At 41.7% G+C, this 218,700-nt stretch overlaps 6 protein-coding genes across 11 annotated transcripts in view; 3 read left to right on the forward strand and 3 right to left on the reverse strand.

Annotated features, from left to right (window-relative positions):
- Nucleotides 1-4,502, forward strand: part of colgalt2b (collagen beta(1-O)galactosyltransferase 2b) — a 25,044-nt gene extending 20,542 nt beyond the window's left edge. For all 4 annotated transcript variants that reach the window (XM_069694987.1, XM_069694989.1, XM_069694988.1 and 1 more), the window contains exons 11-13: nucleotides 212-339; nucleotides 465-671; nucleotides 3,141-4,502. In XM_069694987.1, the coding sequence (XP_069551088.1) occupies nucleotides 212-339; nucleotides 465-671; nucleotides 3,141-3,414 (609 nt within the window). In that variant the 3' untranslated portion in view covers nucleotides 3,415-4,502. The remainder of the gene's footprint in view (nucleotides 1-211; nucleotides 340-464; nucleotides 672-3,140) is intronic.
- A 6,150-nt stretch (nucleotides 4,503-10,652) lies between these two features.
- rgl1 (ral guanine nucleotide dissociation stimulator-like 1) lies at nucleotides 10,653-32,431 on the forward strand. Of its 2 annotated transcripts, none has more exons than XM_069694997.1 (18): nucleotides 10,653-11,187; nucleotides 23,787-23,897; nucleotides 25,614-25,822; nucleotides 25,950-26,018; nucleotides 26,161-26,351; nucleotides 26,496-26,620; nucleotides 26,725-26,940; nucleotides 27,041-27,144; nucleotides 27,313-27,397; nucleotides 27,595-27,684; nucleotides 27,970-28,056; nucleotides 28,328-28,360; nucleotides 28,484-28,605; nucleotides 28,945-29,034; nucleotides 29,231-29,417; nucleotides 29,809-30,060; nucleotides 30,160-30,274; nucleotides 30,628-32,431. In XM_069694997.1, exons 1-18 carry the CDS (start codon nucleotides 11,020-11,022, stop codon nucleotides 30,813-30,815), a joined length of 2,442 nt encoding a protein of 813 aa, XP_069551098.1. In that variant the 5' UTR covers nucleotides 10,653-11,019; the 3' UTR covers nucleotides 30,816-32,431. The 2 variants fall into 2 exon arrangements, with proteins under 2 accessions (XP_069551098.1, XP_069551097.1); XM_069694996.1 differs by lacking the exon at nucleotides 10,653-11,187 and adding an exon at nucleotides 20,944-21,304.
- A 5,766-nt stretch (nucleotides 32,432-38,197) lies between these two features.
- Nucleotides 38,198-46,599, reverse strand: abhd17ab (abhydrolase domain containing 17A, depalmitoylase b). The gene is made up of 5 exons (XM_069694992.1): nucleotides 45,845-46,599; nucleotides 44,645-45,015; nucleotides 42,723-42,917; nucleotides 41,490-41,669; nucleotides 38,198-38,653 (listed from the first exon to the last, which is right to left on the reverse strand). The coding sequence occupies exons 2-5, from the start codon at nucleotides 45,007-45,009 to the stop codon at nucleotides 38,428-38,430; spliced, it is 966 nt and encodes a 321-aa protein (XP_069551093.1). The 5' UTR covers nucleotides 45,010-45,015; nucleotides 45,845-46,599; the 3' UTR covers nucleotides 38,198-38,427.
- A 2,033-nt stretch (nucleotides 46,600-48,632) lies between these two features.
- On the reverse strand, nucleotides 48,633-57,956 carry LOC138618905 (AN1-type zinc finger protein 5). Of its 2 annotated transcripts, none has more exons than XM_069694993.1 (6): nucleotides 57,830-57,956; nucleotides 56,367-56,566; nucleotides 55,887-55,998; nucleotides 54,285-54,418; nucleotides 53,461-53,568; nucleotides 48,633-52,373 (listed from the first exon to the last, which is right to left on the reverse strand). In XM_069694993.1, the coding sequence occupies exons 2-6, from the start codon at nucleotides 56,524-56,526 to the stop codon at nucleotides 52,225-52,227; spliced, it is 663 nt and encodes a 220-aa protein (XP_069551094.1). In that variant the 5' UTR covers nucleotides 56,527-56,566; nucleotides 57,830-57,956; the 3' UTR covers nucleotides 48,633-52,224. The 2 variants fall into 2 exon arrangements, with proteins under 2 accessions (XP_069551094.1, XP_069551095.1); XM_069694994.1 differs by lacking the exon at nucleotides 48,633-52,373 and adding an exon at nucleotides 52,380-52,966.
- Nucleotides 57,957-58,507: 551 nt separating this feature from the next.
- Nucleotides 58,508-67,053, reverse strand: plin3 (perilipin 3). Its single transcript, XM_069694998.1, has 8 exons — nucleotides 66,964-67,053; nucleotides 62,946-63,033; nucleotides 62,583-62,778; nucleotides 62,189-62,271; nucleotides 61,346-61,556; nucleotides 60,032-60,372; nucleotides 59,288-59,506; nucleotides 58,508-58,811 (listed from the first exon to the last, which is right to left on the reverse strand). The coding sequence occupies exons 2-8, from the start codon at nucleotides 63,012-63,014 to the stop codon at nucleotides 58,680-58,682; spliced, it is 1,251 nt and encodes a 416-aa protein (XP_069551099.1). The 5' UTR covers nucleotides 63,015-63,033; nucleotides 66,964-67,053; the 3' UTR covers nucleotides 58,508-58,679.
- Nucleotides 67,054-78,745: 11,692 nt separating this feature from the next.
- sema6bb (sema domain, transmembrane domain (TM), and cytoplasmic domain, (semaphorin) 6Bb) lies at nucleotides 78,746-199,660 on the forward strand. The gene is made up of 17 exons (XM_069695008.1): nucleotides 78,746-79,586; nucleotides 132,606-132,733; nucleotides 134,252-134,366; nucleotides 140,931-140,991; nucleotides 141,121-141,183; nucleotides 152,315-152,413; nucleotides 154,000-154,090; nucleotides 154,649-154,768; nucleotides 155,460-155,548; nucleotides 156,430-156,647; nucleotides 162,950-163,081; nucleotides 163,672-163,821; nucleotides 164,824-165,003; nucleotides 167,643-167,783; nucleotides 170,147-170,224; nucleotides 173,975-174,033; nucleotides 195,549-199,660. The coding sequence occupies exons 2-17, from the start codon at nucleotides 132,625-132,627 to the stop codon at nucleotides 196,454-196,456; spliced, it is 2,613 nt and encodes an 870-aa protein (XP_069551109.1). The 5' UTR covers nucleotides 78,746-79,586; nucleotides 132,606-132,624; the 3' UTR covers nucleotides 196,457-199,660.
- The last annotated feature ends 19,040 nt before the right edge of the window (nucleotides 199,661-218,700 follow it).

Below are 218,700 nucleotides of genomic sequence, written 5' to 3' on the forward strand. Positions count from 1 at the left end.
TGCCAAATGATGGTATGTTTAAAAAAAAAATTAAAAAAAACTTTTAAAAACTGACATTACAACTTACGCTTCTTCTTGTCAATGTAAGGCAACGGACAGTAAGCACAGCACAATGGTCTCCAAAGAAGGTTGAAGGAGTGAGACAATGTAGCAAAACCACAGCTGGTATGCTTTCATTTTAACTCCAGTGTCTCTGTTTTCTCACCCTCAGGTGATAGATCGTGGCCTCCAGAGGGTTCTTGTTTTAGAGGATGACGTCAGGTTTGAGCCCAGGTTTAAACGAAGGCTTCAGGCCATAATGGACGACACAGACAAAGCCCAGCTGGACTGGGACCTCATGTAAGCACGTACATTCGACATTCTCAGTAATGTTCTGTTTCAAGATGAATTTTTATGAATCTTTAAATTAATGTGAAGCCTCATTATGTGCAGTAACACACTTGCCTGTCTTATTCTATCTTTAGCTACGTGGGGCGTAAGCGTATGCAGGTGCAGCAGCCGGAGCAGTCAGTGGAGGGAGTAAACAACCTGGTTAAGGCCGACTATTCCTACTGGACGCTCGGCTACGCGCTGTCGCAGCAAGGAGCCAGAAAGCTACTGGCTGCAAAGCCGTTCACCAAGATGCTGCCTGTCGACGAGTTCCTGCCCGTCATGTTCAACAAACACCCCAAGTCAGTCTTTGATCCAGTTTTCGCGCCATTCACTTACTGTAATAAGAATAACACACACGGTCTATACAAAGGAAAGGAGTGTTATTTAAGGCGTGTAATGCAGAGAGCTAGAACGCCACAGTAAGCAGTTTTTCTGTGTAATGTTTACAAACACAGACAAAGACCCTTTCAGACAGTCTGGTTTATGAACAGACAGGAAAATATTTACTAAGGACCACAAATAGATGATTGCAGGTGCACTGCACTCTTACATAAGGATGTACCAGGTGATCCACATGCAAAATAAACATGAAGATGCAAAAACTAAATTTAAAGTACATGGAACGCTGCCATGCGTGGATCCCGTGCATGCACAGAAACTCAGTGGCAATAAACCAGCGCAGAAATACTGAAGGGCCTACTGTCCAGTAATTACGTATACGTAGACACACGCATGCTTATGTCTATTTTGTGATGTTTTAGGTTGTGGGACAGTGTGTTGTTTTCTAGTTTGTGCTCTGGTGGTACACCACAAACTCAACTCCAAGTAATGTTCTTTATACATCTCTATTTCTACCCTTTATTTTTTACTTTCTCCTGTCCTTCTTTCTTTCCCTTTCTTTGCAGCACCACCTCCCTCCTCCTCTTCTTCTTGCTCTGTGCTCCCTCACACACAGGGCATGGATTGTTCTGGGGGTTCAGTGGGTACGGTGCCTAACACAGGACACACAATGCCTGCTTTTCTTTTTCTTTTTCCTTGGGGATTCCTGCCGTGCCCTGCTCTCCCCTCCACCCTCACCTACTCTCTCCTTCCCATTTTCTGCCTCGTCTCCTTCAACCCTGCAATCTGCCGTACTCCTTTTACCAGCCCTCCTGTCTTAGACCTCTGAACTCTTTTTTTTATGTTGTCTGTGCCCTCACTCTTCTCAACAAAATTTACTTTTTACACACCTCCTCCGTCCCCGTGTCACCCGCTTTTCCTCCCCCTTCCTCCGCTCTCTTTGAGGAATGTAGACCAGCATGGCTCTTCCTGCTGGTTGGTGAAGGGGGACAGGATTCCCATTGATAGAGGTCTGAGAGTGGGGGTGGGTTTGAGATGAACACTGTGCAAGTGTGTGCGTATTACTATATAAATACATGGCGATGTGTGTCCAGTGTGCAGTGTATAGATTACTAGGTAAATACGCTGTGTGTATTCAACAGTGAGAGAAGGTGAGTTTGTTCAGAATTGAGAGAAATGGGAAATATGGATGGAAATGCGGAGAGGTGAGAGAGAAAATATGTCAAATGTGTCGTATGTTACTAATGAAAACAGAAGGGATTATGGTCTGTTTATATTGTGGATATTATGTCACATAACTTGTTTTTGTTTTCTTAATTCTCCTCTTTTCTTTACAACTCAGTTAAAAACACACATAAACAGTTGAAAGGGAAATTCATGGCTGTGAACTCTGCAAAGTAAAAGGGCCTCAGTGTGTGTTTTAGTAGGTCAGCTCCTTTGAACACTAATAAAAGTGTAGGGTTTCACTGTCCCAGCGGAGTGCTGAAAGGCCTTAAACAGGCGATTGGACCGCAGAGAGTTAACCTCCGAGGTGACTTCTGCCTGTGACACCTGGAGGCTGAAGTGTCACCCAAACAGTCCTCCTCATTCCTCACTCTGGCCCTGCTGCAGGCTGACCATGACCCACTGGGAGCAGAGGTTACTGCAACAATATGATCTGATGGAACGCCTGGAGGGAACTTCTTCAAAATTGGCCAAATTTTTTCACTTGGACTTAAGGATTAAGTGGTCAGATTTTAGTGGTTAAAGGTCAAAGGTCAAGGTCACTGTGACCTCAAAAAACATAACTCAAGAATTCATGCTCTAATCATAAAAACATTTCACACAAATGTCAAACAGGAGGTCAACTTCCTTCGCAAAAGTTGCTGCACATGAGAAGAGCATCCTGTTCCCCTTTTTGACATCCCGAAGATTTGCTGTCTGTGGAGAAGTTAAAATCCGGTACACTGAATATGGACACCAGAACTTCCCTATCAGATAGGATGAGTCAGTAATTATAGCAAAATGCAAAAGAGTCACATGCAACAGTAACGAGTGATCTAAGGTTACCTTTTGTACATATACAGCAGTCAAAGACGTGGTGAGTCGGTGATCATGACCATGCAGCTGGCAGAGGGCTGACAATGCATCTTTAAACTGTCGTTCTTGTAGGCACCAAGTACGAAATTGCTTACCTCATGCCACTATTTGGGGTTACCATGATTTCCCCCACCTGTGACCCTGATATTTGTAATTTATAAGGCAAAAGTACCATATATTCACTGGCTCCATGTTCCTCTTCGGGTTTGGGACTGCACTGACTGAAAATATAATCAAGACATCAATAGAAAATAAAATAATTTGTGCTCGCTGTTGCAATTCTGATCTAATTGCACCTAATGTCGACAGTGTCATTAATTATTTGTATTTTTCTCCCCCGCCCTCCTCAGTGTTCAGTACATGTCTCACTTTGAGCCGCGGGACCTGAAGGCCTTCTCCGTGGAGCCGCTGCTCATCTACCCCACCCACTACACCGGAGAGCCGGGCTACGTCAGTGACACAGAGACCTCCACCATTTGGGACGATGAAGCTGTGGCCACAGACTGGGACCGGCAGCACGCCCGCAAGACGGCCCAGCAGGGAAGCATCCGGCCCGTGGCACAGAACAGCGTCACTGGAGATTCGCCGCCCCCTGCGGCTCGAGCGTCACGTGACGAACTCTGAAACAGAGACATGAGACTCCGAGAGAAAGACTCGTGTTTACAAATATACCGTCTACACACAGTGAATGTCATGTGTACACACACACACACACACACACACACACACACACACACACACACACACACACACACACACACACACACACACACACACACACACACACTTGAAAAGACACATCAACAACAGGCTGACATTCTTTACATACGTTCACATTCACACACATACAGGTGTACAACTGGATAAAAGCAGAATAAAATCTGGTCTGCTGCCTGAGGAGGGGACACTGAAGAGAGGAAGAAGAGGAAGAAGAGCAGAATCTGGGACGGGGGCCAGCAGGCCTTTGACAAAAGCCTTATTTATTCCCCATGTGCCTCCTCTGGTCATGTGGAGACAGTTACAGCCTGAGAAAACTTAAGCAACACATGGAAGACAGCTAGCATCATTTGTAGGATGTTCAAGAAAAAAAACAAAAAACTTTCTTACAAAATCATTTTTATTGTTATTTAAACGTAACATGTTTTTACGGGACAGCTGAAGAATAAAGGAATCTGAAAGCTGTCTGACAACAACTCTTTGTGTGCGTGTGAAACTGTGCATCAACATCACTGCAGTATTTGAGTGGTTTTGTGCGTGTACGTGGACAAATTCATGTGTTTACAGAACTGAACATGTGGGAGGAGGGAGGCTGATGTACCGTACCCAAGAGTGTCACTACTGCGGCAGATGATGTCACACACACACACACACACACACACACACATATATACACACAGAAAGGGCAGCCCTTTCCTGCCGAGCGTAACAGTAACAGATGTGATTAGTGTCCAAATTTCGTTATTGCAGAGAGAAAAAAGTTGTACAGCGGGCTGGTCCTGCTAGTTAGCCTTTCAGAGCAACAGTCACACGTTACATATAGCCTGTAGGGTGTATGATATGCAGTTTCAACCCTTTCTGACCCATTCTTTCAGATTTTAGATGTGTTTAATATTTTGGTAAAACTGTTTTATTGACTTCTTCATGTCCTTAACACAGGCGCTTCTTCTTTCACTTGGGCTGCTGGGCTAAACCAATAAAACAACTTGTCTATGTCTGTGTGGTCGCTCACTCTGCAGCATAAACTGACACAGATATGATCTATCTTCTTACAGTGAATTGGGTTATTTTTGTATTATTGGCATTGTTGGAGTGTTTGGTGACTGAGGCGAGTTAAAAAGAAGAGATGTCTTGGCCAGATTCAAGCCCATGACAACAAAACTACAGAAAATGCATCACATGGTATTTCTTATCTGGCGGGGGGGAAATAGAGCTTTAAATAATGTATATTATTGTTTCATCAGCTGAATAGCAAACATGAACTTGTCGCAACTATTCCCATGACCTCCTGTTGTCTTCAAGGATGGAGTTCAGACTTTTCCTCCTGAAACTAAGCCTCATGGCGTTACACAAATTGTGGTAAAACATGAAAGGAGCTGTAACCTCCCAATAAATTTGGGGTTTTAAGCGGTGATCACGTTGAGGATACTCTGCTCTCAGAGTGTGCTGGCTCCCTACGGTTCGCTGGCAGAGTGAAATTTCGCTCTCGATTTGATAGTTCCTGTCTGCTGTGGGATCTGACAGTTAAAGATGGAGGGGGGAGGGAAACAGGACAACAGGGACCAGGAGCTGTGGTGCAGGGGGTGGCGGAGGTTACTCAAGATGTTGTGAGGTGCAGAGAAATGGAGGCAGGGTGAAGAGGATATTTCACTATATCCTGCATTTGGGTTGAGATGTAAGACCAAAGTTCAGTCTTATTCAGTTGCTATCAGGTGGCAGGTCTTCTTATTCGATGGAAAATTATTTTTATTTTTTTTTCTAATATTTGGTGCAGCAGCAACAGTAACCAGGCTTCACTTTATATTACCGCCATGTCATAGAGTTAGTTTCTATTGTCAGTCCTACTTTTGCAGGTTTACCTCAGAGGTGCTAGATGCAATTAGAGGAAAAGTGCTACGATGCCATCTGCTGGCCATGTGTGGAACAGGATAGAAGTTTGGCTTTATGAGGCCTATTGGAATTGACACGTATATTATCGATAAGCTTCTGGCCAAACTTAAAGAAGAAATTTAAAAATAAATTAAAATGTTACATTGTATTTGCATTAAATGGAAATTCGCTCAAAGCATAACCTTTCTCAAAAACCCCAAACCTCTCTCCTACACCCTGTAAAATGTCATGCGAGCTGTCTGGATTCAGATTGGAATTAAAAGAAAACTTCCTGTTTCCACAGACCAAATTCATTTCACATTGATAGTAGACCACCTCAATTTGAATACCACTCATATGACATTTAGACCTTTTAAAAAAAAAAAAAAATACATACCTGTTCACGTCCCATGAATAAATCGCGTTACCTATGGGGCGCTGCGTGACGCTCACCTGCGCTTGTTCGCTTCCTACTTTTTTTTTCCCTTGCGAGGCTAGTTTAAGTAACGTCAATTCACTTTACAGAAATTTTGGCCCGTCTCCAAACGGGCACAAATACAACGGTAACAGCCAGACGATGACACAGAAAGCTTAGAGAGTCAAATCGTACCGCACCAGTAGTAAATGCAGGCCGGTAGATGCCCGTCTAAGCTCGGCGCCACTCGTGACAAGAAATAGCCTTTTGATTACCAGCAGCCAAAACACCTGCAGCAACTATTCATTTCAAACCGGAAGCACCTGGTGTCATATCTCTGCGAGAACGTCTTATACATTACGAATAGCAGTGTTCTTAGCTATCCCTACATTGTCAAGTGCTTGCAAAATTGATGGTACCGGATGGATGGATGGATGGATGATGGATGATGGATGGATGGATGGATGGATGGATCCATCGATCGATCGATAGATAGAGATACTTTATTAATCCCGCGAGGGGAAATGTTGTAGTTACAGCAGCATGTACAGGACAAATAAAAATGTTTTTAAAGCAATAAATTACAGAATATAAAATAGAGGGAGTAGAAATATTAATAGAACAAAACAAAAAAAGCATGCGTCTACTTTAACTCATTGGAATCTAGAGCAACTGGTGTGAAGTAGATGGGGTCTTATTCTTTGTGACAGTTGTGGACTCGTGAAAAGAAATGTGAGGCTTTATCCGTTGATTTTGCATATCTTGTCTGATAATCCCATTAGTGCATGCAATATGCAAATAATGCAAATTCAGGATTGTTAGTCATCAAAGGGAACAGCTGGTTGATCTTAGTGTTATTGGCAAGGATTGCAATACTTGGTGAATCTTTATATAACAGACTGCTATTGTTGCGTAAATGAGGGAAATGAGTCAGTGATGCTATGCTGTGTGAAGGTGCCAGTGACTAACAGTGCTGTTGTAAGGCCGTGGCCCTTTGCCTGCGAATGGCCTCGCACATACGCACATTTACGCATGTATATCCAACACATGCACAAACATCCGTTTCAAAAGTCTTTGGAAGAAAAAGAAAACGTTGTTCTTGAAATACTCACAGTGCCTCCTCGTTCTTCTCTTTTGTTTTTCCCTTTCTCTCTAGCAGTGAGCTCGATAAAGTGTCCCTTGAGTCCTTCTGTTCTTTTCCTCCTACTGATAATAAGTAACTGTTCAGTGTCAACAATGACCCTTAAACGTCCACTCAGGGAGTGGATGAGTGTGTGCACACGAGGCAAGGCAGTAAAGGGCCTGGCAACACTTTAGCAACAATACCAATGGTTATGGAAAGACAAAGTGAATCTTAACATAAATGATCTATTAATCTGATATGATTGCTCCATGAAGATCCTCTATTATAATCGCTGACAATGACACAGGAGACAAATTGAAGACATTAATTCATTGAGTTTATTGTGTGTTTTGTGTTCCATTGTTAACCAGCAGGGCGCAATGTGGAGACGTGAAACTGCTGCATGTCTAATGTGTCATCGTCTAAGAGGAAACAGCTCTGTTTATGACAAACTTTTTATTTTTGTATTCTTAGACATTATGCCTTCATGTATTGTCTGGCCTTCTCAAGCTGGGGTTATGTGTTTACGGTGGTGGAAAAGTGCTTAAGTACAGACTTGACTACTGTACTTAATCAGGTTTTTAACATACTGCTCTTGTACTTTAAGATTGTATGCTACCTTATACCTCTATGTCACGGCATTTCAAACGCAAATATTGCACTTTTAACTTCACTACATTTATGTGACAGCTTTAGTTATTAGTTCCTTGTCAAATTAAGATGATACGGTAACATCCTGTCATTCGATCAGTTATGTCAGATTTTAAGTTAGTTTTTACATTGTTTGAGATGTCTTAGGGTTAGGATTACTTAGTAGGTTGTCATAACAAATTCATCTTGAAAAATGTCAGCGTTGCATTAAAAGTGACATTACTGACCAAATGACACTTAATGACAACGGCCATTAATGTTCGTAAAGACTTGTCGATGTGCATGACAGCTGTCACGTCAGTGTCAGGCCAACTCCTTCAAGTAAAGTACCAATGTTATTTACAAAACATATCGGAGCTTGTAAACTGTGATGCCTCTTATAAATTGAAAGACCCAACAGTGTACAATGTGGTTAGGATTAGATCCACCTGAAATCATTTTGTACACAATGATACAACACTGACAGAGATAGCTTTTTATTATTCTGACTTTTAATTTGAAACAATCTATATGCTTCTTCCGCCACGGTTTTTGTCTGTAAACCTCCAGCATGTATTTACTTCAGATTTCTACTCAGTGACACTGCATTTACTACTGTATTTAACTGAGATATCTCCTCTTGTGAGCCACTGTTTGAGGTTTTGTTAGGATGAAAATGAGAGCAATAGAGAGAGAGAGAGAGAGAGATTTTGTTTATGTTGACCCAAGCTGAGGAGAGCCTGAGTGTGTAGTGTGTATAAAAGAGTGTTTGTAGAGAGCTTTGGCGTCCCAGCTGTGTAAACCGACGCTGGCCGCACTGCGACTGTGTCAGCACACTCAGATGGTGGCAGAGAAGGAAAGTAAGAAAAGCTCAGGAACAACAAGAGCAAGTTTCACAGAGGGGTAAAATATATTTGTGTACATGAAGGTGGAGTTAATGGAGGAATTAACTGAAAAGAAAAGTAAAGAATTTCAATAGCTTAATAGCATTCCCTCATATCTAACACAGTTAAAGCTGCTTTGTTATCACTTCAGTAAAGGTCGTCAAACTGTGCTGAAGTGAAGTGACTTGAGGGTTTGTTGGGAAAAGAGCACAGCACTCAACAAAAGAGAGGAAACTGAGGAAGGAGGGGGAGAGGTAGGAAGAGAGCTGAGGCCGGTTCACTGGAAGTCTATCCAGACATCAGCATGAAGACAAGGCACCATGTTTACTCACTCTTCCCGCCTGTCACGCTCTCATTCATTCCCAGTGGTCACCCGGACACATGGAGTCAGAGAGTCAAATAACTCCCTCTCTTCTTCCTCCAGACACGTCAGTGGAACTTGATTTATTTGACTTGATTAGAGAGGCATTTTAATGCTTTTGTTCTTTCATCCTTGAGCTCCAACCATGAACCATTGCTAAATATAAACATAGTTTAGGTGGAGTCTCATTGCATTTTTGTGTGTTAAGAATCCAAAGGAATTTTGTCATGCTGAGTCAGAGTGAAAATCTGAGTCATGGCTGCAGTGTTTAAGCTTGTTTAAGTAAAAGAACCAGTACACAATGTAAGAATACTTACGTGACTAAAACAGGGAATGGACCCTGTGACCGATGTAATAATCAAATGAATTAGTTAATGCCAATGGCTCAGTATGTAAGAGCCTTTTACATCACTTTCTACACTGATGGTAGTTTGTTAAATCTGGTTTCCACAGGTTGAGAACCACCAAAATGAGAAGTGAAGAGATGTTCTGCCCTATTTATTTAGGCTGAACTGTAATTAAATTGACATAATTGGAGAAGTTTAGAGGGAAAAGTGTATGTGGCGGAACTGCTGACAACTCGTAGACATCTGAAACATGACAATGAGCTTTGACCAGACTCAGTGTTTTTGTAAGGAGTCCCAGGATTACTGGCTTAACCTTCAATAAACACCTGTATTTTATTGGCTTATCATGTGATTTTTGTGTAGAAGAAGTGGTGGCTAACTGAACCGATTATGAAAATAGCATGAAATGGAGAGTACATCAAAACTCTCTCTCTCTCTGTGTGTGTGTGTGTGTGTGTGTGTGTGTGTGTGTGTGTGTGTGTGTGTGTGTGTGTGTGTGTGTGTGTGTGTGTGTGTGTGTGTGTGTGTGTGTGTGTGTGTGTGTGTGTGTGTGTGTGTGTGTGTGTGAGAGAGAGACTATACTCCTTGTGTGCACCGGATGCTTGTCTGGCACCAGTGTTTTTCTGCCGGCTGTTTATTTACCTGGAAAAACAGGATGCAAAGTTTTACTTTGTACTGCAGCTCCTACATGTAGTGTGCAACTTTCATCACACCTCGTTCGATATTAACTGCTGAATCTACAGTGTGTGTGTGTGTGTGTGTGTGTGTGTGTGTGTGTGTGTGTGTGTGTGTGTGTGTGTGTGTGTGTGTGTGTGTGTGTGTGTGTGTGTGTGTGTGTGTGTGTGTGTGTGTGCGTGCATGTGTTGAAGCACAGCCTGGTCCCAGATAATCCTCTTCTCAGTCTTTTACACATGACTGGTTCTTATTCCTACTCTGAACTTGAGCACATACACAACCTCTCTGTTTCTCCATGATTGTTTCACATTTATTGTGGTTTGACCTTTACCCTGCTGTCAAAAGTGTCGCCAAGCAGTGATGCTTATCAGAGAGCGGACTCAGTAACTTTATGAAACCATCCACACAGCTAAGCACTTTGCACTTAAATTGAATGTGAATTTCTGTGTGTCGTGTTTTACAAACACCCGCCCGCCTCAATAAACTTTAACACGTTTGAAAAGAACTTTAAGGAAGAAGAGATTTGAAGTTACCTTCAGCAAAACCCAGAAAACAATGAGAATCAAATTTGAAATTTTAGTGCAGTTAAGACATAGGGTTGCCTGTCATGGAAAACATTTGCCATTGTTAGTATTTCTTAGAACCTTTTCCACAACATCCCTCCCTCTATCTCAGCTTTCCTGTCTTTCCTTCTTCTTCAGATCGAAACTGTCTGTGGTCAGCGAGCAGTTTTGTTTTTTGAATAGGCGCCGTCCCACCAAGTTATAACTCCTCCCCCTCTGACTGATGAATGTAAGGGGTGAGGAGGGAAAGAGAGAGAGAGACAATAGACTTTAATCACTCATGTGGTCGAGAGCTGTTGTTAAGCCAGGCTCCACGCGCACTGAAAGGAGAGGGAAAAAAACAAAACCCAAAGAGGGCAAGACAGAAAACTGAGTGTGGAAGAAGAGGAACAGGAAGGGAGAAACTGAGGTGGACAACTTAAGAGGAGAGTTATCTTCTGTCACACCTCTGAGCTGAAGATCTAGTCTACAACCGCACTGAGAAGAGTGGAGGACGAGGATCTCAGTTAATCCTGAAGAAAAACCTCAATCCTCATTGATCATCAGTACGCGAAGATCTCCTGCTGCTGAAGACGTCTCCATCCACTCTGCCGTCCAGACTTGAGTATGCCGTGCCATCCTTGTCACCCCTGTCGCTGATGCAGCATGATCTCCCACTACCCTCTGGCCACGCTCCTGCCCTGGCCTGTGGGTCCGCACCACCACCACCACTACTGCCCCAACCTGGACTGCACTTTACTGCTGGAGGGGGAGGGAGGTGTCTCCCTGCAGAGGTACCAGCCTCGCTCCCCGGAGAGCAGCCCACGGCACTGGGTCAGTACAGTTCACTCAGCGCATGGCAGAATAATTATGTCTCTCAACTCTTGTGTTTATTGAAATCTGTTTTTAATGTCTGGGAAGCACAGGTAGTTCCAGTCTCCCTAAACAATCTGGTAGATGTTGGCCTTCGCACGAGTGGCCTTCCTGTGCCTTCTGTTGTTTGGAGCGTGCAAGTTGTTGCAGGGTTGTTTGGTGTAAGTCGATGTTTGGAAAGTGAAGTAAAAAAAAAAACGTTTTTGGTAGATTGAAGCAATAATAATAATAATAATTTAAAAAAAAATCACTGAAGACATGCTTGGAATTCTAAACATGTAAAGCTATGCAGTGAGGAGCAGCAGTGAGGAGCAGCGATCCAGTGGTGTTTGTTACTCCTCCAAGGTCTGTAGCTTGGATGTGTTTGGTAATTGTGAGAAAGTAGAGGAGTGTGAACTGCAGCTAAAGAATAAATGACAGCAAATCTGTGGCTCTTCTGGACTCAGCAGTTGTGGCCTGGCTGGTCACATGGACAGTTAACAATTACACATGCAGCATCCCAGCAGTTTACTCAACATAAACCAGCAGTGTAATGTAAAGTAAGTGAAGGGCATTTTGAAATCAGTCAGCAATTGACTTGTCATTTATCAAACCATTTTCAGTTTTTTCAGTTCCTCTGTTTGACCTCTACTCAATCAAATTTTATTGCAATAAGTCGACAGTAACCTTTGGTGGCACAGACAGAAGGACAACTCTTGTGAAAGACGGCATTTCTCATTCACTGGAACTACCGCTTATTGCTAAGTGTGTTTGTGTGTGTGTGTGTGTGTGTGTGTGTGTGTGTGTGTGTGTGTGTGTGTGTGTGTGTGTGTGTGTGTGTGTGTGTGTGTGTGTGTGTGTTGCTGACTTGTCAGAGTTCACAGAAAAGGCATTACTCACTGAAACTTCAGAACAGATAATGACTTTGATGAGTGTCAGACAAACACAGAGAATGACCAAAATGTTATTCACTTTACACTTCATGTCACACATTGTTGTTTATTTGTCTCTATTTTATTCATCTGTGAGGTCACTGAGTGTGATTACCAGAAAACAACCTGCAGCGACAGCCTTGTCAAAGTAAAAAATACTTTTGGTGTTTTTAAATGGCACATAGACATTTACTGAGGAGGGAGACTGAGGTCTGAAAACAAGGCTGCTGAAGCATCCTTCAGCAAGGTGATAAAGCCCTACAGGCTCCAGTGCTGAGTGTGCAAAAAGAAAAGTTCCCAAGAAGCATCCATTTAGTACCCCAATACCTCCATGTCATTATTACAAAAATTAACTAATCAAAGTCTATCCATCTGTCCTGGAGAACACCATAGCACGTGTGAAAAAACATTGTAAAAGCCTTTTGTGGCTTCGCTGTAGTAAAAGTTACAAAGTTTGAAAAAAAAAATCTGGGTATGTGGATTTGGAAAGAAATGATTTTAGTAGAGTCAATCCGAGCCGTCAGGAACAGTGCTGCCCTGTAGCGATTTAGTGGTCAAACTATGTTACTTCCAACTTCCACATTCGTCAACTTGTGCACAGATACGGCAAAACTTTGCTGGCGTTGGTGCCCCAGGGTCACCTTCATTCGAATGAATAATGCGTCATCTTGTAATCCAGTATCCAGTTCTTCATGACACATCCGTGCCTTGAGCCCGCTCGCTGCTCATCTCTATTATTGTAGCTGCTGGTAGAGAAACACACCTAAGTCTCTGAATACCCTGTTCGCAGTCGAGTTGCACTGTGGGTAATGTAGGTGTCTGGCTTCGACAAGGAAAAAAAATATGTAGTTCTGCTGAATCCATTTTCATCCTTCTTTCAACTGTCCATCGAGCAGTTTTTTTTTTTTTTAGCAGTGCATTGATGGCTCATTTACAACATGTACATTTCCATGAGGTGATTGTGCACGCTGTGATGCTTGTTTATATGTTTTAAATCTAAGCGTTGAAAGATAATCTTCATTGCCGCCTTTCTGACATCCTGGCTGACGTGTCGCCTCATCGCACTGCACTGTTTCCACCAATTGTTTGAAGGGGTAAGGCGACTGGAAGTTAGCTTACAGATGCTCCCACGGTAAATGCATCGACTCCGCACGCCAGCAGATCATCCTCGTGACTGTTTTTACAGTGTTGACTTCTGATTGCCCTCACAGATGGAATACTGGCAGTAAAGGTGATTATATAGTGAGGTGAATACTTTCCACAAAGTTAAGTAAGAATAAGCAAAACCATTAGCGACGTGACGACCATACATAAACAACTGATCCCTGGGTGATGTTTTTAGCAGCTTCCCAAACTTGTCACGAATCTAGAAAGCACATCCGTTCTTGTGATGTGTTTTCTCCAAGTCTACCAGCTGGCTCAGAGGTTAAGGACTTTGCCTTTACTGCTCTTGGGTATTTCTCAGTCTCCTGTCAGTTTACTTTTTGCTTACTTATATGAGGTTATGAAACCATGCCAGTCATAAATGCAACACCTGGACTGGTTATTTCTCTTTAATCACCCTGCTGTGCAGTCATTAACAGCTGTCAGGTCCACAGTTCAGGTCAGAGACGAGGGACAAGTGCTGAAGTGTCACTCATTATCAGTAGTCCACTGAGGACAATGAGACTCCCATACGGACACAGATGGTAGTTCACACGGGTGGAGGGACAGATTGATTGACAGAAAGATGGATAAGTGATGATAACAGTTCACAAAAAAGCTGCATCTTTTAAATGTAATAATTCAGACATTGGAGAATTTGTGACAAGAAATAAAGGACGTTACGGGCTTTTGATCCTACTTGCACAGAATTGTGTGTCCACAACTGCACAGATCTCAGTGGTTTATCACAGTACATCTTACTGCTTCTTTAAATTTGAAGTCTGTAATGTTCTTTTGTACTTTCCTCTCCCTGTCAGTAATAGGACAATGTAATTCAACTGCAGGCTCATCAATACAACCTCCAGCAGAGGAACTATTAGCCGCTCCCTCACACCCGCTGTCTCACAAGCAGTTCAATAACCTCAGCAGGACACCTACTGGAAATGCAGAAGTGACTTTTTACATGAAAATCCGGGACAAAGGAGACGGAGAATTTCGATGATGGTGTGTTTTCCATTGAAAGAAAGCGAGAAAGCTGAGTTAGCACTCCTCCTTCCTCTTTCTCGTCTTATTGAACAGAGAAGTGCACGTTTCATGCTGATGCTCTGTGACGTCTCGGTATTTCCATTCAGAGATTTTGGACTCTTGCTTGTCATGTGTTTTGATGACTTGACAACGATTTCAACAGTTCAGTGATTCACTCATCTGGATGGAACTAGTTTTTAGAGCTTTTGACCTATTTTTTTCTGAGTTTATACGAAACAAAGCTGTATAGGTTCCGGTAATACAACCCCAACTTTGTGACACATTTTACAGTTACTAGTTTACATGAGTTTACTGGCTGACCACCAAACAAAGGAAATCGAGAGAAATTGCTTTCTTGATTAACCCCGGTAAGGACTGACAATACAAAGCACATGTGTGAGGGCAGTACTGAACTTAAGTCCATTCATGTCTGTCCTTTCTTTTGTCTCATATTGCACTATTCACAAACTCCCAGACTTCTGTTTTCTTCATAATCCAGGTCTCTATCCCCTTTTTATTCATTCAACCACTTAAGATGGTGTTTATGCTCTTGGTTGACCCTCTGCGTTTCAAGTTGTCTAGTCGCCTGTGGCACTGCAGAGGTTCGTATTGTGATCTTGGGCCTAATTAGGTCACATAATGGGACTGGTGTGAAAAGTCAATATGGCAGGCTTTGTCCCTGTCACCCAAATGTCTATCCCACAGCAAAACACCACAGGAGCAGCTCGCTCAACTGGAGCAGAAACTCATCACACCATATGGCAATGGGAGTCTGCTAGTGGTAGTGGTGTGTGTGTGTGGGGGTGTGTGTGTATGCGCGTGCGTGCGTGCAAGGTGGCCCACACACACGTACTAAACTCTCTATTCCTTTTCCCACTCAGGCCAGGCATGCAGCATTAGCCAGGACGCATGACTAGGATCAAGCTCGCATTGTGTGTGTGTGTGTGTGTGTGTGTGTGTGTGTGTGTGTGTGTGTGTGTGTGTGTGTGTGTGTGTGTGTGTGTGTGTGTGTGTGTGTGTGTGTGTGGCATTAGTGTGTAAAGCTGGGGTTTGCTGGTGTCCAGTTATTATTATGAGTGGTCAACACTCACACAGTCTTGATATCAGCAGATTATTAACAATAATAACTCTGCAGAGGTCACAAACTATGATAAACAACGAAATATACAAACTTTTGCGCAGGAAATATGTCCTGTATTTGTTTGTTTGTATTTTTATGTGTATTTTAACTTTGCACAGTGTCTGTAGTGCTCCTACTGTGTGGGTTCTGGCTGTGTAAATATCGTACACTTTGCTTGGCGTTATGGCAACGGCAGTGCTGTTAATGCATGTTTTTGTGTTACACTCCATCTATTGCCTGTTTTTTTGGTAGCAGCTCCATGAGTGTGTTTTTTTGCGCACCTCACTTACGCAGTTTCATTTCCTACAAACGCACATGCTTCACACTTTGATTTAACAGTAACAGTAACAACACGGCAGACGGCAGCATAGTATCGCTCAGATTTAAGATAAGCACCAGAAATGCATGAAATAAAAAGCTGAAATAGCGTGATGGTGGAAAAAAAGTATGACTTTGCACATTCTGATTTGATGAACTTGCAAGGCTTCTGTGTAGTTTTTGTAGTTTTCCGATTGGTTTCAGTTTCTGGCGAGGCATCAGTTGTCACCAGTGTGTTTCGAGCTTGATGGATGGTGTGTGTTGTTTTTGTTGCATATGTGACGACTTGAGGGTAGCATGAATTTGCTGGGCAACAGATGGTCCTGCTCTCATTAGCCAGGGGGGTCAGACAGACAACCTAGCCAGTCCAGACCGATTCATTCAAGGCTTAGTGGGGTTTAGATCTCAGGGGGTTAGGTTTGGGGCCACACAGGGGGGGAGGGCATGCTGGGACTTCTCTAGTTTATCATAACTCTTCTAAATGTAGAGACACCTGAAATCACCTTAACAACCAGCATAGCATCTCAGTCATCATTGCTCTAGAGTGGATTAGCTCTGCTTTATTGCAATGGTCCAACTGACCCCAGTAAAAAAGATATAGAGGCTGTTAGAGCTGAAAAATCATGTCTGTTCCCAAGTTTCAAATAGCCAAAACATGACTGGGTAGCACTGGCGATAACAAAACACCTGGACTCAGCAACACTTTTCCTTGAAGACTCTATTACTTTGGTTTGAATGTGTAGTGTTGAGGAGGAGGAGGAGAAGCAGAAGGACGAAGAGGAGGAGGAGGAGGGGTCTCTTGTCTGCAGCTTTACTGGAAAACGGATGATGTCACCCATCCAGAGAGAGAGAGAGAGAGAGAGCTCCAGGCAGGACAATAGATCTGAGGGGAGCAGAGACATGACATAAGAGAAGAGGGAGAGAGGCAGGCGGAGCTTTAATGGGACTCTTTGAACAAAAGGTTCAGTTGACCAAAGAAGAGACAGAAAGAGCATAAGAAAATGCAGCTGTGTGTCTTTATGAGAGATGACCATCTGTATTTACCAGATCCACAAACTCTGTCACCTCATATAAACATGACCACTCACTGAGTGCACTGTAGCTGCTCCACTGCTCTCAAAGGATCCATTTAGGCTACTTTAATTCTCTCATTTGTAGGTTATATCAAGTGATAGCGGACCCTTCCACCATAAATCCAACCCTTGCTGTTTTTCTGCTCTGCCCTGCTCTGACTGAAACCTCTGCTGACTCTGGATAAACACAGCGGCTTATGAACTCTGCCCTCTACTGGGAAGCATGCTTTGGAAACACAAACCAACCACACACAAACATACAGCGAAAGGCAAGTGCGATACGAACATGTATCTCCAAGCACTCAGTCACATGTGACATAAATAATAAGATAATAAGAGATGATGAACAGATTGAGACATTTGGTCCAGATATGGCACCAGGAAGGATTTTTTTAAATTTTACACCATAACCTTTGCACCACTCACAGATGATACTCCTCTCCCTGGACGAAATGTTGAATCTCCTCTTCCCTGTTGAATTGTTTCCAGCAGAGAGGAAAAGCAGCATGTCTCTTTCCGGTCTGACATGACAAAATGACTTTTTCTCTGGGCACCAGTGCAAGATGGTCCAGTTGCATCACGCTTGTCTTTCCGCCAGTATGGATCTTCTCAGTTTCTGACTGTGCTGTGAACTCTCCCCCATCTGTCTCAGTCTCTCCCTCTCACAGCAGAGATAATGTGCTTTCAAGTTAATCTCAACAGTGTTCTACACTTTCTCTGATACATGACCTCCTTATCTCGAATGTAAACACAGAGACATTACTCATGCAACCCAAGATCCTCCCAATTATTATTCTCATGAGTGTCTGAGGTTCAGTTCTCCTAGTTATTTGGTCTCTCCTCTCCTCTCCTCTCCTCTCCTCTCCTCTCCTCTCCTCTCCTCTCCTCTCCTCTCCTCTCCTCTCCTCTCCTCTCCTCTCCTCTCCTCTCCTCTCCTCTCCTCTCCTCTCCTCTCCTCTCCTCTCCTCTCCTCTCCTCTCCTCCTCATTGGTCTACTTTTATGACTGTGCTTCAGGCCGGAGAGGCTCCTCAGCCAGTCAGGTATGAGGACAGCAGCCTCGCTGGAGTCAGGAGGCTGGAGGCAGGAAGTGGGAGATTTCCTGGAATGTGCGTTTTTTTCCCCCACTGTGGTGCAATAACAGTGCGAGCAGCGCTCCTCCTGTTTTTGTCCCCTTTCTGTCTGTACTGTAGCTCACTGTTCGGACTGTGGAACAGAGAGAATAGAGTACTTAGGAAGCTCCATAATGGAAGGAAGCCATTATAAGAAAAATGGTCTGGTCAAGGGCTTGCCTAAGTGTAATTACGTCATTAGTCTTGCAGTAGGAAGGAATACTTGAAATTAAGATTGGCCTGTATTACAGTGCAGGAGTACCATGTGCAATATTTGACAGGTTTTCAAACAAAAGCAACATGTTGAACCTTGACATTTAGGCTACAGGACAGGAAATTTAGATTTTCTGATTTCTGGAGAGATGTGCCAGGTAAAGTTACATTTATAAGAGCTGTGTACTTTGAATCACAAATGTGAAGATGTGACAGATGGAACGTTTTCAGATTCTGGTACTTTCCGTTTGACACTACTTACTTTATACTTTTACTCATTGCATTTCAAATGGAAATATTAAAGTTTTGCTCAGGTGCATTTATTTGACAGCTACAAGTTACTTTAAAGATGACTGTATTGAAACATATTAAATTTGATGCATTTTACACAAAGCAGTATATAAACGATTTAAAAGTACCATCATTTTGACCAGCTATATTTTTAAATTGCTGCTCATGTGTTAATGAATCAAAGATGAGGTGTTGCCCATGGAATAACAACATTTATGCTGGATTAAACTAATTGTTTAATTAAACAATTGTTAATTGTTTTAATAAGGAACTTTGAAGGAGCTGGTAGATGGATTTTGTTAATTTTTGGAAGTTGTTTATTGCCATTCCAGTCCTTGTACTAAGCTGGTCCAACTCTTGACAACAAAGCAAATAAGTGTGTTTCCCAAAATGTCAAACTGCTGGTTTAACTTGGATTGACATGGACTCCAATATAGCTCTGGTATTTACTAAATTTTGGCTTGTAAATCTTCTGTAGGACTTTAAACTAGAGCAAGCCCTTTGTTATTGGAGCATACAGTACTTTAATGGGTCCAGTGCACCTGAGAGTAAGAGAATAAATCTCCTTTTGATCCTGAGCTGAAAGATGTGCATATTCCTCTGCTCATCCATCAGACAGAGCAGCAGCTATCCCATTTGTCCGACGTCTTGTTTGCACTAAGTTATGACATCACTCTTACTGTGAGACCAACACTCTGATCCCCCGGGGCTGAGTTGGAGGTCGTATGGGGTCGCAACCTTCCCACTGCCCCTCTGGGCTTCCCAGAGTTCCGAAGACCCAAGTGGACACCGGGGCAGCTAGGCCTGGGAACTGGACCCCCGCCAGACGTGCAACATGATGAGGAGTCAGCAGAAAGAAAACCTGTCCTGTATGATTACCACACATGGAGAAATTTGGAGATGAAGGCTTCCCTGGCCTCTTTGTGCCCTTTAAGCAAAATTGGTAGGGGGTAATGATGCCAAAAAAGTGGACACCCTGTGTGTGTGTGCGTATATCTGTGATGCTGACTGTGCTGTGTGACAGCCAGTGACGCTGAGTGTGACGTTTGGGTTACGTGTTGGTGCTATGGGAGCCAGAGAAGTGGGCAGGAGATCATGTATTACACACAGGATTGAAAAGGGGGCCACAGCAGGTCTAATACCTCTCCCACTCAATCAGATGACAATAAGCATCATACGATTCCCACTGTCTCCTTCTGGCAGCCCTTCTAAGTATGGATCAGTAGTTTGGCCTTTTGTCAGTGAACTAAATGGACATGTAAATGTATGAGCCACTGCTTGCTCACATTTGATATGTTTACGGTACAAAAAGACCCCTCACAAAGTCTACGGCTGATTCACATCTTCCCGTTTATTCACACAAGTGGGCTGTTTGAGTACGTGTGCCGGCACATTCACAGTGGAACAGTGTTGCCCATTCTCACACACTCAGCCCATTCTCCTCTGCAGTTACTGACAATGCACAGTGCTGGTGACGGCATCTACAACCTTCCTTGTATTGTCCCACACAGGGACCGTGAGGCCGCAGCTGCTTCACACACAAGACCGCCACAGTCTGTCATTTATATAACATTTGTATGTTAATGTCCTTTATAATAATCAACATATATGACATTACCACTGATGTATATAAATAGAATGGTAAACTGAAGCCATCAAACTTAATGACCGTTAAAAGAAGATTATAGTCAACACTAATCTACACAACCTGCTCAGCATGCAGCTGGTGAACATAGTAGCTGCATGGGGAGTTGATGGAGACCAAAACGGAGCTAAAAGAAGAGTAAATGTTGGACCTCAGCATTCATCAGGTGTCCACAAACACTCCAAGTGATTGACAATGTTGCTCAGAAATGGCTGCATGTTTAAATTAACTGTTTGTTCACAAGTTTGACACATAAGGGGATAATGTTTTCTTCACAATTTTTTCCCCACTGCTTCCAAGTGAGCAAAAAAAAAAAAGGTTATTTCAGGTTTACATGCTAATAAAATAGAATGCTATATGCTATTAAGCTATTTTGCTTAAGACAAAGCGGGTATAGATAATGGATGGATATAAAAGCCTGTGATTACTAAAGGAAAAGTGTCAGGGAAAACTATAGCTATTTGTATGGTCTGTCATGATAGCATAGGTTTGGAAAACCCTCAGAAAACTCCAAAACAGTCAAAACATTCCTCTCTTATATTTTTACATAAAATTGTTAAGAATAACATGCATATTATTAGAATTGAATCCATTTTATTTTGCTTTTGTTATACCAAAGTGTTGAACTAAACAGAAAAAAAATTAAAACAGCAGCAACAAGATTACAGTTAAATAAAGGAGTGAAAGGCTTAAAATGTCCAATTTATTTATTCAAATAAGCATTGTTTTAAGCACAAAACACAAATGAACCCCTATAAACTGCAAACCTCTATAAACAAATTCTAAACATCTTGAAATTTATTAAAAAGTACATTTTTTGTGACTGTCGGAGGGAAGAAATGTTTCCACTGAATTGGTGTATTGCGCAAATATAATTCACAACTGCGTCTGTGTGCGGATATTGTTGTCAGTCTGATAGACAAAAAAAAAAGAGGAGGAGGAGTTTAAATAGAACTGTTTGTGAGTGCAAGTAGGAGGAGTTGGGTCATTCAGTAGAAGAGGGGAGAGCCCGCTGACAGACAGAGGAGGTGGATTTGGAGTTTGGAGAGAGGCGAACTAAAGTGTGTTTGTGTATAGTGAAGGAGGAGAAATTTTTGTATCTGGGATTTTTTTGTTTCTTCAAGAACACATCTTCTTCTTTCCTTGTCGGATTATTCCCGAGCTCTGATGCTGTCCCCGGATCATGAAAGAAACGCTCACCATGAAGTTTGCCTGGAAAACTAAAATGGTAAAAAGAAAAAGAAAAACCTGGCGTGGCTTTCCATCCTGTGCTCTGTTGTTTGTGGTTTTAAAAAACGGGGGGGAGGGGGGGGTGGTTTGGTCATAGAGGGAACGAGGGAGAGGGGGGGGGTGTTTGGAGGCTTGGGAAAGTAGCGGATAACGGGGGAAAGAGGAGGAGGGGAATAGCGGGGGAGTAGTTAAACACTGAGTTCCAATTGTTTTTGTAGGCATTAAATCCAGTTTAACCTACATAGCTGGTGCGTAAAGATGTCGCGCAAAGTTTGGAAAACGTGTAGATTATTTAAAAAAAAATCTCCTGCCGATCTAGCCACAATATGACGTCGATCTGTTAGCTTTCCTCTCCCTGATGATGATGGATACGAAAACTTTTGTCTGGGGTCCGCAGTGGAACAGAGAGGGAACAATTGGCGAGTCCACGGGGCCATCACGGTCTCTCCGCGGGTCCCAGCTGTGTTCAGGCGAGGAAAGCACAACAGCGCCAAAAAAAAAGAACTGTTGTTGTTATCTTGAGGGTATTGTTTCCACACACAGCTGATCTCAGATTTAAGCAGAAATAGGGCACCACTTGTCTCTGTGCTCTCTGTCTCTGTGCTCTCCCTAGTGTCCTCCCTGTGCACTGTTTGAGCATCTTAAGCATCCAAAGGAGTAAACAACCTCCTCATCTCCTGTTTACACCTCACCCACTGTCACTTCATGTTATGTTCCCTCTGTAAACTCACCCCTATCTGCCCTGTGTTTTGTCTGATAGGCCTGTATACCCTCTATGGTGAATGGAAATATCACTTTTGCTTGCTTTGGTTTACATTTTCATGCAAACTTGTGGAAATGTATGGCATTATAAGGCCCGAAATCTGATGCATCAAAAGAACATAGTTTGTCTTTCTTTCTTTTTTTTTTTTTTTTTTTTTTCAAAAAAACCCTGCTCTGAAAAACATCTCTAGCTCTGTGGCTTACAAAAAGCAGGCTGGGTGTGCAGACTGTGAACTCAGCAGCCCAGGCCCGGTCAGCACAGACCTCCTGCTATTGTTTTGGGAGTGTGCGGACTGCATGACTCATGCACTGATGTATTTATCTGTCTCTGTGCCAGCCAGCAGGGCAGCAGGCAGCAGCCAAAGAAAGAGAGACATGTTGCGGGTGGTAAGACAACATGCAAGAAGGGCAGCATGGGATGGGCATGCAGACATGTTTCATACAAATGGCAGCCTTTGACATGCTTGCTGGTTTCATCTGTCCCAGACAGTTCAAATCCTTTTTACTCCTCCTCTCCCTTTCTTTTTCTTCCTACCTTTGTCTCTTTTTTGTTTTGGGACTTTCTTTTCATTTCTGCATCACATGTTTCTGTTCAAACCCAAACAAGGCCCAGTCATGGTTGAGTGCCACCAGCGTCCAAGACTGACCATTGAGCCTGTTAATGGTGACTTTGACCCCTGATCTCCTTTCTGGCGGGCCCCTCTGTTTTGGGGACTTTGCCATTGAACTGTGCAAAAGAAAGTGGGGACAAGTGAGAGTAATCTTGGCTGCTGTTGCCTCTCTCTCTGTGTGTGTGTGTGTGTGTGTGTGTGTGTGTGTGTGTGTGTGTGTGTGTGTGTGTGTGTGTGTGTGTGTGTGTGTGTGTGTGTGTGTGTGTGTGTGTGTATACACGTGTGAGGACTTGGCCATCATACTGCATGCGTGGTATTTATATTTGGCCAGCCCTTCTCTTGTTAACTGTCTCCCTGCCTCAGTTTTTGTCTCCATATGTTGATGTCTCAGCAGATCTCAGCCTCTGTTTGCTCTCTCTCTCTCTCTCTCTCTGAGCAGGAGTTTTGTATTTTGTTTTCACTCTGCTCTCTCTGTTTGTTTATTCACCCTGCTGTTTGGAAGTGATTTACAACCAGAGACAGACACAGCGCATATCAGTCCATGGCTGCAAGATGAACACAAATCCATTTGGTTTTACAAGTTGATTTAAATGTGGTTTTGCTCCTGTGGCACAGATTTGTAATCCCGCAATTAGACAAACACACAGACATATTAACAGAGACAAAAACAAAAAGTGATGCAAATATTACTGCGTAGGTGTTTATTCAAGAGACTTTCTGGCTCTTATCAACAGATCCCAGAAAACAGTCCTTCTCTGACTTCAGCTCAGGACAGGCAGGGACATGGTGAAAGAGATGGATAGGGAATAAAAGAGGGAGTAAAGAAGGGAGGGAGGGAAGGAGGCCTGGCAGGCTGCAGAGTTGGGGGTTGGGGAGTTGGTCATTCTTGATGTTTTACTGCATTTCAGTCCTTTTTTTTTTTGGTATTCTCTAGTTGTGTTTTTTTTTCCACATTCCTGCTTCTGCTTTCCTCAGATAGAGTTCTAAAAGTTATTTCCTATTTTGTTAAACTATTGAAACTTGTGGAAGTCAGCTCTTCAGCCTGCAGCTATTTACAGGAACTCCTGGAGGTTTCTAATACTTTCCCCTCTCACTCTCTTCCCTCAGAGCTCGGTGCAGGACTGGGGGGAGGAAGTCGAGGAAGGAGCCATCTACAATGTGACACTCAAGAGGGTTCAGATTCAGCAGGCGGCCAACAAGGGAGCGAGATGGCTCGGGGTGAGTGAGGTGATGAGGCTTCTTCCAGAGGAGACAGTGATGCTGGAAGCAGAGAATACTCTTGAAATCCTGACGCTTTTTCCACTTTCTCAGCCTGTTGAAAAGATCCCCAGATTCTGCATTGGATTTTTATCATGTGCAGATGATTTACAAAAAGCTGCGTGCTGTGTGCAGACTGCTGAGTTTTAAAAACACTAAAACCTCATCTCTATTGTCTGAAGCAGCTTGTCTTTCAGTTTGTCTCTGCATTGTGCTCCACTCTTATTGTTCTAACATTCGTGCTGTAAAGCTCCCAGTTTAGACAACACCTTTTTAGTTGCCTGCTGAAAACCCAACAGTTTCACCAGACCTGGACTGTTTAGCCAAAGCATGTGATTTCCTGACTTTCCTCAGCTGCCAACAAAACTGCTCGTTCCCCTGTACAGTGTTTTACAAAATGCTAGTATGACAGAAAAAAAAAAAAAAAAGAGAGAAAGGAGTATTAAAGGCTTTTCCTTGAGTTGTGCATTTTTTGCTCTTTCCTCCACTGGGCTGTTTATATCAACATAATAAGACGTTAGACAGGGTATTATTATACAGGCACAGAAGGGCCAATTAGGGGCATTAACCTTAGTTTCTCTTGTGCCTTTTCTCAGGAAAAATTAGGGGACTTTCCTTTGGTTATATGAAAAATCCGGATCTTGTGTTGTGTTGTAAGCTTGTCTTTGGAGTTGACACGGGGGATGGGAACTGGCACACAAAGAAGAAACAGATAACAGCTCTCGGGCTATAAGGCTGTACTGATGTATTGACAGAGGCATAAGCTGCCAACTGTATTAGAGCTAATTAAAACAATGTGGGTATTTTGTACAGTGCTGGCTATTGACTAGAGTAAAATAGAGAGAACTCCCTGTTGAGACGTGAGTATATTTACCATAAACAAGTCAATTGTGAGTGAACAAAAGCAGCTACAATCAGTGCAGTTGTGGGCCTACACTCGCGTATTGTTTACGGTACAATGTGTAGTTAGCGGATTTGGTTGCAAAGTCTGTGTTTTTTTTTAAAATATTTTTTTAATTTAGTGTTGTGACTTGTGGCGTTGAGGCCTGTGTGTGACTGTGCAGCGGGTCACCTCACGGAGATAAATAATCCGACTTCTTGACGCTGTTATCAGAGGGGAGTGGTGGGAGAAGTTGGCTCCGGTGCTGTCCTCCTCTGTCTGGAGAGGGACGGTGGAGGAGGGGCCTCGCTGTGATTAAAAGCAGATTGGAGCGTTTCCTGTTGCAGCGTGCTAACCTCACCAAGGTCTCTCTCTCTCTCTCTCTCTCTCTCTCTCTGCATGCCTCTGCCACCTCTTCTACTACCCCCCCCTCCCATCCCCTCCCCCCCACCCCCCCGCTGCTTTTTTTTTATTATTCCGTTTCCCCGTAGACACAATAGTCGGACACATCTGGAGATATTAGGATTAAATATAGGTCACGATTGTCGTTACCGTTTCCTCTTTCCCTTCATCTTTTGTTGCTTTCCTTTTATTCAGAGTTTAAAGCTTAACTATGCTCATCTTAATCCATCTCGTCCATCCATTCCCTTACAAATGACAAATAAAGCAGTCTGAAGTGTCACAATTTGGATATGAAACGCATAAAGGCCCCCAAAAAAGAAAAAGCAAAAGGCGGCGGATCCAGTTCACTCCGGTACAACAACGGTGTAAAGAACGTGTTTGTGTACGTGTTTTAGGCGGAGGGCGATCGCCTGCCTCCCGGCCACACGGTGAGCCAGCTGGAGACCTGCAAAATCCGGAGTATCCGCGCCGGAACACTGGAGCGCCTGGTGGAGACATTATTGACGGCATTCGGAGACAACGACCTCACCTACACCTCCATCTTCCTCTCCACCTACAGAGCCTTCGCCGGCACACAGACTGTACTGCAGCTACTGCTAGACAGGTATTCTGAACATAATCCATATATCAAAAAAAAAAAAAAAAAAGGAAACGATGCATTGACTACAAGTTGTAGTGATTTAAAATGCTTTTTTTTTTTTTTTTTTTTTTTTCCTTGTTTTCTGTGGCAGCTATGGAAGTGTGGAGGAAAATGAGCAAGACAGATGCCAAAGATCTGAAACCAATGGAGCCATCAGAAGGTGAGATACAGTTTTCTATGTACATTACTATCAGTTCCATATGGACAGAGGCGTTACTTTCAGCAGTATTGCTGACTTACCACATCTGTCCATCGATCCACGCCAGCGCTCTGCTCTCAAATGTTCCCCGCTGTCTTCACAGTGCCCTGGCTTCAATCCTGCGCGCCTGGCTCGACCAGTGTCCTGAGGACTTCCAGGAGCCTCCGGACTACCCCTGTCTGCACAGGCTGATGGAGTACCTGCGCAAAGCCCTGCCCGGTTCAGAGGCTATTAGACGGGCGGAGTGTCTGCTGGAGCAGCTGCAGGGTCAGGCCAGCATGGACGACACCGATGGTATCTTTTTTTATTTTACTTTTTTTTTAACAGGCATTTAAGATTTTCTCCTCAGTTTTTACTTCAATTTACACAAATGGTTTTTTTTTTTTTTTTTTTACCTCAAATGTCAACTTTAAATCAATTGTGTTTTCTTGGTTTCAGTTGGTTTTCACGGCAACAGTTCTTTCTGCCTCGGGGAAGAAGAGGAAGTGGAGATTGAGGTCCAGGAGGACTTCTTATCGTTCGATGCCGACCTCGTGGCCGAGCAGCTGACCTTCATGGATGCAGTAAGCGGAGGGAAAGGAGATGGACGCAGGCTACACGGGTTACGTCCTTGTGAAGTCTCCTCGGTGTGGTCATACTGATGTCATCCTGTTTTTGTGTGTTCCAGCTGCTGTTTAAAAAGGTTGTACCCCACCACTGCCTCGGCTCAATCTGGTCTCAGAGGGATAAGAAGCACAACAAGCACAGCGCTCCCACCATCCGTGCCACCATCACTCAGTTCAATGCTGTTGCGGCCTGCGTGGTCAACACGGTGCTGAAGCACAGACAGATCAGGCCGCATGTCCGAGCGCGGGTCATCCAGCGCTGGATAGAAATCGCTCAGGTCCGTAAAAAAATACAGGCTCACACATGAATTAAGACATTAAATCTTTCAGAATGTGAGCAAAGGTGTGACTGCCGCTGTGTTAATTTTCCTCCAACAGGAGTGTCGAATACGCAAAAACTTCTCGTCTCTGCGGGCCATTGTGTCAGCGCTCCAGTCCAATCCTCTGTACAGACTGAAAAGAGTGTGGGCCTGTGTGCACAAGTAAGCCTCCAATCTCTCAGCTATGCAGATAATCTCAGCTGGTTTTGATAGAAGAATCAGCCTTTTTGCGGAATTCAACGAGATCTCGTTACTGCTTATTTTGCACGTGTATTTTTTCTGCTGCTGTGTCCAAACCCATTAGCTGACATGAGTCTGTGTTTGCTGCAGGGACAGCATGCAGACGTTTGAGGAGCTCTCGGACATTTTCTCAGACCACAACAACTACCTGACCAGCAGAGAGCTACTCATGAGGGTGAGTTTGTTGTTGTTTACTTAATATCTGATGGAATTTATGAATGAGCATTTAGTATCCTGTGTAAAAATCTCAGTTTAAAAGTGTGTAGCTTTTAGTCTGACAGGCTTCAGACTCATCTGGAAATCCTGAAAACGTTCCTTCATTGGCCGAGTTAGAATCTCGAGGACCAAAGCTATTTTTTGTTTGCCCTACAGGAAGGCACTTCAAAGTTTGCCAGTCTGGAGAGTTGTGCCAAGGAGCACCAGAAACGCACTCACAAGCGACTGCAGCTGCAGAAGGAAATGGTGAGACAAACACTGGCAGATTGAGAGCTGCAGAAACAAATGCCAGACAAATGGATCTTTTCAAATGCAGCTAAAATGGAGCTTTATAATTTTAAACAACGCATTCCTCCCAAGCAGTGTGCTGTAAAGTGAATTCGAATCTCTCCAGGATGATGAAGCCACATGCTTAGCTTTGTTTACTCAACGTGCTGTAAAGCCGCCTTGCAATCTGTGACGACCACACTGTAAATACATATCTGATTTTACTGTAACATCTCGGTGAATCACATAACTGTTTCTCCACAGGGAGCAATGCAAGGAACGATACCGTACCTGGGGACTTTTCTAACTGACCTGACCATGTTGGATACAGCCCTGCCTGATCTAATCGAGGTAAAAGAAAATCTAGCACCTGTGAGTGTGTTTTGCACTCGAGTGTGTGTTTCGATATTTGAGAGCATGTGTCTGCGAGTTTGCACAGCTCTGCAAGATCTGAGCATCTGTCTGTGCAACCGGTGTCAGAAAGTGGGGCGTGAGTTTCCATGAGTGAGTGAGGAATTTTGTCGGTCCATTTTTGGAGTGGTCCACCTAATGCTGTTTGTCTAAGCGGCCACTGGTATGTGATGTCCCGGGCCTGACAGCGTACTCTTTGTGTCCTCCGCAGGGTGGTCTGATCAACTTTGAGAAGAGACGCAGGGTGAGTGAGCCTCCAGTCGGCCTCCTCTGACACAATTACACCGTGACATATTCACACGAGGAGCCTCAGATGACGTTTGAAGTGAAACATATCTAACATGGGTAACTTTCTGGGTTTCTGCAGGAGTTTGAGGTGATCGCTCAGATCAAGCTTCTCCAGTCGGCCTGTAACAGCTACTGTCTGACCGCAGACCCGGCTTTCCTCCGCTGGTTTAAGGGTCAGCCTCAGCTCAGTGAGGAGGAAAGGTACTATCGCTTTAATGCTTTAATACATTCTTTTTTTTTTTTGATTGCACCGTTATCCATTAGATAACAATCAAATTAGTGCACGAGTCATGGTCTGTTGGATCTATTGTTCACACACAAAAACACAAGAGAAGCTTTCTCTCCCTGCTGATCTCATGTCATGTCTTTACTCCCTACTGATCTATTGTGCTTATTGTTTTTGTTCAGCAAGCTCTCTCTTCTCCTTCACTGACTTCTCTGTCCTTCTCCCTTACTGAGAATACAGCCTCTAAAGCCAATGATCACAGGATTTGGTCATGTTTTATGATGAAAGTTTACTATTAATGCGTTCTCTTGCAGCTACGCCTTGTCTTGTGAGATTGAAGTTTTTGGCGACAGCAGCCCGACTTCACCCAAACCTCGAAAAAGCATGGTGAAGAGACTCAGCCTGTGAGTACACCCAGAAAAGAGACTTAACGGAATCAAAAGGAGGAGGGATGCCTGTTTAAAGTCCGAATTTATTCTAGAATGCATTTCTTGGGCTCACACATGCCACATTGAAGATGTTAGGCTGTCATATTCATGCTCTACGCTGCTGAGACCTCTTCATTTTATTATCTAACAACTCCCTTCCTCCTCTGTCCAGGCTGTTTCTTGGAACAGACAGTAACGCAGCCAGTTCTCCAGTCAGAGAGACGCCACGCTCGCCTCCTACTGGCAGCTCAGGGGAGAGCATGGACTCAGTCAGCGTGTCCTCCAGTGACTCCAGCAGCCCTTCAGAAAGCGAGGCACTCGCCACCCCCACTCACAACTCAGACTCCCAGCAAAACAAGGTGTGTTACTGCACAAATAAAAAAAAAATATTAGTATTATTAAAAAGATATATATATATTTTTGAGGGGAGGACAGCCTATCAAAATATCCAAACCCTATCGCAGCTTTTCCAAATACCAAATCTATTTCTGAACTCATCCCCCCCCAATTACTTTTTGTACAGCCCCTCAAAAATCTCCCGTCTCCTTTGATACAAAGTTTTATAGGAAATACAATTTAATTTATTGTTCCCTATCTCGTTTAAGCCTTTCAGGTGTCACTTTGTTTCAGTACTTTGCCAAATAACCGCAGTAGATTATAAAAGGTGCTGTGTATTGTTGCATGAAAATGATTCAATTATGGTTGTGTGCATATTTTCGTGACTTTTTTTTTTTTTTTTTGCTTCCACAGCTATCAGAATCATCCTCCTGTACTTCACTCCACTCTATGGACACCAGCTCATCGACAGCCAGTGTCTCCATAACTCCCGCATCTCCTTCCCTCCCTGGGCCCCAGTGCACCCACAGACGCTCCATCTCCCTCACACCCATGTCTCCCAGCTCCCCGAGTCAAACCCCAGCCTACAACACCCAGGCCCAGGACGCCTGCATCATCAGAGTCAGTCTGGAGCATGGCAACGGGAATCTGTACAAGAGCATACTGGTGAGTGAATATATCTGTATGAGGGAGGCTGCATGTTGACCTTTTTACAAAATTCATGATAAACCCTATATGACCTAAACCTGTCTGTTCTCGAAATAGTTGACCAATCAAGACAAAACCCCGGTTGTAATTTCTCGGGCCATGGCGAAGCACAACCTGGAGGTGGAGCCAGAGGACGGATACGAGCTGGTGCAGGTCATCTCCGAGGAGAGAGGTAAAACATGCTTCTGCTTTCAAATGGACTTCATTTTTTTCCCCCATGTTGGGTTCATATATCCTCTCAGGTGATCGTTTTCTATGGATGCATGCAGGCCCCTAGTTGAATATACGCTCCCTGATTCCAATGGTATATTTCAGCACAGTATCACACCAAATAATACAGTCAAATTTACAGTAACAACATTAAGCGGACGTTGTTGCAGCAATTATTAAATAAAAATCCATTTGTAGTTGCAATTAATGCATTTTAAGTTTTCGACTGATCAGCTGCTTTTAAACTTCATGACGCACAATGATCACATCACTAACAGCAGGCCTCTAACTTCTCTTTGTTTTTTTTTATTTTAGAACTGGTGATTCCAGACAATGCCAACGTTTTTTACGCCATGAACACCTCAGCTAACTTTGACTTCCTACTGCGGGTGCGAGGCTCAGCGGGTCGGCCGGTGCAGCTGCGCAGCCGGTGTAGTTCCACGCTCCCTCGTACCCAGCACCGCTCGAGCCTCTCGCTTAGACTCAGCAAAGTCACGCTGTGACCCTGGACCGTGGCGACCCAGCAGTCTGCCCTTCCACCACTAACCCGGGGTAACACGGGCCTTTGATGACGGATGGATGGATGGACGGATGGATGGATGGATGGATGGATGGATGGATGGATAGATAGATGCATGAGGAGCTTTTAGACGGAGCAGCTGGATCCCAATGACTCTTTGACTCTTATCGTACCAGTCGGGTTTCATCCCGAACTGTGCCATCACCTGCCCGGCCTTAACACGGAGCATGGATGTGTGGTGTGACTGCTGTGCCAGTGGGACTAAACTATTGACTAGTGATGCCTGTGACGGAGTGAACCAGCGACCCCAAGTGGCCTCCACTCTTTACAACAGATTTTTGCACATGATGTGGGAGCAGCCAAAGTCCTGACCTCCAACAGTATTCTGATATTGAATGAACTCCTCTTTGTCCTGTGACGTGTGTGTAGCTGAAGTTGTACTTTTTCTCCTCACAGAGGAGTGGTGAATGCAGAAAGAGAAGGTGGCTGGTGGAGTAGAAGGAGAAGCGGACTCGGTGTCCAGTCCTGTTGCCTTTTTATTAACGAATGAATGGACCTCTAACAGTATTCCGAATGATATTAACTGATTGACAGGAGCTGTGATGTCATTGTACCCCTGGTCAGCCGTGTCTGACTCGTGCACAGTGTGCACAGGGTGCACAGGGTATGCGCCCCTCTCATATTGTGAGCTGTGTGACGAATGCAGTGTTTATGTGCATTCTGATTGGTTCCCGTACTTGGTTTTATCAAGTCCTCGGCAAATATTGAAATGGCCTTACCTGCCCTGTCATTAGGTTGTAGAGACGCTGTTTGTGCTGCTTTCTAAACCAGAGAGATGTTAACTTTTCAGCTTCACATTCTCAGAGCTGGAAGAAAAGAACAGAGAAGACGAGTGAAGAGTCTCTGAAATAGAAATCATCACTGAAAGTGTCTCAGACTGATGCATATTTGTACCTCTTTGCCCTTCATTATATGAACTATAGAGTTGCACTTGTCAGTTGGTAGGAGATGCCAATGGGATGTGAATACGGAAGAGTGAATTACTCTTCGCTAAAAGAATTACTATTTTTTGTTTGTAATGTTGCTTTTTATATGTTTATATGTAACAATTCAGGCCAGAAACGTCGACCAGACTGAAGAGTGATAAAAGACTTTTAACAGAACTGTTAATGAATTCACAGAGTGTTATAAAAAGAAAAGCCAGGACCAGATTTGACTGTGATACGTTTGGATGGACACTTCATTTCATTCCACACACAAAAGCCAAACACCTCTTCACGCGGTAAACTCCCATCTCATCAACACACTCCTCATTTCCAAAAACCATCACACTCTCGCGGATACAACACCTTTCGCACGGCGGCAGATAAAACATTCACAGAGTCGTGGTTGTACCATTAGTCTAATCTGTTCATGTTCCTTCGTTAATATTACTTTCCCCCTGGGTTCACTTTTGGACTGTGTTAATGTCCCAGTCACGTTTCTCCATGCAGCACTCGACTTTAAAATGTTGTCAGTAAATCGCCCTCAGTTCCTGTTCTCCACTGCCAAAGACTCCTACTCTACCTGAATAAATAAATTATTATCATTATTAAGATGTATTGTCTTTTTGTGTTTTCATTCCCTCCAATCTTTGCCCAACACTCTGTAACTTTGAGATTTTAAAGTGCCTCTGTAAGCAGCTCTTCGTCCTGTTTTTTTTTTTTTTTTTACCCTTGTGCCGTGATGGACAACATGCTCGGCACCATCACGGCTGACATTGTCAATAAAAGGACCAGAGGTTGTTCTGGACGGAGCCCAAGTTATTTTGCTGAGTGGAAGACGTTTCTGCTGACTAGAATGCAGCACTCCTGACCTTCCTTTCCTGAAACTGGGTTTGCTGCACTGGTCAAACATATTTCCAGGAATTCAAAGACAAAAAAAAAAAAAGAAGGATCTTTTGACATTTACGGGATTTAATTCAAAAACCCTAAAACAGACGTGGCTAACAATTTCTTTGACAAAATCTTTTTTATGCAGCAGAAACAAGTGGAAGTGATGGTTAAGTGTTTTTTGTATTTGTGGACCTCTTAGTTGTGTGCGTGCTTCATGTTTTTTTTTAGGACTAGATCAGTCGGGAGTAAAGGTCTTGTAGTCTCATCCAATACTTAAAAATGAAACACTGAAAACTTCAAAGAGCAAGAACAAGCCTTCTTCATGCTGTTTCAAAGCAATTAAAAATAAAACGGGAAACAAAACACAAAACAAAAAGCAATTAAACAATATGTGTGGTTAGTTGTCTGTGTATCTTTGTGAGGACCAGTTTGAGTGAGACCTTTTTGGAAACGAAAGACATTTTAGCCAGTCCTCAATCTGTGACCATCATTGAAAGAGAGGAATTAGGTTTAGGTTGCGCTGTAGAGCGAGGGGAGTGCATTATGTCCATGAAGGTCATCACAAGCACAAATACAAACCCCTGTGTGTGAAATAGGGGGACTCACTATTAACTTGGGGACAAATATCTGGTCCCCACAATCAGATGAAGAATAAAAAGGTCAGTGTTGGGGGTTAGCAATAATCTACTGCTTCTGCTTTAGTAATCCTAATTGGACAAAGTGGTTCCAAACCTGTGGGTCAGGACCAGCCAGGTCTGATTGCAACATTATTTGTATGAAATACTTTCATTTAAAAAAAAAAAAAAAAAAATTAAAGTCATGGGAATCTGGAACTGCGCTGACAGACAAATCAAGGTGGTAGTAATCTATGAACTCCATCTACCGGAAGATAAAGTGACAGTGAATACGCTTTAGCAGGTGCTTACTCAGCATGAAGTCCTCATTACGTAAAGGGCAAACAAAGGGTTTTACTCCAGTGTGAGTTTAAATGTGACAAGCTTGTTCAACAGCAAGTACAAGCCTCTTTTTTCTCAGCCGTGCCCACACGACACAGAGATGGCCTCTCACTTCAAGGACAGACATACAACCACAAAAAAGAAGAAAGAACGAAAAAGAGTTACACGTACCACATGTTGCTAGAAGCAGCGATGCAATTACACTCGACAGAAGCAGCTTTGTCTCCGAGTGTTCCCGGAGTGAATCCAAGCAGAAATAACACAACAACATCAAGGTGGGGAACACATTGAAATCCACCACAGCCTTCACCAAACACTACAAACACAACAAGATACAGTATTCATAATTCACAGGTCATGAAGGACTGGTAACATCAGTAAGTGTGCATTGAGTCTAAAATAAACACGCAGCACAGAAAATATGCTTGTTTGCAACCTTCGCCAGAGCATGTTAATTATTATCTCAGCTGATAAAAGCATGCAGACAAATTAATTATTACTATTAAAGATTTTGAATGGCAGCCAGCATCACAGTCTTTTTCAAAGTGTGCAACCTTTTGTCACAGTCAGGTCATTAAAAGAAGGTGGAAAACCAGAGGCGCTTTGTCTCCTTTTTCCTCTCCTCATTTAGGTTTCCTACTCAGCATAAAAAAAAAAGGCCATACGTGCATCTGACTGAAATGTGCAGGTAGACGTTTCCTCGTGTCTCAAACGTATACAGTGTAGTCTAAACTAACAAGCTGAGCACATTCAAAGGCAGCTCTCTGGCTCACACGTCTGTCTTCTGTTGTCGAGGCCGTGCTCATCCACCGTCCTTTGATGCATGTCAGCATGAAAGGCCTTTTTGGTGTTTTTTTTATGTGCTCGGGGCTGTGTGAAAGTGTGGAGGGGTGGTGCTTGTGTTTGATGCAGTCAGGTCAGGCCGCACTAACTTACGCAGGGGGATGGACTGCCGCAGCTGCTTTTAATCCGTAAGAGCATTTGAGTGAGACACCAGATTGTTTATGTGGTCTATCGAAAAAGAGCTGGCACAAGTGTGTGTGTGTGTGTGTGTGTGTGTGCGCGCGTGCGTCAGGGGGATGAGGGTGAACGCAGCTTACGATCCATCTGTCTGTTTCCCCACAACGACAGCATTGTGACAGACAGCGAGGGGAGGCTGGGACAGACGCGAGCCCTTGTACTGGTTTAATTAAAACACATCACTTGAGCCTTAGTTGGCACCGACGCTAACGAGCCCATCCAACACGCAACTCTACAGACAAGAGACTGCAGGGAGAGGAGGGGGAAAAAAAAAAGAAAAAAGAAAAAGGAAAACACCAGGCAATTAAAAGATTCATTTACTCATCGGCCAATTATTCACCCGAGCCAGTCTTGGATGTTCCTCGTGCAGCCCTTGTGAGGCCTTTCACTACGGACAGGTTTTTATTCACCGAGCGCCAAGGACCGCCGTGACTGGAAAAATCAGGGGCTGAATGAGACACGCGTAGCTTCCCGCTGACAAATGCTCTCTTGCACATTTACGCACACAAAAAAAATGTCAAGACTGATGAAATAGTTTAACAAAGAGGAAAAGAGCCACATTTGTTATCAACTTCTGGTTAGCTTTTATTAACTTATTCTCTTTAATTTTTTTGAAAAAAAAAAAAAAAAAAAAAAAAATGAATGATTTTTTTTTTTTTACTAAAAATGTGTCAGTAGAATAAACAATGGATGAGAATGTGTGACGATGAAAGCGTGTTAAAACCAGTCCGAAACACATTTGAATGAAACAGAAGCTTTTCATATGTCTGCTTTTTGAAGCTCCTCTGTTATTATTGTTTCATCGCCTCACACACCTTTTCTGAACATACCCAAACACACGTGGCTCTGCTTGTATTGCTTCATTGAACCTCGGCACAAATGATAAATTATAAACACCTTGGGAAAAAAAATAAAACAAACAAACACAAACACAATTTGGTTAATTTATAGCTTTCATACTATGTGCCTGCGTATCTGAACGCTGACATGACATGATCAAATTTATCACGCTGTGACATTTACATAACAAATGTGTAATTGATAGAAACATCAAATTTGATGAATAAGAAGTTGATAAAGGAATTTCAGTTTGAACATTTTTGCCTTTGCTCATTAAATATACAAAACATTAAGAGCAGGTACATCAGGTAAAGCGCTAAAAAAAAAAAAAAGTTTGACTTTGGTTCATATACCGACAAGAAAACCTAAAAATCCTGATGTTCCAACAAAAATAATAACAGAACAGTCGTAATCTCAACTTTCAACTAAGAAGTCTAACAATGCGATGCTCAGTGACTTAAAATACGACGACTCAGTTCGGTAAAAACACTGATTCTTTTACGTTTTTAGCCATTAATGTACTCGTTTTGGTTTCCAACTTTGGTGGCGTTCCGATTGCATTGTTAACGTACATTTACGTTTTCCCCACGTTGCACCTGTGACAACGTGGGGAAAATATGTGGAAAAGTATAACATGGGAATCTACATGGGCTTCACACATTACTCCATGAAAATGTTTCAATACGGCATGTTTTCTGTGAGGATAGCCATTGGGATCTTGTCATGATGGACTAAAGTGGGTCTGAAAGAGGTTGTAATGACAAACCTAAAAATGACTCGGGACATGTAATCTTGTACTATTTCTCCGCAATCACATTATTGAAAGAGAAAATAAAGTGGTATGTGAGGCAGAATGGGACAATCTGCTGCATACTGTTCAGTGATAATTCTCCCAAAGAGATGAATTACCCATAAGGGCAAAATAACACGTTCCGTTTTCCAGCCGTTACAAACCCGGACTGTACCGTTAACGCCGGGAAGCAACGTTACTGGTGTTAATGAGGAGATCAGCTTAAATGCCGGACTTGTATGCGTAGAGAAATATTAAAGGCAGCTGTTATGATGACTGTAAACCAGAGAGGAGAGACTTTAAAGAGACGTTGTACAGTTACACAAAGCCTGTTTGATGTCTAGTTTTTCCTGACAGCGTAGCACAGGATGGCAGTGGATTGTAACGAGGATGTGAACCTCATCAACCATTAAAATGAGAAAATTGATGAGTTTTTTTTTTTTTTTTTTTTTTTTGGAAGGGCCAGAAATCAGAAAATACTTTAATTCCAAGTACACACACAAAAAAAAAAGTCCCTCAAGATGGAGGGTAAATGAGTAATATGGAAGGCAGAGAAGTTTTTAAGAACTAAAGACAGAAAACATTAGAAACAGACCGGAGCCGGGCGACCAGGGCTTGTTTAATTTTAGTGTTGCTTCTTTGCTCCAGAGAGAAACAGGAACTCGGTTGACAGCCGTGACCTACCGGCGTGAGACGTAAACAACACTGAAAGAAAACGGACAGACTCTCAGACGTTCCTCTAAATCAAGGGACTGGAGGTGTTTGCCTTTTTGAGGCCTCATCCTTCTTTTAAAACAGCCAATCCAAGTCCACTACCGGGACACGGATATGTTGCAGAGAAAAAGTTAGTCAAACGTCTCTCACCAAACTTAGTCTGTACCTCAGTTTTAGCATCAAAGTCAGCTTCATTTCACGGTTAAAAAAAAATCAAAGACAAAAACCAAAAGATGTCACGCTGGATGAAGTTGCTATCAGAAATCGTTGCTCAAAGGATCTGAGGATTTTTTTTTTTTTTTTTTTTTTAGCACACACTGACTCTAAAAGGAGGGTTACCTGAGCAAAAAGTTCAGTACGGTAAAAACTAAATTAAAAGTAAAAAAAAAAAACAACAACAAAACAACAACTCATATTCATGTATGTGGAATTCTCATTCTTCCCAGGAATACACACCAGTTTCTATAAACCCAAAATACACACGAGGGAGATATAATATCTGAAACACCTTCCAATATAACGCAGTCCAATTTGACACCAACCAATAACTACAAAATAACAACACGGTTAAACTGAGGATTTTTTTTTTTGTACTGTTTTTATATTGGATTGCACTTGATTTTGCAGGTGCAGCTAATATAAAGTGGGAACTCGACGTAAAGAACATAAATACAAACTTGCTTGCCAGAAAACTGAAATATTCCCCAACACGTCTCAAGAGTTCTCTAATAAAAACGTTTCGCCCTTAATCTGCAGAAATGAAAGTGACACACAAACTGGACGAGCAGGCTGGAAGCTTTCCGTGTGGACCGTGACGTGGCTGACCTGTATGGTTACGTATCAGTTTGTTGTTCTTTTTCACCAAACACCAACAACAACAACAAAAAAAAACAACAACAACAACAAAAAACGATTTCCCCCGTGGACGCCGTCCGTGTTACTGCAGACTACGGGAATACATTTGCTGCCACGTGACGCGGAGCAGCCGTGCTGTGAAAGTTTCTGCTTAAAAAAAAAAAAAAAATACACGACAAGAAAAAAAACACCAGAACGAAAACACCAGTCCGAAGTTCTTTCACACTCACACGCGTCCGTTTATGAACCCGCTCCCTCCGCTCCCTCCGCCTCATCGATCCGCGGGCTCCGTCAAAGACCCGGAAGACGAGGCGGCGCGGCGCGTGTAACATTAACACTCCCGGAAGGCCGCGGGAAGCTGAGGGACGGTTCACAGGATTCTTGGGACAGATTTCCATCTCGCGCGCACACACACACACACACACACACACACACGAGAGAGAGAGAGAGAGAGAGAGAGAGAGGGAGGGGGTGAGGTGAGGCCGTAAGGGGACCGTGAAATATGGTAGTCGATGATGATTGCAGTGGTGACGGCGGCGGCGGCGGTCAGGCGTGTTGCGCCGCCAACTCCTGTCCTATGAAGCGGCGCAGTCGCTCCAGGTACTGGCTGTACAATTCAATGTCGTTGTGTCCCGCTCCCTCCACCCAGAGGGGCTCCACGGCCTTCGGGCAGCGCTCGAACAGGGCGAGGCCGTGGGAGAAGTCGATCACCTCGTCCTCCGTCCCGTGAATGATGAGCACCGGCGACGTGATTTTGGACACTTTCTCGATGCTGAGGTGGGAAACAAGGGCAGCGGTTAGGGACAGAAAGAAGTTGAACAGCGCTCCTTCGTAAAAGCGCCGGCCTCGTGGGTCGGCGCTGTAAAAAGTACATCCTAATGGGTCGGTGTGTTCGGTCTGGAAAAAAAGAAAAGTCAGTAAGATATGTCGTTGAGGATTAAGTACAAACATCTTAATGGATTTGTGGAAGCTTAATTTTGGCCTGGACCTCAATAGCAATTTGTTGTTGTTGTTGTTGTTGTTGCTATAAAACATATTTATTGCTTTGAAAGTAACTTCATATATTAGTGCTGCTATTTCGGTTTAGCGAAACCAGCCCCAACGTCTGGGCAGTTCAGCGACTAATAAACAACGGTGGTGCAGAGTGGGTGCAGATAAATGATGATAATGTGCAGATTTGGGATACGTCGCAGCTTGACCCATTAAAATCCGCAGCACGGATTTGACCCCCGCGAGTCTCGGGATTTGTTTGTAGTTCACGTCGATAGAAATGAACACATTCATCTCCAAAGGAGATGTGAAAAATCAGACAGATGGTCTCCGAAAAGTAATCGCAGCCACAAAAATAAGAAATCTTAAAAGTCATAATAAAGTCATCTGAGGGGGGGGAAAAAAAAGACGTATTCCACGTAGAAAACGGGAGGGAAAGATGCAGAAGGGATCCGCATGGAGGGAGGCCAGCCGCCCGCTCTCGGTCCGAGCGACGGGTGAAAACTGGAGGCTTCCTCAGCTCACTGGACGCACCGAGGCGTTCCCTGGTTTCCGACGACCTCCGCTGCTCCTCACCCACTCGCACCGTCCGGGATGAGATCTCCCGCATTGAGGTTGGCGTCGGCTGCCCGTTGACCTCTGTCAGACTTTAAAAAGCCCGCTGCCGCAAAAACTAGACCGACGACAAGAACAGAAGGGATAGAGCCTTCCCTGACGTGTCCTCATTGTCTGGCCAAGGGGGAATGCATTTTGTGGCCAAAGGTGTAAAAAAAAAAAAAAAAAGAAAAAGAAAGAAAAACAACAACCCTGTAACAAACACTGAACACCCGCATTACAGGTGCAAACAAATGCGTGGCGGGAGGAGGAGGTCATAACACAGCGAGGAGCATTAGAGGACCCTCTGACAAGTCCGGGGCTAAAAAAAAAAAAAAAAAAAAAAAAAGGTACAAGTTCACAAGCAGCCTCTTGTTTTGTGGGTAATATCCCCGGGTGTTAAGAGGCTGGAAGGGAGCAGGAATGTGAGACTTAAAATACCATCCGGGTACATGTAGGCACTGCAGCTTTCTTAGTCTGCAGCAGCACCGAGGAACGTTGTGCTTCCGTTGACTACATTTACCAACACGGATTGGACCACATCCATTTAAAACGTGTCGACCCCCCCCCCGTAGAAGTAATAAGATATAATAGGTGATAAACTTCCACTTAAAACAGGTGATTAAAATAAGGCACGAGACCTTTGTATTTCGCCCTTTTTCCTTCCATGCTTCAGTGCGGCGAACATTTTTCTTTGACTGCAACCCGCTGGCAAGAGCGACTGACTGGGTGTTTTTCAGGCTGGACGGGGTTAAGTTAAACTATTTTGAATAGATTCTCATAGCACAGTAAGTACTTTGACACTTTGGATTCCATCATGTTGTCCCCCGTCCCCCGTCCCCCGTCCTCCACCACCCTCTCACACTGGCAACGTGAACGAAGCAATCACTGAAAAAAAAACAACAACTGCAAAGTAACAAAACTGCCGGCCCGGATTTATTTCCTGTGGCTCAGCTTGCTTTTCAATAAGTGACAGGAAATAGCTCCGGACCCAAACTTTATCCTGGTAATTTACTTCCAATCAAAAGGACTGCACGTCTACACACGTTTAAGTCCAAATGACTTTCCCCAGAAGCCCGCGGGACAGCGACCGGATGTAACGACAGTGGTTTTAATGCTTCTCATGCTCTACATAAATAATGCGAAATGACCCTCCGTGCTCATTTAACTCCGTTCTGAATGAATAGAAAGCCTGACGTAAGGAGGTCTCGTTAATACCGACGTCGCACGATGAAGGTCGCTGTAACTGACATTAGATGTGTGAACGACACATAAAATCTCCGCGCGGAGAGACGAGTGCGAGCCGCAGCAGAAAGAAAAAAAATCACTTCCGAAAAGGCGCCAGAGGAGAAGAATTAATACACGGCGAGATCACACAGGCCTCTGCAGCGACACTTCCTCTTGTAGAGCACAAAGGTATAAAAAAAAAAAGACGCTACGTCAGCGCAGTCCTTTTGCTTGTTTATCTTCAACAACAACAACAAAGATATCAACACGCTTACCAAAGAAAGAGACTGAAACTAAATCTTTTGAAACTGCAACCCGAACGAAGGGAATCTGTTCTTTCATCGCAGATATTTGTCTTGGACGGGGGAAAAAAAACAACAACAACACTTTAACAAGCGCAAGTGGCAATTATGCTTTTCTGTTGGCAGATTTGTAATTATGTGAAAACGGCAACAGGCGGCCAAACAGTCTGCGCGCACGGTTTGTAATCTCCGTGCGAGTATCGTATTCAGACGAACGCCCTGTTTATGGATTTTTTTTTTACAAGGCTTGAGAGAGATGAGGAGGACGAGGGAGAGCGAAATCTTCATCGGGGCAAAAAAAAAAAAATCTTGACGGCTGCGGCAAATGGACAAACGAAATGAAAAAAATATCAAAGGCGTAAATTGATACGATTTGAATTTCTATAAATTTGTATGTGCGGCTGATAATAAAAAAAATAAATAAATAAAAAAAATAAAAAAACAGACTTGTGAAAAAAAAAAAAAGGTACGACGAGACAGAGATAGGGTACTTACTTGGGGAAAGCGTCGAAGCAGTAGGTTTTCTTTGTGTCTGGAAAGGCCACTCTCATACCGGACGTTAGAGGCGAGTGAAGAATCACGGCAGCACACTCGTACCGCGACGCCAGGTCTACGGTGGGAACCGTACCGATGCTCTGGCCGTACAGGATGATGTTCTCCGGGCTGATGCCGTACCTGGTTACAACCACACGCGGACAGACAGCCTTACGATACGGGCTGACTGGAGTCGAGCGAGAGCATCGGGCACTATTTAACTTGTGATTATTGACCCCGCTTCCTTTCGTTACTGATGAACCCGTTTGACGATTTGTTTTCGGGGCGTGTTTTCCAAATGGTTGGTCATTTCATTAACTATCTAAAATCGATTAAGCGGGGTTTTAAAAAAAAAAAAATGCAAATCTATTTTCTGCCAGTCAACTCAAATAATCATTTCATGATCATTTACTTCTCCACAATTCACTGAAAATCCATTCAACTTTTTAGATTTAGAAGTTTGCTTCTTTTTTTTTAATATACTGCCCATATAAATTCTGGTGTGCTGTTCGGGCTTCTTGTTTTTGATTCATTTTGTTCCGTTGCTTATTTTGTCTATCTGATTGACAACTTTTGTTGTATTGTAATGTGACATGCAAATGAAAACTTACTAGACTGGTAGAAGTATCCTGAGGACGTATTGTGAGTGTGACCATCAAATTTGACAAACTTTATAGTGGAATATCCTGAAATTATGAAGGTGAGATTAACAGCTACACCCAAACATAGATTTACCTCAACCAAGCTTTAGCCAACGCTCTGTATTGTGATGTCTTCCCCAGGCTGCAGCTGCACTGCTTCCACTAATGAGACAATTTATCCCACCACAACGTCCTCGAGACACATCACCCCCCCCCCATCATCCACTCTCAGTTTCGTTGTTATTCCCACGGTATCTGTCCCCACTCTGCTCTACTCTCTTCATCCCATCCCCGTCTCGATCACAACTCCTGCCAGCTTCACTCACTTCGTCTTCACATCTCGGATCTTTCTTTTACCCTCTTGCGCTTCTCTTCATTCTTCACTCCTTGGTACATTTTCCTCGCACTACTCCTTTCAACATTTTCAACATGGGCTGGTATGAACCAAATCCAAACAAACTGAAAACATGTCACCGTCCCGCCTGCACAAGTCACACGGTATAATAAATCGTCTCTCGACGGGCGCATGTGGGCCAGCGATACAGCAACGTACCGCGTTCGCAGGGCGTGCCAGGCGGCGTCGACGTCTGCGTAGAGGTTCTTCTCGGAGGGCTTGCCGGTGCTGACGCCGTAGCCTGAGTAGTCGTAGGAGAAGATGTTGCAGTTGATGCGAGTGCCGAGGCCGATGTAGAAACTGCTCATCTGGCCGAGGTCAACAGCATTGCCATGGGAGAATAGCAGCGTAAATCTGAGAGGATCATTCAAAAGGCAGGTTAGGAGGATTGGACAAAGACGCGTATACAAATTCATTGGTCTTAAATGTCCCATGTTGTATAAATTCGGGTCTCTTTTTTGGATCGTGAAGCAGGTCTAAGTGCTTCACTGTGAAATTAATGTGAAAGTGTAAAAACCCTTTGGAGAAATGCACACAAAAACAAAAACAAAGACATAAAAACAAAACAACCTGTTTTTGATAGAGCTCCAGGGAGAAGTTTAAAAGAGATGTAAAACTATATTGGGATGGTTTTTGGTGCTTAAAACCACAAAATATCTTCTAATGGATGTCAAGACTGCAAATAAAACACTAGAAAAATGTAAAGTACGGGACCTTTGAACCCTGACAAGTACTTAATTCATAAAGCAGTGTACACACATCTACACTGTGATTCTAACTTTTGCATGACAAATGTCATTGTTAAATTTGTGTATAAACTATAAAACAGTTTTTACAGGACCCAGAAAGCCCAGCAAGCATCACATGTACAAGCAGCAAGTAAAGTGTGCACCTTCATCATGCGTGTAAACGTAAGAAGTTTTACTGTGAAGCACAGACATGTATCACATCAACAGCATTCAAATAGACACAAACTAAAACAGTTAAGTTCGACACATTTTACTACCCATGAATCTGAACTTGTAACTGGACTCTGAATCAAACTATATGCAACCTATTGTTAAGACAAACATTAGAAGGTCACTTGAAACTCTGTTGCTAATACTTCACTGTCTAAAACTGCTGCATGTTGGAGGATTGGTTTACCGCAACGGCGTCACATCAAATGACTCTTACTTCTGGACATTTTGTACAACCTGAGAAGCAGGGTATCCACTATAATCGCTGGGTATTCTTGCCCTGGACTGTTATTCATGAATGCACGTTGCGCTCTGCAGAGGAACCGGATACTTTTTTCGCCACACTCACTATTTTGAAATTCTCCCTCGGTGGTTTTGTTTATGAGCTCCTCCAACCCGGGGCTTCGCTCACCGGCCTTTCCACTGAGAATATGGCAAAACAATGACTCTGCCATATCACCTTGAGAATCGATTCATTCTCTGTAACACTAGATAGATGTTTATACAAGACACATGGACTGTAACACAAGCCTGTCCATTTCTTTTTAATTGATTTGGTAAATTAATCAGCAGCTTCACAGTGCAGCCAAGATTGGTGTCAAAGTGAAGGTGAATACTTTTTACGTCTCATAAAATGCGGTTTGCAATCTCATAAAGCCACCTTCCAATCACTGCAAATAAATTCAATGACGCAAACCCATAGAAGGGAAAACCACAAAGGAAAATGATCTGTATCTGGCTTTCTGGAAACTGACATTGGCAATTGAGTGTGAAACTTGTTTTCTTTTTATCTGATCACTATCATGAAATACCAAGCACAGGGTGAAGTCACCTTTTAACCACTCACAAACCCGCAGAAACAAAAGGAAAAAAAAACAAACATGACTTTTAAATAGTAAACGATGACAGTGATCCATGGAAAAAGCAGGAAGAGAACATCTTTGAGTCAGTTGAGTCAACAGGGAGATAAGCAAAGGAAGTACAACTGGATGTGTGTAGAAGAGGACTGACAAGAAAGAGCTGGGACCTGTAACGACTCTGGAGGAAGTGGGACACGCTGCCATGAAGTGAATGAGAAAGGTTGCGCTGGTTGAAGTCTATAAAACACAACAAACTACTCACCTGGCATTAGGAGCACAGCGAATATACATGCAGCCGACTCTGTTCCCTCTGCTGGACCGAGTGAGGAACACCTCCGTCATGTCGAGCTCTCTCTGAGAGTACTGGAACTCGGCGCGCTCCGTCAGGTGGAGCTTCCATCTCCCCTCCACACCGCCGGGCCCGCCACTTCCAGCGACCGACGCGCCGCTCCGGGCCCGCAGGCTCGACGTCCCCGTCGCGCCTGGTGCAGCTGGGCCTGCCTCCGGGTCCGGCAGAAAGGTGTACGTGGGCTCCGGGGGCAGGAAGGCGAGCTTGGCTGCAATGCGGCCCGGGCAAGGCGGGCAGCAGAACAGGCAGCAGAGCTCGCTGAGAGAGAGGCCATTCATCCTTCACTGTGCAGGAGGAGGACAAGAGAATCACTGTGCAAATGAATCCACATCACCCCGATGTTAACACAATGAGACACTTATTACAATGTAATGTACAAGGCCCTTAGTCCGAGGCTGCCAACAATGGTGTTGAACATTTAACACCAATTACATCGTGACCAGATACGCAGCATGTCACGGACACAAGTTGCAAACGGATAATCGCTGAATAGTTTTAAGGACGTGTCAGATAAATATATCGAATTAGAGGTGAATCAATTAGTTCAAACAACAATGACAACCAATGAAACGTTTTGAGTAATCGTTCTGGCGTAAATGTTTTGTTTTCAGCCTGTCTGCGTACCTAATTCTTCTACGACAGTAAGCTAAAGATCTGCAGGCTGTTGGTCAGACACATTAGACATCAAAAAATCTCCCCCCCCCCCCCGGGCTCCGAGAAGTTTGATAGACCAAAAAAAAAAAAAAAAAGGATTTATTTATTGTGAAAATAATCAATAGATTACCAAGAAATTAATATAACAAATAACCGCAGCTATTTACGACATATTTTGTGGTTACAACTTTATGATGTTTTGAAGTGAATACTTTTTTATGTCAGGGTTTTCCCTAGCATTATAACACTTATGACTTATGACACTTATGAGGGAAAACCCCTAGGTGTGTTTGTCAAAACGAAGATGATTACTTTTTCTTTCTTTTTTTTAAACAATACATTAAAGCGAATAACTTAATAGTGGCGATAACGTTTGAAAAAAAAAATAATAAGACACAGTCCTACAGGACATCACTCCAAAGCTACAGTATGAAGTGTGAATGACGACAGCAGACCTACCTGTTGAGCTGAAGACCTTAATAAAAGAAAAGAAAAAGAAAAATGCACTGTGCACAAACAAAACAAAACCCAAGAGGAAGACGTCTCTTCACTTCACAGGACACAGGACACAGGACACGGTTTGTTAAGTGCCCCGTCAGCGGAACAAGGAAAAAGTAGTGGCGCCAACCGGCTGACAGGGAAGTGTTATTTACAAAGTATCTGCTGTGTCTTCTTGGTGCTGACCGAAGTCCACTTTCCTCCCATTTTGTCCTCTTGTAGAGAAGCTGACGAGACGATGTCCCCCTTTTTTTTGTTGTTGTTTTTTTGCCCGAAGGTGTCCCGGATAATTCAAAACAACTGTTCCTGCTTTGTGTTGTCGGCAGCGGAGCGATGACCTCAAAGTGACCAAAACACACACAAAAAAAACTTTTCAATGACAATCAAACGCGCACGAACGAGGTGACGACATGAGAAAGGCAGCGACGAGAGACATGATCGTCTCGGTGAGAGAGGCTTGTGTGTCTGCGACGGCCAGCTAACGCTACGGTGGCTTAAGCTAGCAAGAAGACATAAACACTCAGTAAAAAAAAAAAAACAACAGCAACAAAAACAAAAACAGCGTACGTCCGACGTAAAACGCCGTCAACACACAGCTCCCAGCGGGGGGATTTGTCTCCGCGGATCCATTGCGCACCGATACCAGAGTCTCCTCTGACTTTACGGACAGCGTCTTGTCATTTTAATGAATCCATGTTCGTGTGGTGTTTTCCTACTTCTCTGCCGATTCACCGCATCCGGAAGCGACAGCTGACAGGATGTGACGTAAGAAGTTTCCATTGGACAATTAAGGGAAACTTGTTATCAGCCTGGGTGACGATGTCGTAAAAGATGACATGGTTGAACTTTATTGTTCATTTTTGCACCTTTGAAGAAAAAAAATAAAAAATAAAAAAATAAAAAAAATTCCCACAGTATTATTTATGAGCGAAGATCACCAGAGTTAACTTTATCCTGACGAGAATAATTTAATAAAATTGAAATGTATTACTCCCCTATTTGCCTACAACTTATTTGTCATTAACAAAGATGTATCATCATGTATCTGTGTGTACCTTAAATATACCCTATACGATACCTTAAAGCAAGTCTTCATCTTACTTCCCTCAGGAAGGCATGTCTCCACAATGCAATGTCTCCACAACAAGAGTAATACAAGTAAAAAAATTAATTACAAAAAAAACGCACACTGAAGTTATGTGTGTGTGTTTGTACTTAAATAACAGGAAGCTTTGCTAACTCGAGAACCATCTTTACTACCTTGTGATAGGTCTTATAACTTGTTTTGTGTTATGTAGACTACCCATGGCTGCAAGAATTAGACCACCTTGTTACCGACCCTGTACACCCACACCTTAGCTTTGGCTTAGGCTGCCTAAAACCAATAAAACTAAAACCTTTTCTTAATTACCTTTTGCCTACAGTTGCATATAATCTATAATCTTAGTTTTAATTGCACCGGGTTTTGACATATTCATCCTCTATTTTACTTCCAACCCAGTACAATGGAAGTGATTGTAATTTAATTTGTGGGACTCACAGCATTTTAAAGTTGTGTTAAAAAACACATCAACAATGCTCCTTTTCTGAAACATTATGTGAACACCGGATAATCTTTGAATTGTCAAGTTTTCAGAGGAACTATTACTTCAGTATAAAGCACCTCAAATTTAAAATGCTCACAGTGATGAAGTTAGACTTTTGTGAAGTTAGAAAAATCTGGATTATTAAAAGAAAAAAATGCTTTAGGAAATTTCAAAAGACCTTAGTCACAGCAGATATTTTAACATGTCACACTAGTAAAGCTGAGGCATATTTATTATCAGGGATGGCAGTATTCCACTTAGGGGAACTCTTGGCATTGTGCATGCAAGCCCACAGGAATTACTTACTGAGAAATTCAACATTGGAACGAAATCATTGTTAATGTTATTAATTTCAGCTGTTATGATAAGTATATTTGCTGTGCTAAAGGGCGACCAGGCACCATCTGAGGGCGCCTGTTAAGTAAAAACCTGTGGGGGAGACTTTAGGTGTCCAGGGTCTAAATTATTGGACCTTAGGTTAAGAAATGAATCACACGGTTACGGCTTATGCTCGGGAAGTAAATTGACATAAGTGGGTCAACAAAAGTGTAAAACAAACACTGTATCATAAGAAAAATGTAAATACCTTCTGCCAAACAACTGATAAAAATAACTTAAAAAAAAACAAAAAAAAACATAATTCTATTTATCACTTATGTTTTTCTGATTACCACCTCACTTCAACACCCTGTTCAATGGGCTTTAGTCTGGCTTAGTGGCAGAAGACGACACAGCTGCCGTTGTTGGGATAAGTCATTAAATTGGTAAAACCTATTTGTATGGTTATAAATCTTATAAAAGAAGACTAATGTATGATGGAATCTTTTGCTATAAATACATCATGATGACTTAATTCATATATACAAAAACACAATACTGTGCAGTGAAGTAGCCGTCGTGGCAACTCCTCTTACAGCACACACTGAAGCACATTATGCGCTATTGTGTAGTACCATTTGTGCCTACAGTGTTTTGCTGAGTCCGAGAACAATATACAAGCACAAAAGCAGTGGGGCCACAGTGTATAAATGTACTGGTCTACAGCAGCAAAGAAACTATCAGTGTATGACTTAAATATACAAATATTGTTCTGATTGAACATTCAAAAGAATCACCATTAATTTAAAACAACGTATTAAAAGAAATACAAAAGACAAGTGTAATTTAAAATAAACTTTGTGATTTTATTGTTTTATACTTACTCTTACACATCATACAATCCTAACTCTTAAAAGAAAAAAAAAAAAAAAAAGAAAAGAAAAAAAACAATCTGGTGGTGTTTCTGGGGGACTGGAGTGCCAAGGGACAAGAACTACATCTCTGTGGACATTGGAGATTTCATTTGAAGTCCCTAAAGCTCATGGAAGACAAAATGAACAAAGTCCTCTTCATTTGTCTTCCTTTCTGCAGTAAAACGAAACTTTAACCAGATTCATCATAACTAGCAGGTTTATCATCATCATCATCATCATCATCATCAATCAAAACCCTTGCATGATGAACACATAATTACGAGAGGCTGTGCTAAAGACAAGACTGGAGACATCAAAACATTATCAATGCAACAGAAGGAAGAAAAAAATTTATATGTACTGATAATATCTAGATTATTTAGGTACGATAGCCCTAATTGCTGGTGCAAAGTCACAGAAAGTCAAAACAGTTTTAGTGATCCAACTGTCCCAAATCAAAAGTAAGACAATTGGGCCTCCATCCTCTTCCCAAAGACAGCCAATATCGGGGCCAAATAATTTGATAGATGACAACTTGTGTGAATTATGTTGGTTTACATTCAAACTGCTCATGTTTATTAAGAAAAACAAGTTGAAAGGGTTGATTTGAGCAGTCAATAGAAAACAAGTGTAAACCATGAAACCCCCATCATTTACAAAGCTGAACAATCATTCCAAGTAAAAGACTTGTTCTAAAAAAGGACCATTTCTTGTAACAGAAAACTGAGCACTTTGTGTGCAAATATGTTTTTGTAATGGTCATCAACCCAGCCAGTCTTAGACTTCTGTATATATAAACATACACCAAACTGCAGAGCAACACTGACCACAAGTCCCCCTAAACATGACAATTATTCTCGTCACCACTCAAGATAAACTCCTTCTGAATTTCAATTTTACACTACAGCTTGAGATGGAGGAAGAAATTAAATCACAGTCACTATAGATGACCAACTTATCCCGGGTAAAGAGCGTTGGTGTTGGCATCAAGACAGCCATTCAGAGATTTAAATAGTTATTCTGATAAAGGCAAAGTTTCCAATCAGAGCCAGAACTAAATCCTCCCAGGTCCAACATGATATTCTGTGTATATATAAGGAAAAGCATCACTCACATCCAACACATTCTGCATTGGCTTATTTTGAAAATGCATACCCTGCAAATTCCTTGCAACATTTCTACAGCTCTGTCATAAATATTCAATGATCAAGATCAAGCAACATTTACAGGGAAACTTTTAATAATGAAAAGATGAAACCTCAACTGCCCCTCTGTGTCTCACACGGGGCCTTTTTTTTTTTAACTTTCAGTAATATCGCTATGCTATGAGACTTCAGTAACAGGATAAAAGCATGGACTGGGATAATGTGTAATTCAGCAACGTTAATAAAGCTTAGAGGGGCTCGTCAACAATCTGACTAGTATTGTAAAATAGAAGCCAAGCGGCCTGTAGGAGATACTCACGGTAGAGCCAGTTCTTCAAAATACTTTGAACATTACATGTAATAACTTGTAAATAAAAGGGGAAACAAGATGGGGGAAATATCGGTGCCAGTTGTGGCAAATTCTTTTTTGGGATAATTATGAAAAGCACTTTAATACACATAGTACTATTCTTCACCTTAATTCCTCACCTTTATTACCTGGCAAAAATCTACATTAAGATTATACTATATGAATAGGAGCCATATGGTATTTACATTTGGAAAAAAAAAACAAGAGTCCTGTTAACTTGAACTTCGAGGTTCCAGCCATGCATTGTGCTACTGCCATGTGGCTTCTTAAACATTCCAGCTTCGTTTCAAACTGTGCAGTCACTTACAAAACAGTAACTCATATGTTTAAATGCACACATGCGTGTAAGTTTGATCTTCCTAGAAGAAGCTAGCTAGAGGCGGTCTTCGCATTGAGGATTCGTCGGAATCTGAGCACAATGTAAAAGCACAGCACGCAACTCCGCAGCATTGCAACAATCTCTACTTTTTAGCTGAGCAGAACGTGTGTCGTTTTGTTTCGTCACTGCGACCCGGGTCAGTTTTCATTCAGCATGTGTCAGTGGTCTGCTGGTGGTTAGAGAAACGTGGGGCTTCCCTCTGACTCCAAGGAACATAAAAGGGCATTCAAGGAGAGCGCATCGCCTTTACTAAAAAACAACGTCTCGTCAGTCGAACAAGGCAATTTCCTCAGAGCCGGCAATACATCTCAAATATAAACTGCAAATGACCCAGATGCTGAACAAAACTGAGTAGGTGTGGCACGTTAGTTTGTGCTCGGCAGTCGACACACTTTGTTGTGCTTCGCTTCAAGATCCCAAATAATGGACGTTGTACGGCACAATCTTAATTGTAACGGCTTAACTGGACTCTACTCCATCGTGTCAGAGCTCGTGTATTTTTTTTTTCCTTCAATGGTTATATAATCAAGATGAATTACTTAAATATAATTGAAAAAAGGTTAAACGCAAATCTTAGTGATTTGCTGACATGCTGCCAATCCTCCAGCACAGACCAACCAAACGATAAAAAATAAATAGAATGCAATCACACAATTCAAGCTAACTACAATATATTAATATAGATCTTCTGATGTCATACGCTCATTAAAACGGAAAACAAAACAAAAAAACAAAAAAAAAACATCAACACAGAATTCAATCACTCAGTTAAGTCAAGGTTCTCCGTTTTCCCCTACGCTTTACCTGCCCCACCTTCCCCTTCTAATAACTGTTCATGCACCCAGTATCCATACAAGTCCATATATTAAAGATAGACATATCTGGAAAAAGCTGGGACTTTGGAGTTCAATGTGTGGTGATCCAAAGAGAACAGGAGGGGGGAAGAAAGAAAGAAAGAAAAAAAAAAGCCAATTTGACAAGAAGTTGACATCATTTTTCAGTCTGGGAGAAAATGTGATATTCCAAAGCCCTTAGTAGGTCTTGCTGATACAGGAAATCACCCAGTTAGGTTTGTGAAGCTTTTTTTTTTTTTTTTTTTTTTTTTTTAAACTCACGAGACCCTCTAAATATTCATGTGTCATTATGCAGGCTGTGACACATTCCTTAACAGTTTATCCCTGTTCAATTTCAACTACCTACAGGGATTGTATAAAAATAAACTCACACGATCCCCCTCCCCCCCAAAGTTTGGAAACAAAAAGGGGTAAAAAATAAAAATAAAAAATCAAATGCCTTCCCTCCCCACGGCAACACAACACAAGCCCCTGCTGCTCTCTCCCCGACTCTCAAGCAAATGCGCACTCGCACACACTTTCATACAAATACACACGCACATACAAAAACACTCGGGTTCGGCTGCAGTCACTAGCGGAGAGAGAGGGAGATGCTAGTAAGGGAAATGTCTGGACTGTGGCTGCCACCACACCAACCCCGCCCCGTCCCGCCCCGCCCGCCTCACACTACCATGAACAAATGAAGCCATGATATCAGGTGTTTTCATCCAAGTCGCCATTGTTCAGATTTCAAAAAGTCAGCGAGACTCTTTTTTTTTTTTTTTGCATTCAGGCCTCATAACTTCTGAATTTTCTCGGCCACCACGATGGGGTTCTCCTTGCGTATGCGGGCAGCGGCCGCACTCCGGTAATCGTAGGGACAGTCGTGTTTGTCAGAGTAACGATGAATGGCACAGAACAGGTTGCCGCAGCGACAGTCAAAACCTTCGGTAGAGAGAAGCAAACAGGTCAGTCAGACACAGGACGTTCATCATAAACATCATGAAGCCATTGCACTCTTATTATTATACAGACATATTGTTGCAGTGAACCTCCGCGGGCTTTTAACTGCTTTTAAATTGGCATCTAATACAATTCAAATACTGTCCAATAAAATCTCTCTTAAAAGTTAAAAAGCCTTGAGAGACCATGAGAGCACCCCTGTTATGCGGGCGGCTGTGTTTGGGCCCATTTTCACATGCATACTCAGGATTAGTCTGACTTAAAATGATCATTATTAACACTGAAAAGCCCTCCTGAACCTCCTTCTATTTGGCCACTAAGTGGAAGCCAAGCAGTAGACTGCGAAATGCACCACTAACCTGCAGTATGTTGCTCTCTGTATCAAAGTGTTTGGTAATGGAGGAAAAACATTACACAAACCATGGGCTGCTGGTGATACTTTGCATATGTAGGTTACAGGTATCTGATTTTGTTAAGTCCTTGAAAGTAACAGTAAGTCTAACAATAAATCAGAATACTTGAATTCAAATCTGTTGATGTTTTGGTAAAACAGTGATCGCAGACTTTGGCACCAGCTGCAGAGGGTGAGAGAGTTGTGAAGAGTGAGTGGAGGCCTTTAAAAAAATGAGTATTTCAAAGTTAGTAGCAGAAGTCTGGCAAGATCAGATTTTTTTTTAAAATTTTTAGATACAGAAAACATATCTAAGTGTGGAGTAAAAGCTTAGACCCAAAGATCAAAAAAGGTGAAATTGTTTGTGTCTAACAGTAATCGTTTCTCTTTGCAAATGGTGTCAGCTTGAGAAGAAATGGAGATGGAAAATAAATAAAATAAATATCTTTGATATCACACCACGTGCACACATGGCCACTTCACCAGAAGACAAAAGAGATCTCCAAAAAGTGTGTTTAAAAAAAAAAATTCCAAACTGTGTCAGGTTGTAACGGTCAGGTGAGAATGGGAGAACACCAGCAAACTAGATTCATGACTCCTAAACCTTTGGACCACACCAGCACCTAAGAGGAGCCCACAGTTTAGCATGTGTTTGTGTGAAATTCTTCCCTCGCTTACCAGTAAGGCCCACTTTCTTCCGGCAAGAAAAGCAGCGGTTCTTCTTCTTGTTTTTATCAGGAGTTTGGTCACCATCAGACGAAGCCTGTGCTGCTTCCCCCGCTGGCTCTGGAGGCGAAAAAAAAAGGTGAAGTAAATCAGTAATAATAAGTAATTAAACCGTGCGTGTTACTGCTCCAAGTCAGTTGAAAGCAAAATCTTATGAGTCACATAAGAAAGAGAGGATATAAAATGGCCAGAGTTGATGTGGTTTTGTTCTTTAATTTTTTTAAATCATTTTTTAGAGCTCATTTCAGGCACTACACCGCCACCCTATTCATTTATCATGGACTACATGAAAGTAAGTGGAATATATATAAAAAGGTAATACATACTATATGGAATATATAGGTGAATATAATATTTGTCTATATAAAAAAAATAATCCAAACCAGTGTCATGTGGAAGGGTGCAATCGAAGCCTTCAACAATTCAACAGCCACCTTTGCAGAATTGCAACACTCCTAAACTGAATCACTCATGCCAGAGAGCAGAGACATCTTATAAGTTGAAGAATTTTTTTTTTTTTTAACAAAACCCCCACTCTTCCCAAAAATGAAGTAAACTTCAAGATGGAGAATAGATGAAATAAAAAGGGAAAAACAATGGGAAACATGATCACAGATTATATTGTTTTAGGGGTGGCAAGTGTATCCCACTGTTAACTTGTTTATTCACAGTGTGGTCTTTGATAAAGAGTCCCCTCCACAGCTTTGAGTATGATTCGCGTTGTGTGGATAGTGGGACTGACTTGGGAAAGCACCACTGCTCTCTTTGATGTTTACCTGAGCTGTTGGAAGTACCCTCCTCTTCTCCCTCCTCAGCCTCCGCTCGATCAGAGTCTACAGCTTCTGAATCCTGGGAGATGCTCATTGCGGTCATCTGTTGAGTTACTGGGCTGGGAGAGCTGGGACTAACACTACAACAAAAGCCAATGAATACATTTTAGACCATTTAAACCCAAAAATTAAGAGGAGCAAAAATAACAAGATATTTGACCATTTCCGGTATTTTTTCTTGTTTTATTTTGCTGCATACATCGTACCATCATTTTGTTTTCGACCTGTCTCAACAGGCTCGCCAGAAACTACATTGAGAGATGCCTTATTTATGTTTTCACTAGGCACATATCAGGCACAAATAATAACACCATAATTTCATCATTTTGGAAACAAACAACTGTTAGGATCTCTCTGTTGACACTCTGAGAGAAATAAAGCCATTACTGGAACAACTTGGTGGCATTATAAATGTGGGGAATCTGTGTTTTCCAGGAAACGAAGGTCTTATATTCTACTACAGCAGTTACTGCTCAAATATTAAATCCTCAAGTGGTGTATCAGATTTTCTTTCTTTAAGATCCTGTCCTGGTTCACTGTCTTTCTTTATATGGTTTCTTTCAAGGAAATCACAGTCAAATCTATTAAAAAAAAAAAAAAAAAAAAAAAATCTATTGTAATGCAGACATTTTTCTTTTATAATTCAAACAGCCTCACAGAATTCCAACCCATCACCATGTTCAAATACTTTTCTCATCCATCACAACAAATAGAATAATTTACTGGCACAGCTGAAACAAACCATACAAGAGCCCTTACGTAACACGCAGGAACAAAAAAATGAACTAGGCCTGCAGCAATCATTCAACATTATACTGCAGCTTTTAAGAGCAGCCCCTCAAGCACATTTCTAACTACAGTACTCCTCGGCTCCTTCTTTCAGTGTCAAAGACAACAAAGCTACATAATGTGGCTTAACTCTGCCTTTGTCTCTCGGGGCTTATACCTGACCCCCCTTGAAACATATTGTAAGCCTCTATGTAAATGGCAGTATGAAGTCACTGGCATACACTATGTATGCGGTGAAGTTATAGCAAAACATCACACAAAATTTAGGGGTATGAACTTCTTAAAACTGGCAGAAAAATGGGTAATGACTGACAACGAGTTCTTACAAGACAGTTCACAGACATCAGGCTAGGTTAAAAATGTTTGAGCTGTAAAACGACCAGAAGGTTGAATTGTGGTGAAGTAAAAGGGAAAAATACACACATCTCTTGATTTATGCAGAGGACAGCTGTTGTACTAGTATGAGTTAATGTGACTAATGAAAGCACATTAGATCAATGTGTTTTAGAGCAAGAGATAAGCTGATCTACTCATTATTTCGTGAAGTAAACAGATATTTAAACAATATTATTTAATGTACAATATATTTACAAAGACCAAGAGGACATATTTTTCGTGGTGCTTCTTTAAAAAAAAAAAGTCACTGATTGCAGAATACTGTATTTAGAATTTTACTTGAGGTATATTAAAATTACCAATGCATGATGATTTGCTGTTTTGTACACTTTGGAACAACATGGGGCATGCAAGTCAACTAACCTGGTTGCTTGTTCCTCAGGTGGGGTTCCTGCCACCTCTGTACTGAGCTCTGAGGTTGTGCTCTCCACAGTCACACCAGCTGATCCTGGTGTTCCCGTCGGTGATGTAGCAGCTGTATGGGGAAGGGACAGTCTGACACCACAAACAACACAGAACCTGTTGTTCTACCCCTGAACATGGACGACTTTCCACTTATTTCTAAGTATGTCAACCATTCACCGCATGCGTTTTGTCTACTATGATCAGATTTTGAATGAATATGAAACAAGAGATGGTGATGTCCCTCTCTTGCTTTCTGATGCCACAGTGTAGGCAGCCACTTGCTACCTCGGTTCTCCAACCCCTTTTAGCAAATTCAAGTACCCCCCTATACCTGAAGAGTTTTTGAGTTACCCCGAAGTTCCTTTTTCACCTAGCAGACCCATATCCGGCACCCCCCCCCCCCGCTTTTTATAGATCGTGCCTCTTCCATCTTCCTACCTTTCTCTCCCGGGGGGCTGGATCGCCCCCCTCCCTGTTGTCTCTGCAGGTGTTCCTTGTAGCAGACCGAGCACATGCCGTTGGTGCGGGGGTTACCATAGAAACCGCATCCCATAGTGCAAAGCATTGGCACCTGCGTCTGATTGGTCTCCTGAGCCATGCTCTGACAGAGGGGGCAAGGGGGACGGGAGAGGATGTTCCTGAAAATGGGGTTGCAAAAGTTAGTCAAAATGATTATCAGTCCCTATTTGATGACATCGTTTTCTCCATGTTTTGGCGAAAAGAGCTCGGAGACTGGCACGCGAGCACGAGAGCAGAGCTGGAGCAAAAAATGTGAGTTTCTTTGTGAGCTAAGGGTCATGGCCCACTATTTAGCAGCTGTAATGAAGGTTTGTCAAAAAAAAAAAAAAAAAAAAAAAAAAGAAGCTCGTAACTTCAACCAACCAAAATAAAGTCCAGTTCTGCCACTACGGTAGAACTGGACTTTATCACGCAACAAAATACAATCAAAACGACATATCCAAATGAATGTAAACGACAAAAAATAAATAAATCTGACATTAATGGCCAAATATGGCAGCAAATAAATGCCAAAAATAAAACTGATCACAATAATTCACTGCACTTCCTGCAACCCTCAAGGCAACAACGTGCCAGGAGTTTTCAAAGTAGTAAGCTGTGGATTTGTTACCAAAAAAAAAAAAAAAACAAAAAACTGTGCAGAGAGAGAGCTGCGAGAGACAACGAAAACAAACAAACAAACAAACAAACAAAAAGACAACAAACTCGTCCTGATTTTCACGGTTATAGACAAAAGCAAAGGTCTCCGGAAACACGAGCTCAGCTCGGTGCTTCTTTCTTCACGAGATGTTTCTGTCAGGACAAAGTTAACAAAACAGGAACAAAAGCTGAAGACATGCATGTACAAAAAAAAGAAAAAACACCAAGAAAAAGGAAAAAAAAAAAAAAGCCTCATTTTACGCGCTGTCCTAAGTTGCTGGAAGAAGTTCCAGCTGATTGTCCTGTCCTGTCCTGTCCTGTCCCCCCCGAGAGGACTTTGTCCGCAGAAGAAAACAATGTGCTTATAGCTCAAAGCAAACACTGTAACGTTAGCAAACAAGCTTCGCTGGACGTTTTGTCTGTCCCGACACCGCATACCTATGCGGGGGGGGGGGAAAGAAAAAAAAAAAAAAGAAGGGCAAAACTCCCTCGGTCGGCCGTACCATCGGGATGCAAATCAAGAAAAATAAAAGCCACAGCGTCCTTGGCGACGTGTTATAAACACATCTGGTGTTTTCAATCGAATAAAACGCCAGTGTTAGCGGGCTAACGTTAGCGGAGTCGCTTAGCATAATTCAGCCGACTCCGAGCCAGCGCGCCTCCCGACAGCGTCCCCCGGCGGGTTTAAAACCGGCAACACACCGCGGGAGTCCCCCCGTCGCGGCCGACGGTAAAGACAATACCTGGATCTCGAGGTACCGGAGGCTGTCGACGACCTTGGGCTGAAGATTTGTTCAGGTTGTGTCCCGAGCAGAGCGCGCGGCCTCCTACCCAGCGCTAGCTCCCGACATTCGAAACAACGACCATGACGTCATCATCGCCAGCATCGATATAAAAAAAAAAAAAAAAAATAGAAAAAAATAATAAAAAAAAGTCCTCCGTGAGACGGGCCAGCAGCAAAGTCCACCACCCCGACACAAACTCACGCAACATGCTCTTATAGATGTACTCAAAACAGGACACCGAGAAGTGTCTTGTTTTTTTTTTAATTTTTTTTTTTTATTGAAACGTCAACACATTGACAGCTCCTTCCATCACGGTTCAGACACACACACACACACAAAATAAATACTGAAATTAAAACTGTAAAATCTTAAAACAAGTGAAATGTCCTCGTGTTTATTGTTGTGGTTTACAGACGAAATAAATTTAAAAAAAAAATCGGCTTGGTTTTGGGGATTCTTTACAAACAAAACTCAAAGATTTCACAGATATATGGCATCATGTTAAAAAAAAAAAGAAAAAAAAAAAGGAAATATACTTGGATTTTCCTGCATAAATAATAAAGTGCACAAATGTATAAATTCTGTCAAGGCACATGTTTTCAGTTATAACTGAATTTGATTCATTTTAACAAGTTAAAATTTAGTGTGAGTGTGATGACGAAAACACGAATGTTAAGGCATCTTTAATTATAGAAAAAAACCAGAGCATTTTTTTTTAATTTTTTTTAATAGTCTTGTCATTACAGTAAACAACAGTCTTATGTCACCACAGCATATAATCTCGTTGATACACCACAAGTCATCAGCTCTAGTTGTTCCGGGCAGCCGGAGTCATTTCCACATCTCCCTCAAGCTTCAGAGCAGCAAAAGGTCCCACCAGCCAGTTGAGTGGCGTGTTGTGTTGTAGATACTCCAGGATACCATCCAGAGACTGCTTAACCTGGGAGAGGTACATAGCAGTATTACGTTTAACTTTTACCATATCCATTTTCAAAACAAATTCCAAAAAGATGCTCAGCTTCATTATGGGTTAGAAATAGGTTAGGTTAGGTAGTTACTTTATTAATCCCCGAGGGGAATTTTTTTTTCGCTACAGCAGCATACAGGAAGCAATAAGATAATAATAGAAAGCAATAAAATAGCAGTAAAAAAAAATATTAAATAGTGAGGTTACATGTGTGCATGACTAAATACAACATAAGCTTGACTGTATAATGTCATAAAAGCACATGGGAAAAGCATATACCCTTGAGAATGCATGGAAGTGAGGAGGGGTTTCCATTTAATTAATCTGCAATAAGACTGCGTGTTGAGTGATTGCATTGAAAATGAAAATCCAAGCGCTGAACTATATTTAGCGAAGCTGACATAGCAAAATAAAACACAGCAGTAAAGACAGTGTAGTGCCATTAGTACTTGGTTCAGGTGGTGACGGCTCCGCTCCAGAAGGAGGGGTGTGATGGTGCTAGTGTTTCCCAAAGAGGAGTGCAGTTCTTCAGCGGATTGCCGTGCACTGGTAAGCTGGTCCTGGACCGCACCTGGGAGACCCTGAGCACTTGAAACCACACTGGAGCACGCTGACCGTAGCTGGACACTCAGATCACGCACCATAGAGAGGACCCGCCATTCCAGCTGCTGTAAACACCACCATGAGACATTTCAAACATTGTATGCCCACACCTTTACATTTTACTCCCGAGACATATCTAAAAAGAAATGTATGTGTATGGCACCTTTTTTTTTTTTTTTTTTTAAAGATTTGTGCAATTCAAAGTACAGACAGCTAACAGACAAGCTAATAATAAAGTCCATTCTAAACACTTAAAAACATTAAAATAAACAATAAATACAAAGAAATAATGTGATTAAAAGACTCTAATCAAATGTTAAAGTCAAGGTAGGGATCTGAGAACATATTTCTCTATCCAAGTCCTGAATACCCCATGTTATATCACTGCTATCCTGCATGTAATGTTCTGTTCTCTCCTCTGAAATGTTCATGTTCTGAATGAGTTTTTTTTCTTATTCAAGCAGTATCCCAAATTACTTTGGAGTAAAAATGCTGTACATATAAAGTATATAAAATGTAAACCATGCAAGATGTAAAAACAATCTGTCTCACAATCATTTATTAAAATCACCAAATGCTTCAGTCCTGACCTCTGATTCATCTTTGGCTCCATCTGGCTCATACTCAGCCTGTCCAGCTCCTTCCTGCTTCTGCTTCCACTCTGTCCAGCGCTGCTGTAGCTGCTCTGAGGCTCCTCCGATCTGGTTACTTGCTGTACCCAGACGGGTACGGGTGCTCTCTAGCAGGTCCAGGGTGCTGGTAATCTGAGCCACTGCAGTGTAGGTGGCATCCCTGGCATGCTGTGCACGGTCCAGGGATTGCTGTAGAGCACGCCCCTGTACCTTGGCGGAGAGTTTCCCCAAACGAACAAAGTAGCTGGGGCTGGCCGAAGGGGTGGTCACCTCAAAGTTGGCAGGTTCAGCCAAAGCAGCTGGAAAAGAAAAAGTGTCAATCTGATGAATACTCAAATCACACGTTCTATGAAGTTGGCTTTCAAATATCTAGCTGTGAGCACAAAGCCATCATTATAGTCGTGTATGATACACTATTTTGCAAACTCTTGGAAAAGAAAAAAAAATATATCGCCCGTTTTTGATCTTTAGTTTTTGCTTTTATCTGAAGAAATTCACAAAAACAAATTCAATAAATGTGACATGTTTACTACATGGGTTGATGGCCATGTTATGCCTGGCGGGTGGAAACAAATTATTCCCTCCCACTGTGCTAACTGGTGCATCTGTTCCAAGTTTGGCAACTTGACTCATCTACTCAGGAGAGACAAAGAGTTGAGGGCCACTTCATTCCTTTCAGTCATCAGTCTGTGGATGTTAAGGGATGGAATACCATTGATTTGTTCAGTAATAACCACCAAAGTGCCTTTTAACAAAGAAACAGTGACAGAGTATTACCATTACCAGTACTTTACCACAATTACAACTGCATAGTTTATATATCCACAATGAAAGAGGAAGACCTCTTGAGCATTACCGCTATACTGGAGGATGGCAGGTTGTCACGATAACATGACATCACAGGAGCAGGTGTCAAAGCTGTGAGTGTTGGAAATTGTAGGTGCTTCACAGGCCAAGTTAACAGAAGGGAAGTTCATTGGCATATCATGCCTCCCTCTCTATGAATAGCATCAGCCATTCATGTGTTCAACTTCAGTGTCTGTGGTAGAATTGCTGCTTTTATCATGACCAACCCCATCTTTGCCAGATTACCTTGTTTTACCTTCCTGATCATGTTTTTTGGCAGCTTTATTGAATCTTGTTTCATCTTCATTTGATCCAGCTGTCAGAACACCGCTGTCTGCACCTCAGCATCAGCAGACATATGGGTTTATTACATCCCCTCGCTTTCATGGACCGATTAGGTTTTCCACATTTAGTACAGCTACTGACCCAGCTCCCTCTCAGTGAGCGGCAGGTTCTGGTCAACCCAGTCTTCAGATTGGCTGAGAGCCAGGCCCATCCCACTGCTGACCATCTGGCCCATCCTGGTGCCCATGACGGTGCTGATCCCTCCGCTGACTGCTGCCCGGGTCAGCTCGACACTACCCATTACAGCCTCCCACATCGACTGGTACACCGTACCTACTGTGTCTGACACCACCTGAGGGAGTAAAGAAGAGATAATGTACCATGATCGGAGAGTAATGGTTGGGCTTTTATGTAATTTTCACAGGGCTGTTATTCTGTTGACAGAAATGACATGAGACAAAGTGGGGCGCACCAGTATGAGGGAAACAAGATCAAGGTGGAGGCTCGGGAGCAATGTTTTCTCCGTTATGTCCATTGTTATCTTTTTTTAAATGACCACACAGAGTGTATTAAACATAATACCAGGACTGCAAACAGTATATGAAGGAAGAAAAAGAGAAACTGAGGTCAAATTATTAACATTTCTTTGCAGTCAGTTTAACCCATTGCTTGGTTACTTAAAACAAACAAAAAAAGGGTAACAGTAACTGCTCACATGTTGATAAGTGGTAACATTGTTGCTATGGTTACCTGCAGTGTAGTACAACTGATTTAAGGCTGGTTAATGATTGGAATCGTTATAAAAGGTCGTTATACATGAAGGTGAAAGTTACACATCAACAGGGGCAAATAGCTAGTGGGATAAAGGTCAATGACATAATTAATCAATCCAAACACGGAGTTAAAAAGGTGAGCAGAAAGAGAGCAAAGAGGGTTTAAAATGTTTCTTTTATGTCGCATTAAATTAGGAGTGTTCTGTCTGACCTTGTCTGCTGGTTGGTGAAGAATAGGCAGCGTTTCTTCCATCTTGTCCAGTCCTTTTAAGGCATAGTCATTTATTGTGGCAACTGCAAAAAGCACACAACAGAAATTCAGTTCTCATTTAAGAGAAAGAAATAATAAATGTAAACATGAAAAAAAAAATCCTCTGGTAACTCAAGGCGAAGTAATACCACTTGTTTCTTTTTCACAGTAACAACTTAAAGATTCAAATTACACATCTTGTAAAGGATCTGGAAATCTTGTTCAATATTGTATTCTAGCCCTGAGGTAGCAAGTGGCCCGGACATCAATTTCACAGCTTTAATGTGCAACAACCTTGCAATATTCTTTTAAATGGAGTAAATTTGTGAGCCGTCTTTGAGAGGGAAGAACCTACGCTGTGGTTCTATAATGTCCAACAGTGGTTTGGACCCTGTGGTGGCAGCTGCTCCCAGGGTTCGGACCCCGCTCTCAGCTGCATCCATCACTCCCTTCAGCAGGGGCAAGTTCTCTTTGGTGCTGGTGTAGGCACTGGAAACCACCTCGCAGGCCGAACTGACCAGGGGCAAGTTGCTGACTCGTGAAACCACAGTCTAGGACAAAAATGCGACCGTTACCGTCAAAGAGCGTCATTCATTTAGGGATAATGATTAATTTCCCACAGCAGCTTATCAAAATGGTAAAATTCCAAGTGTCAAATGAGTTCATAATTCGTTTCAGTTTTGTATGAGGTATCATTTTGGGTCACAGTGCTCCTCACCTGCTGGTCTCCATTAGCTTGTTCTGCTGCTGCAGCTCCAGTCTCATTAGTCTTCCCGCTGTCTGCCATTATGACTGCTGGATTCAATCTATGACAGAATATAGTGTCAGAAACACAGATTGCTTTGTGTGCATGATGAAATACATCGTCCGCTCTTGTATTTTGTGTTTAAGTGGCTGATGTACTTTATCTTGCTCTCCCGTCAGATGCTTTAATGTGCATAGAAAGGAAACTCAACCATATTATATTCATTTGTCAACACCATGATGCAATTGAAGTGGTACAGCCAAACAAACAAGTCAAGTCTCTACACTATGTCAGAGTTAAAAGTCAAACATTTGATACCGATTTATTTGAAATATAGCTTTTTTTCTTGTAGACATCACACAACTAAATTTTTGCATTTTTAAAACTATGCTGTTCATGAAGGAGGAATCTGTGAGACCAGTAAAATAAATCAATAGAGTTAAATATTTAAAAACATAAGTATGACTTTGACTTAGAGATTTGACTTCAGTTTGTTTCACGAGTATCTATGCGTCAAGAAAAACTGAAAGCCATTTTATTCTAGACTGACAGATTCGTTTCATAATTCTATCAGTCTTGGCAGAAACTTCATAGAAAAACTCACAAAATGAATTTCTGCTTTCAAGTTCTTAAAAATAAAGAGCTTACAACCGTCTTGATAAAATATGAGCGCCACATTGTACAAGAAGGTAAAACAGAGAATCAGCCCAGGCCTTATTCATCAATTTAGTTCCACCCCTCAGCTTTAAATACGAGTGCAGCACCTTGAAACAGTACTGGATCATCAGGGTAATGCTTTTCTTGCTCTTATATTAAAAACTCACTAAATACGACTGGAAGACAAAATTAAAACAGAGAATATAAATCTTGTGGAAATATTCTGTGGCTACAAAAGTCGGTCCAATTTCTAATAAAAGAGTCCGTGGAAAACCGTGAATAATGAGCAGAACTATGGACCCGCCGGCCACTAATGCTGGAGACTGATTGTTCACAAGCTCTCTTGAAGGCATGCAGGCAAACTAGACCTCTGATACCATTCGTCTAAAGTGAAACATTGAGCCACACTGCGCTGCTACTCAATGTAAAATATTGCTTTAAATGAAAACGAGACCAAATGACTTACTCGGGTGAAAAGTGGCTCTACGTTTTCATTCATACAGCGAAATATTGGATAAATAAGATCAAACATGCTACAAAAGTCCCCTTTGTCCCCTTCACTCCAGTTTGAGTTATGCCGTATACACCTTAACCTCCAGGACACCTGGATGCCCCAATATATTGACATTGATGGAAAATGTACTCGTAGATAAAATAACTCGATGTCTTTGACAACTACAATGAATTTAGTTCCTCACAAATAAAGAGACTTCATTACATTGATGCAAAAATTTTACTCAATTACAATGTTGCTTTCACATCTTGTTTTTTTTGGAGCCAGAAGTGGCCATATTTGGACGAGCTTGGGATGAGCGAGTGGTGCGGCTGACTGATAACCTGAGAACACTATGCTTGCCCACCTATACTGGAAACCTAACTGCCCACCAGGCATGTCAACCAAACCAGACACGCCCCCAAACATAGCTTTCTGACAGTTTTCGGAGCCAGCACCTAGTGGCCCTCAGTGATATCGCACATTAAAACATGTCAATTTTTCTTCACTTTTCAGACTACATCCAATTTCATAAGCAGAATATGATTGCAACATTAGCTGTAGTTGTCAAATACAAGCAGATATGTTAAAGGGATAACAAACAGTATCGTAAAAACCTTGGAAATCAGGTAAATTTGTCATAGCTGATTGTGTATATTGCCAAAACACCCACAGCTCATCTCTTAAGTCATATTGGAGTAAGTGAGGATGTTCAGTTTGGTAGTTACGGTCCTTATTCGTCTCATCTCCGTCTTGCATCCTTCATTTAAGACATGACAAATGAAGACAGCAAGTGAGGGAAGGAACGAGGCACGTTAGGTGGTTGGAAAGAGCCCAATGCGGTGAGATCTTTTCCTTTTCACCATGGTGCTCACAACATGTGGATGGCATCTGTTTGTGCTCTACCAGATGGCATACAAACACGTTAATGGACTCCACCCGTCTTAACTGGAACACTGTTAGCAACCGTTGAACCCGTTTGACCTGATGTGTTCGACAGACGAGTCAAAGAGGGATGTGACCCCCGTGATCGTACTGCTGGAGAAAACACGCTACAGTAGCACGAGGAGTGCAGCCGACCAGCTGTAACCTGTTGCCAGCCTGAAGTGAACGCTCAGGTAGATTAGAATCCATCCATCCATCTGACAGGAGGAGCTGCTGACAGAGAGATACTGTATAAAGGAGTCAAGCAGCATCAGCCATGGATGGACATTTCTATAGAGCTGCCTGCCGTTTCAACATTTCGCACATTTTTAGATGTAAAACACTTTCTCTGATGTTTTCATGAGCTTTGGTGTTTCAGACAATCTGTCTGGGATCTGTGCAATTGCGACTTGCATAATGTTGCAACAGCTTGGTTGAGCAACTTTTTTTTTTCTTTCCGAGTGGCAGATGTTGAGATCGTCACTGACTTCATGACAAAGCAACGCCTAACACTATGCCCCCTGAATTCAAGCGTGATAAGAACCCACGATAACGTTCAGAGTTAAGACGAAGGCAGCGGCGCAAAACCAACCTTTGGTGTTAACACTGATGCATCATCAGGAAACTACCGAGACAGCTGAACTAGCTAAAACTAAAAAAAGATCTGATCTTTGATCTCAGATCCCTGATCTGATATACAGAGAAAAGATGCCAAATACGGAATAATTTTAAATAAATAAACACATTTGTCGAGTGCATGCAACATTGATGAACATGTTGGTCTGTCGGTCTGCTTGATTATCCATATCAATCACATATTCATATATTTCATTAGATAAAACACATTTTCCTTTAGGGACATAGCTGGCAGTTGAAATAAGGTAATAAATCACCATACATGTTATTGTTATACTCAACATTTAAAAAATATTATTGTATTGTGATAATATCGCATTGTGGGTGTGGAGATACCCCCCCCCCCCCACCCCAGATAAATCCTGAGTAAATTAAGGGTAAGACTATGTTCCTAAAAGCTGAAGTTAGTTTTATCTAAAAGAGTGATTATATTAAAAGGGCTCCAGCATTTTATTTTTTATTTTTATTTTTTTATTATTATCCGAGAGCACCTTCATCTACAGGGTCTGCTGGTTGGATACCCCTGGTATATTTTATCCACATCAGCAAGATCATTTTGCATGGGCTGAAAAGCATTTAGTCAGTGGTCCCACCATAAATCTGGATGATTAAAGGGCGAGGAAGAGAAAATTAAATCTGCTCTACAAGCTCATATCACTACATTTTCTCTTGCGAAATACTTTTATGATTCTCCACTAATATCTCTCAAATAAAACATCTCAGAGGGGAAATAAAATCCCTCATTTGCTGAACTACTCAAAAGTCCACACTGTTGGGCCACAACTTGAACTGAAAGGTCTCAAGAAGAGCGAGATGGCGTCAATTTTAAAAGGGTCACAAGTTTAGAAAGTCTGGAAATCACTGCCTGGCGCAATATTACTTTAAGCAAAGGCACTCAGAGCAGGAATGATGATTTCCAGCCTCCTTTCAGCTGCTTTTTTTTTTTTTTTTTTAGCATACAACTCTCAGTAGAGCTCAGGCACAGTCATTTCTTCCACTTTATGGCTGGTGAACTTTACCCCAAATCACAAACTAGTTACTGAAGAGAACAACAACAACCCTTTTACAATCGGTTCCCTCGTACTCATCATAACTTCTGGTCAGATTCAGCGCCCTTCGACAGAAACAAGTAAAACAAATTCATTTGATTCTGCAGTTTTCAAAGGGATGTAACGCTTAACTAACTTATGAGCTAAGTAGCTACCGTTAGCGAAGCAACACGTCTTCGAGAAGTGGCTTTAAAATCAAAAACAGAGTTGTCAAATCAACCATTGACCTTACCGACAGCCTGTTGGTCCTCTGTCCTGCGGGGATACTGCTGCGCAATGAACCCTGAACCGCCTCAAGACTCTCTTCCTGACCGATTACTGAGCTGGACTTTAATAGGAGAAGAAGAGGCGGAGTGTGGGATTGTTTTATGAACTTTCGACCAATTAAATCACAGCGTGGAAGCGAAAGTCACTGCAGGCTATTGCTGCTGCATGGCTCAATATAAATAGCCGATATCCACATTAAAATCTGAAGTCATACAAAATTAACCTGATCTTTGATGTTCTCATTACTGATGGTTGCATGAACCTGTTCGAGCAAGTTTATTTGATTTCAGATAGCAATACATTTACTTTTTAAAAATAAATTCTGCAAGTATGAAATACAAGTGGCCTATATTTTGCACATTTAAATCTCTAAAAGACCAGCCTCCTACAAAACGTATACTTACAAGCAAGTAGCTAGATTTCATTTGAAAGTATTGTTACTGAATGTAACAACTAAGCTTTTTTCTTTTGAGAAATGAGGACTTTATTTATCAATATATTTTGTGAATTAGTTTGATTGTGAAAAATCTATTTTGTTTTTACAATAAACATATTGTGATCTGTCAATCAAACTGGTACTGTAATGTGACTTTAAGTATTTGTTTAATTGGAAAATCTTTGTAAAAATAAAGATTTAAATAAATTAGAAAACATGTTTAGTTTTTGGTGCAGTGGTGGAAACAAGTTATTCCTCCTGGTTCTTCTTATAGAGATGAAAGAAGACGTTTATTTCAACAGCAAGGTAAGGTCCAATAGAGGAATATTTACAATACGACTTTGAAAATTCTTATCAAACCAAACAAATTTCCTATAGAGTGGATAGATTGATTTGTGGTAATTTATTTGAAACCTTTTTATGGGAAAAAGTAATAATCCAAAAATACTTTTTCAATAGGGTTAGGGTTAGTCGATGACCAGCAGATCTGCTGGTTAGTCCCTATTTGATACAGCCTATATTCATTTTGAATTGTCAGGCTCTGATAACAAACCTAGTCATAATGTGATTGAATCATACACTGCATGTGAAGATGGATGAATTTATTATGTAATCATTAGCTTTTGTTTCTTGATGGGGTTCATGGTGGATTTTGATTTCGGATCATCCCGTTGTGGGGACAGCATCTTTTCAGTTGAAATGATCTTTCCATAAATTTGAACTTCATCTGTTCACAGCATTTGTTTCCAAAACAAGGAAAAAAAAAGTGCTGCAAAAAATGCAGATGTTGCCTTTTCAGATTTAAGAGGTTGATCTCTGTGATGAAGTCTCTGGTGGGATAAGATTTTTTTTTCTGACAACTCTTTCATGTAGACCCTGTTTGTGAAACAACGCAGCACAGTAAAAAATAAAGCACCACTACCCCTAAACCTTCCAGACAGCTCTCCTTAGCTGCCATTTCTTTGAATCAAGACAGAGTCAGACAGTAAAAATTGCCACTAGAAATACTTTGATTTGATCTTTTTACAGCATTCCCCTTATGTATCAGCAACAGCTGTCCTAATTTTCGGAAATGTTGGAGTCAGGTCGTTGCTGGATTGACCAGAATTGAGTTGTTATTCACTGAGTGTACATTGGGGGTCGCTGTACTTATGTCTGGAGTTCAGGTGTGCAAGTAGGAAGATCACTATTGTTGTCAGGTGTTTGACCGCTGTGGCGCTAAAGTTTGATCGTAGTGGCGCTGATCAACGTGTGTTGATTTAGTACTGGAACCAGCGCACTGGACATGTCTACACTTTGGAAACAATAAAAGGGGATTGCCATCGCACAACCGAAGGAGCATCCTGCCAGCAGCTGGTGAATTCAAACAGAAACGCGCCTCGTCAGCCGGATCACTGCTGATTTAGAAATGCTTGAATTAATAAACTTGGTGCCTACGCTTGGAGCTAAACCATCTCTCTGATCCCTCCTTAAGGTCGCAAGATTTAGCTGAAAGCTCTCAAAAATGTCCAGTAAGTGTTGTTTTTGTTAGCACCCTACTCGTGAAGAATGTAGAAACCAACAATGGATGATTGACATGTTATATAACAGCTGCAATCATCTGAAATATGTCCCTGTGGCTTTTGTTATGTGGATATCAAACACAAAGTAGGCAGTTTATTTATTCTATTTTCACTCTCCATGACAGTGTGCAAACCCCATCCACTGATGGAGGAAACAAGGTTCAGCAAGATGGTGCAGGAACGCTCCAGAAAAAAAATCTAGTAAGTGGACTTTCATGTCAAACTTTTGCTGATCTGGTTAATAAAGTGGCCCCACGTGAAGGATTTATACATATGTATTTATGTTTAGTAAATTTAAATAGAATTGTTTGTGTACATTATCATGTTTAAAGCTATATTAAGAGTATTATTGATGATTTGGTAACTTTTTATAGACCAGTTCTGAATGTGGAGAAGTTGTAGTTATTGAAGAAGACATTCATAGACACTTAAGCATGTTGTTATGTTTGCTTACAGCTATCATAATAATTATTGATAATTAAATAACTGTTACTGGTAAATCATATGTGATGTCTAATGCCAGTGTGGGCCTCTCCCTGCTGTGTATGTTGTATACAGGCAGATGACAGAGCGGTGCTAAAAGTCAGGCAGCCATGTTCACTGCAGTTAATGCGGTAAACCCTGAGAGGGCAGTGTTTACCCATTAAGATAACTTTTTTTTTTTTTCGGCCTCACCCACGCAGACACGTTCACGTTTACATCTTAAAGATTTTCTTTCTGCAGAAGCACTAAAACTCTAAAGTAGAAATCCCATTTTGCATTAAATATTAAAGAATAGAATATTTTTTTTAAAATCTGCTGAGAAAATGGGGTCGGGGCTGGTAAATGAGGACAGACTGTAACAACACGTGCATTCATTTAATGAACAGTCTGGGATGTGATTTTCACATAACTATTTTACTTATGGTGGAATTCACCCAATACCGTCTACTTTACCGTTGTAAAGCTAGTACAGTCACTTCCTCTGCGCGATGCTGTCTATCACAATAACTCTATTAACGTGGCCTTTTCATTTAAGGAGGATTTTCATTATTCAAGCTATTACAGTTTTCATTATGTGTCCCTTTGTATTTTCCCAAACGCCTCCACTGGGCTCCAGAGAAACGAAACTGATTACCTTTAATGTTCCCATCAGACATTCATTGAATGAGAACTGTTGTAACTTTGTTTTGGTCAGGTTCATTATCCTTGTGGCATCGGTATCAGTTCAAGTTATAACGACAGGTCACCATCAAAGTGACTGAAAACAGCAAGAGGTGGAAAACCCGTGTGTTGTCTTGACTTCAGTTGTGTGATCCTTTCTCTTACTTTGTTTGAAATGTTCGTGAGTGACATCGTAACCTCTGCATCGCGTGCCTTTAAGTAAAACACATCCACATCCCTGCACTCCAGTGCCAGCACACTCCCCTGCATGAGAGTTGGCAACATGTGCCCCGAAGGCTCTCATCTGTTCCTGCTTAACTCTTAACTCTGCTTCACTGGATCAGTTGATTGAAGCCAAAATTGTTCTGGATATTGAGTAATGGAAGATTAGTAGATAACAGGAAAATCACTCATCCCTCAGAGTAAAATGATCACTACGCTGTCCCTCTTGCCACCCCTCTCTCTTTCTTTCTCCTAAAGTCCTACCGTTCAAAATTAAAGCAATAAATTGGCAATTTGACCAAAGCCTAAAATTCTTATTTATATTGATTTATCTATGTGATATTGTTTGCCCTTTTGTTGTGAGATTAAATAACAATGCCTACTTGGCTATAGCAGCAAACACAACTAATTAATAGTGCTAAGTTACAAATACTGTACAATGCAACGCTATATAAAAGCACAGATTTGCATATATTGAATACCCACTATAATTGTTCATGCCCTGTAACTAACTGAAAAAAACCATCAAAACCCACAGCACATTGAGCAAACAATGCTGTGTGGATAACCATAAAAGCTTTAAGATGTTCAAATCCCAGGTGCATTTTAGGTCTTAAGCATTATGGATGGACGATTAATTGTTTCAGTGAGACATCCATCACCATCAAAAAGCACTTTTGCAAGGATGTGGTATGCAATGAAAGGAGCAGTATCATTATAGTGTAATGCAATCCATTTGCTCTGTTTCATGTTTACTATTAAACCACAGGTCCCAGGTTTACTGGCAGGAGATCATAACACAAACACTTCTTTGACTCAACCTTTATTTTTCCCTTCAGTTTCACCTTCTGCTCTTCATCGTCAGCAACCTCAAAACCGTAGAAATTATCCTCCGTCCATTAATAGCTGACCAGCTCCGCTTGGTTTCATCTGTACTAAACAATAGATGGGAATCTTATTTCCAACATCCTGCAAATAATTTCCGGAGGCTTGCAACACAAGGTATCAGTGACATACAACACAGAAACAAATCATCTGCAGGTTGAAAGTTGATACGAACCTTTGCCCTTACTACATTCTGCCCAATAGCATATTAATAAGGCATAACCAAGGCCAGGATAATGCAAATGTTTAGTGTGAGACCTTTTCCATGTTAAAATAATAAAGAGACAGGAGGTTGACCTTGAGTCACATTCTGGTAAGCACAATATTTATTATTAACATTATTTCTGAAAGGATATATTGATCAGAGTATCATGACCTGAAACTGCACTCCAGCACTAACTTAAAACTTTTTTTGCTTTCTTTCTGAGAGTTCAATGAGAAAATTTATAAAACCCTCATGTCTGTATTGTAAATATGTTGCTGGATTTAATGCAATTAGCTTGGCATTCATATAATCTAATGCCATTAAAAGAAGAAAAAGCAATTAGTTCAGCTCAGCACAAAGATGGAGGGAAACAGCTGGCTTTGACAAAGAAAAGCCTCCCACCAGAACTTTTTAAGCTTGATAGTTAACGTGCCATCTTGTTTTGTTTATTCCATACAGCAATCAAACTAATAACAACAACTGGCGAACCCGAGGGGACTCCAGAAAATAGTCCTGGCCTAGAAATAGTTGTCATATAACCACCTAAAAAGAAAATTGTTAGTTTTACACTTTTTGTACAGATTAAGGAAACAAGCTTTAAATGACAGAGCCATACAGGCTTCCTGTTTCCAGTGTTGATGCTAAGCTAAGCTAGCAAGCTCCAGTTACATTACTGTACATACTTTACAATGGCCTAAATCTACTCATTTAACTCTCAGCAAGAAAATGAGGAAGTGTATTCCCCTAAAATGTCCAACTGTTGCTTTTAAACCAAAACTAATATGGACACATGCTATAATTACAGAACAATATACATAAGGCCATTATCAGTGCATTGCAGAGAATTAAGTATCTGATCGTATTAGACGTTTATAATTATTTTGCTCCACCCTTTAGGTCTTAGGTTTATCTGTTCATACTCTAATGCAAAATATACAAACTTAACTAATTATACGCATCAGAATGTATGACAAGTGAACATTAACATAAAGTATGTCCGTTATAAAGTGGAAGCTCAAAATGAATGCTCATAAAAGTCGTTAATTTTATACATTCAACTTTTTGCAAGAGTAACAGTCTTTAATCTTTTGAGTAAAATTGCCCTGCGAGGACAACTTAACTGGCTACAGACGTTTTATGACTGTTGTGCCGTCAGCTTAAAGGATATTGGAAAAGTGATTTGTGGGAAACCTCTGGCAGACCTTAAAACACATAATCTAAAAGATTTGTAGCCACAGTTGGTGAACATGGGAAATGCCAGGTCACTGCATGCAAAATACAAAATGAAAAGCAACAAAAAAAAGAGAGCGGTGTCTTGCCATGGCCAACAGGTCTCAACTTTGCTTCCACAGAGAATTAACAATTTCCTCACACTGAGACGGCTGCTTTTTGAATACCCATGGCTGTCTTTCTATTTTTCAATGTCTCCCCTGTTTATTTTGGAGAGCCTGTTTCACCCCAGAGCCCTGACAACGGGTCAGCTGCCACAGCGGAGGTGGAGATGAGACGTGGAAAGAGCCATCTGGCCCTGAAATATGTATGCTTCTTTAGTGTTGTGATTGTATGAATTTTGGCTGCAGTGCTACATTACTGTGACCCTTCCCCAAACAAAAAGCCTGATGTGTTGCTATCTGTGGTGGCTTGAGAGGTGAGGCAAAGTGCCTGATTCCACCACACACCGCTTCTCCAAGCTTGTCTTTTTCTCTCTCTGAGTCTAAAAAACATGTTTTAGTATTGATCCAATTCCCTTACTGTAAGTGTTTTCCATTTCTTTTATCCTTTTCCATCATTTTCTTCAATATTACGTTCTACAAATTTCTTCCCGGTGAAATGTGCTTGCCGGTTTTCCTCTCTCTGCCTTCATACCCCATCTTACTTTCTCTAGCTTGTCATCTCAGCACTTCATTCATAATGACAGATTGATGGCTGTCTCTGCAGTTCCTCACTGTAATAATAAAGTCCTCTAGATTAGTTGCATCTAATTTACAACAAGATGATCAAGTCTATTTACACACTGATTGTAAATTATTACATATTTGGTCTATTAAAAACGTATATGTAATCACATGAATTTTAATTACAACTATTATTGGACTCAATGCAGATCTCTGCAAAAATGAAGTAAGATGGATAAACATGAGTAAATTTAAAATTGAGTTTACTTGTTTTGCATGGATTCATAATTTGAGCAAACATCCTTCACTGATGAGAGAAAACGTATTGTTGCTCTAAACAAAGGTTTGTTATTCAAACCTTTTTGCTTCACGGTGACATGTCGTGCTGAGAAGAGGAACAATTTAGAACTGAGCTCACTGCTTTGATGTTTTGTATGAGTCTTGCACCGCTATCAAGGTCATTTTCTGTGTTTTTATTCAGTACAGTTACCCACTGTAAATGCTGTTATGAAACTGAGAAAAGGGAGAAAAAAAAAAGTACCTCAATCAGGCAATTCAACCAATGCTATTTTTCTTCTGCACAACACTAGTCAAATATATTTTGTTTCAAGTTTGCATTAGATTCTGTCAGATGACATGTTTCAATGTCAACCCTGGAGATCATGGAGACCCGAAGCAGCAAGTGGTGATGGAACTTACTGATTCAAGCTTGAGTTGTCAGCATGACACACATGTGACACCACGTTAAGGCTGTTTTTAGGGCAGTCATTCACAAATTATAGCCCTCACTTTCACTGCATCTTAAACTTCAGCTATTATTCAAACAAATTAAATATTCTCTTTGTATCAAAAGTTGTTTCATACTGATTTGCTTAGTGGTTTAAATGTTTGAGTTTTTGTAATGAATTCATCATGATTTTAAATTTACAAATGTGAAACCACTAAATTAAAAGGCTGGACTTCATTCACGTAGTTGAGTTGTCTGAGTGACTCCTGAGCCTGTGAAGTTACTGGGTCTGATCACATGAATCCTGCATGCAGTCTGTGTGTCTTTGTTCAGAGTTTAGTGAACCATGTGATTACTTTGGTGTGACAGAAAATGGTCTCACAGGAAACTGAGGCATCTTTATTTTGCATTCGTATGTCTGCTGGAATAGAAGTTTGCACCCTAAAGCTCTTGCGCTGAAGAGTTCTTCTGACTCTAGCATCACACATCCCCTCTTACCGCTACTAACACATGCACACTCACACACCCAAAGGTTTGGGGGTGGATGTTTGGGGACTGTGCTGCCCTTCCCCTTTTCCCCATGTTGTTAAAAGATTAAAAAGTGCATTTCCCATCAAAGGTCGTAGTTTTTTTCCCCTAAGCGTTCTCGCTGTCTCGTGGCAGAACTTCCCCCTTTTTTTTATCATGCTCAGGTCTACTGCCTGCCTGCTCTGACACACCGAGTGGGATGAAAGGAAAAGGAATGAACAAAACGGATATTTATTTATTTATTGTTGGCACACAAACTTTGACAGCAGATGAAACGGTAAAAGTTCTTTTGTTGAACACGGCTCAAAGTTTCTGTGTCCTGAATCATTTCTATGCAAAGTAGCAGGAAACAGAATAATAAACGAATCTAAGGATTAAAAAAAACAAAACGTTTGGAGAGCTTTTTAATTTTAGAATAATAGAACAGGACTGTCAGCAGTCGCTACAGTATGACTGAGAGTCATAGTGGAAGTCCTTCCCACCCCCTGCATTTATTAGTATACTCTGACAGGTTTCCCTGTGTAACTGCTATTTTAGGCAGTAGTTGGAAGGTGGGTTTTTTTTGTATTTGGAGGTTTGTTTCTGGCAAATGTGAGTCCAATATTCACGTCTGTTGTAGCTCTGTCTGCTGTGACGGAAAGCAACGCTACTGGAACAGAGCCAAAGAATATGGATGCGAGCAGGAAAACAAAAACAATGAGGCAAGAAGCTCTGTGGAGCTAAGTGACACTGTAATGTCAGATAATCACTTTTGATGATGACTGAACTTGTCATGTGAGTCTTGGCTAATACAAAACTATTAATTGTAGATCCTTTGAGTGAGTAAAGTTCCTCAATGTAACCCAAGTAAATGTAGTGAGTTAAAAATAGACCACTTCCTTTATTAATGTAGCTATCAGAGACTGTATATAAGTGGATGTAGCTTCCGGGTCTGAAAAATGAGACCACTGTGGAAGTGCCATAAAATGCAATACCACCATGGGCCGCTAGGGGTTGGCTCTAAAAAGGCTCTGGCTCTATAGACTCTCATTCAACTTCTCTCATGAAATAAGAAGTCCATACATTTTTTCCAGAAGTTCTTATGGTTTTATTAGCTAAAGTCACTCCTTCTTATTAGTTTTCTAGCAGTCCATCTGAAAATAATCCCATCGTTAATTAATAATATTAGGCCTCAAAAACCTGTGTTTGTGGGAATGTGTCTGTTTGATTGACAGGGCTGTGGTGCAGTCAGGTTTTCATTATAGTTGGGCGGGGCATAGTGTCCTCAGGTTTTCAATCAGATCCAGTCAGATTCCCCGCTTTCTGCCTCCCCAGCTCGTCCAAATATGGTCACTTGTCAAACAGCTCTGAGCTAGCCAGATGGCGCCAGCCAAAGTCCGAACTCGAGGCCTCATAACGACCGTTCACAAACCAATGGGTGACGTCACTGTTGGTTGCTGCTTGGTAGCTCTAAAGAAGCAGACAATGCCAATAATCATGGAAAGTACACATAGGCTACTATAAAAATGTACGAAAAGTGGCTTTTGTACTTTTGCAAGACAAAGTAGCCTAACATATTTTCCCACTAATAACTAAGTCTAATAAGCAATTACTGCATCCTTGCTCAGTTGAATATTATTTAGATTTTGCTGATACCTTACTTTGTTTGGTGTGACCAGTAGCATATGGTGGCTAACTATTCACCTCTTGTGCTACTGTTCACTAAATGCACCATCATTACATAACTGTAGCTTGTGACCACAGTAGCTGCTGTTCAGCAAAACTAAATACAATGTATCCCTTTAACGATATTGTTTGAGTATACTTTCCAACAATGATTTTGCAGTAACGGTACAGTGCAGGGACAAAGGAATAAAAAGTTATCGCGCTCTAAACACACATGCTCACAACATACACTCTCAGGAGTGCACACAGGAATACTCTTCAGGCATTTTCTCTAAATCCTTCTGAAAAGGGGATTATTTTTTCCCCACGCAATTCACAGTGTGAACTGATTTGCCCACTCATCCCAGGCATTTAAAGATATTGTGTCCTTATTGCTGCATTAACTGCACGTTATATAAAATAAAGACAGAATATCTAGGTTTAGGTTCTTGAGACATGCTGGTGTGAGAGCAATAGCGGAGCCGAATGCGAGTGAGAGAGGGGAACTCATCATTATTCCACTGTTGGTGAGACTATGTTTGCCTGAATAATGATACTGCTGTCAGAGAGATGTCCTCTGTTGTAACCACAGTCAGCCTGTACAAAGACTTTCAGCAGGTCTCTCCTGGAAAAGGGAAAGTTTCTTTTTAAGTTTTAATTGTGGAAGCTATAAAGTCACAGGCGGCATGGCATGATAAGGCAAGCAGGATGAATAATGTAATGAGTATTACAGTGTTGCATGGGGCACATTTTGCCTGTGTAGATGATGATAAGGAAAAACAAAAAAGTAAACAACAAGCAAAGCAGTGTCCTACAATAATATGACTATCAGACAAGAGTGTTGTAAGCTCCACAGGACATCAGTGGATTTTCGAAAAATTGAATTTGTATAACAAAAGTCATAATAGACCAAGAGAAATCCTTTTGGTGCCTTCTGGCATGTATTTCAAATACCATCTAACAACCAAAATAACTGCTAACATTAAATAAGTGATTATTTTACATTATAATAATTGTATATGATGAACCTTAGGTAAAAATATCCAGAGATGTTTATGGATTAAAAACTAAAAGCACCACAGGCTAGATTATACTCAGTGATTGCTTTTTGCATATTTCTCCCAAATCAAAGGTTGATCCATCTAATTTGCCACTGCTGATTAGCAGCTTGTATGAAGGCTGTCAGCCTGCTCACAGTAGATTTATTAGGATGGTAAAGAGAGTGAGCTGAACACATGAACCTTCAAGCCTGTAGAAGTCATTATTTCAGCAATTAATTATTCATGAATCTAAGCTTAAAAGTGGCTTTAGCTCCTGGCAATTTCATGGCAGGTCCAGGTTTTAACTCCTTTAACTCAGCACCACCATTATCCACTCACTGCTGCACATTTGCTTGTCCATGGAGTACTTGGAAATCACTGTCCTTCCTACTTATGTGGATGAACCATAGCAGTGTCAGTCAAAAAACAAAACAGAGTGCACGTCAGTTTCGAACACAAACCCCAAACTGTATTGTAGAACAATTAGGTTTGGCTTGAAGCTTATTGAGATTTAATGAGACTAAATTATTCCTCTGTTGTGGTAATTTAGGCTCAATAAGAAGATGCAAATTCAAGAAGGCCTTAAACTAAAAAATGGAAACTGTGTTTTCAAGTTCAAGTTTCGAACTATTTTATGGAGTAACAGTGAATAGGACTTTCAGGAATTGTAATTAAAACTAATCGTTTCCACTTAAGTGTGTCCCAAACAAACATTTAGGCTGAATCATTTGACATCAAATAATAAAACTAAAAACAAATTACAGGTTTCTTGCCGTGATTGAATGATTTGAATAATGGCATCAATGTTTTCTACTATGTTATTATCCACTATTAAGCTGAGATGCTTTGCCCACATATTATTAATAAACCCCATGATTAAACTATTTCATCTCATTTTGCCTAATTTTAATGCATTTTGTGACTTTCTGGTTAGCACAGCCTTTTTCAGGTACTTTCCACAATAACCATCTGATTATCCTGAAATGAGAACAATAAATGCTCACTATTATGGACAAATTGGTTTGATCCAGCCTCGTGGTTTTATTTTAACATCAGCAAAATGACTGCAACATCGCTGTCATCATCATCATCATCATCTAAATCTTCTGTTTGTATTGTAGTATAATGGTTCTTTGGATTAAAATTTACCCAGGAGCTGTGCTCTCTCTTGGGCGTGCGCCCCAGGTGTAACTTGACGTCAGCAGTATCTAAGATGAGGAATTTAGACCTCGTTTTTCCACCACTGAATTTAGACCACACTAAATCAACAATGAGCAAGTTTCTGCCACAACGACAGTATGTCTTTGATCGGGTTGTGGGTGATTGGATGACTCACAATTAAACCCAATTAGTCATTAATCAATTCCATTCCAGTCGCCGAATAACTCTGCTTCAGGTTTTGGCACTAACAGGCTTTAGGAGTCTCCTGTGGATGACAGCAGTGCTGGAGATGCTGTAGCTCATACTGCCGCTAGAAGACAAACGCGGTGGTCCTCCCATTTCACCAAAGCTCCTGAGTGCCGCTCAAGGAACAGCAACTATTTTTAATAAACCGATGAATGGGACTTTGGCGTGCGCTGGATCCCGAGCCTGACTCTGCGTGGAAGTGTGGCGCATATGCAGAGAGAAGAACAGTCTTTTCTTTCATTGAGACCCGAGGTGGAAAAGACGCAGCAATGACAGAGCAGCAGTCGTGCGCAGCGGCAAAATAGACCAACTATCGTGGGGACGGAAGATTGATAACACAACTGGGCGAACAACGAGGGCGGCAGATGTAATTTCCAAACGTTGCAGCTGGTTTGGTGCCAATGGTGTGCTGGATGGGTTATTATTGCACGCTCCTTTTCATCATTCACTGCTCCCAGCGTTTCCAGATTACTTGGGGATCTCGGACGGCTGTCTTTGAGGGAGTACTGCTGCAGAGACTAACGGGGAATGCCATGTGTCGTTGCGCGACATAGAAGCTCTTTGTGGGCTGTTTTGCACCGGGGACAGGTGGTGCCGCGTGTGTGTGTATGTGTGTGTGTGTGTGTGTGTGTGTGTGTTGACACGAGCAAGGGGCACGGACACAACCCCTGAGACAGTTGTCTTAGGGATGTCAGGCCGGCGTACGGGATCAGTTTTTGCCAGAGACAGGTGCGACAAGGAGGAGTAGTTTACAAAGCCCGACACAGGATCTGGTAACGCACTAACGAGCCTGCTCTCTCCTCTGATCACTCTCGGATTTTTTTGTATCCAGCGGGACACACAACTGACTCATACAGTTGCTATCTCGGCGGCACCTTCCCCAGATAATCAGAGGTAAGTGACCCGAGTTGTCCGATGTGGAGGTCGGTGCTGGGTGGCGGTGCGCTCTGTGGCTCTGTCGCGCCCTGACGCTTTGGACAAATTGATCACACGACGGAATTTAATTATAGGAATCGGTTAAAACCAAACCTCAATAGTGGGCTGATCTGTAATCTTTGGCATCCTGCCTCTACAATAGGTTTCACTGTACTCTCAATTTCATACTGCGTAGCTTGCAGCCACACACAAAACAAGCAGGCTTCTGTCCGGAGCCTGAAGACAGCTTCACCATCCATCTATTGATTTGGTATTGACATTGCTCTCATAAATCCTGTGTATCGTGTCTCACTTTTACAAAGAAATGGTTTAATTGCTAAATTCCTGACTTTCTTTGCTGTGCCAAATGAGGTTTTCCTCTTTGACATTGCAGTTGTTGTAAAGCATAACTAGAAAAAGAGTTGCAGAACTGTGGAAGCAGAGTCAGTGTGTCTTCACCAAGACATTAGCCAAAATGTACCTTCCTTACCTCGTCTTCCTCACTGCGTTTGCATGTGCGCTTGCTGTTTGTATGCTGTGAGTTGTGAGATTGCATGTTATCTTCTAGCGGTCGTGTCTGTTCTACAGTCCTACCCGCTGGGCCCCTAATGTCCCCTATTCCTGCCTGCAGGCTCTGTCATCTCGCCCTCTCTCTCCCTCTGCAGTAGCTGCTATCTTTACAGTACATTGAGCTACTTGGCTGGATAGTGTCAGAATCACATTTTTGCTTTTTCTGTGCAAGGACCGCTAACTCTCAGTAGCTGCCTCCAAGTCTCCTAAAGTTTCCCCATTTGGGAGCTGCATGTTTTTGTTGTGGGCCTTGTTTCAAATTCAAATTGCCTTTCAGCTACCTTTTGTCCAATGCTGAGGTTTGTGGACTGGAACGAGAGACAGAGAAGTAAGTAAAGTCCCGAAGGGTCAGGGCATTCCTATAATGAGCCCCAGTGTGAGAGGAGAGAAGAGTAGGAGGAGAGACATCTAAAGAAAGTGAGACAGTGCTCCTTGTCCACTGTGAGGCAAGACAAGCCAAGGGAATACCAGCACCTCCACTAACCTTTCTGTCGCTCGAAACCGTGTCAATCAGCCTCGGAGGACAAGAGCCTCTTTAATTCCTCTTCCTCTGGGCTGTCACCCACTCTGACAGCCAGGGCTCAGGGTTGCTGCCGCAGGTTACGCATAGATCCTTCCTCCCTGCTGCTCAGATGCTCCTTTAGGGGGTGATGTACTGCACCAGACTCTGTTTCAGACTTTATTCTTTTTTACAGACAGAAGTGAAAGGGAAGAAGTTAGGATGAAACATGAGGCAGATGAAAGGAGAGATGATCCTAAAGTAGATATCGTCTCATCATCTATGTCTAGCTGTTTCTTGGGCATTACAGAGGCACAGTGGTGCCCTTTTCTCTGACATGTTTTTGTAGGCTCATCACACCACCAGTAATTACAAGACAAGCACTATCAGAGGGAAGGAATTAATAGACAACAGAGGAAATACCTGTCTTATATGATCTCTGATCTTCTTATGGTACTGGATCCAGTTTTCATTTGTTTAGAAGCTGCACTTCATCAGAGTTTCAAATAGAAGCATGGCACCTTCTTGCTGATGCTTCCAGTCATCTTGAGAAAGGTGGAAGGAAAATGTACCCAGCAATAAAATGTATTTTTCTTTCATCAAATGCAGCACAAGATCATGAAACCTGAATTATCGAACGCAGACTTTGGAGCTGCTGACAGACAGTGACCACAATTGAAATATTAGCCCCATGTCAAAATTCACATCAACAATTTTACAAAAGTGATTTCTGTTTCGATGGTATTGAGGGAATTTACAAATACGTTTTCTCAAACGAATTTACTTTCTCTCTGCAGGCAGGGGAGAGGGGATAAATGTTTTCTCAGTCAGCATATAAATAACCAGACTGTAGGAAGCATTACTCCTTCCAAAATAAATGACTCAGTAGGGGGCAAGATTGCACTGAGAATTATGTAAGGTGAGCATAAAGAAAGCAATTGGAGAAACAGTGCACCTGATGTCCCGAACACTAAAAGTGATTAGTGGAGAAACCTCAACGGGGGGAAAAAAAACAACAATAGTTCCAAATTAAGGCCTAATACAGGGGCAGGATTTTGTGTCAATGGAGAATTTGGATAACAATGCTAAATGTGTACCCAGGAAAGCAGGCAGGAGGCATCTACCGTTCCAAGGTCCCAATGCTGATGTCAGTTTTTGGCAGTGTTTTCTCGGTCCCCAGTGCTTCTCCTCGCAGCTTAACAAACTGCTCGCTGGAGCTTGGCTAATCCTTGGCTAGCAGTGCCCAGTGATTTATTATAAAGTTAGCTAATTTAGGGAGCTCTGTAACATCCCACCATACACACATGCCCTTGACAGATCCCCGCTGTCTTTACTGTGGAGTCTGAGTCGCCAATTAGTTTGAGGAATTGTTTGTGTGTGTGTGTGTGTAGGTCAAAGAGAAAAGACACAGTGAGAATTTGTCCATGTTTATCAGAGAGAAACATAAGAGACAGTGTTTGTCACATTGTGTCTGTTTGCCTTCCTGTCTTGTATGGACTTTGTGTGTGTGCATGTGTGCGAGTCAGTCTGTCTGTGCCTGATACAAGTGTGATTCAGCACTGTCCAGCCTTGGTTGAATGGCTGCCCTGTTTGTGCCTCATTTCTGACGCCAACAGCCGCTCTGCGCCCCTTGCTTCGGAGCAAGTGTTGCACCCTATGCGTTAAAATAACAGGTGTCTTTACACCGTGACTTAATCCCCCCTTCCCCACTTCCCCGCTGCACCCTGCCGCGGGGTTACATCACCTGTGGGCCTGGGGCGGTTCCAGCATAGAAATAAAAAGCATAGAGTAGTCAGACAAAGCTTCACTTGACAGATGAAGTCTTACCTCATCGTGTTTCTTTTCCATCATTTCACAGAGTCTAAAAATATAATTGCAGAAGTCATTGCTGAAAACCTGAATGTAGAAACCTGAATTCTGGGCTTAGGAAGTGGGGTCCTTTTATTAGAAAAAAACTTCTTTAACCCAAAGATGGTTGAACTTTTGTTGTTTTTCTAAACTTAAAGGGGCACTCTCATTACGTCGTTCCCACCCCCCCCTATAAGTCTCCTCTGGACCTTGATGTCAAGGCCTCTCAGGCAGTGTGGTCTCTGTCTGCAGGCTGTCAGGGCAGGGACACTGCCCACTGGGACCCTGAATGGGACAAATTGACCGTAACAATGTTCCCACTTAGCATGTGGAGCTCGGAGAAAGAGAAGGTGAAAAGGAGGGCCTGATGATTGAGGGGGAGACCAGCCGCAATAGGAGAGAGAGGGAGGGAGTGAGGGAGAGAGGAGGACAGCTCTTTGAAATGTATGAATTGAAGACTTTTATTAAATCACATAGCATGTATTTTTTAAATCCTCTTCACGTATTCTCTCGCTCGTGCACACGCACACGCACGCACACACACACACACACACACACACACACACACACACACACACACACACACACACACACACACACACACACACACACACACACACACACACACACACACACACACACACACACACACACACACACACATATGGCTTTGCTTGTTGTTATTTGCCCAAGGCTACTGCTAGGGGTTACCATAGCAGCAGGATAAACACGTTGTCTATGACCCTGCAAGCCCTCACATCCACACATAACACACCTCATTCTCAACGCCCAGATTCCTTCTAGGGGGGAAGGTTTGTCCAGGCTGGCAGTTTGATCTGCACTGAGGTGCTGCCACTGCCTCACAAAGGGTCAAGGATCATGCAGTCCCCCCATTAAAATGCAATAAGTGCTATAGCCCAATGGGGCTACCTCCGCCATGTAATCACACACCGCTGCTTCCTCATCATCCACTCTCTCCTTTTTATCTTTTAATCACTTGTTTTTCCAGCCACATCTTCCTTTCACTGTCATCTCTCCATCTTCATGGCTCTTATACATCCAGTGCAAAGCCAAGGCAGTCAGAATAGATGAGAGTTCAAAGCAGAAAGCTTGATGTAGTCAATAATAAGCGCTCTTTCATTTTTCTTTGAAAAGTCACCCTCATATAGTTGCTCTCATCAGCAGCCACTGGCTTAGCTCAGAGTTTGTAAAGTCTGTGATTTCAATATTTTCGTCCATGCCCTTTAACTGTGGCAGAATGTCTCGGAGAAGTTGGAGCGGTATCATGTTGTGTAAGCCCGAGGTAGCGCAGTATGACAGGAACAAAGAATGCAGCTGCTATCACCAAAGGCCAAGTGGCTGTTGAATAAAGATGCATCCCGTTGGTAAAACTGGCTTTCCATGTAGACTTATTGTACCTCCACAGGGGCAGCGTGTTCTTCTGTGTGTGTGTGTGTGTATGTATACAAGTGTGTCTTTCCAATATCTGAATAAGGTGCGAAAAGAGGATTCTTGCATTCTCTGCAGCATTGAGGAAGAGACATTTCCATGAGTATAAACTGCTGGCAGCGGACCATGAATGATACAGGACAGAATAAAATAACAGACGTGATGGAGACGGACACCGACATTTACCTCCTGGACACGAATAAACAATTTGTGTGTGAGCTGAATGTTTTTCAGAGCCTGTTTGCTTGTCACTAAGTTACATTCACATAGGCCCCCCTCCTCCCCACCCATGTCACTTTCTCTCTCTCTTTGTCAAAGATAGACACACTTTGTCTATGGCTGTTACATTCTTATGAAGTCTCGGTGTCAACAGAGCCTTGGTTAACGAGGGGTTCTGGTCAGGAAGAGAGAGGACAGGCTGGTCCCATATACCACCCACAATACATGAATACACACTGGCATATTTAGGCGCGCGCGCGCGCGCGCACACACACACACACACACACACACACACACACACACACACACACACACACACACACACACACACACACACACACACACACACACACACACACACACACACACACACACACACACACACACACACACACACAAGTAACAAGCCACCGCAAACCCGAAGCCTGAAGCTGCATACTCAGTGCCAGCAGCCATACTGCAATTATATTATTTTTCTTCTCCGACAATAGAAATAGCTACACTTATTTCTATTATGGCATTCATACATACAACTACACCACCTCTGTTTTATTACCGTGGTTGCTCCGATCACCGAGCACATGCAGTAACTAATAAGGTGCCGGTTATTCTGTATGGTGGGAGACATAGCAGAGAGGATGCGGGTCACACACACATCCTGAATCATTTCCCGCATCAGCACAGCGTGAATCTGAAGAAACCATGCCCTGTGGCCCAGACTGGTGTTATCCTGCTGCTGTTTTATATAGCTGATTCATTTCTGAAGGGAACTTCCAGCCCAAATAGCTCTATCCTGTCGTTTTATGGGCACAGAGAAGCTGCAAAAATAAAATTAGAGCGTTCTCATTGTCTGTTTCTGCTTTTGGTAGAATTGTTTACGACTGGTTTTGGAGCCTCTGCTGTTGTCGTGGTCTTGACTCTTCTCACCAGTTCTCTGCTTTAAGTTTGTGACTGTACACTTTAAAAAAAAATAAAAAAGAGTAAATGTCTGGTTATTTGACTGCCAAGCTGCCACTTGTTTTGTGCTTTGAGGTAATTACCAGCTTAATGCGTCCAGTGACCTGAGGGAATCAGTCATGCTGAAAAAACAAAAAGAAAACTCCGGCTTGCTGGCACCCCGCGCGGGGTTGGCACAGTGGAGGGACAGAGCAGAGACTGTGACCTACTGTCTCTCTTCGCTCTGTGATGGTGAAGTGAAGAGAGAATAGAGAGCGGGTGAGGCAGGAAGGGGCAGCGACTTCGTTGATGGTTTATGGATGAAGCTGAACTGTAAAGTAATTGGGGAAAAGCAAAGAGGCACTGAGTAGAAAGAAGGCCACGAGCAGAGGGAAGGGAGGAGAGGTGGAAAATAGTAGAAGAGTCTTGAGAGGATGCTTGTTCAGCCTCTGTTGCTGTTGGAAAGTGGAGGGAAAGTGGGTCCTTGAATGTACTCGCCTAAATTAATGGCTCAGAAGCACCAATTAATGGACAGCCTCACTGTGGGTCTCTGCTGTGCTGAATCAAAGAGGTCTGGCTGTGCAGTGCGTCTGCTCATCTCCCAAGTATCGAGCATGTGTGCATGTGCTCACACACACACACACACACACACACACACACACACACACACACACACACACACACACACACACACACACACACACACACACACACACACACACACACACACACACACACACACACACCCATGCACACCACACACAGAGGGGATTTTAGCCAAGAAATTGGAGCGAATGAGTAAGATGAAAGCGTCACACCGAGTGAGGAGCTGAATGTCAAGGTTAAAGAACAAAAGGATGATGATGAGGGCTTTGTTAATAAATGGTGAAAAGATGAAGAGAAGGTCAAGTTTGATTTTCTTATCACTGGTTGAGAGGAGAAGAGATGAAATAAGGAGTGGGGGAGGAGGAGGACAGAGTGTGTTCTCTGAAGGCGGGAATCGCAGAATCAGACCGAGGACCCATCTGGAGGCAACAGGTCTGATGACAGCAGGCGGGTTCTTGATCCAAGTATCCCGGCCGTGTGTGACAGCCAGGAACAGAGCCAGGGTCTCCCACTGTCCAAGACTCCTGGAGACCCAACCAGTCCACCAGCAATCTGTCCCCTGGTACTAACCACTTCAGTACGACAGAGGCATGTTTGTTATGGGTTATGGATCATAATTGTTCAAATTGAAAGCGGATGGTTGATTGCATGGTATTAAGCACTGCTGTCAGAGATGAGTGGATTCTGGGAGGATGGTAGACGGTCTGTATACTGAGGAGTTATGTGGAAATTATAGAAAGGATTTAAGCTTCTTCACAGCAAATCTGTTAATACAGTCGATTATGTCCCCAGCCTGAATTCATTAACATTAGTTTCTCTTGATATAAGGAGCAGTAACAATAGCAGTCACAAACCAATAAGTCACAAAAGCAAAAAAAATAATTGATATCCTACACACATAACACCTACTTCAAAAGACTGTGTGCTACAATAGAGCTGTTGATTGGCAAGTGCTCTGTGCTGGGTTTTCGGTGGTTGCTGTGCATTCAGAATACCATAGCTAGCGTGCTCACAGTAACTAGTGGGTCATTTGTATTTGCATGTAAATGTTTTTCACCCCTTGGCTCGACTGGTGGGGCAATCAGAATGGGTCTCTGTCTGCATCACTTAGAGGGAGGCTGCAATGACTGACTGTGACATTCAGAGCTCAGGCCAGGCTTCGCCATTTACTTTTTCTCGCTTGTTCACTTAAACATTCATTTCTGTGGGAGGGAGAAGGTAAAGGACAGGAATGGGTGTTATTTTTGTGTGTGTTGACGTGATATCCAATCAGTAGATCCTTTAGTCCACATGCATGCTCCCATCATTCATAGTCTGAATCGGGCCACATCATCCCTCCTCCTACCTCATCATCGAGCTCTGGAGCCTGAGCTTGGCCTCTATTATTGTCCTATGGCGCCATTGAGATAGACACTTGCAAGGCTTTTCCTGCTCCGACCAGCTTGACACACAGACACACACCTCCCACACAGCGATGATGGATACATGTGCAAACGCATATCTGCACAACGGAGGAGTGTTTGTGCTTGACTCATGTAGCACGTCTCGGGGTTTGGCAGTCTGTCGGGCATTTATCAGCCTCTGTCATCAGATGATACATGGTCCTTTAGGTCTCCGAGCTCCACTTGCATGGTTTCTCTGGTTGCTGAGTGAGGCGGGCACAAGGGACATTGCATGACAAGAAAACTCAAGCGGGAATTAGTGTTTGAGTGAATGCCTTTGGCCAGGAATTGGGCAGGAAACGGGTGAATGAACGAGGATTTAAATAATCCAAAAAAATCACTTCCTCTACCGGTGTATTGTGTATTCATGCCAGAAAAAAAAAATCTTTTAAACTGACATTATTTTAATCATGTCTGTTATGACCACCACAGTGTTCTTCAAGTCAATCTATCTGCTGCACTTGGCGTTAATATTTTCTGCAGCCTCAATCTTGTGTCTTTGTTTGGGAATATGAGCCTATCTCTGCTTGTGAGGGGACATTTTTTGTGTATATATACAATCTAAATAAATACAAAAACTATTTAAAAAGTTTTCCAGTTTATGCGTCTGTGTGTTTGATGTGCTTCAAACATTTTTCTAATCCCTCTGCTTGATATTTGAGTGCACAGTTGTTTTATTACAATTATGGGATGTCACTGTATGGTTTGTCTGCTGCCTGGTGACAGGAAATGTTGGTTTGTTGCAGCTATTATATGTCCTTTGTTGTTTTTTCTTTTTTGCTGCTCTTCTAAATATAGTCTAAAGAGTTGAGGCACATCGTGGGTTTAAGATGTCTCTAATAGGGCCAAAATGTTAAAAGTGTTGTTTCTAATTTGGTTATGTGAGAGCTATCTGCTTGTTTTGAGCTCACATTGTATTGATTTTGACAGAACTCCTCATCAGTAACTCTCCAAACACAACTGCTCTTTTTGACCTTGTCTTTACCTGGCAACATCATCACCACGCTGCCGCCACATCGTCTTGTGTGCATCAACACGCAGCTCACTTGTTACCTGCTGTGCGGCTGCTCTAACCTTTTCAACAATTATCTGCTTGCTTCTTATAAATAGCCTTGCTTGTTCTGTCTGTTTCATTTCAAAACCAGCCACAGTCTCCCTTGGCTCAGTGCAGCGGCAGCGGCAGCGGCAGCAGCAGCAGCAGCAGCACAGAGAAACTTGATACCAGAGTCTAAACTGAAGTAATAAACAAGACAGCAAATGCCCAAACTCCAGCTCTTGCCGTCCCGAGATGTGTCATGTACCATGAAACATTAAGGTTGCTGTGACAAGGAAAAGCACTGAGTGAGTTTTTCCACTAGAAGAATAGCCATAAACCCATGTTGTTGTAACAGCTAGAAAACAACAGGCCAAATTAAGTAAAATCCTTGTGAAACACACATGCAGCCCATGAATAACCTCTCAGATCCGCCTCCTGCGTAATGGAACATTTTTTCCCTCAATTTTTGCGTTATTGATGACTCTCATGGAGCGTGTCTTTAATTGTGCTACCCTGAGGGGGCGAATGCTTAGTTACAGAAACACTGGAGAGCACTGTTCCTGCCAAATGTTAAAGATGGCAGTTATTCTTGTGAGGTTTTTTCAGTTTTTACTGCGTGCCTGCCGGACAGCACAGCAACTCCCTTGTAGGTAGTCTTTTTTCCATTGTAAAAAATCGTCACTGTGGTTTTTTTCTGTTCTTTGGGTCATGCTGCTTTACCTGGCACAGGGATCCTCTCTGCTGTCAACAGCACCATTAACGGCCACAACAAAGTAGCTTTGAAGCTCTGCAGGGCTTAGGCCGTAATAGGAGGACATCTTCAGGCACGCACTGTAATGGAGGGAAAGCTCAGGGGCTCCACTGTTTTCTCCTTCATTCAGATTTCTGTCTCGTTTCATAAGAAAAGGCTCTACAGACACCCGAACCAATTAATGTCTGTTATCTTCATTGACTTCTCTCACTGCCTCGCATCTCTGTTTGAAGAGGCGCCGGCATTAAAGATGAGGGTGACAAATGCTGCGATATGGATTGTAACTATGTAAGATAAAATGATGGCAAAGTGGCGAATGCGTGGCAGTTGGTTGAAATTCTCGCTCTCTGGAGCTATTTTCAAGACAGTAGTGCCATAACAACTGCTTGAAGCACGCTGTTTATTGCTGTCTCTTCTCTTAATTGCATGCATTATGTTCATTTCCTTCGCCGCTTTTCAAATCTTAATCAGATGGGTAATTTACTGTCTTGCAGGCTTTAACCAGCTGGCTCCGAACATAGACTCTTTCCCTTTTCCTTCATCTGCTCGTCTTCTATACGCATCTCCGCGGTTTCCTCTGCTTGTTTGGTAGTCAGGCAGGCATGGGGTTTCTGTGTCAAAGTGTGTGTGTGTGTGTGTGTGTGTGTGTGTGTGTGTGTGTGTGTGTGTGTGTGTGTGTGTGTGTGTGTGTGTGTGTGTGTGTGTGTGTGTGTGTGTGTGTGTGTGTGTGTGTGTGTGTGTGTGTGAGTGGCCCTGCTTGTGTACGAGGGTAGGTGGGTAGGTTAATGTGACAGTGTCTCCTGCCTCATCTGGCAGTAACACAATGAGACAAGCAAAGATGTGAAGGGAATTATTTATCTGGCAGGTCTGAGTCAGTCCACAGAAGAAAAGACAGAGCCAGCATGAGGAGCCTTCGTTAATGTGAAAACACTCCTCTGTTATAGCAGCCAGCATGCTTTGCATGCCTTTTGTGACATGTGCACATAATGCCCACCTCGCTAGACCCACCAAGGCCACCTTGCTTCTTATGAATATATTTGTCACTACACAAACTTCACAAAAAGAGAAGGGGGGAAGCTGATTATGCTCTCTGCAGACACTTCTTCCTGTCTTTTACGAGCCATCAGCTCAGCATTTTCTTGCTATTGTCAAATTGGTTCCTGTGCTGATAAGGAGTAATTGCAAGTGTGGCAGCTGACTTGCTTCTTCCTTGAGAGTTAACATCCAGGCTGAAGCAGGCGTTGAGACACTTTTTGTTCCCATAAAAAAAAAAAAGTCGACATCAGTGTCTTTGTCTGGAGGTGGGGAGATTTCGTTTGCATCTGATAATCCCCTTTCACTCCTGAAATTAGTTTCTCTCTCTTGAGGCTAGCATACAGAAGCAAAATTACAAATGAGCGAGGATTACAAATGTAGAAGTGTGAAACAGAACAGATAGGGGAATGAGTGGAGCATGTGCGTGTGGATGTGCAGTTGCAGAGTGTCTATGAGTGTATGTGTGTGTGTGTAAGAGGCCTCTCTGCCAACTGTCAAGGACTCTAGCTGGGATACTCACCTGATTGAAATGAATAGATCCCTGGATCAGGAGGAGGGGAGAATGTTGATTGGCAGCCAGAGGACTTGTCAGTCAATACACACACACACACACACACACACACACACACACACACACACACACACACACACACACACACACACACACACACACACACACACACACACACACACACACACACACACACACACACACACACACACACACACACACACACACACACACACACACACACACACACACACACACACACACACACACACAGGCAAGCTCAGTGGCTCATTAATGCACCTTAGCACCACCGGCTCCACCAGGCGGCATGCCAATCCAAAAACAGAAGCTCAGAGGTGATGCTCAGCATGGGCCAGCCTGACCTGGCCTGGGCCGGGTGGAGGGATGAACCTGGTCCTCTGGCAAGTTTTAGGTATCACTCATTAGTACTCATGCAGAAAACTAATGAAGTGCTTGGAGAGGACAGAATGAGAGAGAATGGGGCATAAATCAAATTGAATAAAGAAGCAAATACACTCAAACATGCAAACAATCTTCAGCACTTGCTCACACAGTCGGCCTTAAAACAAGCAGCTCAGCTAACAGCCACTGAGGCTTTCACAGAGGAGTTGATATTTAGTTAGACTTAAGGCTTCGGAGTGTCTGTGTAAGTGGATGTAGTGATAAATCTTAAAGCAGAACACTCCCGGAGCCGGTGCTGTATTTTGGTGAACTAGTTCTCTTTCATCTAAGAGCCAGGGGACACAGACACACAGGGGAGTTATAGAAATAGCCTGAATTTTTGTTCATAAACACAACAACTGCCTCGTGGAAACATAATATGTGTGTGTGTGCGTGTGAAGGTGTGTCCCAGAGCTCCTTTCACCCCCCACACTAGCTTGCATCAGCATGATTAACAGGAGAACAATATTGATGTTGTCAAAGCACTTTCAAGGGTAAAATATGTCTGTGTATACATCAGGACATTTTGTTATTGTTGTCAGGCGTCTCGGTAGCCTTGTTCAGGAAAGCTCAGAACGGTGGTTGCTTATTTTCAAGGCCCATGCGAGTCTATGGCCGAGGCAACTAGTTTCTCTTCCAAACCCCCCTTGAGACCGGACCCTGAGGACCTCGACTAATTCTTGTGCATCACATTACCATTCTCCTTAATGTGACTGATTATACACTGGGAAAGAGTGGGCCACAGTCGTGAGCCAACCAGCCAAAGTGTTTGCTGGCACACAAGTGTGAAAAATCAGAATGCCCACTCGTGTTGAGTCATTTGTGTCTTAGATCATTCTGACGGCTGCAAAGAGCCCTTTGACATCTCTTTCTATGTCAGAAATGGATTTCCAGCTTATTTAGATGGTGATTTAGAATGTGAGGCAGTGTTTGTGTGTGCACTTACCAGCCTGTTATGTTGGTATTGCTGTGCTTTGCAGTGTTGTTTCTGTGCTTATGAAAGTGACTTTTGCTGATGTAAACTTTATGCTGTTGAAGGCTTTGAGCACATTTTTAATTAACCTTTTCTTTTTCTTGAAAGATTATTTCATGAAAATAAATCATATGGCGTCAGCAAGCCCCGGGAATCAAAACAGGGACTGCTGATGGCATTTGTGCCCCTGTTGTAGGTGCCCTACCCACTCGGCGCTGTTGGGTTGTGTTTAATTAACCTTTCTTGACACACAAAAATGAAAGAGAGCAATTTGATGTAAGTGAAGGTATTGCAGAGGAAAGTAAAATGTGTTAATATGTTTGGTTAACAAACACCGAGATCTAATTTTGTAACCGTTTTTTTTTTTGCTGGAAAAACAGTTTCCTTTTAGGTTTATTGTTTGAGAGGGATCAAAACAATGCACAAAATAGCCCACTAAACAGTCAAACTATGGGAAAAAACTAAAATGTGAAAATATGTGTAAACTAGAAAATAACTGTCCTGGTCTTTTTCTGGATGAAAAAAAAAGTAGCTAATAACATTTAATACATATAATTAGATGTAGTGCTGAGGCTGTTTAAAATGCAGACAGACTTCAGAGGAAAGAAAAACACAAACCCCCAGAGCCGTCACACTGTCCCTATTGCAGCCATTATGTGTTTCATTACATCTGGAATACAACATAAATAGCCTGAAAAGTGTGCTTTGGTGAGCTAAGCTCAGAAGAGCGAATTGGAAATTGTTGTGGGTCTGACTACTGTGTTGTGGTGTATTCTTTTTTTTTTAACAGTGTCCACCTTGATATAAACCACCGCCACCTCCCACCATTAGATGTGTACTGTAGTCTTAATATAGAACAGAGGTCCAATCTTTATTTATAGTGCAGGGACACATTTAGGAAGAAGATCAAAATGTTACAGTGAGAAGAAAGACAAAGAAATTTAACAGCGTTAAAAGAGCATTAAAACATAAACACAGTAAAAATAGTTTAGTGATGTCCTTAAAGAATTCTCTGAGACCATCCCAAGTATGAGACTGCAAAAATCTGTTATTCCAGGACAATTGAGTTAATGTAACGTAACAGTGTGTATCAGCATGTGAAATTCAGCCTGGCACTTTAACTGGGCAATAATAGAGTTTCAGCTTTAAACTACCAATGCCTTTAGTGAGAGAGGCCAGATCACACTTAAATCCATTTAAATCTGGAAGTGGATAAGTGGATGCACTAGATCTTAATACACTTAAGTGGATAAAGTAAATAATTTTAAGTTGATGCATTTTGGTAATGCCATTTATCATATTGTTTCAACTCCTCTTTTATGTCACAAAACTTCACATGAAGTTGCACAAACCAGTGATTATGAGACCTTGAATAGATCCAAATTTTTGGTTTCAGTTTCAGCAAACTTGAATGGATATTTGAAAATTTTGTTTATGATAAAATGATGAACTTCTTCTTCGTCACTGTCACATTAAAACTCATACCCTACCTCCCCGTCCACACTCTTTCCTGTGAGTGTCGGAGTTGATGTGTCATGGATGTTGGTGTTTTTTGGGCTCAAAAATTCCAATAAACTTATCACTGATTGCAAAACGTGGCGGGAAATCAAGCCACAATGGCTCACTTCTCACAAAATCTCACAAGTCACATTTGGCATTTGGGTCATGTTGGTGGGGTAAGAATCAGAGTCCTTCTCTTATGTCGTTGTAATGCTGCCCTGTCTTCACACCACTGACCCGACTGCAGCTATCAGAAATGATTATCGAGATGGCTTCAGTCGAGCTGGTCAGTGGAGCAGGTGATGACATCATTATCCCAGTGCAAGTCTCAAGTCAGTGGCAGTGAATTAGGGGAAATGGCCTTCACTTACTACAGTGTACGAGTTCAACTGGAAGAAGACCAGTTCAGCCAGAGAAGCTAAGTGCCTCTCCACAGGGACCTTTGTACCAAGCTGTGCAGAGTGGTGCTTTCAGGAGAAACAAAGAACAGTGTTTGTCTCTCACCCAGTGTGTCTACTGTATATGAGTTGGAGTGCATGTGATTTTGTAGGATTTCCTACCCCACTGTCGAGCTGACCTGGTGTTTATCATAGTTCATACACTTTCATACGCTTCCTCTCCTCTCCTCTCCTCTCCTCTCCCCCTATCCTCCTTCTCCTTTCCTTTTCGTCCACGCTCTGTTCTTGCTCTCTGTGGGCGTCTGCTGGGGCACAAAAAGGAGAGCCTGGTTCAGTTCCAAAATGATTTCCATTGCTGCATAAGTGCCTTTGGAAGAATGCAACTTGGTACATGCCAGGAAAGGAAAGTAATAAATGACCCCAGAGTGAGAGCTTGAAGTGGGCCAATCGAAGTTTGGTCAGAGGAAGACTGCGGCTGCCTCTTGCCAAGGCCCAGCAGGGCAAATTGAAGAATTTGAGGCAGTGGACGGAGCAGCATGACGTAAAGAAGGAGAATAAGCTTGGGTAAATGAGAAAGATTGCAGGAGTTTGGAGGAAAGTTCTTGCTACTGTCAACGGCCAAGAAGAGGATATAAAAGAGCTTTGCAGGCCACAAGATTACAGCAGAGTAGAGGAGAAAGGAGATAAAGACAGACAAGGAGAAAAGCACAAAAAAACACCGTAAAATTAAACTATTCTGCTGAAGATTTGAGAAGAAGCAAAACGAGTAGGCATGAGGGATGGAGGAAACAAGAGCTAAGGGAAAGCAATGTTCCCCCTTTGTACGTTTGTAATTGTTTCAACGTGTGCATGTTCTCTCCCCCCCGTTGCGTTTTGCAATTATCATCTCGAGACCAGGGGCGATCTCCCTGAAGTTAGAGTGCTTGAGACACTTGATGGAGTTTGGCAACTTGCTGCACGCAGACAGGGCCTAGAGACACCACTTAGTTAATTAACCAAAAAGACTAAAAGTGATTCTCCAGGCTGATAAACAGGAATGAGGTGAACGTCTTCTCTCCGCAGAGAAAAATCTTGCGAGTAGTTGCGGGCTGTTTGCTTTTCTCCCAGCAACAAAGGCTGAGAATCTTATCGGCAAAGAGAAGAGGGAGCGGAGGTACCGATTTCAAGATCATTTGAAGTTTTTCTCTTGTTGTGAAAGGATGAGAAATCTGCCTTATCATAAGCAGATGTATTTATTTTATGTGCACTGACTGTTTGTTATACATTCAGTGTATTTTCAGTCATTTATTTGAATTGTTTTGCCATGGGCTGTGTTTACAGAGGACTCCCTGTGGCCTTGGTCTGTTGTATTTGCTCCTGATTCCAGAGGGAAAATAAAGTTGTGTGTAATGTACACGTGTTTCTCTCTGTGTGCGAGGCTGTTTTTATGCTGCCGAATAAGAATGTTGATGAGTGCGGGTAAATAAACGGTACAGGAGCACTGGCAGACAAAGCAAGCTGGGTTCTTGTAAACCAGTGGTGGAAATGATTAACATCCGCATCGTCCCCGAACGAACCCCGACTGCTTCCCCATCGCCTCATTTGTTCTCTCTGTCAGTCTGGGGGCCTCATTTTCACTCGGGAAGGAAGGTGCTGTATAATTGTTTTAAAGGAAACACTTTGTCTCAATCTTCTTAACATTTTTCTATCTTAATTACTATCTTAATTTTTCATAGTAATTTCCTCCAATTAATGTCTCCTCCTTTCCCTTGTGCCAGAGTGCCGGAGAAATTAGTAGTATGATATGCCAAAAGATGTCTACCTGCTGTGATTTATCCATCTCACTGTCTGGCTGTCTCCTCCTCTTTTCCCTAGCACAATTTTTGCTGAGTATTTTCCAAACTGTGTCCTGTGGTTTTGGGAGACAGATAATGCCTCAGCTTCTGTGTGTGTGTGTGTGTGTGTGTGTGTGTGTGTGTGTGTGTGTGTGTGTGTGTGTGTGTGTGTGTGTGTGTGTGTGTGTGTGTGTGTGTGTGTGTGTGTGTGTGTGTGGGGGGGGGGGGCTGCTCTGTCATTGCTGACTCCAGCACACAACTTGCAGACTGTGCAGACATCCCATGACCCCTCAACCCTTCATGGCTGTGCACAATTTGCCTTCCTGGCCCTGTATATCACCTATTGCCTGCGCCCTGACATTTTAGCTTTGCCCTCCTATTTTCCCTGTCCCTTCTCATTATGAAACCACATCCATTGCTGTCACAATGGCTCTTTCAGATGGTCTGGCTTATGCCCTTACTGCTGGGCTTCAGCTTTGCTTTATGTGCTTTCACCTTTTTGTAATCACTGCCTGTTCACTTCATATTCTTCTTCTCTTTTATTCACCTCTCACTACATGTTAAGATGTTCAGCTCTTGCCTGTGTGCCTGTGGTACATGTCTGCCGATCTACAAATTTCCCTTCATTAGACCCGGGCATTGTTGCGCTGACTTTGCAAATTGGCCTTATAGAGAGGGAAGTTGGGTTGTTCATTGAGCTGCCATGTCAGTAACAGCTGCCTGGCACCAGCTTTTGTTCCCCTCAGAGGTAATTGCTACCGAGGAAATTAAGTAATGATATGACAAGGATGAGGGCATGGGCGTGCCATCAGTCATCCATCTCTGAGTACATCAATGCAGTGAAAAGATCTTGTGTGAAACGCGAAGTGACATTTCTTAAGTTACAACTATGGGTCCTTGGTGTTAATGACTGGAAAAGTGAGACTGAATATAAATGATATTGAGATCAGGTACTCTCTGCTGTACAATATATATTTTTTTTTAACCTTTTGACTGTTACAGGTGTGACTGCTGCTTCTTGTCATCTTTTCTTTTCCTGGCCTGTGCACTATTTTTAATTATGCCATGTCTTTCTGGTTCAAAATGTCAGCCAGTTGGTCAGGAAAACTGTTTATCCCGAGCTTCAGCAGGCTTAGAAAAAAAACACACAACAACATTATTCTTACTTTCAAAAAAAAAAGAGAGATTGCACCGTAAATACAAATGTGCTCGGTAACGCAGCCACCTCCTACGAACAGCCAGACCCGGCTTTCTCCTCACACAAAGTTGTCTTCTTTGGCTTTTCTCTCCTTCAGCTGTACATTAAAGCAGCATAAAACAGAGGACAAAGCAGGTCCTGAGTGTCTCGGCACTTGAATAGCTTGATTTTCATTGTGGTAGAGACGTAGTGTCTTAGCCTGCCAAGTGGTTTGTATACAGATCACGGCCTGGCCCCACCTCCGTAAAGATATGTACTGTACACAGTGTCTACTGATAATGACATATACTCGGCATCCAACAGATCGAGTCTTTTCACTTCTCCTCTGTCACAGGGGGTTGACTCACTTTAGAGACCAGCTGTAAAAAACACGTTTAAAAGGTGCCATGCCTCTTTTTTCTCTGACGCAGATATAAACACACATCCAAAATGGCATACATCTACTTACCCCAGCGAGCCTTCAGTGAATTATTGCTACATGTTGAGACAAAAAAGAAAGGCACAGAAGGCTGCTCTCATTTAACTCCATCTCCCCTTACAAACACATGAGAGCATCTGCTGATGGCATCTTGCCCTCTCAGTGGGAGATGAGAGATGCTGGTAGAGGGTGCTTCACTATGGGGCTCCTTTCTATTCACCAGAAACAAATCCCACACAGACACACACACACACACACACACACACACACACACACACACACACACACACACACACACACACACACACACACACACACACACACACACACACACACACACACACACACACACACACACACACACACACACACACACACACACACACACACACACACACACACACACACACACACACACATCGTGCCACTTAAGTCCCAGTGCAATTTACAGTAGAAATGAAAACACTCCAATGGCAGAGTTTGACAGGGTGAGTGCCTTTAAATATGGACCTTTTTTCTTTACTAAACACTACTCAGGTGAGACAAGGACATAAACACTCCTTCATAGCACTGAGACAAGTTGAGCTTTGGGTGTTTATATTATCTGAATTTCCTCCTCTATTCTGGCCTATTTGTGGCTCAACAATTCATACTTATATAAACCTTGGTTCCATTAACCACCCTGATACTTACTAAAAGCAATCCATTATCAAGAAAAACAGCTAACAATAGGTGATCTGTTTGAAGGGTGCTTTAATTTATTTTCATGTGTGCAGTCATGTAGGCTCATTCTGATTGAGTTATAGTAATTAGACTGGAATAAGATGAGACATTTACTGCACATTTAACTGACAATTAGAAAATCTCATCATGGAAAATTGTTGCAGCAAAATTGCAACGTGATGTTTTAAAAATAGAAAGACCCCACACCTCTTGATATGATGCTAAACGGGTGCTTTTCCTACAGGATACAGGAAGTGTTAGTCCGTATTAAGGCCTAATGCAGTAACTTAAGCAGGACAAACGATAGCGGATCAAAACCAGACTTCGAGTTGATGTTGTGAATCAATCAATTCCCCTTAAATGCCAATATGACAACTTTGGCCATTCCATTTGTTTTTATTGGTTGTCTTGCAGGACATATTCTTTCGAGGTGATTTGATCTTCAAGCACTTCAAATTGTAAATGATCAAAAGAACTGTGAACATTTCATATCCTCACTTGGAGTAAAAATTGTCACCGTGTCGTTCCATTGCGCTCCAGCAGCATGGCATCTATGGTGACTGCCCTCTGCTCTGCCTCCTTGCAGTCCACTGCACTTACACTGCTCAAGTTCTTACTATAAGTCTGAGACTTGATGGTTCAGTAAAAGTTGTTTTTTGTGTCGACAGAATATGCCCCTTGAAAATTCAGCATAGACTTCAATACGACTTGAGTTTCCTCACATATTTGTTCATGAAGCAGACTGCTTGTGGTAAAACTGTCAGTATATTAAAGCAGGATCACCGATCTGCTCAGGTCAGATTCTACTATGTGGGTTTCAGGATGGGGATTGTGTTGTTTGGCTATTGTACAAGGATCAGAGGGCTGGGGACTGATGCCAAAGAAATACCAGAGAACCTTTAGAGAACTGCCAAAGGACAGGGAACTGTTGTTTAACAAAGTTCCCTAACATGTGTTTTGTTTGGCTACATAGCCCGCCAATACATATGACTCCCATTTGTCCTGTTAACTTGATCTCCCTCCATTTCTCTCTCTCTCTTGCTCAAAGTTAGTATGGCACCCTAAGGGCAGAGTAGTTTCTGATTAAGGAAACTGAATCAACCTCAAACTGCCAGGGGGAAGCAGATATTACAGCACTACAGGATGGCCCCACCTTTCCTGGCCTTCCTCTACAGCACCAGGTATTTTTTTAGTAAGGTCGTGATCTAATTTTTCAGTCTAAGGCAAACTTTTCCTACTTCCTGTCCCTGCTGAAAAAAAAATCCTTGCCTGAATATTTGCAAACTCATGGGCATCCAGTTGTCTCTGAGGAACTGGCCCCAGCAGATGGTTCTTCGTCTCCCATCAGGGGCATTTTATTTAGCTGTTTGTCACGCTGTACTGCATAGAAGACCTCAATCTCTCCCCTCTCCATCTACCATGATCCACCATGGCTCCAGCTTGAGAAGGCCTAATGGAAACTCCTGTTAGTGCTGCACGTTTGGGAGGGAGAGGCGGCCGAACTGTCATTCTTAGGGAATATTGAATAAACAGAGGTCAAAGGTCATGTTTACACAGCAAGTAAATCCTCCATTTCCTTCTTGTCATGTCAAACGGGAGATATATGGCAGGCGGAGTAGGAGAAAGGGAAGCTTGACGCGACGCGTCATCACATCAACTTTCACTATTTTTCACTTGCTGTCAGTTAGTCACCCGCACACTCGCCTCCCTCCCTCTGTCTGTCTATCTGCATCTCACTTACATTTCCTAAACATGCAGAGACAGGTCAAATTTGCAGTTTGTCATCTGCTAAATACTTAGTCTGTCATAGAGTTCCAAATACACCGGAGTCAACTCTAATATTAGTATTTAAATTGATTACTAGCGGAGAGGAAATCAATATTTGTCAGCAAACACTTTTATATTCCTAATGGCTTCTCTTGGCTATGGGAGAAGTACAATAACGAATAATGCCTTTTCTCTTGTATTTTTAACGGCTGTCATAATTGGTTTCGATGCTGCCACAACTGTGAAGCCTTAATTCATTTGTCTGTCTTCATCCTTCACTTCTTTTACTCCTTCCCTCCTCTCTCTCGTTCTTCTTGCTCCCTCTCAATGTGGTTCTGCTCCCTGCTCATTTAAAATACCTCAATGCTGTTTGCCATCGTCTGTGGTCTGCTGGTGGTGTTTTGGCACAAGTGGCTATTTGAGTTCTTGACTGCCTCTGAGACAAATGCTCAAAATGTGCAGGCGGTTTCAGGCAGATGCTCAGCAGTGGTTTTGAGGAATCAAATGTCGAGGGAGAAACTTTTTGTCTGGAACTTTCAGCGGTGTACTTTTTATTTTCTACACTGCAGCCTTCAACTCAGCTGAGCTCAGCACTGAAGATTACACAGAATATCTGATTTTTTTTTTTTTTTACCCTTTAATCCCGCTTTCAGGTTAAGAAGGGGAAAAGCTTTATCTTTGTGGATGTGCATGTGAGTAAGAGAGATAGCGAAAGAATAAAGGGAAGAGAATAGTGGAGGTGATGGTGGCGATGATTGGCCAAAGTGGTCTGTGTGAGCTGCACAGATCAAGGTCACAGCATTGGCTCCCCCGGGCTGCACGGGTGAGAGCGGGTGACCTCTGCTTCATTAACTCCGTAATTCGCTTGCAGCCCTCCCTCTCTGTGTGTATGTGTGTGTGTGTGTGTTTGTTTGTACTTAGTTTGCGTGCATGTCGAGAGCCTGATGGAAGGTTGTTGTTAATGAAGGAGACAGCATCAGGATGGATATAAGAGAAGAGCAAAGCGAGCAAGAAAAAGTAGTTTTTCCAGTCAGCTCCTTGATGCAGACCCATTCGTCCCTCTCACTATCCTATTCCCTTCTTCCAAACTGAAGAGGAAGGCTGCAGGCAGAACAAGCAGACAGGCCTTTGATCTCCAAGATGATGGTTACCAATCCATCCCCCCTCCCTTTCTTTATCTCTATCTCTGCCTGACTATCTCTCTCTCTCTTTACAGCTACACCACGTCCTCCACAGTTAGGTGCCTAATCATAGTCTAGTCAAGCAATGATACACCCAACACCTTTCTTTTCACCCTGCCTGTCTATCTGTCTGTCTGTCTGTCTGTCTGTCTGTCTGTCTGTCTTTCTTGTCGCCATTTATTTTTGCCTCACTCCATCTCCTCACATCACCTCCTCCCTCCGCTTCATCTCCTTCATGCAGTGAATGTGAGTGGAGTAAACATAAGTTGTCACACACTTCATCCCCAGCTCGTCTAAGTGCAGCCAAAGAAATGATGCATCCTGTCGACTTGCTCAGAAGCAAGCGTCGAGAGCGAGCGACGGCTGGCAGGCAGGTGGAATCTTGGGTAATAAACAAAGAGGATCGGGCTTCTACGAAAACAAAAGAATTTCAAACCTGCTTGAACTCAAATCGCTTTAGGGTGTGAATTGCTGCGTAATGTCCTTTTTTATTTGTTCAGTCACTCTGCATAATGTGAGTTTGTCTCCCAAAGCCATTCATTGTTTTGTCTCTAATTTGTAAAAATCATCCTGGACTGACATTTCTAATTGGATTAGAAAGAATATGTTTTAGGTTTTGAGGCGAATAATCACATTAAAGAGAGAAACTTTGCTAGCTGGCACTGAGTTACACAATATTACTCCTAATATGACTATTGATTTGAATTTAATTTAACTCTTTGCAAATTGTAGCCAGTCCCGGGAGTCCAGATAATATATTTACTGTATCAATTAACTGTAAGAAAGTAAGCATTTTTGCACACCTGTGCTCCCAATGAGCTCAGTTAATGTGTGTGTTTGTGTGTGAGATGGAGAAAAAAGCTTTAGACAACTGAATAGAAATTGTCACTTGTCATGATATCAGAGGGCTGGAGGCTATTTCAGAAAAAATTACTTCATAAACGTAATCAGTCGCACATTGACAAACTCTATTACAAAGACTATTTGTTTGCAGTCAATGAAGACATCTCCCATTACTTACATGAAATGACTTTAATATGAAGAAAAAAGAGCAAATTCATATTCAACACTGTGCTGTGACCTCAAATAGTTTGCATTGTGCCAGTTTGCATATGATTAGTTGAGTATTTAAAAATGATGTCTAAGATCTTATGTCCAGTTGTTGCTGTGGTTCGGTGCTCACTTTGACAAAAACGTCTAAAAACAGGCAACAACAAATACAATAATTATTGATTCTGACGCCGATTACCAAACAGAATAATTTAATGACATTTAGTGCACGACGAGCAGTCTACCAGAGCAGAGAGCGGCAGCAGGGCTGTTTAGTGCTCGACACGTAGGTGCATTTCCATTGGTATTCCCCCCATTCACAGCAATAAAAACAGGTTAGCGCTGTCGGGATTCAAGTGGGATAGCAGGGGATTACAGGGTCGGATGGTGTCTTCCTCTTAGGCCTCTCTCTTCTTCGCCGTGTCTACCTCTCTCCACCCTCACTTCTCTCTGCCTCCTCTCATTCCTGTTCTTCTGTATGCTGGGGGAGTGTTGCTTAGACATCGCAAAGCCCCTGATTAAAGGACTGTACTGTGGAGCAGCAGATAGCTCTGTTTTTCTTATTTCTTCTTGGATGGAGATGGACGGACAAACAAAACACTGAAAGGAAGATAGAAATAAGGAAATGACTGGAGCAGCAGGAAAAATAAGTGGATGAGATGTGCAGGAGGAGATGGAGTTTTTTTTTTTTTTTTTTTTTTACCCACACACACACACATGTAGCCCAAACAATAGAGATACAGTCACCTACCATTTCAATGTGACTTTACATATTGAATCAGATATTTGGTAAATAATGCTTAAATTGAAAGCTCCCATGTTAAAGGAATTCATATGTCTCCTGATATTTTCCGCACATTAGTGAATCAAATGTTGGCCGAGGAGTTCAGGTCCAGTCTCACTCTACCGGAGTGGTCAGACATTTCATTAATTATTTGCTACTTTTTTGTTTTCCGAATGTTTGTTTTTGAACGCAGGTTGATTATATTGTGTCCTCCACATCAACGCAGCTTTGCTCAGATCTCCCACCTGAGGTGGTAAATTAAATGAAATTTGTTTTATATGTGTTGAAATGAGAACTTAATCATATGTAGCATTTTGATTCAAAACACTGTAGAGATGTTAATAATAGGGATTATTACAGTCAATGCATCTCAGTCTTCTACATTGTATGCTGAGTTTATTGAAGTCGGCTCAACCAATGTTTTCACACAGGCTATATTTGACAAGTTAAATCTTTTTTTTTTTTTACAGCTTTATTAACTATAATAACACAAATATCTAATTATAAGTAAATGTTACCCACATTTACTCTTTATAAAACAAACTCATAATTAAATATTTGGACCTCTAAAACCTGCTCTCTCTCACTTAAACAAGTGTGAAATCCATAACGAAAATCACCAGAGCGCCTCAAAACACTCAAGCACCATTAAATGTTTGATTTTTCAATATCAATTTCCAGATGACTGCTGACCTGTTAAAGAGACATTTAACAACGTCTGACTTTTACCAATTACCTTTTTTCAGTATGTAGAAAATGTTGAAACAGGAGGAAAAGTTCACAGAGGTTTCGACTGTATAGAGTCTCTTTAATAGAAGGTGATTGATTTGCTGAGATTTCATTTGTTCTCCATCAATATTGAGTGCACAGCGGTCATCAGGGATTATGTTTGACAACTGGAAAAGACCAGCATATTTAAATGTTATTGTCTCAATCAGCCCTTATTGATTTGATGCATCTGCCAAAGAGTGACTTTACTCAAAATTTGCCACTTGGTGGAAATAGATTTTGGACGATGCAGGTGTCAAACATACAGACATAAGACATATTGCAAGAAAAGACAACCTGGTTCACGGGATAAAAGACAGGCAGCAGCAGGTGAGGTGACAGCCCTGCCAATCGGGATGGGTGGGGTAAGCCAGAGGTGTGGTATTGTGGAGCACAGACCAGCTACTGGAGGTGGAAGTAATGTCAGACCTGTTGATTGGGAGCTGATAAACAGATAGGTGTTCATTAGCGAAGGAGCACAGTTCCTTTAAACTTTCTCTCACCTCACGCACAGAACTCTCTCTCACACACACACACACACACACACACACACACACACACACACACACACACACACACACACACACACACACACACACACACACACACACACACACACACACACACACACACACACACACACACACACACACACACACACACACACACACAACACCCTCAATATAAAGCTAAAGTAATGAAAAAAGGACAGAGAACCAAATCTCCAGAGACGAGGCAGTGGAGTGATATAGTTTCACCTTCTCACAGATTAAGGCCTTTCTACCTCCTCTCGATTCTTCGCTCCTACTACGCTCCCCTTTATGCAAGCTTTTCACATCTACTCCCTCCTCTTTACTTTCTCTCTCTGTCCTTCAGTCCAACTTGTATTTTTTCTGTATTTCTCTGAAATTTCCATACTCTGTCAAATTTTGGCAGAGGGCTTTTCCATTCTCCCACAAACAGCAGATCAGGCCTCGTCAAGAGTCCACTTAACTGGCAGCACATGAACAAAGCCTGGAACAAACAGCTGCTATTGTATTTGAGAGCAGGGTTTGGTTATGGGACACCTCTACATCGGCATTACAGCTGTGTTCATTTCCTTAAAATAATGATTTGTGATTGCACAAAGAAGACAGGATTACTCCTAAAGTTACGTTTAAGGCAAATAGTAACACATGTTATAGACCTTTACTGAGCTGGCAGGTTCCCGAAAGACAATAATTACTAAACCCATTGTATGCCAAACGCATTAAAAGACATAATGGACCTATTTTTAAGTGGATTTATGTCATTCAAAGCAAAATTAGCTTACAGTTGAAATTACATTTTTCCATATAAAACAACAGGCCCTTTTTCTGTTTTACATACACCTCTGAGTTGCTAGACATTTTCTTGACTGACTAAATATTGCATTTTGTCCTGAGTGATGTCGTCACCTTACCTGCCACATTAAAAGCGGTGGTCATTCGGTCATCCTAGACTGTAGCAAGGCCTCTGATGCATCAGTATTACTTTGAACTAGACAGTCCATGTTTCTGACTGCTGCGCACTTGAAAAAACTTGTGCATGCTGGACAGTGGGGTGTGTTACTATGACAACCAGCAACGGTGAGCTCTAGTCTTAGTTGCAGAATACCTGTATATTTAACGGGGTTTTTAATACTTTTTTTTAATTTTGATGAATTTAAAAGGTGTAATATGCTGTAAATCATCCATTGTATTTTTCAATGTACATGTATAAATATGTTTTTAAAATGTACAGTTAAAACATAGAGACAAAAGTTGTGGCACCATTAATCTGTCCCTAAAATGCCATGGGGTGCTGCAGCACCTGCTTTGGGAACAACTGCTCTACACCCATGACAAAAATCTGAACGGATTTCAAATGCAAAAACAGATTCCTCTGCTAAAGTTTTTTTTAAAGGCATATACTGATATCACAGCTACAACTTATAAAACATTCAGGTCAAGTCAGTTTTATTTACAAAACCCAGTATCCCAAATCACAACCAATCTGTACAGCATACAACACCGCTGTCCTTAGACACTTGATCTAGATCAGGAAAACCTCATAATGGGAAAAACATGCAAGAAACCTCAGGAAGAGCAGCTGCAGTGGGATCCCTCCTCCAGGACTGAAGACATGCAATCGAAGTCATTTGTACAGAAAAGCGACATTGCAGATTTACAATGTGAGTAATGTAATGTGCAGGTACTTTAAAGAAATCAGAATACGTAGTAGTCATCATGTCTGAGTAGAGCATTGATTTCACAGTCTGTTCCTCTTCTAACGAGCACTGTTTGTGAAGCTGGCGCTCGAAAGCCAAGCTGGAATCAGATTTCTATGAAAAATGTCCTAAACAACCACATTCCAGACGGTGGGTGTGTTTAAAGCCTTCGGACTGACTCACTTATATTTCCATTGTGCAACTCGCAGTTGATCACACAAAAGCACTGAAATGGATTTGGTAGAGTAATTTGACCCCTTGTCAGATATTATAGCCCTGGGCTGCGGTGCTTTAGGAGCTCGCAAAGTTTATCTCAGAACAAAGTAAGCCGGGTCTAAGCCGGCTCGTAACATGATATGCCCTGCAATGATTCCCAGGCATCTAGGGGTCACACACACAAACAAGTCTCTCAGAGGCGATGTCACATCGGAGAAGGACCGTTCCCTCACCGTCGTCTAAAAAAGAGAAATGTGACACCTCTCACACACAAACACACAAACACACATCTCACACCCCCTCTGACAGGCACGAGAGTGTGAAAGGGACATGGCTGAGTTAAGTGTAAGGCCCCAACGAGAGAGCGTGCGTGTTCAGTATCGATTAGTATTTGATCCCTGCCATTCGAACCTCTCCAGTGTCTCCCTACAGGCTCCACGCTGACCTTCTCTGACTGTCTGTCTCCACACACATACACACACTGAACAGAAGTACTGCTTCTTGCCACGAGCGTGATAACTTACCCTCGATGGAGATGGTGTGAGACGGTGTGGGGGCGTAAGGGGCAGAAAAAAAACCAAAAGAAAAGATAAAAGAAAGAAGGAAAGAAAGGAAGGATAACGGATTTAGCTTTGGGCATGTGATGGGAGACAAATGGAGTGACTCAATAGATCCATTATGAATTGGGGAGAGGTGGTGGTTTAGAGATGGATGGCCAAGATGAGGCTTTGACAGGATGTGAATAGATGTAAGGAAGCATAGCTAGATCAGGCAATCTGCTTAAACCAGCTTACTGCTCCTGGCCCTGTTCCTTACTCCCCATCTTCTCACACTTTCTGTGTGTAATCAGACGTACTTCGATAGCAGTTATTATCACAACTGTGCCAAGTGTGCATTAGCGCTCTCCTCTGTATTGTTATTAAGCAAATTCTTCAGTCGCCTTACATTTCTATGTTCCTCTATCTCTGACTTGAGGTCAGAGGATTGGAAATAATCTTCAATATTCTCAGCTAGTCTCTATATTTCTACACATTCCCTCCACTTATGAACTCCCTTTTATCTCTGCCAACCCTGCTGTGCCCTTCTCCTTTTAATCTGTGTTCATCTCTTGCTCTTGCTTCCCCCTGCGTCCCCCTCCCCTCTCATTCTCTCCCATACATTTTCCAGGCCTCTTCATCTTCGCTTCCTCTCGGTCTCTATAACTGTTAAGTCATGTTTTATAGTTCTATCTGCTGGCTGGCCCAGTCGCTGTAATAGAATTGCTCCTTCCTACAGGGACAACAGTTTCCAGGGTAACAGAGACGGGGGAAGAGGAGGCCATGGAGTGCGCTGTGGTGTCGGCAATTTTATCACCAGAATGTTTTTGGCCCATTTCTGATACACATTGCCTGCAATGCTGGAGTTTTGGAAATGAAGGACAATAATGTTTCCCTCAGCCAAAACATTATTGGAGTTTGCTACTTATGTGATTGCATTTACTTTTTTGGAATGAGATAAGTGTTTCTATCGGCTGCTGTAGCTTTTTTGGGGGGGAGGTTCAGCAGGTGATGCATTCTCCATTGACAGAAGTTACCCTGACTGGTATTTGTAAGGAGGACGAGTGAGGTGGAATGTCTTGCAGCGATTCACTGGCATTTCCCTAATCACTCCATCTCATCTTTTATTAACTCAGAAAGTCGTTCTCCTCTGGGGTGCTGCAGATGTTTCTACTGCCTGCAGTATTGGGCATTTTATCAGTTGCGGCGTAGAAAAGAGGAGACAAACCCTAATATGACTGTCAGTAATATTCTCACTTTGCTCCCGGGAATTAATGTTTGTGTACAGAATTGGAACAAACCATTGCAGGTCTGCAACACTACATTAAGAAAATGTTCCTTCAGCAAATCTTTATGTCACTTCTGGGATTGAGGACAGAATCTCACAGCAAAGATGATCTGTTCCTTTGTAATGCTTAATGCGTAATGATTATTGGGAACTCCAAGAACAACTTCACAGATACTTAGGAATTCAAACATCAATCGTAGCAATAAACCAGGAGATTGTGTGCTTTTCACTGACTTAAAGACAGATAAAAGGTGTCCATAATCAGATTTTCAGCTGCCGTAGCACATTAACGGTTGGGTTTATATTTTTTGAAGTCTTTTTCAAAACAATGCTCACCTGCACATTGAAACAGATATCACAGAGTATAATCGTTCCTCCTTCACAAGCTGGTTAAAGATTGCTTCCCTCCAATGTACAATAAGGGAACTGTGATAAGATACAAAATCATCCAGTGCAAAAACTATATTCCAAAGTTTATTGGAATGTAATGTGATGCTTCAGCTGTTAATCAAATAAAGTGGGTATCCTTTAAGGTTGCAGTGTTTTTAGTACACAATTCAATCTGTTTTTTTTATTTTTTGGGGGGGCTGTGTATGCTACAGTGAAGAGAAGGTATCACAAAGGAGGAATTTTGAACTAAAAACAGTAACTTCTAAAGATATCGACTGCTAAAGCCTCATTAAACTTTGGAATATATAGCTTTTTGCACAGAGCAATGGCTGGTGATTTTGTCCCCAATCAGCAATGAAAGTGAATTGATGTGGACATATGAACAGGAGGAATGAATACATCAAGCAAAAACTGTTCCAAACATCATACGAGTGCCTGGCTGTATCTGTGTCTGTTACATTTCCTAGCTCAAAATATTAAAAGGAGCATATCTATTCATACTGAAACCAAAAGTTCACCGAAAGTTTTTATCCTATGCTGAGAGAAGCCACTATTCAACAGTTTTCAGTGAACAAAGTCTTCTTGCGGTGAGCACAATTTTGAAAAGGCTTTGGCAGTAAAATGCAGAAAAAAACACAAATAAAATGCAGGTTGTGCAGCAGAAATACTGAAGATATTTTTAAACAATTAAACTGCAGTTTTAGCGCACAACCTCCAACATGTAGTTGAAATCCTTCCCCCCAAATTTGTCAGCTTTCCAGTGACCCTCCACTCACCAATGAATATTTTCTAGCTGTCCAAAGATAGACTAACACAAACAGACATTACCAGTAAAATCCTAGTGGATAATGTTTGATGGCCACCTCTCTGGTGCCAATAGATCCCTGGTTGTTATTCCTGTAATGTCATTGTGTTTCTATAAAAGGGGATGAGATGAGAGAGTGTGTAACTCTGTAGGCAGGGCCTGCCACTGGACCTAGTTTGCTCCGATTGAGAGGTTTAAAAGAGGGGCGGTTGAGGGGCGCTGTGTGGAGTGGTGCAGCAGCATGTGGCAACAGAGAGAGATGGATAGGGAGAGCACGGCTATATTTAGTCTGACCTGAGTGCCCGTGTGTGGAGAAGGCCAGGCGGAGAGACAGGTGCAGCGGCTGGTCATTATGGAAGAACACAAGAGCCTCACAGTTAGAGGCTGATAATGGGGCCTCCTCAGACAACTACCTATAGCTCTACCTCACAGCCTATGTTTAGCTTTGATTTCAGACCAGTGGTTGGAGCTCAGAGCTGTGAATGTCTTTGTGCAAGTGTGCAAATGTCTGCTGGGACTCAGAGAGAATCAGTGGGTGTGTGGGTGGGGATTGGACGCTGGCAGAGCTGTCTCTAGGGAGACTGGCATCTGTTTGAAGACGACGATGCACTGTTAGCAGTGTTTGCTCAGGCGATGGAGCCAATCATAGATGTGTTTCTGACCTGGAGGGCAATGCCTCTCAGCATTACACAAAATGAGCCGCCCTGCAGTTTGTTATATCTCTAACATCTGCCGGTCCGCGTGAGTGTGAGCTACATGTGTCTTCTTTGTATTTGCAGCATGCTTGTGACTCGCTACTGATGTTACACTTCAGTGACACTGTCTTACAGTTGGTTATATAAGTATAACTTGGCTGATATCAAAACAATTTGGCAGATGTGCTTCAGTTTGTTTTCCTGAATTAAAAAAAGAACAGTTTAAATAGAAATCAGCGAATGACAGGGGACTGGAGACAACTCTGTGTATTTCTTTCTTGTCTTTTCCTGTATTTCCCTGTCTTTTCTGTCCCACACAGCTGTCTCTCAACCTAAGACAAATATTAGCTGCCATGTTTCAAGTGGAGTCCGTCACCTCTCTCTATTCTCTGCCTCTCTTTTGGAGAATACCTAACACCCTGAGGGAAAAACTGAAAACAGGAACTAGTCAGAGTTTCAGGACTGTTCAACCTTGGACTGCTGTCTGGGACAAAAATGCTGTGTCACCATACTAAACCTAATAAAAATGACATTGCTTTAACTTTACAAAGTAAAAGTAGTGCATCTGCAAACGTTGTTTTTGCTTGTGGCCAACTAGAATTGGGACGGTGATAAAACTCCTTTTCACATTTTTTTGCAGAGTCATATGAGGAAATTGATGCAACTCTAATGTCTTTACAGTTAAACTGAAGTTACTGGCAGCAGAAAGCTTAGCTTATAAAGACTGGAAACAAGGTGAAACAGCTAATCTGAACCTGTCTGATGGTAACAAAATCCACCTCCCAGCACCTCAACAGCTCACTAACTAATAAGAGGCTTCTTTTGTGTTAGGTGCCAGACTGAGCCAAGTCAAGAAACACAGTTAAACAGTGCCCACCATCCACCAGAGACAGGAAAGCAGTACCCCTCTATTCCTAGTCTTTATGCTAAACGTAGCTAATATGCTGCTGTTGGGACATATTTAACTTCTCATCTAATTCTCGACATAGACTGTAAATAGAAGTGGACATAGCTTCTGGGTCTGAAAAGTGAGGCCAATGTGGAGGTGCCATAAACTGCAATACCACCGAGGGCTGCTTGGGGTTTTCTCCAAAAATCCTCCAGCTCCACAGACTCTTCAACTTTTCTCATGAAATAGAAAGTCAATAGATTTTTTTCCACAAGTTCTTCTGGTGTTGTTAGATAAGATCGCTGCTTTTTATGAGTTTTGTGAAATTCCATCTGAAATTAATCCCATTATTGATTAAGCATTAGACCTTAAAAAGACGTGTCTTTGGAGGCGTGTCTGTTTGATAGACATGTCTGTGGTGCAGTCAGGGTTCCGCTGTTGAGCTCCTGAGTAATGTTGTCAGACTTGCAAGTCAGATCCACCGCTCGCTTCTCCCCATGTTGTCCAAATTTGGTCACTTCTGGTGTCAAAATAGCAAGATGACGACGGCCAAAATCCAAACTCAAGGCTTCATAATGGCTGTTCACAAACCAATGGGTGATGTCACTGTTGATTGCTGCTTGCTCTCAACGGAAAGGTAACTAAAAATATTTCACAAAATGTTGAACTAGTCATTCGATTTCACAGTATTTAGTGCCATCAACTATCTCAGCCAAATGCATTTACATGTTTGATATTACTCATCCACATGAAACTGAAGTCGACCGCTGTAGCTCGGCCACTCATTTGCACTTTAATGTACTTTAAGTGAAATGAATTATACAGTAAAATAAAGCTGAAAGGTAGATGTTCATCCAAAGATCACTACTTCACTTAGGCTTTTAGGAACATTATGAATGGGAGTCAGTCAGGTTACTGGTTGATGTCAGAGTGTGAAAACTGAATCAGAGCCCCGCTCATAATCTAAGGCTGGAAAGGAGATAGCTTCTGATAACTACAACTCATTGAAACACAACAATTACAGAGAGAGGGGAAACTTTCTCTTTCTGGATTTCACAGAGAAAGAGCCCTGTTTTTACAGTGGAGTTTAGAAAACGAGTTTTTCATGCACTCAGTGGGTTGATTTGTGCATTTTTTTATTTCTGTTTTGTTGCCAAACAGCGAGTGAGTCAGTTACAGCATGTCATAGGAGATACCATTTTATCTGGCCCTGCCTGTTGGCTGCAGATTGCAACAGACTATGAATAATTTTCCCTGTTTGATGTATGTGGCTGCGCTCCGAAAGCTCGTCTTCGTGCTTGTGAGAGGGGGAATTTTTGTTGGAGTGGATTTTATTCAGCTGCAGCACAAGTTGTGCTGTGTTTACTGTTGCTAAGTGAAGCTTCATAATTGTGGCGCAGGGTTTACCAGTGACCTTTAGTTGACTCATAAATTGTCAGCTGGACCCTTCACCCTGGCCTCGGTCCACCCTAGGTCTCATGGGGAATGCACCATTTAAACCATTAGAGTGTAATTTGATAGGAAGGGGTAGGCTGCATGGGTGGGTGGGTGCTGTTGGGAGGCGGTGATTTTTTTTTTTTATAATGTCTCCTATTACAGTTGAGACAGGCGAAGTCACCATCATTTGAAGGTTGAGGGGGTCAGTGATGACCTCTGGAGGTGGTGTGAGTGAGTGAGGTGTTGGTGGTGGTGGTGTGGGGGTGTAAAGCAAGGAAAGTATTGAGGAAGAGTGTGAGGTAGGAGGAGGCTGTGGGAGAGTTTGGGGATATAAAGGCGTGTAATGTGCTGGAGGCAAAGAAAGAGATGGAACAGAGCCAAGATGATGGAGGGGCGAAGAGGTGTGTTGTAAGGGTTTGTAATTCAATCTCTGGTCACTGAATTGGAAGTGGGAAGGTTTGGCAGTCAGGCTTGAGTGAGAAAAAAAAAATCCCGTGAAGTCAATTAAAACTGCTGTTCAAAAATGTATAAAAGTGAATCTAGTTAGGGCCAATTCACATTTGTGCTACTTCTCACCAGCTTTTTTTTTGTGTCTTTAACAGGGCTTGTGTGAGTTTGGAGCTGAGGATTTATGAATATGTATGAGTCAAGTATTTTTGAGTGCGCGCTTGCTTCTCATCACATTAGCTCATTCCTCTCCAAACATTTTTTTTTTTTGGAGTGGAGAAAGGGAGCGTGGTGCTAAAAGAAGAGATGCAGTAAAGACTGCAGGCAAGAGTGGGGATTACGTCGGGAGGATGCAAAAAAAGGCTGGAGTGAATAGTAAAAGGAAAAATAAAAAAACTGGGCGCTGAAAGCTGCGTGCAAATTCTCAAAGCATCTCACAATCTAATTTAAAAATAATGTACTTTAGCTTGTTAAAATAAATCTGAAGTGGAGTTTTGCATTATAAAAATAGTTTTATAGGCACAAGGAACAGCAGTAAATCCTATAATTTGTTTGTGGGTAACTGAAGTACATTGTTAGAAATCCTTTAAATTAGATAAATAGATACATCTGTTGGTTTAACAGACATAAGAGACCAATGAATAGAGTGGATCTCTCCAGTTTATTCACGCTGTGCGTTTGAGTGCACGTATTTCTTTCTGTTTACAGTATTGATTTAAAGGCCCTACAGTCCAGAGAATCAAGACTTTAAGCCTGCCATGGATTTCTTTATGTAAATCTTTCCATACAAACACACAAACACAAGCCAAACTTCCTCCTCTCCTTGCATTTCTATACAGATGCGCCCCGAGCAGTGGTGAGCAGCAGTGACTGTTCTGTGTCCAAAACGGGATGTGCCGTCCCACTTTCCTCGCTTGCAGACCCTCCTCAGCCCCAGCCAGCTCCTCACCACCCATTTATCAATCGGCATTAGGCTGTGGTAGGTAGGCAGACAGTTCAATCCACCTCCAGATGGACCCATATTAGAGACAGCCGCTCCATCCATCTGAGCCCAAACTATTCGCCCTCTGCAAGGGGTTCACTCACTTGAGTTTAAGAATTCTCTGCGGGGTTTGAAACATTTTAAGAACATTTCAGAAGTTAATAGTAAAAAGGAGAAGTTTGGCGTAGAGATACATGTAAGGATAAATAAATATACAAGCCTCTAATACATTATTCTTTCTCAAATCTATCACATTTTCTCTCACTATCATCGGCCGGTCTTTGCCAGTTTCCCCCCCTCTCTCCTCTCTCTCTCTCTCTCTGTCTCTTGTTTTCCCTCAGCCCATAAAAGTTGGAGCACTTTAATAAGTAGATGAAAAGAGGAGAGGAAGTGTGTGATGTGATGGAGATGAGAGAACTGATGAAATGGAGATAGATTGGATATGGATGGGAGCCACAGGTGACAGGTCTCATCCTCTCCTCCCGCCTCTGCCCAAAATCTTTTTTTTCCCTCCCCTCTTCTGTAAATCCCACACTGCCTCTCGCTTCAGCCATTTTTCCTCCTCACAGTCGCCTTTTCTCTCTCTGTCTCCCTTCCCTGTTGCCGTCTCTTCCTCCCTTCGTATATAGGACGTGCATGGTGTGGCGCAGCGCTTGGATAATTAGCAGTAGTTTATTAATTATGAATGAGAGCTGGTTCTGTGGGAGCCAGTGAGTGGGCCTCTCGCAGAGACTCATCAATTAAACAACAGAGTTTCCCGGCCTTTTGATTAAAGATAAAGAGGAAATAGGATGATCAATAGAGACCTGTTAGAGACTGGCAGAGCAGATGAACAAAATTCAAGGGAGGAAAGACAGAAAAATATAGACAGAAAAACAGATGACAGGAGGAAGGATAGGCAGTCCCACCAACGCACAACAACTCCTCCGACTTTGAGGTTCATGTGACAGCATTAAAAAGTGACTGAGACACTGGTGCGTGCGTCAGCGTGTCAACATTTCACGTGACATCGGCAGCATGGTGGGAAAGCCTTGCGATCAGTCTGCATCAATCGTTACCCTGCCCACACAGACCAATACTTGGACCGGCGCCAGGTTGCCAGTGCGCCTGAGTGCCAAGCCCACTGTCTGTTCTCGCCCTCCTTTCTCTTCTGCCTTCCTCTCCCCTCGCCGCCCTCACTTGACTCTCCTCTGCATCCTCGCTTTTGTTCTGTCTCCGTCTTTTTCTCCTCTTTCCCGTCTGTTACTCCTCATCTTTTCTCACCTCCCGCCTCCCACCCTTCTGACACTGCTTCTCGCAGCAGTCAGTTGTTCAACATGTCTCCCCCGTCAGCAGAGTCCTGTCTCTCGTTTTTTTTGGTCTCCCTGAAGAGATTTAGAGGTCTAACCTTCTTTCAAGTATTTTCTTTTTCATTAGATTATACAAGAGTGAAACTGGAAGTGAAAAAGGGTCAAATCTGACAGCACAGCAGGAATCGCTTTTCAGCTTGAATACTGTTGTTTCAGATGATGCCGCACATTCGCCAGCAGGCGCAGCCACCAGGACGACCCCATACAACCGAGGGATTACACACACACATACACACACATGCACACACACACACAAAACCGCGCACACACACACACACCTACTGTCTCTGTCTCTGAACATATGGGCCTCTCGCACGGCCTCCCACATGTTCCCAGCAGCCTTGAAGTTCGGGCCAAGTGTGCGGTGAAAGATGGACTGCTTGTGCTGGCACTGTTAATTGACGCCATGTCTGATTACACTTTTACACCGTGCACAGGAGGCGTCGTTGCTAGGCTTCTGTCCAATAAGTGGCTGTAAAAGTGGGTGGACGGCGCTGTCATGCTCATCACTGACACGTGCACGCATCCGCACACGCTCCGATTATAAACCCATAGCCTGTCTCTCCAGGTGAAGCATGAAAGGGAAATTAGCTTCCACGCATGTTTCCAGTTCAGTTACTTTTACTTTCTTTTGAAACTGACACGTCAAAGGAGGCTGGTTGTAAAGATGTGTTGGACAAATCTGTTGCCAGTAGTTTTGCTTTTAGACTGATGTAAGCTTTATAAAGCCACAGGATTTATAAATCATTTTAAGCCCAAAATGTTGTCTACCCTATACTTCCAGGCTATCTCTGCTCTTTAATAACTATGAAAAACACCTGCTGACAACAGAGAACATTGTTGTGAGAATGAAAAGAATGCAGTATGTAGTAGTTTTTGTATATATTTGAATCAATATTTTGACCGCGCCTTGGCTGTCTGCTATATTTTCACTTCTGTTCTCCCTGTTCAATATGTGGCGGATCACACAGTCAGTAGGGACAATGCCCATATAGAGCCATTAGGCCTAATTCAATTTTATTTGGTTGAATAGGAAACTATTTCACTTGTCTGCTCCCCAACCACCCATCAGTGTCACTTGCCTTTGTTTAAAGGCTTTTATTTTGATTAAGACCAAAGAAAGTTAAAGCAGGAATAAGAGAATCTGTGCCTCCCTATACGCCTAACCTGTCTCCTCATCTCGTACCTTTTTTCCTTCATCTTTGATCACTCTAAACAGCATCTGGTGCTTTGGGACAAACCAGATCGCCGCCTACTTACAGGAAGACCAGCTAATAGAAAATGCATCCCAACATCTGGTCCCTGACGCTTTCAGCAGAAACTGCATATTAACATCCCTGGAAGCTAAAATCAAACATATTTTGGAATGACATGAGCGCACATTTTGTGCATTTTGAGGTTCGGAGTGCATCCTCTGCCCTCGCTGTCTCCCCTCAAGGCAGTGGATCCTTTCTCTTGGCATCCTCTTGTGCAGCAACTTGCCAGGTTACACGGCATTACCCTCATTACTCAAACACCCTTCAAAGCAGTTCACTCATCATGGCTTTAGGGTAAAGGAAGCAGCCTCCCTGACCTCGTTGGGGAGCTGAAGCTCGGCTCGACAAGTCAACCAGCCACTGCAGCTCAGAGCAACTTCAGTCTGAGCCTAACTTCCTGGTTTACTTATGATTGGTTATGGATTTTGGCCCTTAGTGTTTTGCTGTCTTCACAGGCGCACAGTCTTTGTTCACTTTACTGAACTCGGCTCCTTTTTAGACAGCAAAAAAGAGAAATCTAAAAATCAAAGCACTCTGACTCTTGGCTTTTTTGTGCCTTAAGAGGAAGGCTATGTTTGTTTTCACACCCTCTAAGATAAGTTTCATGTGTAATGAGAGCTCTCAACCTCTTGTGTGTGTGTGTGTGTGTGGGGGGGGGGGTTGCTATCATTAGCAGCGACAATACTTTATGACTGGATGCATTCACAGAGGAACGTGGCCTACGGCTGACATCAGCCAGATGAGGCTTGGTTGCAGGGAAAAAAAAGAAAATTGGACAGAAGTTGAATACACAAGGGTTGGACTTATTCTACTTTGTCTACATTTTTGTTTTCTACTGCTTCATAGAATGATATTGAAAACATTTAATTTTCATTTTGATTTTTTATGAAGTCACTTGTGTGATTGAGAACTGAGGAATAACGAGGCAAACAAGCAGTAGAATGAGCAAAAATCAAGTCACCACTGTACTAAGTTTGACTTTAATGAACTTTGACATATCAAATTTTGCCATTGACCAAAATAACCTGTAAATTTACTGGGTAAACTGTCATGACAGTGCTGTCGCTTGAGAGACGGAAAGTGAAGGACTCCAAAACAGAGGCAGCTATCATAGTTAACAGTTTTGCTAAATTTATCCAGATCTATTTAACCACATATACTGGGTAGTTTTGAATGATTTTATTGTCTGTTAGGAACCAAGTGAAAAAGCTTGATAGTTGTAGGTCAGTTAGAAGCCATGTTGCACTGGGCAGGTTTTTTTTAACCTCTTCTAGAGTATGAATTGCTAAGGTTACAGTTATGAGACAGGACTATATCTATTATATATCTATAGCTTCAAGCTCAAATAGCTGTTTTACCTTCTCCTCAGTAACTCTGTATTGAACAAAGTAATGCACATTAGTACTAACATGTTCCCAGATTTTTAGCACGTTTGCGGTTAGTTAATCCCTCACCAAGCCTCGAGCAGAGCATCCCTGAATAGCAGGTGTAAAATCAAACACATGTACGTCGTCAAACCGAAACACATGTTGATTCCCATATTCACTGAGAGTCTGCAGGAGTCAATGTCTTGTTGCCATAGCACCCATTGACATTGAGGGACACAGCAAGGCTTGACTGTAAAAACACAGAGCGAGAGCAACACATAAAGATGAAGAAATCCACAGCGAGGGGTGGATGTTGAGGTTAATGAATGACTGTATAGCTGAATGTTTGGTTATTCAAACCTCCGTTGTTGCTTCCTTCATGCTTTTGTCCCTTCCTGCCACCACTTTTTTAATCTCTCTGACAGATTTCCCACTGCACGACTCATTCTGATTAGCACTGAACAGCCGTTTCAAAATCTCACAGAGGCTACGACATATATTCTAAAACACCCCCCTCCTCTCGTGTGGTTAGAGGTCTGCAATGTAAGAGGAGAGAGGAAAGAAAGAGAAATGGAGCCGCCATTACAGCCACAGACTCATAAAGCTAGTCGTGTAATTTAGCAGCACACAAATTGATGAACTGTGTCTGTCCTTTTGCAATGGTCTTTAAATTCAATTTAATGCTACTGTAACAGCTAATTGCTTATGTCTTCCCTTGTGCTTGTGTGAGTTTGTGCCGGTGTGTGATTTTAAACAACAGCAGCTCCTGATAAGAGAAGTGGGAAACAGAGTTTTGGGAGTGCCATTCAGCCACCACTTGGGATGAGTAAAAATGGAGGTTCAGGTTTTGATGGCTGTCCTTATCTTGTCATGAGCCAAACTGTTTCAGCAACAGAGCACAGCTTTACAACACTGCTGGCGAGGCAGCCTTTCCACTATCTTTCCATTTGTCTCCAGCCGTTCCAATCCAACCCTCTTATTTTCATTTTTATCTTCCTGTGTCATCTCGCTCTGACTCTAAAATTCATTTATGCGCTCTTTCTCTCTCGTTCTCCGAGCTCACTTCTCTGTCTTCGTTTGCTCTCTCGGCTTCCTTCTTTTTCCTTTTCTCCCCCATGTTCCCCTCTAGATGGATGTCAATTCTCTCTCTTTTAATTTTTTCCTCCTCTCAATAAGCATTTCCAGGCTTGACACCTGTCCTTCAGCTGTACGTGTTGTTTCCACGACCATGTCGGCTGCAGATGGAGAGTGTTTGGCTGAGTAGGACTTGAGTCCTGTGTAAACAGTGCTACCGTTCGCCCTGTCACAGATGATTAATAGTAATATTGTACTAACCAAGTTAATTGCTGAATGCGGCAGTATAATTACAAAAATGTCTGACTCATGATCGCACAAGTTCTAAACAAATTTATTTGGAGAACAACAAAGGCAAAGAGTGAAACTGTTCTTGATTCTCGTAGTTTTCTATATATAATGGTTTCCTGTGCAATGAAGGATTATTGCTGACATTTCAGTCACTAAGTCTGAAGCCATGTGAGCAGCTCAGTGAGGCTCTACTGAGGCAGTTTTGAGCTAAATACTAGCGTCAGCATGCTAATACTTGCAGTGATGATGCTGACGTAGTAGATTAGTTTACAAAGTTTTTGTTCCGAAACCAAACTATTGGACAAATTATTAATTTGACTTGTTGGCAATGGAGTAAAAGTCAAGGGATCACCACACTTAATAAAATGCATTATTTCTTATATGTCACCTGGGAATCATATGCCAAACCATCTGATGGATCTTTATATATTATAGAAAATTAAAAAAAGCAGGGCATCACCAAAGTCAGTAGGATGCATCCTCTGAGGACCACTGATATCTGCACAAAATTTTAAAGCGATCCATCTGATAGTTGTTGAAATATTTTAGTCTGGAACAAAGTGTTGAACCGTCCTGACCCACTGATGTTTCCATCAGGATATCCATGCAACTTGCATTATAGTGTTAGCAAGCAGGTCCAGCATGTACAGTGTACTTTGATAATGAATATGTTTTCAATTGTTATTATAATCATTAAAACAACACACAGGCTGCAGTGGAACCCAGTGATATTTTAAGTGTTGAACCAGGTCTGGCACACATTGCATATTTTATTACATTTGTGTCTGAAATGTTATTTTCACATCAAATTAATGCAAGAAATTTCATTCAGACGTCGCATTGAATTAATATCAAGCAGTGGGAGTCAAAGCCATAGTTTCAGAGTGAAGGAAGGTCTTTATCAAACTGTTATGGCAGTGGTAGAATTAAATAATAACAGCCTTTGCGCTCTGAGGCTGGATTTCTTTGTTGATAGAATACCAAGCCTGACAATGGTGAGGCAATATTGAATTGTACTGTTTCTCACACAAAGATCTGTGAGCATGGGAGAGAGAAAGAGAGAGAGGGAAAGTGAAAGCCAGGGCCCAATAAAGTGGCCTCTGGGCATCTGTGCAGCAGTGAAACCCCAGAGATCTGTCAATAACAGGCAGGTTGTTGTTGTTGGATCAATCCAGACCCCGAGCATTGCTTCACTTCTAATTGCCATGTGCACTGACAAAACAGCACATGCTCTCTACTTTCATGTGTGCCAAAATCTTTATGGTACTTCTCACTTGTGTTTAGTGATTTCTGCTGTACGGGACACGTTTTTATTTCCAGTAAGAGTTTTGAATCGCGTGAGGAGCAGTTAAATGGCATGTAATGTTTCTGTACCTTTTTCGTAAGGTGTCATGTAATGTGTTTTTATCTTTGTAGGACTGTAAGTATGCAGTTTGACAAGATAAATTACAAACTATTAAAAATATAAACGTTAAATGTCACCGTATGGAGCCTCTTCAGCATTATGCTCAAGCAGAAACATGAACATGTGCAGAACAGACTGCTGCTACCTGCTGTTCACTGACCAGTTCAAAATGCACACGTTATTTTAATTTATTCTTTCTGCATGTATAACTTACATATGTATTACATCAGGCATTTCGGCAGGGTGTTGTCATATGCACAGCTAACACTTCACAACAATTTGATGCCTTGGCTCCATTCACTCCGTTCCCACAGCGAGGTTTTGTTTTTGCCGGCTGAGATTGCTGTCTGAGCGAGCAGGGAAGCTTCTTACATTAAGTGTTTAAAAAAAAAAAAAAAATCTGATTGTGTGGTTTCTTTTACTTTCAATCAATTTGTGTCCATCAGAATCAAACAGAGTCTTTAGTTCCTATATCGGTCTAAGATATAGACAGACGTTGTGAAAAGAGGCGTTTTTCAACCGACAGCCATTATGGTCCAGAAAGCCGCACAGCCTGAGGCCATGATGTGTTTCCCGGAGTTACTGTACTGTGTTACTGCTTTCAGTATGTCCGCCTACACTCATCATATTTACATTTTCTCAGGACCAATCAGTCTTGGAAATGTTGGAAACTTCAGCAGCACTAAACCAAGCTGCTCTTAAGAACATTGGGCAAATTGCTTCATCACAAAACAGTTCCTGGAACCCCAGATTGAGGATATGTAACTCTGTAAGAGTATCCAAGCAAGGAATTTTACTTTCATGCAAAATTGGACAGCAATCCTTCAAGCATTCCCTTTTTATATTTTTGGGTTATCTTTGTCATGATATTCAAGCAGGAGAGAGTGGTGAAGTAAAAGGTCTGGTGAAACCAATCTGGGCAATTTGCTTCAACACCTTGTTGTTTGTCCTCTTCTCTGCGTTTTTAAATGGCAGCCTCTGTCAACGGCTGCAGCAGGGGGTTCGTCTCCTGTCTGTTTTGGCTGTGCGGCGTTATACCCTGTTGCTCAAAAGCCCGGAGAAAGACCAATCAATAAACAAGCCACTTACCCTGTTATTCAGAGTGCAAAATAATGTCTGTATCTGCCTGAGTGGAAGGAGCACAAAGAATCTGTGTACCAGACCGGAGCTTTAATGGGGAGATGAGCGAGAGGCCTGATGGAGCTGTGTGTTGGATTCTTGTTTTTGTTATGTGGGATTTAAAAAGCCCAGATGAGCTGCTTCATTCCTCTCCACTGATTTCATGACAGGTAACACAGAGTGAATAACCCCACCGTACAGCCTTTCAACCTCACATCCTTGAGCATGTGCTGTACTCCAACCTTCACAATCAAATCAACTAATGTCCTGCATACCTTACCTGAGCTGCTCTGGTCTACATGCTTTTCTTCCACTAGTCCCGTGTCATATAAGTGAGAGTTCACCAATGTGTTTCTCTGGCGCCTGTTTTTTTCATCCCTAGTTTTATTGAATTAACTTGACAACCAAAGCGGGGGCCATTGACTTTCAAAGGAAATGGCTTTTATTGATTTTATCCGCTCCGTAAGATGCCAGGTAGTAAATGAAATTGTTGAACATCCTTGCAATTGCGGTGCGACGAGAAGGCTCGAGCTTGAGCCTGTTTTATGCAAATAGAAGTGGATGTTACTGGGTGACTGAGCAGAGAAAACCCCATTGAGATGTTATCTGTAAAGTGTGTCATGTGAATGCATTTATTTCTAAGTGCGACACCACAAATGGAGGCCAAGGCTTGAGGGCCTTGTGGGGTAAAATAAAGAAAAGAGACTGTCAACCAGAACACATCTTCTTTGACCGTCTGCCTCGGTCATTCAGGTCGATGAAGCAACATCTCTTTTAATTTGTGTCTCTGGCACTCTCCACACCATTGTTTAATAAAGCTAAATAGCCCCCTTTGTGCTTACGCTCTTCACATGTGGAGCTGTTGAATACTCGCCTCCCTAAATTGACTGCACTTAGAACACTTTGTCATGTTCTCCTTCTCCTCTAATTTACCCTTTTCCGACCCCCCTCCGCTCAACTTCCCTGTCATCTGTCGACCCATTGTTATCGGTGTCTGCTCTGATATGACCAGCTCCCTTCTCTCCCCCACCTCATGGCTTATAACTGAGTGCTTGGGTTGAAATCTGCTTAGGAACCGTCTATGTAAAGACTTAATCACTATATCTCTCTTGCCATCTTCCCTTCCTCTTTCTTTCTACCCTTCAGCTTTCAAGACTCTTTAAAAGTCATCCAGCTTCCCACAGCCACCTGTTCCGATCCAGTCACCAAAACAAAATCCACTTTAACGCAGCCACAAACAGATCCCGAGCCCTCGGAGCAGAGGGCCGGGAGAGGAATGAAGGGTGACAGTCGCAAGGGAAGAAGAAGAGGGCAATAAAATGTCAGGCTGGTGGGTGAAAGTGAGCTATCTTCAACCAGCCTTTCTAAACTATCCAGTCTTTTGTGTCTTAAATCCCATAATTCTGAACCAGGGTAGAGATGCATTAATATGTAAGAGGGAAAAGACAGACAAGATTTGTTGTGATGGGACGAGAGCTCGAGCAAGAACAGGAGAAGGAGAGGAATGCGAGATAAATACAATGAGCTCCGGGTTTGACACGAGTGAAGACGGATGGGAGAGAATAGATGCAGATAGAGGCAGAGAGACTTAGACGCGGCGAGTGAGAGCACCAAAGATAGAGACATAAATGGCTGAGCTGGCAGCCGCCTTCGCTGATTAACATGCTTCTCAGACACGGTGAGAGGGATCAAACTTGCACACAGCCAGGCCTGGGAGTTATGCCTGCAATGCAATGAAAGTGTGTATGTATGTATGTGTGTGTGTGTGTGTGTGTGTGTGTGTGTGTGTGTGTGTGTGTGTGTGTGTGTGTGTGTGTGAGTGTGTACATATGTTTATATCGGTATATTGTTGGTTTTGAGTTTGGATCTGCTGCGCAGCACACATGCAGGAACGAGTCTTTGTTCACAGCTGCCTCGTGTGCTCAGTTCTCAACTGGAGACGTCTGCTGATTGACACCGCAGTGTGTGTGTGTGTGTGTGTGTGTGTGTGTGTGTGTGTGTGTGTGTGTGTGTGTGTGTGTGTGTGTGTGTGTGTGTGTGTGTGTGTGTGTGTGTGTGTGTGTGTGTGTGTGTGTACACCGCATGAGAACATTCAAAGCAACAGTGGGAGATAAATCAGAGCAGGGAACCCGGAGTTAGTGAAGTGCATGATTTCATATTGAAATTAATACAGGTGGAATGTACCTAAAGTGGATGAACAGGTGTCTGATTTGTGGTAACAAGATGGGAGGAGATAAAATCAATGTGAGAGGTGTTCTTGAAAAGAGGAGGGCAGGGCAGAGTGATGCATGCGTGAGTCAAGTCCAGGAGGCTGATAATATACTGAGTTTGAGCTTCCATGAACACACCTTCAGCAAGGGCGCACGTGTACGTGAACGTCCGTGTGAAGTCAAAGGCTGCAGACTTGCAGCTACACTTTTCTATCTTTACCAGCGCCAGCCCTGCTCTGTCAGCCTTCTGCTGGGAGAAGATACTCTGCTATGCCTCCCTGTCTCTGTCGGGAGAGAGAAAATTGCTTTTAGATACTGTTTATGGTGGCAGCGTTCTCACTGGAGCCCTTGACTCGATGATTTTCCTGCTAAATTTGTAGATATAAATACAAAATCTGGACACAGCGGAGGGATTATTATTCCTGAATGTTAGAGCTTCTGGCTTATACAGCAGTTCTGCACAGTGAATTATTTCATCGTTAACTTTGTACTGAATATCTTGACAGTGGGAACCAAGCAGGGGCTTCATCTGATAGAGCTTCATGCTCTGTGCAGGGAGGAAGCTAGCTGGTAAACACCATTAGCACACAGAGATGTTGTTGTGAAGCCAAAAATGTCTACAGCTCTCCGTGTTTCCTGACAGCGCCCTTACACTCTAAAACAGAAGTGCTTAGATAGACAATATCATGCTGACCTTTCTCTTACATTGCATTATCCAAAAGTATCTGTTGTACTGTCTTATCTGATTTGTTGACTTTTTATTTTACTCAATCACAGATGTGCAAACTGCATATAGTGAGGTTTAAAGGAACAGTTGATTGATACCGCTGTTTGTGAAATGCAGCCAGCAGCTGGTTTATTTTATAGGGTTTTTTGTGTATTTGTTGACTGGACACAGTGACTTTCGCCACTGGTTGCATCTGGCAACAATTTCAACATGACAACATGTTCCTGCTCCCAGCCATGAAATAGTCTTTTTTTTTTTCTTGGTGAAATCTGGATCCAAAGTATCAAAGTGAACCATATATTGGTTTGTATTTACTTCGTATTCAGGAGGAGATTTGCATCCTCCAACTGTCTATTAGCAAAAGCTCACATGAAACTGAGTACTGGTGCAGAAATGAGCAGCACAGTCTTCAGTCTTTTTTCACCTTTTATTGCCCTCCACTCTCCAAAAGTTTTATTTTTGCCCGCCACCCGACCCTTTGCCCCCTCTGAAAGTCACTTGTTGCCATTACAATAAATCCACCTCTCCTCCTGATTCTCGGGGCAAAAAGGGCAAACAGATCCTGGATGGGAACATACTGCCCTATTGAGTTACCTCTGAGTATTTATGCAGGATAATAAATGTCCGTAGGGGAATTTTAGCCGAATAATCACATCAAGAGGGCTTCTGTCATGCTGCAGAACCTCTTATTGCCATTAGCAAGGTTTTTATATTATTTATAACCATGTTGGAGATTATCACCTTGTGTGTTTTTCTTTACTGACTTCATGGAGCCTGCAGCCAAGTGATGGATGGAGTTGCTTTTAGCCTCCAGTCAGTCTCAGAGTGTGTTTTCTTTTCATTTTTTTTTTACTGCAGTGTTGCAGGGTTCCTCCTACATGGATGGTTTGAGTATGATTTATGGCCTTGTCCCCTGATCCCTGCCCCGCTAATGATGGTTGTAAACTGGTGGGGAGCCAAAGTTCAGGCCTATATCTGCTGTTGTGATGTGACATGATGTTTCTCCGCGTTTCACGCATCCCTTGTTTGATCACGAACACAGTCAGAACTGATCAGAGAGAAATGTGGAAACTTAAAAGATGAAAGAAGCCAGGTGAAGGAACATGGAGGGTAGAAAAATAATTTAAAAAAGGAGAATAAAAGATTTATCTCAGTGCTTCTTGTTGGAGAGTCTTCTTGAATCACAAAATAAGAATTAACCTGCAGACTCATGGAGATGTTCCCAGACAGCGCTGTAAAATCTTTGTTCTGCTCCTCCTTGATTGTGACTACAGCTTTTCTGTCTTGGCAGCTGTAATTTTGAGGACTGTGAAGGTTAATGACGGTGACACAACTCCAGGGAGAGCTCCAGTAATGCTCAAAGATATCCATTCATCAACAATAAGCTATTACAAGTATTACATTACTGTTCCCTCATCCAGCACTCTTTCATCGGGCTGCTTCTCACCCATTAATGGAAGCACATCCACATCTTAGCAAGAGAGTCAAAGATTATCTTATTCCAGCACCAACCTTTAAATCCCCTGAAATTATATATCCATTAGACACATGGTACTGTGTAAAGAAGATACTGTAACAACCGAAGTAGTAGTCAGGTAGCAGAGACAGAGCCGACATTCTCATGATTTGATTCTGACAAAAGAGGAGCGAAATGTTTTGTACTGCTGCACATACTCCACATATTTCTCACCACATAAATCTGTGCTGTTTCTCAGCGCATGGGAAAATCAGTGTTCTGTGCAGAAAGGTCACTCTTCATTTTTCATTTACTGTGCACTCCCCCTCTTGTCTCTCTGTTCTTTTCCCTCTCTCTCTCTCTCTTTAAATGTGTGTGATGTTATTGAGGCTCCAGGATTTCATGGTGATGCAAATTTCCAGTAAACAGACCCCGGGTCGCTCAAGTTCCAAGTAAAGGGATGAAATTGTGTGCATTTCGCCGTTTTGGAGGGAATTCCTGCATCGTTTTTACATTTGGCCTGAGAGATAGATAGAGGGGAAAGACTGTGGTCTGGCTTTAGTGAAGGCACTAACAGGCCCAGAAGACAGGAGTTTTTTTTGTTTGTTTGTTTTGTTTTGTTTTGGTGTGTGTGTGTGTGTGTGTGTGTGTGTGTGTGTGTGTGTGTGTGTGTGTGTGTGTGTGTGTGTGTGTGTGTGTGTGTGTGTGTGTGTGTGCGTGCGTGCGTGCGTGTGTGCGTGCGTGCGTGTGTGTATATACTGCTTGTGTCAAAGGTTCGATCACCATTGTGTTACCTCCTTCTGACTCATCTCGACTTTTATTTAAATTAAAATCTTTCAGATTATTACTTTAAATATGTAATGCAAGCTAACGTATTACTTACAATGTTGACTTTTGTTTTAACACAGGACATGTGTGCGATTCACAGATGTTGAAGAAAGCAAGACTTTAAAAAAAAAGTTCTCCAAGAAATAAAAAATAATTCTGGTGATACGAATGATCCAAGTCAAGAAAAGTGGATACACGCACGAACACAAACTCACTTAGATGTATTTTTAAGGTTAAATATGTTGTTTTAATAGTGATGTGGCTCTGGAGCATAAGGTTGTAATTAACAATGGCACCTTTGTGGTACTGTACTTCCAGAGACAAAGACATTAATGAGAAGATGTTTTCTACCACAGCAGTTTAGCACTAATTTGGTTTGGTCTTTGTTGAGTTTCTGGAAGTGGTGGCTCATCCAGCTAATTATGTCTTTAATACACTAAACCACTGACATTATATGGTTGAGGTCTCCAGGGTTCAAAGATGGTTACATCAGTGTGTCATCAGCATATTTATGGTAAGGTGGCTGATGTTTCTGCATTGTGAGGGAACATCTGAACAATCTGAACTGCAGTGGTCAAACTATTGACCCCTCTACCCACTTTCCCACACATACAGAGATACAGAAAAATATCATCACTTTAGATATTGCAAACCAGTGCAGAGCCAGAAGGTTCTTCCCACTAGTCTACTCTTGGCTCAGGGTGAAGATAAATCTGGCAATGCAAGAGAACTATTGGCTCTGCGCGTTTCCTGTCTTCTGTGCCTTTGTCTTTCTGTCTCTCTTATTCCCGACATTCTTTGGCTTCACTGTGTATATTTCCGGTGTGACTCTCCTTCACTGTTTGAATGCCTCACTTGTCTCTCTTTCACCTCTGTTTCTCTTCGTCACTCCCTGCGGTGCATTATTTTAGTCACTTCCTTTGTCCTGCCTCGTCCTCTTGTTGTTCTTCCACCCCAGTTTTTTTTTGTGTTTTTGTTGCCTGTGTTCATTTCCATCTTTGCCTTAAACCCTTGCTCCCAACCTTCAGTCTCGCGTCTTATTAGTGCCCGAGCACCAAATGGTGCGAAAGCCCTATTGTAATTCAAGGAATTATTCTATATTCTCTTCCCTCCTCACATCCCTGCTACATACACCGTCTTATTGCTGCCTGAAGAAGATCCAAGCTGCATCAGGCCATCATTGATTCTACACACTCCATAAAGCAACCTCTCCTCGCTCACTAATATGACAATTAGGCCAGTCTCTGGGAGATCTATGAGGTGTCTTTAAGTCCACATAAAGAAAACAGAACAATCATAAAATTCTCCACTGCTTACTTAATACCCTTCCTCATGTACCAGCACTGTCTCATATACCGAACCCTGAAGGTCAGCGCACTGGAGTTCACCCTTGTGCCTGAGGCAGAGTAGTATTTCTTTGAGCATTTACTCCTCTTTAAAAGTTATGGAGTGTTTTAAGGATCAGGCTCAAAGTCTTTTGGTGGTTGAGTGTCTCCCTTACAATAACAAAGGTTATTTAAACGGTAAAATGTTTTAGGTTATTGTTGTCTCCCGTCCAGTATCATCTGCAGGCTTTAATTGGACCGCATTAAACCAGGCTTCTGCGAGAACATCATCCTCTACTGCCAGCATAGCTTCTACTTCTACTATTACTACTACTACTTCCAATATACAACTATCAGGTCACAGAGGACAATACATATTTCAAACAAAGCTCAGATCTCTTGGATAATGTCCATACTCGGATCTTTGTGTATTAATATACTGATCACAGAAAACCAAGAATGACTGCACTTCAGCAAACTTTTAACCTCCATTAATTGATGAAATCATCGACCTGGGACTGCAGGCAGCTGTAAACCCAACACTGGCATACTGACTTAACATCCGGTCAAGCTACACATTTGTTTTTTATTTATTCATCAGGCAGATGCTAATGTCAGCGTTCATCTAGAGTTGTGGTCCTGGCTATCTGATGAATATAAGTCCAGTGTTCACTCCCTGTTTATGTTCTTAGTCGAAGTAGCTCTCAGAGGAAAAAGGTTGGAGATCCCTGGCGTACAATATGTTCATAAGAGCGTTTTCACTGAAAACACGGTATGAGAGCACTGAGACAGAACCAAAACAGTAACGTTGTGGATTGTAAAACCAAAACAATGAGCTAAAAGGGGCTAAATCCCTCAGTGAACTGCAGTGTCAAGACATACTCTGTGGGTTCATCCTTGAGACTGTTCCCTCTCGCAATGCATCTCCTGAGAAAGCCGTTGTGTGAGCCACGGTTACTATGCAAAGTGCATATGATACAGCACGCAATACATTTTTAGGTGAACAGAAAAATATAATTTGCCTTGTAAAATGATGACAAAAGGATTGGAATAGAAATAGATCATGTTTATATTCATTCTTCCTCTGCTCAGGCTTTTTTGAAGCTGGGCGACCAGTGTGAAAGGGGATTATATTATACACTATTACTTGAGTACTGCGTGCTGATACCTCTGCATAATACTTGTCAACCTCCCTGTTAAATATTTTAATCATAAATACCACAACCACTGTGTCCCCATTAAGACTGCTTGATTTCATTACCATTTGTCCTATAACTAGGACATGCATAATCTTGGTTTTCTTTCAAACCTTAGTCCAATTTCCATTGCAAGTACCTCACGGCTGTGTAAGGGAAACACATTGAGAACGTTTACATCATGGAGACTGGGGCGAAGGCAGAGAAATAGAAAGGCCGCTGCACAATGAGAAAAAAGGGGAAAATGCTGAGGAGAGGAGAAAATGAGAACCATGGCAACCGTAATGTGACAAAAGCATTTCAGAGTATATTACCTTCATTTGATGATGAGGTTTTCTATTTGAATGCAAAGTACCCAGACCCCTGCAATCGAGGGTCACCATCTTTCTATCAACCAGCGTCCAATTCAAAGGCACACACATTCCTCATGTCTTTTTTTTTGCCATGAAACCGGTTCCTCTTCTGCTTTAGGTCCCTGTTCTTTAGTCTGACTCAAATCTATATCAGATCAGCATTAGCCATCGTTAACACTTTGTTTTAAGACACAAGACCGCATTGATTTAATGGTGATTTGTTATCTATGTTGGCCACATGCGGGTCATTCTGGGGTGGCGTTGATGAGGTCCATGGAGATATTGCAACCTCAACCCCCCTCCCCCCCACAACCTCACCTGTGTGGCAGCTAAATGATCTCCTAATGACTTTGTTTAGGAAATTGCCTGCCTAGACACCATAATCAAATTGATCTGGGGTGGTGGACTCAGACAAATTAACAAGTCTGTGTAAACTCCGTTGAAGTGAGTGTAGTGAGTCCCATTTCAGTAGGGAAACAAAAGATTGTTGGAGCTGTTGGGCTGTTAAGGCTCAGACTTAAGTTACTCTCAATCGGGTATCGTTTGCATTTATCCTCCACAATCGTCATTTGCCATCTTAATTGTTAATACTAACAAGGCTGTTCCTGAAACCGAGCTAAATCTCCAAATGTTTGGCACGACACTGGAAGCTAAAGAACTCCCTCTCCCAGGACCCCGTTGAAAGAACTGACAATTCGCTGTATAGTACAGTTTTTAACATTTAGTTTAAAACCCATGGAGCCCACACATTGTGCCAACTTCAATGTGACTTTAGTGACATCTATTGCCATTTCCATTTCGAACACGGATCGCTGTTGCACCCTGGGGTTGAATATTTTGAATTAGTGTCTCCTCCAAATGGCAAAATGTATATGGGACTTGCAGTGTGCTCCGCTAAATGATAATGGCAAACTACTGTACAGCTTGTACCATGCAGCGATGCCTCTGAATGGACTCGGCTGTAGCCATTTGTCATAATTACAGAGATGCTTTGGCTCAGAACCATTACACAACACACAGACACAGACACACACACACACACACACACACACACACACACACACACACACACACACACACACACACACACACACACACACACACACACACACACACACACACACACACACACACACACTGGGTTTAATGCTTGTGTATCTACTTATTCGGCTGTCCCATGAAATTGTATAGCCCAGGGTGTCTAATTATACTAATCGAATGCGTACCGCCTGACATTTATTCATACATTATTAATAGCAGAAACAATAGAATCTCTGATTGGATATACTGGCTTCCTGACTTCTCATCTTCTCTCTCTGTTTCTTACTCTTTCTCACTTATCTCTCACTCAATCTCCCTCTGTACCGCATGACCTCCTTTCTTCCTTTCTTCCCTCCGTGACTCTTTCCCCTTCACCTCCTGTAATTTTGCTTGTGGGTGTTGAGTAATTAGCATGCCGCCCACTTTTATTCTGATGTCAGGGCAGGGAAATTTGAGAAATTTCCCATAAAGATTATGGGTCCTGATAAGGTTTTGTCTGGGACACCATTAAAGCGATAGACTGCACAAAGGCTGTTTGTGTTGTGTTGTGTTGTGTGTGTGTGTGTGTGTGTGTGTGTGTGGGGGGGGGTATAGCGGGAAAGGATGAAAATGACTGCAGGAAAGAAGCTCGTTCAGTGTAACGACTATGCAGTGCTGTATGTCACCGTTCTCTTTTATTACCTAAAACATTAACATGAAACAAATGTAAATTAATTTACTGAATTACTAAATTATTAGAAAATCCTGTGACAAACCTTCCCAGAAGAGTGAGGCTGTTAGAGTAGTATATTCATTTCCATGGTTATGAACAAGAGATTTAAGCATAAATAGTCATTTTCAGGTTTCCACATACTTTTGGACCTGCAGTGTGGGTGATTTAATATTTTTTCCATCTTATTTTATTGTAGTATAAAGTATATTGTACTTTTATGATTTTGTTTATTAAAACTACTTAATAATTTATAGTTTATTTTAACTTTTTTTTAACTTAGTTATTTAACCTTAAGGATCAATACAGTACAAAATGCAATTGTCCCTAGTAAAGCTCTGAAAAGGGAGAGTGAGTCAGAGAGCGATAACGACTGACACCGAAAGGGCAAATCATACCGAACACTTGTTGCGTCATTTTACGCTTTGTGTATCTGTAACCACGGTAAAATACTGAGGCATTTTGCATAAAGAAATCCAGCCTTGACTATTCAAATTTGAGATGTTGCAATTGTGCACGACTGTGAGAAATGTTTTGTCTTTGTACTGATGGGGATGGAAGGCTTCTACACCAGATTTTCAAAGCAAATTACTGAGATAAGATAAGTGGGGAGTTATGGGGTTTTGTAAATTACAGTGTGCCACATGCATGCAATTTCTATGAAATGACAATTTTATGCCGGTTAAGTATAGAGAGGGAAAACTTGATAGCTAAATACAGATGAGTCAGGGTTTATAGAAATAACAAGGACCTGTTCGCACAAACGCAGAGGTTGTGACTGGCCTGTCATGCTGTCTGAGGTTTGTGGCTTAAATCAGTCGCAATTCTGAGAGCTTTTCCCTTAAGAGGCGGAGTGCTGGAGTCATTTTGTAGATGGGTTGTGTAGGGGAACTTCATTTGGGTGTCACTTGTATTTCCTCATGAATTACATCCTTGCATGTGCCTCAGTAACGCCCGATGGAAAATACCGTCAGAGGTGATTTGCATTGCTGGAATTTAATTTAAGTAAACCACCACTTCGCTCCCTCTCAGTCTCTGTTTCATTCATGTACAGGACACATTCTGCCCTCTGGTCTTACCCAAGATGTCCCCCGTGTCCTTTTCTCTATTGTCTCTTTCTGATTGGTTTTAGATGTGTCATAGTGGTGTGATGTTTGATGTGGTGATGCCATAGTGATCTGGCTGCATTCAGAGTTGACTGGGCACTTCTCCCGCAGTGGATGATTTAATCCCTCACTTCGAGCAGCTATTTATCTCCCTCTACATCAGGGCAAAGAGAAAGAGAAGCTGTGGGAATTGAAAGAGCTTCAGTGGAGAAAACCAACCTGCCAGTTAGTTAGTTAGCCAGTCAGTGATTGACTGAGTGAATGTGTCTCTGTCTGTTTGTGTACGGAGTCTCACAGCTCACTCCTTTTCTATCTTTATCTTTTATGTTTCCACAGACTCCACAGTTGTATTGCTATGGCAGCCGTGGCCACTCCCTCCTTCTTCCTGCTGTGTTGGCTGCTCCGCACGGCGAGCCCGGCATTCCCAGAGGAGCCAGGGCCCCTCAACTTCATCCCCACTGAAGGTAATGACCATCTGACTTTTTCGCCCTATAGCCTCCTACTTTCTTACGTTCCTCTCACCCGGGCCATGATGTGTGAAGTGTTGGGTCGTTGCCAAACACGCATGGTGATGAATCATGGGTACAGAGGAGACGCCGGATCATCGTGTGGCCTGCAGAGGTCAGACAGTTTCTCACACAAAGGGTGTTGACTGGTGTCCAGGCCAGGAAGTGTGGGGTCGCACTCAGGAATGAGACCAAAACGCAGGAAGGGGCTCTTGCATTCATGACCCCCCCCCCCCCCCGCACACACACACACACACACACACACACACACACACACACACACACACACACACACACACACACACACACACACACACACACACACACACACACGCTCAGAGACGCAGCTCCTCGAACACTCAGACTTGCCGTCTCCATATCAGCTTGGCAGTCTCCGGCTCAGCACAGACCTTGATTGATTGGAATTCAATAATATTGACTGATGGTTTCCCAGCTAAGCCCAAACCCTTCTTTCAGTATCAATACCACACAGTAGAGTGCAGAGTTTGTCAAACTAGTGAGAGCTACGCTGGCTCGGTTGCCTCAAGTCTTAGACTCAAGAGCTGTAGTTTATAGAAGGTAGAAGTTATTCAGAAGGCTGAAGGGACAGACAAGATAAATAGAGGGATGTGTGCAGAGAAAAGTGAATGATAAAGACAGAAAAGAGTAGGTCTCAGCACAGAAGGATGCAGACACTACTTACGGCATGTGGAAATAAAGAGGGAGAAGACAAAATATTGAGCCAAAAAGAAAGAAAAAAAAAAAAAGTTGAATATTGGATGGAATATAAAGAAATAATGATGGCGGAGTGGAGAGCAGATGAGAGGATATCAGATACAAATGCTCTCCTTCACCTCAAGTCAAGGTCAAAGACAGATAGCCATACTGCTTCTCCACAGTAATCATCTTATTTGTATGTAACTTTTATTTCTGCTTCTCTTTTCACTTTCATTTTTCTCTGTATTTTTGCACATCTGTGGCACAACATGATCAAAAGTGTTCTTTCTTTTCATCACTTTTATCTTTGATTTCTCCCTGATGTACAGCACACATTGTCCACATTTTTCTTATTTATTTTTTACCTTTTTTGATGTTTGCGTCTCTACCTTTTGAATTATCTGCATCAGTTGGCGGAACATGTGTTGTCAAACTTGTCAGCAAGAAGGCAGCATGTAAATGAACAATTCATCAAAAGTGAATCTCAGACTTGTGAATGTAACGACATGTGAGGTGTGGTTCAGACATCTTTCATTTTCAGATTATTTGTTTGTGCTCCCCGCCGTGTCTCGGTGTGCTGCTCTTTCAAATGCAGATCTCAAACATGTCTACACTTCACCTTGAAAACCTGTTACCACTGCTCAACTGTCAAAACAAACTAACACAAAAGCCACTTTTATGCTGACTATTTTTTTTGTCAAAGATGGATGTCAGTTTAAGCTCATCTGTTGTGTGTTTCTGTCTCTCATTCACCCGCAGTGGTGAGAAGGTACCCTGTGTTTCTGGGCCGACCGCACAGAACATGGCTGAGACAAGAGCCTCTGCACGTCCAGAGGATCCTCCAAGTCAATCGGACGCTCTACATTGGAGCCAGGTACAACATATGCCAGCTGCACTGCACTGACATGTTAATGTACAAATCCACAATTCATTTAAAGCTATAAGCTTTGAGAAATCTGGGACCTGTGACATACTGTATGTCTTCATTTGCTTGCACACACCCACACCCACACACACACACACACACACACACACACACACACACACACACACACACACACACACACACACACACACACACACACACACACACACACACACACACACACACACACACACACACACACACACACACGCACAATGAAGCTCTCTTGGAGCAATTTTCAGCTCTAACACCTGTCAGATTGTCTGTTACCGCTACAGTTGTGTGAGTAACATTAATCACTTTCATTGGACATTATTTTAGGAGTGTCTAAGTTATTGCTAATGCTAGCATTCATCTCAAAGGAAATGTGCGTGAGCACAGCTGAGGCTAAAGTACACCCAGATGTGTCATCAACACAAAAACAAGGCAATAATTTTCCAGCCGTGAAAAACTACACCACACAGTCTAGGTTGAGCTGCTTATGGGTCCTGTTTGGACCATTAGCGTCTCCTTAGTGTACTGTGCCTCTTAAGTTTTGGGAGGTGAGTGTCTGACTGACACAGACGAAGGTGTCAGAAGGTTAGTTTTTGATAGCCTCGCACTGTCTACTTTTACGTCAGAGGAATGTAAACAGTGAAGAACGACACGACACAATTCCAAAACTAACAAATCGTTCTTCAGCAAAAAGAAAAATTCATCAACCTGATGATTTATTCTTTCACGTCTGTCGGTGTGAGAATTTGTGATTAGAAAAATGTAAAACTTTATAATATAAGTATCATCAACGTTTGACCAAAATAAGACATTTCATCTGAACATTCATGCAAAATGCATAAGAATCTCTTCAAAATAAGTTACTACACAAAATTATTCTATATTACAGTTCTGCAACTGTTACCTGCCTCCATCAAGACCTACACCAACTCTTTTCATCATCCAGAGAAATACGAGTACAGCTCAATGCCAGTGTAATTATTAGACAACAGGTGTCATTTTTAGTCATTATGAGATGTGTCAATTTGTAAAAACTCATAAACCAAAGTTTTCTAACCCACAGTCATTGTCTTTTCGATACCATTGCAATTACAGTTTGCATGGTAAAAACAAATTAGCAGGGAGCAAAAATGCTAGCAGTTGTCATCCTTCAATGACTCTTGCCCCGTAAAGCGGGTGCGTGTGGATAACGTAGGGGCACCAAACTTAATTTACTAATAAGAGTGTAAAAGTTGTCTTGCCCAAACAGAAACATCAAAAAGTAACCAATGACCTGTGACGGTGAACTATCCTTTAAATGTTAAAACAAAGAAATTAAGAGGCATTTCAATTGTGTTACTCGACAAATGTTACATAATCTGGATAATCATGTTTTTATAAATTGCAAATACTGCATAGTGCAGAGGCTTGGCCAGTTTTTTTTGTAAAAGATCTGGTGCAGTAGTTACATTTGAAGGCTGATTTTTGGTTTGGCAAATGTTACATCAAGTGAAGAATGTTCTGGTTTGGTCTCCATGTGATGATGGTCCCCATATGTCTGTCAGTCTGATGAATGTGTTGATAATGGACAGACAGTAGCTCCGGTGGTCTGCAGGGCCGGACAAGGATGGTCTACTCAGCTGCACCGTGATCTACACTGTACAGCTACATCTGCTGCTCCCCAGAGCCTTTCAGGAGCCGACCCGAAACAGGCCGAGCTAACAAAAAACACGCACCTCAAAATTTACTGCCCATGTTCTCCAAAATGAATTTAGCTTGAAACATGCTAAAAAAAAAGAAAGACAGAGGCACAGTTCATTTCCACATATGGGGCTGGTTATTTGCTGCAGTGGAAGTCCCAAAGAAGATTGAAGCGGTTTCCAATAAGAGACGCCACCGTGGTTCAGGAAATGACCCAGTCTCTGGCCTCCAGCTGGTCTAACTTCACCACTGAAACTCGGTAGTAAATATATCAAACTGTGTAACATGGTTCCAGCCATTCTGTCTGCACGGAGAGGGTCTATACGGACACAAATGCACGCAGCCTAATAATAAAAAACTGCTCACAGACAACAGCAGCTACTGTAGTCTGAAGGTCTCCTCTAAAACATAACCAGAGTCATGAAACACTTTAAAATCGTTCATTTCAATTTACAGCTGCAGAAGGTTTTACTGAATAGGAGAAGTAATCCAATACGAATGTCTCAGCCAACCGGACAACAATGAAACACAAGACTAACAGGAAGAAACAGCAACAGCGGCAAGGGGTTTAAGGCCAGAGAAAGACAGTTTCAGTAGGATATTTATATATTTTGTGTAAGGAGCTAATAGTGATTGTGGCTTGAAAGAAAAAGATCCATCCCCATGCAGGGGTGGGCCGGAGAGACAGCCCAGCTGGGAGGCAGAGTTTTAAAATGTACGATGTATAAATAAGTACCTGTGGTGGCAGGTATGACTGCCAAAAGCTCCCACAGAGTGCATGGCCTGATAAGACGCCTCACTCATCCACAAATCCTGTCACCATTAGCATAGCTGCTCCTCAGACTGCAAGCATTGCTAAATCCCTGCCCCAAGCACGTGCTGAGAGCAGCCACCTCTCCCTGTCCTCTTTCCATTCCTGCTAAATGAAAGTAAACTATGTATTTTTGGCTGGTGTCAGGTGGAGTAAGCGCATTGCTATGTTAAGCCCCATTTCATTGCTATTAAGATGAGCAGCTGCGGATCCTGTGGTCTTCAGCCCTCGGCCAGATCCAAAATTCTAATCCACACAAATATAAACCAATTGGAGAGTGTTTACCAATTGACAATATGAGTGAAGGAACGAAGCCATCGCTTGGATAACTTTTCCAGTTGGTGGATGTTTTTGCCCTCACAGTCGGTGAGTGTTTGTGTATGTTTTCACATTTTCCATTAGCTGGAGAGTGAAGGTGTGCTGACTTGCTGCCAGACGCTGACCTCCAAGGTCCACAGGGATCAAGGGGAGGTCACAGTAAGGTCAAATGCCTCATGGCAGACAGGCAGGGAGAAGTTCAGTTGTGTCAAAAACTGTGAGGCTCGAGAGTCACAGCTGTCAGTCTACTGAGTGAAGTTTAGCATGCAGACGAGGGAAAGTGTGTCAGGAGAGACAAACACACAAGTCAGGACACCCACATTGACACATATAGTAGACGCTGATTCCACACTAGACTAGTGCTATAAAGTATAACCTGCACTCTGTACTAATCATCACTGTCCTGACAGCGTGCAATAAATTTCTGTTCCAAAGATGAATGTATCAGTGAAAAGCTATCACTTTTAGTTTTTAGTTTTCACCAGGGCTGAAATCAATTATTATTTTCAGCGGCATTTTAAAATACCTGACCTAAAAATATTCAGCTTACTGTCATTGAAAACCGACAAAACTCCATCTACTTATGAGAACTTTTGAATTGTGGCTATTTTTGTCTTCAAAATTAAGTTTTGAATTACAATAATCAAAGTAGTTCCTCATTATTTTTTCTATCAATCAACTTGTCAATTATCAACTCATTGCTTCATCTCTATACTTAGCAAAACAAATCTTAAGAAAAATAAACTGATATTTTACCATGGGCAGTTTTATTTATTTGTGTTTCTGTCACGTTGTGGCACATATCCTTCATTTTCCATCACCCTTACAGAAAAAAGATCACATGAATTTTACATGTGCAAAGACTCGTGGTTTTGGAAGATTTTCATCTGTGTTATGTGAAGATCATGTAGTTTCCCATGTCAAAACTTTTCCAAATATTTTTCCTATGTTATCATATGTTGCAACATGTGGCACAAGTGTCATACATGTAATCACGTGTCCCATGTGGAAACATGGGAAACTTGTGTAAATCAATTTTAGGATTAAAAAAATTCTGAATATGCTTAGTTTTGTCGTTATTTAGTTTTACATCTGATGCAGGGAAACCCAGCATGGGCAATGCTTGGAAATGTAGGATTTTATAGTCCTACGTTACATTTATTGTCTCACATTACAGTGTGAATTTTTTTCCATTATTTAGTTGTCTATCTTTTTCTTGTTTGTGGTTTAACTCCTTTTTTCATTGACTGTTGAAGTATACAGATATTATTTTTTACTTTAAGTTGAAGGTCTGTAAAGGTTTCAAGATGTTACTCTCTTAATGTACTTATAGTGCCAATAGTGAGCAGTAGCTGTACCTGCTTTGCAGTTTTGAAAGCACTAAAGATTCACTTTTTAGATTCAATGTGTAATATTCACATGCACCCAGGAACATGCAAACTCTCTCCCACAGGGCATTCTCACTGGGTAACTGGGTGGTCAGTCTCATTCAGTGGCATGGCTGCACTGGATTTGCAAGCTCAGAGAGGCTCAGCGCTGCTCACACTAAACCACAGTGCTGCAGCGAGCAAGGAAAAGACAAGGGCAACTGAGAAATATAGAAAAACTTGGAGGCTTAAGAGGTCTTTACCTTGAGTTTGCTGTTCTTTTGTAAGGCAAAAGGAGAAAGTTAACAAGCTAGTCAGGTAAGAAATGCAGGGAATTTTGACAGTTTCTCTTGAGCCTCTGTTGACTTTGTATTAACCAGGTCAAAAGGGTCAGAGGCATTTATGAAATGAGAACTCAGGCACGCACACATTATACACACACAGACGAGGTCGAAAAAGGGAGTGAAATCTGAGACTTGATTTGTAGTTCTAGGACAAAATATTTGCCAATCAGTTGAGGCGATCCTGCGACATAAAGAATCTTTGCACAGTTCACGTTTGTCCTGTTTTTGAATTTTTAGCACGCTCGTAATCCGAACCCTCTGCCACATGCAGTACACATTGAATTCAGTAACACACATCTAAACAAAGAAAAACATACAGGCCACAGGCTTTGCATCATTCAAACAACCTGGAGCAGACGGGAGAAGAGATGGAGAAAGAACGCGAAGCAGCAGCATAAATAATTCCCCCTCCTCTGCACTATCAGAGGCAACAGTGCTGGCTGGCAGCCCCTCTGACTAGGAGGCCTGTTGCTATATGCATTATGTTAATGCTGAGACAATGCTGAAGCAGCCTGGATGAGATTATGCCTCACACTCTGGCCCACTCCGCTGTTTTGAGAATACTTAAACTTTGACCTGCTAAGTAGCAGTGCATCAAGCCAGTGTTTGGTGATTTTGCACTTCTTTGCCACTTAGCCATTCTGCTGCTCCTCAAAGCCGAGCGAGAGTGGGATTCTTCTAACATACCAGGATAAGTCATTTAGGAGAGGAGTAACCTGATGAGCTCTTGGCCTGCCTGTACTCTCATCAAGCACACATTGTCACAGCTCTCTATTTCAGAAAATTTAGATGCAAACGCACGCTCAGGTGGTATGAATACATGAGCAAGCACATATATAGGGATGCACACAGGATCCACATAGGCCCGCCATCAGTCAAAGATAAATGCAAACCCAGAGGGAACATGTAGCACAGATGAGAGGCAGAGGTGGATCAGAGATGGGATCGATACTGCAGCACTAACATGGCTATGGCAGATTTACAGATTAGTCCATTCAGAGCATGGCCCTTTGCTCAGATGAAGCCCACGCTTCAGATCCATCCCAGCAGATACCAAGCCTTTGATCAATATACAGACGTCAGCTGCTAGCTGCCTAGCCCAACTCCAGTTTAGTAGGCAGTTTTCACAGGCGCATCCAAGGTTACTGCAGAATTATCAGGAGATTACGAGTGCGAGAAAGCAGCGGTTGGAATATCATGAATACCAGAATAAAACAGAATACCATACATGTATTCTGTTTTGGACCACGTGTAGGCAGCATGTGGGGGCATGAAAACATATGTGTAACAACTTGATTAAATCATCCATTAATTCAATTTCAGGCTTTTGAGTAAAAATGATAAGCCAAATTCGGAGCTTAGCGAAACATTCCATGCAGCAAGTCAAGTTTAATGAGGGGAGGTAAAAGGTGAGGGCGATATGAAGCGCCGTTATGCAGTCGAGTACCATTTGTCAAATACAGTGGGTACGGAAAGTATTCAGACCCCTTTACATTTTTCACTCTTTGTTTCATTGCAGCCATTTGCTAAAATCAAAAAAGTTTATTTTATTTCTCATTAATGTACACTCAGCACCCCATCTTGACAGAAAAAAACAGAAATGTAGAAATTTGTGCAAATTTAAGAAGTGGAAGACATTGTAAAGCACACATGTGAATATTTGCTAGTCTGATCAACTAAAGGTGTATGCATTACATAGCTGGATGTGCTGTGCAGATTATACACAAGGTAAAGAATTATTTAGTAGCAGCAGCACATAGATTCAGTTCACCGCGGAAATGTTCATGCTCAGAGTTTGTATTAGGTCTGAGGCCTGGATATTGTCCAAAAAGCTTTGCATTGACATGCACTGTCCTGAGCTAGCAATAATATAGAGTTGTACTCCTGCATAGGAACTGATATTCATGGTTTGCTCAATGCGGTGTCTGGTATAAAGCTTTGGATAGTGCTGTGTTGGCTAACTGCAGCTCTCTCTCTTTCACTCTCTTTCTCTGTCCAGGGATGACCTTTTCCGTGTGGAATTGGATATTGTTGCAGGAGATGAGATGTTTTACAGCAAGGTAAGGCCCTTCTGGACAGACACCCATAACATTTACAGCTTTTAGGCAGACGTAACACTTGGAAAATGTAATTTTCTATGACAGAGAAATGCTAACCAACAGGAATTGTCTGTATTATTTCACGTATAGAAAAGAACATGGGAGTCAAACAAGAATGACATCAGGATCTGCAGGATGAAGGGCAAACATGAGGTGAGACAGTGTGTCAGTTTCTTCGTCTTTCTCAACACATATTCTCCAAGTCTCTCTCTCAAATAAACATGTTCTTTTGTGCCACATCCAGCAGATACAGAGCAACATTAACGTTCATTTAAAGTCATGCTAGTGCTTGTGGGTTAACATAATGGAGTCTGATTATTCTATGTCCAGTATTCATTCTTCTTTAGCTCACATTTTGACCAAGTCCTGAGGAAAATATCTCTCTTGAGGTGCTAAATGCTCCTCTATGTTCACCAGCTTGTCACTAACTCAGTCTGTCTGTTGTTTGTTGCTGAGTACAGAAGGTTTCTTACATGTTTTTGTGCTGAAAACAGATGCCTGCTGTGTCAGAAAACAATGCTGAAGAGAGCAGTGTCACTGAACCACAGCAGTGAAGAAAACCAAAACTGTCCACTGAAAGACAATTTAAAGCTCAGTGGAGCCAAGCGATCAGTGTTTGATGGTTTGTCAGTAGAGGAGCTCTTTTACATAAAAGCAGCCATTTGACACATTGTTAATGTAAAATAGTTTGATTACAGCAGCTTTATAGACATCAAAACATCCCTTTTACTAACTTAGGACAAGTTTTAGCACATAAAATCGGTTATTGGCCCGTATGAATATTGATGAAAAGTTCAAACTATAAATAATAACACGTTCTGGCTGAAAAGTAGTTTTGAAAAACCATTTACAGAAAAAAAAAACATGCAAGTTTTAACAATTTAATGATTTAGAAGAAACTGAGAACCATTTCACTTTGCATTTTCTTAACTGTTTTTCTTCACTTTCATTTCTCTCGGCTATATATCATCTAATTTCATCATTTGCATTTGCTTTGAATTGGAGTGAACAGTGTCTTTTGCAACACGTTTTGATGCACACGGCAAAAAAATCGGGACAAAAACTGGTTTCGTTTAATCAGCTTCTTCAAAATCTGGTTGGTAAAACTTAAAACATATATATGGTATGTGGATGATGAAAACCTGTTAAAAAATTATGATTAAAGACTTTTCCATACACTATTTCTTTCTCTTTCTTTCTCTTTCTCTTTCTATCTATCTATCTATCTATCTATCTATCTATCTATCTATCTATCTATCTATCTATCTATCTATCTATCTATCTATCTATCTATCTATCTATCTATCTATCTATCTGTCTGTCTGTCTGTCTGTCTGTCTGTCTGTCTGTCTGTCTGTCTGTCTGTCTGTCTGTCTGTCTGTCTGTCTGTCTGCCTGCCTGCCTGCCTGCCTGCCTGCCTGCCTGCCTGCCTGCCTGCCTGCCTGCCTGCCTGCCTGCCTGCCTGCCTGCCTATCTATCTATCTATCTATCTATCTATCTATCTATCTATCTATCTATCTATCTATCTATCTATCTATCTATCTATCTATCTATCTATCTATCTATCTATCTATCTATCTATCTATCTATCTATCTATCTATCTATCTATCTATCTATCTATCTATCTATCTATCTATCTATCTCTAATCTCTCTCTCTCTCTCTCACACACACACACACACACACAACTTGCGACACATTATTGTCCCTACTCATCCAACCCATCACTCACACACACATACACACATTGAACAGAAGAGCAGAGCCACTCCTACCAATATAAAACTTGTTCCGCAATCACGAGTCTGGACTGCGGTGTGTGCCCTTAGAAAATGCAGGTGGGTGTCAGGAAACTGAGGCGGCGAGGAAGAGATGGGGTGAAATGTCCCAGTAGCTGCCATCAGCCCACGCTTGAACACCTCTTATATCTCCAACACACACACATTCCTAGCTGCAGTCTGCCACACATAAACAAGCACGTATTCAGTGTTTCTGTGTGTGTGGGTGTGTGCAGCGGTGGTGGTTGTGGTTGATGGGGGAAACATGGACTCTGTCCCCTCCAGGCATTGAAAAAAATGACTTATTTAACAGTGAGAGAACACCTGACATTAAATCTGTGTGAGACAGTGCCAGACAGAAACACAATGCTGAATAGAGGGACAGAGACAAAAAGTGTAGCAAAGAGGAGGGGGGGGGGGGGTCCCTGTTGGCCAGCCCAGAGGAGAGCCATGGGGCTGACTGAGATATGAAAGGTCTTCTTGCCCCTAATGGCTGTGCTGCGTGGTAATGCTGTGAGTCACACGGCAATGTGAGGAAGATAAGAACACTGCCAGGTGCTCTCAGTCAGCTCTCTGGGCTCAGGCGCATTTGAATGGATGTGATTGTGTGTGTCTATGCACGTACACTCTCCACCACACGCACTCACTCACCAGAGTATTACTGATAATCCATGTTTTTTTTGGTGTAAATATTCGCTGTAAAAATATAACTGAAAATGCAGCTCTTTTCGCTCTAAGATACACCCAGGAAAAGAGTTGGAACTACACACATCTAACAGTACAATGTAAACAAAAAACAAAAGTTTAATTAACCTCTCTCTTATACAAGGTCAACAAAAAGAAAGTTTATTTCCAGACAAAGTTTATAATCAGTTTCTCACCCCAAAAAATTATTTAATGAATTTCTTTTATCAAATAATTTATTTACAATAGTTATGAGTAGTATATACTTTTAATTTATTGTGAAATTTGAAACCGCCTTCATTTTCACCCATGTTGACGCTCACAGTATTTTTCAGCACTACCATCTGTGGATAACAAGAGTAGTGTGAAACCCTTTGGAGGAGTGTGTGTGGCATCACTCGTGTGCTCATGTGCATCCTTGTGTTCAGACCAAAAATAAGGGACCCACAAATTGATGCTTTGCTCCATAGCAGCAATAAAAGACAAAGAGAGCTTCATAACGATAGAATCACAACAGCTATACAGTGCATTTGATCAACACTCAATTCAGAGACCATTTACAGATAAAATAACTCCATTAATATTAGTGCTGAGTAATACTCAAATATCATTATATATTCAAACTAATAATTTGATATAACTTTCTTTACCTGGGTTGATGGCTATCGATGCTTATGGAAAGACATCTTAAAAAAAAATGACATGAATTTCACGTGTTTAAAAACTCATGTGACCCCATAAAAATGTGATTGGTCACGTGAAACATGTATTTTGTCCATATGATTTTGGAACATTTTCATGTTGTAATGTGTGAAGCCCATGTAGATTCCCAAGTGAAAACTTTGATTTTCCTCATGTTATCATATGTTGCAACGTGTGGAAAACATGGGAAACTCATGTGGGTTTTTTTTTTTTTGTAAGGGCCTTTTAAAAATCATCTGTCACGTGAACACACACGTGGATTCACTATTCATTTTACTGCACTGAACCCCCCCCCCCACCCATGATTAAGAACTACAAATCCCACATGAACTTGCATGTCAAAACACAGGTGGGCTCTATTTGATGTCATCATACATTTTGTTAATCCCTCTGGTCAAATATTCATCCTGATGAAGCTTGGCTTAGACCTACAATAAGTGTATATGTGTGTGTGTGTGTGTGTGTGTGTGTGTGTGTGTGTGTGTGTGTGTGTGTGTGTGTGTGTGTGTGTGTGTGTGTGTGTGTGTGTGTGTGTGTGTGTGTGTGTGTGTGTATTTCGCTTCTTCATATTTGATTATTTGGTCTTCTAACACTGCAGAATGGTGCTGTAAATTTTTAGACTCAAACTAAGCTGTAATTTCACCATTGAGCTCTGCAGATGCCATAATGGAAACTATATTTTAATGTCATGATTAGTGACCGACACAAATTTTATATCACAACATCAATATTATCTAGATATACAGTATTATCCTACTGCAGTGTTAGCTGAAGGGCTTTTGCACCTGATTTCATCAGACCACTGCAGCTGCTGTTTTTATTACCACCTCTTGCTGTCTTGATCCTCGTGTCGGAGGTCGACTTACGTTCCGGGAATATAAAAAAATATATATAATTTTCTCCAATAATGCTTCACACATGAACACGATGCAACATGGAGGTTCTTATACACATGTAGGGAAGAACATGAAGGGTTTTCCAACCCTTACATACATTATACAGTCCACTATATATCCATACTTATTCATGATTTTAAGTGTCTGTTTTTTAATCTTTTCTCTCTTTGTTTCTCTCCTACACATACATGAAAGCAATTAAAAAGAAAATCTCCACAAACACATGTCAGGCAGTTGTTTCCTGTGTGCCTCCCTCATCCTCTCTCCCCTGATCCCTTTCTTCCCTCTCCTCCACTTCACCTCCTGAAAATGTCCTGTTCTGCTTGGGGGATGGTTGTGTCAGATGTGATACATTCGCCACCTCATAATTGGTTTTGTAATTAAATGTTTCTGCTTGGTTGACCACAAAGGACATAGTATTCTCCCTAATTAGGCTGAAAATTCAATATCCTAATTCTTTCGCCTTTTCTCTTCCCCTGTGTTGACCAAACGATCATCGATGAATGCAACAGTCAGCCTTGTTGTCACTCCCTCTGCATATTCCTGTCGTATTTTCCTTTGTCCTTTGCTTTCCGCTGTCTCCTTATCTCCCCTATATTTGCCCTTTTGATTGTCTCTTGCTGTCATTTCCTCCCCTTATTCCACTCTTACCTTTCTCTTCTTATGAAAGCATGAGATAGCAAGAGATAGCGGGCCAGATGTTTCCCATAGGTGGCTCAGTGCCAACACATCTGGCCATGGCAGCGTGGCAGGCACACGCAAACAAAGGCAGGTCCGTATAGAATGCTTTTGAAGAGCGCTTGGGCATCGTTACAAGCGGCACTTAGCGAGATTGTTTGATCAATATTGCGTTGAGCGTGCTCTCAGAGGAGCTCTGGGTTTTCAATCGTCCAATCCAAATGCCTCTTCTGGATTGGACAATCAAAGAGGATTTGGCTTCTTTGCCCATTTTTTGGGCTGCTAAATTAGTGCATTTCAAATACCACACGTGGAGTCACTTTCATACCTTGTAGTTATGGTTCTTTAGTTTTTTTTTAATCTCAACAATGCTACGTGTGTAGAGGAACATTTTTCCGCTCTTTGATTCTATACGTCATTCTACACGTATCTTTCATACTAGACCCGTCTATTTTTCTTGTCTTCAGACAGTACTATTTTTTAGACGATCATGAAACTCCCATCTTGGTGTTGAGGTGCGATTACCAAAAGCATCAAATGTGGAGAAAAGAACACAAACAAAACAACGTTTCATATTTCTGTTCTGTGAATTACCTGCAGCTCTTTTTTTTTTTTTTTTCATTTTTTTTTTTTTCATTATTTTGGTTTATGTACAACTTGTATCCTAGGGATGGACATTTTAAGCAAAAATACTATTTGAAATTTTCTCTGAACTCTTTGATTATTAATTGACTATTCACCTTTAACTCAGGCTCAATTAATGCCATCCAACATGTAAAACAGTCGCCTTGGTCAAATCTTATGAGCAGCATGTCTTTACCTTCATCTTTAAGATGAGGGCCTGCACATCCAGCATCAACCTCACTTTGCCTGGCCATTGATTATTGATCAGTGTATGCATTGCATGATGCAAGTAATGCAAGATAACTGGGTGGTGGTAAAAACAGGGGAAATTAGAAAGAACGATAGTCACACAATGTTCGAAAATCTTGTCCCATCCCTAATTTATCCTCAGTCTTATAGTGTGCTGTAATTAAATGGGATAATATGTAGAGTTCCCCTTCACCCTTAGGAATATACACTGCAGTTACCATATATACTGTTGCACAACAAAGCACATATTTGATATCCTCATAAACTTAGTCAAAAAATATGTCCTGGGGTGGACTAAAGCCGGCCTTATTATGGCCCTCTTGTTTAAAAATATTTCCTATTTTCTCACAAGCCAGCACGGTGTCGCATTTACTTGTTACAATTTGGTTTATATGACAATTTGCTGTGGTTTTCTCAGCAGGTTGTGAGGTGAGGAGCTGTTCAGAGGTGATGCAGGTTAAGTGTTGTTGTCAATGATTGAATGGTGAGTGTGTGTGTGTGTGTGTGTGTGTGTGTGTGTGTGTGTGTGTGTGTGTGTGTGTGTGTGTGTGTGTGTGTGTGTGTGTGTGTGTGTGTGTGTGTGTGTGTGTGTGTGTGTGTGTGTGTGTCCACCAGGGAGTGGGGCTCAGCTGACCCCATGATCGGTAGGTCTTGTTGCAGGTCAGCTCCACCGCTGAGGCTGCCACATGGCTGACTGGCTGGGACAACTCTGTTTTAAAAAAAAATATTTCTCTCTCGCCTTCCCTCCTTCTCTCTTCATTTGTCCTGATATCTCTATCATCTCAGTCTTTCTCCCACTCACCCTTCCTCTTGTGTCTGTTGTTTTTTTGTGGCTTGTGGTGTGTTCAGTCAGAATTACCATCAAACAGCGAAGAAGGGTTGCAGAGGGATGCGGATTAGCTTTAACATGCTGAGTAAGACCGCAGCCCTCGGAACGGCACGTTGCTGCTAATTTGGTACCTCTGTTAATTTATCCTCCACCCACGTGCACACAGGCACACACACTTTCCTGCTGCCATGGAGAGTCACTCTGTTTTCAGTCAGAATTGTGCATCAGGGATTTTTCTGGAAATGACAGACCTGTTGTTAATGAGTTGAGAATAGGGTTCGCCAAGGCTTTGTGTCTGTGTGTATTGTGTATACAACGTGTATGTGTGTGTGTGTGTGTGTGTGTGTGTGTGTGTGTGTGTGGGAGAGTTCTGGCTCAATGGCAGCTCTTGGCAGAGCAGCGCTGTCTTCTCCTAGGTTGCTAACATCAGGGGACCAGCCAGGCATGTAATGGAAACTTTGGAGATTTAGAGGAGCAGCTTGCTAAATACGACCCCCTGATGTACTTCCTTAGATGGCTCCTATTGTGCAAACATTACTAAAGCAGGTCATCACGATAACTTATTTTATTTTATTAGACTATGAAAGATGCTGTGCTTGCTCTTAAAGCAGGAAAACGAGCAAAAGATTTTACGATTATAACCTGTTTTGTAAGACCAAACACAAGAATGCTGATGGTCGCTGGAGGTTCATTAGGTTTTGGATGAAGCATCATCATATAAAACAAGCATTGAGCTCAAGCAGAGGCCAAATAAAAAAGTTGTTTATCATCTAAGAGTAAAGATTGAATTTGGGACAATAGATAGAAAGCAGATGCAGAAGGTGGAGCCTCCTCGGCTTTAATGGTGTCTGACTGCTGCAGGTTGTTTGGAGCACGTCTGTTGTAGCAACAGAGAACTTGTTGTCGATCCTCTGACTGTGTGTGATTGCTTGCATTTATATGTCTATGAATACTTTTGGATGTGCACGTTTTCTAAGGATGATGATATCTGTGCCTGTGCTGAGAATGACTCAGCCGAGGAATGCACTTGCTCAGTCAACATCTGCTGAGTCAAAGTCGTCTGGCTAACATCTGCCTCAAGAGTGAAGGACTGATTAAGACATGCTGCCTGCTCAGTGTCTAGTTTATATAAATAAAGATTTGCATATTCAAACATGCTTACACTTGTGCACCATCCCTCCCTATCTTTCCACACTCTTTTTCTCCCCTCATTCTTCTGTAAATCTCCTTTTTCATTCACAACTACGTCCATATACGAAGGCGTGTTCTCCTCTGTAACTCATCTGTGCTGCAGATTAATTTTTCAGAGCCCCAGCAGCTCTGCCACTGTTAGTAAGAGGAGCAGGAGGAGGGGGAGGAAGAAGAGGAGGAGGAGGAGGAGGAGGGTTGCAGTCGTCTGGGTCTCGGGAAGGCTTGCCAGCCAGCACAGGTGGCGTTTTGTCTGGATTCTGCCCAGAGAGTGAGGGTGCAGAGAGAGGGGAGGAAGCAGAGGGTTAAAGAAGGGGGTATCAGGACATACAGCTTTTGGATTTATATCTAATTGTTTAATTCAGTGATTCATTGCTTGATCCTTTATAATTGGTTTGTATTTTTAACATGGAAGCCACATTAAAATCTTATTCCTGCTGACTGAATTAGGCTTTGAATAGAATAACATTTCTACCTGAGAGTGCCATATTTCCTCCTGCAGTAGTCAAATAAGGGTTAATGAAATGTATGTTTACAGCAAGGGATGGATGAATTTTGACGATGTCTTTAAAGTGCAAATGGAAATCAGTACTCAATAGCAGAAACGTTACAAAGGCTCTTAACCTTATTTTTATTCTACAGTCCTGAAATGTTTAATTTTATGTGTACAAGCACTGCCAAATTTTTTGATTTTGATTTTTTTGATTTTATACACTTTATTAATCCCCGAGGGGAAATTTTAATGAACACATGTGTGCAGTGTTTGGCTCTTCTACTTATTTACTCCCATCTTTGAGATGCTGGCAGTGGAACTGGGTTGTTATTAAGAGTGTTTCATCTGGCTTTGTGATTACAGCTCTGACCAAGCTGACAGACTGCAACCCTGCCGACAAACAGCATGCAAATGATTCTCACACATGAGCATGCATCTGTGCTGTGAAACCCAGATACACACACCAGTATATGTGCATGCACACAGTTAAACATATATTCAGTTATATGTACCATGCACACATGTGGGGGGGGGGGGGGTGACATACACACACGTATACTGTCACAGTCACGCCTCAATTTGTCACATAGTGCTGCACTGTTAGAAATGTACACCTCGCACTTGACACACCCCACGCACCCCGGCACACACACACGCACACACACACACACACACACACACACACACACACACACACACACACACACACACACACACACACACACACACACACACACACACACACACACACACACACACACACACACACACATACTGCGCACCTGCACATGAAAACACTTCCTTCTTTCCTGTTTCTTTTTTTTGCCGTTGAAAAACGAGAACCCTGCAGGGAGAAAAGTGGGAAAGCGGGGGAGAGGGGTGCAGGGTGGAGCATCTGGAATAACACTCACCCGTCTCTCATATCACTGCTTTCCATCTGATCTCTTGCACACAAACACACACACACACATGCATACTGTCATTTGGAATACCAGCTATCACCACCACTACTGCTTTCTGATGGCACTCCGTGTGTGTGTGTGTGTGTGTGTGTGTGTGTGTGTGTGTGTGTGTGTGTGTGTGTGTGTGTGTGTGTGTGTGTGTGTGTGTGTGTGTGTGTGTGTGTGTGTGTGTGTGAGAGTCAGAGCTGGTGCCATCCTGGCTGGGACTGTAGTTTTGGGAGGGGGTTTCTGGCTGCTATCGCAGTGATCTACTGTACATCACCACTCACTCTCGACACACAGGTGGCTGACTCGCTTCTGCAAACTGCTGTCAGTACCTTTTGGCTTTTAAAGAGTCAAAGGTCCTGTGCACAGCACCAATGAAGAAATACAAATTCCTGCACACAGAGTTTCACTGCTGTCTTGTTAGGTCCTATGTTTGTTTATTATCATGTCACTTTTTGGTTGCAAAGCCTTTAAGACCATGGATGTCAGGATTTCAGACAAATCTGAGAAGTGTTCAAGTATGTTATATTTCTTTATGACTTTTATTTTTGATTTCCTAAATGGTCTAAATTGAAATCATGTCTCTGCCTTTTACCACTACTAGTGCATTTTTAATACTAAAAACCTTCTATTCCTTCAGGCTTAAAAAAATCAGTAAAATTGTTCAAAGTTTAAATTAATTCAGGAAGGAAAAAAAAAAATCTTTGAACTGGTCACAGCTCATATCTACAATAAGGCCAGAATCTCAGTGGTGGTAAGAAGTTGTGCAGATACAGAATGTAGTTAAAACAAAAATCTAAAAGAAATGGAAGCTTAAAGTAATGGAGAAACTTTGAAATAGAAATCATATTTTAACGGTTATTGATAAAGGTTGCTAAAAGGATTGTACACATTTTCAATTGGATAACTAGCCATAGTAATGAGTTAAAAGTACAGTAATGGTAAAATAGTTACATAAAAATGGTGGCCACATTTTCAATTGGAACTAGATGAAAGTGCTGTTTAGATAGTGAAATAATGAGTGGAGTAAGAGCTAAACTGTAAAGTTGCCATAAAATTGCTGGGTAAAATTATAAGTCAAGGAAAATTGTTTAAATTTTTTTATTTGTATAACTGCTGCTTAGTATATAGAGAATCATATGTAATTACCTCCTTTGGTAATAAGTGCACTGCACATCACAGAAATAGCTGGAAATATGTCTTTTTATTTTTTTGAGCTTAAAAGCAATCTTCAAAGTTACAAAAAAAAATGTCTAGGTCATAAAAGTGATGTAGTTTTACAAAACATTGTCTCTGACTGCAACATAGAAAAACTTTCAAACTGTCAACTGAAAGAAGGATAATGAATAAATAGTTTGCTGGTGGCTAAATGATTAAAAATGAGCTGCAAGTAATGGATAAATGGTTGAAATAGTAAAGTAAAAGGAAGCTTTTGAAACAGGTAAGTAAAAGTTACTGGATATAATAAATATATTGAAGTAGGCAAACGTAATGAAACGACTTGTGCTAATGCTGAATTTTATGATGAACACCTGCACATCAGAGGTTGCATGTGTGAACACTCTGGCACTGTACTTCTGTCGAGGCTGGAGATTAACTTCAAAGTCATTTTTCTCAGTTTCTCTGCACCAACATTTATTACATTTTGGGACTGTGGGGCAAAAGCAGTGATTATGCGGCGCTTACACGAGTCACGACTTGTCTTTTCAAAGAATGAACGTGGAAGAATGAAACTGTGACCCGGTTTTGTTTGGCCATTAAGCCGGCTTCTTGTGGTTTGACGCCTCACGGTGGAGAAATTAGCCTTAAATCTGTTGCTTGTTTTAAAAACCTGGAGCTGGTTTGGATTACTGCCTGTCAGTCAACAGAAGTTGTGTTTGTGTGTGTGTGTGTGTGTGTGTGTGTGTGTGTGTGTGTGTGTGTGTGTGTGTGTGTGTGTGTGTGTGTGTGTGTGTGTGTGTGAAGTGGGTAGACACTTGAAGTCTCTGCAGACTACCTTCAGACTATCAATATGATTGACAGTGTTAATGGTGTGATAATTCCACACATCAGGCAACTGAAAAGCTTCATTTCACAGAGCGGTTTGGATAATCAGCATCTGAAAAACAAACCCAGTTTTCCTTTCATTTACTCCATCATTTTGACTTTCTTCTCCTCAGTATCACCCGTCCTGCATATTAAGCGCTCCTCTTTCTTTCTGCCTCTCATTTCTGCAGGATGAATGCCGCAACTTCATGAAGGTGCTTCTCAGCAGACAAGGAGGCCTGTTTCTGTGTGGGACCAATGCCTTCAACCCGCTATGTGCCAACTATACTGTAAGTAAACACTCTTGATCACACCTGCCACTACAGCTCTGCAGTCTATGTCACAGACCTGCAAGTGGTCCAACCATGCATTAATTTTCAGTGCAGGGGCTTGACGTAATTGACAAATAGCTTTATCTGTTTTTTCCAGGATAGAGATCTCGCTTCTATTGCGCAATTAGTACGTCTGTTCGGGTGAAAATGTACAGCTTGATTAGAGTTGTTTGTTCAGCACTTGAGGCGGTGTTGACTTCTTCCCCAGGAGTTATTTATCCCTGTTGTCTGGCAGCTCCAGTGCCTTGTTTTCCTGAGATACAACAGTTGTTATTTCTCGGTGGTTAAACTTTGTGGTCTGCCGAGCTTGTTTTCATTGAGAATCAGAGACGGAAAATCAAGAAGAACACAGAGGAAGAGGAGGGTATTCAAAGAGTAAGGCTGGAGTCGTGACTTGGTTTCCTGGTTCGATTTAGTTTTTCCTTTGGGTAAAGAGAGAGTAGCAGCTCCACAGATAGAGGCTAAATTTAAAAGCCAGCAGGGTTCGAGCTACAAGTGTAAGTGTTGACTGTCCTGATTCAAACAATTAGACAGTGTTTTCTGAATATTTCCCTTCTCCCTCCCAAAATACCTTTGTCAAACCCTGAAAGTTTGTATCCATCAAGCAGCAACTCACCTGAATCCTCCACCATGCTGCTAAGTGTTCTTCACTTCCCAGCCAATCCCTGTCTTACGCAATTACAGTAACAATTTCAAACTTGTGGAAGAAAAACTGCACATAAATATTAATCATCGGCTCGGCTGATTTCACATCAGTCTGCGGTGATATTAAATGAGGAATGAAGGCAGTTGAGTTGGAGAGAGAGAGAGAGAGAGAGAGAGAGAGAGAGAGAGAGAGAGAAATCCTTTCACTATCAAAGGCTTTTTCAGATAAATGTTATTTTCAGTCTCACATTTCAAACAGCGTAACAGTGGAACAGTGAGATGTGCACAGCCCATTATCTGTCATCCATTAATGACATTCTACAACAGTGTGTAACACACCTGTCTATGCCTGATGGGCTACCTGTTTCTCTGGGGACTAGTTAGTGATGCTAGCTACTGCTTTATTTATAGCTGTGTTTTAATGAAATGACATCTATAAATTATTTCATTTTCAACTGTGTCTGAGAATTAAAGTGCTGAAACTCTGCTGTTCTCTTGAAATAGTTGCTTGTGGCTACCCTGTTGTGTGTTTGGGTGGTTGACAGAGAGAGAAGCAGAGATTTCACCACATGTTTGGGTGTAAATATGAGCTGCAAACTTGGGTGAATTATTAACGTGACTTCACGCGTTGGTATGGATCCCTGTGTGTGTGTGTGTGTGTGTGTGTGTGTGTGTGTGTGTGTGTGTGTGTTTGTCATATTTATGCATGAGAATGTGACTCTCTTGTTGTTTGCTGCTGTGCCTAATTGCCACCATTAAATCATCAGTTTGCACTTATGGTAACGCTCCGTAATTGCCATTCTCTCGTGGCTTGTTTTCATGATGCTGCTGTGGATGCATTTATATTTTTTGCTGATTGATGCATGCATCTGTGTGTTTACGTGTGTGTGATTTCACAGGGAGACACTCTAGAGATGATAGGAGACACGGTCAGTGGGATGGCGAGATGCCCCTATGACCCCAAACACGCAAATGTAGCTCTGTTTGCAGGTAAGGCTGGCCTTTTGTTTTCTCCTCACCGGCACTCGGATCGTGCAGAACTGTGACTCAATGCGCTGCCACACAGCAATGAAGAATGAATGGAAACTCTGAAATATCCTTGTTCCTCCATGAAAAGATGTTTTTAATCCCTTAAAATACTCTAAGCTCAACAAAACACCATATGTGAATTTTCAAATTCATCCCGTTTTATTCAACTCCCTTGTTTACTTCATCAGATTTAAACACTTCGGTAATAATCAAATCAACAGTTTTCTGTGGCTGAAACTGGGGAGCCGTTACTGTTTAGCCATCAGCCCCTTATCTGATATTAACTGGCAGTAAAAAAAAAAAAAAAAAAAAAAAAAACTGGGGCGGGGGTAGGGGGTTTGTGTGGGAGTGTTGCAAAACTGCAATTATCTTACTACAATTACATTGTTGACTGCTCAGTCAAATCATGTTTATGATTCAGGTCTTTGGAGAACTCTGACTTCATTGTTTGCAGTTATGTTGTTGCTTCGGCAGGCCGTCCAACTCACCAATGTTTGTGTGTGTGTGTGTTTGTGTCAGAAGGGAATCTGTTTACGGCCACTGTGACAGACTTCCTGGCCATTGATGCAGTGATCTATCGCAGCCTCGGGGACAGTCCTGCTCTGCGCACTGTCAAGCATGACTCCAAGTGGTTCAGAGGTACCTACAGACACGTGTGTGTGTGTGTGTGTGTGTGTGTGTGTGTGTGTGTGTGTGTGTGTGTGTGTGTGTGTGTGTGTGTGTGTGTGTGTGTGTGTGTGTGTGTGTGTGTGTGTGTGTGTGTGTGTCACTGTGTAATTAAGTGTAGCTACGTCAGAGCAGTTTTATCAAGCACGTCTTCTATTCAGCATAATGCCTGCTGCTGATGTCCTCACAGTCTGATGGTTTGAGCGCGTGCTTCCACATTACTTAGCAGCATGCCGGATCAATACATGTGTCAGTAGTAGAGGTCTGAGTCAGCAGCCGGCTCAGAGCTCCACGTTCAGGTCGCCGGGACACGAAGCTGTCAGACTTACTGCTCTTTGACATGACCGTCCTCATCATGGTCAAACTTAATGCTGACACAGGTTGTCGAACGTCCTGTCTGTAATAGTGCCTAAATATAAAGCATGAAACTCGTTTCTCAGGGAGTCATAATGCGCTTATTGTTTGCTGTGAAATCCCTTTTCACCATGTAATGAAATTAAGCATGGCTTGTGCCTCTTCCTCCCTGCCCTCGTGCTACTTGGGTGTTCTGGGAATTAACACCCAGTGTAATGATGCATTGGTAAATGCTGTTTGCTGTATGCTTTCATGTGGTCCATCTATATAATCTTTCTTCCTCTAACTTTTTTTCTGTCTTACAACACAGAGCCATATTTTGTCAGCGCTGTTGAGTGGGGACCGCACATCTACTTCTTCTTCAGAGAGATAGCCATGGAGTTCAATTACTTGGAGAAGGTATAGAAGTCATTCCAATGGAAATATCAAATTCTCCTTTCCTTCTGAACTCTCAGTATTCACACAAGAGGGCTGCTGGTCCATTCACCTTTTTAAAAGGACTGCAGATGAATGTGTAAATTTGTCGTTATAATACAACCATGAAAGGAGGCGCTGTTCTAATACCGCCATACTATATATATATATATATATATATATATATACTGTTATTATTTTCATGTCAGTATCACCTCTTTTCCCACAGTTACAGTGACCTTTTATCCTTCTATTTGTTTGTATGCATATCTAATCCAACAAATGACGGTCTGACCAAACAGCTCATGTCTGTATTAACCTGAGAAAACATTTTATTTTTTATTTTTATTGCAACTCTGTATATTTCCTGTCCTTACTGGAGGTGAGGTCCAGCTTTATTAAATAATAGCCGCACCAAGAAACCTGCTCTTTTAATAAATTAGCAGTTCACACTTGGGGAGAAGTGGTTTCACAAGGTCTCTGGCTTTGACATGTTTACTGAGAGCAGAGTAAATGGATCGTTAAACAGCATCACTATTGTGTGTTCAAAGTAGCAATGTTGAGATGCCGTGACATTTTCATGAATAATTGATATTGAATTTACCATTATAAAACAATGATCTGTCAAAACAGGGTTTCCACATAGCAAACAGCATGCAAATGACTCTTTAGAAATCGCCTTGGAGTTGAAAGGAGCTTTTAAGTATGCCTTTTTTGAAGATCAATCCCAAACCTCATGAGATATTATCTAACTCCACAGCTTATCATTGCAGTAATATGTGGGCAATAAGTCAGTATATTGCAGATGTGTATTACACAGGCATTATTTACACTTACATCTGCATCTCTGCCTGACTACTCCCAAGGTGGTGGTGTCACGTGTGGCCCGAGTGTGCAAACGCGATCAGGGCGGTTCCCAGCGCGTCCTGGAGAAGCAGTGGACGTCCTTTCTGAAGGCTCGCCTGAACTGCTCCGTGCCCGGCGATTCCCACTTCTATTTTAACCTGCTCCACTCCACCAGCCCCATCATCAGGATGCACGGCAGGGACATCATCCTGGGGGTGTTCTCCACACCGGCCAACAGGTACAACAGAAACGCACAAGTATGGCTTTCTCTCTCTCTGCCATGTGTGCGCACAAGGACACTTAAGATCATTGATTACAAGGCTTTTCATCAGTTTCCCCCCACAGCCTTGTCACATGAATTCACGTACCCTTTCATCAACACCCCCATCTATTTCAAACATTTCTCAGTCATCATTAATTATAGATTTTAACCATAAATTACTTTTCCATCACAGTTTTGTATTACATAATAGTGTATGTCATCATTTAACAATTAGTTTAAGATAACTGTATCAATTTATCTGAACACTAGCTAATACTGTAATTTGCATGCATTTCTCAACATGGGATATTCATGTTTTCCTTCTGGCTCAATCTGGAGATCTTAAAAAAACAAAAAAACAAACATCAAATTGCATTTTTTTTTATTGTTTTCAAATTACTACTCTTCACATTACTGCTAATATTTCCACATACCCCTAAACAACGGCAGCCCTGGTTGGGAATCACCTCGGTAGATCACTGAACCTGTCTGACTTCAAATGTGTTTTTTGTGTGTTGCTTATTTGTGGGTGTGCACATGTGTGACTTTGAGGGCTGAAGTGAAGACATTTCAGCGCTGTCCCAGAGAGAGAAGAGTATTAATTCAGTGTTTTGGAACAAATACACATACTTTGAAACACATTTCGACATCTTTCCCATGGAGACTGAGATAGACAATCGAGTGTAATCGCACTGACATGACTCACCTTGAAAATTTAGTGGACCACCGTAGTTTGTTCTTTCGCCTTCCTGTGAAGTCTTAAAGAGCAAAGTTTCCCACAAGCCAAGCAGAGAAAAGCAGAAAGATGAAAGTGGCTGTTGAGGTCAAGATTGTGGGGTACAGGGTAATTTAAGACACATGGGACACTTTCTTTGAGGACAAAAGGGTGATTTGTTGAAAGACAAGATTAAATTGAAAAAAGGTGAGAAACAAGAGGAGAGGAGAGGAGAGGGGAGGAGAGGGGAGGAGAGGGGAGGAGAGGGGGATGGGACTTGGTATATGGGGGATTATTGTGTATTTGCAGAGCCGAAGACAACACAAACAGTAAACCAGAGACCAACAACAGAGAAAAGAAGGGAATGTAACAAATATATTTATGTATGCCAAACGATATACATTCAATCCTTTAGATGTATTAAATACAGAATTGTGCCTACGTTACAGAGACACATTTTTATTTATTCCCATGTCTCTTTTGTGATACAGTTAAGCGTAATCTGCTTATAATGCTTTGTGTGAACATACTTCCAAAGAGCACTTTTGGATGATGTAATTTTAAAACTAGTGTGATACTCAATTGTTTATTATATCCCATGTTTGTAGCCACATCCTCCAAGCTGCACAGGAAGAAATATTCTCTTCATATTGCAGTCTAAGTGGCTCAACTCATACTCAAGAATTCAGTATAGTTTTTTTGTGATGGCCCACTCATAATTCATGACCTGAATGGCCTGGATAGCACTTACAGTGCAAGTGTAGTGCAAGGACATTATAGCAAACACTTAGAAGTGGTGTCGTATCAATGTTTTTTCACTTAAATACAGCATCTGAATGTAGAAATAAGCCTCTACAGCATCTCTTACCAGCGCACTCCTGACCTCACAGTAACAGACAGGAAAGACGAAGGGGGAAAAAAAAGAGAAAGTAAATGTAAAAGGAGAAAAGGCAGAGAGGGAGACGGTGAGCAAGAGAGGAAGAGATGGATGAGAAACTCAAGGACGAGGAAGTCAATAATGGACAACACGTGTATCCCCCGCTCTCTGAGATCTAAAATTGTTTCATCAGCTGCATCTTATCTGCGGGTTTGGAAAGAGCTACGCTGCGAAGAGGAGGCCACTGCCTGCAAAGACAGATGGATGCTACACACACACACACACACACACACACACACACACACACACACACACACACACACACACACACACACACACACACACACACACACACACACACACACACACACACACACACACACACACACACATTCAAAAACACTCACAATGGTTCCCAGATAACAGCATTTATAGCTCACCACAGAGGAGAACCAGCTGAGCACACATACCCACCCCTGCCTGGGTAACCTGCTACTGGGTCCTATTTGAAATAACTGCCAGCCAAGACAGGAGGAAAAGGAAGGCTTAGATGGACAGATAAGGAGATGTGTGATAGAGGAAAATGAGCACAAAAAGATAGAGAGAATGTGTGAGGTGAGCTGCAAAACTTCCACTGGCCCCACGTGGCCCCCTGCGCCACACTAGCTAAATGCTTGCCAGACAAATTGCTTTGGCTGGCAGCGTGCAGTGAAAACAGTGTGAAACAGGACCTGGGAGTGGAGGAAGAGCTATTCACTACTGCCATTTGGCCCCATGCAGCATATATTGGACTCGTAGTATGGGAATGACGGGATGAAGTCAAGGTTTTACTGTCTTCCATGGACACTCTGGAGTTACTCCTCGTGGATGATTTTACAGCCACATACAGTACTAGCATTAAAGTTGCATTTGTGGGATCCTTCAGTCTCTGTTTCCAGACTATAACATCACCCCCGGTTGCCATTTTCCTTTGTTCATCCACCTCTGGAGTCCAGAGACATTCCTCTCAAGGAGGGATGAAAGAAGAGCTCTGATTTCCTACTGAGCACCTCCTGCACTCACACACCTGATGCTCAAGAGGTGAAAGATGCATCGGGAGCAACAACAAACTGAAAAGAGAGAGAATAAGAATATGAGACCGGGGTGAAGAAAGATTTTCTGGTTTATTTAGCAACTCAGATAAGCGGGTGTATGTCAAAATAACAGCAGCAAGATGTCAAATGGAAGACTTGCCGTCATTGTGCTGCACTGGACTGGTATTGAAAACAACTAATTCTCATTATTTTGTAGTTGTTGTTTTGGCAGCTGAAACTGTCTGTTGCTTCAGGAGTGGACTGACATAGGCTCATTAGGTTTAATGGAGCCGCGTAGGAATGCAAGGAAAACATCGGATGCAAAATAAAGTCAATCTGGTGCATCCTGAGAGTGGGAGGCCCTGTTTGGTTTTGGTTGAAAATAAATCCTTTGTGACTGGGTCAGACAGCAGCATGTTCCTCTGGGAAAATGCAGCAGAAGGGAAATGAGGAGGACATGGAGCAGGAGGAGAACATGTTTATGATGCCAAGAGAAGTTTGGCACAGGGGGAGGATACACAGATGTGCAGGGTAGACCCCCTGGGCCTAGAGGTAGAGGAGGCAAAGGAATACATAATAAGGTAGCGAGCTAGTGGCTGAGAGATGGGGAAGGAACACTGCAAGTATTGACAGTAGAGCCATGTCACGAGAAAAATACAGGGATGTTCGCTTGTCCACATAAACCACAGTAGTTAGATTAGAGAAGGAAGAAAAAGTTCATGGGACATGATGTGAAAAGGTCAAGGAAACTGGATCGCTTGAATAAAAGAGGCACGGTGTTTGTTGGAGAATAAATTAAAGTAAAAAGATGATGGAATGATTTTAAAAATGAAAATTAAGTGTAGAGGTACAGAGAAAGCAAGAGAAAAATGAATGCCTACTTGTAAGTGACTTTAAATGAAAGTATTTTTTTATTATATAGTTTTTATTAGACTTAAAATATTTGTACCATGTTTTGTAAAACAAATTTTTAAAAAATAAGATAAAAGTTTAAAAAATCACCAACAATTTTAGGACCCATACAAATTCTCAAAAAGGCAGATAGATTAGATACAATATTATTCATTTGATCTTAATTCTCCGTTTAACTGCAGATTGTCATACAGTTTTTAACATGAACATGTTGTGTTAGTTAGCGAGCTGTGGAGGTGCTGGGAGGAAGATTTTGTTTTATCTTTGGACAAAACCATAGCTGGCAAACAGTGCCCTAGTTCCAGCTTCATATTTACCACACTGTTATCAGATGTTTATGCATAATCACATTTCCCACGTCTAACTTTTCCTTTAAGGCATCGTTTGGAGCCTCGTTCTGTTGAACAAACAGAATAATCCTTTGGTTATTTCTTCTAAAGGTCATTAGTTTAGTGCATGCATTGGCCACTGCAAAGTTTGCTCCATCATGGTGGCCAAAGTGTTTGTATGATTTAGCTGACAGAAATATCCCTCTTGCTTCATGCCAAGTTTGATGGAGAGTAGAGTCAAACAATAAAGTATGAAATCCTGTGAAAAACTCAAGTTAACTTAAGTTATGAAAATAATATCATAAAATGTACAACGACCTGCTGTAATTGTCAACTTGTAAAGTTAAAAACAACAACATTTGAACAGAAATTTGTCCTGATGTGGTTAAATGGTACATGACATCATAATTTTTTATAATTCTGATGAATTTCTATGTCTATAATTTATAAACATTCAACCTCTAATTAGAGGACTGACAGTGAAACCTTTCCTGACACTCACCATCTTCTCCTCACCCTCATTTTGTGTTATTTCAAGCTGTCGGTCAGTTTGCTAAATAGTGATGAAGGACTCCATAGCAGCCCTCTCAAACAAACACCATATGCACCCTGTCTGGACAGCCTGTCAATCAACCCCTGTCAAAGGGAAAGAGGAAGGACAAGTTCCACTGGACAGACAGAAAGAGACAAACAAAAAGTGCACAAAGGGAAGTAGTCTTTAATTAACACAAATCTAATTTGTATAAAAGAAAGCAGACATCGACTGAGGAACACGAGCGGGAGAGAGTACTATGGACTGAAAATGAGAATAATTAAGATAATTCTCAGGTAAAACAAACAGCCCAAGGCCTTTCGGCTTACTTCTGTAAGACACAGAGCCCTACACGGGGCAAACCCACTGACCTGCAGCGAGAGGGAAATAGAGAGCTGGTGGGGGGGAGTGAAGGTAGAGAAAGAAAGCCCAGCTGGCACCGGTGCAGAGCTGGCAGGCATGTCACACATAACATCTGGTGCCTGCAGTCCTCAGAGAGACGCCGTATCGTCCACAGATACGCCTGCAGCTCCGCCACGCTGGCCGGGGTTGAGTCACATCCCTGCCTATGAATGATAAGTACTGAGGGAGACGGTGTGACCTGATCAAATGGCACATCAGGAGAGCACGGCTCCCCGCTGCAGCCAAAATCCAGCCTTCGGGCACTGCCTTTTCCAAACAAACACTTTTGTGGCTTTCAAAGGGGCACTCAACAGAAACACCTCTCAGCTCGATACAGAATCACGGGGGCAAGGCTGCGCAGACCTTCAAATCACCAGCAGGACCTTAATGTTTTTTAGGAAAGAAATACTGAAAGAAGGAACTTAACAAAAGGGATTTGTGTGGGATTCATGTAGCAACAGGTTGCAGGTGATTCAGTCTCTCGGGGGCTTTTTAAATGTGTGTATCTCAACGGTATTAATACTTAGTCACTAGTTTTCACACCACGCACGCCATTAGTCATTGATGAGGACACATTGAGAGCAGAGAGTGGAGTCTGGGAGCAGGAAGCCCAGGATGTTTTTTCAAAACTCATTTCTTATCTCATCCTCACACTGCTCTCTTTATTTCCAGCCTCTGTGATGCTTCATTTCTGCAGCCAAAATACAAAACTGTAGCATCAGGCTCGGAAGAGATAGTCTGACTCTGTGTGAGTCAGTGGGGGTTCAGTTATGGACACTTCTGAGAGCAGATGTTCTGCTCCCTGTCGGTGGGTTCACAAGTAGTTAAACAGCCTCCGAGGTGCACCGTTCTTTTTTTTTTTTACTGGAACGATTTGGAGGGTTTGTTTCCTTTACGAGATTTGTCCCTCACTCCGTGAAAGACGGAAAATGTTGTGACTCATTTCCTTTTTTCTGTTTTTAATTCCAGGAATTCCAGCCAATATTGTTTCATGGGCCTAATCTCACTATTGCATCCGCTGCATATCTATTCTTTGGCCACAGAGTTGACAGCATCTATCTTCCCCCGTTTTTCTTCCCGTCTCAGTTATAATTTATTTTGTGTTCCAGCATTGACTGTAGAAGATGAACAGCCCAAATCCAATTTGTTATCTTCGTTGGATGTTAGTCCCTTTCTCACGCTCACAATAATGATACAATTGACGTGCTATACTGTAACTTATTTCATATTTCACATTTCAGAGTCTATTTTTCAGTCTAGGTTTAATCTACCTTATCTTTTTTTCCCTGTCACTTTTTCCTTTTGCACCATTGTAGCAAAGTAAAGCTTACTTGACATAGGACTGACAGTAATTTTGTACTAGCTCAAAGTGTTTTATCAGTCAACAGTCTCTATCCCAATCTACCACTGTCTCACCACCCTGTCTCTGTCTCTGTAGTATCCCGGGTTCTGCGGTGTGTGCCTTTGACATGGAGCAGCTGGCTGCGGTGTTTGATGGGAGGTTTAAGGAGCAGAAATCCCCCGAGTCTATTTGGACGCCGGTGCCAGATGAAGTCATCCCAAAGCCAAGGTGCACATGGCTGTAATCTCTTTATGAACCTGTGTTCAGGTTTTTATCAAAGAACTAAGAGAGTTAGCCATTAAGTCTGCTTTAGAAAGTGATTTACACGTTTGAGTTCACATGTTTGATTTCGATTTTATTCCAAAAGGAAATAGAGACAACACAAAAACATACTTTTTTTTTGTTTGTTTCAGTACTAGAATAAATTTTGCTCTTGGTCACTTTTTATAACTTTTTGTTACACTGTGATAGCAGACTTATTCTACTGTGGGACATACTGCATACAGTATTGCAGCATGTGGAAGTGCGTTTATCAAACTGAAAGTCACATAGAGGTGGAAATTCATTTTGATAAGGATATAGCTTCCTTTCCAATAATCAAAAGGCGCAATTTATCCATCACTTTCTGAATATTTCAAGTGTGAGATTCCTCTGACAAAATCAAGTTAATCTATTGCTGCAAAAGTTGTATCTGTCTGAATGTGAGACACTCAGATAGTCTAGACTGCTTAATTAATAAACACCTCTTTCTTGAGCCATGAAGTATTTAGACATATTCTGTACTTTCTGCTTAGCGTGCTGACTCTTGTTGTCTTCAGACCTGGTGGCTGTGCTGTTCAAGGATCCAGGTTTAACTCCTCCAACTCTTTCCCCGATGAGATGCTAAACTTTGTCAAGACCCATCCTCTGATGGATGAGGCGGTCCCATCCCTCGGACAGAGACCCTGGATTGTCAGAACCATGGTCAGGTGAGGCTGAACTCAGATCAGCAGTGAAACATATAATCATATTGTAAATATGCTGGATCTACTTCTATGTTTCTTATCAACATAATGAGGAGACGATTTTAATGAACAAGTTGCAAAATATCCATATAATACGCATTTGCAGAACAGCATTATTCTTTTTTTTTTTTTTTTCTAGTATATGCTCATAACAATTAAAGGATATAAAATATTTTTCATGGTTATATTTTGACACACAATGCTTTTTGTTTGTTTTTTTATGTTTGTATCGAGTTTAGTGAACAATCAGCAAGTAAATGACCGGAACTCGTTATTTGAAGTCCTCCAAATTCCTGTACGATGTTTTACGGTGTAGGAGACAAGGTTGCCAACACATATAAACACAGAGAAATATACATGACAAAACACGTGTTCTGAGGCTGTGGACTTCTGTTGAAGTTATCCTGGTTCGGGGTTGAAGCTTGTGTTAGCAGGCAGGCGGCTGCAGCACATCAAGTCCCCCATAAAGACTCGGATGCCTCTTTCTCTCTCTCCACTATCCGCCGTATGGAGCCCCCCTGCCGACCAGCCACCGGGGGATTATGGGGACTGGATGTATGAGGAATATTAAACACTCGGCACAACATGGCTTCAATTCTCGTCTATTGACTCTCACACAGGACTTTCTGTAGCTCAGCAGCACCCTGCTATTGTTCTGGGACAAGCCCATTTACTTGACTGATATTATTAATGACTGAAACGTCTGTCGTAATTAGTTTATTATGCAAATTTGATGAGCAGTTTCTTCTCTGTGGAATTCATTTCGTTCTGCAGCGACTCAAGAGAAAATGGCATATTATGATTTAGATTCACAAGAGTCAGTATTTTACACCTAAACCAATCAGTTGTAATGCACTTAAATCATAAACTTGCCTCCAGGAGCTACTTGACTATGTTTTTAGGTTCCATGGAAGTAAACAGCTCTGTGGCATTAATGCAGTGCTCTGTCTGTCTCCTGCGCTTCAGGTACCAGCTAAATAAGATTGTGGTGGACACGGAGGCCGGGCCCTATAGGAACCGTACTGTCCTCTTCCTCGGGTCCAGCAGAGGGACCATCCTCAAGTTCCTCATTATGCCCAACCAAGACAACACCGTTACCAACAGCAACATCTTCCTTGAGGAATTAGAGGGATTCAACCCTGATAAGTAAGATGATAACCCACAATGTATGGGCTGATAGCTGTTATAAGAATAGTATTGACATTTTAGGAAATATGCATGTTATTTCATGCTGAGATTTTGATGAGAAAAGTGTCTATTGTTTTCATATGACGCAACAGTGAGGAGACAATTAGCAAAGCAAACACCTAATGACACCCCCAAGATCATTAATTAACACATGTATCATTCGTATATTTCCTATAAAAACAAAGTGTGTTTTTTGGGTGGTTGTGGGCCAGATTGTTCCTTAAGTTGTCATTAATTATGAGGTTAGTATGTGAAATGTTAATTAGGAAGCTTTAGAGGTGCTTCTTTTTTCTTTTTTTTTTTTCATTCAGGCCAGATGTTTCCCTTTGTCTCCACTCTCTATACTAAGCTAAGCTAGCTGGCTGCAAGCTGTAGCTTAATATTTCCTGTGTCGGCATAAAGGCAGTGTAAATATATTCTCACTTAACTCTTGGCAAAAAAGGTTAATTAGCATTTCTTTATTATTTCTCGAGGCACAAATCTGTAAAGTGATGTGAAGTATCTCACAGAGATGGCATACAGCAGGAAGGCCCTGCCAGGAAGGGGGTTACGTGACATCTGGGTTTGATGTGTACTCGGTGAGGGGAGCTGGTGGTGTGATGCCCCCAGAAAAAGAGTCGCGGGAAGGAAAAGAAAAATCCTGATATGTCCTGGAAACAAGACGTGTCCCGAATTATACAGAAAACCTCACCTTCTCTCTGTGTAAAGCACATAATTGTGCAGGATCTGAGATGATGCAACCTCATGCAGAGAATAGAAATAGGGCAAAGAGAAAAAAAAACAAAAAACTAATATTTATTATCAAGAAATCTGAATATCTTCTAATGAGTCTGAGACACACTGTAGAACAGCATTAGGAGGAGAACGTCTGAAAGTAATGAAATAATGATAAAAATCACATTATCCTTGACCAAAGTTACACTTTCTCAGGAACGTTGACCCCTTATCTTCAGTGTGGCGCTGAATCACATTTAATATCTGGATCTTGACAAAAGATTAGAGCAGCTTGGGCTTGTTGCCTCTTTCTAATTAGCATTTGATGTGACGCACGCGGCTCTGAAGCTTCACCGATGCCCATCATTACATAATGAACACTGGGTACGGTGCCTTTTCAGTCATCATTTTGTGCTTTTGGTTCTTTGTTGAGATGAGCTGTTCCACATGGTGGATGACTAAAGGGTCGGGGGAGGAAAATTGTCACACAGATGCAGGCGGATTTGGCTGGTGATTATCTTTTGCTGAGGCTAATTAGAGGCATTTTGAAAAGAAAGTTCATGTTTCTAAACACTAGCTCTCTGTTGTGGTAATTTTACACACTGATATACATGCCACTTTCCTCCAAAAGGTGGAAACCGTATTGTTTCTTGAACTAACTGGCTGGAAACGCTCTTTATCTACATAGCAGAATCCAGTCTATTTGGACTGTTTCACTCATATTATAAACTTCTGTCTTTTTCCATCTCCTATAAAATATGCCCACCAATTTCTGTCTCCGATGTGACAAAATGAGGGATGGTGATTGCGAGTGAAAATGAGGGGACTGTGTGATGAATGAGCTGCTGTGTGGACGGAAGCCAGTGTGCGAGGGATAATTTGGTGTGCATGGTGAGCTCACGAGGAGGTCAGTGACAGTCCAGCTATCACAGCAGGCACCTAATCAGGAGACAGAGCAAAGCCGCACCATTTTTTTTTTTTTGTCTCCAGGCCAAGCCCTCCTCAACCTCACCTTACATTCACAGCCAAAGAAATGCCCCGTAAAAAGTCCCAGGTTACACAGAAACAGAAACACTAACACAGTTATCGTTTGAGAAGTCAGCGCAGATAGAAATCACTGATCTGTGATAGGCTGGTTGCCATAATTAACCAGGAAATGACCTGAAAGAGATTTAATACTAACCGAGTCTGTATCTTCTATTTCCTACGCTGTCTTATGTTGGTTCTGTTTTCTTTTCACCAGTCTCTGTTTGTTTCCTTGCTATTTTCCTGTGTTTGATACTTGTTTATTCTGTTTCTTTTTTTTTTACTCTCTCCACATCTCTCCCTCTTCTTTTCCCTGCCTTTTGTGATATTGGCTGTGAAGAATGACTCACAGCTTGGCCTTAGCAGAATGATAGATTCTTCTTAATGACTGTGGGCCCGCCGCAATGTTATTACCATAAACCATCCAGATACAACTGATGCATGAGTGCACATGTGCATAAAAAGGTATAAATCTGTTGCAGGGAGGCAGGTTGGTGCCAGCTATCGTAGCTTTAAGTGCCAATTAGAAGCGATTCAGCTGCTGGCTGCTGTTTTTGATGGCAAGCCGACCCCTTGGACTTCTACAATCAGCGCAGCGCATATTTGGGTTGACACCGTAACATTCGGCTACACAGATGGCCTCTCGTCGATTTCACTTTCATTATGAACGTTATTTATAGAGCTGTTTATGTTTTAGTTGTGTTTCACATCGAGTCATGGGGAATGTTTTCCCCCCGATGTAATGCTCAGAGTGAGGTCAGAGGTTTAATGTTCAGCCTCGGTCTGGTAATTGAAATTGCCTAATGCATTTTTTTGTTCTGCGTGTGTCTGCCTGTTTGTGTATTTGTGTTTTGCAGGTGTGCCGCGGACTCTCCGCAGGCCAGGCAGCTGTTGTCTCTGACTCTGGACCGGGTGAGCCATACGCTCCTCCTCACTTTCCCCTCCTGTGTGGTCAGAGTACCGGTGGCGCGATGCCAGCTCTACTCCCGATGCATGAAGTAAGTCGGCACACAATCCTGCACGTACGAGAGCAGGAAATGGCGGCAGGGCAAGAGAAGGAGTTAGGTGACCAATGAGGAACCATCTGGCCTTCACAAGTGTCCTTGATCAAGACAAAGTGAAGCTCTTCCAGCTGTAGCTCAAGCAGACCTGAATATTTCTGCAATAATAACACAATACTATAAGTTAATAACATCTGTCCCTCTGCTCTTTAACAAGATGATAATCTGCTCATCCTACTAAAAGGAGTCAAATCTCAATAAAATCGTAAATTGGTAGAAAATCTAATAAAAGCTGTATAGTACTACGTTCTCATTAACAGTAATGCTGTATTATTTTCTTTTAACTTTCTATTTGAATTTTTGGAGACAGTAATAGTAATTACTGACAATGCATTGCAAAATATTTTTAATAAATAATGATTTTGTTGCACGGAGGAATAGTAAGCATGTGACAACAAACCCCACACTACTAGAATAATTCGACTACACCATCAGATTTAATAAGGTATAATCAATAACTGATCTGCTATTGTGAAACTGCTCCAATTTCAAATTGACATGTTCACCCTTCATCCAGTAGTTACTAGATTATCAGTGACAAAGAGGCTCAGTTGGTTATTTTTGCTGCTTTCTGATGTTAACTGAATGAGCAGCAGTGCATCTCTGAAAAGGGGCACGTTCACAAATCCCCCTGTGATTAAACATAAAGATGCATTTATTATAAGTAATGATATCTCACCTGCATACACCCACACACAAGCACCACGAGACTCACTCTTCCTGGCTGGCACAATTACTGAGCCTCGATGCCTGTGGTTGTGGCCCGTTAGGGTCCGCTGACACACCAACACAAACTGGCTCACACACCAGCGCGCGAGGCGTGCTGTGTGTTTACTGAACCAGGTGAGTCACACAAGCGTGTAATCCAGAGCACATTAAGAAAAGCGCTCACATGCTTTCTGAGGTGTGTTTAGTGTGTGCATTAATGTTTAGATGCGAGTATGAGAATTAATTTTCTTTGTGCGAGTAGGTTGGAGATTTTTTTTTAGTCATGCTTCAGCGGCTTCAGGTCTGTTTGAAGGTTGTTTGTGAGTGCTTTGAATTTTTCTGCATAATGGTTACGATTGATGTAGAGATTCCTTTCCATTCAGCTTTAATCCTGTTTGGTTTGCTTCTATTTTTAAAGTAAATCTTAATGATTTCACATTTTACAGTATAAACTTTGCTTTCCAGTGTCAAAGAATACAGTTTGACCTTCTAACCTCATTTCACCGCACATCATTGAGCTCATGCTGTACAGTTAACCACAGAGTGAGCATACAGCACATCCTTAAAGGACCATATCAAGCGTTTTGCATGTTTAGTCAGAGATGAACACTCCCTTGTGGACACCATTCCTGCCACAGGTTTTTTGACTGATGCCCTCCTTTTCAGGTGCGATTTTAATTTCTGCTGCATGAAGATAAAGTTATACAAACATTAAACTTGCTAAAGATTGTCAAGTGTCCTTGTAGTATTGTCAGTATCACATTATCATTGTGTAGCAGCAGTTGTGAGCAGGGAACTTTTTTTTTTTTAATGCAGTCAAGGACAACCTGGCATTATATATTTAGGAGATTGAATGAAAATATTGTGTTAAAGTATCTAATAAATGACACACATTTTCTGAAAAACAAACTGAAGACAAACTGATGTTTCTGTAAGAAAAAAAACTGATGAAGGTTGCTGTTGGACAACTTCTCTTAAATCTCAGAATAAAGGAATTGCCTTAAAGTAGTTTCAGGATGAAGTCCTAAATCAAGCTCCGCTTATTAGCTTTCCACAGCTTTCAAGTCTATGCTCTGAAAATTTTGAAAGACATGTCATTGGAAAAAGCTACTTAAGTCTGTATTAACACCAGGCCCAGTAATGCATTTTTGAAAAGATGACAAAATATTCACTATAATGATTAAAAGCACATTTGAAGTTTTACAAGTTGTAAAACTTGAAGTTTTGCAATTTCCTCAGAATTCCACATAAAAATTCAATGTCATAATTGTTAATGACCAGAATTAGTAGTTTTTAGTTGCTTAGATAAAATGAGCAAAACTGAACGACGAGGTATCCCAGCTTTTAGTTCCTAGTATGAACATAATGTAGTAGACTAAACCAATAATTGGGAAAAAAAGAAAAAAAACGATTAGATTAAACAGTAATAAAAGTTAATTGTAGTCCTTATTCATGTGTGAAATTTGTGACATGTCCCTTTTAAGTTGTGTCGTGATTGAGCAAATCAGAATCAGAATCAGAAACCTACAGTAAGTGAAAATCTCTTTAGGGTTCAAGCTATCACATGATTTATTTTTTCTGTCTCTCTGCAGAAACTGCATCGCCTCCAGGGATCCCTACTGTGGCTGGACCCGAGGAAGCACCTGCTCTTTCCTCAGACCTGGGACCAGGTATGACACCTTTCTATTTGTATTTACATATCACACACACACACACACACACACACACACACACACACACACACACACACACACACACACACACACACACACACACACACACACACACTGTTCTTGTGCTATGTTACCATACTGACACGCTCTGTCTTCACCTCCACCACAAGTTTTAGGTGTTGTTTTACTATTTTCCCTCTTTAATCCAACACGTTTTTGTTTTGTTTTGATTCATTTCCACCTTTATCATTCTTTTCAAGGTTATTTTTTTCTGACAGCAGGCCTGGCAGACCCCCAGTAGAGATGTCCTATATATTATTTATCTGGTTTTTGGTTCTATCTGTGACAACTTGAGCCTCTGAGTAGCATATCTGCCCTCTAAGTAGCCTGTCACACAGTCTGCTCTGTGTACTTATTGAGCCGAGATGTCTGATCTTAAACACTGCTGTGCTCCTTCCCTTTACTTGTTATCGAGTGGTGGTTACAAAGTAATATGTAGGCTTGTGACTGAGTGAGGTTTTTTTCTTTCTTGAGTAGATCTCTCTGTGTTGCACTAATATTCAGACAGTGTGTTGTCTGGGTATGTGCATCGACGTGCATGTTAATGCGTGTGTGTGTTTGACCCCTCTCTCCTGCTGTGGAATCGCAGTCTTGACAGCTCACCTCCAGTCGTAGCTATTTCCCTTGAGTGAAATCAAATTTCTCTTTAGTCAAGCTGCTTATTGAATTAGGCCTTCAAACACAGGTGTACTGCCAGTCGAACAGACAACATGGGCCTTAAAGACCACCTCAGGCTGCCTACTTATACTATTAAAGGCCTCTATGTTGGCCTTGATTTGATTTACCAAGGGCGGTCAACTCGGCAATCGATTCTGCTTTGAGTTACTGTGGATTTCCTCTTTGTGGAATAATGCAACCTCTCTTTGCAAACTGACGCCAGAGGAGAGAGAGAGGAGGAGAGAGGTCTTGTAGTTTTAATGAAAGTAGGGGTTGGGGTAATTTTTCTGTGAGGAAGGCTAGTTTTTTTGTTTGATTTTATTGTTTTGTACGCAGAATGTTACGTTTTTCTTATTGTCTGATTTGTGTCTGATTATGTGTTTAGTTTCTGCCAGTGAGAATAATGTGACAATGCATTGTTATGTAGCAAACAGCTCTTTAGATCCAGTGGCTTTGGCTGCTTTTGTCAGATGTACCCACCAGGGCTGTCAGATGAAGTCAAGTACCCATTCATCAACACCACCTGTCATATTCAAAAAGTGTTTGTTTGAATTGATTCTAAAATGCTTTGTATTCAATTGGTAATGAAATGAAAGTGGATGCATCTAGGATGTTACAAGATGTTTTATATTTAGGATTGTTTGTACTGCTTGGAGTAGCAGATGGTGGACATTTCAGTCACTTCAGCTGCCTATTTCTACTGCTCTCGCCTCTTGCTAACTATTCATACATTCTTAATTGCCACAGAAAGCGCAATTTAAAAAAAAAAAATTTTTTTTATGGCTGCCAGTATATAAATACATATTTATTAAATTATTTGAGTTACTCTATGATCTTTCCATGTAATTCCTTTCGTCTGTGGAAGCTCTCCCTGAAGTGCAATATTGCAACACTGTCCACAGCATTCAACATGCATGCACACATGGTCTTTATTCATTTCTGTTTTATTATCAAGTCTTTAAATAATGAGCCTGGAACAATATGCAAGAAATAAAAATTAAAAAAAACTGTTAAAAAAACAACATGCATGCACACAGACCCACAGGCAAACATAATGTGTACAAAGTAAATGACCCACAGTGTGTGAAAGGCAGCCAACTGAACACAAAACATTACTCTTTATTACGATGACAACCACTGTGCGTTCACAGCACACTTGGACTCATTTGTCACAGTGTTTTTCAGGCATTAAAAGCATAAATGTTGGCTGCGCTGCGGCTGGAGCCTTTAGCTGATTGCAGAATACTGACTTATTGAGCTCAATTCAGCATCAGCCCACAGATTGAGCTCTGGTTCTTCAGATTTCATATGTAGGCCAAAAACTGCTTCAGTGTAGAGGGACAGCCACCATCTGAGATTTTGCACGGTGAGTAAAGGCCTCAACCAATCACATTATACAGTGTGTGTGTATATATATATATATATTTCAGGAATTGAGTCATACTGAGTTTTTGCTGTGGAAAATATTAATTCAGATGCTGCACTTGAAGCACACACGCAAAGGGATATACACCCCCACAACTACTTTTTTGGAGCATACAGAGCACACAGCTTCGCACGTGTTGGTTGGCTCACATGTATCATCACGTCAAAACACAAAGTATTCCCAAACAAAACTCCTTGTCTCTCAGGTTGGTTGTTTGTCCAGCTGCCTGTATCATCAAGAGTGTTATCAATCTTCTCATCCAAGTCTGAGCAAGAAAGTGAATAGGCCCACAATGTTTAGCTATTCCATTCTGCTTTAGTGTAAACCTGAAAATCAGGGTGGAAAGCATTCTTTTCCATTGTGAAAAGCTTTTCAGCCAGAAAATGACTGCTCTGTGTGTGTGTGTGTGTGTGTGTGTGTGTGTGTGTGTGTGTGTGTGTGTGTGTGTGTGTGTGTGTGTGTGTGTGTGTGTGTGTGTGTGTGTGTGTGTGTGTGTGTGTGTGTGTGTGTGTGTGTGTGTGTGCGCGTGTATCATATGATAAATGTATTATATTATGTAATAAATATTCAAATTTATACATAAAGTGCTTTATCAAAAACATTTATATGGCTTTCTCCGCTCAGTATGAGACTGTGGCCATTTGTAATTTCTCTTTAACAGAGGTATTTTTGTGCTATTGAACAAAAGCCTGAAGGACTCTTTCTCATATGTTTTACTTAACTCACTTGACTCGAGGTCTTTCCATTCGCTTGAACTTCATTATGTATGTGCTCTGTATTGAATGAAGCCTGCAGGCACATGCAGCACATTTGTTTACTCAGTCTGTCCAGTGCAACTTGGTGCCATTTTCCCCGACGAGAGCCATAACGAAAAGCAGTTGTGTTTTTCTTTGTGAGCATCTGGCCTCTGAGCTGTTCTCATTTCCTCTCTGCTTCCTCACTTCATCATATGTTATTGTCCGTTGAGTTTTCCGTCAACCACATGGGAAATGAGTTGTAGAAATACAATATGTCATAATTTCCTAAGAATGATAGAAATGGAGGTTTTGTTCAACTTTATTTAACTGATGTATTAGATTTTTCATAAAACTGATATGATAGTCCTATTTTTTTGAACAAGTTCCCCACTCTAATCTCCGTATTGATGTGTGAAACAGATTTTCTTGCTCTTCTCTAACTCCTTAATACCTAAAGACATGGAGTTTATCTTCAGCAAAGATATCTAATGTGAAGAAACATGCTGACCTAGAAATATTTGTAATTCGCTGCATAAATTAGTTTAATTATTGACACTGCAGGCATAAGTAGTTATCTTTAAATTAAAAAGGTGATTATTGTGGGATATTAGGCAGCTCAAGGGCCTCTTGAGTTCTTTCTCTGATTTAATACTTTTTTTTTCTCCCTTTCTCAAAACAAAAGCAAAGATTTCTTCAATCGAAGCGTTAAAGGAGCTTGTAGAGATATGCGCTCTGTTGTAACTTGTCATTAGCTTTAACACTGAGATAGTTTTCCACTATCTGAGTGGATCTGTGCTGCGTGTCAGTGGCCGAGTTGCTGTGCCTCTGTGTCTTCTGATTAATGACTTTGTCTCTTCTCCTCTGCAGACTGCCGTTCGAGCAAGATGTCGAACAGGGCAACGTGGCCCACTTGGGTGACTGTGACGGTAAGAGGAGCGATTCTCTGTGTCTGTGTGTTTCCGTGTGTGTGCGTTTGCCTACAAGTGTTAAAGCAAATAGCTCACTTGTCTAAGCCCAGATCCTCATGTATCTTCAGGGTAAACAACAATATAGTAAAACAGAGAAAGTAACTGGTAGTTTCATCTTACACAGAGGAAATCCACAAATAAACACAGAGACAAGTCCCAATCCACCTCAGTGCTCTGTAGTATCTCTTTTCTCCCGAGAGTAACCACCAAGATCCAACACCAAGACGGTCTGCTATTCTCATTTTGTCTCCGAGCTGGCGAGAAATCTCTCTGTATGTTTTAGCTAACTTTGTTCTTCTCTCTGTTTACTCTGTCCTTCCTTGTATGTATCTTTGCTTAGGTCTGGTAGGGTTTTGTTCCATATACATGTGGTTAATTATATTCAGCTTCAGCTTGAATTCCCCTTGATGTGTACTTTTTTTTTTTTTTTTTCGTCTTTCCATATCATTATGAAAATAGAAGTGGTAACCAGCAAAGCAAAATCTCTATTCTAGATACACAGAGGTTTTGGATACTCCCATGACACCCTCGTCGCTTTGATCTAAGCACTAATTCCAATGCGTGCAAATTAATCCTTTGCCTCTGAAAGTTCCCCGAGTTCGTGCGCCGTGCTCCCTGAGAAAAGAACAGATAAATATTGCATAATCGGAACCCGTGTACAACTGTAATCCTGTTTCAGATGGGCGCTCTGTTTGATGCTGCTCTCTCACTTCAGGTCCTCTGACCACCAAACCACAGGGGATGGCCTCTGTAATTGATGGCTGATGCTCACTCTGTGCATGGTGAAGTTAAGCTAGTTATTTGTCTTCACTAAGACCATGTGCTGCGTCTTACAGAACATGACCTGAACAAACTGTTGGTGCTGCTGCTGAATGGATCTTTCCACCGGGTGTGTTATTTTTAACACAGATTGTGGTATGCATTTATCCTGCTTTTGATTTCTGAACGCTAGGGTCTTTTTTGGGGGTTGAAATCTCATAAACTAGATGAAAAATATACGATTAATTTCTTCCCAAATTGCCTATAGAGAGGGAACTTAACTTACACACAGGATGCTAGTAATTAAAGCACAACTTCTATCATTATTGTTCTGCTTCTGTACTGCGAGAAGAACATAATTACTCATGCTCAGCTAATTGTTAAGTGTTTAACAAAATGTCGTCCGTGACCGGATCCTGTCCTTTGGTCTCCGGGTCAGATAAAGTAGTGACACTGATACCGAAGGTGAAATCACAAAGCTTTATGGCAGCACTTTATTCTGAAACGATTGTAAGATGTCTACCCTTAAAGACATACGCCAGTGATTAAACATTTCACTAAAGCATCAGACGCTGAGATGTCGAGAAATCTGTCCCCCAGTCATTGTCTGTGTACCTCTCTGACTCTTTTCTTGAGCCTTGATGCTGCATACACCTGCAGCCTTGAACAGGTGGAGAATGAAACTTGAGGACTGCAGCACTCCTTCTCCATTTCATATTCTCTTTGATCTGCTGTGCCTCAGATTGTTTCTCACTCCTGCACTGCTTTAGACAAACGCCAAATAAATGAATAAATTAAATTAATTATTTTCATCATGCCATCTCGTTGCATAAGACACTTTCACAAAACAACAATGTTTGCTTAAAAACAGGCTGGTGGCAAATTAGGTGAAGTAAACATTAGAAGACAAATATTAATTTATACTGACACAAGATTTTCTTCCTCACCACCTGCATTCACAAAGTACCATGCCAATTTGAAGGTCTCATATTTTAACAGCTTTTCCAGTCATTGTGGGTCTTTCCTATCCATTAAATAGCTTGTGTCCTTTATTTTAACAAAAGATCAGCTTCTTCATTAGAAACAAAATACATCATAGGTCTTTCTTACAAGCGCTGTAGTACTTTTCATTATTAGTAAATTCACTTTGACATAATATAATCTACTGCTCCCTTTAACTGGCCACAGATATTGAGGACGTTTTTTTGTATTTGTCCACATCGAAAAGCTCCAGCACACTGATATGAAAGTGTGCAGTGCTCTTTTATCTGCTGGTCTTGGAGTCGTGTCATGAAGATGAACTATCCTGCTCTCTGGCCCTGCCTTTGAGGAATTGCTGAGATCTGAGGCATGTTCAGTCCTGCATCTGATCCGGTCGTGAAATATGCCCAGGCTAAGCTCTGTTGACAGAGGTGAGCTCTGTTGTCTCTGGATGAACAAGAGCTGCTGGGCAGGCATGGCGTGAGCGTGAGCCGGCATCTATCCAACGGCTGCCACCGACACTTTAACAGCACTCCGTCTCGGATATCGTGATGAACTTGGTGCCACGGCCTTTCTTTTCATCATATCTCTTTTTGTTCTTTGACACTATTATTTACTCTGATTTAAATGTGTTCCTCAATGTTTCCTGCTCCAAGTTAATGCTGAGTTCATCTTTCTCTGCCTTTCTGTGAGATAAATATTTTTTTAGCCATCTGCAAATACAAATTTCAGTCAGAAGAAGACAGAGAGACGCAGCTTCAACGGGTTTATTATGACAAACTGCCACTGACACCGTTAAGACTTTGAACACTGCCTGCACACTTTTTCTATGTGTTTAGCAGCATTTTTTTCCCAAGCTTCTCTTCATGTGCCTTATCCTTCATGTGTACAGGACACATGCTGTATACCTGTGTACTTACAAACACACACAGATGCTTGCTCACACCAACACAAACTCCTCGGGGAGCTGGACCGTTGGAACAGACAGACGGCTTTTGGCTGTTGAATATTTCATATTTCTATATTGGACTCATTCCACCTGTCTGTAGCAGATGAGAGGTGAGATACGGTGTGGCCTATCTATCTCTTTTTGGGGAAATTCAGCAAACTCATTTTCACTCTCACTTTCCTTACTTCTTTCCTTGAGGAAGAGTCACGTTTTTTGTAGCTGCATGTCAAACAAAATGTTCTGTCACTGGCCTCCAGTTATGGTCAAAATTAACAGCATCTTCAAATGTCAATTATCATTCAAAGTTAAAGGTAAATTGTGGTAATGGGTAAACTTTAAAGACAGATTCAAAAAGTCACAAGATGATTAATAAGAAGGATCAAAAAAACATATTTTATACATTTATGTTTTCTTTTTCTGACTGTTTTAATCTGTGTTGTTTGCCTCATCCTCAAATTGAACAGATAGTTTTATTTCCTGGAGTGGCTGGCAAGTTTTCAATTGCAAAAGAAAATTACTAATAAAAGGCCTCTTTTATAAAATGACAATCTGACAAGATTCTGTCATGGAAAAACTGTATTAACACTCAAAGAAAAACACAAAACACCTGCTGTGGTTTTCAGAAATGATATTGAAACTATGTTCATCAGCATAATATGGAGAGGTTTTCCTCTGAAACAGAAATCTTGACAGTAAGCAGATAAATTCAGCACAGAAGAGCATTGTTTCAAATTTACAACCTAGGCCTCTGACTTTTGACCTCTTACCCAAGTTCATACAGACATGTTGACCGGCCTAGATTGAATCACATCACCATGATCCCAAAAATATTCAGTGACGCAGACAGAAAGTTGCCTTTAAGTTCCTGAGAAAAAATGACCACCAACAGATTAATGAAAGCAAATGAGTATAAGTGGATGATTAGCATATGAATAAAGATAAAACATAATCTTATTACTGAGTTTACTTTCACAATGTTGCATGCAGACAGAAACCAAAAGGGATTCAAATTCAATTTCTAGTGTTATTTAGACAGCATTTAGTTGTATTTGCCCTTTTTCGAGGGACCGTTTCATTTTTACGAAGTAGTTTCAGACTATTAGTCAACACTAACTGGGTCACCTATTATGTGAGCCCCTCTTTTTTTTTTGCATCTGAGCCACTTCAACTTCATTTTTTATAAGATTTTTTTGATGCTTTCAAATAAACCCAATATGGGAAAATATGTTTGTATTTGTTTTTGTAAACTGGTTGAACCAACCCCTCAAGGTGGGTTGGTTGTACAAGTATTCAGGTTTTTGAGAGGGAAATTAACCTGTTTTTGTTTTTGCAAGTCATTTATTGTACCATAGTCTTTGCTCCCCTGCTGCTTCGGTGGCTCTCTGTCTCATCTTTCTCCAGTCAGTGCTGCAGTTCTTACAGGACAGGCTTGTCGTCAGACCTCAAAGGGAGATGGATGGACGGCCTCACTTAGAACCCAGCTAACTGCCTTCCCTCTCTCCTTAACCAGAGAGAAGCAGTTGCTGGAAGGAGAATCGATTTTCATCTCTTCTCTGGCTGATGGCAGTCGAATAGATATCAAGGGTGATTCTGCAAGGGGAAAAGGAATGGGGCTGAGACGAGCGAGGATGGGGAGGGCAGGCTGGGCAAATCAGATCAAGGAGTGGAGAGTGGAGGAAAAAGAATGAGTAAGGGATTGAGAGATCATAGGAAGAAGGAAAACTTTGAGGATGGAAAGGGTGAAATGGTTCAGCGGATCAGAAGTATGGAGTCAAAAGGGTGAATATAGAAAAGAAGGAGAGTGATGGGAAGAGAGGATAGAAAGAGTGAGGTCACAGGAGGAGAGAAAGGTGAAAGCGGTGCCGAGGTAATCACAGGAAATTGAGAATAGAAGAGGGTGAGGGTGGATGAAAGCTTTGCAAAAGGAGAGAGGTGCTTCTGTTTTCATGGATGCTTGGCCGAGCCGGTGTGACAAACGGACTTAGGGCCCCCGGCGTCTTCTGTGTCACGGCGCTGTTACCGGCCTCCTCAGTGGACTTGTGACCTGGCTGTAACTCTGTTGATGTGATGTAAACCACCTGCTTCATAGCCTCTCAGTCTTTTCTTTTCATATACTGCAGTGCTGCTGCCCTTTTCCTTACTTCACACAAGTATCCACATCTTTAATTTTCATCATTAAGTCGAGATTGATGTCTCTCACACCATCACTAACGGCATATCTTCCAGCACTGTCAGGATATCAGTTTTATAATAGGAGACCGTGAGGAAGTTGAGTGTAGCTAAGGGTATTGACTTGTGGTTATGCATGGTTCACAAATCCCTCTCTACACACACCCACACACACATCCCAAATATTAGTATGTAGAGACATGCTGTTCCTCTAAACCTGCTCTGATCAAAGTCGAGTTTGGAAGCACGACGTCTAATTGAGACGATGTGCTGTGGGAGGGACACTTTGATGTATGAGATGAGGTCAGAAAAATATCTGAATTCAATTATGTGTGTGTGTGTGTGTGTGTGTGTGTGTGTGTGTGTGTGTGTGTGTGTGTGTGTGTGTGTGTGTGTGTGTGTGTGTGTGTGTGTGTGTGTGTGTGTGTGTGTGTGTGTGTGTGTGTGTGTGTGTGTGTGTCTGTGTGTCTGTCTAATGTAAGTCTAGTACAATCTACTTTTCTTATGCACCGAGCAGACATGTCATTGGTGTTTGGTAATCCCCTGGGTCCAAACCATCATCCGTGCACCATGAGGAGTGAAGTGATGCAGCTGAAGTTCTGCTTGTATTAACGCACGAGTGCAGCTATTTTTAAGGCTTGACTTAGTGGATGCACAGAACAGTCTTCAAACAGTAACAATATACATTTCAATCTAGTACACATTTAAATGTGCTTAAAAAAAATGTTGTGATTACGGCATAATATGTGACTCTAATCATCCATACTGCTTTTGATAATTTTATGCAGATGCACCCATCATAGTGGTAATGATGATGTGTTTGTTCCATCTGGTGTCTGTAATTTGAACAATGCTTTATGTCCATATTTACCCTCGGGTTAACAGCGTGGGTACATTCATCAATTATTCAATTCATTCTGACACCACACTAGGATTTAAAAAAAATTATATATCCAAACTTCTCCGATTTTTTTTGCACACATAATTAGCTATTAAAACTGTGTACTCGGGATGGATCCTGAGGTTTGTCATTGATTCAGATTTATTTTTGATTCTAGTTTCTTCAAAGGAATGGATGATAATTAAAAAACAACTCTGGCCTTATCTACTAAAAAAGAAAAATGGCATGCCTTTTGAACTTTGAGCGATATTTGGGCTGCTGTGTAGATGTAATTCGGGCTTCTGCACAGGTGACGTTTCTTGGCTCAATAGGTAACTGACACCTGACATGATTGGCCATTACTGAAGTCTCCCCTGACTCCACCTGTTGATATTCCTTCTCCTAATAAGGTATCAATTTATCTTTTCCAGTTGGGTTTTGTTGTATCACACCTGCTCTTTTGCTTTTGGTCTTTAAAATTGCACAAATTAAGTGGTTACACCTATTTGGACCCAGAGTTTGCGCTTACAATTCTGCTTTAGGGAAAATAGTGCCATTTAAGTCTGTGAGTGAGCAGTTTTGTGGCCTCTAAATTAGCAAGCTCTTCACAGTGGATATCTCAGCCAGCGTGACAAACTGCAGCTGGATTTATGCTGGATTTAGTTTTAATGATGTTTGAGCAGAACATATTCTACTGACAGAAACCACCAAACTAACTCTTAACTGCTGGAAGGTTTTGTGAGTTTGGGCATCTGCAGGGTGTGTGTGTTTGTGTGTGAGTGTGAGAGAGAGATGAGCATGTGTGAACATGCATTTGACAGGTAATATGAACCATTTCTGTAAACAGCGTAATCAGTCAGATGTGGTATAGGATGACACATCCACTTGCAGCAGGTTATCACGACGTGTCGATCGGCCAGCTTTGGTTTTTCCAGGTTGTGACCTTTGCTGACAGGCCAATTAGTTATAGCATAAACATGGGATGAATGAGCTGTCAAACCACCCACTTCACTCCTTTAATTTGCCATGAGAGTCTCTTAATTCTAAAGGAAAGATTTTTGCTCCCTAATCATTTCTTTGGGACCCTGCAGCAGCCTCAGAAACGCCAGGCGACTGAAACTTCAGGCAGCTAAACGCTCCCTCATTTTATTTTGCTGTTTGCAGGATTTTTAGTGGAATTGAGTCTAAATGTTTTTGCACAGACGGCTCATCAGCTAAAGTCAACTCTGTTAAACTAGCCATCAAATGAAAGAAAGAGACTGCGTTTGAGGGTGCGTGTTGCTGCACAGATGTCCTGCTTCATCGCATTCCCTCATTGTTTCCAACTCAACACTTTTCTCAAATCTCTGTTTCCTCTCTGCTGATAAAAACGGAGTGGGCTTTCCGACGAGTGCACACACACACACACGCACACACTCGCCACCCGTTTTGCTGTGAACTCACTCAGCCGTAATGACATAGCTAGTGTTGCCACAATGTAGCTACAGATGGAAGCAATTATGGTGCTGTGAAAATATTTCCTGAAGAAAGGCAGTGTTTTGACTGGTGGAACAGCGGGATGCAGTCACTCAGTAATTGAGGTCCACTAAAACATCAATGAGGCGATGGCAGATTGGAGATTCCTTGTTGTGGCGTCATGTTCGAGTGGGTGACGATCACTGCAGAGCTGGGACTGACTCTGGCTTTCTGTCTGGTGGTTGTAATGTTGTGAGGGGCTTTGTGCAGGAAGGAAAATTTGTTGCCAAATTTACGGCCGCGGTCTCATCTAATTCCAGTCTAATTGCTGTGGTTTGGACAGGAGCCTGTGTTGAGGCTTAGAAAGGGGGAGCCCATAAAGCCGACAGTTCTTTGTATTTACATGGCAGCCAGTTAAAACACAGGGTCTAATGTCTACCGATGATAAATGTGCTGTCCTGTAGCCTTAACCCCAACAGGCAGACAAAGACAGACCGGAAATGAGGAAGAAAGCGAGGGGTCATTCACCACAGTACTTCTTTTTGTTTTGGTTGTTTGATGCAGCCTCCTCTTTCAGACGGAGAGAGGGCTCTGTAACCTTGATGCCACCTTCCTCCCCTCCTAACTCCCTCTGCTGTCACTCCTGCAAGTCAGACACCAAGGGCAGAGAGACGAGATGCAGAGAATAGACAAGCAGAGATAGAGGAAGTGCGGTGTGTAGCTATACATCTCCAGACGCCAGACTGCGCTCTAACTCACACATCTTTCCTACCCCAAGGAGGTTCTGAGAGGCTTGAAGAACAGAGCTGATCCCCTCAGTGAATATTGAGGTTCGGAAAATGAAATATGAGTGCCCCCCTCTACCCCCCCACCTCATGACAATTGACATGTGTATATGTGTGCTTGGGCAGAGCAGAGGAAACAAGAAAAGTGAATTAGTGTATGGTGTTGAGCAGTTTTTAGTGCAGAGATGTGGAATTTTTTTTAGTGAGCTCAAAGAAGATAAGAATAGCAGCTTTAGCCTCTGGAAAGCTTGGCGAGGTGCAAGGACTCCTGAAGGGCTTCAGCTCTTTCATCTGACTTCTTCCTCTGAGTCCTCCCTCCGCTCCTCACATCTCCTTCTCCACTGCGGCTGCTTCAGAGAGAGCCTTGAAAAACACAGGGGGCCTGTGACCCTTCAGTGAGCCACGGGTTCTTGCTGATAGATGTGTTTTTGTGTGTTCAGGCTTCCCATATTTCAAGGACTGGTTGAAATTAATTTGGTGTTTTGAGTCGTACTCATACTTTATAGCCTGCAGTTAAGGTTTGTGACACGTACTTACAGTATGTCAATCATACACGTACACGTGTTGGTGGGAAAAAAATCCTTAACCCTTGTGTTGTCCTTGGGTCAAAATGACCCACAGCTGTGTTCAACCAAGTTCTATTTTATTTCTATATTTTTATATGTTTTGGGATTATTTTTTTTTTTTTGGTTGAAAGAAACCCTCACATCATCCATGATCCCAAAAAATATGAAAATATAGAAATAAAATAGAACTTGGTTGAACACAGCTGCGGGTCATTTTGACCCAAGGACAACATGAGGGTTAATATTCTGGAGTGCCTCCAATGTTTTTCTAACTTTTCTAACACAATCTATCTTGCCAGTTACATAATATTTAAATTACAAATACAAAACTTAAATACACTGAGGTCTTGTTTTCTCAATCAGTATCTTTGTCTGAGCAATGGGATCCTTACACACAGCATGAGGGTTTATATAGGAGATGTTATGTTTGTGTTTTCTTTGTGGGCGTGGCTCAGTTGTCATCAAATCCCCAAATGTGATGACAGTTGGCGCCAGCACCGTGATCACCTGGGTCAAAGAAGGAGGTCATCTGATGGAGTAGAAGTCCAGAAAGGGAGGAGGTCAAGGGTATTTTGATGGACCAAACAGTTGTTGTTCAAGCCAGAAGGAAACCAAAAGTCAATGAGGATTTCTTTTAAGTAACTTAAGATACAGTATTTGGATAAAAACATGTATTTAACTTACGTAACATGTGTAACATTAATTAGGCCTATGTAGAATTACTTACCTGCATCTTCCAGCAGGCACAAGTCTCTCATGTCGTGTGTGCACTGCTATTTTATTCAGTTCTCTGTACGGCATTATACTGCACCAGGAGATTTTCTACTTTGTGCTGCAGCCTACAGACAAACTTAATACAGCTTGCTCTGTTTTAGTCATTAAAAATATGAATCCTCCTAATTATTTCATAACTATTTCACACAGTGCGGCTATAGCAGGAGAACGCATTTCTTGTCTTAATGAAAAGACCGCGGGGGTAGAGGGTGATGTAGGGATGTGTTGTACAATCGGGAGTCTGCACATAAGAGTTTTATTTTGAAAATTGAAGGATTCCCTTCGTTTTCCTCTGTCTGAATTCCTGCCTGGCCGATCAGCTCTGTTTAGCTTGACACTCTGCGCCGAACTTTAGTGCTGCAAGCACTGATCCGCTTCTGGGACGCTGCTGACACACCGCGGCACGACTGGTGAGACATTAACCATTGACTTGAGTGGCGACAATCAGCTCCGATGACCGTGTCGGAGACAAAACACAGAGCAAATGGAACTGATGGAAAATAGCTTTTATTTTAACCCAAACTATGATCTTTTTCTAATACTAACCAAGTATTTTGCTGCTTAAACTTGAATAAACTGTGAAATTGTCAAACCGCATGACTTCATTCCTCATAAAACTAATGAGCTGAATTTTTTAGGGTTAAACTCAATTAATTATACCTAAGTGTGCCTTCGGAACTTTGATCGTTGTTTATTTGCAATGAAAATGTATAATATAGATCACCTACAAACATGTTTTAATGAATGTTGAAATAGTCTGTTTTAAGTAATATTTTGTGCCTGGTGTTTTGTTTTTTTCACAAAAGGTTATCTACCTAGTTAAAAACAACAACAGCACTTGAAAATACTTGCTCTTGCCTTCGGTTAAAAATCCAGAACCATGAATAATCAAAGATCTTTCGTTTAAAAAGTTAAACTGCTCAACACACGATGTCTCCTGCCTCACTGAAAGACGTATTCTCATTATACACCCACCGGAGGCTTCAAGTTTCCACATCACACTTGTCAAAGATGAATGTTGGACCGCGACTGGTTTCCACACTAGTTGTGATGTCACACAATCATCCTGTATCCTGTTAAACTCAGATTTCAGGTGAGCTCAGAGAAACTTTCCTGATTCGGTGGATGAAAGTTAAAAAACTGTCAAAACTCTGCTCATACATCATCATGCACAGTGAAGCTCAAACATCCAAAGAGCAAGGAGGAAAACACATTTGTGAGGATAGAGGGACTCATTTTTTCAGAAAAATGTTTTTGAAACAAGTGTTGAAGGGCTTTAATGTCTGATATTGGTGCTGCTGCTTTTTTGAATTAATGAAAAGTCTGAAGCCACAACCTTGATGAACTGTAACTGCAGGGCACAAATAGAACTGTTGGGTGCTTGATTGCAAAAATTTAATTAAATAAATAAATTTGATTTTTGATTCAAATGAATCACAATCTGAAGGTTTTTTTTCAGACAAATGAAACTCATTATTGTTTTAAGTTAATAGCTTTCAATTTTAGATTTTTTTGTTTTTTGTTTTTTTTGTTTATGAACTTTTACAGAACTATGTTGACTTCAATCTCCCAAAACCAAGTAGAATTTGTAAGACCTACATGTGTGTGAATGTGTATGGTTCTGCGTGTGTCCAACTGAACGAAAGTGTTGCTGAAACAGAAGTAATACAAAAATCAGTACATTGACCCAGACATTTTACACAGTACAAATATGCAGTATGTGTTCACTTTGTCATCTCACTATCTGCAGAAATGAAAAGCAGACATTTTGGTTGAGCGTGCCTCAGGCACTGTGGCTGTAGTGCTGAGTAATAGTTGTCCAGTAAAGTGTGGGCAGGTCCTGAAGGCACCGCGATGCTTCAACAGAGAGTCCTGCACCGTGACACCCAGAGCACTGTAACTCCTCTCCGCTCACACCACTGGGGATTGTTTTTGTGTCTATCATTCTGACAAAAATCGACCAAGCTGAGTTTCCCCAACTCCCTGCATCAAACAACACCCTTCCTCCTTCCTGCAACATCAATAACACTACTCTGCCTTTCCCACACTGACTCACTTCACTCAGTGACTCTCGAGTCTGCCTCATTTGTTTCCACTTTATTTATGTTTATCTTGCCTGTGACACTTCCACTGTGCTCTTTCTTTGTCACTTCTCTCTGCCTCCGCTCCCTCTCTCTTTCTCCCTTTCTCTGCACATAGTCCATCAGCCTCTTCCTATCTCTTTAACCCTGGCTTGTTTGCACCATCTCAGTATTGATCACTGTAAACTCTCTGTAGTTCTGAAAGCGGCTGTGATTCTGAGCGATCACTCAGCGCAGGATGTGTCTTGACGGCATGTCCACTTGCAAAAGGCCTTGGCCTGTGTCAGAGCGGAGACATTTCATTAAAGGGGACCTGTAAATTACCAGAGCAGGCGAGTGGCTGAACGAATGGGGTGAAAGCAGTTTCAATCAGTCACCCAGATGGCGTGCCGCCCTGACATGGGGCCTGATGGTCTAATCATTCTGTTAAACCTTCGGAAATTTGTATCGGGAACGGGTCCAGCACTTCAGCTCTGGGGGTGTTAACATGAAAACAAATTGGCATGTGTTTTCAGCTGGTGGGTGAATAGTATAGCACTATACATGGCCCTGATGTGATGTACGGATGTAGCAGGTGAGAAAGATTAAGTCAGAATTGCCTGGTTCATGATTTGGGAACGAGAGATTTGAACCCTCTGGGCGGATCATTAGACTAATTCTATGCGGACCTGCACTCCAATTTATTGCCTGCGACATGTTTGTGAATATTTATTATTGCTCTCCACAGTGCACATTTGGCTTCGCACCTAAAACGAGAATATCAATTACCAAACGAAAGCACAGCCAGCGCTGTAAATCGTAAGTCATGTAATATAGAGGAAAAGAATGAAAACAATATCCTACTGAGAAACCCACACATGCACTATCTCTCATGCACACAAACCCCATTGCAAAACAATTTATTTTACCACAGTGTCTGCCACAGCCCAGTTGCTTTGTTTGGATTGGACTGACTCGCTCTTGTTAAACTACCTTTCACTAAAGGTTGACCAGATTTGGAAAACTAGGTCCCCTGATATAATTGAATCCACAAATTCAATGAGGAGAATTCCTGATAGCAACATGTGTGCATAGGCTGTGAAAAAACATTTATGTACCCCCCCCCTCCCCTGTAGCTCCTGTAGCTTTTGATTACATGTCAGCGGGAGGGAGCCAGCCCCCCCTCTGATGAAATTAATACACAGCCTCCCAAAAGCAACTCGAGATGTTCCTCATTTATTCTCAGCTGAGACTTTTCGAGAAGCCCAAAAAGCAGAAAGACACAATGAGCAATGAGAGTGAGAGTTAAAAAATTAAGGTTCACTGAGTAACTAGGGAGAGAAGGAGATGGAGAAGAGGAATGTATAGGCAGCAAGAGAGCCATGCAGGTATGTAATAATGCAGTCATCATCTGAAACCTTGACTCTGAGCCAGCCAAAAGCCTGATCTGCCCTCTCTGATAAACCCAGCTAAAGACATGAATCTATTAACGGTGTGTTTTTTGGTGGAGATTTTATGGAATTTTAATTACAAACACATGGCTGGTGTGCATAAATGTTTTAACATATTGATCAGCCGAGTGCAACACTGGCCGTCCGACCGGCCCTCAGGAGCCAAGGTTGGGGCTGATTTTGTATTTTTTGTATTTCTTCATAATTTTTTAACCAGGGAGTCTGGCAGAACTCTCCAGCAGCTTTCTGAAGCCATGCTCTGCAAAGGCTGTCAGGGAGGAACTGTAAATGGTTTTACAGTCATCCCGAGAGTAAACATGGTTTACGAGCAAGCAAGGTTTACTCCAAGTAAGGAGCTATGCTTCTTTTTAAAGCACTTTAATTCTTCCTCAGTTTGCTGCCAACCTTGAGCACACGTCGGTGTTAGTTTCACAGCTCACAACGTGAGGTGTTCTGCATGTTTGTGTGTGAAAGAGAGATAGACGCCGTAGTGGAAATAGAGGGTGAGATAAACGGTGTATCTGCTGAAAGAAAAGTAATGCAGATGGTAAAAAAATGAGTAAGACAGCGGGGAGGAGGAGGATCTGCTAAAAACAAGAAACAAAATAGTGCCTGCAGTCTTTCAACCTAGGAAGAGGAGAGGAGGATAATGAGCAAAATCACTGAGCCATGGGTGCAGGCAGTGCACGCAGTTACTTATTAACACGCACACACATTCATACATCTATACACACTCATTCATACTACGGTGCACATGCTTTGCCACGTGCATCGCTGCCGTCGCTGCTCACATAAACACATTAACATTATGCAGAGAAATGGTGGATTCCAGAGATGAAAGCCCTTCAGATCACTGGCTGTACGCTGACACAGTCGTAACCTATCAAGCTCAGAAGTGTGTTCATGGCATCGACAGGTCCACCGGGATGCTGTGAAGGCTCTTTGTTCTGTTTGGATGTGCTGTATTTCTAATACATGGATTCCAGCCCTCAAACTGCATAAAAGTTCCCCTGCCTGGCTTTTGATTGAGGAACATATCGAACTGTAGGAAGCCTCAAACAGATCCCAAATTAATTAATCAAGATCTAAGATGACTAACTGGTCCAGACAGTAATCAAAACCAGTGTAGCAACTGGGCAGATGACGCATGCATATTGATGGGATTTGTTGTTTCTGCTGTATCAACTAGTCCTCCAACCCACACAGCCATATAGGTTGATTCTTCACACGATCAAATACAACCCTGGTTAGCTTTCTGCTCAAAGCCCACGTGGTTCAAATGATGGCGTGGCTGTTACAGTTACAACTTCCTAAAAGTAATTCAGCCTTTGTTGTCATGGCAACAGTCAACAGTTTTAAAGAACTGTCCTGACTTGTGGTTGGAGACGAGAGCAGTCTCCTTTACCCTGTGTTATGCAGCCTTGGTTGTCAAGGCAACAGTAAAAGCGGTTTAAAAAAAAACTGTCTCAACTCATGGATGGAAATGGGAACCAAATACCGGGCCGCTGTTTGAACTGCGTCACTTCTCCGGGACACCAGATTGTCATTATTTATAAAAAAAAAAAAAAACCTAGAGGTCGCTTATCTTTAAAATGTAATAAGCTGCTTGCACTAAAGACCTATGGGAACCTTTTTTGAAGGAGGACACTCTCTAATACACCTTTTTTTTTTTTTTTAAAGAATAATTCTAGTTTATTACATCCAGGGTGTTTTGGTCATCATTGTGATCAGTGATAATAAGACTGCACATACCAAGTTCATTGCATTACTTGCACCCTCACACCGCAGATAAAATATTCTGTATCAAAGAGTTGTGAACAGTTGAATCAAAGAGTTTCCTTCTCAATATTTTATTTAAAAATGTATAGAGGCCGCGGGAGGTAAAAGTTTCAGTTGACAAAAAGAAAACAACAGACTTTAGATATATGAAGATCATTTCAGGTGGTAGATTTATTTTTTTCTCATAAAATACCTCTCAGACCCCTCAGATTTGTCATGCAACCCTTCTGGGGGCCTTTTAAATAATTCAGCAGGACGGTCTAAAAGTCTGAATGCTTGTTTTGTTTTTAATGCCGCAGCGTTCCCGGATTTCAGTAATTACTTTGATCACTACAGCTCTATCACAACCAGCAGAAATGATGGCCAAAACTATGAACACAAGATCCAAGTTGTAATGAACAGGGATAATCCTTTGGCTGCACGTCTCTAATCAAGATCATCATCACTGATGGTGGGTTGAAAATGATCTATTTTTCCTTCGTCTGACTCTTGTCTATCTCGTTCACATGTTCACAAGGCCATTGTCGTAAGCGCCGCCAAACTGTGAGCATGGACCGAGCAGATACACAGAGTCTTCTGCCAGAGCTCTAATCAAGGGAAATGTTTAACAACTGGCGTGGAGCTAGCAAGGCTTTTCAATAATTTCCCTCACTCACTGGCAAAATGGAGGGAGGGAGAAACAAGTGCAGAAGACAAGTGGAAACATTCACAAAAAAAATCACAGACATTACCTTACCTGTCACATTTAACGAGTAACGGAAACTTTGTCACTCTGGCACTTTGGTATTAAATTCGATTGTGCAGAAACAACCTTGATTTTAAAGTGTGTGAGTGAAAGTTTCTTAACTCCTCTTTTTGAATTTTTAAGCTATTACTTCCATCATGCCGCCACCCCTGGTGAGCAAAGGACTTGTGGGTAAGAGGGAGATATGAAGAGAGGATTAACGGCTAACAAGAAAGATTGGAGGCAGGGAGGGACCGTACGGGGTGTGAAGGAACAGATGACTGTGGGTTAGATACAAAAACAATTGAATATTCAAAGTAGATTTGAACTATGTGCCAGTTCCTTTGTACTTTAAATGTGACAGTTAACTGCTACCAAAGTGGATATACACAAATATCCTATCAATGTTGCTTTCAACCAGCGAGCTGTTATACCTTTTGGTGTTGTTAGGTCACTTCTGTCCAATATACTCCCCTCCTCCATCTTTTTTCTCTTTTCTCTTAAACTCTAATTGTCTCTTTTTCCCTCTCCTCCTCTACTTTTACTTGACTTGTCTCCTCCTCCCATTTGTCACCTCTTTGTCTCATACCCTCTTTTCTTCTTCAATTTCCCTTCAACATGCAAACTGTACTCTCTCCTCTCCTCTCCTCTCCTCTCCTCTCCTCTCCTCTCCTCTCCTCTCCTCTCCTCTCCTCTCCTCTCCTCTCCTCTCCTCTCCTCTCCTCTCCTCTCCTCTCCTCCCCTCCCCTCCCTCCCCTCTCCTCTCCTCTCCTCTCATTGTTACGCTGTAATTGGAGCTGGAAGCTTCGAGACAAGCAGCTCAGTATTCGTCAGGCTGACAGGCAGGCCTGTTGGCTTCTATTAAGCTTTAATAAGTGAGCAGGATTGGAAGAAGAGAAGGAGTTGAAGGGAGGAGAGTGTGCACAAGCTGCTGCCTCTACTGTCACCCCTCGGTAGGATGCCGGGAAACCTGTCTGCTGTCACAAAAACACACACTGCCAATTCTCTATCCATCCACCCTTCTCATTTTTGTTCTAATCCTTTTTCAGCTTACTTCCACTGGCTAAACACTTTTTCGAGATGTTGTGCATCCAAGAAAGACATAAGTAAGGGATAAAAAAATTTTTTTAAAACAGGTGAAATAATTAACATCTGAGTGTCCATGTGAGAGTTGAGCAGCCATATTTAGAGTGAGAAATCTAGTCTGTCTCTGTTCTGCAGCTGAGATGTCCCACAGCCATACAGCACAAACACACACACACACACACACACACACTTGTCAAGACCTCTCTCCTGCCGTGATGTGACAGTAGTCTTATTGCACCATGCAAAATTTAATCTGAAGTGCCACAGTGACCCAGGGCCACAGTTGAGGTGAATGTCAGAGAACCATCTACAATCTCTGCAGCCGAGTGCAGCAAGAACAATTCCAGATGTGACGTGTGTGAGACAGGAGGTTTGCAGTTATTGCCTTGTTCTGAATTTTTCTGTGGTCACACTACTTCATTTTTATTTACAGTCATCAAGGTTGCGGTTTATCGGAAAAAGAAATGTTCAGCCATAATTAGGTTTATAATTTGAACTCCGTGTGTGTGTGTGTGTGTGTGTGTGTGTGTGTGTGTGTGTGTGTGTGTGTGTGTGTGTGTGTGTGTGTGTGTGTGTGTGTGTGTGTGTGTGTGTGTGTGTGTGTGTGTGTATGAACATGTTGGTAACCTCTAAATGCCTTTTTCTCTGTGTCATATCTGCAGCCATTTCACTGAGCAAAGGAACATTAACTGAAACTGCCAGTCTTTCCAAACTTAATATTGGCCACAAACTTGAAATAAATACACCAAGAATTAGGCCTGTGTTTAGGCTGCTGCAACAAAGATGCCAACCATATGCTCAAGGAGAAAAGAACTCGCAATGAGCAAATGCCAAATTCAATACAAACAAGGAAGAACGTTAGTGCTTACATGAATACACGAAGACTAAAAGGATGTCTGTTCTGGTTAGCCTGTGTGGCCACGAGCTGGCTGTAAGACAGCATGAAGGAAGGAAGCGAAGACAGGTATACTGTGAGATCAAAATTATGAGCTGCAATCTATGTTTAGAGCAATTTTGAGATATTGAGCAATCAGGTTTTTACATCTTATTGGGCAAAACTAACCTCCCCCATATAAACCTTAATACTCAGGTAAATAATCACTTTAAAATCCATAACTCAAGCTGCATTCAAGGATCCACTTCAGGAGAAACTACTTTGTTTTTGTTTTTTTTATCAAATTGATGTATTAATATTCAGACACAGCGATGAACTAATGGGGGGAAAATAAGTAAAAAGGAAATGGGGAAAGAGAAGGTCGTGGCATTAAGCCAACAAAGAAATTAAAAACAAATACAAATCACATTCCTCTTTTAGTCCGGCACAATCCCGCTGATAATATGCAATCTCCTCAGGTATATTTGATGGTCAGCTGGACTGAACTGTGCATGTCACGTAATTAACGAGCTGTAACTAAGGCCTGTGTTTACATGTATCACTGAGCTTATTGGATTGGTAATAAAGGACTAATTAGTGTTGAAAAGAACATTGATTGACCAACAAGTCCAGTTGATTAACGGCAGGTTTCCATCAATGGAAAGTGCAAACTTGTTGAGAGTATGGACTTAACATTGACAGTCTCATGCTGTAAGGTGAAACTCTAAGTGACAGGGGATGAATAAATGGTTTATTATAATTTGTAGTCTTTATATTTCAGTTAAGCTTTAAGGCCACTGCTGTGAGGGTATACAGGCCAGAAATTAATTGTCTGAATAAAAAAAATAATAAAAAACAAAGACATGGTTCGATCCCATTTAAAATCTATTGTTTTGGCAACACTAAACAATACTGCTGCCATTTTTGTTTTTTTAGTTGTCAACATCTATCAAATGAATTGTCATGAAATTTTCAGAATGAAAAAACAAAGCAGATGCCTTCACTCTTTTTAAAGCGCTATCATCAAGTTAAAATTTAACAAGTTTTGTTTCGTGACCAAATACTCGCAAACTGAGACTCCCATCTGCCTAGTTTTGTTTTTAATTGGCAATTAGCAAATGTTGGCATGCAGGCTAAAATAAAATGGTGAACCTTGCTAAATGTAAGCAACTGCTGATGTTAACATTTATGTTTAAAAACAGCCCCAGATATATTTGCATACTATCACGAGTTATTTACTTGCTTGTGTTTTTCCTGTACTTTGGTCCTTGCACTTTTTTTTTTTTTTTTTTTTTTTTTAAGTTTTTACACAAAGAGCATCCAAAGAAATCCATGTGCGATTTATTTTTGTCACTAAAAACTACTTCCCACCAAAACACAACTTCTCCTCCCAGAAGGAAATTTCTTACAAGGGAGTTAAAACATTTTGTTAAGGAGACGATGAACCAGAGAATGAGCTGAAAAGCAGAAAATGCTAAATGTTGATTAACTCAATATTGCATCTTTTTTTCCACAAGTGATTAAAATGGGTGGACCGGATTCACTGGTATTTTAGAAAAAAACATGTTTAATAGGACACATATTATGACATTGATTGTGACTTGTAACTTGAAAATAAAATACATATTGTTTCATATATTTTCCGTTGTTACACGTAACCTACGTCTCTCACTTCACCACATTGATGCACCTGCAGGCTCTGTTTTGGCATTTTTATTTTTAGGTAAAATACTTCAGAAATAACAGTCACAGATTTTTCAGCCATGTGTTGAAGACTTGGAAATTTAATTCTTCGTGGATATTATGTGTGCAGTCTGCAGTTGATGCTGATTATGTTTTGGAGAGCTGTTGTGCTTTTTGTTACTTGCTCCTCTCACAAGACAAACTGGTGAGCTTGTTTTGATCATCCTTTGGCTGAATTGTATCCTTTGGGAGAGGTTGCAGCTGTGTTTTTGATGGTAGGCTAAGCTACTGTATATCTTTGCTTTGCTATGGAAATTATAGTAAACTACTCAAGGGAAAAGTTTACATTTTTAAAGCACCTTTTGACTGTGGCTTCCTTTTCGAGCTGTTATTGCAGATTGTTTTTCTGTACACAGAGATTGGCACTCAGTAGTTGGCCAGTTTGTTCTCAGAAAAAAAACCACAAAAACATTATCATAGTTAAGTCGCAGTTTCCGTGAGTGTTGGCAGGGAGGCCCAAAATGGCTGATGTAATCTGCCTTCAGAGAATTTGCCATTTAAACAGACAATGAAACATTAAAATTAGAATTTCTGCTCACCTGAATGTTTTAATGTCTGTATGTGGTGAGGGACTGGTTTGCACTGCCAGACACACTCCTCCTTGTGCAGCATGATTGCTCGTTGATTCATCAGTCAGTTGATTCACTGAACTTTTTTTTGTAATGTTTGGGCATAGGGAGGATATCAAGGCATCCCAAGTCAAAGGGCTAAAGCCATGGATCACTGCTGCCCAAGTCAAGTTGATAGTCTTTTTTAGTGTCAAATTATTGAAATTATGAAGTTGACTCTAAAGTTATAAAATTTATATCTCAAGTCCAACTTGAGTCCACATCATCAGACTCAAGCCCACAAATGGCCATAAGGATGCACATTTTCAAATATTCTCTCCTCGAAGGAATTCATGGTGTTGCATTTGGTTGGTTGTATGAAGAATGACACAGCTTCAACAAGCACTTTTTTTTTTTTTTTTTTAAACATACAGAGGCTTAAAAAGTAGAGATCATTTTAATTTTTTATTTTGGGTGAGCTACCCCTTTAATATGTACAAGAGCACCTCTGGTTCAACACAGCAGCTCAGCAGTCTCTCAGGGTTTTAGCTGCCATTCCTCAGCTTAATGTCAGCATCTTGAGTAACACTTTACTATACAAAGCCGCAGGACTCTGTAATTAACCACCAGGCTGTCTCGAACTGGAGTACTGGCACCACAACCAGCTCCATTTGTCCCCATTAAAAATGAATTTGTCAGATAATAAAAGTATGTTTGTTAAAAAGAAAAGAAAAAAATACCGCTGTTCTATATTTGTCCTTTCTCTGATCCTTCGCCCTGCTTCTTTTGTGTGCAGTGACTAAGTGGCTCCCCATGTCTATTAATGACATCCATTTATTTTCTGAAAGAGGATTTATTTTGCTGTCCTTGTGGAGACAGTCCTCCCTCTACCACTATCAGTGTTGTAATTTAACAACTGTTACTACTGTTTGTCTAAGGCCCCAAATGTTCAAGTTTGCTTTAGGCAACTCTCTCTCTCTTTCTGTAACACCCTCCTCTTTTCTTCATTTGCTTTTTCTCCAATCTGTTTCCCTTGGCACAATTTCATTGTATTCGTTTGTGTCGGTCCCAAGAGCTCACACAGCAAAGAACAACTTTTCTTCTGGCATTTCTCTAATTGATCTGTGGCAGCCCATGCTGGTCTTGCTGTATTCATATCTTAAATAATTCATAAACCGTTTTCTCTGAGGGAGTTCATCTCAGAAATTCATGGTCTTGTCTGCAGATATGGTACCCTTTATCTTTAAAAATGGTGCCTCATGCTCATCCTCGCAAAAACTTTGGCATATGGATGTAACAAAGAAAAGAATACATTTCTCCATATTTATTTTAGCTAAAAAGAGTACGAGGGCTTTTGTTTAATAAAAATGCACAGCAAGTTCAGGATGTTGGTGGAGTCTCATATTTGTCATTTGTACGAGACAAAAACCTGAAAAAAGAAGTATCCAGCTTCTGAGATGTTGACTATAAACGTTACTCATAAATATATGAATCAAAATTGTTCAAAGTCAGAAGTACACAGCACAAACAAGGTATGACAACTTTCAGTTATTTCTCACCATTAAAGCCAGACTTGGCATCTCTCCATGTCAAATTAATGTTGTGAAACATGTTAAGGTTGAAAGTTATTTTCAATCAGGAAGACAGTTATTACAGCTATTAAAATCACCATCCACTTTACGTAATGAAGGCAATTAGCCAGAGCTACCTTGGCTGGAAAGCATACGACCATTCCCACCCACACAGGGGAGAAAGAAAATAGGTAATTTTGTCTGGCCATTTGTTAACTCCCACGTGCTTAATACAGGAAATACTGATGCCATTTAGATGGTTCCACCATCTAAGTTGACTGATGGCTCTCTTTCTGTGTGTGATTATATCTCTGTGTAGGAATGCTGCTGCAGGAGAGTTTCATCGAGGAGCCTGACGGCCTAGTGTCTGTAAACCTGCTGGTGGTGTCCGCTGTTTCAGCCTTCGCAACGGGAGCTATCCTCTCTGGCCTCACTGTATGCTGGATTATGAGTCACCGCCACCGCCACTCCCGTGGCTCTGCCGCCAATGGCGCCCGCCGCAAAAGTGACAAAGAGCAGAGCATGCTGGGGCAGGGCCGCAGCGGATCGGTAATGAGCGTAACAAGAACCAGTGGTGGCGAGAGACGCCGTTCGCAGGCAGACAACCCCTTTGTTATGCCGAATGGCTGGCCCAAAGGAGAGATGGACCCAGGCTTGTTGCCTACCCCGGAGCAGACCCCGCTACAGCAGAAACGGGCCATGCGTCTCCCAGACGGCGACTGGGACCAGAGTCAGACCTTCCTCACTGCTGTCGGGACTCCCTGCCCAAACAACTCTGTCATCTACCTGAGCTCCAAGTTCCTACATGGAGGTGGAGGGGGTGGGGGTGTGGTCCGGATAGAGGACCCAGGGGAGGTGATGCTGCCCCCACACACAGAACGCCAGCGCTACCTGATCCTAGCCACCCAGAGAGGGGAGCACGGTGGCAGTCGTCCCACCGGCACCCTGAGGAACTCAGCGGGAGAATACATCTACCCCGCCACGCCGCAGGATTCCCCTGACCGACGGAGGGTGGTCTCCGCTCCCACTCCTCACATGGACTATGGGGAGCCTCGCTGGAGTCACGAGGCGCTCAACTACAACAGCAACAATGGGGCGCCCTATCACCCTCAACGCCAGGGCCTCATCAGGCCAGACATGCATGGGCCTCGAGGGCTGGGAGAACTGGCTGACTTCAGCCATCTTCTCGTGAAGAACATGGGAGAGCGCAACCCCAGTGGCCAGTGAGCTGAAGTAGGTGAACCCTGACACCAAGCTCTCTCTGAAAACCATTCCCTCCAACAGTAAACTGGAATAAATCAACCCCTCAGACTCACTGTCCCGGTCCAACCTTACCCTGTCTGTCCTCTCTCACTGTCATTAAATGTTCTGACGTCATTCAGCTGACTGAAGAGAGAGACAGAGAGAAAAGAGACAAAGACAGAGTTGAAAAAGAGGAGAAAACTCTCCTTACGTCTGCGTTCCTCTGTTCGTAATCTGAGGTGTGCCCCTCTGATCTGTCAGTGGTACCGCCCACAGAGAGTGACTTTGACACCACAGGACAAACAGCAAGATAAAGAGAGGGGTGCAGAGGAAGGGGAATCTTCTTAAAAGGACAGTGTGGAGATTAAAAAAAAAAAAAAGACAATTTCGCTTGCAGAGCCAAATGTGAAAGGTCTCCCTCTGACATTTTGTTCACTGTTTTGACACCATGAATCTTCTTTGAGTGTGAAATTTCTTTCTGCTTTGTGTGTGTGTGTGTGTGTGTGTGTGTGTGTGTGTGTGTGTGTGTGTGTGTGTGTGTGTGTGTGTGTGTGTGTGTGTGTGTGTGTGTGTGTGTGTGTGTGTGTGTGTGTGTGTGTGTGTGTGTGCATGCCAGTGGCATCCAGCAGACAACAATGTGCTTTACTTTGGATTTTAGATGAGACTAAAATTGTTGTAGCTGTGCCAGAGGGCAGTGACTCGATGAATCATGCTGTGTGTGTGTGTGTGTGTGTGTGTGTGTGTGTGTGTGTGTGTGTGTGTGTGTGTGTGTGTGTGTGTGTGTGTGTGTGTGTGTGTGTGTGTGTGTGTGTGTGTGTGTGTGTGTGTGTGTGTGTGTGTGTGTGAGATCGTGTGTATGTGCGAATGTGTGTGGCCACAACAACCCCAACCAGCGTCCTGTCTTAACTGTGAAGTATAACTATATAATGAAGGTGGTGACAACGTTGTTTTTCCTTTTTATAAACAATCACAGAGAGTCAAAAGGATTTTATTATATTACTTGAAGCTCTATGTGTATACGAATCAGAGGTTTGGATGGTTGACCAGTGGCTAGTGAGGGATTCAGACTGACCCAGTGTCACTCCCAGCACTTCGAAAGCAGCACAGAGCCATAATGAAGTGAAGAGAGCAATAATGAGCAAGAAACATATAAGGATGAAGATAAAGCCAATTTAATTTGATATTTTTATAATATCATTGTCTTCTCAGTGAAGCAAACTGAAGCTTAGAGACGTCAGCCTCTGGGAAAAGGAACTGTATCTCCCCTCCATTCTTCCCTCCCTCACTGCCTCCCAGCATGCTGGGCTCTGTCTGACCTGACCTGAGGCCTCCCTGGGCCCCGCAGTCCATTTGACGGAGGGAATGTGAGCTCTGGCTGTCTGGCTATCTGACTGTAGCTGTGAGGCCCGGCCGCTTGGGAGCCCCATTCAGCCTCTTCTGCCCGACACTGAGCCTCTTTGTGCCCCAGAAGCGGGAGGAGACTGCGGCAACAAATAGCCGTTAAGAGTCAGAGACCTAGCCCACCACCACAGGCTAGCAGAATATCAATGAGGACGACAGCAGCTCCATCCGTCATCCGAGATACATCAACCAGGCCCGGGCATCTCTTGTGGTTCACCCAGACTGGCGATTCAGTGCATTGCCAGGACAGGGAGGAGCTGAGGGCTGAAGCTGGGGTTGAGGCCAGCGATGGGGCACTGCTAACTGTCACAATGGTCATCCCTTGTGGCTTTATCCCTTTCTTTCTTTCAGTGTGTTTCCCAACAAAAGCTGGATAAAGAAAACAGATGGGCATGGGTATACTTGGGTGTGGAGTTTCTCTTTCACTCCGCTGTCTGATCTTTTGATATTTTCTGTTTTTTGTCCGTTCTTATCTGTTCTTGATTCAAATATAGATGCACAGATAGCTTTAGTTCATCTGGGTCATGGTTTAGGTGGTGTTTTTGTGTGTATCCGTCTCAGCTTGTCTGCGCGCGAGAGTCTCTGAGGGCTTGTTTACATGAATGTGTTGCTCATATTGAGTACAAAAAACAGCTTTGATCAGTTTTACTCTCACCTTCACTCTTCTTTTTTCAACCCTGTCAAGAAAAAAAAAAAAAACTATTGAACCATTAATGCCTAACTTCCACAAATGCATGCTGTCAGTGTCCACAGCCTTGCGTGGGAGCAGTGCATGCTATACAATACATTTAAGCCATTATACTTTACACAAAGAAGTGCAGTTAAAATGGAGATGCAATACACACAAGACACACATCTTTTAGTTCTGATACAACGCAAGACTTTTTGAGACTTTAGTTAGAAAAAATGTGGCTAACAGTCCATATTTTCATATTAACATTGGATCACATGTGTCAGACCCACAGAGAACTATGACTAAAGCATATTTTAACTCATCGTTTTGGTTTTCTGGCACAAAACCTTTTGTGCATTCATGTAGCTGGGAAAGTTGGGAAAGTTAATCTAATCAGATTGGCTATTTAACCTTCTTTCTGGACAAAGTACGTTTCTTCCATTGAACACAAATGCCGCCGACTCAGAGCTCTCAGAAAACTCCTACTTTACTCGTGGGATTTTCAGAGTTCAACGGGCGTTAGGGTGTCTTTTCTACTTCCCAGTTGAATGCACCAATTTTTGTTTTGATTGACTCTCACTGCTCTTGTTGTTACTTTCTGCTGCAGCAGCCAGCTATTGTTTCTACATTTTATACATTATATATCTTAATTTGAGAAACATAATCCTCTTTTTCTACAAATTTGGCCCAATGTAGTCGGTTAAAGTTTAATGCTCTCTAAACACAAACAGTTTTTTTTACCAACTTTCCCTAAATAAAACAGTCCAGATTATTCTGTCAAAATTTGGATGCAAATCAGATGTCTAACCACAGAGATGTAAACAAGAGTATAAATCTGAACAGCTATTCGATACCAGTTTTCGATGCAGGGCTACACACACATTTCTGTTGAGGTTTACTACCCAGCCCTAACAAATGTAGAGCCAGAGCTGGAGGTAATATATGAGACAAGCCAGTGAAAGAGATTTATAAAAGCAAGGACAGCGGAGGAGGTCAGGCAGGCGAACGTGATGTTACTGCATTACCGCCTTGCCACATTAGTACAGTGTATTCTTTACACATTCCACCCTGAAACAGGTCATTAGTATTGAGGATAGGGAGCTCTCCACCAGCCCAGCCCCTCATCTCTCCCCCTATCTTCATCTCAGCCGTGGCTTGAGTGCTGTGTGTGTGTGTGTGTGTGTGTGTGTGTGTGTGTGTGTGTGTGTGTGTGTGTGTGTGTGTGTGTGTGTGTGTGTGTGTGTGTGTGTGTGTGTGTGTGTGTGTGTGTGTGTGTGTGTGTGTGTGTGTGTGTGTGTGTGTGAATGAGGCCTCTCTGTCTCAGCCAGCGTGCCCAACCAGCCGTGTCCTCGCTCCGCATCTCCTCCGGTGTTTCACTAAACATGCTTGATTAGGCAAAGTACATTCCCGGCCCTCTAATGGCCTGATGAGTCCCTGAGAAGATTACTACAGACACATCAGCCCTGAGAGGGAGGTGCACGTTCAAACCAGCCCCTTTACCCCTCCACTAACCACCAGCCTCGTACATATACACACACTTATGCATGCACACACACAAATGGGCCCTTTAACCAAATTCGGGATGCAATTGAATTAAGATCAGAAATAGAGTTCAGGCCTGAAATAGGGCTGACCGGTTTAAGGGAAGGTACTGTTCATGATGTTATCTCAATGTCTGCACAATTTGATTACTTTAGTTCAACATTACAGGGCAGCAAAAGAATTCAGGTGTAACCTCACGGACGTCAGACTGTTTATTAAAGCCATCATCCTCCTTACACTTTACATACTTCATGTCATTCCTGTCCCTCGTCTTTTAACAGCAATTTGTCTTCATAAGATACTATCTCCACCAACTTTAAGTCAAGGCTGTGCATTCTTGTGTTTGTCACAGTTAAATGTTAGCTGGTTAATTTAATGAATCAGAAACCAAAATCAAAGTAACCCCTACTTTATTTCACATCAAATCCTTTATGCGTGACACTTTTTTTTAAAATATATTTTCACAGCCGCTCATGTGGTAAATTGCTTTCCATCGCTTAGAAATGACTTTGTTTGAAAGTTCTTTTTTTGTCTCAAATGTAGCATATGTTGCCTCCAGTCCTACACACACACACACACACACACACACACACAGACACACTCATATACATATTCTTCCTCTTATCTTATCTCTACCCTCCAAACACACACAAGACTCCCACCCAGCATTTGTGACCCAGGCTGTCTGAGTTTTTATTTATCATGTTTTGTCTGTGCGCTTGCTGAGGAGAACCATGCCCTTGTGTGTTGGGGTTGTGACGTGCGGCCCAGTCATGCGATGCGCCCCAGCCAATAACTGCCATTTTACAGTGGTCCATTGTACTGTATGTGATCTATGCCCTAGAAAAGTGCGGAGAAAAAAATAAAAGAATAAGTTGTATTAAATCCATCCACACACTGGGAAGTAGTGACTTGAAACTGCTTCCGTCCAAGCCAACATGTGAGAGGAAAAAGCACAAAAACAAGGCAAAAACAAAATCAACATTTGCATTTTTGTAAAGTTGTAGATGTATTTAGTCAGCACTGATCATTTCTGTCATGTTTGTTTTTTCTCTTGTTTGTTTCTGTGGTAGATATTTGGTTTAAAATTTATATTGAATATTATTGTATATGATTTCAATTTCAATTCTCTGGTGTGCTGAATTTGATGACAACAGTGAAGACGAGCCTGATGACTATCATGATTATTATTATATTGAAGCAGTACTGTGAGCAGCACCGAAGTGTTGTGTCCTGTTTGGATGCTGAATCTTAAAGGAATGAGAGGGGAAGAGGAGGCAGAGTGAAATAACCCCTAAAGACTGAGGGTGAAAAGCAGATTTTTCTCCTGCAGAGTGGAGTATCCTACTACTGTGAAGGACCCTGCCATCCTGTGGCTCTCACCAGAGGCTGCCCCCAGTCACCCGGGGGGCCACGGGGCAGGCTGTCATCAGATGACAACCCGTGTCCCTCCTACAGTACGTGTACATAACCTTGATGCTTACATGTAATTTAAGTGCAGTAGCTGCATGACGACACAGCCTCTGTGTGTGTACAGAAGTAGCGACGTGTGAATTTGTACAGTACATGCAAGTGTGTGTGCTTGTGTCCGCGAAGAAATCTGTCTGTCGTCATGCAAAAAGCAACACGTGCATGCACCCTCCGACAACTGCGCAGTACATGCATACACTAAACACAGACACACACACATACATAAACACACTCCAGCAGTTGTTCACCATTCTCCACATTGTCCTGAGCTCTGCCTGTCACTCCGCATGGAGACTTTGCTCTATGTCAACTTTCTTATTCTAATAAACCACTCAGAAAATTATATCTAAATTGTGATCATTGAATACAGTGTCTTTGAGTTCATCAATTAATTTAGTTGTTGCGTCAAATAATTTTTTTTTTTTTAAAGTAGTAGCTGTACACTGATATTTGGGTTTGTTACTTATTGTATACTTAAGGTCACAGTGGTGGAAGAAGTGATAATTTACTTGAATGAAAATAATAGTAACAATATCACACTTTCACACAGGGTCCTTTATTAAATATACCATACTTGAGTAAAGTACAAAAGTATTATCAGCCAAATAAAATTTTAAGTATCACAAGCAAAAGTATTTATCATGTAGGACCCTTTCAGAGTATTAGTGCATGTGCAGGCCTATAATGATGCATCATAGTTTAATAGTAGATTTTCATTGTTTTGTATGTAACAAAACATAACCGGAAAGCATCTGACAGCTGTCACTATAATGAAGTAGAAGTATAAAGTTCCATTAAATTGAAGCAATCAAGGGCGGGACATTGCTCGAGTAAATGCACACTAATTACATTTTACAGATAGAGTTGTATACTGTACAATTTTTTTAACAGAAGAAAAAAAAGTTTCCATAAACTGTTAGCACAGAGCTTAATAGTTATTCACTGTTTTGATGTGGCATAATATTGCAATAAAATCAGTGCCGACCTATGTGGATAAATGTAACTTTTTATTTCATTTTCCAACACACCTGATTGCCATGTGACATAGACAGCAAAAGACAGAAAAAGAAGAGTCATCCTTTTTATCCTTTACCAACTTTATTCTGCCATTTACATCATGCCTTCCCAAACATGTCCACAGAAAGACAGAACAATCTAAGCTATGTACATTGTACTACTGCAAAACATGTTTTCTCTTGCAGTGGAAACTGATAAGATATTAAATATCAAGATTCCTCCTTTGAAACAAAGATTCGTCATAATCTAAAAGCGAACCGATTGCTTTCATGAGCAAGCCTTTAGAAATAGTTTACTTAGACAGGACATTTCTTCAGGGTTGCATACACAGCTCAGTTACTTCAAGCAGCATTTGAACAGTTATGCAACCCTATAATCTAAAACCGGGGCAAGGTTACAGTATTTTATATAATTTAATGTTTTCTATTTGGAAAACATTTATTTTTCTAATTGAATCTCTTTGAGTTTCTTCATCTTCATTTTATATGTTTATGGGAATTTTTTTTTTTTTTTTTTAAATTAATGGTTTCCTAATTTCAACATGGAGCCAAGTAATATTCACATGGAGTTGTATTATTATCTAAAGGCTTGTCAGTCAGGCTAACAAAAAAAACAACTTATTCTGCAGCAAGACAGCTCATATCTGCACAGGGAGCAGTTGTTGTAGTGTCATCAATATTTGTTTGCAGGTGCTGCTGCTACTCACCTTTATTGTTTCATTAAATGACAAAACCCAGAGGCAAGACTTCTGCATATTTAGTAAATCAACCATAAAACAAACATAAAAGTGTGTAAATCAGTGAGAGGAATTGTCATTTACCTTGTCAGTTTATATCACCCCCCCCCCCACACACACACACACACACACACACACACACACACACACACACACTGTGCTACTCCTCCTCCTCTCTTTTACCTCTCTTCTTCCACCATGTTGCAACTCCTCATCTCACTGGGGAGCCTATCAGGCCATTTCACATCTGTTGAGTGGTGCTGGACCGAGAGGACCTGTCTGGGGCTCTCATTTGCTGATGTTTTATGGGAGTGAAGCCCTCCAGTGCTGCAGTACGCAAATGATACTGTAGGAATGAAGGAAAGATGAGGGAGAAGGATAGCGACTGTGTCCCACACATTTGTGGCATCCTTGTCTCCTCTCCTCTGCAAATTAAAACTGGCTGCATGAGCCAGCTTTGGGGTAATTTACAACTTGTTTACACCCGGTCCATGTCCTATCAGATATGTGGAACAGTATGGGAGGGAGGGGATGTGACACCAGGCAGCTGTATCCCTCAATCCCTGTGACGACCCTCCATTCCATCTCCTTTATCTATCTATCTATCTATCTATCTATCTATCTATCTATCTATCTATCTATCTATCTATCTATCTATCTATCTATCTATCTATCTATCTATCTATCTATCTATCTATCTATCTATCTATCTATCTATCTATCTATCTATCTATCTATCTATCTATCTATCTATCTATCTATCTATCTATCTATCTATCTATCTATCTATCTATCTATCTATTGATCTGCCTGCTATCCATCCATCCATCCATCCATCCATCCATCCATCCATCCATCCATCCATCCATCCATCCATCCATCCATCCATCCATCCATCCATCCATCCATCCATCCATCCATCCATCCATCCATCCATCCATCCATCCATCCATCCATCCATCCATCCATCCATCCATCCACCCATATTGTAAAGTATATCTATCTCCTTCCTACTCTCCCTTCCTCGTCTTTCTGTTCTGTGGGCAAACACACACACACACACACACACACACACACACACACACACACACACACACACACACACACACACACACACACACACACATGCAGTCATTATGATGAATCTGATTAATGAAGAGGCTGAAACAGTGCCAGTGGGTACTCTCCTTGATTTGACTCCCTTCTCAACAGCTGAGCTCCACACAGTGCCAGCTTTAATCCATCTTACCATCTTAACAATTGGATTTCAAATACTTAAGCCAACATTTGATCAAAAACATTTCCATACTTTTACATACAAAAAAAAGAAAAGAAAAAAGAAGATGCATGCTTTAAGAGTCAGGCTGTTTGACACATGCAATGTTATATTAACATCTTAGTGGTCGGGACCATGCAAATCAGACACAATAACAAGACAAAAACAGCTCTTAGTTTCCTTTGACTTGAGAAATTGATGCGCAGGCATTAACAATGAACACACCAACTGAAACACCTGTTTCGCCTGACGAGGAACACAAAAATCAACAACGTAACAGGGCTTCTATGGTGATTATACAGGTCGGGGCTGCCGCTTCGTGTATGCGCATAACGCGCTGTGCGTCGGGCACCAGGTGCTGGAGGGGGTACCAAAATAGCCTCATAATCATCATAAGAATCATTCTAATCATGCCTGATGAATGACTTAAATTAAAGATGAAACACAACCACTGTAGGCACCATTAGACCATTACTTGCAAAACATAATATAGCCTAATTTTTATTATAGAAAAATAATGTATGGTTTAAAAAAATACTGGGTTAATGGTCAGTATGTCGTTTTTTTCAGTCCTTTGGAAAAGAAGAACTCTGGTTCGCACCCCAGCATAGTAGGTGGCAGTAATGCACCTTAAACGCAAGATACCACCTGCCATTACACAAAAGATGTGGCGTGACAAACGTACACATGTTCAGGAGGTGATTAATGGAATGTCCCCTAACTTGGAGAGAAACTGTCAATGGTGGAGCCTGATGAGAAGCCACACCCACAAGGAGGTCTGGGGGACGGACCATGACATCTGGACCTCATCAGGACCTAATTTAGACCTTATCTAGACCTCATCTGGACCTAATTTAGACCTTATCTAGACCTCATCTGGACCTAATTTAGACCTTATCTAGACTTTATCTGGACCTTAACTAGACCTTATCTGGGTTAGTTCCTTGTTGTCATTGCATCTGCTTGCTGAAATTTTCTCCTATGAATTGTCCCACTTTGGTGACATTTTACTCCACTAACGTGTGGAAATCACACTTCCAGATCCCTTCCAAGGTGAACACATACAGTACATTTCTATGAATTTTGAGCTTTTACCAAACAAATTTAGGGGTAGGTTTAGGTAGTTACTTTATTAATCCCCAAGGGGACATTTTTTAAATTACTATCCATCCATCCCGACCTTATCCCGAGCTTCGTAACACGAACAAGTGAAGCGGGACAGAAGTAGTTGAGTCTTGTGGATGAAGCAGGGCTGGAGCGGGAGAGTCTTTCAGACAAGGCAGGACTGGAGCAGAGTGGAGAAAACAGGGCTCAGATACAACGAAGATGATTACCGAGTACAATCTTACAGAGGTTGAGGTCTGAATCCTTGTACTGCGGTGATTAATCTGACAAGGTAGAGTGGAAGACCAGGGGTTTATATACTGCCAGGAGGTGATGAATGGAATGCTGTAAAGCTGTCCCATTAGCTCAGAGTGAAACAGTCGCAGGTGGAGCGTGATGAGAGGACACACCTGAGAGCAAACCCTAAACCAGGAAGTCTGGAGAAGGGACAGAGGACCACATTGGCCAGAAACAGGGAGCTCGGGGACAGGAACATTCTGGAAGACAAGCCAAGGCCCGGATAGACAGGCCGGGCCACTCTGGTGGATGGCCCAGGGACATTGACATGGGGGCCCCCTAGAGTCCAAACTAGGTCCAGATAGGGTGCAGATATTGTCCAGATAATAATAATAATAATTTATAATGTAATACACTGTGATGGTATATTTGTGTTTTTCTTATTTTAAAATTGCTTTTTGAAATCGGGGGCACAACGAATCCTTTATGTTTAGGGCACCCAAACATAGGTAAACAACTGCATACACATGTACATGGTATGCAGGCACACCCCACACACCCAGTTACAGTATGTGTACGTGGTAGATGTGATAAACCTGAATGCGCTGTTCATTCCAGTATTTATAATGTGACACTTTGCCCATGAACCAAACAATATTTCTCCAACGAACTCTGCATCGCTCATAAACCTCCACAACAATAATTGTTGCATCAGAACAATGTTTTTTTGCACTCTGAGTCAACATATTCAGTAAGTCTAAATAGAAACTTATTGACTCTAATGAATCAACATCTCTGACATGTGTAGAGCACAGTGGAGTATGCTGCATTGCCAGAGCCCAGGCATTTTTTTTTTTCAAAGAATTTGAAAAGAAATATTGCAAGTGCTTGCAATAACAGTCTTGACCACTGGAGGGTAGTGTAAGCTGTTGAAAAAACAGTTGATCTGAGATGGGACCACTCAAATCTCCCTGAATAAATTGAAGTATTCCCTTAATGTCCTTTTATCTCCATCTAGCTGGAGACATTTGCTGTTTTTCATATTGTATGCTGAAATGTTTTAAATATTTTACTCTTATTGCCTGGAATGTAATAACTGTTTGAGAATTATGTGATGAAGTGAGAGGAGGAAAGTGTACAGCAATAAGAAGGAGATAATGAAATTATAACCAAGAGGAATAAAATATACAATAAAGACGGAGAAGAAGGAAAAATTCAGTGGACTTGGAAGGGCTGATATCCACTTCTATGAAGTGTAATTTGGTAGCTTGAGTGGGAGCAGAGAGCCCCCAGGTGGACATGTAAAGGGAAGCACAAACAAGAAGTCAGAGAGCCTTTGATTCAATTACTTCAATTAAAAAGGAGTAACTGTTATTACCCGGACTGGAAGACACACAGAGGTGCTGAAGTTTTAGGAAAAAAGATAACACTCGACAGGGGAATTTATTTTACTTATGAGGATGCGTTTCAGTATGTCACCATGTCCTTTGATATGTAAATAAGGACTAATATTATTAAGGATTCTTATTTATGTCCTGGCTTGTCCACACTGCGGTCACTCTGAAGACAGCGACCAAACAGCTGGTAGAGAGCAGAGTGTTGGGGACTTGGCCAGCTCTTCCAGCTGAGACAGTCACAGTGTCTGATACTCTTCAACACGAGTGCATACTCTTTTTTTTTTTTTCATAACACTACAGAATGATCTTTGAGGCATATTTGAAGAGATGTCTGTGAGAAGTTTTGTCATTTCTTTGTGTTGATCTCCCTTTCCTGTAGAACAATCATGCATTCAGAGGTACATGTAGCGCTGAGTGAAAATGCCTGTACGGTTCACTGTAGATAATCTCTGTAGTTACACTCTATTGAGCTCATATTTATTTCACTTTGCTGGAACTACTCAGCTATGTATGAACAAAGAGAACCCTTGCTTTCTTGAAAGACTGGAAGTGATTACTGGAAGCTGCTATTTCCTTTAGACCTCATAATTCTTATGCAAACATTCCACCTTCGTTTTGGCTGATTTTCTAACTGGAGTTTGACATCTGTACATTACGAGCAGTCACCTCCGCTGTCGTACACGATGCGCACATCTCCGAGAGCACGTAGTCCTAATTATCATCACCAGTGTGTGTGGCTGCGTAGGTGTAATTGGAAGATCAGCAGGGTGCATAACTAAATGTGTAGGCCTAATTGGCAAGTCGGCAGGGTGCGCAGCTGCACCCAGAGCAAAGAGTATAAGCAGACCATGACAAACATCTTGAACACAAACACCAACTGAGATTTTGATGGTTATTTGTGTCTTCGTCTCAGTTCAGCACACCACTGTGAAGAAATGCATGAAAAAAAAAAATGTTTTAACACTGCAGGGGTAGATACAATACGTGAGCTGTAAATAAAGCTATTTATCATTTCAGTTTGTAATGCTGTGGGTATCGTTTGCCGTCTGCGCCCAGGCTCAGCACACCACCACTTTCAGCAAAAAATAATAGCCAAATAGAATTAAGAATAAAGTAACAGCAATGTGCACACAAGTCAAATTCAATGCATCAAGAGGGCTCATATATTAATAATGTGAAGTTGAAGCTCCATGTTGTGAAGACAAAAAGTCTTGGAATCAATGTTCATCTACCGAGAGGAAGAGAGGGTAAAAAAAGGCAAACAAACCAAGGACCTGAAAAGACTCCTCTTACCTCTGCACTCACCAATCCATCCATTCTCTCACCTCATCCAGGAGCAACATGAGGCATTTCAGGTGTTTTAAGGAAAGGAGCTATCTGACTTTTTATCCACAGTATATTGCTGCAGAAGAAGGCTAAGTTATTCAGAATTATTCCTTCACTTTGCTGTTCTGTGGAAAGATGTACAAATTTGCTTGTTCAGTTTCTGACCTGAACTCAATATTTTATGTCCCAGTGCTGGCAACCGCTGTATGTTTTCACGCTGTCCGTCTGTCCATTTCATTCTCCTGTACATTAAAGCTCAAAAACACCTCGAGGGAGTCTCTTCGAACTGGGCAAAAACATTCAATCAAAGACGGAACAGATATCTTGGGGTCAAAGGTCACTCTGGCCTCCCGTCAACCCATTCTTGTAAAGGCGATAACTCAAGAACTCCTTAAGGGATTTTTTTTTTTTTTCAAATTTGGCACAAATGCTGACTTTTACTCAAGAATGAACTGATTCGATTTTGGTGGGCAAAGGCCAAAGTCATTATGGCCTCACATCCATAGCTGAGGGCATAATGTTTTCAGATCCTTTCTGTCTGTCTCATTCTTGTGAACGCATTATCTCAGGAAAGCCTTAAGGTTTTTTTTTTTCAATTTAACACAAACGTTCACTTGGACTCAAGGATGAACTGATAAGATGTTGGAGGTCAAATGTCACGGTCACTGTGACCTCGCCTACATCCCATCCGTCCGTCTCGTTCTTATGAACGTCTTCTCTCAAGAAAGCCTTGAGAGAATTTCTTCAAATGTGGCACTGAAGGATGAACTAATTTGATTTTGGTGGCCAAAGGTCACTTTGATTCCACAGAACATTCAAGAATTTAATCTAATCGGATAAAATGATGACGTGATGACATTTTATATCTAAAAGGTCAAAGGTCAACTTCACTGTGACATCATAATGGTTTGCAAAAACACTTTTCTTGCCATTATTCAACACTGTAATTTAGAAACGGAGGGGAAGATTGTGACTATAATTCACATTTAGTCTGATGCTCAATTGGTGGCACTAGGGTGTCCACCTTGAAACTGTGCTGATTGTATATATATATTTATATGATGTGTGTGAAGCATCCACATTTTTGAATTTGTGTCTTCTTTGCGGCAACATCCATATTTGAAGCATTGTCTGCTGTCCATAGGTTTCATTGTCCAAGCATGTGAACACACATTAGGATTCCTTCGAATTCTTCACTGTGTATATTGGATGAGTCTGGAGAGATATGGATATGAACTGTAACTTGACTGGTTAGTGAAGGCAAACAACCACGAGGCGGTAACTGTATGATGCCAAACATCATAAACATTGTACCTGGAAAACATCAGCATGGTCGCATATTCACTGAGAACATGTCACAGAGCCACGAGGCCATAAACTCATTTTACAATCGATGGAAAATCTAGTGTTGGATGGTTGACTATTGTCCTTCATCGATTCCTCTGCTAATTCTTTGTGTCATCTTCCTCTGGAAATGGAATATATTCAGTGATACCAAAAACTGAAATATCCACAACCATTCCATCATTGATCTGGACATACAAACAGGTGTAACCGTGCTTTTCTGTGCAGCTTTAATAGTTACCAAATATCATCTGACTGTGTTTCCAGCCATTAGACCCTTCAAACAGACATGATGATAACAGAGAAGATAATGGTGAGATAATGAAGCAGTTTTCCCTTCTGAATAGAGCTGTAAAATATCTGCACCATCTCTGTTTGTGATACTTTTTGTCGGTAGTTTGATCCTTTTCTCATACAGAGCAGACTACAGAATAAAACGAGCAGCTTTGACAGAACCGGGGATTTTACATATCAAAGTGTGTGTTGCAGGAACACAGTCTAGGAGAGTCCAATTTGAGATACAATACTCCCTATACAGAGCAAAATTGCTCAATTATCCAGCAGTCAGTTATCATTAGTGGGCAGGATTTTCCATGGTTAAAAAAGACATTATTACAAAACCATCTTGATATTTTTGTTAAGCCTCACTATTTCTTCTCTAAGAACAAAATAACTGTTTTTATTCTGGATGGTTTTAGCAGATTTCATTGATGTTCAGGCCCCAACTATTTACATCATTTCAAAATAAGGTTTTATATTCTTTTGTAGTCACCGAGATTAAAAGAAAATAGAGATGACTTTCCATCACAGTCAATCAAAATATCATGAACTACTAAGTTGTATAATATATTCACCCAAGCTCTGCTTTTATCAAACTTTTATATGTAGGGCATTAAATGTATGAATTCAGGGTTTTCTCTGTTATGTGACTGTGCGACAAGGCTGCAGAAAGGGTGTTCAATTTGAAGAAGTCACAGTTTATTGGGGCAGTAGAGCAGAAGCTTTTTAATCAGTGAGGTCTTTTGGTCCTTTGTCCCATTTTTGCTCCATTTGTGCCTTCTTCAATGCAGCTTCCATTTTTTGCTTCAATCTCTTTCCCTATTTCCCATTAAACTGTCCTCATTTTTCCTTTGCTCCTGCACACAAAGGTGTTTACCTGCTTTGTGCGATGCCGAGATTACCTCTGCCTTTATCCAGCTGAGTGGGTTGGTGAGGCAACCAGAAGTCGCCGTGGAAACCAGGTTCAGGGGTCAGTATGTTTCAGACGCACTTTGCCAAAATGTAAAGATTGTGAATAGACTTTGAGTCAGTCCTAGGTGTTCGTGCTATGCTGTTTCCTTTATAAGTTAAAACATACATATCAGCATGTTTGTTCACGCATCGGGCTGCCTGAAACCATCTTTCTTCTGTAAGAAAATCCCACAAATTTGTGTTTTGTGTCCATGGCACCCAGGAGGAAGCTGAAAATTGATAAGGGATTTTTACTTTAATTGTATTAAATTGTTCTTCATTGTGTGTGTGTGTGTGTGTGTGTGTGTGTGTGTGTGTGTGTGTGTGTGTGTGTGTGTGTGTGTGTGTGTGTGTGTGTGTGTGTGTGTGTGTGTGTGTGTGTGCGTGCGTGCGTGCGTGTGTGTGTGTGTGTGTGTGTGGATTTATTACATTCATACTTTAATTTCATGGACAAAATTATGTTTTATTTTATTTCTGTCTGATCTCTTTTTCTTTCTTTTTTTCACCTTTTTGGTGTTGCATGTATTGGCTGTTTTTGGGGGATTTCTTGAAATATATATACAATCTACTGTGCTTAAAAAATATTGTAGATATTCCTTTAACCTCAGCTACCCACATTCACACACTCACACATAAAGAAAAGCCCTAAAGCACACCGCATGCGTTCTTTGTGCGTTCAGTCAAATGCACACTGATAAGCGTTGTTGGCATGTGTACAATATGTGTGTGTTGTGGCTATGAATTTGTGTCAGTGTGTCAGGCTCGGTCCTGATAATTAGCTGTGGTTCTGATGTGCTGTAACACAATGAGGGTTGGATTAATTGAAAACTGAGCCTCCTCCCAGCCAGTACCGATCGCTGTGATAGGTCTTATCTTGTACCTTGTCTTACCACAGTCCACCAACCACAGCTAGACTGAAAGTGAGACCGACAGGGCCGATACAAAGCGCTTTCTGTCTCTGACCCCATCACCATTTGTTTAACGATGGGTGCAATCCAGTCCAACGTGAGTCCTTGATTTACCGCAGGCTTTAGTACACAAGACATTGTGTTACAGCAGGATATTTGCTGTGAATACAAACGCCTGCAGAATAAATGTAAAGCAGAGTATTTGGCATTCCACTTTTAATCTGCACATAACTGCTTATATACAGAAATGATATCGTTGTTAAGGGATCAAGGGCTTCATGTCTTTGTTCTGTGTTACTTAAGAAGCACAGTACTGCCTTATATATCATCATTAAGTCAGAAGTCAGCCTCTTGTTACACACTGATGATCATATAAAGCACTGAACAGCCAGACATTTAAATGTCTGAGTACAGACACAGAAGCTCTCTGAATCTTAAACAACAGGTCTGTGTGTCTGTGTATATGTTCTTATGCCTCCATGTGTTTGAGGAACAGTTTTAGACCTAAAAAGTGAGGATATTTTGAAAAAGTTAGGACACTTCTCCAAAGAGCTGTGTTTGGGTTTAGATTTTAAAGGACAATTTTTACATTTTGGTATACCTTTATTCCTTGATTAGATTCTGTAGCCGTTGTCCATTAGCTTAATTAAAATGTGAAAATGTAAAAACAACACAGTACGGTTTTATATGAAGATTTATTTTTTACTAGCTACCCAGACCATCTGTTTCCCACTGTTTCAGTCTTTGTGCAAGACTCAGCTAACTGGCTTCTGGGAGTAGGTAGCCTACATATTTACTCTACAGACATGAGAGGTATCAATGTTGTTACCTACTATAGAAATAGCAACAGTATTTCCTAAAATGTTTAGCTATTTCTATAAGGTAAGGTTAGAGTTACGTTTGAGGTTTATATACTTGGGGGCTCTGAAACAGTTCTGAGAAATAAAAGTAGCCTATGCTATTTGAAAGTCTGTAAATTTTTCGAACTCTTCCTCTATAAAATATAGCTATGCTTACCTTCAGATAGATACAAAACAGCTTTGTGCAGACTTCCTCTCTCTTTTCTGTGTCATAGACACACAATTCCTGTTTCCAACATCAGTATAAACTCCCCATCTCATGCTGTACTATGAAAGGTAATTTAAAACCCTAATGCTTTGGCAGTTCATTGGTTGTGATCAGAATAAGGTGGCAAATACAGTGGGCAAATAAGTATTTACTTTGTTTTGTCCCATAAACTAAATTAGGTGAACCATGTGGCACTTTGTATGCTGAATTTGAGTCTGTTTTTAGATTTGGCTGATGTTACACTTAAAATATATTCAAACTTGCTTCTAAAATGTACAAGTGTATGATTTTTGCCTGCATTTGGCATCCTCCTTGACTGTCCAGAAATAGTCTGCCAACATAGGGCTCCATGGTCCTTTGTGCCACTTTTCCATGTCCATGTAAGTAAACTGGAGCTAAATTAATGATGGGTGATAGAGATATTCTGAAAACATTATTGGATTCACAGTGTAAAAATACATATAAGATCTTTGTTACTCAGTGTAAACTATACTGCAGGACCAACACTGATAAATGGTTGGCATTCTCCCCAATAGCTGCTAATTCAGTTCCCTAAAATAATAAAAAATATATATTTGTTGCAAATTTAGAGTCAGAAGGCTTTGTTGATAGCCTTATTTAAAGAGATTACATTATTTGATAACAGCAGTTGAGTAATTTGATTTGCTCCAGGTGTAATTTTGCCATGTTCTCCTGATTGCCTCTGTTCATGCACATAGAGTCTGAGTAGATAAAAAACCAAAATATCCCCTGATTTCAGCAGCTTTTGTTTAAATAAAAAGACCCATTTTCCCCTGTAACTGTAGCCACATAACACACATCTGAACAATTGGTCTCCATGACAATAGATTACCAGCTACGTGTGTTTGTGTGCACATGCATGGGCGTATGTTTCTCCCTTGTACTTTGTGTTCAGTGATATAAGACTTTAATAACCCAAAGAGAAAGAAGCATTTCATCATCACTTTCATCAGTGACTTTCATCAAGTAACGTGGAAGGAACTGAACGTTACCAAACATGCCTTTATAATTTTTTTATGTACAGAGATGTTCTTTCATTAAGAAGTTTAATGGTAAATAATTGTCCTTCCAGCCAACTGCCATGTGTAAAATAAAGACATAAGAATACAACAGAAATACTGTAAACTATTCTTTCTTGTTCCTCGGTACATACACACAGGTGAAAGTCTGAGAAAAAAAAAAGAAAAAGGCTTACAGTGTATATAGGAATATAAGCTTCAAAATCCCCCTCTCTCTGTGACTGACTATAATCCATTCATTGCTTTCATCCTCAGATTGCACAACTGATCACAAGTTGCAATCACAAGATGTGGAACAATCACAGTGTCTATGAAACAGGACAGCAAACAGCAATATCTTTGTTGTTCTGTTTGTGTCCTCGTTTCTGAGGCCAAAATGCGGCACCGCAATTTTTTACAAATTCAATTTATCCTCACATGCACATGAATTAAATGTTCTACAGTTTTCAGGTGCCTGTAAATTATCTTTGACACTTCAGGGACTCAATAAAAAGACATGTAAAAGTAATGAATTAAGACCATCCTGATCTGGGTCAGTTGAACTGTCCTGGGACAGAGTTTGATCTATTATTCATAACTTCTGGCACAGTTTGCATCAGGTCACACTAATTGGGGTTTGTTTACGGATACTCTGTTATGTAATGAGAAATCTTAAATACTAAGAGAAGTAAGTAATGTCTACATCACATTACGAGTAGCCTACCAACTAATAAGCGACACAGCAATTACTCAGGTGATATGTGCTGCACTGTGTAGAGCCTAACACATACAATTCAATTATACCATGCAAAAATTTAAACTAAATTAGCTTGATACATTGTTTTAAATAGCAGGGAGTGCAAAACAGCTGCTATTTCATGTCTTTATCTTTGTCGTTAGATATAACCTTGAGCCTTGTGCAATATAGCCGGGCTCCAAAAACATTCAAACATAACATTTCTCACACTTTATTTGCTGCTAGAAGTACTGTGAGCTGCTGTTTTGGCCAGACCACAGTTAAACAAAGAGTTTTAGGGTGTGTGTAAATGCCACAGGTGTTTTTTTTTTAAGGAATTCAAATACTTTTCCTTTTTACCAGGTTACTAAATGCTCATGAGAAAAATAATAAAGTGTCGTTCAGATCTCATCTAATGTCTCTCTATATTGAATCTGGCCAGAGATTAAATGAATGCTCCTGGCGATGTCTCTGAATATTACTGAGGGGTTAGTGAACAGGAAATAATAAACTCATGGCTGAATTCCTCCAGTAATCCAATTTAAGCAAAGACAAGCAACTGTACTGTATATATATATATTTTTTAAGAAAAATCCTGCATCTGTATCTCGTTTCTTTTCCACACTATGATGGAGTGATAAATGCTTTTCTTGTTCTATTTACACATATATTGAAAGAAGAGTGTTATTATCTGTACAATAATTAGTAAACACAGGTTAGTCTGCCGCTTCTTCCTGCCATTTACAAAGAATTTGCTGCAGGTAGTTCTTGTACATTGGAGGCTTCATCTCTGTACAATGTGATGACCTGAATAGTAAATATGTTATAGCAATATGTTTCTGTGCTGGATGTAAAGTGTGTGGGGTAGACTGAATGATGGAGCAGTGCAGTATTTTTTTTCTAAGTAGGGTCTCAGTGATCTTTGCCCACCAAAATCTAATCAGTTCTTCCTTGTGAACAATTGTGAAAAGTTTGAAGAAAGCGTGGTTGAGATGTAATATTTACACAATGGGACAGATGTAAGAGCACAGTCAATTTTCTTCCCTGTATTAGAATACTCATCAATCGATGTGTAAGTGATAGCCATAGGCAGATTATGCCAGCATACATGGACTTAAAGCCAACAGCAAAGTAATAAATTAACCTGTACTTACTACACTTTAGCTCCACCATCATTGATTTGTAAGTGTGTGCATGGCTGATTAATTTAGATGAACTCTAGCTACCTTTGGTATACATAACTGCAGCACCCTTTTCTCTTTGCTTGTCTACTATATCAAAGTAAAGCCTTTACAGTATTTACAAAGAAAAACTGACCTAAAATACAGATTTTAATAAATACTCAAAACTGTCAGGAATCAGCTTATGTCATTTAAGTTTCTTGTACTAAAACAATTGTCTGTCAGTTCTCTTTTAATTTTAGTGTACAGATGTGCAGAACACGTGTCTGTAAGGTTTATCTTAGTCCGCCATTCCCCCCCCCCCCCTCATGTCTTCTATAGTCACAAAGCGAAAAGAGTACTGTGCTGTTTCATTCACTGCATGACTGGTTTTGCAGAAGATTGGATACTAGGATCTGTTTCAGTCACTGAAATGTTTTAAATTGTGATTTGAAAACTGGTGTGTGGAGTTTGGAAAACTGTTGAAGACTGTGTAGCAAAGATGCCTGAGGGCACAAAAACAACCTGTAAAGCCCTGTACTGAGCCCTCTCCACCAGAGCCGTTGCATAATAAGAGCTACTTTAATTGTGTGTTCAACTGATTAATCTGGCTTAGAGAGAATATTAATGCCCGAGTTCCCAAACACACATGAATGGAATTATAATGCTTTCATTCTAATCATTGAGCTCGATGAGCTCTCATTTACATCTGATGCAGAGAGCAGCTGTGCCAAAGTCTGTTATGCAAGGAGCCGTCACACTTCTTATCACCAGGGGTCGTTGTTTCACTGCAGTGGGTTATTATTTAAAACAATCCCCACCACATGACTTAGAAATTCAAAGAGGGAAGCGGGGGAACACACATAAACAAAGAGAATTCTCTCCTGCTGTGAGAAAACACTCTTTTAAACAAAATAATCTAATATTATACTGCACCTATGAAGCCTGAGGAGACAACATGTCTGTTTATGCAAGAGATAAGAAAAGCATTGGATGAAGATTTGAACTGCGGAGTTAAGCATTCATGAGTATAAAAACACAATTTGGGATTCAAAATTTTTTTTAACAAAACAAGAAAAATGTGGTCATATTAGTTCATACACAAACTTAAAGTTGAATTACTTTGTTCAATGAAATATCAGTCGAGTTTGCTTAGAGGCTAGTAATGGAAACCTCAGATTTGAAAGCGGAAAGAGGATTTTTTTTTATTTTTTTAATTTTTTTTAAAAGCCACTAAGCACAACAAAAGAGAGTTATTTCTAATGAAGACAAGTGGAAGGCATGAGGATAGTTGGATGACCACAGTCGAACTGACAGGAACCCTGAGTGCCTTAAGGCTCATGGAAAGAGGTGAAATGAGAAACTGGATAGAAATGATGGAGTTAGTAGAAGTAGGCCACTGAGCTGGAAAAGGACAAAAGAAAAGAAAAGCTGGAGGATACAATTAAAGAGAAAATGCTCATTTACACTGTATTTCTTTTTTTTTGTACATCTTGCATTGGCTGTGACGGGTTTTTCGTTTTGTGTGAAGGCAGAGAGAAAGAGAGAAAAAAGACAGAGGGAAGAAGGCTCTGAGAAAAATTACATGTCAACAATTAATCCTGGACTGAGATATTGTTGTTGTGAGTCGGCAGCCTGGGTGTGACAGTGTTCTGGTCTGATGTGTCTAGCGTGTGCGTGCAGTTTGTGCCTGCTCGTGGATTCATGTATACATGGGTCATGCTTTGGTAAGTAGGTCAGAAACACATGGCATATCATGCTGATTCATCAGGGATAAGTAAATCCTCAACAGTATGGTGGCCAGTATACAACTCACCATCTTGATCACCTTTTAATGATACAGTACAGAATTTAGGACACAACATTAACAACTGAGCGACAACAGCTACAACAGCACTACAGCACTCGAGCCTGTGCTGTTAAAATATTATTTGTGATGTCGAAGGTTCATTAATGTTACTTTGGCCTTGTCACAGTTATCATTTATGCATTTACCAGTGTGGATGTTCAACAGGTGATCTTACAGATATTTTTGGCGATTTTCATAAACTCTGATTCTGTTTTTGATTAGTATGTCTGCATTTTTTCAGCAGTAGCCATCTAGTGTACAATGCCAAACAAAACCTTGGACCTATTCAATCAAGGGTTTCCTTTATTTTTACTATTTTCTTCCATGTAGAACAATGCTGAACACATCAAAACAGCTCATATTTCTGATTACTTGAAGTAGCCACTGTTTGCCTCGATGACAGCTTTGCACATTTTTGGCAATATTTTAATTAGCTTTGTGAGGTCGTCAACCCTGAGTGGTTTCCAGTTAACAGACTAGCCATGTCAAAAGTTGAACAGTGGAATTTTTTGCCCTGCGAAGCATTTGAGACCATCAGTTGTGTCATGCAAATAGCCCTCAACTACTGTAGTAAACAAGAACTGCTCAACTAAGTTGAGACCAGAGTATACAGTACATCTTCAATTCAAGACATAAAGGTCAGTTTTTCCACATAATCTCAAGAACACTGAAAGTTTCCTCAAGTGCAGTTCCAAAACATCACTGAAATAAAACTGGCCCAGGAGAGGAAGAGCGA

The sequence above is a fragment of the Brachyistius frenatus genome, unplaced genomic scaffold (assembly GCF_029030835.1).
Source record: "Brachyistius frenatus isolate BFR_SWC_R1_liver_20210118 unplaced genomic scaffold, ASM2903083v1 Contig_18, whole genome shotgun sequence".
Taxonomy (NCBI): Eukaryota; Metazoa; Chordata; class Actinopteri; family Embiotocidae; genus Brachyistius; species Brachyistius frenatus.

Coding starts and splice junctions, on each gene's coding strand:
- rgl1 (XM_069694997.1), top strand. CDS start 11,020: ATGATCTCCCACTACCCTCTGGCCACGCTCCTGCCCTGGCCTGTGGGT. Junction 23,898..25,613: donor AGGGAGCGAGATGGCTCGGG/GTGAGTGAGGTG, acceptor TACGTGTTTTAG/GCGGAGGGCGATCGCCTGCC. Junction 26,019..26,160: donor ACCAATGGAGCCATCAGAAG/GTGAGATACAGT, acceptor CTGTCTTCACAG/TGCCCTGGCTTCAATCCTGC.
- abhd17ab (XM_069694992.1), bottom strand. CDS start 45,009: ATGAATGGCCTCTCTCTCAGCGAGCTCTGCTGCCTGTTCTGCTGCCCG. Junction 42,918..44,644: donor CGCTGTGCTCCTAATGCCAG/GTGAGTAGTTTG, acceptor TGATCCTCTCAG/ATTTACGCTGCTATTCTCCC. Junction 41,670..42,722: donor TGGCACGCCCTGCGAACGCG/GTACGTTGCTGT, acceptor GGTTGTAACCAG/GTACGGCATCAGCCCGGAGA.
- LOC138618905 (XM_069694993.1), bottom strand. CDS start 56,526: ATGGCTCAGGAGACCAATCAGACGCAGGTGCCAATGCTTTGCACTATG. Junction 54,419..55,886: donor CCTGAGGAACAAGCAACCAG/GTTAGTTGACTT, acceptor CTTTTGTTGTAG/TGTTAGTCCCAGCTCTCCCA. Junction 53,569..54,284: donor GGGTACTTCCAACAGCTCAG/GTAAACATCAAA, acceptor TTTCGCCTCCAG/AGCCAGCGGGGGAAGCAGCA.
- plin3 (XM_069694998.1), bottom strand. CDS start 63,014: ATGGCAGACAGCGGGAAGACTAATGAGACTGGAGCTGCAGCAGCAGAA. Junction 61,557..62,188: donor TTCACCAACCAGCAGACAAG/GTCAGACAGAAC, acceptor TTACTCCCTCAG/GTGGTGTCAGACACAGTAGG. Junction 60,373..61,345: donor GCTCACTGAGAGGGAGCTGG/GTCAGTAGCTGT, acceptor TTTCTTTTCCAG/CTGCTTTGGCTGAACCTGCC.
- sema6bb (XM_069695008.1), top strand. CDS start 132,625: ATGGCAGCCGTGGCCACTCCCTCCTTCTTCCTGCTGTGTTGGCTGCTC. Junction 152,414..153,999: donor CGCTATGTGCCAACTATACT/GTAAGTAAACAC, acceptor GTGATTTCACAG/GGAGACACTCTAGAGATGAT. Junction 155,549..156,429: donor AGTTCAATTACTTGGAGAAG/GTATAGAAGTCA, acceptor ACTACTCCCAAG/GTGGTGGTGTCACGTGTGGC.